The sequence below is a fragment of the Eretmochelys imbricata genome, chromosome 6 (genome assembly GCF_965152235.1).
Source record: "Eretmochelys imbricata isolate rEreImb1 chromosome 6, rEreImb1.hap1, whole genome shotgun sequence".
Classification (NCBI taxonomy): domain Eukaryota; kingdom Metazoa; phylum Chordata; order Testudines; family Cheloniidae; genus Eretmochelys; species Eretmochelys imbricata.
In genome coordinates, this window is record NC_135577.1 from 126,961,117 (window position 1) to 127,204,909 (window position 243,793).

At 46.0% G+C, this 243,793-nt stretch overlaps 3 protein-coding genes across 5 annotated transcripts; 2 read left to right on the plus strand and 1 right to left on the minus strand.

The window, feature by feature from the left end:
• The first annotated feature begins 46,684 nt into the window (after positions 1-46,684).
• NIN (ninein) lies at positions 46,685-137,179 on the plus strand. Of its 2 annotated transcripts, XM_077819670.1 has the most exons (29): positions 46,802-46,987; positions 57,982-58,063; positions 73,179-73,348; positions 84,833-84,872; positions 87,379-87,569; positions 89,467-89,613; positions 90,849-91,016; positions 92,449-92,585; positions 95,401-95,541; positions 96,278-96,452; positions 98,680-98,790; positions 99,651-99,740; positions 102,473-102,620; positions 104,219-104,340; positions 105,157-105,680; positions 107,542-109,662; positions 111,006-111,131; positions 112,770-112,839; positions 114,034-114,249; positions 114,936-115,049; positions 116,412-116,534; positions 117,450-117,563; positions 118,554-118,700; positions 120,106-120,285; positions 121,634-121,783; positions 123,527-123,628; positions 127,830-128,030; positions 134,400-134,513; positions 136,713-137,179. In XM_077819670.1, exons 1-29 carry the CDS (start codon positions 46,802-46,804, stop codon positions 136,920-136,922), a joined length of 6,420 nt encoding a protein of 2,139 aa, XP_077675796.1. In that variant the 3' UTR covers positions 136,923-137,179. The 2 variants fall into 2 exon arrangements, with proteins under 2 accessions (XP_077675795.1, XP_077675796.1); XM_077819669.1 differs by lacking the exons at positions 134,400-134,513; positions 136,713-137,179 and adding an exon at positions 131,658-132,111 and having other exon boundaries at positions 46,685-46,987.
• Positions 137,180-144,575: 7,396 nt separating this feature from the next.
• SAV1 (salvador family WW domain containing protein 1) lies at positions 144,576-182,175 on the plus strand. Of its 2 annotated transcripts, none has more exons than XM_077819672.1 (5): positions 144,576-144,820; positions 148,873-149,313; positions 160,482-160,752; positions 164,187-164,330; positions 170,281-170,930. In XM_077819672.1, exons 1-5 carry the CDS (start codon positions 144,727-144,729, stop codon positions 170,321-170,323), a joined length of 993 nt encoding a protein of 330 aa, XP_077675798.1. In that variant the 5' UTR covers positions 144,576-144,726; the 3' UTR covers positions 170,324-170,930. The 2 variants fall into 2 exon arrangements, with proteins under 2 accessions (XP_077675798.1, XP_077675797.1); XM_077819671.1 differs by lacking the exon at positions 170,281-170,930 and adding an exon at positions 180,700-182,175 and having other exon boundaries at positions 144,579-144,820.
• A 7,579-nt stretch (positions 182,176-189,754) lies between these two features.
• On the minus strand, positions 189,755-233,076 carry ATL1 (atlastin GTPase 1). Its single transcript, XM_077820795.1, has 14 exons — positions 232,941-233,076; positions 218,385-218,632; positions 217,023-217,157; positions 215,440-215,544; positions 213,612-213,662; positions 211,281-211,337; positions 206,576-206,668; positions 204,935-205,073; positions 201,819-201,946; positions 200,869-200,925; positions 199,869-199,940; positions 196,167-196,598; positions 192,984-192,998; positions 189,755-189,865 (listed from the first exon to the last, which is right to left on the minus strand). The coding sequence occupies exons 1-14, from the start codon at positions 233,074-233,076 to the stop codon at positions 189,755-189,757; spliced, it is 1,779 nt and encodes a 592-aa protein (XP_077676921.1).
• Positions 233,077-243,793: the final 10,717 nt, after the last annotated feature.

Below are 243,793 nucleotides of genomic sequence, written 5' to 3' on the forward strand. Positions count from 1 at the left end.
GACACTGTAAACTGGCAATCTCACTGAACAGAGCAGATGCTGCCAGCCACATGCATTTCTCAGAGGAGAAGGTTCATGACCTGAAATCAAAACAAGGGAACACAAACCACAAGTAGTAACATGAAACTCCCCTCCCTAAGGGTCCAACCCCTTGCTGTGTCCAGGAGTGCACAGCCCTGCTTTCCCACAAGTGGTGGCTTCTCTGTCTCCTAAATTGCCAGTCCACAGTCCTTCTCCAGAGCCAAGCAGCTGTTGTTAATCCCTCATCGTTGTCAGAGCTGGTCTTTCTGTCTCCCTGGAGAATCATGAAAGAAATAGCAGGTCCCAAGCCCTTGTCCTTGTGAAGCCAGCCTTGAGAACGTAAAGCAGGGTAAACTGACACCTACTCGATAATCCTGACCAACCAAAAGAGGAGAGAATAAAATCACTTTTAAAAAAGTCCAAACCGAAAACCAGAGTTTCCCCAAGATGAGATTTTATCCCATAAAGTGAGATGTTCCAGAGACGTCATGAAGTCCACTAGCAGCTTCACTCTTGCTATGGTTTATATAAGGAACATGCTCAGATATGATAGCGATGGGCAGCAATATAAAACCCTAAATTAAATAAACTGATCACTAGAGTTGAAAGAAGTGAGCAGCTGAGCTCCCCTCCTGTATGTAAAGTTAGCCAGTGAAGTGGGGCGGGTGTCCCAGAGAACTGTCTCACCAGCCTTCCCCGAAAATACATCAGCTGGTACCACGCTTAATGGGACACTATGGTGGATAGAGAGAGGTGATGTTTTTGGCAGCGGGAGGTGGTAGCAAAGGATGTCTTCCTGGATCTGTTCCCTGGGAATAGGAAGTGCCCCACACTCACTGTACAAATGATAGTTTAAAATGTCAGCCCAGTTTTGCAAACCTGGGAGCCTCAAATTAGGTTCTTAATACAAATGGTTTCGTTTTCAGATGTTCTGAGTGCTGACAGCGCCCATTGAAGTCAATGGAAACTGGGATTTTTAGCACCTCTGTTTGCAAGCAGAACAATTATTCATTAGCAAGCCTGTAAAGCCAGAATCACAATTCTGCTCCCTTCGCTTCACAAGTAGATCTCCCTGTGGATCCAGATACGGCAAAACTGGGTGCCACACTGAATAGGGCAGCTGGGAAAACCCACCCATCCCTCCAGGAGAAATTTCAAATGAAAAACCTTTGTTGGGAGTTTTCCAGTTGAAAAGTTTCAGTTTTCGCAAGCTGATTCCATACAGAAATTGTCATTCTCTTTAGACTTCAACTGTTTTGATGTTTCAGTTTAAACAAAGTTGCATTGAAACTAAAATTTTAGTTTCCAGTTAACATTTGGACTTAAAATGTCAGTTTTGTTTGGCTGGGGAACACTTCTGGTTCTGACTAGACTATTTGGGGCGGGGCTGTGGGAAACTTTCCTCCAAAAAATATTCCATCCAGCTCCAGTCATGATGTGAAGACAGATATTTATGTTCTCTCTAAGCTGCAACCAGTCAAAGGGCAAACTGCCCTTCTACAGACATACACCTTAGATGGGACAATCGATGAATAGTTTTGCTTAATTATAACCTGTTTTCTACACATATACCGCAGGCCCAAGTTCTGAAGGAGATTTAACTGTGTGTCAAGTTTGAAGGAAGGGTAACATGGGTGGTGGGTGACCCCCACTTCGGGGAGGCTAGACCCTGCCCACACCCCTTCCGCCTGAGGCTCCGGCCCCCACAGCCTGCCGGAGCCCCGAGCGCCCCCCCTGCAGCCGGAGGCGCCCCTGAGTGGCCCACCTCCTGGGCCGGCCCAAGCTGCCCCAGGCATGCTGGCTGGCCCGGACCCCTGGGCTGGCCTGAGTACCAGCCCGAGCCACCCCTGGCCACCGGTCCAAACCCCAAGCCACCGGCTGGAGCTGAGCCCCCACCAGCTTCAAGGGAGAAGAAGAAGCGAGGGAGGGGCCATGGCCTGGGTTAGGGGAGCTTAGCCTCCCCTGGCCTTCAGTACCCGCTGCCCATGGGTGGCAACAAGCTGTCTGAGTTGGAGGAACAAAAACAAACAATAGACCCAAGCAGGGGCACAACCAGAGTTTTTCTAAGGAGGGGGCTCGGAGTCTCCTTCTCCTGCCCTGTGCCCAGCCCCTGCAGACCCCCCAGTGGCCTCCCTTAGCCCCAAGCTCTCTCCCCCGGCACCCAGCCCCAAGCTCGCCTCAGTCACTCCCTCTTACCCAGTCCTGAGGTGCCTCCAGCTACCTCCGCACCCAGCCCTGCCCTGCCCTCTCCTCCCGGCACCCAGCTGTGGACACACGCCCCTCCTGCTGCCCCCTATCACCCCCCGTTCTTCCCACCCCACACCCAGCCCTGTGCTCTCCCCCCACTGCCCCGCATCACCCCCCCTTCTTCCCACCCCACACCCAGCCCTGTGCTCTCCCCCCACTGCCCCGCATCACCCCCCTTCTTCCCACCCCAGACCCAGTCCTGTGCTCTCCCCCCACTGCCCCGCATCACCCCCCCTTCTTCCCACCCCACACCCAGCCCTGTGCTCTCCCCCCACTGCCCCGCACTCACCCCCCCTTCTTCCCACCCCACACCCAGCCCTGTGCTCTCCCCCTCACTGCCCCGCATCACCCCCCTTCTTCCCACCCCAGACCCAGTCCTGTGCTGTCCCCCCACTGCCCTGCATCACCCCCCTTCTTCCCACCCCACACCCAGCCCTGTGCTCTCCCCCCACTGCCCCGCACTCACCCCCCCTTCTTCCCACCCCACACCCAGCCCTGTGCTCTCCCCCTCACTGCCCCGCATCACCCCCCTTCTTCCCACCCCAGACCCAGTCCTGTGCTGTCCCCCCACTGCCCTGCATCACCCCCCTTCTTCCCACCCCAGACCCAGTCCTGTGCTCTCCCCCTCACTGCCCCGTACTCACCCCCCCTTCTTCCCACCCCAGACCCAGTCCTGTGCTCTCCCCCTCACTGCCCCGCATCACCCCCCTTCTTCCCACCCCAGACCCAGTCCTGTGCTCTCCCCCTCACTGCCCCGCATCACCCCCCTTCTTCCCACCCCAGACCCAGTCCTGTGCTGTCCCCCCACTGCCCTGCATCACCCCCCCTTCTTCCCACCCCAGACCCAGTCCTGTGCTGTCCCCGCTCACTGCCCCGCACTCACCCCCCGTTCTTCCCACCCCACATCCAGCCCTGTGCTCTCCCCCTCACTGCCCCGCACTCACCCCCCCTTCTTCCCACCCCAGACCCAGTCCTGTGCTCTCCCCCCACTGCCCCGCATCACCCCCCTTCTTCCCACCCCAGACCCAGTCCTGTGCTCTCCCCACACTGCCCTGCATCACCCCCCATTCTTCCCACCCCACACCCAGCCCTGTGCTGTCCCCGCTCACTGCCCCGCACTCACCCCCCGTTCTTCCCACCCCACATCCAGCCCTGTGCTCTCCCCCCACTGCCCTGCATCACCCCCCCTTCTTCCCACCCCACACCCAGTCCTGTGCTCTCCCCCACTACCCTGCATCACCCCTCTTCTTCCCACCTCACACCCAGTCCTGTGCTCGCCCCCCACTGCTCCGCATCACCCCCATTCTTCCCACCCCACACCCAGCCCTGTGCTTTCCCCCCACTGCCCCGCATCACCCCCCCTTCTTCCCACCCCAGACCCAGCCCTGTGCTGTCCCCGCTCACTGCCCCGCACTCACCCCACTTCTTCCCACCCCACACCCAGCCCTGTGCTCTCCCCCACTACCCTGCATCACCCCCCTTCTTCCCACCCGACACCCAGCCCTGTGCTCTCCCCCACTGCCCCGCACTCACCCCCCCTTCTTCCCACCCTACACCCAGCCCTGTGCTCTCCCCCTCACTGCCCCGCACTCACCCCCCCTTCTTCCCACCCCAGACCCAGTCCTGTGCTCGCCCCCCACTGCCCCGCATCACCCCCCTTCTTCCCACCCCAGACCCAGCCCTGTGCTCTCCCCCCACTGCCCCGCATCACCCCCCTTCTTCCCACCCCAGACCCAGTCCTGTGCTTTCCCCCCACTGCCCCGCATCACCCCCCCTTCTTCCCACCCCAGACCCAGTCCTGTGCTCTCCCCCCACTGCCCCGCACTCACCCCACTTCTTCCCACCCCACACCCAGCCCTGTGCTCTCCCCCCACTGCCCCGCATCACCCCCCTTCTTCCCACCCCAGACCCAGTCCTGTGCTTTCCCCCCACTGCCCCGCATCACCCCCCCTTCTTCCCACCCCAGACCCAGTCCTGTGCTCTCCCCCCACTGCCCCGCACTCACCCCACTTCTTCCCACCCCACACCCAGCCCTGTGCTCTCCCCCCACTGCCCCGCATCACCCCCCTTCTTCCCACCCCAGACCCAGTCCTGTGCTCTCCCCCCACTGCCCTGCATCACCCCCCCTTCTTCCCACCCCAGACCCAGCCCTGTGCTGTCCCCGCTCACTGCCCCGCACTCACCCCACTTCTTCCCACCCCACACCCAGCCCTGTGCTCTCCCCCACTACCCTGCATCACCCCCCTTCTTCCCACCCCACACCCAGTCCTGTGCTCGCCCCCCACTGCTCCGCATCACCCCCATTCTTCCCACCCGACACCCAGCCCTGTGCTCTCCCCCACTGCCCCGCACTCACCCCCCCTTCTTCCCACCCCACACCCAGTCCTGTGCTCTCCCCCCACTGCCCCGCATCACCCCCCTTCTTCCCACCCCAGACCCAGTCCTGTGCTTTCCCCCCACTGCCCCGCATCACCCCCCTTCTTCCCACCCCAGACCCAGTCCTGTGCTCTCCCCCCACTGCCCTGCATCACCCCCCTTCTTCCCACCCCACACCCAGCCCTGTGCTGTCCCCGCTCACTGCCCCGCACTCACCCCACTTCTTCCCACCCCACACCCAGCCCTGTGCTCTCCCCCACTACCCTGCATCACCCCCCTTCTTCCCACCCCACACCCAGTCCTGTGCTCTCCCCCACTACCCTGCATCACCCCCCTTCTTCCCACCCCACACCCAGCCCTGTGCTCTCCCCCTCACTGCCCCGCACTCACCCCACTTCTTCCCACCCCACACCCAGCCCTGTGCTCTCCCCCACTACCCTGCATCACCCCCCTTCTTCCCACCCCAGACCCAGCCCTGTGCTCTCCCCCACTACCCTGCATCACCCCCCTTCTTCCCACCCCAGACCCAGCCCTGTGCTCTCCCCCTCACTGCCCCGCACTCACCCCCCCTTCTTCCCACCCCAGACCCAGTCCTGTGCTCTCCCCCCACTGCCCCGCATCACCCCCCTTCTTCCCACCCCAGACCCAGCCCTGTGCTGTCCCCGCTCACTGCCCCGCACTCACCCCCCTTCTTCCCACCCCACACCCAGCCCTGTGCTCTCCCCCACTACCCTGCATCACCCCCCTTCTTCCCACCCCACACCCAGTCCTGTGCTCGCCCCCCACTGCCCCGCATCACCCCCCGTTCTTCCCACCCCACACCCAGCCCTGTGCTCTCCCCCTCACTGCCCCGCACTCACCCCCCCTTCTTCCCACCCCAGACCCAGTCCTGTGCTCTCCCCCCACTGCCCCGCATCACCCCCCTTCTTCCCACCCCAGACCCAGTCCTGTGCTCTCCCCCCACTGCCCTGCATCACCCCCCCTTCTTCCCACCCCAGACCCAGCCCTGTGCTGTCCCCGCTCACTGCCCCGCACTCACCCCACTTCTTCCCACCCCATACCCAGTCCTGTGCTCTCCCCCACTACCCTGCATCACCCCCCTTCTTCCCACCCCACACCCAGTCCTGTGCTCGCCCCCCACTGCTCCGCATCACCCCCATTCTTCCCACCCGACACCCAGCCCTGTGCTCTCCCCCACTGCCCTGCATCACCCCCCTTCTTCCCACCCCAGACCCAGCCCTGTGCTCTCCCCCCACTGCCCTGCATCACCCCCCCTTCTTCCCACCCCAGACCCAGCCCTGTGCTCTCCCCCCACTGCCCTGCATCACCCCCCCTTCTTCCCACCCCAGACCCAGCCCTGTGCTGTCCCCGCTCACTGCCCCGCACTCACCCCACTTCTTCCCACCCCACACCCAGCCCTGTGCTCTCCCCCACTACCCTGCATCACCCCCCTTCTTCCCACCCCACACCCAGTCCTGTGCTCTCCCCCCACTGCTCCGCATCACCCCCATTCTTCCCACCCGACACCCAGCCCTGTGCTCTCCCCCACTGCCCCGCACTCACCCCCTCTTCTTCCCACCCCACACCCAGCCCTGTGCTCTCTCCCCACTGCTCCGCATCACCCCTCTTCTTCCCACCCTACACCCAGTCCTGTGCTCTCTGCCCACTGCTCCGCATCACCCCTCTTCTTCCCACCCTACACCCAGTCCTGTGCTCTCCCCCACTACCCCGCATCACCCCCCCTTCTTCCTACCCCAGACCCAGCCCTGTGCTGTCCCCACTCACTGCCCCGCACTCACCCCACTTCTTCCCACCCCACACCCAGCCCTGTGCTCTTCCCCCCACATTGCCCCGCATAACCCCCACTTCTTCCCACTCCACACCCAGCCCTGTGCTCTCGACCCTCACTGCCCCGCACTCACCCGCCCTTCTTCCCACCCTACACCCAGTCCTGTGCTCTCCCCCCACATTGCCCTGCATCACCCCCTGGTCTTCCCACCCCACACCAGACCTGTGCTCTTCCCTCCACATTGCCCCGCATCACCCCCGCTTCTTCCCACCCCACACCCAGCCCTGTGCTCTCCCCCCACTACCCCGCACTCACCCCCCCTTCTTCCCACACCACACCCAGCCCTGTGCTTTTCCCCCCTCACCGCCCCGCATCACCCCCTGTTCTTCCCACCCCACACCTAGCCCTGTGCTCTCCCCCACTACCCTGCATCACCCCCCTTCTTCCCACCCCACACCCAGTCCTGTGCTCTCCCCCCACTGCTCCGCATCACCCCCATTCTTCCCACCCGACACCCAGCCCTGTGCTCTCCCCCACTGCCCCGCACTCACCCCCTCTTCTTCCCACCCCACACCCAGCCCTGTGCTCTCTCCCCACTGCTCCGCATCACCCCTCTTCTTCCCACCCTACACCCAGTCCTGTGCTCTCTGCCTACTGCTCCGCATCACCCCTCTTCTTCCCACCCTACACCCAGTCCTGTGCTCTCCCCCACTGCCCCGCATCACCCCCCCTTCTTCCTACCCCAGACCCAGCCCTGTGCTGTCCCCACTCACTGCCCCCACTCACCCCACTTCTTCCCACCCCACACCCAGCCCTGTGCTCTTCCCCCCACATTGCCCCGCATAACCCCCACTTCTTCCCACTCCACACCCAGCCCTGTGCTCTCGACCCTCACTGCCCCGCACTCACCCGCCCTTCTTCCCACCCTACACCCAGTCCTGTGCTCTCCCCCCACATTGCCCTGCATCACCCCCTGGTCTTCCCACCCCACACCAGACCTGTGCTCTTCCCTCCACATTGCCCCGCATCACCCCCGCTTCTTCCCACCCCACACCCAGCCCTGTGCTCTCCCCCCACTACCCCGCACTCACCCCCCCTTCTTCCCACACCACACCCAGCCCTGTGCTTTTCCCCCCTCACCGCCCCGCATCACCCCCTGTTCTTCCCACCCCACACCCAGCCCTGTGCTCTTCCCCCCTCACCACCCCTATCACCCCCCTTCTTCCCACCCCACACCCAGCCCTGTGCTCTTCCCCCCACATTGCCCCGCATCACCCCCCTTCTTCCCACCCCACACCCAGCCCTGTGCTTTCCCCCCTCACTGCCCCGCACTCACCTGCTCCCCCATTCTTCCTGCCCCACGCTCAGCCCCAAGCTCTTCCCAGAGAGGTGATCAGCACCATCCCTCCCCTCCGTCCCCTCCAGACCAAACTGTTCCTGGAGCGCCATGCCCCAACCCCCTTCTGGATCGCTGCTTCCCCAGATAGCACCGAAAGCCCCTCTCCAAACCTCCCACCCCGCAGGGACTGGCGTCTCTGTGCCCAGGGGTGCTGAAAGCTCTGTAAAAGTGGAGAGCTCACCACTCCGATTTGGCCCAGTCGCTCCCCGCCCAGGGCAGCCGGGCCACTTTTCCAGCTCGTCAGAGGGTGGGGCCTGGGCCCAAGTCATCATTCTCACCCCCTGGTGATTCGAATGGCCTCGCACTCGAAAATAATCCTGCAATTTTTTTTTCACACTTCGCGTAATTCCTCCCCCCCCCCCCCCCCAGGCTTTTTTCTTCCCAGTCACCCTGGCGATTTGTTAGCCAAGGTCCTGAGGCGGAGGGAGGACAAAAGCCGGGCTGGTCATGGAACGCGGACGCAGGCTTAGGTGTGGCGCCTTACCACCGTGTAGATGCCGCTGTGCCGTCCGGGAGCTGGCGGTGGGAGCCCACAGCTCCGTCGAGTTGGCTGGAAAAAGAAACATCTTCAGGGCAGTTTGTGTTTCCATGTGTCGGGGTTGCTGTCGGTGAGTCAGAAGGGTGCAGCTGAACCTGGCCGGATCCTCCGCCGGTGTAAATCCGTACAGCTCCGCTGAAGGAGACGGAGGAGCTGGGCCAGGCAAGTGATTCCAACAAGCAACAGGCAATGCCCAGGACACCACAGTGGGAAGCAGGAGTCCCATGGGACAGAGTGCAGGGGCAAGTCCAGGTCCCCAGGAAGCCAGGCGTTAACGTCTGGCTCCAGGAACCGGTGCCAGGCTGGGGAAAGGCCTAAGGGAAAGCAGGACTTGACGCGTAGCTACTGAGGCTTCAAGGGATTCTTGGGTTGTGTCACTTTTGGCTGATTTGGGTGGATTTATGGGATCGAGGCTCCTTCCTGCTGAGGGCTCTGGCTGGTCTGCACCGGGTCATTTCTGCTGAGTCTCCCCACACACTCACTGCCCATCGGCTGTGTCAGGGAGGATGCAGGTTTCCGGCCCTGTTGCTGCGAGATCCCCAGGGAGGATTTGCAGAACCGGGGACAAGCTGTCGAAGGGCCTGAGGGAGCAGGACTGAGTGAGATCGATAGAGCGCCTTCTGACTGACCCAGCGTGGGCGAGTCTGCCTGCCCCACAGCAAGCCTGTCCTGAGGCTCCTGCATTCAGCACCGCCCTGTGCAGAAGGCTGGGGACTCTGCAACTGTTACCCGCACATTTAGGGCACGCACCTTTCCCCAGTTCCTAGGGCTCAAGGCGTAACTTGGTTGATTTAGGCACCCCCTTAACCTTACCCAGTTCCTAGGGCTCAGGGCCACCCATACCCAATTCCTAGGGCTCAGGGCATAATCTTCTGTGAGTTTATTGGGACTTTTACCAGTGAAAGAGCCTTACACAGTAATATCCTTAACCTCTATTTATTAACAGTCACCAAAACAGAACGTACACACTAAGCATACTATGCTCACCATTCCCAATAAGGCCGATGAACTTTTCCTGATGGCCAGTCAGGATCAGGTCATACAGGGACTCCAGCTTCTGCACAGTGTCATTGGCAGAGCGTTGAGGTCTGGCACCTCTGATCTTGGGTCTGTGTCCTGGAGCTGGTTCCAAAGAACTTCCTTTGGGACCCCAGTTTATCTTGTGAAACTGGAGTCCTGCTTAGCTCTACCTTAACCAATCATTTTACTAAGATATTATAAAATAATTCTTTGACCAATCCTAACATCACTGTGTTCGTCTCTCTTTGAAATGTATAGCAAATCATCTGAGAATGATAGAAAACAGGCAATTGCCTTATGTTAACCTTTGTAGATAAATAAACATGATGTTTAGGAAATGGGTCCACTTCAAAGTTCCCATGAGTGCCTATTGTTCGCCGAAGGACTCCGAGCTGTCACAAGAAGGCCTGAAACAGTAGAAAGATGTCTTGGGTCCCAATTCTTTTTATCTCAGAGCTGCTTAAGCTTCATCAAGGGAAGTTTGAGTCACAAGATTGAGATCCTAGTCCTAAACTGGAAAGCCCTGAATATGATATTAGACATTGGACTGTAACCTGTGGGCTAAATTCTAAAAGAACTCTTTGCAACTACAAAGCTCACCATCTCTGCTATGAATTTGAATCTCAAGAATTGTAGTCAAGTCTGTATGTATACTGATTTTTTAACCTATACTCTCTCTCTTTTCTTTTTTAATAAATTTTAGTTTAGTTAATAAGAATTGGCTGTAAGCGTGTATTTGGGTAAGATCTAGAATATTCATTAACCTGGGAGGTAATGTGTCCAATCCTTTGAGATTGGGAGAACTTTTTTATATGGTGAATAAGATTTTCACTAATCCTCATCATAGTTGACTTGGGTGTATCGGTGGAGGCTTGAGACTGGGTGGCTTTAAGGGAACTGTGTTGCTGGCTTCTGGGTAACCAGTGAGTTATTATAGAAGCTGTTTTGTGCTGACTTGATAAATCTAAGTATTGGAATATCCACCAAAATAATAAACAATTGGGGATTGTCTGCCCCGTTCTTTGCGGTTCACCCTAACTGAGTGACCTCCCGTGGGACCCTGGTCACAGCTTCCAAGGGAGGTTGTGGAATCCCCGTCATTGGAGGTTTTTAAGAACAGGTCGGACAAGCACCTGTCAGGGATGGTCTAGGTTCACTTGGTCCTGCCTCAGTGCAGGGGGATGGACCAGATGACCTCTCAAGGTCCCTTCCAGCCTATGTTTCTCAAATTCCCCAGAGAGTCTGCGGCTGCCTCCGCTTGCAGGTGGGCTTGAAGGGGAGACATCTTTTGGCCCTGCAGCTGCGCGAGTCCTTGACAAGTAAAACCTTCCTGTGAATGTTGCACTTGCTGCTCCTTGGCTTCTTTCCACAGGGGTCACTGAGCACAAATGGGAGTGCTTAGAGGTTTAACTAGACAAACTGCAGATGCCAAGAGGCAGCAAGAGACAGGAGCCCACCTGCAGCATGTCTGCCCTGTTGCATTGCAAGTTTAAAGCCCGTCTAGCGAGCCAATTGAATGTCAGTGGCATTAGTATCCCCGGAGGCCACAGAGCCACTTTGAGCCTTCAGTACAGAAACAAACGCACACCACAATAGTAGCAGCTCAGGCTTCACTTCAATGGCTGACGCTTGATGACAATCACTAATATTAGCAGCGGGTCCTTCAAAGGACAGTGTTTATAACCAGAAACCAAAGCAAGTTAGCATAAAAGCAAAAAAGAGAGTAACAGAACTCACCTGCCTGGAGTCTGACCCTGTCCTAGGATGCTGCACTCCCACAGGCAATGTCTCCTGTCACCCAAGCAGTCAGTATATAGACCTCCCGCCACACCCCTGCACAATGTATAATATTCAGGTGGAAGGGAAGGGAAAGGAAGGAAAGAGAAGGGAAGGAGAGGGGAAGCTGAGCTGAGGTTAAACCTCTGTTCACCAGCAGGCAGCCAGAGTTCGTGCCGGTTCCATCAAAGAGAGCTTTGAGTCTGGGCTGGATTTTTTGCAAATCTCATATAATGACCACATTTCGGGTTGCCAACCCTCCCGGTTTCACCAGGAGTCTCCTGGAATCTCGACTGCAGCCAAACCGGGAGATTTTAGGAACTAACGTCTGGTGGCACAGCAGGGTTCCCTTACCTGCCTTGGCTCCACGCTGCTCCCGTCCCTCTTGCCTCCTGCGGGGGTGGGGTGTGACGGCGGGTCTCCACGCACTGCCCTACCCCATGCTCTGACTCCGCAGCTCCCATTGGCCGGGAACTGCAGCCAATGGGAGCTGAGGGGGTGGTGCCTGCCGGAAGCAGCGTGCGGAGACCCCCTGCCCCCAGCCGCCGCCAAGAAGCCGCTGCCAGAGGGATGTGCAAGTCACTTTCAGGAGCCACCCAAGGGATGCGCTGCCCCTACCAACCCTCCCGCACCCCAACCCCCTGCCCCAGCCCAGAGCCTGAACACCCTCCTGCACCCCAACCTCCTGCCCCAGCCCACAGCTCGCACCCAAACTCCCTCCCAGAGCCTGCACCCCGCACCCCCCCCGCATCCAAACTCCCTCCCAGAGCCCACACCCCCTCCTGTACCCAAACTCCCTCCCAGAGCCTGCACCCCCTCCTGTACCCAAACTCCCTCCCAGAGCCCGCACCCCTCACCCCCTCCTGCACCCAAACTCCCCCAAAGAAGGGGTGGAGCAAGGGTCTTTGGGTTTGTGCAATTAGACAGTTGGCAACCCTAACCATTTCAGATGATGATGTTACTGAAAGTATCAAACTCTCTCCAGGGACATGTTTTGTTAGCCAGGAAAGAAGCCCCATCTTAGCTCGGGGGGGCCGTGTATTTACTAAACCCTGGCATGGCTTTGCAGAGGCCTGATCCTGGCAAGGCTGGCTGTTGAAGCCCCTATAATCAACTTTTGCACAATTATGCTGTACCTGCATAGGACCAATCTGTGCACTAGGAACTCCCTCTGATGCCTGCAGTGTGGGGAGAAGAAATGCAGCTCTTCCATTTTCTGATGCTGAATATTTACTGGAGGAACTTAAAGAACACAAAACTCCACAAGCCAGTTAGGCAACATGTATGAGTCATAACCGGCCTGTTAACTGCGGAGAACATGTGCCAGTGCTCTCAGGGCATTCTTTTAAAATATGCACAGCTACTGCTGAACTTCATAGTCTCAGTCTCAAGGGTTGAAAACCAATGAGATTGGCTCAAAAATCGTGAGAGTTTAAAAGAATACATTTTGGGTCCTTTGGATTTGCCTTCGGTTTTTGGAGCCTTTAAGAGTCACATTTTCAAGCCATCGACAAGGCTAGAAACTTCCTTTGTTTTTTAAACGAGAGCTGAGATTCTTATGTAATCACATGAATCCGGGAGCTGGAGCTTCAAGAAAATACGAGCTATCAGGAGGCGAGTGATAAAATTGTGAGAACTGGCAACACTGTAGCAGCTTTTAAGGCCAACGGAGTCATTGGGATCATCTAGTCTGATCTCCTGCAGAACCCGGGGCAGAGAATGTCACCCGATGATTTCTGCATCCAGCCCAATAGCTTGTGGTAAATCAGATCAAATTATTAACCCTACCTTTTCTTTGTGTAAATAGTGATGTGACGTAAGAGGCTGCTAACAAAATGGAACTCAGATTCCCTGGAGAAAGTTCAAACTCATTATAAACAGCAGAGCTGTAGCTTGTAGGCCAAATTCACCCCGCTGTAAGCAAGGTCACATCCAGTGACATCACCCACTTACAACACATTAAAATTTGGCCCTCATACTCTAATTCCCCTTTTCTATATCCCTCCTATACCCTGTTCCACAGACACTTGGAGCTGCAAAATTAGCCTAACTCTCTTAGTAAAATGGCAGATTGTTGCAAAAATATACATAGGACTGATTTTACTGGGTGATAGACAGCCTCAGGCCAGTGTCAGTTGCCTGTCGGCAAGTATCAGCTGGTGTAAATGACATGCTAAGGGCGGGGCTATAGCAGGAAAAGCAACCCTTTTATCGTACACCCTCCAGAACTGTAAATTGCCTTTCCTGTTGTAATCCTGCCTGTCTGCTCCCCGGCATGTACGTTACACCAGTTTACCAATGTGTGGTCTAAATTACACCCCCAGTGGGTGACACCACGCCTGAGTGTGGCCCATAATCCCAGCAACCAATGGCAATAGTCTCTTCTCTGCCTCCATGAAGAGAGAGGAGCCTAGACCGTTGAATCCTGGTTGATGGAGCAAGGAAGGAAGGACAGATTAGTACCATCCCCCCCACCTTCAGCTTCATGGTATGCTGCGGGAGCCCCTCCACTGGGTGTGTGTGTGTGTTGGAAATCTGGGAGGGAATGGAAGCTCTCTGAAGAAACATGTCCTGGCCCAGCCCTGCACAGCTTGCCGGGGCACAGGGGGCAGTTCCCAGCCAGTGGCTGTGTGGCTCCTTTCGGTGTCTTTGCAAAGACAGGGGACTGCTGTGGAGTTGGGGTGATCCACTGCTTTTGGGGGCAAAACCTCCCACCCATCACGCAGTGAGGAGAAATAGGGGCCAACCCCTGCCACCCAAAGAAGGATGAGGAGGAGACTCCCAGGCCACATCCTCAGCGGGTGTAAAGTGCCATCGCTCCATTGACTTCAATGCATTCAGAGTTATACTGATTTACACCCACTGAGGTTCTGGCCCAGACAGTTTCCTACCTGCTACGTGGGGAGAACATGTAGGGGATGCATGTCGGTAGGCATAAGCTTCAAGTTGCTTTACTCATGTTGAACGTAGGATGGCAGCAGCGAGCCAAGGAGCTAGTATTAATCCTGGACAGAATAATGGTTCATTTGAGCTGTACTTGGGTTAGTCTTGTTCTAAATCTTTTGCTGTGGTTGGTTGTTAGAAATGAGGAGAAAGCCCACGGGTGGCTATTTATCGCGCTTTGTTTCCATGACCTCACTTTTGATTCCTGCTTTTTTGTCCCCATTTATTTCTTGCTGATTTCACTCACTTTATGTAACTATTTTCTCATTCTTATCTCTTCGCCGCCTTTGTCGTCTCCAGTTAGACAAGAAGAGGTTTTATTTCCTGAGAGCGCAGGGAAACCCTTCCCCAGCCTCCCGGGAGGGAGGGAGGCTGAGATCTGTATACTCCCACCAGGCACAGAAGGCAAGTGATATTCAGAGATTAAGCTGCAGAGTGGAACAAAGCCATCTATTGTCCGGGGTGCATTTGGAATGAAGTGTCACATGACAGCAAGGTCACTTCTGAGGGTTTTCTACGCACAGGAAATAGGCAAAAATAAAATAGGAATCTCTCTGTCAAATGCTGTTTGCATCTAAGTTTGTGACCATTTGCTTTCTATTTCACCCAGGCAATCAAACACACACAGACACACAGACACACACGTTCAAAAGATCTGGCCTGATTTTTCAGTCACTGTATACAATGAGTAATTCCCAGACTTGCTGCTCAGATGCAATACCTCGGAAATCAAGCCCAAAATCTGACACAAGGACGTGTGGTTTCTCTAGCTTGCGGAGGGTGTATCTTTCATTGCATGTAAACAAAAAAAAAATGGTTTTTAACAAAAGCGGTCAGGCTGTTTTCAAAAATCTAGGGATATGAAAACCCTGTGTTCCAACGAAGAGCTACATTGCAAAGCTATTGTCTGTGACAGAGGAAGCCTTGAATCTTCAGAATCATGATACAGTGTAGTTATTTTCTGGAAATTGACTCTAAAATAGCACCATAGGGTTCAATGTTTAGCGATTCTTCACGACTTCTGTTGCACGTGCTTTCCTTGTCCAGGTGGAAAGATGGCTTTTCCCAACTGCCAGCCCTGCAACCTGAGCCTGGAATATGATAATCAAGCTGGCTCTTACCAGCTTGTGACTCATCCCCTGTAAAAGTACATTTTAAAAAAGTCTGTAACTGCAACTTAGTTAGTAATTCAGTTGCCGATGCGTGAGCCAGCCTAGAATCCAGCTCACTCTCCCAGAGCTGAGCTGGCACTGCGGGGCTAAGAGGAGAGAAAAGCAAGAAGGTGTTATTCTTGTCACCAAAGAAAGCAGGCAGGATTCTGGACATACACTGGGAGCAGAGCTGTTGGCTGTGAAGGTGTCATTTTACACGGACTTTTCTCTGACCATATAACTGTACTTTAATGCTGCTCCATACACCCACCAGTAGGGACTGAGCAAAGCCCAGATCTGGCAATCAGGAGCCTAAATGCCTTTGGGGATCTGAGCCCTTTGTCCTTTGCATTTAAGACTGGGACTAACAGCGACCTGAGCGATCTGTTCTTCTCCTGCCTACAGGGGCTCTGCATGCGCTGCTCTGTTACTTCCAGGTCGCAGCTGCCCAAGGAAAATGACCTGCTGCTGACAAGAGTTATTAGCACACCGTCCCCAGTGGCTCCCCCTTGGCTGACAGTGAAAGCAGTGTAGGGACAATAGTCCATCCAGCACCATTCCAGGACGTGTGAATGGGCCCAGTGCTGACCCACAGCAGGACTGAAAGTGGCCTCTGATTCTGGGAGCTTCCCATGTTGGGTGCCAAAATGCCGGGCATCCAACACTGCCAGTCCAGCCCAGGGCAGCTGCGGGTGCTCGTCACTTCTGAGACGTTGAATGGGAGACAGGAACACCCAGAAGAAAAGGTCAAGCTTGGAAATGTGGCTGCGAGCCCCTTAGAGCAAGGCTGTCGCGGTCTGGTCTGGCCAGCGTGTTGTACCTGCTGTGAAGCACCTGTAGCGAGGGGGCGTGGCCTCCCACAGAGACTGACGGGGGAAGGAGGGCCGCACACATTCCTACCCAGCACTTACAAAAACTAATGGCCCTTCTGAAGCAACAAGGTTTCCACTGGCCGGACACGACTCAGGATCCTTTGTGCAGTGGAAAGCTTTCAGCTTGAACTCTGTGCGCCGCGACTGGAGAGGGGTTGACTCTGTCCTTAAACAGGAATCGACTGATTCACCCATCCGCAATTGGAAAGCCTAAACTGCGGGAGTCAGGGACGAGATTAGGCCCTAATCCTGCCGGGTGCTGAGCATCTCAACTCCCACCGGCTGCTGGCACCTCCCAGCACCAGACCCTCAGCTGGCACCTTGGCTGGCCGGCCTGACTGGAGCAGTCAGGGAGTCGCCATTTATTGTCCCCTTTGCAGGAGATGCTATAGATGCACAGATGCACACCCTGAAAGGTTTGTAGACCCCTAACTTCCTCTGAATTCAGCAGAAGGTAGGAGCCCCCATACCTTTAAGGAACTGGGCCACAGCGTCTTGTCATAAGGCAGCTGTATTTTCTTCTTGTGCACCCTGTTAGCAGGTGTTGGAGCTAATTACTTCTGGTTCTTGGAGCAGGGGCAGGAAGATAGCTCAGTGGTTTGAGCATTGGCCTGCTAAACCCAGGCTTGTGAGTTCAATCCTTGAGGGGGCCATTTAGGGATCTGGGGCAAAACTTGGGGATTGGTCCTGCTTTGAGCAGGGGGTTGGACTAGATGCCCTCCTGAGGTCCCTTCCAACCCTGATATTCTTTGATTCCATGCTTAGACTCCACTCTGAATGCAGTGGAGGTAGGAGTAGCCCTTGGGCAAAGGGGGTTAGGGATGTGTGAGCTAGGGGATGGGAGAGTGGTATTCTGGGGCATACGTGGCTGCTGCTAAGGCCAGACCCGCAAGGAGTTTTTGTTTGGAGCAGGGGGCTCCTATATACTGGGAGGGAATGGGGCTGGTCACGCTGAGGCTACGTCTGCAGTTGGAAAAAAGGTACGTCTTGAAAACTGGGGTTGCTAACATGGTTTAAAATCCGGGTGTAGGCAGGGCAAGTGGTAAGGTGTTGGCTGGTCAAGGTGAACCATCGCAGTTACCAGGTGTTTACAGACACACCTTTTTTTAATTTGTGTGGAGGCAGCCGCAGAGGGAGCTAGCAGCTTGGACAAATCCCTCTCTTAAAATCTGCCTGAGGGAGCTTTCTCTGCTCCAGCTGGGAAATGCCCCAACAAGGATCCAGCAATTTTCACTCCCCCTGCCCCAGTTGCAGGGGGATGTGAACCCACACAACAAGGCTCAACCGGGGGCATTGCCCTGGGACCGATATAAAGATGAGGCCCTCAAGCTGCCATGGGAGATGCATAAGGCATCTGTGCCACATACACATACAGAGTCCAATGGAGCAAGCCTGGGACCTTCAGCAACAAAACCAGCTGAGCTAAAGGGGTAACTTTGTTCGCTGGGAGGAAGTAGCAGGCCCTTACGCTTGCTGGGGGCAGCCACTAGGGGGAGCCAGGCACACACTCCTTAAGCCAGCGCGTGGCAGGTGCACCCCAAACTGCACTGGAGTCAGTGAGGCCAGCGGTGTGTCTTGCAGAGGGATCAGGCCCTAATTTGCGGCAATTTCCTAGCACCACAAATGAAAAGGCCGTTTAACAACGGAGGTGAATCCTGATGCCAGGCTGGGGGCTCAGGAGACCAGTTAGGGGACATGCTGGCTGCCTGCATTACGAGGTGGGGGTATGTGAGTGTTGCTGGCTGGGCACATGTTTGCAAAATAAGTGCATAGATCTAAACCTGAAGGCCCTGCGTGCGTTGGGTGCAGACTGCAGTGGGAATGACACATTTCTGGGTGGGGTGGGGCTGGGACGTATGGGAGTCTCAGACAAAGCATCCACAGATACCGGAGCCAAACCTGACAGCCACTCTTCCTGAATCAGGGAGCTTGTCATTGATCTGGATGTACTAGCTGCCCCCCTGCAGGGGGGAGTGCAACAGACGGCAGTCGCTACGGCAGTAGCATGCAAGGGACTGTCCCTGTGCGTGTGTACATTGCAGTGAGGCTTGGAGCTTGGCGTGAACTCCTGACCCGTTGAAGTCAATGGGAGCAGTAGCATGCAGCAGTGTTGTAGCCGTGTCGGTCCTGGGATATCAGCGAGACTAGATGGGTGAGGTGATGTCGCTTATTGGACCCAATTAACAATCTGTTCCATCGTGTATTGAGCTGCTCAGAGGACCTTTCCCAGACCTTCCCCACCAGCTCTGTGGAGCTCTCACAGAATTTGAGCTCTCACACAATACTACCTCACTGTGATGGGGTGCTTGCCCCCACACTGAGCTCTAAGGGGTTAACAGAGCCCGAGAGAGGTTGCACAGGAGGCAGCCAATCAGAGAAGGGCTGAAGGGAGCAGCCAATCAGGGCCAAGCAGCCCATATGAAAAGGGAGCTGCAGGGCAGAGGAGGGCAGTTCTCTGCTGTGTGACCAGGGAGGAAGGACTGTGTCTCTGGAGGGCTGAGAGAACTGCCAGCACCCTGGACAGAGCAGTGCTGCTAGGAGGGACCAGGGGAGCGAGAGACAGCTCCTGGCTGGAGGCTGGGGTTTGCAGGCTGAGGCAAGGGCAAAGAGGATGCTGGGGCCACGAGGAAGTGGCCAGACAATTTGTGGCACCAGGCACTAAGGGAAGTGGCTGAATAGTGGACTGCAGGTCCCGCTGGAAGGGTGGAGCACAGAGTGCGACACAGCCGGAGGGCTGTGTCACTGAAGAGAATGCCACGGTCCTTGGAGAGAGATGGGTCCTAGAGCGGGAGTGACGGTGGCGAGACACCACCTGAAGAGGGTGCAGAGCTAATTCCCAAGACAGCCAGCAGGAGGCACCAAAGTGGTGAGTGAACCCCGTTACACTCATCCACCTTGTCTCTCTACTACAGTAGCATCCCAGGCAAGCTGCATAGGAGCCCTCACCCTGCCTCTGGGCAGGAGAAGAAGGAAGCCTTCCACTCCCTCTGCACCTGCTCAGGCCCCTGGCCCAATGCCCTTTCATGCAATCCCTAAAGCAGCTGTGGTTAGTGACATCTACAAAGGCATCTGCCCCTGTTGTCCCGGGGAAGACTGGGAAACCCTCATCTCCCTGCCTGGAAGTGGGGGAAGTAACTGAAAAGGATTGTCTCCTTGTATTAGCCTTTCAAGCTGTATCTAAATAATAGGAGGTGGCGTGGGGGAGAGAGATTGACTGATGGCTTCTGCAGACAGGAATTACAGTAGGTCCGAACACACACGGAGCTGGGCATGCTCCCATCTCCTGTGTCCCCAGGCTGCCCTCCCTGTGTCCCCAGGCTGCCCTCCCTGTGTCCCCAGGCTTAAAGAAGCTCCCCTCCTGTTCCACTGTATTTATTTTCTGCTGCCTGCCTGCGGCGGCCCTAACCTCCCCAGAGCTCCTTGCCTTGCTTCTGTTCCACCCCCCGGCCCCCCAAGCAGCTCTTGCTAATGTGCCCCCCAGGGCTCTGCTGCTGTCGGATGCTGCTGCTCGGAGCCTTCCGGGGCTTGCAGATAGGCAAGGCAAGTAGACGGCCTAGAGACCCAGACTGCAACTGGGAGGGGAAGTCTGGCCTGGGGGAGGGGAGCTGTGCAGTGGGAGTAGAGAGCATGGTTTGGGGGACTGATTCTTGCAGGAGCTGGCTCTCCCTCGAGGGTTGGTTACAGCTGAGGGTTGGGTTTCCATATCATCCCATGGATGCGCCAGGGTGGAGCCCCTCCATGGGACCCCTCCCAGCAGCACTTGTCCTTACAATAGAGGAGCAGCCTTGCTGCTCCGGGCCCAGCCCCACCTCTGGGCCAGAGCAGGCCTGCTGGAGAAAACCCAGGGGGAGCAGGGCAAAGAGCCCAGGCAATGCTCCAAGGACCCTTTGCACTATCCTGGCTTAGCACCCTCCTTGCTCTGGGGCTGGCCCCTCTCCAGGAGGGTGCAGTGTGGGGAGTGGCCATGATTGCTGTGAGTCCGTGCTCTGGGAAGGGCATTGGCTGTGGAGCGTGGCTCCCCTTCCACCTCATTGGGTGGGAGCCAGGACTTCCCTGAGAGCAGAGGGAAGCGTCCCCAAAGCCTCACCCTACCCCCGCACGCCCATGCTCGCTTTGCTCCCTCCAACTCGTGTTATTGAAAGCAGGCCCCTCGTGTTTGTGTAGAACCTCGACTCTCCCCAATGCTTCAGACTGATCCATGGCATAAAATTGTGCCAAGACAGCCTGGCAATTGGCTTAGGGGGCTGGGATACCCTGGGCATAGGAGTTATATCCGGGCGCAGGCAGGCAGACAGACAGCCTGGCTGTTTGATCAGCGGCCAGCAGACCCGCTCCAGCTGAACGGGTGTGGGCGGATTTCAAATGCAGAGCTGCAGTGATCTTAGGGTCAAACCATTGTTCAGGCCCCCAGCTGTGCTGTCTTGGGGACTCCCGAGATCCCTAAGGGCCTCCCCACTCTGTGTGTGTGGTGAATGGAGCTGTGCCTTCAGACTGTGGGGCTGTGCTTAGTTTGGCGCATTGACACTTTGTACAGCACCGTGCACATAGATGATGCTGTCTCCCGCAGAAATAGCGGTAAACCTGCTATCCCTCAAGCTTAATTTATTCTGTACCCCAGCAGATTTCTTTTCCAGTCAGTTTGCCAGTTGTCATTACTGGTAGCGTCTGTGACAAAGCCAGTCCCCACAGAGATAAGGGCATGGTGGAGGGCAGACATATCAGCCCTAGAATGGTGAAGGCCCTGTTCCCTAGGAGCTGGTACCTCAGGTTAACTAGAGCCACTGGAGGCCAGTTAAGGGCTGCCAGTGACCTTTAAAAACCCCTCTTCTGGTGGGCGTAAGGTGAGGAGAGACGCGAGACAGGCAGTGGCAAACCCAGCCCAGACGGCGCTAGTGCCAAGCCTAGAAGTGCAGAGGCTCAACCCTGGCAAGCCCTGGCACAAATTAAGCCCTGCCCCTCCCTATAGGGAAAGAAACTAAGGTAACTGCTCCTTGGGGAAGGACTGGCAACTAGGAGCCAGCGTAGCAGGGTAACGCCCCGGGTGGGGTGGGGTGGGGTGGGGAAATGTTTGTTTGCATTGAGAGTTGTTTTTTTGCTTAAGAGAACTTCTTGGGCCTCCACAGAGGCCTACCATGCAAATAAGGAGCAATAAAATCGGAGTGAAGAGAAAAACCCTCCTGCGTCAGACTGATTTACTCCAGGCTCCCTATCCCGAGAAATACTGAGGCAAAGGAGGTATCCGGCCACGCTTCGCGGATGCCATTTTCTGCGGTGGAGATCTGAGATGTCCTGTAGGCCCCATTTCTTCAATGGTGTCCAGTCTTTGGCCAACAGTGTAGCAAATCCACGGCCTCAGTTTGAACAATGGCTCTGCAAAGTGCCAGGCCATTGGGCTAGGACTCCGAGCTGTGTGGTCCAAGAGCACTGGCCCCTGCAAGCTCATCAGTGGAGCAGTTCTGAGTCCAGCCAGCAGAAGCCCAGAGCAGGACAGTAACTGAGCTGCTTCGTTGGGTGATGCTGGTGAGTTTCTGGACTGTTTCTTGGCTTAGTGAACCATCAGGGTCTCGGCAGTCACAGAGCGAAGGGAGGGGGCAGGGAGGAAGCGCTTGGCACGAGAAGAAGTTGGGACAAAACAAAGCACCAGATGGTTTCAGCTTCGACATAATACTTGGTGGGAAAGTGTTTGAACTGGGGATGAAAGAGCAACTGTGAAAAAACACCAAGTGTCAGAGCCGGGGGGGGCGGGGGGAGAGAAGCTTCAGAGGAAAAATGGCAAATCTTTACCTAAAGAAATCCACCCCACCCCCGACACAAAGCTGTCTCCACTCACATCTGTCCGGTGCAGCTCCTCGCAAAGTCACCTACCCTGGCTGTCTTCCGGGGAAGGATATTGTTCACTTCATATTCAACGGTGAACTCAAAATCAAGTGAAAGCAAGTTCAGATCCCTGCTGGGGTTGGAAATATGCCCAAGTGCAATGGCATTTAGGGCAGCAGCATTCAGGGACTAGAAAATGAAGAGCAAGTCTGGCTGCTTGCAACAATCTAAATATTTTATGAAGGACATTAGCTCTCACTCGAGGTCCCTTTGCAGTCAGTGGGACTGCCCAGTGTCAGAATTGGCCCTTTTCTTTGCTTGTTTTTATTTTTAAATCATTTCATGGCCACAAGCACAGCTTTGCAATAAGGCCTCGCTCCTGCAGGGAGCTCTGTGCAGACAGCCCTATCCCCTGATCGACTTCAGTGTAGGACTGGAAGTCGGGACCTAAATACTGATTTAGGCCTTGCCCGTATTCAAAGCTGCACCAGTTTAACTAAAGGTGTGAAATATTCTATTGCAACTTGGAATATAGAGGGGAAGGCCCAGTACTGCACACACTGATGTGCGTGAGACACTTTAGGCAGGTAAGTCGTCCCGCTGAGATCACCTGCATAGAGTTACATGTTTGCAGGACAGGTCCCTTAGCTAGCATGCAGCTGGAAGGGGTGTTCCACAAACTAATGTGCACCGTTGAAACGGATATCCAGCTCCACAGCTTAACAACTTCAACTCTCCAATGCCATCCCAGCACAGCCAGCCTAGGATCTCACTATTAACCACTTCACTGCTGACCCTTGGGCCAGGGGCCAGTGCTGGCTACTTGCCACACTGGGCCCGCTACGGCCAAACAGCCCATCACTTTTCTGGATGTTCTCTTGAAACCTGTTTCCTGCAACCCACACCCGGCGGCAGACTTGATTTTGTGGCACGTGTCAGTTCCAGCTCTCCACAGCTCACATCTACTAATGCTTGTGTCTTCACCTCATGGAGCAGCCTCAGTCACAACTGGGCAGCCAAGGCTCGGCGGGCTTGAGTCTTGCACCCTGTGGAGTCCTTTATGCCTGTGTAAATTCTGTATGTTCTGTGTACGGAGGGTAAATGACTCCAATGAGGCGCAAGGCGGAGAGAAGCAGACTCAGAGAAGGTAAGTGGCCGAGCCAGGAACAGAACCCAGGTCTCCTGCCTCCCAGTTCAATGCCTTGTTGGTTGTTCTGCCATCACCCACAATGTGCTGGACAAGACTCCGAAAGGGACTGGGTGTTTATCTGGACATCAAGATCATCCAGATTGTTATTGACAGCAGGTTTTGTGGAGGGGATATTGCACGTCGTGCTTCAGAGTTTAAGCTGATCTCTGACTAATAGAGACCAGGACAAGGCTGAATGTTCTTACACCTTCTTCTGAAGCATGAGTGGTGTGAAGAAAGTGAATAAGGAAAAGTTATTTACTTGTTCCCATAATATAAGAACGAGGGGCCACCAAATGAAATTAATGGGCAGAAGTTTAAAACAAATCAAAGGAAGTTCTTCTTCACTCAGTGCACAGTCAACCTATGGAACTCCCTGCCTGAGGAGGTTGTGAAGGCTAGGACTATAACAGGGTTTAAAAGAACTGGATAAATTCCTGGAGGTTAAGTCCATTAATGGCTATTAGCCAGGATGGGTAAGGAATGGTGTCCCTAGCCTCTGTTTGTCAGAGGGTGGAGATGCATGGCAGGAGAGAGATCACTAGATCATTACCTGTTAAGTTCATTCCCTCTGGGGCACCTGGCATTGGCCACAGTCGGTAGACAGGATACTGGGCTGGATGGACCTTTGGTCTGACCCAGTATGGCCATTCTTATGTTCTTATGTTTATCTGGTTCTGGTGGCTGTTGGAAACTGGACTTTGGGGCAGATCCAGTCCGGCGATGCCTATGTTCCTGCACGAGGCACTTCCCAAATATAAAGACGACATGGGTTCATATCCTCAAAGGGATTTAGTCACCGGGCTCTCTGAAATCAATGGGAGTTAGGCTCCTAAGTATCTTTGAGGAGCTGGGCCATGGTCCCTGCCCTGAGGAGCTTAGGCCATGTCTACATGGGGACACTCAGGAAAGTTGAGATGAACCAACTCAAGGTGTGAAGTAAATGTACATAGTTCAAAGCATGTTAGATCCCGTGCGGATGATCTCATTCCGGAGCAAAGTGGCCTTGATGAGGATTGCGCTCCAGTGGATTAAGGCCTGGTCTACACTTAAAACTTAGCTCGACATAGCTACGTCACTCTGAGGTGAAAAATCCACCCCACCCCCCCAGTGCCACAGCTATCCCAACGAACCCCCAGTGTAGACAGATCTACACCATGGGGTTACAGCGGCACCCTAGCTATGCTGCTCCCGTACCACAATGCAGCCATGGCCTAAGGTCACTTCGCTGCAGAATGAGAGCATCCAGCTGGGGATGTAACACACCAGAAGGCCAGGCCATCCCACTGAACAGCTGATAGGGCGGCAGTGCCATTTAAATTATGACTGTGACGCTGGGCAAAAAAAAAGCAGATACTCCCCCCCCGCCCCTTTCATGGGTCCTTAGGAGCCAGAAAGACTTAGCAAGTAACAGAGGCACGTGGAGTGTGGATGAGGGAGCCGACAAAAGGAAACAGCTCTGAGATTGCAAAGGCATGTTCTTCGACGGGGAAGTACTTTGAGAGTTAAACAAACGGCTCAAGTACCTGGTAAATCGCTCTTAGGGACAAATCCTGCTGTTCTGCCTCCAGCAAAACTCTCAGCAAAGCCAATGGGAAACCTGCCTGAGTAAAGATTAGTGGCCCAGCAGACTGCGGGATGCTGCTGTCTATGCTCTGCACCTCTGCACAGCCTCTTAGCTCGCTGGGCCCTCCCACTCCATAGGAGCATGAACCTTGGAGCCCCCACGGTCTCTTGGATGGGGCAGAGATGGGTGTGACCCAGGGAACACTTGGTGCCAACCGGTGCAGCTCTGGATCCCCTGGGTCGGCTAATTGCATAATAGGTCACCGAAGGGTGGCCTGTGAGGTCTTTACCGAGAGCCAGTAGCCCACTGGTGGTCATAATCACTGAGAAATGTGTGTGCGGATAATACTCAAGGAGTTCTGTCACTATACTGCAAATTATGTTCTTACGGTGTGGGAATTCAGGTGAGTCCCTGGGAGGTGACAGACCTCGGAGATGTTCCTTTTACGCAGGAAGTAACAGGTGCTTATCTCCCTGTCTGGTCACACGTGTTGTGTATTGTCAGCCGACGTGCAGTCTGAGCCAGGTGGGAACTGAGAGACTGCAAAATCTATACGAGGGGAAATCAGCAGGAAGAAACAGACAGCAGAGGCGTGTCCTGTTTATGAATGAAGACAAAGGATAGGTCTGGGACAGCTTGGAGTGCAAAGAAGCACACTAAGGCCTGGTCTACGCTTCAAAGTTAGGTCGATGTAAGCAGCCTTGCGTCGACCTAGTTGTGCGTCTGTCCACGCTTAAAGTTGTCTCCCAGTGCTGTAAGCGCCCCGTTACGCTGACATAGCAACACCACCTTCCCAAGCGGCCTTGAGCCATGGCTGATGTACGTAGGTCGATGCAGCACGAGTGTAGACACTGCGTTACCTATGTTGACTTGAACAGTCCTCCAGCCGCTGTCCCACAATGCCTGACACTGATTGCTCTGGTTACAATTGTGAACTCCATTGCTCAGGGGACATGGAGACTGGAAGCTCCCCCACCTTAAAGTTCCTGTGAATTTTTGCAATGTCTTTTCCTGATGGTCCGTCTGAGCAAGCACACCCAGCACCTCTACACTGTCGTGTGCAACTCCACAGCTGACCAAGCCAGCCATATGCTCTGGCCTGGAGTAGACGGGAAAGACTGGATCTCTGGGGCCTGTGGGGAGAAGACGCCGCACAGGCATAGCTACGGACCAGCCACAGAGACGTCTGAGCACATTGCAGGAGGAGGGGTATGATGGGACCAGAAGCAGAGCCACGTGGAAGCCAAGGAGCTGCGGCAGGCATGCCAGACGGCCAGGGAGGCCAATACTCAACCAGGTGCTGAGCTGCACTCCTGCCACTTTTCCAAAGAGCTGCATGCTCTGCTTGGCAGAGACCAGTCCACCACCCCACGCACGCCCGTGGATACCTCTGAGGACCCTGAGGAGGACGAGTATGGGGGACATGTGAATGTGGGGTCCAGTTGTGCTGTGAGCCAGGACCTGGTTTTGTCTTCATTGCAGTCCAGCCAATCCCTGCAGTTGAGCATGGGAAAATCCAAAGCAGGGGACCTCAGGTAAGTGTGTAAATTTCCCATGCCCGTGATGGCACCCCCAACGTAGCAGGACACAGCTATAGACTTTTCATTCATTTACTCGTACTAGAAGAGGTCCTGGTACAGCAAAGCGAGGTAGCGCGGTTACCTGCTTTTCATTCCCCTCTCGAGTCGGGCGGGGGGGGCATGCGGAGCCGTCTGTTTACATACACGGGGATGTCTGTTGCATCCTCCTGAGAGAGCTCGATGACATGCCCCTGGAGGGACTCTGCAATCTTCTTCAGACGGTTTCAAGAGATGGCAGCCGTATCTCCCCAGGGGCGCTTTCTCACGCCAGGCGGTGATAACTGAGGCCGGCACCATTGCCTTAAACAGGCAGCATAGGGGCCCAGGTGACTTTGGGACACCAGCAGCATCTGTGCTCTCTTTGCCTTTCTTACCCTCAGGAGTGAGGGGCCAGCTAAAACCACCACCACCTGCGGCGGGTATAACAGGCCAGGAGAGGCTAAGCCTCCCCTGGTGCTGCCGCCGGACGCCCTGTTGCGGGTTTTGGCCATTTGCACGGAGGAAGTTTTTGCTTATTATGATGCCCAAGGCAAGTTCCAGAGCGGCTGAGGAAGTGGCATCTGCTACTCGGCTTCCTGGGTTCATCAGTCATCTCCCAGGTCCAGGGAGGGGGCGTTCTGAACCTTAACTGTCCGTAGAGTATGAACGGAAATCCACAAAGGTGCCTCTGTGTGTTTTGGCTGTAGCTTTGGCCGTTGCGGCCGTAAGGGTCCAGTGTCAGAAGCCAGGGAAGTAAGGGGTAGGCAGGATCCCCCCGGATCACTACTGGCACTTCAACTTCACCCATGGTAATCTGCCAATCAGGAAGGAAGGTCCCTGCTTGTAGCTTTCTGAACAGTCCTGTGTTCTTACACATACGAGCATCACGCACCTTCCCTGACCAGCTAACACCGATGTCAGGGAAGCAGCCCCGGTGATGCACCAATGCTCAAATAGCCATCGAAAGTAGCCATGGCTGTTGATGCACCTCTGGGGCAAGGTGGTCTGGGGCCAAAACAGGGATGTGTGTGCCATCTGTCACCCCACCACAGGTCGGGAACCCCACTGCTGCAGATCCACCCAGTGTGTCCTGCACATTGCCCAGAGTCACAGTCCTGCATAGCAGGAGACAATTAATGGCCCTTCACACTTGCATGACAATGACCCCCACAGTGGATTATCCAACTCCAAAATGATTTCCCACTGACTAGCAACAGTCCAGTATTGCAAGTTTACACAGCATGGTCACCTCTCGCTTCTCCCGGGTCAGTGCAGCTCTCAGTTTGGTGCCCCTGCCCTGGATGGCTGGGGCAAGCTCAGCACACAGATCCAGGACTGTGAGCTGGCGCATCTGAAAATTTTACAGCCACTGCTCATCAGCCAAAGCCTGCATTACGATGCTCTCTTACCAGTCAGTGTTGGTTTCTCAGGCCCAGAAGCGGTGCACTACCATCTGCAGCTGCTCTGTGAGCACCACCAACAACCGTGCAGGGGTTTGCACTATGTCCCACAGCGGTCTGTCCTCCAAGAAATCGCCATGTTCTTCTTGCAGGATCGTATGTCCTGTGCTTACAACGCTCACAACCCTGCAGGGCTGTACAGGCTCCATACTTCAGTCTGAGATGGCGGACAGGAACAAATCCAGCACAAGTTCATGGGAAATTAAAAACAGGCATGAAAATTATGGTATAGCAATACTGTTATGAGATGGAGAATATTGCATTATGGGAAGTTGACCCCTTGCTCCCAGTCACTCCGGTGCGAGTTGTTTCTGCCTCACCAGGTATTGCCAAAACTACCCAAAAGACAGTGCACTGAGCAGTGATAGATGGCACACAGGGATACCTGCCCATGGTGCACTGCACTCTGCATTGACACAAGCACTTCTGGGATGTGCTGTGCTGACGCAAGGAGTCAAGTATGCACACACGAGCATAGGCGCCAACTCCGTGGGTGCTCCGGGGCTGGAGCACCCACGTGGAAAAATTAATGGGTGCTCTGCACCCACCGGCAGCCAAACTCCCCCTGCCCGGCCTCCTCCTCCTCTGAGCGTGTTGTGTCCCCGCTCCTCCGCCTACTTCCCAGCGCTTCCCGCCAGGCTGCCGCTAAACAGCTGTTTGGTAGCGTTAGCATGCTCCAGAAGAGAGGGGGAGGAGCGGGAATGTGGCGTGCTCAGGGGAGGAGGCTGGGCCGGGGCGGGGATTTGGGGAAGGAGTTGGAATGGGGGCAGGGAGGGGACGGAGTTGGGGCGGGGACTTTGGGGAAGGGGTTGGAATGGGGCTGGGGTGGGGTGGGGTGGGGCGGGGCGGGGCGGGGCCGCGCCGCAGAAGGGGGTCAAGCACCCATGGGAAAGAGGGGAAGTCGGCGCCTATGCAGACGAGCGATATTCTAAGCGTGGCAGCTGCATGCCAACGTAACTTGAATTGGCACAACTTTGTGTGTAGACATACCCTAAATCCTTCGCCGAGGAGGCAAACTGACAGCATGAATGTCTCATAAAAGAAGGATCACTGCCTGCCCGGCCATAAAGCACTGCTGGGATTTTGGGTGAGCAATACTTCATTAGACATGGGAGTATCTTGTTAATTAAGTCATTTGATGGTTATCTGTTCTGTTCATTCCCTCTGAAGCACCTGGCATGGGCCACTGTTGGAAGACAGGATACTGGGCTAGATGGACCATTGGTCGGACCCAGTAGGGCCATTCTTATATTGCTCTGTTCTTAAATCTAGGCTCTAGAATGCATGTTATGATTTTATATGTAATCATTTGTTTCCAGCAGTTCTACTTACTACTACTTGAATCTCTGTTCTTTGTTAAATAAACTTGTACTTGATTTCACTACAAACATACCTAAGTGCTGCGTGTCAAGTGGTCTGAGGTGGAACTGGTAAGCTGGGCTGTACTGCTTCTTTGGAAGCATCAGCTCAGTGAATACGGTGTGTGCCCCATGGAACAGGGGCTGGCTGCTTCAGGGAGACGCTTGGAGGGCTCGAGGGTGCCGATTGCTAACCTGTAGGGTAACAGCAGGGTCTGTGAGGCCTACAGGGGAAGGCTTATGTTGCCTGTGGCTGTTGGAGCTGGGGAGCTGACCCCGGCAGGCACAGACGAGGCATCCTCATGTAAAGGACAGGTGGTAGCCAGGTGCCTCACGGTGCTGGGTACCTCCTGGCTGTATCTCAGAGGGACAACCTGCAATGGGCCACAAGTGACTTGACCAGTGTTATCTGGTACTGCTTTCCTCTAAGGTTTTGGTGGTGGTGGGGGAAGAACAAGGAGGGTTGTGACTAGCCCATCCACCCACAGCACACTCGTGGAGGGGCTTCCTGAGGCTAGTAGGAAGTGAGAACATGCTTCACTTCCCCCTTCTATGTCCCCTCTGGCCCATGAGCCGTGATTTTCCATTCACCCTCTCTCCCAGGGTGCTTCAGACAGAGGGGTATTTGGCTAGGATATACCGGTTAACACACCCACGCTTAGGAATAGACCTGGAGGCCTTTAACAGCAGGAATGCTCATAACTCTGCTTTCAGACCCTCTCCACTGTAGATATAATGCAGATACAAATCAAAGCAACTAATGGACACTAGCTTAACAGACTCTAGAGAGCTAAAATCGTCCCTGCTCTCTCTACTGGCTCTGCAGCAGCATTGAGTGATGCTGGCAGCCAAAGAAGGAAATCTGGGCCTGAAATGCTCTTCAGTTCAGGTTCTGACACTTGGCCTCTGGCACACTGGGCTCCATCCAGTTCATATTCTACCTCCCCTTCCAGCCTGCTGACTCTTCAAAGCTCTGCTGGCATCTTGGGGTGTCTACCTGTGCGGGTTGCTCACTATTTGTATGCCAGTTTCATGCTGCCGTTTTCCCAGTGCCAGAGTAGCTGCCCGGCACCTCCCTCAGCTGTGATACACACAGGGCAGTGCAATTGGAAGTCCTCTGAAATCCAGCTGTGGGGGTGGATGATTGTCAGCTATGGAAGAAGTCAGGGCCAGATTAAGACACAGGCACTACTGCCCCATATCTGTGGCCTCGGCTCCTGGAGTCACATAATTACATCAAAATCTCATTTTTTGCTGGGGAAAAAAAAAGTAAGTTGCCTATCCTCATGGTCTTAAAGAATAGCTTGAAAACATGAACCAAGTGTAATCAGTGCAATGATGTCTGTCTGAGTTTGCAGAGAGCCTGAAACAATGGCTCTGAGATGTGCGAACTGTCCCGTGCATTTCAGTGGAGTGGTACCTCCAAAACACACTTGTCTGGGCCTCCCAGCAGGGGCTTCTCTGTCTGGATGGAGAAGAAGAGGGCAGTGGACTCAGCCCACTGCCCAACCAGATACACCCCTGTGCTGAAGTATGTACTGGGGGGGCCCACTTCTCTGGGAGAGTAGGCAAAGAAGGCACATTCAGTGATGCCCCTGAGGGGAACAGGAACCCCTTGCTGCTACCTCTGCCTCTCTGGATGGGGATGGGGACTCCCTGCCACCACTTCTCCAGGGGTAGGGAGTGGGGACAGAATGAGCGGGGCAGAGCCACAGGGTGAGGTGAGGTGGCCCTGTAGTGTCGTGTGCCTTGGCCCTGGATTTGTTTAATCTGCCTCTGGGAGATATAGCCCAAAGGCCTGGGGTTCTTCTCCATCTGACAGCACCATTTCCAAGATCGGGGAGGCACAGCAAAACAGGGGTGATGGGACCTGAAGACTTAGAAAGATGTAAATATTGACTGGAAGAGCCACTCCATCGTAAAGCCTTGAGCCAACTCCTGCAGTCAGCTGACCAGGCCAGCATCCAGGAGAATTCCTTCAGGTGGGGGCGTTTAAAGCCCAGTGATTCAAGAAGAGGATAGTTACAGGAGTTCTCCTGCTCCTTGGCACCTCTGTACCTGGCTGATGTGGGGCCCAATGAACCAGTGCAAAGGGAGTGTCACACGATACCCAGTCAGAAGGGTAACACTTCACACTTCCTTTGCACAAGACATAGAGCAACCATGATTTAAGCCTGTGTGGAGGCTCTTGTGGTAGGCTGATCCTTCTTCGGAATGGATGGCCTCAGAATAGAAGGCCTGCCGAGGAGCTAGGATCCTACCTGTTGGGTCTACCAGAGGATGACTAGAATGGATGTAAACAGCTACAGAGCCCCCAGGCTGGTGGCTGACCTCTGGGCATGTGCATGGTACTTATGACCACAGCTGGGAAGCACAGCAAGGCCATGAGCTTGCAAACTTCTCTACATGGATGGACCACCTGGGGGCAGGTGCAGGGGCCTTCCAAGCCTGGAGAAATTTGTAGGATTGGGGCCCACAGTACTTGTAGTCTCTAAGGCAGCTGCCTATTCACATAGCCTGGGGAAGCTGTTGTAAACTCTTCTCAGCTAGAAATCACTTGTATATGTTACAAGAGCCTTCCAGAGCTTGCAGAGCTGGGAAGATCATGAATGTTTTCAATGGGAACAAGCCCAAGAAGCAAAGAGAAAATGCAGGATTATAAAATAAATCACTTGACAGCATCCTGTATTCTCTGTTTAACGGAGACTATAAACGTACATTTGGACCAAAATGTGAATTTGGTAAACAAAAGCAATTGTAAACCTTAGAGCCAATAGGAATGTTTCCACAACTGAAATGTATCCAGTGAAAACAGTTTTTAAACAAATAAACCATTCCCTTACAATGTTTGAAATCCAGCACTCACTGAAAGTAAAACTGACAATGAACGGAAGTGAAACCGGCTTCAGTGATCTATCACGATCCAAGCTGAGTGAACTGCAACAGGCAAATAAAGACCACAAACAGAGCCCGTTAAACTGGGCACTGGCCCCTGGAAGGTGGGCTGTGTTGGCAGGCTCTGTGAAGGCATGGGGTTCACCTGCATTTACTGGACTGTGGCCTTGTATTGTAAAAATCCTTTCACTTGTATTAAGATGTTACTAGTAAGAGAGGTAAAGGCCCAGTTTCGAGCATAGATACATATGAGGATCTGGAACAAAGACATTTGCTTCCCTACATAGTTAGGTCAACATAAGCCACCTTGTATCGACCTAGTTCTGTGTTTGTCTACACTTCAATTTGTCTCCCACCAATGTAAGTGACTTGTTACATGATGGACCAACACAACCTCCCCGAGTGGCATTGAGCCATGCTTGGTCAACATGCTTGGTCGACACAGTGCATACTTATGTGGACCATAACAGTCCTCCAGCAACTATCCCACAATGCCTGACACTGACCACTCTGGTCACAATTGTGAACTCCACTGCCCAGGGCTCACAGAGACCAGAAGTTTCCCCTTAAAGTCCTGTGAATCTTTTTAATGCTTTTTCCTGGTTGTCCAGCGTGGTGAGCACTGAGCAGCTCTTCATTGCTGTGTACAGCTGCCCACAAGTACATAAGAGCAGCCATACTGGGGTAGACCAAAGGTCCACCTAGCCCAGTATCCTGTCTTCCGACAGCGCCATGCCAGCTACACACTGCGGACGTATTCCAGCTGGGAGCAGACAGGAGCTATTGGATCTCCTGTGCGTCACGGCTGCGGCCCAGCCACAGAGATGGGGACATCTATGAGCGGGTTGCACAGGGGATGCAGGAGACGGGGCACAACAGGGACCAGCAGCCGTGCCCCATGAAAGCACGGGAACTGCGGCAGGCCGATCCGAAGGCCGGGGAGGTCAACAGTCAATCTGATGTTGAGCCTCAGACCTGCCGCTTTTACAAAGAGCTGCACGCCATCCTTGGCCGTGGCCTTCACCGCCATCCCACGCACCGTGGCGGATACCTCAGAGGAGCCGGAGATACAGACTCAGGCCCTAAAGAGCAAGGAGGAGAAGGAGGAGGAGGAGCCGGGGTGCTGAGAGCCATTGAACCACACTGGAAACCCTGAATAAGATAGAAACCACTTCAAGCCGGGGGGGTGCCGCAGCACTCCCAGCACCCACGGGAGGAGGATGGGGTACATGCCGGTGTAAGCAGCGCTATTTTGACCCGAGGGCTTCGCCCCTCAACTTAGCCACTGCCTCTTGGGGAGGCGGAGCACCGCGGGGTCTTCACCACGCGGTGCAGTGGCCGCCGGGGTCGTGTAGACAAGCCCTGCGACGGTCCCCGCCTCGGGGCAGGGCCGGCGGGCTCGTCCTGCGCGGGTGCAGCGCCCCACACAACCAGGCTCCCGGGCTAGCGCTGGGCAGACGGAGAGCGCCCGGCAGGGATAAATAGGGGGCAGGCAGCAGGCAGGGCTTGGCCCGGCTCTCAGCACCCGGGTGGGTTTCGCGGGGGGGGGGCATTTCTGGCGGAGCCGGGCCGCTGCTGGGGGTCAGAGGCGGGGAGGGGGCGAAGCAGCCCCAGCTTCCCCGCCGGCTCCTCGCCTGCCCTGCCCCGCGGGGCGGGGACTCCGGCTGCGGCTCCGGCTCCGGCAGCTCCGCCCCGGCGGGCGGTGCCCGGCCCGTCCCCGCCCCGCTCGGCCTGGCGCCGGCTGCCTCCCCATTGCAGCGCTCGGGCGACGGCCCCGGCACCGCGCGGGGAGCCGGAGCGAGCCGCCCGGCCGGGCATGGGAGCGGGGGCGGCGGCCGGGCGCGCAGGGCTCTGAAGCGGGTACGGGGCGCGGGGCTGGGGAGGGAGGAGGCCTCGGGGGAGGCGGGCTCTGTGGGTGCATGGCGGGAGCTGGCTGGGTGGGCGTGGATGGGGGAAGGGTGCCCGGGGGTGCATTGAGGGGGAGGGAGCTGGCTGGGTGGGCGCGCACAGGAGAGGGGTGCCCTGGGGTGCATTGAGAGGGAGGAAGCTGGCTGGGTGGGGTGCACGGGGAGGGATGGAGTGCACTGGCATTGAGAGGGAGGGAGCTGGCTGGGTGGGGTGCCCTGGGGTGCATTGAGGGGGAGGGAGCTGGCTGGGTGGGTTGCACGGGGAGGGATGGAGTGCCCTGGGGTGCATTGATGGGGAGGGAGCTGGCTGGGTGGGGGTGCATGGGGGAGGGGTGCCCGGGGGTGCATTGAGGGGGAGGGAGCTGGCTGGGTGGGTTGCACGGGGAGGGATGGAGAGCCCTGGGGTGCATTGAGGGGGAGGGAGCTGGCTGGGTGGGGGTGCACTGGGGAGGGGTGCCCTGGGGTGCATTGAGAGGGAGGGAGCTGGCTGGGTGGGCGCACACAGGAGAGGGGTGCCCTGTGGTGCATTGAGAGGGAGGGAGCTGGCTGGGTGGGGTGCACGGGGAGGGATGGAGTGCACTGGGGTGCATTGAGAGGGAGGGAGCTGGCTGGGTGGGGTACCTTGGGGTGCATTGAGGGGGAGGGAGCTGGCTGGGTGGGGTGCACGGGGAGGGATGGTGTGCACTGGGGTGCATTGAGGGGGAGGGAGCTGGCTGGGTGGGGTGCACAGGGTGAATCTAGGGATGGGAGCAGCAGGAGGGTGGATTGGATAGAGCGAGCGGAGAGTGCGGCAGGGGGATGCATTGAAGGTGGGAGAAGTGTGCACTGAGGAGAGGGGGAGCGGAGGAAGGGAGGGGGAGCTAGTGGGTGAGTGAGGGGAGGGGTGCATTGATGAGGGGGAAGCAGAGGAAGGGGGCGGGGGGAGAAGGGAGCAGAGGGAGGGGAAGGGGCAGGGGCAGGGGAGCCGGTGGGGAGGGGTGCATTCAGCTGGCAGTAGCTTGCCGCTCCCTCCCTTTTGTAAAGCTGCCTCCTTAGAGATGTTAATGCTGTGTGTGCTGTCCCCCTGCAGGCTCCTGTGAAGGACGCTGGCCCAGAACAGCGGCAGGGGCTTGGGGTGCATTGTACCCTCCTGAAGCGCTAACAAAAGCCTCCCCCTTTGCTTTGCCGTGGCACTCGGGGTGCAGGCGGCTGCTGTGCGAGAGCTTCGTTCACAGGAAGGTGAGTGAGGGCGTAGTGGGGGGAGACATGGCTCAGGGGTCTGATCCTCGTTGCTGGCCAGCTTTACACCAGTGTAACTCCATTAACTGCAACCGGCTTGCTCCTGGCTCAGGCTTGCGTAGGTGAGAGCACAGCTGGGACATGCCCCTGTTTGGCTGGCTGAACTGGCTGCGTGGGTTGAGGACATTGCCTGGGTTGCTAAGGATGGACAGTGATGCTTTGTTTGTACTGGAAGAGAGCAAAGCCCGTGCACGCACGATTCACATAGTCACTTTTCTTTGCCGTTCGAGACCCCTTCTTGTCCCTGCGTGGGATTAACTTGAGGTGAGGGGGAGAATAAGCACCTTCTCTGGGATATTTGGCTGGAATAGATCCGAAACCCTCCTTCTTAATGCTATTAATAACGCTGTCCATCCCGAAGGAACTGGCTGGCTTTTCACCATTAATGCTGGTGTCTCTTTGCATTTCACTGGGCTTGGACAATAGAAACCGGCTAGTCAGTTTCATTGTTGTTTCTTGCCCATTGCCTGCTCTGGCTGCCCAGGTTTGAGTTTGGTTGGAATCCAGATGAGCTCTGTTTTTTATTGATAGACTCAAAACCCTGAGGCCATTTCCATGAAAAGATGTCTGTTTGTTAGTTTGTTTTTTAAAAAATATAAATTTGGGGCCCAAGTTACTTGACTCTACACTTAAAGAAACAGATGGTCGCTGCCTTCTAGGTTTTCATAATACTGGTTGTCTAGTGATTGATCTGTTACTGAAAGCAAAGCTACTCTGAAACCTAAGTTTACAGACAGCATCTTCTGTCTGGTAGTAAAACATGAGCTCTTTAAGATTTTGGACAATCTAGAAAGGTGTTTCGCAGAAGACAGGACACAGAGAGGCAGCTGCGAACAAGGAGAAAATCCTCACACATCCTAGTCCCTGTTTCTGCAGTTTGATCTGCTGGGGCACACCCCTGCCATTGCATAGATTCCGCTGCAGGATTGGGGCCCAGAAATGGCATGTAAGCCTGGCGCATCAGCCTAGCAGAACTGTAAAGTGAGAGAGGGAACGCATGGGGTTTTGCCTGCTGGGTGAATTTAATTCTTTTTTCTTTGTTTTTAATCCTTTGAATCTTCTTGGATTTTCATTTGTCCAACTGAGGGGAAAATGGTAATAAAAAGGTTATGGTGCTAAAAAGCCTGATTCCTGCCAGTCAGTAGATGCTCAGTGTTATGGCAGTGAGTCAGCATTGATAGGCTAGGGAGAGACAAAAGACTTATCAGAGCAAGTACAGGGTTGAGAACTCCTTGCAAATTACGTAATTGCTTATTTCCAGACAAATGGGATGTTGTGGGATATATCTGCGCTTGCTTTGTTTACTTTGAAAATAATTAGCTCTGTGTATATACCTTGGGTTTTAGCACACAAAGGGTTTCTAAAGTTCTTGCAGTGTGCAAATTGCAGGAGTTCTATAATCAAAACAGATGGGCACATTGTTTTTTCTTATTGATGTGAAGGCTTATTATTGAGGCTATTACAATGCAAATACAGAAGTGTTGTGAATATTCAAAACCATGCTCTTCTTTCTGAGCTATTAACATACATTCATAGCACTTTATACACAATTTGTCCTTTGCTTGTCTGTCAGGGAGTTGGCAGAGAAAGGGAATTCTGCTAACTTTAAAAGGCTTTAATAGTTTTATTGGAAATACAGGCTGTGTTGAATAATTAGATGGGGGAACATGGTGCTAGATGAGGGTGAGGTTCACAGTGACTAGTATCGGGCTACAAAAATTATTAGTATACTCAATGGGAAAGTGCAGATGCCAGATGTAGAACTGACTTTGGTAGTGAACCTTGAAGAGAGTTCAATGCGTTGTAAAGTGACTTATTGATACTAAGGTGCCATTTGCAAAATTGCCTTTTGGGGTTCCCCCCCCTTTGGCTTCTCTGCCCCCTTTGCCTTTTTACATTGTCTGGCCTGTCAGGGAACTGTTGCTCTCATGAGATGAAATAAGGTACTGCAGGACTGAGAGGCATGGATTTATTTTAGAAATTACCCTGAAACGCATAAAGAACAAAGAGCCTGAGTTTGCAGACTAGATATCTTGGAAGTAGGGGGTGAATCATGCCAGGGTAGACACTGCTCCGATGGATGGAAGAGAGTTTGTTAACTGGGAGAGATAACGACTTTAGATAAGACAACCCAATTACAGACCTTTCAGTGAGCTCAAATATCAGTCATTTCAATTGATGGTTTTTTACCTTGTGAAAAGGCCCTTTTTTTAAACATGGCCATTTTTTTTCTCCTCCTAGCCATATGCATGTGTAATTCCTATTGTCCAATCAGTGGAAAGAGAAGACTAAGTTACAGTTTAACCTGTCACACTATGATCTTGCTTTTCAGTGTGGGAGGAGTGCTGCAAAAATGGCTTCTTGTCTTCTGAAATTAATGTTCTTGTTTTGATGGTGGTTTAGGATACAGCACTCTAATAAGAATGTCTAACTGACAATCATTCAAATCTGCAAAGCAGTGAAGACTAATGGCAAAAACATAGGTACCCTATCATTGCTATTTCTTGAAAGGAATTACTTATGTGATCCTTTGCAGGATAGCTTATTTATAAATATAAAAAAAATTAGGTTCTTAGAGAAATTTTGGAGCAACATAACTTAAATGGACAGGATTGAATGTGGCCATGAAAACAAAAAATTATGGTAAATGATATTCCTTAAAGGAAAGTGGCCAATGCACTGATTGGTTTTCTACCTATAGCAACATTACCTTGTTGTTGTTTACAGACTTAGAAGTGTAGTATTCATTTGTGCTGTGCTAATTGTATTATTCTTACCTGATCATGTTACTAGTTAATCAGGTAAATCTACCTCTTCATTAGTTTTATACCAAAGCTTGAAGTTTGGTATTGGTTCGAGAGCTTACCATTCTAAGTAGCTGTCCTCTCTGGAGCCTGTGTTATTAAATTTAGCTTGAAATTTAGTTGTATCAGGTCTCGGCAACATATATTGTGAAGGTTATCTGGTTCTCTTGAGAAGGTAGATTTAATCTAAGAGGTCTGAAACTTAGCAGGAAGGTTGAATTAGTCTCCTCCACAATTAAAATATTTTCCTTTCATCCTCCATACAAGTGATTCTTACTGTGATGCTTCACAAAACGTATGTGTAGGGTAGGGAGATACCTTCATTATAAATATTTATTATAATATCCAACATTTTTTCCTAAGCTTATTTGTGGATAAGAATCTCCCATAAAACTTCCCTGATGCTAACTGGAAATTTGCTACACTGTCAATTTCTGTTGGTGGATTTGTTCCTTCTAAAAGTTTCACCGTCTTCTAGCTTTTGTGCTTTGCGAATACTTTTAAGGGCTGAAGCCACCTTGAGGCTCTGATGAACGAAGAGCCATCGTTACGTTAAAGCAGCTAAATCTTCTGGTTTTCCTTACTGAACCATCTGTTCAAACTTTTAATTTTGGGAGAGTAAATACAAGGACCTCAGTGCTGTAAAACAGATACAATGAAGGGTTGAATGTGAGGCTGAGCAAAACTATGTTATCAAAATAACCCCCCTTGATATTTTTATATATATATATATATATATATATATATATATATAAAACCTTGGAGTCTGCATCTCGCAGCTAGGGAGTGATCCCTGCAGCTTTTATTATGCACTAGTATGGGGAGCGATTGAGCGGTGAAGACAAGCCAGACATTCCATCCAGCTCAGCTGCTGGGCCATCTGGAGGGGAGATAAAAGGCCTGAGTTTAACTCTGGCTTTGTATTTTTGTTTTGTTTCCCCCCCCCCCCCCGGCCCTCTTTCCCCTGCCAATCTGCCTTCTCTCACATCTCCCCCACCGCTCCCAACGGAACGTAACCCTCAGCTGTGACCCAAAGTCAATTTGTGCCCTTGAAATTGCTGGCGGTCCAAGGCTCACTTCAGTACAGGGTTCTGCTACTGCTGGCTTCGTTAACTTGGCTGCTTGGTGGTGGCTCGCATGCTCCGTGGCTTTTCCGGGGCCAGTTGATGTTGTCCGCTCACGAGGTAAGAGCTCTTTAAGCACTGCTGAATAAGGCAGAGAGATGAGCAGGCATCTTGACTCACTTTACAGAGTGTCCTGTGTTCTGGAGCCTGGATTATAAACTGGAGGGTGTGTGGGGGCGGCTGCCCCAGCCTCTCTGGTTGGCTGCAGCTGAAGATGATTATTAGATGGTCTACAGAAAGGTGAACTACCTTCCACTTCTATTTCTATTTAAAGCTGTTGAGGTATTGCAGGAAAACATTCAATTCCTCAGCCATGCTTTCCTGGCGAGTGGGGGAACGGAACACGTTCTTTCTGAAGCTGGAGAGAGACTGCTAAGATTTCTGAGTTTTTAACTCGAAGTATTCCCAGATCTTTCCCCTACCATGGTCCCGAAATAGGCCTTGTGGTGTGTCTGAAAGATCACTCAACTCTCGCCTCACCGGCCAACAGAGGCAACGATTTAGGGTTTGCTGTGCCAACAATGCCAGCCTACATTGCCCATCGGTCTGACTTTTTCCCCAACACCTTTGCACTTTGTCCCGTCCCTTATGCGTAAGTGGAGCTCCCTGTAAAAATCCACAATGCATACACAACACTGGACAATAGCTGGGAAGCTGGTATGCTGTGACTGCTAAGTATCGCAATAATCATATTGGTCTCACTGTTCCTTTGGCTCCCCCCCCCCCCACCGTCTGTCCATACCCACCTGTTATCTCATCGTATACTTGCATTATAAACTTTTTGGTGGAGGGACCATCCTTCTGATAGATGCATGTGCAGCACCTAGCACAATAGGTTCCTGACTGGGACCCCTAGGTCGGACCACAGTACAAATAATAACAGCCCATTATGGAAATTCTTTTACCACTAGCCCCCTCCTTTTTTTAATTTTGGGGCCTTTCAATGCTGCATCTGACTGCAGCTGCCATGGTGCAACACATGGGCAAAGCTGTCTTTAAGGGCTGGTTAAAGCAATGAAGTTTTATTGTGTCTGAGCACAGTTTATTCCTGGGGGAATTCTGTGCCAAAAAATTGAAAATTCTGCGCACAATATTTTAAAATTCTGCCTATTTTAGTTGTCGAAATAACTCTGTATAGTCAGGCCAGTTTCAATTATTTTTGGTAATACAGACAACAACAAAAATTCCCCCAGGAGTAGACCATTAAAGAAACCCCTATGACAACCCAGTTCCTGTTTCTCTGCCCCCTTCCCCTCAGAGCCCAGCTGCAGGGCCCCTCCCGGCCTAGACACCCATACCTCCTACCTCCAGAGCCCAGCCGCGGGGCACCCCCCCCAGCCCAGACATCCACACCCTTATCCCCCCCAGAACCCAGCTGCGGGGCGCCTTCAGCCTAGACACCTGCACCTCCTCACCCCCCAGAGCCCAGCTATGGGGCATCCTTCCAGCCTAGACACCCGCACCCCCTATCTTCTAGAGCCCACCTGCAGGGGCCTCCCCAGCTCAGACACCTCGGCCCCTCTCCTAATCCCAGGCATCTAGAGGGAGAAACAGCCTGATGCTGGGTCCTGGGTTTGTACAGAGTTTCCTGCATGTCGCCCCCTTCCTTCAGGGCATGCCAGCAACTTCAGCTGCTAGGAACTTTCCAGCTCCACCTCTCTTCTCCCCCGCCACGTCCCTGGCAATACCTTCTATTTGAGAGCTGAGCTGTGATGGGTCCAGCTGCCCTGATGGCAGCCAGCAGCTCTGCAGCCCATTTCTGCGAGGGGAAAAAGGAAATTCTGCGCAGAACATTAGTTCTGCACAAATTCTGCATTGCGCAGTATTCCCCCAGGGGTAACAGATGTCAACAGTGGTGTTAGCTGCCAAACTTCTGAACATGGTTCATCCCAGGCTGCGCTGACTTCTGAACAGAGGTCAGCATCGTGTCAGCTAACACGAGGGTTCAGACACAGTGTAGGCCTGGCCTAAGATGGGAAGAACCCAAACTATTTAGAGTCTTGTAGTTGAAACGCATGGCCTTGTATTGCACCAAACTTGTCTATGCTTGAAATGCTACAGCGGTACATTGTAGCGCTTCATGTAGACGCTATGTACGCTGGCAGGAGGGTCATAGGTAATCCACCTCCCCGAGACGTTAGCACTGTCTACAAAAGGGACTTAGGTCGGCTTAACTGGGTCACTCAGAGGCGTGGATTTTTCACACCCCTGAGCCACGTAGCTGGGTCAATCTAGTTTTCTTGTGTAGAACAGCCCTATAAGGCAATGCAGACTGGAGTTCAGATGTCACATGTTCCTTGTGGGAAGTGCTGGCTAAGGACTGCATTCTGCAGCTTCAGAGCTGTCTGCAGGTGTAGGTCCATGCTGAGTGCACTCTAGTAAGTAAGTCTAGAGCTGACAGTGGCATAGGTCTGCCTCTGAAGGTAAAAGTCACAATCTCTTTGTGCAGCAGGTTTGCTTCTTTGAGGCCTTGACCCCAAAGAGAGTTGTGAAAATCTGTTCTAAGGGATCACGATCTTCTGGAGAAGCTAGGATTTCATTCTACAAGCTTTCTAGCTGTTCTGATTGCAAAGAAAACCTTCTGACTCTGTTCTGGTACAGCGGTTTGAGTTTACTGAATGGTCCAGATACTACAGAGATGAGCATATATCACTGGGGAACGTAGCAGTCACAAAAATCTCTCTATTCTGCCTCTCTTCCCCCTCCCCCGGCATTTCCCTTTAAATTGCAGGGAACATGGTTTTGTGGCTATAGGCTAGTAGGTTGATGTAAATTTTTCCCCAAGCTCTGAACTGGATGTAAATATCTACTCCCTCAAGTGCTTTTTGTCGCACCACCAAACAGGTGTTGGTTGCAGCATTTGGGGTTTTTTGGTTTGGTTTGGATTGGTGGTTTGTTGCTGAAACCATGTGAAGGATTCTGGGATATGGATTCACAAAAGGAAGAACAGGTGACCTGGGGTGCTTGATGGCAGAGGTTGAGAACCCCTGCTGTAGCCACAGCCCTGCTGTAGTGTTGCCTTTAAACAGCCTGAGAGCCAAGAAGAGACTGTCTCACCCACGCAATGCAGTGTACCTGAGCCAGGTTCTGTCAGACCGTGTCTGCTACCCAGACAAGTTCTGCTGGTCGGGACTTCAGTCTCTATGGTGCGAGCGCAGACATCCTTCTTTTTCCCCGCCAGAGCCCCAGCATAGTGCTCTGGGAAAGGCCTGATGCTGTCATGTTGGCTCTGACTCTCTCGCAGTTTGTGCCATTGGTGCTCACTTCACCAGCCGCTTGTCTGAATAGCAAAGTGAGCTGCGAAGATGATGCGAAGGGCAGGGCATATAGGAGCCACAGTGTCTGTAGCAGAGAACAAAAGGGGCCTGATTCTTCCTTGTTCTACTCCGTGTGTAGTCCTTTATGCTAGTGCACAGTGGGTGTAAGTGATTACACAAGGACCAAGGCTATTCGGAAGCCAGTCCAAGTGTTGAGAGCATGGCCTGTCGGCTGTCCTGTCTTCTCCCCTGGGGATTTCTGAAAGCTAATTATCAAAGATCATCGACTTGAGGCAGCTTTATCACTGATTAGCCTTCTGCTGCTGAATGCTTGTTAGGTCTGATTTTGCAGCTTGCTGTGCTCTTGAAGAGCCTTGGGTTTCTTCAAGCTTGCTTTTTTGGGCAGTCATGTCAGTAGTGGTCAGAGTAACTTCGCGGTCCTGAATCCCTGCAGGTGTCACTAATAAAAGCAAAAGTACTCTTTGACACGACTATTTCATGGTCCCTGGCTGCAGGAGACCCACGATGAGAAGGGGAGGAGAGACCCACGCTCATCGTGATTAGCACTTTGGTCAGGGGTTCTCCCATTGCGATGTGGGTGCCGTTGAGAGTCCCAACCTGAGTGTGCAAAACAAAAACTGATACAAAACTTCCCAAAGTAGAGCGGCCTTGGGCTGCGATATCAGGCTGCATGTTTGCGAAGTGCCTCTTCTGGCTCCGAATGTCTGCTTGTGCCTGTCCCTCCAGGCTACCCTCCAGCGAAGCAATTCTCCTAGCGCTCAAGACCTGTGCAGAAGGTCCTGAGTTGCATCCTTCTAATGGCCATGATGTCTGTCGGCGTATGTTTCCATGCTCTGTTACATGCATGTGACAAAAATGCAAATAAATGGTCATGCACATGTATGCAGAAAGGGTGCTTGACCAGCTAATGCCATGTAAGACCTTGCGAGCTCATCAGCAGTCATGAATAATAGCTTGTTCCAGAGTTTTAGGAAGGGGAACAAATGTACAGTGGGAGGTGCGTATACAGAAGCTGCTTTGTAGCCGTGTCTGATCCCATTGCTCAGTGTCATTAGCAAGGCTGGAAACACCAAAAACTGGTTTAATAAAATGACGTGTGTGTGCTAAATTCTTAGCAGTGATTTTATTTTTTCATTTCTGGCAGAAATTCTGCTTCTATCCCATGTATAGCTGAGATTGGGTCCTTTGATTATTCATTTGCATAACCCCAGGCTGAATGAACTTAATCCCTGATTTTAAGGAAGGTGGGAGGCAGTTGGGGGGCAAAATTGCTCATGCGGGTGTGTGTAATCCAGTAACGTTTCTGGGGGTGCAGGCTGGCACATTCTGCAATGTTGTAGCCTTCTGTGGCTAGGTTATTTTCAGAGAGGAGTTTTGTTTAGCTCTGCTGCTCTTTCACTTAATGGCTCACCTTGCACATGTCGTGGCTTGCAGCTTTTCAGTGCTCAGCATTAATGAGCTACAAGTCAATAAGAGCCCTGCCATGGTTATAAAAATCAGAGTGCTCTTTGCACTGATGAGAACGTGACCCATATGTGCTGGTGTCAGGACACAGCCGCGTGTGAGGCTTTGCTTTGTGGAGCTCCTTTCAGGAATGCTGACCGAGTCCTGGAGCCATGCTCGACCTGGCCAAGTCGTCTTTGCCTATGCGCAGCGTACCACCGGTGGCACGTGGTCAGGATTCATCACCAAATTTGGTCCGCTGGTCGGATCATTGGCTTCCCCAGGCCTGGCAGTGATGGGGAGCGTGACGTGAATGCTGATCCATGCCCCCGACCTGGCCAAGTAGCTGTCCTGAGATAGGCCTCGATATACTCCGCTCCCCAGAGCCGGGATTTGTATAGGATGAGGAGCCACCATGTTGAACTGTAGAGAAAAACTTCAAGTGGACTTGTGTGCTACTGTCATGCCGATCTCCTCAGTTGCTGTGGGCATCAGCACTTGAGCTACTTGTAAAGAAAAGGGGGCAAACCAGACTCTGTGTGTGTGTGGAGTGGGATGTGTGGGGTAGAAGTCAGTCTTTTTTCTTCCTAGAAAAGGGAGGACACAGATACACTCAGTCTTTCCATTAGTGAAAGTGGTTTGATGTTTTTCCCACTAGTAAACAACCCAAGAGATGGGCAACATGTAGGATGGAAAAGATGAAGCAAGCTAGCATGGTCAGCGTAGAAATGTGTGTTGTGTAGCATTGGAGGAGGGCATGGGGTGGCCCTACCTACAGCCTAATAACAGAGGCAAAGGTAAAAGGTGGAGGACAGCAAAGATGTAACACGAGACATTTCAGACGAGGGGCTCTAGAAATCTGTCCCTTAGATTTGCTCCACACCGTTGACCTACAATCAGCTCTGTTTCCGCATGTGTTGTTTTTCTTCTTACTATTGCAGACAAAACATTACCTAAACCACCTAGGGAATAAATATAGCTCCTGGGAACGCTCTCTTCTTACACCACCTCATCTGCTGGCTCCCGTGATGCTAAACAAGCTGCGTTTTGATGAAGTGCTGCAAAGCAGCTAGTACGATCATGTAGACAGGGAAGCTCTTTGCATCAGCCCCGACTCATTCCGTCTGTTGTGTGGGGAGAAGGGTCCCCTCTGTGTAGTCCAGAAATAATTATATACTGGGTCTCTGCTGAATAAAGCAGAGCTAATGAGTATTGCTAACCAGGCCTTCTGTGCTATACCAAATGACACTCCTTGCAATTCATGTTCATATTGAAGATAACGTTCCCGGTAAGTTACGTGGCTCTGGTACTGGAGCAGGATGAAGTCCTTCAAGCTGCTAAAATTTGCAGGTCAGGTGCAATGTTCCCTCTAATTTTTGACAGGCCGGGTGCACAAAAAACTTTTGTGCAAATTTTTGTGCTTCTGTGTAAATTTTGTGCGCGCGGTGTTTCGCCGTGTGCATGGGGTTTAGGATCTGTGTGCACATGCACAGCTCAGAGGGAGCAGTGGTCAGGTGACTTAAGATGGAAATAGATTCCACCTCCCTAATGTAATTTGTCCTAATGGACTTGAAAACTTGAAAAAGGCTTGCATGAGAATTGCCTTCTGCTATCCTTTCAACCACTGGGCTTCAGAGCTTCCTGAGACTCTTAATAGTGGCCAAGTAGGATTTTTTTTTTTTTAGGGTTGTCAAGTGATTAAAAAAATTAATTGCGATGAATCGCACTGTTAAACGATAACATTTTAAACATTTATTTAAATTTTTGGATGTTCTCTACATTTTCAAATATATGGTGTACAGTGCTCACTTATATTTATTTTTGATTACAAGCGTTTGCACTGTGAGAAGACAAAAGAAATAGTATTTTTCAATTCACCTAATACAAGTACTATAGTGCAATTGTACTTTGCAACGCTGACTACAAAAGGGTCATGCAAATGCCTGTTCTCACTTTCTGGTGGCATTGTAAATAAGAAGAGGGCAGCATTATCTCCTGTAAATGTAACCAAACTTGTTTCTTAGCAGTTGGCTGAACAAGAAATAGGACTGAGTGGACTTGTAGGCTCTGAAGTTTTACATTGTTTTGTTATTGAGTGCAGTTATGGAACAAAAAAAATCTGCATTTGTAAGTTGCACTTTCACGATAAAGAGATTGCACAACAGTACTTGTATGAGGTGAATTGAAAAATACTATGTCTTCTGTTTATCATTTTTACAGTGCAAATATTTGTAATCAAAATATACACTTTGATTTCAGTTACAACACAGCATACAAGATCTATATGAAAATGTAGAAAAACATCCAAAATATTTAATACATTTCAATTGGTAGTCTCTTGTTTCGCAGTGTGATTAAAACTGCGATGAAGTGCAATTAAGTTTTTTAATTGCGATTAATTTTTTTGAGTTAATCGCGTGAGTTAACTGCGATTAATCGACGGCCCTCATTTTTTTCTTAATTGAAATGGGGAAAAAAGCATCTCTGAGAGAGAACTAAAACTCACCACCACTCTCTCTGTCTTCACCTAGTTCAAAACAATAGGGAGAGTGGGTGCTAACAGCTGACTTTTGATTGTCGAAAGGCCATTGTATTTTTCTTTCAGCATCCGCCTCTATTGATGCGGATTGAGTGTTGCTGCAGGTAACATGCATGGGTGAGAGAAAGCTCTTCTCTGTTGCTGGGCTGTGCAATTCAGTAAAGCCAAGATGTATTAGAGCTTCTGAAGAATCCTCGGCGCAGAGCCATCGAAGTAGCATCTTCTTTCGCCCAGTAGGGGCAGCTGATTTGTTTCTCCTCTCTGACATTTTAGCCTGGTTTCACCTCAGTGCTTGGGTTGCTACACTTCTCACCCGGCACGGCTGGTGAAATGGTTTCCTGTGCAATTGCCTGCATCGCTCAGTGTGCTAAAGCACGTCCGACAAAGCCCTTCATCAGTGTAACCGTCCAATGTCTCTTCCTCCTGGCAGGTGAGCGTAGTGGGTGATGGGATGGATGAAGCCGAGCAGGACCAGTATGAAGCCCGTCTCAAGGAGCTCTTTGACAGCTTTGACACCACGGGCACTGGATCCCTGGGGCAGGAGGAGCTGACCGATCTGTGTCACGTCTTACATCTGGAGGAAGTGGCCCCTGGAGCGCTGCAACAGACGCTTCTGCAAGGCAACCTTCTTGGCAGGGTAAGGCTGACTGACTACGGAGAGCGTAACTGGCAGAGGCCCTGGGCCCCTGCGAAAGCCGACAAGCACGGCCTACCTCCTGTAACTGCCTAACAAAGGGGGATAATGGGAAAAAGTGTAGCGTGCCCTGATTGTTGCCTCTCGTGGGAGCACACGGGAGCTTTTGGTTATTTAATTCAGAATCCTGGTTAGTACTGTAAATTAATGGCTTCTAGTCAATAAAGCCGCTTTTTCCTGCAAACTGTATTTTGGAGGGCTTCTGTCAGTGCTCCCTGTTACAGGCTAATGGCCTAACCTAGGCCGTTTCTAGGCTAAGGAAGCCCACAATGGGGTAGAGAGTTACACTGGCACCAAACCCTCAAGTCAATCTGGTGCCCCAGGGCACAGCAGGGCTTGCGCTGGTGTGTTACCCCACGGAGCTGCACCGATGCAGCGTGTGCAGATGTAACTGTGCTGATGTTGCTAGGTGAAGGTAGGAGGCTGCGTCTCTCCTCTGCTGTAAAAGGTAATGATGCTTATGCAGTGACCGCCTCTCCTCTCAGCTGCTTGTAAGCAGGAGCCAAACGTGAGTCAATTCTGGCGTAATCGTTACCGTAACAAAATAGGTTTCTTTTCCCATGGCTTTCACTTGAACTGAAACAAGTGCACAGAGCAGCTGCTGAAAGAGGAATTAGTGACAATGAGGAAGAAAACCATTGCTAATGGATGCAATTCTCAAGACTTTAAGGAAGTCAGTGACACTGCGTCTTTGGGCCAGAGTCACTTCCTTCCTAATGCAGAGCGGAGTGACTTCTGCTTCAACTATTGCATTCAGCTAATGGGATTTGTTTACACACAAGCTGCCTTTAACTTGAGGTGGGATGTTGCCCTGATTTATTTAAACTGGTGCAGCTTTGTTTGGTGCACTCTTACACTCTTTTAAACCTATTTTCATCCGATGTAAGATGGTGCATCGATTTAGCTTGTGCCTGTTAAATCACTGATATAAACCAGATTTAAACTCATCTAAGTGTGTCCACAAGGCAACATCAACATGTCTAGTAAAATGAGTGCAACTTTTAGACCGACCCTTATGACACTCTGTCCAAATGTACTCCTGGCATCAGGCTTTGAAACGAGCCATCTTTGGTTCTACAGGTGTCTGTGAACTTTCCATGTGAGTGATCTGGCTTTGTTTCAGTTTGCGGGGAGGGGGTGTTCAGTCTTTGTCTAATGGCCTCAATTATTGTAGAATTCTTAAAACTGAGGCTAGTCTCAGACATGACTTTGATCTTTTACATTTACAGACCACTGTATCCTCCCACTCTACAGAGAGCATGGGATTTCCTCAGATGTAACCAGAATACACGGCTGTGACTCCTGAGCGGGTGGACCATGTTGAGGAGCAGCTGTGGTCTGTGAATTGTTTGCCACAGCCAAGCTTCCCTCTTGATAGCTCGCAGAATCTGTGTACCGTGATACTGTGTACCAGATTTGGTATCCGCTTGTCCGGATAGCCGCGGTGCAAGTGAATGCTCCTCGGTTTTTAAAGCTGCATTAGGGTGTGATGGTTGCTTTATAGACTTCAAGATCAGCATGTTGCTCAGTTTTCAGAGTAGCAGCCGTACTCAGTGTGAACCAGGTGCACCATGGGACCTTCAATCTGGAAACTAATGCCACATCTTGCTGGGCTGTATCCTATTGCACAAGACGCCTGCCCCTGAAAATGAAGAGCTTTGGCACTGAAAGCCTTTGTTTCATAAAACTCCTGTTAAATATAATAACTACTCATTAAAATCAGGAAAACTGGGCAAGTGAGGGCCAAGTTTCCTCTGCTTCAGACTAGGGCAAGCGCAATAATTTGACCTGAGAATTTCTCACCAAACCGAATTTCTCTAAGACCAAATAACTTTGTCAAAAAGTTGAGATGCTCTTGCTGATGATGGGACTTGCTGGCAGGGAAGCATTAATGGATACAAGAGGAGACTTCTGACCTTTCCAAATAGCAGCATGGCATTGGCTTGAATACTAGTTACTTACTTTCCACACCGGCTCGAACTTTTTCTATTCAGACGCTATCATCCGGCTTCGCTGCCGGAATGTTAGAGCAGACGGGGGGGCAGGGGAGGGAATAAGGGGTGCCTCGAAAGCCTGGTAGCTTGAATTTTGCCAGGGAATTTGGCCAGCTATGCTAGCTCTAAAGTTTGAAGGAAGTCCCTTGTCAGATTGCACTGCCCACTTGGAGAGTAACAGGGAGAGGGTACAAATGAAATGTCGGAAAGGCTCAGCCTAAGGAAAAGAAGAGGCTGCTATTAAAGAATGTCATGAGGCCTGAATCGCTCTTGCGTAGTTATAACAACTTGCTTAATCTCCTAAAGCTTTTCTGAGGGGATGATAAAGCCCAAGAACAGGTTTTTGGGGGTTTTTTTTGGCTTTGGGAAGTTCCGTTCTAGTCTCGTGTCTTAGTGACTGTTCTAATAATCTGTCTTAACCTCTCCTCACGCCTCCCCGCTTAGACCACTAGCTAGTAGCATCAATGGTCCCTGCCTGAGTATGAGCCTGATTTAATGGTTATCAGATCCTTTGGGTTTCCTAGGGAGGTTGTCAGGAGAATGGCAGGAAACATGCTGCTCCCTAATGGAGGTCTATTACATCAGCACCAATCTAGTTCCTACAGATGGTTACTCTCCACACTACGAGTGGCTTTTGTTTTGTGTATTTAAAAAGAAACCTTGTTTTAAAGGACACTTGTGGGGTGGGGGAGAAACGAACTGACATGTCTAAGCAGTTGCAACTCGACAAGCCATGTGCAAGCTTTTGTATTTGATGTTTGCCTATGAATAATAAATACACAAAGTCGCGGCATGTAGTATGGTATTTGCCCAGTGCCCCGGTGATGAAAGGTATATAGCAATGCATACAACAAATACTGCTTCTGATGTACTTGGTGGTTATCTGGAGTCATGTCCGTTTGAATTAAGCTAACGTACCCCTTTCTGTGCATAAGTCTGAGGATTAACCAATCCACTCTACCTTCACAGTATGTCTTGGTTATATAAATCCAATAGTTTGTCTTGCAGCAGGACTAATGCAACTCTCACTATCCTTTCTTCTCTCCATTGTGTACTAAGGCAGTGCTCAAAGCAACCCTTCAAATTCCTCTGTGGGGTGCATTTCATCGTGCCTTTTGAAATACAGTAGCCAGGGTGCTTGTAGATTTCCGTCCATTTTCTGGACTTTAACAGTTAACTGTGGTTCTTGCATCACAAATGCACAGTAGTGCTCAGTGGGGAATAAAAATATTAGTGTTCGTGTGACTCTTGCATCAGATGTGCTTCTGGTTCAGCCACACCGAAAATGTGCTTTGTGCCTCCCAAAACAAGAAGCCGTGGTCCCTGCCTTAGAGTTGACCTGTGGGGCTAGACCACGGAGCTATTGGAATGTATTTTACCGAGTTCCTTTCGGACGGCAGAAGCTTTATGCTGAACTGTAATACCGGAGCGTTTCCTGCTTGTGAAGGATCAGTTTAGCTTTACCGCTACGTAGATTCATAAAGATCTCCGTAGCCATTTCTTATGTTTAGTCAGCATTTAATGCTGTCACTAACTTTCCTCCAGGGCCCCAATGATAAAAATAGCTCTTTAAGGAAACTTTGTCTTTCAAATGATTTTCAACAAAAGGAGACAAAACCAAAGTTTCCATCCCGAGAATCTTAAGTTTAAAGAACCACAAAAGAGAGTCTGTTTCTGGTAGTGCTCTATGCTGTTCCTTCATGCTGTATAAAGACAGCCTCCTAATTCTTTCCTGCTGATCCTGACGCCTCTTTGATGGGAGGACTTTGGTATTGGGAGGAGTGGGTTGGTTCCATCGCAGGAGGCTAAAACCTCTGGATCTCCCAGCCCCTGTTTCTGGGGAGTACTGAGGCTCAAGCAGTCCAAGTGTCCAGCACATTGTAAAGACATGTATTAAACAGCTCACGCTGTGCCTATACCTACTGGAGGTGGGTGGGCAGTCTGACTTGGTCTAAACTGGGGTTCGTAGCCATTGAGGTAGATACACCCAGGCAACCCTTAGTGCTGATGTGCTGTACCAGTGTAAACTGTACCTGGATTTAAAGCAGATTGAATCCTGCAGTGATACCAATGGCTAAAACTCTGGTGTAAACAAGGCTGAAGACTCCCTTGTGGCCTTCTTCAGGAGAGGCTAGAAGAGGTCAGGTTTCAGACTGATACGCCTGATGTAAAAAGCAAACAGGCAAACATGCACAGAGAGCACCTGCTCCGTTTGTTTTCCTTTTGCAGCTCACCTTTAAAGGGCTGCCTGCTGCCTCCCTGAAATCTCTTAGCAAAGTCTGCCACGGTAACATTCAGTATCTCTCTCCCATTCTGTTGCTGTTTTTTTTGTGCATATAAAATGGTCTGTTTAAGAATTCATCTATCTCCAGGTTATTCTCCACCTGAAATAGTTCTCTGTTTGTGACAGTGTGGTTGGTTGCTGTGGGAATGAATTCACAAACAGAGGACTTCAAGTAGAGAATCTTCTATGAAGAACAAGGAAAAGGGAAATATAAGAAGCTGGTACCTCTCCCATGAGAGAATCTGGTAACTTGAAGAGTGTTGATTTGGATTGTGTTGAGGCAAATAGTGAAAATAATGAACAGTTTGACACGCACACCAGCGCAGGGTCCCTTCTAGGCCTATATTGCTATAATTCTGTTTTTTCTTTCTAGTGCTAATAAGGATGCTAGTTTATAGGAAGCTTCCTTCTCTAAAAATGGGTCTCAGGATTTCTAAACGCTGTCAGGAAAATTCTGCAACCCACAGTTCAGTTAGCCTCTGATTACCGTGGGGAAACTGAGCCATCCTAGCTATGTACATATTGTCTTTTGATTTACTTGTACTTGGAAAATTCTTCTCACCTGGGACAAGATGCCTTATTCAGTGGGTGACTACAGTATAATTTAGTCTTTGCCTTCCTCTTCCTTGTAAGGACGTGGCGAGTAGATTAGGTGCATGGGATGAGAAATCCGCATGATAATTTTGCAAGGTTATCGTAAATAATGCACCAATCCCAACTTTTTTTTCCCCCCGCTGCAATTTTTTCTCCCAGTAGCCTAAATCTGCTAAATAGTGGCAATCACTGTAAAGCCTGGGGACTGGGACCTTTCCTCCCTGCCTGTTTGTAACAGCATCTTGCACAATGGGACCCTGATCCTCATTTGGGCCACTGGGTTGCTAATGCCAGACAGAAATAATGTAGTGTCGTTCTACTCCATTGTATTTCCTGTTTGTTATGCATTAGGAGCTTTGTAGTAAATGCTATATCAACAGTATACAGGACCTAGACACTTCAGAATCTAGCAACTGGCAGAGCTCTCAAATGTCATTTGGGCTCCCTTTAATTCCATCATCAAAAGCACTTTGAAAAGAGCATTAAACTTTACCTATACTGTAACTATTTCACCCCGGTGCTCTCTGCCTTCTGATTTGAAGGGGCTTAGGAGTTTTTTTGATCTTGAGTTTCTAAGACTGTTTTTCAGAAGTTAAGGTCAATGGAGCTACAGTAGAACCTCAGAATTGCGAAAACCTCAGGAATGGAGGTTGTTCGTAACTCTGAAATGTGTGTAATTCTGAACAAAACGCTCTGGCTGTTCTTTCAAAAGTTTACTGCTAAACATTGACTTAATACAGCTTTGAAACTTTACAATGCAGGAGAAAAATACTGCTTTCCCTTGATTTTTTTTTTTAGTGTACTGTATTTGGGTTTTTTTGTTTTTCTCTCTGCTGCTGCCTGATTATGTAGTTCCAGATCCAAATGAGCTATGTGGTTGACTGGTCAGTTCGTAACTCTGAGGTTCTCCTGTCTATTCAGTAGCTGTGTTAGTGTATTCGTACAGGCTTTGCTGTGTCGCAGATTGTCTGATAGAACAGTACCTCCACTTCCATATCTTGACAAGCTTTTTCAAATCTCTCTGTACTGTACCTCCACTGGCCTTTAAATATGGCTGGGAAATAAACGTGTCAGTAAAGCAATAGTATGATGGCAATAGCCATTGCTTGAGGATCTATGGTGTAAAGGGACAACTAGATTTTCAAACTGTAACTTTGAGTTTGAGATGCTGTCTGCCTGGGGGTCCCCTGGTCAGTTTTTTGGGTGTGTTCCTTTTTTACTTTTAGCAGTTGCATTTTCTCCAGACTTGAATGATTTTTTGTGAAAGACTCATACAAGCATAAGGTCTGTTTCATCGCTTCCTTTGGACAGCCAAGATCAAATGTGCAGTATAAACAAAAAGAGAATAATTCCTCCTCCCCCCCCCCCCCCCCCCCGCCCAACGCCTGGTCTTTGATTTTAATGATTTTACTGTCTGACAGAAGCAGGTTTAAAAAACAAAGCAACACTCACATGTTCACTCTTTCCGTTGACCGTGTCCCTCTAGCAGCTAAATCTTAGCGCTCAGAGAACACATGCCAAATTATATTCCTCATGAGAGGCCTACAAGCCCTTTTCCAATGTGATCACTTGAGTCTCCAAGTCTCAATTTTGGGCAGGGCAAGGTGGATGTTGGGTGGAGCATCTGTAAATTTTCTCAAGTACCTGGGGTTCTTGTTTCACTGCTAAACACACTATCCTTGTAACTTGCAGTGATGTATTGTAGGACTAATTATTTGCATGTTTAATTCCATTGCATAGCTGATTGCAATGTTAATTTTTTAAGACTACTATCAGCTCCTTCCCTGAAGACTAATCTCCTTTGGAGTCTGCTTGAAGCGGTCATGGTGAAATTGCTTCATGTGATAAAAATGAGAGCCATCTGTCCCGTGTGCAGCTGTTTGGCTAGAGTTAAACACCAAGGGAAAGGCGCTGGTTCTGCTCTCCTTCCCTGCCCTCTCCTTCCCTTTCCTTAACACTGCTTGTAAAACTCATTCAATTGCATAGCAAACTCTGACTTGGCAGGAAATATCTCTTTAAGCCTTTAGCATTGCTATGTCGGGCAGCAGCTTCCTTCAAAACAATGAGCACTCTGTTAGGTGAGAACAATATACTAATACCCTCCCCCCCCCCTTCGCTAGCTATACATACCTACTGTTGAGTACTTAAGGGGTTATTTTTTGTCTCACTGCTAAGAGAGGTATCTGAATAATTCTCACTAGTTATTGGTTGTATCCCTTGCACACTGATGGGAGAACAGACCCCCCCCCCTTTTTTTTTTTACGTGTTGCTCATCGCACATAAATGTTCACCAGCAATTTACAAGTAGCTGGAGTTTGTCCCATATAGTACAGTGGGAATAATCCACTAACTACATTAAGCAGCAAGCCCATGCGAGTGATGCTTAGGAGTCATGTTTAATAGTATTTTAGCACCTTTCTCAACCACTCATTAACTAAAGTAGATTATATGTAATTTACACCCCTGAATTTGCCCAGTTGGCTTTAGTCAGCCTTTTGGTGCACTGATTGATTGGTAACTTTGGCAGTCGGCTGAGTAAATCTTTATGGGTGCTAAGCTTCATACGCACTGGTACTTCGGGCAAAGCGAGCTGGTGGCTCTGACTGCTAGGACTTGCCTTCTTCATCGCACAGCGCTCTCCATCGTTCTCCAATTGGAGAGAAAATTACAAGGAATGTGATGGGGGAAGTGGAAACAAGAGCAAGTGACTCCTTCGACCCTGTCCCCGGCCCCAGCTACACTGGTTTAGGGCTGCCAGCAGTGGGTCCCTTGTACCGGTGCTGAAAATGGTTTACCTGTTAATATATTCAGCACAGGGTTAGGGTACCCTGTTGTTATTACTGGGCCAATTTCCTGGTGCTGAATCTGAAGCCCACCCCCCCCAAACACACCCCAGAGAGGATGATGCAGGGTGCAACTGTTAATCTAACTCCTTCATCTTTTATTCATGCTCACTTAGTTTAAATGTCAAGTTGTTGTCTTTTTTTTTTTTTTTAATCAGGCAAATTCTCCCATCCCTGTAAACTGCCCTTTGAAGTACACCAGCATTTTGAAATGTACGGCGAATGAATGGCGTCAATTAGTGTTCAGGTGACGTCGTCGCTAACAAGTTTCTTTACTGAACATGTATCTAACTCCGTTTAATTCCTTCTTGTGCATATGTTTAAAAATCTAGTGGTGACTTGCATAGCTTGGACCGTTGCCTCCAGAATTGATTTACGCTGGCAGGTGAGCGGAGAGCTGATTCCTTTCCTTAGCAGCGGCGTGCCTGTGCGGCAGTCTGCATATTGTTACTCTTGCGTAGCTGTCTGGGTGCTCTGTGATCTGCCCTGGGATAAGGAGAAATCTCTCTCTGGCCTTGTCATTCGCTGCTAAGAAAGGTGCGGGATTTTTTAACCTCAGTGTAGCTGTCCTGAAGTTAAGAACACAATGCGGACAAGGCTCTGTGGTTTTTACTTCAGTGGAGCTAGACGGGGGCGTAGTGTTGACTTCAGCTAGTTTACCTCATGGTTAAACTAAAGTGCCTCGTCTTCACTATTTACCTCAGGGTGGGTCACGTGCTTAGGTTAACCCAAGGTGAAAAACCGCAACCCCTTTGTCAGTAAAGATGGCTTGTCTGGTGATGCGGGTGTGTTAACGCTGTGTGACTGTGTAGAAACTAGCAAAACTTAGCTGTCATTCACTCCCCGGACAGCCCCGCCAGTGGTAGTTATCAGCTTGGTCCCATATACTAGAGTTTGCACCAGTATGGCTCCCAAGTCTGCTAGTGTAGACAAGGCCTCAGCAGTTCGTGCCACTAGCACAGGATATTTTTCAGGAAGTAAAAAAAAAACCCAACAACCCAAATCTTGTACAACGCTGAGAACTCTGTTCAGATTCATCGGGCCGAAAGGGAAATCCCTGAGGTTAACTGTGGCTTGCAACTGAGCCATGGTAAATAGCTTCACCCCTTGTCCTGTCATTTTCTTTTTCTGGCTCGCTGTGCAAACTGGAGGCAGCTCGGCAGCCCGGGTGTCTGGAATTGGTGGCATTCAGAAATCTGATTCTACAAATAAGGCCGTGTCACATTACTGTTAATGGCGGTAAAGCAACAGGGCTTCTTACAGGCCATGCAGAAAGGCCAGGGCGACGGAAAGGCATGAATTCAAATCACGTGTGGGAATCTATCCTCCCACCTTCTTGTTTTACCATATTTAAAACCCAAGACTTCTCGTCCTGTGGATGACCTTGAAAGTATAAACTAAGGCACTGCTGTTTCAGTCTGTCAGGATGTTGGCTCAAAACACCAGTGCCAAAAGGGGTGAAATTCCCCTATTCGTTTGAGTGGGTGTTCTGAGGCTTAATTACGGCTATTTATAAGCATTTCTACGTCACTCGTCACCATATGGCTACTATTTCACTGTGGACCGTCCAACCAGAAGTCTCCAGCTAACGAAATGTTCATTCACTCAAACGTTTCACAAAACAGCTTAGCAAGAAACTTAAAACTAGCCTGGCCAGAGTACTGAAACACACCTTGGTCTGCACTGTCTGAGGGTTGGATGGGTCTCTTCTAGCTAACTATTCTTAAGTCAGGATTATGCATGTAGTTCAGTGTTCGAATTCTTTCCTTCACTGGGTAACTGAGCTGCTTTCTAGCATTCTCAGGAGTCGGTGTAAAAGGGGAGTCTGTCGTTGCCACCAGCTAACCCCCATGGTGAGGATGGTGAGTTTTCTATGAATCTTGGGTGACTGGGAGCAGGTCTCCTCTTGGGGTGATGCAGGAGCAGTGATGGTACTTCAGGCTGCGTTAAGCTGTGTGCTCTGAAAAAGCTCAGAGCTGTTCCAAAACACAGTAGCTGGTTTGCTTGGCAACACCGACCTCTGGGATCGCATCAGCTCAGTGTTCTGCTCCCTGCTCTAGCTCCTTGGTGAATACAGCATCCAATTCGATGTCCCAGCCCTGGTATCGGAGCCCTCCATGGGATTGGACCTAGCTACCTGAGGTCACCCCACCTTTCCCACTAGGACCTCTGTATTTCACTGGAACCGTGTCACTCAGCCTGAGTGCCGCAGACAGAACGTTCACAGGAGCCGGGCCGAGACCGTAAGTCTTGCCACTTTCGGATCTCACTGGAAAATGTTCATCTAGTACTTAGCCTTAGAGCTCAGTGACTGGCTGGTGCTTTTGGGGTTCAGTGGCTGACCCCAAAAATCCAGGGGAAAAAAATCCGTTTTGAACCGAAACGGACTTCTTTTTTTTTTCCCCCTTGCCAAAACAGAACTCTTGTTTGGGTCAATTTGAAATGAAATGTTGATTTGAAACCGTTTTTATGTTTCCAAACACCCCCCCTTCCCCCCCCCCCCCGGTGTGAAGAGCACATTGTCGGAAGGAGCGCTCTCCCGCCGACCACGCACACGCCGCTCATTGGCAGGAGCGCCGACAAACAGCGGCGACCCCGCACGACTTTTAGCGGCGGTAGGGGCACGGCCGTGTCGCTGAAAGCTGTGTAGTGTAGACGTAGCCGAAGACACTACACTTCAAATACAAAGAGAAATAAAGCCAAGTACTGAGAAGTGACTGGGTTGGGCAAGGTGCTGAGGTAGAGGTGATGTCTAAAGACTCTACGCGGGGTAATCTAGCAGGCAGCGCTGGTGCTTTGACACTGCCCTATGCCTTATGTTGTGAAAGATGCTCTGGGGGTCACTGATCTGCGAGCGGTTTGGTAGGAAGCACCATTATGATCGCTGGTCTACAGAAGAATCCACCTGATGCATCAAAATGGTTTTCCTGTAACACACAGCTGTACTCTCTGCATTGTTTGCCGTTCACATAAGTAAGGGATGTCTCTTCACGTTCTCTGTCACTCCTTTTTTACCCCGGAGCCCAGTGAACAAAGTTGAGACTCATTTGAGACTTTTGCAATAGTTTTTTGGTTTTAAACAAATCTGTCCATTTAAAGAAGTGGCCTGGGTATGTTGAGTGAGTAATGCGGTATCACTTCAGACTTTGACCCAGGGTTTCCTTGCCCACGTTAAAGGCTCTGTGCTGGTTGACTTATGTATTTGTCTTTCTCTCTTTCAAGGTCCACTTTGGCCAGTTTAAAGAAGCACTGATCCTTATCTTATCCCGAACCTTATCCAACGAGGACGACTTCCAAGAACCAGGTAACGTTTCTCTTAATGTGCCCGAAGAAACCTTTTCTGTGCTTGAGAAAAGAGGATCCCAGCAGCAGTGAAACAGGGACAGGGATGCCAGTGCTGGGGCTGACTGAAACGGGCTTTTCTCGTGTTCCTTCGGCAGAACTTTCCTTTTAAGAACCTCCTGGAAGTGGGGGAGGGGAGAATTCTGGTTGATGGTAGAAAATGTGTTTGGTTTTATACTCATTTTATTGGGTGTTTTTATATCCCACATCTCACCATGATCTAGATGCCTGGACAGGCATGAGGAATTCTGGAATACCTGTGTCTCAGAACTCGGCAAGAAATGTCGGGCTGGAAGGGACCGTGAGGTCATCTAGCCCTGCCCACTGTGCTGAGGTAGGACCAAGTCTACCTCTACCCCCCCGACAGGTGTTTGTCTAACCTCTTCTTAGAAACCTCCACTGATGGGGATCCCACAACCTCCCTTAGTAGCCTCTTTTGTTCTATATGCCTCAGTGTGTTAGGAGCCTCACACAAACAAGTACAGACAAACTGATGAATCCGTAGCAGTTAAATTAAGATGGGCCTTCCAAACTCCTGAACTTTGGAGAAATACTGACATTGCTTTTGGGTGATGGTGTGATAACTAGCACTCACTGGGTGAAAAAGATCTGCACAGCTGTGTACCGCTGTCCTCTCCTTTCAGTGAAGCTGGGGTAGATAGTAAAGTTACTCCATTTAATAAGTTAGGGAGAAAGGATGGTCCTATGGTTTAGGTGCTGGACTGGGACTTGGGAGATGTGGATCAAAGTCACTTAATGTCTTTGGTTCTGTCTCCCATTTGTGGAATGGGGACGGTACTTCCTTTTCCCTCTCATTTCTGTCTCTTCTATTTAGATTGTGAGCTCTTCAGGGCAGTGACTGTGTCTTGTTGCCTAGCACAGTGAGAATCTGATCTTAGTGTCAGCCTCTAGAGCAGGGGTTCTCAAACTGGGGGTCGTGAAGCTATTACATGGGGGGTCACGAGCTGTCAGCCTCCACCCCAAACCCCACTTGGCCTCCAGTATTTATAATGGTATTAAATAAATTAAAAAGTGTTTTTAATTGATAAGGCGGGGAGGGTCAGACTCAGAGTCTTGCTATGTGAAAGGGGTCACAAGTACAAAAGTTTGAGAACCACTGCTCTAGAGGTTACTGTAATATTGACCCTGATAATTTGAGATTTTTATAACTGAATATAACAACCTAGCTAATTTCATATTGCAAATAGAGGCATTTCAAGTCTTTGCCCCCTCCTTCCCCCTACACACACACACACACACAAAAAGCAAGCCAGTTTCTTGCGTCATTTGAGTGATCGTAGAGATGGGTGTGGGAGGGATGGAGGGAGAGTATAGCCAGCGCTAATGCTTGTTGGTGGAGAGCATGAAGATGGTGCAGTTACATGGGATGCCAGCATGTAAAGACTCTATATCCTGTCTACTTTCTGCTGACCTTCAACAAGAGTTGTGTAACTTCAGTGTGATAAATGCTAGGTTCATGGTTTAGTTCTTCTTAGGAGCCTGAAAGGAAGTGACCAGGTGTGCCCAGAAAAGCTGAGATGAATTTTTAAATGAACAGCAGAAATTGTCGCTCTCTGTAGTCTGAGTTGGTTCTGCTCCTGCCTTCTGCGCTTTATGTGAGAAATTATATCATGAGGATCAGGCCCATGCCCTAGGCTTGATTGATGATTGTTCCACATGGTCTGATTGCAGCAGGAAAAGTCAAGTGTGCAAACCCAGATTGCAGCTCCATAATGTGGTTTCATAGCTGTGCACATCGCTGGTGCAGAGAAACTGATCTCTGCTCCCCACAGGAGTGTTGCTAGTTGTAATGTCTGAGTAATTAACCTAGCGAACACAAGAAAGGAATCCCCACAGTGCAGACCATGGCTTAATGCTTTCTGAAGAAAACCTGTCCTCTGTAACAAGTAGTAATATGCCGTTTATTTCTTAAGGTCTCAGCCTTAAATGGCCCGTTTTCAGTGACAGAAATATGACTAGCTTTCCGTTCGTGTGCTCTTAGTTTGAAGGAAGGCTTCGCTTATCGCTACAGAGGCCTGAGCTCTGAGTATAACAATCAGCTTGCCGGGGCAGCGGTCCATACTCGCTACGTTCTGGTGGGAGCTGGGTCTCTCCCGTTCGTTAACGCAGTAGTTTGAATCCCTTGCGTTTTACAGCAACTTGTGAAAGGCGTAAAAAAATGTGCGGGGAACCCTGTTAGTTTCCGAGCGTTGCCTCGGCACAGTGACTTGTTCAATCGGACTTGCACACCCACACCTCTGGGCACTTTCTTTCCCTGAGATTCAGTTCCTACAAGTTCGTTGTGACACAGAAGACCTGGGTCCAACAGACAGCTCCTGGGTGACTTGCTTCCTCGGCTGTGGTGCAGGAGGCCGTTTCCGTCCTGGAATGGACTATGCACTCTTAACTCCTAGTGGCTGGCTCAAGAGCAGCATCACAGGCCCGGTGAAGACTTATTCCTCCTTTACCGTAAAGTTAGTGCCCCAGTCTAGTGGCAGGTGGGAGGGAGATGAGGTGGAAAATGGTAACTGGCAATAGAAGATGAGAAAATCCGGGATCCCACTTGGTTAGCTGGGAAGTTTGGACCCTCTGGTGAAGAACCAGCAGGCTGTGAGAGAAGACACGTATCCCTGTGTAAGGGGGTATTAGTTCCCTAGTAAACTAAACATCTGCCCATTTCAGGTTAAGCTTGTTTGCGGAGCTTTTGTAAGGGATAATGCACAACCTCAACAATGAGACAGGCCAGGATAGCGCTTCTAAAGGCTGAAATGCAGCAGGAGAAATCCAGAGCAGCCATCTTTGGGAGCTGTGCAGCTGGGAGAGTGCTGGGGCCCAGTGACTCTCAAGGGAATTCTGTCTGAAACCGAAGCACACATGAGGTGTCCAGGCTGCTACTGCATCTCTGGTTACTAAGTTTGACAACTCAGGCCCCTAGATGACCAATTTATTGACACAGAGGCCAAGTTAGTGGGACAGAGTGCTGACAGAACATTTAAGAAGGGACTTGAGAGCTGAAGTCTCTCTGTAGCCTTCATTAAAGCAAATAACATGCCAAACAAACTGAAGATATTAGGGAAACAAATTGGACTTAAAGCCATCAAAATAATTGGTCTTCCTGAGGGAAAACAACTGGGCTGCTTTTCCAGGAGCTATGAGTTCCAAAAATATTGCATTGAAACATAGCTGAAGGTCCAGTATGCCCTGAAATCTCGCATAGAGCAAAAGAAATGCTAAGCATGCTACAGGAAAAAAAATCCTATTTACTACAACAGCTGTCCAAGATACAAGCATGACAACAGCAGGAAATGCAAAGAATATATTCCAGTTTTTTAAAAAAGAGTTCTCTTCTACCCCGTTCTAAGGGTGACTTGGGAGAATTCCTTTCTGTGATGGAAGTGTTTGTTTGAATCATCTCTGTTTTTCTCACCCAAGCTCCAGGTCAGTCATTTGGCACAAAGATTTCTGGACAAGCTAAGTAAAAGCCCTCACTAATGAAGCTCATTGGGGCTGACAAGACAGAGATGTAATGCTTCAGGCCTCTCACTGCCTTTGGGTCTGTTAACCATTCCTCTCCTGTTTCTCCTTTCTTTGTTTCAACCTGTCATTTCAAGCTCTTGGCTAAGTAGGAAAGGATTATGGACTAGTGCTAGGTTTATGCATTCTTCATCCTCCCCAGAAAATAACATCCTTCCCCAGAAAGTTGTGTGGCTCAGAAGAACTTACTATTGTCAATGTCCAGACCTTTCTAGGATTAGGCGTGCGATCTGTAGAATGCTAAACATAATCTGGGGAGCTCTCCCAGCTCTGTCTATCATAGAGGAAGATCTAAATGGTGATTTTTTTTCAGAGGTGCTGACCACCTGCAGCTCCCCCTTGACTTCAGCTGGAGTTCTGGTGCTGAACAACTGAAAATTGGGCCTTTAGAATCTGTGGTTAGCATCTCCCTTTGTTATGTCACATCTGTATGTAAATCATGTAATCCTTTCCCTTCTGTGCTTCTGAGCGGAGGACAGCATGAAATCCAGGAAATAAGAGATGGCTTAACAAGGGGATAACTTTAAGTCCAGTAAAAATGCTGGATTCTTCTCCTAGATCTTAAATTTCTGATCGCCCTCTCTTATCTAGAGGGATCGATAGTGAAGTGAAATTTTATACCTCTGTAGAGAATTGTGTGGTTTGGTCAGACAAACAAACCCCTCCACACACACCCCAAAAAACAAAACCTTCCAAAGAACTGAGTGGAAAACTGTTCTTGGCAGATGTGTTTGTACAGTGAATGTGGAGAATCCCATGCCTGATAGCAAGGCACCACGCAACAAAAATTGTAACTTTTCCCTTGAAACATTGGTCTAGAAGCTGATTGGTTTTCATCTCATTCTTTGAGCTCTTGAAATTGTTTAAAGGGATGCTGCCAAAGGTGGCAGATCTTGAAACTGCACCAACAAGCTGTATGGTTCACATAATTTCATGATGCAAATCAATCAGTCCCCTCTGTGAGCCAGGGGGCTGGGAGGATAGCTGGTCTCTTGTAAGGGGACGAGGTTATTTGTTTAATTCCCTTCCAGCTCATCGGCATGGAGCTGGCATGCAGAGCACCGCAGACCATGCCCTGTGCATGCCGATGAACCAAGACTAATTTGGTGTTCTGTGTTCAGTAGTGAATCATCCAGTGAAGATGCTCAGGGACTTATTTTTTCAAAATAATGGTTATAGGAAGGGCTGAATTTTGGGTTATCCCAGTGAAAACGATAACCAAACCGAAGCAGTTGGAATATGAACGCCCTGCCATGGAACTCCAATAGAAGAGGGTAACTTGGGCCTGGGAAGGCTACCCCACTTGTGAGCTCACCTGTGGGAAGGTAAAGGGAAGCTTATAAAACATTCCAGTCGCCTCTAACAAATGTTGGTGGGGAAAGGTACCTAAAGGAGACAGACCACTCGGTAAGCCCAAACAAAAAGGCCTACTGATGCAACTCAAGGACTGGTGAGACCATGTCTGGTGAACAAGAAGAGTGGGACTGGAAATCTGTGGACTAAAATTGGAGTGTTGGAAATCAGGTCTGACTGGTGAGCCGGATAATGAGAGGATAGGCTGTTCTGCCTATCACCCTTTTTTGTGTCCCTTAAAAAGGGTAGGGGGTGGGGAACTGGCTGAGGGATTCCTGGAGGTGTGGGGAGGGCCGGCCAGCATTCCCTTCGCTCCAGGGACTCTTCTTTGTGAGCCTCAAGGACCATCATATCACTGAGACAGTCAGACCTCCGGGCACCAGTGGGGATGCCTGATCATCGCTGCTGCTCCAGTGAGGACTCACCCTGATACATGCAAGAGCCTGCTGTTTACCACCCTCTCGTGTGTTGCTTTCCATTATCTTCCTCCTGTTCTACTTCTCTTGGCTTTTCACCTGATCCCAAAACCAGCTGTACCACACGGCCAGAACACAACAAGATGAGAGAGTCCGTCCTGCTCTGCCCAGCATGAGAGAGATCCATAAAGGAGAGGCTAGGTCACGTCCCAGAGTTCAGAGGAACAGCTGTCGCAGTCGACCTGCCAGTCCATAGCATCCATCTATGACTAACTAGCTGCCTTCTATGCTGAGAACATCAACAAAAGCTGTATTCCCCCCTGGCCACCTCACCCCACACTTTTACTACCCTGTCTCTTCTCCCTCTTGTGTTGATCTTGTCAAAGGCGGGGAAACTGACTCCTTTATAATTCAGGGTCAATTCTGCAGCTCAGTTCTTTCTTCCCCAGCAAAAAGAGGTGCATGACAAAATGCAACGGACGTCCTCCCCCTGAAAAAGGAATTCTGATTATGATCATTATGCATAAACACTCACTTCCAATTCCAGAATATCTTTTTTCCTTGTGTAACTTGATCAATAAACTCCCAAACTTCGGCATGAATTTTCTAGTGCATCTGCCATGGTACTAAGCAGGCCGAGGTCTCTGTACTGGAAACCCTGAACCACACTTACTTGTAGTACAGTGACAGAGTCACGTTAACACCTTTAACTCTCTGGGCCTGTGTATTCCATTGAAATTGACACAACGTAATTAGAGTAATTATTTGTCATCTAGATTTTGAATATCATGTGTCAGCTAAGGAGTCCTATAGGCCTGGAAGGAATGTATATTTAATGCATTTTGACAAGCTGGCAAAATGTAGAGGTGTTCACTTTTTCTTAAAATTTAGAGCAAAACTCCTCTCTCGTCTAGTATATGCTGTTGGTTTCAAATTTTCATCAAATGTCATAATTTGAGCACCGTCCGCCCCAAGCTTTCAAAAATCGCCCATCAAGCCCCCAGAAATAATGAGATATAAAAAAAAAAATTCATAGGTTTTTCAGGCCGTGATTCTTCCATATGTGTGTGTTACTGCACTTGTTCTTTTGTGAAAGCCTCTGTCCGTACGCCTGGTAAGCTAACACTGCTCTACATCAGGGCATATTTCAAATTGGGGTGCGGGATTGGTTCAGAAATGGGCTTCAGGGAACTTCAGTCTCGAACTCGAAGCTGGTCTCTGCTCAGGAAGGAATGATTCACTCCAGTTGACGCATAAAGCATAGCCTATTGCGACAGCTGTTGCGGGCAGAGGAGGAATCAAGCTTGTGGGTGTGGGAACGCTTGTGTGCTCACACTGAGCCTTCAGTTTGGCAGGCAGCAAAGGAGCCAGTCAGCCCATCTCGGTATTTTCCTTGAGAAACCTGCATGATGCTGAAACAATGTGAGAAGTAGGGAGAATAGAAGAATCCAGCCTGTTGCTGTGACCCATGTTCGCTTCCTGGCTATTGATTTCTGCTAGAAGATAACCAAGGGGGTGAGGAAGAGATGTTTGGGGAGCACTCCCAGCATTTGGGACAGGATTTTGTGCAGGTTTTTCTCTTGGAGAAAAGCGCGGGGTCAAGGAAGCTAAACGTGTTGATCTTGAGTAACAGAGGGAGCACTTGGTCTGGACACTTGGGTTGAAGCCCGTGGGTGAGTTTGCTGATTCGGAGACTGCTGGCGGTAGCGGAGGGGGTTGAGTTTCCCCAGGAAAGGCAGGTAGTAAGACGGCCTGTGTGCTTGCTGGAATAATGGAATTAGTGATGCTGCGAGGCTGTGTGTGTTTCACTGGGAAGGGGCAGATGGCAGGAGTGGCAGCAGGGGGCTTCTGCCTTGAAGCGTGCCCTGCATGCGTACAGCCGAGGATGAGAAGGCTGTTCTCTAATGGGCTCCTGCCATGCCAGCGAGCTTCCTTTGATCCAGCAGGAATCTCACATAATGAAACTCCAAGGGCTTCGTTCTGATGTGCCTGAATGTCTCGTCAGTTGCTTTCGTTCAGATGCAGCCATTCTCCCTTCGGTGGGTTCTGCCTTACGGGACACATCACGTCCTGGGTTCCTGTTGACTTCATAGAAGCGACGGCGCTGGATCAGAGCTCTCTCCTGGGTAACAATGCGTTCAAAGGGGACAAGCCAGACTGCAATGTCGGAAGAGAAAGGAACAAGAATGGCCACTTGCTGCATAAGCACTTCCTGCAGAGGGAGCTGGCTGGGGACTTGGCCAGTGGATGGCTTAGAGAGGGAGGTCGCAGCTCTTCTGCTTCACAGCAGCAGGTCTGGTGAAATGTGCACTTTGGGGGTTTTTCCTCTCGGGCATGGCGGCGTTCCTGGAAAGGACGCTGGATTGTGAATCGGCTGGAAGCACATCTCTCAGGAAAGAGACCCACTCTGTTCCATTATTAAGCAGATGTAAAGGCTGGGGGTAGCCAGAGATCCAAGTAAGCAGCTCCCCCTGCTCTGTTGAAAGTAGAGGGGGGGCTCCCCATACTTCCCCTTCCTCCGAGGCTGATTCGGGGAGCGCTCCCTGTCCTGTTTGCAGTCTGTATTTAACCCCTGGGAGTAGTGGCTGATGTTACCAGGAAAGACCCAGCTGGCTTCTGTACTGGAGCATCAGCATCTCAGACTAAGTGCAACAGTTGCCATCCAGAATTCCCACCTGGCTTGGAAGTGGCTGCTTGTCCAACGCTCTGGCCTGAAGAAATGCTGTATTAACTCCTGCTAGAAAGCAGGAGGATGATGTTGGCTGTTGAAGAGAGAGAAAAAGGCAGAGAGTGGAGAGTTAAAGGATCCTTGGTGTCTGGCCTCCAGTGGCTACTCTCTGTCAACCCACGGGCCGCCATGGAGCAAGCGATTGTTGTTGAGAGATTTCAGCCACCTCAAAAGAGTGGGGTGTGTGTGTGTGAGAAAATCTCTGGCAGAAAACCAGTAACTGTGCTTCGTATACATTTGGCCTCTTCAACCTGTCTTTGCCCTGGGTGTTCAGACTTGGGCTCCCGTCCTGCAATGAGCCATTTGAGCACAGATCCCTAATAACTTCAGTGCTTGTCAGTTAACTTGGAGTCACTTATTGTTTCATGTTTAACCAAGCAGAATGCACCTGTTTTTCCGTATAGAATTGCAGGGGAAATGGTTCATGGATAATAAAGCAGATTTAAAAAAAAAATATATATATATATATATCTATATCTAAAATCAGTCACGTGTGTGTAAAATTAATCAGGCTTTTTTCTGTAGCAGCAAATAAGAAGTAGGGTTCTGTGTTTTAGAAGCCTGGTTAGGAGTGGATTATCAGGATGGAGTTAAAGATTAAAAGAATGCCCTAAAATTAAAGAGCCGCTTATTGCAGTACTCACACGCAGTTGGCTGCTGCATTCGCTCATGACACACACACATTGGAGAGAACAGAACTGATCACCTAATGCTGCCCCCCAAAAGGCATATTGGGAATAATTTGCAAGCACTGTGAATGTTCCTAGCCATCGTGGGACTCTCTCTGCTGGACTTGTTTGGTCTGTTCCTGTTCCCTGGCTTTGCTTGCTCCCCAGTTCTGCAAGCTGATTCACATGGGAAACTTTCCACAGTGGGGCGCCATCCATGTGGGCCTGAGAGTGCCCATGCAATCCGCTTTTACTACTGGGGCCTTCAAACAGGCGATGATTCGTTTATAGGAGGGATCTCTCGCCTCCTAGAAAAAGGGCCATGTTTCTTTAAAACTCAGCAACCTCTGCTCTGCCAGACAAACGGCTTCAGCAGGCTTCAGTAGCTTGCTGTTTTGTGGCTGCACATTGCTAAGACTGAAGTGTGAAATAGGGCCTAAGAGGAGTTTAGACGATGCCTGGTATCTCTGGGGATTAGGATTTACTAGATTCTATCTCTCTAATGTGATTTGCACGGTGGTAGGCTGTCTGACTTTGTTTGCAATGACTAGGAGTATTTGGTCTCTTTTTAAAGAATCTTAAGCAGCAAAGAAATTAATTTCCTCTTGAAATGACTGGCTTTCAGGGTAGTGGCATCCCTCCTTTTAAACCCCTTTTGTGTGGTAGCTGGCTTTTGATGCTTGGGCTAGGAAAGCGAAGACTGTGCTTAATAATAGGGGAAAATTTGCCACAAGGGTTGGAAGGACTGATTCAATCTCATCTCTTCTCTGTACTCCAAGGGTCTGAGACTAGAGTGTAGTTTTGAAGTACTCTGGTTCCAGGAGGTAGAAAATAAAGATTGACGCTTGAACTATGGAGGCCTTTACTCACTGAAACAGATAACCAGGAGATGTGGTGGATTCTCCATCACTCGTAGTTCTTACGTCAACAGTGGATGTCTCACTTTAAACTATATGTTATTTCAATCCCAAGCTGCTGGGCTAGATGCTAAAGATTCCACACAGTGATGCCTGCCTGCATTATACTGCAGGGCTGACTAGATTATCATAATGGTCCCTTCTGGACTTAATCTAGGCATGTGCTACCATAAAGATCAGTCTGCCTGTCAAGTTTTATCCTATAATGAATTGCAAGCTAGGGGTAGAAGGTTAGGCACTAGGTAAGATTTTTCTAAAGTGCGGTCGGCACCTAAATTTCATTGAAAGTCAGTGCATCCCCCACCAACCTTCATTTGGTCTTCATTCAGCATCTTCTTGGCAAGATGATAGGCGGAGGTTCCGTGGAAAGCAATGACTTGACCTGTGTCACTGTTCACACACTGGAATACCAGAGGTCAGGAAGATCTTTTAATATGATCGGTCTTTCCAAAAACACAGACGAGTCCACATCGTGCTAACAAACTTCTTTTAATATCCAGCACCTAAATACCATCTAGTATTCCTTTACCTAACAGCTCCTTTACATCTGCATCAAGCACAACCTCATGTGTACCTTCATGAGCATATCACATTGATTTTAAAGTTTCTGTGCTATTTTATTGTGTGCTACACACAACATGGGCCCAAGAAGTCTGTCCTGGCGGTAGTGGCCTTCATAACTTAAGCTGGAACTAAGGAACATACGTTAACTCAGTTAAAAACCAGCGCCAAAACAATGCTTTTCTCTGGATGTGATAGTCACTTTCTTCAGCATTTTGCCAGCAAAAGTATACGGAAAATTTTCCTCACTTTGAATTACATAAATATTGCTATACTAAAAATAGCTCCCACTCCAGCTGCTATAATTTGAATGCTCATAATTTTGAAATGACGAACAGTTGGCTGTGGAGTAGGGCAACTGCATAGTTGTTTGTTTGTAGAACTGCTTTTTATGCCCTCTTCTGAGAAATAATGCCTTGGGGGATGGGGTGAAACTTGAGGACTTTCACAGTGTTCCTTGAGGACTTTCACAGTAGCTGGGGAAGCTTCCTGTTTGCAGGAGAACTCTCTTCTTGGCTAAATAACTGTACTCTGGAACCACAGTGACTTTTAGTACTTCCTAACCATGAAGCACCTTCATGTTGAGTCTGTTGTTTTTTTTTATTATTGAAGTGTTCTCTCGCCTTCATGCTAAGATCGGACTGCCCATCTGTCTGTGGATAGCCACAACAAACATGGCCACCTCAGCTTCTGATCCCACCCAGTTTAACCTTGGTCTCCTCTAACCCCTCCATTTCCCTTCTGCATGCGCCTCTTCCTCTCACTTTGAGGTAGACTGCGCCCACTCCACCACTAAAGATACCTATATGGTGCTCAGAACAGCTGGGCAGATGTTGTGGCTTCGGCTGGAGTTTGAGCTCTGCAGCTTCGGGAGGTGGGTGGCCTTCAGAGGCCAAGCCGCAGTGTCTACGCGGCCTTTTTTAGTGCTGTAGCACAAGCCCTGGGGGCTGAGTCAGTAGCCCTGGGCGCTGACACCTGCTGCTGCAGGCTGCCACTTTGCAGTGTAGATGTACCCTAAGAGGGACTCTTAATTGCATACTATATGGGGTTAGGCGGAGGGGGGAAATGTAGTGGACATGTTTGTAGGTACATAGATGTGGTGTTCAGAGGGTAGTAGCCAGACTGAATTCAGGGATTTAGAGGAGCACTGTACGGTGTAGAAATAACGGTGCACCAGTGATTATGCAAATCAGAAGCCTAAGACAATTGGAGTGCCAGGAATCCTATAAATGAGAAATGTACAGTTATGGGTCAGTACTTCTCCAGCATTCCCTGGGTTTTGATTGGCTGAGACAATTCCACTTCAGGATAATTAAATGCAAGGAAGGAATGGGGGGTATTACAAAATCGCCTCACAACAATGAGGCTTTGTTCTGAGCAGTGTGTTGCCCAGCAATGCAGCTAAGGTGCACAGATCATGGCATATCATCTCTCACTCATTCCTTACTGCTTAGGGATAAGGAATTGGGATAGAAAGACACATTGGTCTGTCCCTGCCCTTAAGTAAAGTTTGTGGAACATCATTTTCCCTTGCAGTCTGGAGATGGAAATGTCCATTTCACTTAGACTCATTGGCCAGCTGGGTTTAGGCATAATCCATGTTAGAAAGTCAGGCCTTTCCATTCCAAGCACAGTCTCACTGTCCTTTTCACAAACAGCACCAGTGTCAAGATCTGTTTTCAGAGGTAGTTCTCCTGTGTCTTCAAAAGCCTTTTGTTTGCTTACAGGGCTTGTGCAAGAGCATTTAGAAAAACCAAAACAGATGCTAGTAACAATTTCTATGTTGTCTCCCCTATGCTCTGGTTCTTGGTGTGCCTGTCAGACTGCTTTCAGAATGCAAGCGCAGCTTAAAACATGCTCGCACCTCTACACAGAAGCTATTTTAAAATAATTTTTGTTACAATAGCTGTGAAGCACACAATGCTATTAGAGGTTTCCAGCCTTACGAAACTGGATTCTGCTGGGATTTAAGGAGTCGGGGAGTAGATCTAGCAATAGCTGCATTGTTACCAAGCTATTTCTCACCTTCCCTGAAACCTTTCTAGATACAGGCCTTCCCAAAGGTGTGTTTCTGCCTTTGAGAAATAAGACTGCACCATGGCAAGAGCATTTTTGGTGGGGGCTGTGGAGTAGGGCAGGAGAAAATAAATGGGCTAGTAAGCAGCCAGAAATGTTAGCATTTCAGAGAGAGCATTTCCGAGAAAGCTGTGGGGTAGAGATTGCTCGGTGTTAGTCCAGCTTTAATAGCAGTGATAAGGTTTGCTTTTGTTCTCTGGGCTCTTAATCAGTCTCTCTGCGCCCTTCATCACACAACTTTCATGTGTGAGCTCCCAGCTGCAGCAAATCTTGTTCAAACGTGCGCACAGATTTTGTTCCCTAGAGCTGCAATATATATGGATGGCGTGTAAGTCTGGGAAAATCAAAGCGTTCCCTGTCCTGTGTATTTTATAATTCATTGCATAGCTAAGTTGCAGAATATTTTCCCTCTAACAAGCTTGAAGATGGCATCCATATCTGAAGGAATAATATCCAAGATGACACGGGGGAGAGGGGGTTATAAAGCCCCTATAACTTTCTTAGAGCCCTATGTATTTGTTCAATGGTTGAATGGCTTTTCCGGTCTTTATTGCTGTTGCAGTCTTGTATTTATTTTGTACCAGAGCTCCCTTCAGATACCATTTTAAAAAGCTATTGCCTTCACCACTGCCTCGGTGCATTACAAGTGGCTAAAAAGCCTGGTGGGACTTTTAAATACGAAAGTTAACAAACATAGCAAAACGAAGCATTCCCTTAATTGAATCCCTGGTTAATTTGATTCTCTATTTAATATGATCAAATTCCGGACATTGAATGAGTAATGCTAAAAATAGCACAACTTCCCCTCTTTTCAATTTTGATCACTTTATGTAAGCGGTGCTGGGAAATTCACTGCCAAGTATAGAAGGTTCCTATTTGGGAGGCTTGAAATTTTGGACGTGAGAAGAGCTAAGAGACGACTCCTCCCCACCCCAATTACAAACAACTAAAAGGGGTTGCAGTTGACATTAGCTCTTTAATGCCCCATGCAAGATGTGATGTGCACCCTGCTTGTCATGTAGATAAGATCGGTTGCGTATTCCAATCAAAACATCAGTGCCTTCTGGGGAAAGCCCATTCCTCAAGTGCTCGTTTTCTCCCACTTGCGGGGTTGCTTTCAGACTTTTCAATTAAAAGTACCGCATCCATTGAAAGCAAAGGGAGGGTTGCACAGGTCTCTGGGGCTGGGACTCTGAAGACCATGGAATAGTGCATGTGTAACAGAGTACATAATTAGGCATGCAGTAATCATCATTACTGGTGATGGGCAAGAAGGAAACAGCTCGTCATGACTTTCACATCCCAGGCTGAGTTTGAAAGGCTGACGGTGAAACCGATCTTTACTTCCAAACTGAGCGAATTTGGTCTGGAAGTCGGTGCGGGACAGTAAACATAGACCTCAAGGTGATGCCATTTTGTAGTATCACTTTTCAGAGTACAGCCACTTCTGTCTGGTGGCGTATTAAGACTGTTGCTGGTGATGTTTGATATGGTGGAGGAATGGGAACTGCTCGGAGGAGGTGGCACAAAACCCAACATTACATTGTTATCGAGTACGGAGTCTTTTAGATCTCCTGGCCGTTTTGTTCTACAGGAGCCATTCTTGAGACTCAACTGGAATATTAGTTGGCTGCTCCATCACAGAGCCATGAGCATGGGCGCGTACCTGGAGCAGTTCACCATCTCCCCTGACACCTGCTCTTTCTGCAAAGAGAGGGAAACCCTGGAGCACATTTACATCGAGTGCACCAGGTTTCAGCCCCTTTTCCGGCTCCTCCAGGAACTCTTCCTTAAGTTCTGACTGCACTTTTCCCTGTATCTCCTTATTTACACACACCCCATCCATAACCCCACTAAGTCGCGAGATCTCCATGTCAGCCTCCTCCTGGTGCTGACCAAGATGGCCATTAACCATACCAGGAGGAGGAAGCTTGAGGGGGCATGGCGTGCTCTGTGACTGTGGGGCCTATTTCCAATCCCTCCTGAAATCAAGTCTCCAGTGCTCTAGGCCATGTCCACTGGCTCCCGAAGTGGGCGCTGTCTGGGATATTCTGCTCAGTGTCCTCCTCTGGATCCTAGATTTTGGACCTGTGATCCTCATGCCTGTCCCTGTTTGTTTCATTAGTTGTCCCCTGTAATCACTTAACGCCTGGGTCCCGATGGCTCCTCTCCTTAGTCTAAGGGGAGGGGCCTTTAGGTGTGGACAGGCCCATCCCCAGTGATTCAATAGGTATAGCCTTGCAGCCTACTTTTCAGACTGCTCCCAGTCTGTGTGGGTTGATAAATGTACTGTAATGTGTGGCCTGGAACAAAAGCTGCAATCTTAAGTACCTACTGCATAGCTGGCATATGTTGGCACCTCTAGGGCTCTTTGCTTTTTGCAATGCTTATTTGGGGTCTTTTTCTAAATTACTGTTTTGCATTTGCCTCTCTGGGGAGTGTTTGGTTTGGTTTTAGTTGTCTCTGCTCTCCAGGTAAGAGAACCCCCTACAAAAACCACGGTCTCAAAACCACTCTCCAAGATGCTGAGAAAATCTGCCTGCAGAATTAGAGCTGCAAAGCAAGACATGCTTTGGAGACCTTCTAGCGCATGTGCAAATATTCATGGGAATGGGCACCACCTAGAGATGTCCTAGGCTCAGTACTGTGGACAATATAATTACCAGAGGAGCTGCTCTTTGAATTGCCACAAGTGTGAAGGACTAGCTTGTTCTTTACAATCGTATGATGATGCATCTTGCTGGGACTAAAGGCTGACCTCTTCTTCAGGAATGATGCTGCCAATGCTCTGTCTTCATTTCTGTGTTTTGTTTTAATTCAGTAGATTCTTCACCAGAAGCCCAGCCCAAATACGTCAAGGGTGGGAAACGCTATGGTAGGCGGTCCCTGCCGGAGTTTCGGGAATCCGTGGAAGAATTTGCCGAGGTGACTGTCATTGAGCCTCACAATGAAGCAGCCCGGAGTTCACACGTAGCTTCCAATGACTGTGATGAGGTAAAGTGCCCTCGTTTACATCTATAGTCTGAAAGCGACTATCCACGGGACCTATGTCACATTGATGGGATGTGTGGGGGGGGGAAAAGGGAGGTTTTGGACATGACCCTGGCCTCCTTGTGACTCCCTTCCTTGTAAGGGAACACAGTTCAGTTTCTTGCTGTTGTATTGGTTTCACTCCTCTCGTGCCAGAATGAAACGTTTAAACTCCACCAGGGACAGAGAGTTGAAACCATGGGGTGCCATCTGAGCTTGTGTATGTGACCCTCAGGTATAGATGAACGCTCACTGACTCAGTATTTAAATCTGGCTACTTGTCTTTCGATTTCTGTTCCTCCCATCCCTCTTACACTGGCCCAAATTTAAATCTGTGCAAAAATGTGCTGACCTAGACAATACAAGGCAGAGCACTGTGCGGCATTAGGGAAGAAAGGGAACTTCACACACTGTTAAATGCGCGTCTCATAGCATGCTTTTTAAGGTTGCCTTTTGGGGAAAAAGACCTCTTCGCGGCATCCTTATGAGCATTTGGTTCTTATTTTAACGCTGAGTTAATATGTTGATTCACTAGTGAGCAGGTGAACAGTCCAGTGACGCTGGAGAAATCCAACTGGATTAGCATCAGTGCCAGCAATGCAAATGTTGGCTGACGATTTTAGCCCCATTGTGTACGTCCGTCCCTACAGTACTGTGTGCTCCCAAAGCAAGTTAGTGTTCTGCTGCCAGGAGTGTGCTGTAATAAGGCTTCTCCTTAAGTGTTGCTTTTTCCACGGTGCCCAAATTGTATTCTCACGCGCTCTCTCCTGCCAAGGTTGTGGGCAGATGTAATGAATGCTCCTTACCGTCCACCTGCCTCTCTGCCCTAGTCCATCTTTCCTCTTTATGAAGAACTTTTTAGTATAATTGACCACTTGCAGGCCGCACTGCAAGCTTTATAGGCAACATGAGCTTGCTCAGTGCAGTAGGAAGGATGGCTTCCAGTCACACTCCAAAGAGCTGTATGGCCCATTCTGCAGATTCGCAGAGGAGCCCAGCTCTTGCACGAGCTCTGGAGCAGTCTGTCAGGATCCCAACAAGGGCGGTCAGGGCCATGGGTCAGAGCAGGGCCACACCTGAGGCTGGGAGGATCAGAGGAGTTGGTAGTCGGGTTCCAGGGTCTATACCAAAGTTCAGTGTCCGAGTTAGGAGGCAAAGTCCAAATCAAGCTGAGCACAAAGCCAGGAATTCAGGAGCAAGGAGCGGAAACAGTCGTGGCAGCTAGAGAAGATCCATGCTGTTGCCTGGGTTTATATAAGGCAGACAGCCAATCAAGAGCCATTAGGCTGCTGTCTGTCAAACCCCTAAAGTGGAACTTCCCAAGGTCAGTGTCCACAGTGGCTCATGGGAAGTGGAGCATGAGCTGGTTACAGCTGCCGTTGGGTGGCAGCCTGGAGATGTCAGGCCTGGGTTCTAGACCCGAGGGCTGTTACACTATCACGAGATGCTAGGATAGGCCTGGGATTTCAGAAAACTATCTAGGCTCTTTGGTCCCAGGAGGTATGCTACCAGATAGCCGATGCTACCAGCTGCACCCAGCTCTCCATGTGTACGCACAGACACTGCAATCCACTATCAAAGAAAAGCACTGGTCTGGAGCCTCAGCTGAATAATATGGGTGTGACCTACCTGCCCAGTCCAAGCATTGTTCCTTTAACCCCAACACCGCAGGGTAAGATTGCAAACTTAATATGCTGCCCAAGCAGCTGAAATATAAGATCCATTCAGAAATATAATAGTAATAACTAGGTCTTATGTAAGTGCTTTTCATCCCTTGATCTCCGTGCTTTACAAAGGAGGTCAGAAACAGGTCCCTTTTTTATTTTTTGTGAAGGGAAATGGCTTCTCAAGTCTGCTCACTTGGGCTTCAGTTGAGTAAAGTCTGTGGGAAAACCAGAGTAGCTGGGATCAAAGCGTTGTTGAATCTATAGCTTCCCATAGCATAGTTCTTTCCGAACTTCTCTCCCTTGCTGTACCCTGCACATCGGCCGGGGAGAATGTGGTACAAGGCCAGATTGTGCATAATAGTTGATCAAAGTGGGCAGCAGGGCAGAGCTAATTTGAGCTGAATGTAGCATCTCCCGAGTCCTTGTCATAATTATACGTTGTTTGGAAATAGGCTATTGTGTGTTTAGCATAATTTAGGTTTAAAAGGATTAGGTTTTTACTGGTAAATGTCAGTGAATGTTGATTTCACTGTACACACAAAAACCGTCGAGAAAATATTTCCATAGATGATGATCAAAACTAACAGGCGAAGTAAGAAAAACGCGGCTTGAGAACTTCTCATCAAAATCCATTGATTTAGACTGGAATTAGGCTTGTTTCAAGTGGATGAGAGAATGAATAGTAAATACAGGTCTGATTTGTTGATTTACTTTCTCTATTTTGACATGTGATGTTGACAGTTTGTGGTCGAACAGTTTTTTAAAGCTTTAATTTTTTTAATCTCTGCATCTACTGTCATTAAATAATTGTCTGAAACCACTATAATTACCTACGGCTGTGAAAAGTTAAATCAATTAAAAATCTGTAAAAATGCTTAAAAATAAACACTGATATTATCGGTAAGAATTAAATATATTAAAAAAAATAAAATCTGCCAACCCTAAACTGAATACAGAGCCTGGAGCTGAGGCTTACAATGCAAAACTGTCACTTCGAACTGGGGCCAAGCGGAAAAACCACATCCGACTGCAGAATTATTGCCTCCTGGATGCCACTCTCTTAATACGGAGCAATATTTTCTCCCAGAGTAAAAAGCGTTCTTTGTAAATAAGATGCAGCTTCACTTAGTCTCATGTCTGTATTTCAACGTTTGGCCTGTAGGTAAGTGTAACTCCTGAAGTAAACTGGGGAGCTGTCCAGTCCTACCCCGAGATCATGTCTGGCATTGCCACCACTGGCCCAGCCTTGTAAGGTGTCTCCTACTCAAAACCCAGAAGCATCCATGATTGTATCTGGTTGATGTAGCATGTTAATAACTGTTCTACACATTAGATCATGCTGACTAAATACCAGAATACCTCCCTCTGGCCTCTTTGTTCTTCTGAATAAAGTAAGGGCCAGTAATTAAGCTATGGCTATAACTCTGTCTTCATGTCTAACGAAGTGTGTTGTGAACAGAAGAGACATGTCTTCTGCCGTCAGTTCAGTTCATCTGTAAAAACTCAGTAGTAACTACAGTACTAGCTAATATAGAAGACGAATAACTGGGCTAGCCATCTGATGCAAGAGTATTAATCTGTGTATTGTGGTACAAACCGAGATTAAGGAAATCTGGCCTTCTTACTCTGTTCCTTTGCAGTGCAGTTTTACAGAACTGCCATAACTGGAGGGTGGTGAGTCTTGGCTTGCAGAAAACTTTGTGCCTTCATTATTTGCATTTGTTAGATAATACAATAGGGATTTTCCTGGCATTCCCATCCCCTTATCTTCTCCGTTTGTGCTTAGTGATTTCCATTGCACTGCCATAATCTGCCACACCAAAATGACACATGCTTTGAGAAGAGACCCTTCATAAATATTCCTGAGGTTCTGAAAGCTGCTTTCCCCTCCCAGCCCCTGCATCTCCAGTTGCCAGCCTGGAAATGTTCAGTTCCAGAGATGCATGATTGTATCAAGCTTTATTTATAATAGATCTAGTCTTGTGCTCACCTAAAGATCTCAACTCCTGTTTTGCTTGTTTTCTGTAAAATCAGGGCATCTCAAACTTCACCATGGTACTGCTGGACGAAACTTGTGCATCTCATCGTGTGGGCCCTGAGACTCTTCCTCCTTCCACCACCACAAGCCATAGAAAGTGCAAGGGAGGAGAAGTAGTGTAACTTTGGTAGGGTGTATTAGCATATGGCCACAGCAGCACCTCGCTGATGCTGGGTCCCTGCCACTCTGCTGTGTGTTTGCCAAATACTGTCAATCTGATACTGAATGTTCAGTAGCACTCAGTGGAAATTGTCCAGTGAGAGAGAAGAGACATTGGTTTTTGTTTCCTTCCCCTGCTTCCTTGGAGGGCTGTGGCTGCTGAGGGGCGCAAGCCGCACGCCACTAAGTGGTGGATAAGATTCATGATCTTTGGTACTGCCCTACAAGGAGCATGTCTGCTGTGGATTTGACAGCTGTCTGAGTGGAGTGGCTGCACCGACCTTTCCAAAAATGGGAGGTGGAATTCTTTCCCCGGTGTGCTCTAGTTGACCCCGCACACACCCACTGCGGGAACGTTGAAATACGGAATTGCAGGTAGGAGCAGGCAGCTGTTCGTAGAGAGAGCGTACACGTTGCAATACTCCTGTGCAGTGAAAACGTGGTTATCTGTAGGGGAGAAGGGAAACATGTAACTTTAAAAATATACTTGAAAAAAACACCATCACCCAGACCAGAACTTTAAAAGACCAAGCTCCTGGCTAGTGTTGCTTGCCAACAATTCCACATGGCTCTACGTTCCTTTGCTTTCCAATCTCGCCTTCCTTGCAGTAATTAGACTGTGAGGATCAGGAGTCACTTGAATACACTTGGAAGAGAACTGGCTTCTGTGGTGATACGTGCACTAATGTGTTTGCTTGCCACCATGGAGAAACGAATCCATCTCCTCTGGTGCAGGCCACGTGTACCGCACTGACCTTAACATCAGAGTTAATACACCTCCTCGGGAAGTGCACCAGCTAGGAAAACTATGCTTAATTGTATTCCTTTCTGTTAGCTGTAAAGTGGGTGTAAAAGGCTGGTAAATTAACAAGGTCAGTCAGTTAACTTAGTTGCCATACTTGTTCTGTCTGCATGAAACATCCTAAGGCAGGTGTGTTCGTGCTGCTTTCTTTCAGGAGGGATGCATAGTCCTCGTGAGGTTTGCTCAACACTTGGATAAGCTTCTCGGTGCCTTCCTTCTACCTTTCTGTAATGCTCTCAGTAGTGTGTCTGAAAACGAGAGGGGCCAGCTGATATGTACTGAAGCCCTAAAACTTGTGTGTATCTTCAGCCTCCCAGACTGTAGCGGGAACTTCTTCTGCAGGGGAGCAAAAGACACTACAGATTTGATTAGGAATGACCCCCCCAAAGATAAAAGGAGTACTTGTGGCACCTTAGACCAATTTATTTGGGCATAAGCTTTCGTGAGCTACAGCTCACTTCATCGGATGCACTGTAGCTCACGAAAGCTTATGCTCAAATAAATTGGTTAGTCTCTAAGGTGCCACAAGTACTCCTTTTCTTCTTGCGAATACAGACTAACACGGCTGTTACTCTGAAACCCCCCAAAGATGACATTCAGCGTTTTTTAAAGCCACTTCTCAGAAACGTGGCTAGTGGGACTAAATCCTTGGAAGCCAGTCCTTGGCCAGTGTTTCTGTTGTGTGTCTTTCGGCTTGTAGCTGTCTTCATTGTGCTTGGGCTATTCACTCTTAATGTGTTCCACAAGGATCTGACAAAGTGGGGCAGTGGCTTAATTGGGATGTTTCTTTGAACCAGCCTCTGGGCCAATTAAAAGGGTTCATCTTGTATGTCTGAAGCTGACCACTTCCTCCTTTACTCTGTCCTCTCTTCCTGCTTATACTATGGGGGGTGAGGGGGGTGGTTAATTTGTTTGCGGAATCTCAGTCATTACTCTGCTTAACGTGCAGATAGTTGGGAGATGGGGAAGGAGCGCCTTGGCCTGCCCTGTGGACGAGGTGCTAATCCATGCCGCAGCCATGCAAGCACTTAGACGTGGGCTTTAAAAACTTGTTACAATCATAGCTATTAACCTAGTGCCCTCTGACGCGCTTCAGAGCAGCAAAGCAGAGTTGCAGATATTTACCTCCTGCAGCTGTCGATGCTGGGGGTCGGCCAATAGTCCTCACGTTCAAAAAGTGCCATGAGCTCTTTGTGGTTTTTTTGTGCTTTGAATTATAATTGATGATTTGCCCAACAGCACGTTGGTTAGAACGGACTCCATTCAGCAGCGAGGAACGAAGAGTTGACGGGTACATCTGTACTTAAGGCATCATGTAGCGTACAGACACTGCATGCCCGGATAGCGCGGGGATAAAGAGCAGTGTAGACAGAGAGACCTGGCTTCAGCAGGTAGAATAGAGAAGAGAGCCTCATACATGGCTCACCCAAGCCATGCCTCCTGTGTCTACACTGCAATGTAGCATCCTGCTGATGGAGCCTTTCACTGTGGCCTGTAGCTACATGTAGCTGATTTGACCTCAGTGACTCAGGCATTTGTAACTTCCAGGCTGGCTTGCTGCAGTTCCCGGTAGCTAGCCCAGGGCCCTGAGGCTGCACTGCTTACCAGGAACACATCACCCTGGTACACTGCTTCCCCTTCCCCAGCAGAGTCCAGCTCAAGGTCGCTGCATTGACATCCAAAGCCCTGTATAGTGCTTGCCCTAGCTACCTGATCACCTTTCCTTTCCTTCCATGATGGCTGCCTCCCAGGCCTGCATGGTTCCACTGGCAAAAGCTGTTGACAAGCAGGGGAAGACTTGTATCTTAAGGAGATGGAGCTTTCCAAGGAGCTGGACCAAGCCCATGGAACTTGCTGCCAAATAAACGACCCCCATGCTCACTGTGCTCAGAACCAAGGGCAAAACCCACTTCCTCTTCAACGGAGCTTCCCTGCAATTACCTCCCCAAACACGCCAGGCGCTGCACCCTTTACACTTGTCAGTAACCGTAAGCTTGACCCTGCCAACAGGGCTTGAAGAGCGATTTTTGTGTTTACTACTGGTGGAAATTATTTAGATACCGTGGTGATGGACAACCCGTATAACACTCTAGCTAGAAGTCTTTCTGGCAATCCTCTACTACTAAGGTGGCCAAAACCCAAACTTTTTGCCTCCTTCCTTATTGTGCTGTGGAGGGATGGTTATGTCCTAGCCATATGCCTTATTCCTGAATTTGCATGTTTATCAGATAAGGAACAGCTTAATCAGGGGAAAAGCCCAAGGACTATGAACATATACTTTCATTTGCTTTTGATTGAAAAGGCTGTAATTGAAACTGGAAAATCTTCCATCCCTGGCTACTGTCACTTGCCAAGAGGCCCACAAAGTTGGGCAGAGAAATCGTGTCGGTGACTTTTTTCAAAATCTGGTATCCTGAAGTCTTCAAAGTACAAATCTGATAATCCAAAGCATGTTTATCTTTTTAAAACAGGAGCTGTGAGTGGCTATTGTTCGGACTCCCTATTGGCTCTTAGTGGTGGTGCTTTGTAATTGAAAGCAGCTGTAAATTGTGTTGCAGTTTAGAGGCTTGCTCAGTTTTGGGGATCTTTGTTCCGGCTGTTTGCATCAATGAGTCGACCCTTCAGCAAACACATGCCATCCCTCCCTCCCCCCTAGAAAAAAAATCTTATGTTAACATTGGTGCTAGGGATCGCTTGAACATGTGCAGGATAGAATAGGCGCAGTGTGAGCCCCTGATCATCATTTTAATTAGCAATATATTCGGACCGAGAACAAAGGTCTGTCTCACTGAAGCAGATGGTAGGGTGGGAGAGGTTGCTAAGTTATTATGGAGAGAGGCCGCAGCGAGCAAATGTAACGGGCTGCAGATGCTTACATGGGTTCTGAGCTGGAAGCTAGTGATCATTGAAAACCTGAGCCATCTGCTCTTCAGCCCAGCAAAGCATGTGTCTGTCAAAATAATACATTCCTAAAATCTCTGCCTTCTGCACACGGGCTCAGTAATGTGTGTGACCCACATCCAGCTGTAGAACAATCCCGCCCACTACAACAATGCCTTGCGTGACATTGAGCTGCACGGTCCACAGCACTGATGGCAGTCTCCCTTTGTCTTCCCGAAATAGGCTGGCTGCCTTCTGTGGCAGCCATTTTGGGTGTTGCTTGACCTCTGACCTCCCGTACCGCTGCCTCACAATGAAGCTGTTGTCAAGCATTCAGTCTGGTAACGAGTCCGGGTGCGGAGAGGGTCCTGCCAGCTGATGCTGCAGTGGCCAAGTACAATAGAGCCCCTGATGCTGGGCGGCAGAGGAGCGCGCCTGCAGATGAAGTGAATTACCGCAGCAGTCAGGCTAACGGGGCCGTTCGGCCTTCAGCGTCTGCAACAATTGATTATCAGCATAGAGCAGGGATGACAGGTGTTTAGCTCACCATTCAGCCTCTCTGCACTGTCTGGATTTATGAAATTACCTGATGCTTCTCCAATGAGTGCTTGGAAGTTTCAGTGGCTTCAGTTCAGCTCTTATTTTTTAAATTATTATGCTACTTATATGGGGGGAGGAGGGGGCGGAGATAGCTCAGTGGTTTGAGCATTGGCTTGCTAAACCCAGGGTTGTAAATTCAGTCCTTGAGGGGGCCATTTAGGGATCTGGGGCAAAAATTGGGGATTGGTCCTGCTTTGAGTAGGGAGTTAGACTAGATGACCTCCTGAGGTCCCTTCCAACCCTGATATTCTATGATTCTATGTAAACCCTACTCAACCGGGCTCAGAGAGACTTCTCCTCCTCACCCTCTCCTGCTTTAAAATCCAGATTGCTTTAACCAATCACACCTCCCACCAAAAGGGAATTCAGGGAGGATGCTGAGAAACACGCTTGAAGGCTGCGTCTATCTCTGGAGCCTTAGGGGCTATTCTTTGGCCGTATGTTGTCGACTACAGGAGTATCGTCTGTTTTCCACTTCCACAGACACAAGTTGTGGCCATTTGTTCCCCCGACTCCTGTTTTCTGTATATTTTTCTTTCCTGAGAGGTCATTGGAGGTAAACTAGGAATCCAGCCAACCTAATTCTTTAATGCCATTGCTGAGTGGAGCTGGCGGAGTAGTATTCATTGAGGCTAAGCGGCACGCGTTCAGGCCATTCATTCCATGTTTGAATGCGTTCCTAGTCTCTGTTGGTATATTTGCCAGAACTGTACATTTCAGGCTATGGGTTGTTTGCAAGCTGTTCAGTTTTTTGTGCTGGTGCGATTGTCACGTGGTGGGTGTGCGTGCGTGTTGGTGTGTGTGTTCGGCGGTGGGCAAGAGGTGCTGGGGGGAGGGAGCGGAGCGGGGCCAGGGAGACCAGGGGAGGGGGCAGGAAGAGGCGGGGGCGAGGGTGGGGCTTTGGGGGAAGGGGCAGTGTGGGGCGAGGCCTCGAGGCGGAGCGGGGGTCGAGCACCCACCCGGACAGAAGAAAGTTGGCACCTGTGCGAGCAGCTCTTGTTCGCTTACATCCATGGTGTCCCATTGAGGCTATAGAAGGCGTTGGACTCTTCATGCACGTTGGAGGATATTCTGGCTGTTCATTCTCCAGACCCGTTTTTATTTTCCGTGGGGGTCCTTGCTAGGGAAGCATAAATTGCCCCCACCCCAGACTGCTCTGCTGCTGGTTTTCACTCCTGTACCATTAATGCAGAAAGGCAGTGGTGGAAATGCAAATTTTGTGCTGTTCAGAGCTGGTATCATGTGGTTGACCAGATGATGAAACAGAAGCAAGAAGCCATGCTAAAAAAGTACAGTGACCTAATCCAGTTTCCATGGTAACGTTGTAGATTAATGGCTTTTAGCTGTAATCTGAATGAGACGTATTAAACTTTTATATTGTGATTTAGAGCTTTTGTGTCCTGGGTGACTTTGAATCTAAATCCATCAGTCACATGCGTATGCTTTCGTGTGCTTCTTTTTAACTGTGGAAAAGTAACCTCTGCTAATACTGCCGTTAGAATGAAAGCTAATATTGCCGGACTTCATGTGTGCTGAGTACATGAGCGATGAAATGCCCTATCCGCTGATTAGGGGCAGCAATATCTAGGGATGGCTGTGCAGTGCTTGGTAAATCCTTTAACTAATGTATGTGAAATATAGAACTGTGGAAGTAACCTGGCACAGATAGTTGGGTGCTGACTGCCACGTGCTAGGGAATCGTAACAGGACGGCTGCCTGTTGGTGGAGGACAAGCAAACAGCCCAGTGCTCAGACTGCCTCACCAGCACTTGTTCCCTTTCTGAAGGAGATGGCAATGACACGAGTTCCTAATTTTGTTCCCCCCCGCCACCCCCATGTTGCACTTTGCTAACCCAAAATCACCCTAGCTCTGGGAAGGGCGTTCTGTAGGGAGCTGGCTGCTGCCATAGGGATGGTGGAGAGTACATCGGTGACTTGCTTTGTCTTTCAGCATCTCCAGTAAATATTCTAGTTTAGGTAAGGAGGAGCTTGTTGTGTTCATTTCCTGTCCTACAGCGGCCGTTTGATGGTTTCCTTTCCAACCGTGGGACAGGTTTGGTGAGTACAGGCTGACCTGTCCCACCCGTGTCACAGTGGACAAGTTAAAGAACAGTTTAAGCCTCTTTGTTCACCTTAAGTCGCATGTTCTGTGAGCAGATGTCTGATCATACGTGTATGAGGGGCTTTACTGTAGCTCAGCTACTCGCCAGCGATCCACAGCCCCAGGTGCATGGGATATTTGGCTAGGATTACAGCAACGTGCTCTACAAGAGGCTATCCATTCGGACCGTCAGAAGCTAACGCTAGTGTGTTGTACCTATTTGCCACATGGACCTATGTACGGTCCACGGCCTGCAAATGCGTTTTTTCTAGATTTCACCTCATGTCCGTGCTCTGCTCTCTCCCCGAACTGTCTCTAACCTGTCACAGCTGGAAGCAATGCCTAGAGTAGGATTTAAAGGTGTGCTCGCACTTCTGAAAGGCTGTTGTGAACAAACCCACGCTGCCTTAATTCAATCAATTTAGCGCATCTTCAAGCCTGGGGGAGCCAGGATTTTAGCTTGGTTCAGATGGGGCGGTATGCAAGGGTGCAGAGCAGCTTTCTTGCTGCTTATCTTGACACTGAAAATCTGCTGCGTGTGCTGTGTGGACTTGTTGCGGCAGGAAAGCGGGTTCCGGACCTGGCACCTGGCGGTGTGCAAGATGCAGCTATTCCAGGTACCTGCTATTGATGAGATCATAGTGTGTAGTTTGCTAGAGCTAGTCATTCTTGTCCACCCTGGGTTGTCATATAGCCAGAGCAGAAGAGAGATGGCTGGTGCTGTTCCAGAATTGGAAAGATGGTCCAAAACCTGGAAGTCTAGGCACATACCCTTCCTTAAATCTTCCCCTTCACATCCACATGCTCCCATCACAAAGACAGATGGACTGGTTTGCTTAACGGAGCCCCTCTAAAAATCTTTCTTTCCTTCCTCCTAACTGAGCTGGTTTAACCAGACTCTGCTCTAGCCTGTTATCTTCAAATCTGATTTTTGCAATAACTACACTTCTAGGAAGTGTGATTTTTATTTTGAAATGCCCCTGGCAAACCCTCACCGAAATACCTTGGAATAGAGACACTGCTATCAGAGCACGGCACCAGACAGGCTGGGATCGACAGCTTGGCCCCTGGGGGCTGTGGAGATGAAAGTATCTCGGCATTGTTGGAATTCTGTAGCTCCTCTGATGATGATCATAGAGTTCCTTTTATACCTGTGCTGCCTTTGAATAATAATAACCTGTGGAACCTATTATTTTCTTAGCACTGGAAGACTCAGGACAGCGAGGAATATGAAGCAGAAGGTAAGAACAAGCAGAAGCACCTGCTTTTAGTCTTGTAAAGTTAAGCAGGGGAAGGGAGGGGAAAAAGGAAAATTAAACAATGGCCATTTCTTGGTAAGAATTTCTGATTCAGACCTAATCTAGTTGTAAGGCGAGCTCTCGGCATCTTCCCCTGGGGAGTGTTCAGGGGCCTCTGACATGGGGCAATGCTCAGCGGGGCAGAGCCCAGGAACCGCTGCAAGTGTCTGAGGCTAAAAACCACATGGACCAGGGAAGTTTCCTGGCTCACTCTCGCTGGGGATGCAAGATCCCTGTGTGCTGGAACCTGTCCCTCTGAAAGGTTGAAAATATTGGTTTTGCGCTTCTGGGAAGCTGGTGCTTGTTCCTAGGGCCTGTGCAGAAGTGCTCCATTCAGGTTGCTGGAGAGGGGGCTTTAGATGCTCTTGCAGTGGAGCATGGCTGATGAGTCTCTGCTTGTGTAACAGTGACCAGCTTGCACAAACGGCAGGTAGACTGCAGGGCTTCAGTTTTCTGTCGTGGCATATTGAAATGGAAACCTGCCCCAAGGCTGGGATGAGACAAAAAGCAGGGCCCGGGAGAGGTGGCTGCCTGAGCCCCACCCTGGAGGCCAGTGGCCCTAGATCACCTTCAATCCTGCTCCCTCTCCTGAAGGGTTCTCAGATTCCTGCATCCCAGTCCCCCCCCCCGGGGGGGGCACATTTCCTCTTACTTGCTACCTTCACCCATTCTCATTCTTCTGTCCCAAGCAGACCTCTCCCCAGTTCTAATTCATCTCCCTCTTCTCCTGCTTTGTCTTTCCTACCCCATTCCCTTGTTTCTCCTCCAGCCCCCTTAGCAGGTCCCCGTGTCTTGTGATGGCCGGCTCCTCAGGGTTCCCATGCTGTGAGTTCTGGGGGAGGAGCTGTGTACCAACACACATCAAGCCTCTTGCTGCGTAAGGAGGTTCATTGGGCTCCCGCAGTGCAGACCCACCACCATAGATGCTGCTCGAACAGGCCCCTCTCCTGGCTTTTCCCCAGCAGTGGGAATGCTGAGATAGCGTTTCCGTGGCCACTAGATGTCAGCATGAGCCACAGAATTAAATGATTTCCTTCTGCCTTGGCTAGAGTTTAAATTGTTCCCTTAAGGTTTTGTTGTGTGTGTCTTATCACTTGTACAGCAGTGGCCCAAACGCTCCAACCAAAACCTAGGGAGTAATCATCCCAGTCCAAAGAGTAGGAGGAGATGCGGAAGTTCAATGAGCAGGGTCATGCAGGAGGTCAGTGGCAGACCCAGGGATGAAACTGGTCTCCTGACACCCACTGCAGTACCCTGCCCACTAGAGCACGCTGCCTTCACGGACTATGGCGCACCACTCGAGAGCAGTGATCGCAGGATGCTGGTCAGCCACAGAAAGACCCTGAAGACTCTGCTTTGATTTGAGAGATGGCTAAATGTTTCCCACTTACTTTGGAAATACCAGTTTCTTCCCCCACAGCCCCCAGAGTGTGTGTGTGTGGTGTGTAAAAGGGAGAGTTCAGGCTGGTGTGGGGAGTTGCAACAAAGTCTTCTAAACCTTTCAAGTAACCCTTTAAACATTAACATTTTCAGCTGTATAGTATTGCACTGAATTTATTTGCTTGGAGGAAGGGATTCAAGTGGAGGTTGCTGGTGACAGAAAATTGTTCAAACGTATCTTGATCAAAACATTTGCTTAATGGCATATTCAGATGGTTTTGGGATGGGGGGGGTTCTGAACGTCTTACCATAGGAGCATGGCCAGGGCAGTAGGACACCCTAACGATAACCAGGTCTGGCCCTAGTAGCCGATACACAACTATCGAGGGAAGAACTCTGACAGAGATTACACAACTCTGCAAAAGCTCCAGCTTGTGTGGAATGCAGCTGACCGCTTCCTCCTCCGTCTAGGGTGTAGTGAGCACGTCCAGCCTACGCTCTTGTCCCTCCACTGGCCCCCAGTCTGCCTTCACTGCCAGCTGAAGGCCTTGATCCCAGTCTCCAAAGCTCCTCGTGGTTCAGGTCCCAGTTGAGTTACAGACTACAGGGCATTTGAGCATCAAGGGAGTTGCCTTCCCGTTGGATAGTGCAGATCCCAAAGCCCATGATGGAGCATGTGAGAGTTAGACACACTGCCAGATCTTCCCTGTGATGGAGTCCCTCCTTTAACTGACTGACACAGCAACCCAATCTCTTCCCCCACCCCCCACACATGGTTAAAATCCCTGCCCCAAGTGGAGCCCCCGCAGCCAGAGATGGAGCACAGCAGAAGATCCCATGAAGTTCACTAAGAATTTTGCCAAGCAAGGAGGAGGTGCCCAGATGCTGTGGTGATGGGCACCATTACAAGCCCCTAAGGTAGCTAACTTGCTAGTGCTGGCAAACAGCCAGTTGTAGGTGTTGGGTGACATAACTACGCTGGCACCTAGTCCCAGAGTTTCTTGCAATGGTGTTTTGAATTTTTTTATCCCTCCTTTTAATAATGTCAAACTCACTGCCCTTGTTTCAGGCCAGTTGAGATTTTGGAATCCGGATGACTTGAATGCTTCACAGACTGCATCGTCTCCTCCCCAGGACTGGATAGAAGAGAAGCTGCAGGAGGTTTGTGAGAATCTAGGGATCACCAGAGACGGCCACTTGAACAGGAAAAAGCTGATCTCCGTTTGTGAGCAGTACGGGCTGCATACTGTGGATGGCGAGGTAACCATCTCTGGGGCTCTCCTTTCAGAGGAAAGCTGGGGTGGCACAAAGTGCTGTAAAGGCTTTTCCGTAAGAAATGACTCCTCACCTTCACCAAGAAAATGACTTGCTTTTCTCTGAGAAATGCCTAAGATACATATAATTGCACATCTTAAAGAGACAAGGGGTCATTTGGAAAACAGGATCCGAACCCAGTTGATAGCTTCCTAATGAGCTTAACGGTTTTGAGTCAACTAATGACTGATCCTGTCTTTATAAAAGGGTAGTAACAGCCCTTAATTAATGATAGTTTCTCCAGTAAAATGGGGTCTAAACTGATTACAAACCAGAAAGTAAACTACTGACACCCTGGATACAGACCTGCAGTGTAGTCAAGGGTTAATGGAGTTTATCCACTTCTCGGTTGGGGAATACGGAGTTAACTCACTTCTGATTACTTTGTGTATAGCAGAGAGTGCCAAAAATGCTTTTTAATGGCACTTCTGGTTTTCACCCCGATGTCATCCCAGCCTAAACCCAATTCAAAATAAGGGAATCCCTGCACCCCCTTAGTGCCCACCATGTCACTGCCCAGTCTGGAGGATCAAAAAGGTTAGTTTGCCCACTTTTTTTTTTTTTTTAACCACTACACCACTGCATGGTATTAAACTTCCTAATCAGGAACTAGAGTGCTTGCCAAGAAGTCAGCAGTCCCTTGCTTTGAGCTCCATTTGCAAATGCCCTGGGGCAATATTTGTGACTCAACAGGATTTCAAAACTAAATTTGACACGAATTTTATTGTGTACTGGGACACTCTCATGTCAGTTTAGGATTCACAGGCAACCCCCTGCTCAAAGCAGGACCAACCCCGAGTAATGGAGCAAATGTTTTCTAGAAGATATCTCTTTGAATATACTACCCCTCAAGACAGTGAAATTCTTTAAACTGTGTTTTGAGAGGGGAGAACACCTTAAAATGTAGCAGGGAAAAAATACACTGGTACGCAGGCTTCAGAGTATTTGGTATTTCTGTGACTCACTGTACACAATACAAAAAAAGTAGCTTTTCTACACCCCCAAATAACAACTTAAATGGGTTTTTTTCAGGAAGCTTGTATTTTAATGGGATAATATTGATTTGCAGTGTTTGCAACACAAACATTGCAGCATCCTGCTACTACTGGGGAGCCAGGAATTGAAAGGGACAAAAAACTGATGAGATTCTTTCATAGTCAAAAGTGCAAAAAGTCAATGAACTGTACATTTTAAACACTTTCCATATTAAAAATTAAGGTGTTTTTAAAACCAGGTTGCCTTGTGGTAGTAAACTGTACTTATTTTAACCTTTTAACCTTGCACTATCCCTTCGTTCAGTTGCTACTCTGCAAGCTGGTGTTCTTTCAGCACGTGATTTGCTCTGAAACCCTCATGCCAGAAGGCTTTGGGAGCATAGAATCATAGAATCTCAGGGTTGGAAGAGACCTCAGGAGGTCATCTAGTCCAACCCCCTGCTCAAAGCAGGACCAACCCCGAGTAATGGAGCAAATGTTTTCTAGAAGATATCTCTTTGAATATACTACCCCTCAAGACAGTGAAATTCTTTAAACTGTGTTTTGAGAGGGGAGAACACCTTAAAATGTAGCAGGGAAAAAATACACTGGTACGCAGGCTTCAGAGTATTTGGTATTTCTGTGACTCACTGTACACAATACAATAATTGCCATCTCATGTATTATTATTATTCTGGTAAACTGAGTAATTCTTTTGGTTTGCTCCTTAAATGACATCTCCACAAAAGACTTAAACTGGTAGAATTTTGTTTGTTTTATGCCGAGCTGTAAAACTGTGTCTCATGTTGATACATCTGAGATGTTTGCCATGTGTACAAAAGACGTTGACTGTATTTTACCGCTTTCAGGTGCTTGAAGATGTGTTCCATAATCTTGAACAAGATGGCACAATGAGCATAGAGGACTTTTTCTATGGCTTATTTAAAAATGGAAAATCTCTTACGCCATCAGCTTCTACCCCATACAGACAACTCAAACGGCACCTCTCCATGCAGGTGAGAAGCACTGGGACAGTATTTCTCTGGAAAATGGCTTCATTTGACTAGAATGCACGACATTTTTTAATAGCAGCTAGTCCTGGATGGTTGGGAGACTAGATAAAGTAATATTAAGAGAAGCTTTCAGGTAGGTATTGCTGCCTGATTCTGCTGATAGGCCTTCTTGATCTCTAACCTGATTCCCTGATGCCACATTAGACTAGGAGCCTGATCCAGAGTCCTTTAAAGTCCGCCAGAGCCTTTCTGTAAAGTTCAATGGCAATTGACTCATGGTCCACATGCTTTTATTTCTCCATGGAGGCACCTGATTGCTGCTGAATTTATTTGCTTGGAGGAAAGTGGAGGTTGCTGGTGACAGAAAATTGTTTGAACGTATCTTGATCTAAACATTTGCCCCAGGCGTTACCAGAATATATTGCATTGGTGTAAGAACTGTGGACCATAGCAGTCACTGTTTCAAGTGTTCTGTTACATGTTCCATGTTATCTCTGCAGAAAAGAGAGCACATTATTTTGGGAAAATGCTCTCCCTAGGCATTGGTTATCTGACTCCAGAAAGTCAGCAGTAATGTCACAAGCCAAGCCGGGGTGGGTTAAAATGACTGCTGCATCTGGGTTTGCTTATGCCCATCATGAATACAAAGGCTATCTTTGTGTACCCTGTAAAGAGGAGTAAACTGTTTTGGTGTGGGGGAATCAGGATAAGCCACCGCCCGGTTCCCTCTTATGGAAGCACCCCCGTGCTCCTGATACCACAGTGTAAAGTGGAAAAGAAATTTGTCCTCCCACAGTGATCGGGTGAAAACCTGCACCGCCAGGCAAACTGTTCCACTGAAACTTTACGTGGTTGGGGTGGGGGCAGCAAAGGTAAACGTGTGGATGGATTCCTGAGGTACCCCTTCTAGGGGAAACAACAAAACATTCAAAACCAATTGCCCATAGTTGTGTAATTACAACAGGGTAAAACTCTTATCAGCCTGAGAACCTGTCTTGCTACAGTAGAAGTTTCCCTCCTTTGTTTTACACTAGAAACTTGACAGCAAGGGCCTGGTTAGACTGGAATTTCACTGAGTTAAATGGAATTACTCCTGAGCCACTTCAATGCAGTTCAGAGAAGACTCAAGTCCTTACAGCAATTCAGTTTATAAGCCTTCCTCCTTTGGCAGCAGGAGGCAAATGTCCAGTATTGCCCTTAGCTGGCCTTTGCAGACCCCCATCTCTCCTCTCTTCTAGTCCTTTGATGAAAGTGGGAGACGCACCACTGCCCTGTCCGCAATGACTAGCACGATTGGGTTCAGAGTCTTCTCCAGCCTCGACGACGGGATGGGCTATGCCTCTGTGGAGCGAGTACTTGACACGTGGCATGAAGAGGGAATTGAAAACGGCCATGAAATCCTCACGGTAATTGGGTAGATCCCCCAGCCACCTGATTTTGATTTTGGATGCTGCTGCTTCTGGATCTGTACTTTTAATGTAAAACGATGCAGTGCTGGGAACAGCAGGGATGTTGATATCCATGCTAACTTCCTAAGGCTTAGAGAAATGAGAAGTGACAACTCCCACGGAGTGAATATGTGTTTTAAGATAGCACAAAGGGCAGCATTCCATCCTTCCTGAAGTAGACCACCTATATTTACAGGGGGCGGTGTAATTATTTAGATGTCTAAATACCAGACTGCACTAGCAAACCAAATACTCCAGCATCGGAATGCTCTAAAAATTGTTGCACGTACAAAAATGGAAAGCAGAATTTGACAGCCTGGCTCATGTTAGGTGTTTCATATCTAGAGGATAAAAATGTTCATATCCATTGCAAAACAGAGGTCCTCACCCTGCAGCAAACTGCTTCCCAGACGACCTTTTCAAAAGCTGTGAACAAGCTAAAGGAGAATTTCCTGTATTTTGTCCTTGGCTCTTGATTCTATGACACTGGGGATACACTGTAAGAATTTTCTCCTATCTGTCCGTCAACGCTACACTGAGTTTGAGCATTACTGGCTGCTATAAACACTTGCACCAAAACTGTGCTATCCATCTTAGGTAAGAAAATGCAGTTTGGACTCAAGCAAGTCCTAGTCTAAAAATTCACAGCCGTTTTCTTTTTAGCCAGACGGGCATTTGAGAAACATAGCTCCTTAACTTCTCTTTCATTTGCTGCTTGATTACTTTATTTTTTAGCTTTTTTCCTATCTGGTTTTATTAGCATTAACGTGATTTCTGTCGTCTTTACATACTGTATATTTTATAATTTTAAGTATGGTAAAACACTTTGTTTTAACGTAAGTATAACTCGAGGCCCATCAAATGATTGTTAGGTTAGGCTTCCACCATTGTCATTACTAGCAATGAGCTTTGTGACCTAACTAAGGTGAGGTTTTTACTATAAAATACAAAAGTTAATTGAAGCTAAGGGATCATGCACAAATTAACCTACCTCTCTAGTTGTCTTTATTGCAAGACTTTTTCTCTTATCTGGGAAGATTATTTTCAGTCCTCCATCTTGTCTCGTTTAAATTAAAAACAAATGCAATTTTGCTGAGACCCACAGTAAACAAACATGCATCTGCCACTTCTGTCGTGGGTGCACTTGATTTACTGTGTCTAATAGGAAATTGTGCCTCTCTCCTTCCCCTTTGCCAGAGCATGGATTTAATTTTGGGAGGGAGTTGAGGCTAAATTTCTGTATCCCTGCAGAGATGTCATTCAGAACGGATTCACCACCAAGCGCAGGCCACTTCTAGGCCTCCCCAGCTTTCTATTGTCACCTTCATTTTATGCTCCTACAGGAGAAGGGAAGGTTGCCCTGTTGTGCTGACTTGTTGCTGTTTTACAGGCCTTGGATTTTAGCCTGGATGGAAAGGTCAACCTAACAGAGCTGACTCTGGCGTTAGAAAATGAGCTCCTGATAACCAAGAATGGAACCCATCAGGCTGCCTTGGCCAGCTTCAAAATGGAGATCAGACATTTACTGTAAGTTGGCAGGGTTTCAGTCTCCATCAGATTTCCCTTGTGTCCTAGTTACGTGGCCAGGCAGGAGTTTAGATACTGTTTGCTTACTCCACAATTCAGAGAACATCTCCCTAAAATGGTGTGAAACCTTGTATTTCTTGTGAAGCACCTGAGGGTTTTTTGTCAGCACCTCAGAACTTCTCATTAGCCTGAGTATTGCGAGTCTGGGAAGTGACATACCTCAGTGGAAGCAAAGGCCCTCAGAAAAGCGCCCTCAGACTTCCGAAAAACCAAAACCACACAAGGATTTTCTTGAGCGTCTCTCTTGCTTGTTCCTAAAGGGCTGGAAACAGTAATAGCCAAGGTACGTCAATAGTTATGGCCCTTGTGCTGAGGAGGGTGAGATTTGATGCCTGCTGCCTTGAATGCTGATGATGACTAGTTATGGTTCTCTAGTGTTATGTAGGGTTTGTCATGCAGTGCAAGAACACGGGATGTACAAAACTGACACTTTCTCAGGGCTCTCAGAACCATGAGACACTTTGTTACCCTTCTGCCTCAGCGAAAAAGAGATTTGCTCATGCTGAATTGGGTGCAGCTCCCTGTCACTCCAGTCTGTTAGCTGCCTCCGACAAACGTCTCTGGATTCTGCCAGCCTGTCCTTTGCCAGACGGGTAACACTTGGTGCACTCCAAGTCCTGAGCCCCTGGAAGATTGTTCCCCTGGAGTCAGGGGGGCTGGAACAATTTGTATAGTGGGAGTGCTGTGAGCCATTGAACCAAACTGTAAGTCATGTTTATAATAGAAAGCCAGGAGGTGCTGCAGCCCCCTTAGTTCCAGCACCTACGCCTGGAGTATCCAGTCCTGTTACTGGACACTCAAAGAAACTTACCAAGTTCATTATCTCCAGAGAGGCAGGGTACACCCCAGCTTGTTTGATTCAGCTAAGAATTCACACTTTGCTTAATATTACAGCGCTGAGGTCTACTTTTGATAAAAGAAAAACAAATTTATTAACAAACATGGATTTTTTTTAAGTGATACTGAGTAAGGATAGTGGAAACAGGACTGGTTACAAATAAAACAGAAGTAGAATACGCTTCTAAGAGTCTAGACATAACTTTAGCAGACTACAATCCTCTGGTCTGGTCTACGCTGGGGGGGTGGGGAATCGACCTAAGATACGCAACTTCAGCTACGAGAATAGCGTAGCTGAAGTAGACGTATCTTAGGTAGACTTACCTTACGTCCTCACGGCGCAGGGTCGACTGCCACCGCTCCTCCGTCGACTCCGCTTCCGCCTCTCACCGCAGCGGAGTACAGGAGTCGACGGCAGAGCGATCGGGGATCGATTTATCGCATCTACACTAGACGCGATAAATCGATCCCTGATAGATCGATCACGTAGACGTACCCTTTGTCTCAAACAGTTTTTTTCTCAGAGTCCTTTGCAGAGCTTGCTGATTTTCAGTCAAATCAGGAGCCAGATTTTTCACGAATCACTCCCTTCCGCCAGGAGTGTTCCTCGTGAAATGCATCAGAAAAATCTTTTTGCTTCTGCTTCTGTTCTCCCAAACGCAAGACAACCCCCTTTGGCTCTTGTTTCTGGTGCCTTCCCAGGCTGATTTCACATCCCCCAGTCAATCTGGCTTTTCCTGTTGACTTACGTGCAAATGTATCTCCCCTTGTGTTGTGCTTAATTTACCTCAAAGGCCTGAGCAGACAGGTCACTCAACATTTCTTTGTCAGGGAAAAACTTGTTTATCATCCCTGCCTGGTTACCTAGTTTAAACATTTTTAGCACATAGACACAACTCCTTGCATAAAGAAAAGGAGTACTTGGGCACCTTAGAGACTAACCAATTTATCTGAGCATAAGCTTTCGTGAGCTACAGCTCGCTCAAATAAATTGGTTAGTCTCTAAGGTGCCACAAGTACTCCTTTTCTTTTTGCGAATACAGACTAACACGGCTGTTACTCTGAAACTCCTTGCATGACACCCATACATACATCTCTCAATGCTTGTGATGACCAGCATTCTACGAGCTTTTATTTGGTACTTTACCCAACATTCTTTATGGATAAATACCATGACAGCAATGTGGTAGGTATAGTGAGTTTGTCAGGCCTGATGAGAGCTGCAGTTGCATGATAGTCATCCCTTTGCCAGTGCTTGGAGGGTCCCATCTCCTTTCACTACATTGCCATTCGGGTTTGTGCTGGAAGAGATTTTGAATAAAAGACCCCAAGGACAGAACTGTCTCCAGCAAAGTGCAAAGGAGTAAGCTCTCATCTGTACACTTCAACCACTCTACTTTACCTCCACTCCAGGATGAGAATTACCAGTAGAGGGATGGAACAAATTGAAAATTGAGCTCCCTTAAGGGAGCTGTCAAATGTAGCCAATCCAACAGAGACCGAGTAATTAAAAACAAATCCAGTTGCCAGGTGGGTACAGCACAAGAGTGAGGTGCCAGAGGTAATCAAACCAGTGAAAACAAAAGAATGGGACAGAAGGTGGCCTGGCCCAGTGGCACAGCTCCACCAGTGCAGGAAATTAAACTACTCCAGAGCAGTTCCTAGGCTCGTCAGTCTTGGCCAGCACAAATTGAGGCAACAATGCACTTGTGCCCGAGCCGATGAAGAACTAGAACTGATGGGACAAACCCATCTGATCTTTCACAAAGAGGAAGGTGGCTATGACCTGGAGGCAGGAGGGATGTAGAGTGGGGGAGAAAACTGGGTATTCCTCAGGTCTTGAAATGTGTGTGTGACTTTTTTGGGTGCTGGGGAGCCAGGAAAGGGCGTATAATCCAGGATTCCTCCCTTTCGGTAGGGAGCGAGTTGACCAAGTGGTGAGAGAAAAAGAGAAGCTGCGCTCAGATTTGGAAAAAGCTGAAAAACTGAAATCTCTTATGGCCTCGGAAGTTGACGACCACCATGCTACCATAGAGCGCCGGAATGAATACAACCTCAGGTATGGCAGCCCACCTGCATTTCCGCCTTCGCTACCTGAAGGGGGCCGGAGTGATCGGAGAGCACAGGTCTCTCTATTTTGTTCGGTCATTGCATGTGTATACAGTGTTGGTTGTACATAAAAATTAGATAATTGCTTTGCTGCATGTGTGTGGCTCTAAAGAAAAACTTCAGGCTGAAGTAAGTGTGTGCGTGTGTGCACGTTCTGAAGGGCTCAGGATCAATTTGGCTAATCTTCCTGTCTTCCACTTTCCTACCACCCATTTCTATAGTACCAAAGGTCTCCAAATTCTGTGCAACCCAGTTCCATCTGTACAATTCCCTCTTTTTTGGCATCATGGTCCTCGCACCTGGTTTTCGTGCTCTCGTTTTGCTTTCCTGATTAGCTGGCAGGAAGTGTTACATTTTTGTTTTCCACAAATATAATTTTAGTTGAACTCTACCTTTAAGATTTGGATCGGTGAGATAGAAATCCAATTTAATCCTAAAAACGGAGCGGCTTATGCAGAACATAGCATGGGATGTGGCTGTCGCTCAGCGTTGTACAGTACGGCTGGTGGCTGTGTATGTTACTGATCTGTGCATCACTGCTTTCTCTCCCGTGAGTCTTTTTTCTTGTGTAGGGGTTGTTGGTGTAAGACCCAGCTGCTTCTGTGTGACTGTTTCTACCCTACTTGCTTTTTAATGGTGTTTGCCCACTTTTCTTACCATCCTCCCATCCTCTCTTGTGTTAATAGGAAGCTGGATGAGGAGTACAAAGAACGCACTGCAGCTTTAAAGAATGAACTCCGGAAGGAGCGAGAGCAGATCCTGCAGCAGGCTGGCAAACAGCGATTGGAGCTGGAGCGGGAGATTGAGAAGGTGAAAACGGAAGAGAACTACGTCCGTGACCGGCTCACCCTTTCCCTAAAGGTAACAAAGGGCTGGCTGAAGTTGCAGACTTTGTCACTTAGCCCTTGTTAAGAGAATCAATGACTGTGTGTATTGTACGGGCTGAAATTACCTTTAGCAGCATGAATTGTATAGGTGTATTTAAAAGGGTTCTTCTGACTTGCCTGGGTAGACTGTTGCCTAGATGTCATAAGGCTCCCAGACTCTGTAGCTGTGGTATGCAGCGTGTACATGTCTGGTCAACCCAGACACCAGATGGACAATTCTTACTCCTGAGAGAATTCTGCGCCAAAAAAATTAAAAATTGTGCACCTGAAAATAAAAATATGCCTACAATATTTTAAAATTCTGCACATTTTATTTGTCAAATAAATGTGGAGGCTCCAGCATGGCATTGGGGAGCACAGGCCACTGGCTGCACAGAGGTGGGGGATCACTGTGCAGCTCCCTCACGGGACACAGGCTCAGCAGTGAGGTTGCACCCAACCCTGACACAGCGCAAGGACCGGGCCTGCCCCAGAAACACTCCAGGGCCCTGCCCCTCTGTGCCAGGTGCACCAGGTGTGGGCAGACTCAGCAAGGCAGGATCCAAGTGTGGAGGGGCTTAGTGTGGGGGGATCCAGATGTGGGTTGATCCAGATGTGGGTTGAGAGGGTTCTGTCTGGGTCAAGCTGGATGTGGGCAGCTCAGTAGCGGATCTGGGGGTGGGGGGGGGTCTGGATGCACAGGGGCTTGTTGGGGGGGTTCTGGGTACAACAGTAATGGGACTCTGCAGGGGGCCCAAGTGAACGTAGTTGGGGCTCAGCAGGGGGGGCCTGGGTGTGGGAGGGATAGAGCTTGGCAGGGGGCTCTGGGTGTGGGGGGTCCAAATGCTGGGGGAGTGGGGCTCAGTGGGGTAGGGATCCAGGTGCGGGTGGCTTGTTGGGGTGGTGCAGGGGGAGTGGGGCTCATGCGGCGGGGGTTCCTGAGTGCAGAAGTGTGAGGCTCAGTGGGAGGGTCTAGATATGAGGGCATCTGGATGCATGGGGGTTGGGCAGATGGGGGAGCAGCTCCCTGTACAGCAATCCCTCCCACTGCAGCTGAGGAGCGATGGGTGCCGGAGCTTTCTGCAGCTGGGGAGAAATCTGGGGGTGGATCTGACCCAGCCCTGGATGCAGAGGAAATCCCGTCCTCCCCAGCCCAGCTGGGACTAGCAGGGCACAGGGTAGAGCCACCAGCCAGGTCTTCCCCAGTCCCGCCCCCTCCCTCACAGTGATTTACCTCTCTGCCTGCTGCTCTGGGCACCCAAAGCATACTGCTTGGGAGGGTCACATGACTGCACTTGTGGGTTCCCTTTGCTTCCCTGTCAGAAAATCCATTTTTCTGCAGAGAAGCAAAGAAATCTGCGGGGGAACATAAATTATGTGCATGCATAGTGGTGCAGAATTCCCCCAGGAGTAAATTCTGCTTGATGGCTGTCTGTTTTATCATCTGGCCACCAGCTAGCAGAGGAAACAGCTTACTGCTAAGGTCTTGACATATGAAAATACAGCTTTGAAACCCCCCATAAACGAATTCTCCAATTGGATCTGTATTCTCAAAACAGTCTGACTGCAGGGTTGTGTTTTTTGAGCTGGGGCCATGTGTATTTGAGCCCCAGATTCAGGTTCCTTTCCAAAATGTTTTTAGAAATAGCAAACTCGTAACAGATCTTGTTCTAGTCTGAATACAATCAGATCGGGCAACTTTTACTCTCAAACTTCATAGTTTGTTTTTTCAACTGGGCAGAAATAAACTAAGCTGAGCAGGCTCTATGCAAACAAGCTCTGGGTGTGGGGAAGGAGGGCCTTTAAAGATATTGCTGATGTCAATCCTCTCGTCTGCCTGGAAGGTTGTCATCTCTTCCTTAGGCAGCTGTTGGCCAGATGCATGCAGGAAAGCAGGAAAAACTAGGGAGAAGTGTCTCAAGACAGGACTAGAGGTTGCTCTTTGCTTTGTACGCTGCTTGCAGGTTCTGGCCTTCCCGTGCATGACTTTGGTGTGACAAGAGGGGTCTTCCATTTTTTACCAGCAGACAAATTCACACTTCTTGTTGGCAACTGACATTTGTACCAGTATCTGTGTCAGAATCCAGGCTTGGGCCTACTTCTGGGCAAGACAAATGTACCTTCTGACCTGACTCACTGTGGACTTTCCTAGGTATCAGTGTTTGGAAAGTTTTTAAAACAAACAAAAATATGCCAGAACTTTAAGATCACTTCTCCTTTAGGAAAACAGCCGTTTAGAGAGCGAGCTGTTGGAGACTGGACAGAAGCTGTTAGAGTACAAGAGCCTGACGAGCAAACTGCAAAGAAACTTGGAAAATGTCTTGGCCGAGAAGGTGAGCCTCCCTTCCTTCCATTGTGCCTGTCTAATAGAGAGCAAATTCCTTAAGGGTGGCTGTCTGATGCTGATTTAACCGCGAGCAGGAGACCCTCACTGTGAACATGACCACAGTGGACCTTGGTTACTCTGAGAACTGTGGCTGAGTGTTACTATAGGTTATATTTTCCTAAATTATCAGCAAATGACTTGCTGTGTTGTATAGTACCCTAAAGTGGGTGAAGCATTTTTCCAAATCCCAGAGGAAACAGTCTCTTTCCTGCGGAGCTGGTTTTCTATGGTCCTAATCACAGAAAGGGAGTCACATAGACACACTTGCATGGATCCTTTTCTGGGATCCTGCCTTAAATAAAGACACGACATTAGGAGCCCTTGCACTCTTAAATCTGAGCTAAAAATTGGGGTGAACAAATTATTCAGGTGGTCATGTTATAATAAACTGCACTGTAATTTAGGATTGGATCTTCTTGGTTATTTCACATTTGTCAATATTCTTAAAAGACATAACTGTAGAATCTTCTGAGACTCTAATCCAATAAACGATTCCTACATTTAATCAGCTTACCCTTTCAGGATAGGTACTTTTATAGTTGCATTATACATTTTTGGCTAAAAATCAAAATACCCACTGGAACTGAAGTTAGTTAAATGAGCATGCGGGACTGTGAAATAACAGCTGGTCTGTTGCCTAGGAAATTGTTTTGATCTCTTGCTGTCTGTCCCCTCTGACAGTATTTTCTATATAAATAAAACACAGCCTGACTGGAATGCCTGGGAATTGGGGCCTGGCCTTGAATTCAGCTCCAGGATTATTCACAATGCAGGATTAACTAGATTTGCTTTCATGCTGTGTTGTAGTTCGGCGACCTGGATCCCGGCAGTGCCGAGTTTTTCCTGCAGGAGGAGAGATTGGTACAAATGAAAAACGAGTATGAACAGCAGTGCAGGGTGAGTGACTCAAAGGGTGGGAGACACCAACTTCAGCACTGGAACTCAGTTCTGTGCTTGACACAGCGTTCTCCTAGGAAGCGAGAGCCGTGTGTAATAAGACGCAGGTGAGTTTGCTATTCTATAAGCTAAATAATGGCCCCCCGTTGTTAGACCAATGCAAGCCTTTTGATCAAAAAGCCCCTCTTTTAGCTGATGCTTTTCAAGGAAAATAACCATGCCAAAGGGGAGCACCTTGAGAGATCATTAAGATTGGGTTATGAAGCCTTTTTTGTTAGCCAATCGTAATACAGCTCCAGGCAAAAGTTACCTTCTGGCTGTTTGTTAGCCTTTGGAACAAGTTGGGTCTCACATTGTGAAACTCGCTACCACTTTTGGCTGTCCAAGAGAAGGGCGAAAGAACAGTTGCACGTAAAAGGAGCTTTTTTTGCCTGAAATCTTGTGCCTGTAATCCAGGGGGGATGAAAATTGACTTTTTAAATTTAAAAAAAATCAGATTTCTTAAAATTTAAACACATGATGGTTACAGAAAAAGCGACCTGAAATTAAATTTGAACTTGACAACTCATGCCAAGACCTAAACATATGAGAGTATATTGAAATCATTTAAATTAAACTGCACAAAAAACAATACTAAGCAGTACACGTTGGCTGCCAACCTGTAAAGAAAGTGAACCGACGGACGTCGCTGGCTAACACCTGGAACCAGAGTTTGCTGAAGTGCTAACCAACTTTTGACAGCAGCAGCCTCTTCTGCAGGTGCAGAGAGAATATTTTCTTCATTTCAGTTTAGTCAACTAGTTCAGTTCATTGACTAGCTCAGTGGTCTCAAACTCTGGGTTGGAACCCCAAAATGGGTCCCGACCCCATTTTAATGGGCCTGCCAGGGCCAGCATTAGACTTGCTGGGACCCAGGGCTGAAGCCCGAGCTACATCCCCACCCGGGGCAGTGGGGCTCAGGCTGCGGCCCTCTCTCCCCGCACCCAGGGTCATGTAATAACTTTTTTGTCGGAAGTGGGTTGCAGTGCAATGAAGTTTGAGAACCCCTGAGCGAATTCCAAGTTAAGAAACCTGTTGGGAGTTAAAAAAGCAGGAAAGCTTGTTTTTTGGTTGTGTGTGTGTGTGTGGTTTTTGCTTCAAATCTGAATAATAACTCGGCGTGAGATGATGAGATCTATTCGTTCTAAAATCTTGAAAGACATGACTAGAAACAATCTGTTCAATTCGCTAACTACAGATAAAACTAGTTCTTTTGTTTAACAAATCAGTTAGTTTTAAATGCAAAACATGTATCCAGTGTATTTAATTTTAAAATACCATTTTTATGCATTTTTAGTTGATTTTGAATCTCCATCCAAATAGGGATGGACACAAATTGCAAGAAAACAGTCATCTGGTAAATAAGAGATGCATCATTTATAATTTTCTAACATAATAAAAAATATAAAAATTAAGAATCTGAATAAACGTAAGTTATGCTACACAGTTGCTTAAATAAAAGTTTATAGATATAGTGTATCCTCCTGGTTAGCAAAAGGAAGCGCCAAATATAGCGAAAAGGCTGTGTTGAGTTGTTTTACAGATCACCAACCAATCAGACTCAACCTTTCTTTAGGTAAATAACGAAGTACAGATGCAAAACACAATTAAAATTAAATCAAGGTTTTCTGCGTGCTGATTTAAATCATGATTTAAAATGCTGTGATTTAAATCAACCCACCCTGATTCAAATTTCTTGTTGTAATTTGTGCCCCAAAATATCTACTCTAATTTGTCCACTTTCTAAGGACTGCTGTGGCTGCAAACACTCAAAGCAGAATGGATGAGCTTTCTTGTTCCACAAGGAATACCCTGGGTTTAGATGACAGTTAATCCCCAGCAGTAATGTCACTCTGCTACCATTGGGAGATTCCACCAATTTGGGAGCTAAAGCCAAAACCCCTGTAGAACTAGTTACATTCATACCCGCTTTCTCACAGATGATTTCTGCGGGCCAAATATTTGCCTCTCCATGTTTTTATGTGAATATGCAGCTTGCTACTTTGAAGGACTGTCAACTCTGAAGGTGTTGGGAAGGAGGTTGGGGGAGGGAAATTTCGGTGTTGATTTCATGGACATATTCCAAATCTACAGGAATTAGTGTACATGCATCCTAGCTCAGGTACTCATTTGCCCCAATAAACGCTAATGCAGTGTGCTCAGTGTGTCGTATGTGGCACAAAGAGTCAGGGTATCCTGTTGGCCACTGGACAAAAGTAACAGATGGTAAATGAATTAATGTGTAGCGAGGGAACCACAGCCTGTAACTTTCATATCAAGGTCGCAGCAGAAGGGTGGTTCCCCTGTCAGTGATTGCAGATATTTCACAATTATGTTCGAAAGGTTCCTACGTTGTATCCTGGGTAACAACCAGTGGGAAGCAGGCCAGAACGTCGGGTATTAACGCTTCATATGTTTCATACGCAAAGTGTACGTTCAGTATGAATGTGCTGTGATAGTTCAGTGAGTAAACACACATCTCAGTTACCTGTGCATGTTGGAACTTGGAAAAGGACAGCCATAAGTCTTGTGGATGGGAGGATAATTAGTGCTGTTCTTGGGCTACTCCAGGATTTTTGGCAAGTCAATCTCGTAAAGTAAACCACTCTGAATGTCCTGTCATTTAGTCTGTGTGTTGCAATATATCTGTTCCCGTGACTTGCTCTCTCTCATTCTGGTGTGTTTTTACTCAGGAGCTGCAAGACCAGATCGATGAACTCCAGTCTGAGCTGGAAGAGTATCGTACTCAAGGCAGAATATTTAGGCCTTCTCTGGAAAGCTCACTGCATGAGGAGTTTGACATTAAAAATGGGGGAAGCAGTGGTGTGGAGCCTGACCAAGGTAAAGGATATTTCCTCTAGGTGTTTTAGAGTAGGCTCTTCTGCTGTATTCTAGTGAAGGGATTATAGAGAACTCTCAGCTCTGGAAGTTTTTTGTGACAAGAGGGATTAAATGGGAGTTGATATTCCAGAACTAGGCACAACTTGAAACTTTCTGACATCAGGAAATCCCAAATATTCAAACACTTGGAGCAGTCCCCCTGCTGGAATTATCAGCAGTCGTAGTAGGGTAGGATATTACCACACCACCAAGTCAACTGTTAATTCGTTTATTAAATGTACAAGCCAAATGGTGTTTATACACTTGCTCTAAGCACGTCTAAAAGCCTAAATAATAAGCTATTACAACACCCATACAGCACCACACAGTCATGAGCATTTGATCAGAATACTCACGAAAGGACTAGACCCAGGGGTACTCAAACCCATGTGGGCGGGTCCAACTTGATCAGGCAGGTACTAGTAACAAACCCTTTAAGAGCTCAGCTTTTCATACAGACAAGTGATGTCATTGCCAATTGCTACCTTTAGTCAAGAACCAGTCTAGGGCAGTTTGGCGTTGACCCCTTCGCCAGCCTTGAGTAGACAAGATTTTGTGGCTGGGCCTCTTTCTCTGGGATGACATTGGTGTGTTCGGGGTCACTCCTGGGGCAACACAGAGCAACTTTTCCTTACTGTGCATACTAGAGGGTGCCATTCCTGGTGGTCAGAGGCGTCTCTTTCTTATCCGTCACATTTTGAGCGCAGCATTTTTACGACTGATCTTGCCAAGTACATTTTTCTTCCTATATTTTCAAAGTTTCTCATGGCTGCTAAAACCCCTTTATTTTCCTTAATCTACAAAACACGTATATTTTCTTTCACTAAACTGAGCTAACTTTTTTTGTACCTATCTAATCCTGCACCACCACGTCCACCACCCTAGCAAGGCAACATGAGACCAGGCAGAGGATGGGCCATTTCTTTTAGTGTGGTGCAGCTGCTGTATGCCAAGCTGCCAGCCAAGCCAGGCCCCAGAGCTGACCTATCTGGTCCAGGGAGAACTGCCCCCTTTCAAGGTGGAACCTCTGGTGACATGAAGCTGGCGTAGAGAGAACTGCTCCAGTGGCCATATGCAGCAATGATTCCTGGCTATGGCTTCAGCTAGCAGAAGTCAAAGATGTCTGACGGCTGTTCAGATTGACACTGGCTGATGAGGTCTGTGCCCAATGATTCCAGCATGGGGAGAGTGTATAGGGGAGCTTAATGCAAGGTTTACAGCACCTCCGTCCTCCCCTTCCCCCCAAAGCTGCACTGTGGGTAGTTCAGTGAGAGCCCAGGAGTGGGGCCCCCATTCTGATATTTAACCTCGGGGAAGAATTGCCGCTGGGGAGCAGACGGTCACTGTGTTAAGAATTGAGACTGAAATGAAAGCTTGGCATTGCTTCGCCCCAGGTGCCTCTGGGATGGTTTGAGCCTGAGCTGCACGGTTACAGAATCCTGCTGTAGTCACTGATGTCCTTGAGTTTCAATAAATCCAGGAGAGTAGATGGTGAGGTGCTTTGCTTGAACATCTGGTCACTTGAGGCTTCACGAAAACACACACACTTTTTTTTTTAGGGCTTGGTTCTGAAGATTGCAATCCACTAAATATGAGCATAGAAGCAGAAATGGTTATAGAACGAATGAAGGAGCAACACCACAAGGAGCTACAGCATCTGAAACAGGAGCTCAAAGACACAGTAAGCTATCTTCATTCACAAATAAAGTCTCGGAAATTCCCTCACCTCTTCATGGTTCCCTTGGGAGGGACGTGGCCTTGGATGTTCATTTTCTTGCTGCCATTTACCTGCAATCCCCAGCTGTGTGTCTGGGTTGGCCTCTAATCTTTCTCCTATTGGATGGAAAGTTGATAAAAGTGAAGTTTAAGCAGCTTGGCAAAATTAAACTGTGGCCCATCCTGTGATAGTGTGGGGATTTTCAGACTATCTCCTTATCCCACCTTCCCAGCTGAAAATATACCTAGTTTGCATCCATACATACAATACAACTGTGTAAAAGGGAGTCTCAGACACCGAGAGTTTGTAATCTAACAAAACTGATGACCCCCCCACAATTGGGGATAGGAAGCATGGAGGGGAGAGACACAATAGTTTGCTGCTTCTGGGAATCAGTTTTTCCTTGAAGAGCAGATCTTTTCTTTTGCATGGCTTAATATATTTACTTTCTTGGTGAATCAACAATGAAAAGCTTAACTGAAGGATTTTGACTAAAGTTAAAACAGGACCACAAACTCTGGTCTAGACCTACCCTTCCTGACTCGTGAAAATCAGTTGGGACCCTGCTTTCTTTTGTTGGTTTCATAAAAACATGCAACGTTAATTTCATTTGTATATGTGTAAATATTATCCTTGCCACTTTAAGAAATCAAGCTGACTGCTCTAACGTTCCTATTCTGCTTCTGTGAGGAAAGGCAGTTTAAGACACTAATGTGCAAATGAGAATATTGCTCCTCTGTAAGCTAGAAAATAAACCACTGCATTTTACTTTTAACACAGATGAGCAATTATGAAAAACTAGTTGAGACCAAGACCCATTGTGAAAAGGAGCAAGAAAACATGGTGAAGAAATATAATGAAGAGAGACAAACCATGGAAAAGCAAATAAGTGCCCTTAGAAACCAAATTGAAGCACTCCAGGGAGAGACAGCGATGCTCAAAGAGGAACAAGAAAGGATTGACTGTAAACATAATGAGGAGAGAAACGACTTACAGATGAGCTTTGATAAGGAAAAGGCTAATCTCCAAGAACTGCTGAAGCTAGGACATGAGGAAGAGCTCCAGGTTAGGCTGGAGCAGGTACAAGAGAGTTTTAACCGAGAACGGGAGGCGCTGGTTCAGAATGGGATTTGGATGGAAGAAAAGATGAGAGCTCTGGTGCAGACCCTGCAAGAAGAAAAGGGGGAGGTAGAACGTGGTTTCCATGAGCAGCTGAAAAGCCTGACAGAAAAGCATGCTGTTGAGAGGGAAGAGCTACAACACAAATTGCTGGAAAAACACCAACAGGAACTCCAAGAAGAAAGGTGAGACGGCACTGTTTGGGCTATCTGCTAGGCAGGTACACCGAGACTGAACTAGTTCAGAAGAGGTTATTCCCGATCTTTAATCTGTTTTGACTCTTCTTTCAAGTTCTAATAGTAAGAACTATACTAGAAGAGCTGTTTTTATTGTTATATGTGAAACTGTTGGTACCCAAAAGCCTTTTCTTCTGTTTTTTAGACTGGATGCTTAATATTGGTTTCAGTTCAACTGCTGATAAATATAGATATAAAATCAAACTAGTTAATAGGACCTAAAGCACAGTCAATTGGTAAATCCAATTCAGTGTCCATGCCCTTTACATTCTTTGTGTATTTATTGAAAGACTTTTTAAAATTACTGCTTGGGTTCTCAAACCCAAAAGCTAAATCTCTGGCCCTGAACCTGAAAGTTGATCAGAGCAGAGACCCCTTTCTCTCATGTGAAGCATCATTGAAAGGGTTCCACTCATGTGAATCAACTGGTGCCTATTTTTGGTAAGACTACTGTAACAATGCTGGTTCTGGTGGGACCCAACTGAGAGTGCCAGTTCTTGACAAACTGCTTAAAACAATTACAATTGTTTAAGCAATTACAGCCCAAGGCTGGGGTTTCTATGCACACCAAGGCAAGGCAAACCAAACCAGCTAAACAGAGAAAAGTTTGGTTTTACCCCCCTGGCTAACCACAAGTCACACAAGCAATTTCCTTAGATACTCCAGTTTCCCAGTATCCCCACCAGTGCCACTCGTTTTGGGGACAAATGGTGATGAAAACCATTACCCCAGTAAAAGAAAAAAGTTCTCCTGATCCCAAAGGACCAAGCCCCAGACCCAGGTCAATATACAAATCAGATCTTACCCACAAATGATGCTATTGCCAATCCTTTAGAATCTAAAATCTAAAGGTTTATTCATAAAAGGAAAAAGATACAGATGAGAGCTAGAATTGGTTAAATGGAATCAATTACGCACAGTAATGGCAAAGTTCTTGGTTCAGGCTTGTAGCAGTGATGAAATAAACTGTAGGTTCAAATCAAGGCTCTGGAGTACATCCACAGCTGGGATAGGTCATCAGTCCTTTGTGTAGAGCTTCCGTTTGTTGCAAAGTCCCTCCAGAGGTATGAAGCAGGATTGAAGACAAGATGGAGGAGTTGCAGCAGCTTTTTATATTCTCTTGCCATGTGGTCTTTCTTTTCTTTGTTTCAAAGACAAGCTGTCCATCACATGGCCTGGAAAAACCTCAGAATTCTGTCCATAGGCAGGTCCCTGCATGCCTTGCTGTGTCACAAGGTGTGTCTGCCTTCTCTCAATGGGTTAGTTGTATAGCTGATGGCCCTTAATGGGCCATCAAGCAGGCTAGGCAGAGCTGACACAAACTTGTCTGGGGTGTCACCCAGAAGCATAGCACAAGTTTGAAACACAGACAGTACAGAGCCAATATTTATATCTTTAAATGCAAAAATGATACATGCACACAGATAGCGTAATCATAACCAGCAAACCATAACCTTGTCTTAGACACCTTATTTGACCCCCTTTATACAAGATTTGGTGCTACTACAGGGCCTTGGTTGCAACAATGTTCTGTACGGTCCCAGTTTAAGTCAATAACGTCACAACTACCACTGAGAATACTGCATGAGTTATGTTCTTTGCCAGGCAAGTAGATTTTTTTGAATCGGAACAGGTTGTCTCTCTTAAATGTAACTCTGGGTCTCAAAAGAAAAATCCAGCTAGTGAATATATTGGTCTGAAACGTGATTAAATGTGTAAATTTCAGTTGTTTCGTTAAATAGTTTGAAAACAGACATATTTTCTGGAATTGGCAGAGGTTTTAGTAATGTGTTATGTTGACCATATTTAGGAAAAAAATGGAAACTGAGTATAACAGAAGAACATCTCAGACAGAAACTCAGTTTTCTGTCGACAGACAAACGATTGTGAACAAGTATGAAGAAGCACTACGAAATCTTGAAGAACGCTACCAACGAGAGCTGCAAGAACTCGCCGAACAACAGCATGAGGAGAAATCTCAGTGGGAATTCGAAAAGGATGAAATCATCCAGGAATGTGCTGAAGCCCAAGAGCAACTGAAGGAAATGCTGGAGAGCAAAAAGGCCATTTCTTTTGTACTAACACAGGAGAAAGAACTCCTAGAGAAGAATTTCAAGGAACTTGTGAACAAGTTAATGTGTGAAAAGGAGCAGCTCCAGAAAGAGCTGCAGGATCTGAGAAATGTTGCTGAAAAACAAGAGGACAAGTTGCAGAATAAAATATTGCAGCAACAAAATGATTATGAAAGAGAGCTAAAAGACAGAGAAGAACAAATGTCTGTGGTAGAGGAAAAAAGGAAGCTGGTTAGCCAAAGGCTTGAAGTGCTTGAGACTGCATATGAGCAAGAGAAATACAAACTGAATTCCAAACTTCTTGCTTTAGAGGGTTTAAACAAAGAGACCCACGAGAGAGCAGAAAAAGAGAAGGCACAGATGAGTTTGGAAATCTTAAAGCTTCAAGAAACAATAAAGAAATTGCAGCAGGAAACACTTGATTTTGCCAAACTCAGGAATGACTACAATGCCTTGGCAAATGAATATGCAGAAGTGCAGAGCAAGGTTTCAGCACTGTCTGGCTTGCAACAATTGGAAGAGGATGGAGAGGTTCTTACAAACCTACAGAAGGTGCATGAGCAGGCTGTGAAGGAAAATGTGAAAATGGTTTCTGAGATTGTCAGGCTACAGCAGCGGTTACAGCGACTGGAGCAAGAGTCAGGAAAACTTTCCAGTTTTGACCAATCAAATTCTGAGATGGAAGAATCTCAGGTGCAAGACAGGATAGAGCAAATTGAGGGTAATGTTCTCAAAAATCTGCAAGATGGCAGTAAAGAGACAGATCATGGAGCAAACTTGGTTGTTCTTTCATTGTTGGAGGCTAAAACTAAGGAGCTTGAAGAAATGGTTGAGGCTTATTCCAGTCTAAAGAAGATGTATGAAGACATTAAGGTAGAGAACCATGCCCTGAAAATACAGATTGGTCAGCTTCTGGAAAGTACAATGGTATTGGAAGCAGAATATAATGAAGCTAATGACAAGAAGCAAGATCAGGCTTCCAAAGTGTCTGTGCTGGAAATGAGACCGACAGAGCCTGAGAAAATCTCTGAGGTGGTTCCCAAGTTGAAGATGTTCTATGAAGATGTTAAAAGAGAGAAGGAATGTTCTCAGGAAGATAGCAAGGTGGCAAAAATAACGTCTGATCATGCTACAGCCTGTAAAGAGCTTTGTTCTGAAGTTTCTAGGCTACAGACTGAACTAAAGAAGGCTGAGGAAATAACTGAAGCTTCTCTCCAACTTGAGACGGTCTATGGAGCATCTAAAGAGAATGGAGAGCAGAACAGTCTAGTACCTCAGCTTTGGGAAAAGATTGAAGAGCTAGAAGAAAGATCAAGGGCACAATCTACACTTCTGTCCTTACAGGAAGAAATCCAGCAAGAAAACAAGGGCCTGAAATCTGAAATGATAAAGTTGTTTGAACAAAATAAAAAACTAGAAGAGAATGTACCAAGACTTACAAGCCTGCAGCTCAGGTTAGAAGAAAGTAATCAAGAAAGTGTCAAACTCAGGCAAGAAAAAACACAGCTCCTGGAAAAAGTTAAGGAACTGGAAGATGCCCGTGACCAATATGCACAGGAAAAGATAGAGATGCACAGTGAGAACTTAAGACTGCAGCACAGACTTGGAAAACTGGAAGAACATACTTTAATGTTTAAAGTCCTGCAAGACAAACATGGCCAATGTGAGACCACAATAAAAGACCTGGTAACGGAGAAAAGAGAGCTACAAGAGCTCAACAGGAAGCTGAAAGAGAAAGTTACATCTCTGGTTAAGCAAAAAGAGATGTATTCTCAAGATGAGAAAGAGGAGTTGTATTCAGCGATACATGATTTGCAAAGCACATGTAGTGAGCTACAGCAAAAAGTTGAACTCCTGAGGTAATGTACACTTTAAAAAAATTGGGACATATTTGTGCTCCCCGCAAAAATCTAACTTTGCTGCTTGCTGTGCTTAGAAAACTACTAACCTGCTAGCATTCATTGACTGGCATGTAACTGCTACTGACTTCCTTATGCTTGCATCACATTAACAAGTAGATTAACCTTGACTAGAAGACAGTGCCTTGGACTGTAATGACTAGTAAGCAAACTACTTTAACGTGGATTATGAAAGTTTGTAGGTTAATTTTAATTTTCTGTGCAGTTATGTACGTGATGGTATTCTAAAAGCAGTGACGGTAACGCAAGAGCAATTTTTTCAACTGTTCAGTGTGATTGTATGTATTTATTTTAGCAGAGTGTATTTGAGTTAACAAGTCTCAATGAAACAAACATTTTAATGTGAAAGAACATTACTGTAACTTCTTTGGAGTGCTTTTAACTTTCATACTAATAATCTCTCCGCTTCTCTTGCCTTAGTTCTTGGCCTGTAACTCAGGGTGCTAACAGAGCTGCAATTTTCTCAAATGTTAAAGTTAACACTAAACAATCTTAGTAATTTTCTCAATAGGAGTACTTAAATCCTTCAGAAGCCATTAAGTATGTGACATGGTAAATACCAGCATAACTAAGAACACATGTAGCTCATAATAAATTACCTGCATTTTTGCTGAAGTTTAGCAGTTAAAGAATTAATTCTCTTGAGATTACACAAAGTGGTTACAAATGGCTGCTAACTTTTTATTAAATTCTTATGGGAAGCCTGGAATGACCCTTTCAAGTGTTGCATCATGACTAGAACCTGATTTTAAAAGCATCTACTCTAAAATTGCAAACAAAAGAAAAGACAGGTCAAATTCTGCTACTTCTCATGCTGGTATTCCCATTGTATTGAACTGCTATTCCCGAAACAGATGGTCTAATACATTACAATATGCAAAGTGCGGCAAAACAATTGATTTCAAACTGTCTGAACTATTACATTGTCTTCAAATCACGTTACAAACAAAAAGTTCTGTAAAATTATACACTGAAATTTTTACTGGATTACAGAGGTGTAATTTAAGTTTGCAACCACATTTCAGTGTAACAGACTTCTTTTTATGCAATTAATACATGAAATTAAAACAGCACCTATGCAATGCTCTGGGAGGTGCTCTTGATAAGCATTACATAAAAGGCATGTAAATTGATCCATATGATATTTATCAACGGGAAGTTCTGCTGTTTCAATTGTCAGAAGTAATTTGCCTTTTGTAATGAGTGTTTTGTCTTCTACCAATGGAGCTGGACGAGGTACAAGAAGATTGGTGTGTTTCAACTGTCTTATCTCTATACTGTAGATGTGAGGCCGAGAAGCTCAGAGAAGAAAATGCTATTCTGAAGAATGAAATAACCCTTTTAAATGAGGAAGGAAGTGTTTCTAACCTGAAACTACGGGAGCTAAATGGATCTCGAGAAGAAATGTGGTAAGAATACAAAGTGGCATATGATGCATGTGCTTCCTGGTTTTAATTGTGAGCTGCAATGTGAACAAGAAAAACAGCACCCTTATTGCTCTTCTGGGATAGAATCATAGGACTGGAAGGGACCTCGAGAGGTCATCTAGTCCAGTCCCCTGCACTCATGGCAGGACTAAGTATGATCTAGACCATCCCTGACAGGTGTTTGTCTAACCTGCTCTTAAAAATCCCCAATGATGGAGATTCCACAACCTCCCTAGGCAATTTATTCCCATGCTTAACCACTCTAACAGTTAGGAAGTTTTTACTAATGTCCAACCTAAACCACCCTTGCTGCAATTTAAGCCCATTGCTTCTTGTCCTATCCTAAGAGGTTAAGGAGAACAATTTTTCTCCTTCCTCCTTGTAACAACTTTTTATGTATTTGAAAACTGTTATCATGTCCCCTCTCAGTCTTCTCTTCTCCAGATTAAACAAACCCAAGTTTTTCAATTTTCCCTCATAGGTCATGTTTTCTAGACCTTTAATCATTTTTATTGCTCTTATCTGGACTTTCTCCAATTTGTCCACATCTTTCCTGAAATGTGGCACTCAGAACTGGACTCAATACTCCAGTTGAGGCCTAATCAGCACAGAGTAGAGCGGAAGAATTACTTCTCGTGTCTCGCTTACAATACTCTTGCTAATACATCCCAGAATGATGTTTGCTTTTTTTTGCAACAGCATTACACTGTTGTAAAAAGTCCGTCTCAAAGTTCTCTTGCTTGTTAGAAATGCTGCATGCCTTTAAAATGGCAGTGATTCTTTCCAGTGACTGCACTTATTCGCTGTAGAGTTTTGGCAGCATATGAGCTCATACTAGCCTCTGCTTGCTCTGCACGTTGCCAGATGGGGAAAGGGTACCTCTCTCACCGGAGAAGCACATCACCTACTAAATGATCTACTGAGCATGTGTACTAATGCTCTCCCTCCCCTTGCTTAGCAGCAGAAATAGCCACCCCGTGTGCACGTGGGAAGGCAGGCGGAGGAGCTATCTGCCGATGTGTTCCACAGGCCAAGCACTGTGCAGCTGCTCACATTGCTTAGCAACCAGGTCTACATGCTTGCAGTGGCCTTGTTGCTTCTGATGTGCAGAAATGATGTGCCCAAAGACATCTACCATGAATAAGTGGGGGTGGGGGAAGGAGCATTTGCATGCATTGACTTCCATCTCTCTCCTGAAGCACTGTCAAACATGTGGTCCTTGGATTGCCAGAGCCTTCCAGAAAAGAGGGGGAAGTTTTTCTTGAACCAAGTACATCAGTCCCTGAGGGGAGAGAGGGAAGGCGAGCACTGACTGTGACTATGTAAGAACAGCAGTCCCCTGCCTTAAGAACATGAGAACGGCCCTACTGGGTCAGACCAAAAGTCCATCTAACCCAGTATCCTGTCTGCCGACAGTGGCCTCTGTCTGGTGCTTCAGAGGGAACGAACAGACCAGGCAGTTGTTGAGTGATCCATCCCCTGCCTTTCTACTACTAACCAGGAATTTTTCAGCCATGACTATTTAGGATGGAAGGATGGTGCGTTTTAAACCAGTTCTCCAATAGCATGTCGTAAAAAAACAACCGTTTACCATACTTTTGTTCAATGTCCATTATTTAGGCAAAAAATAGAGTCTATAAGAAAGGAGAAGGTGGCCGTGCAGAAGATGGTTGACAACCTGAGAAAACAGGTATGTAGACTGAGGCTTCCTCCTAAGTCTCTTCTGTAAAGAGACATTCAGTGCAGAAGATAATTTCTGCCCCGTAGTTTAAATATCATGAAGGCAAAAGGAGATGCACCTTGCATACATTAAATTCAAAGATATTCTAAAATGACTGTAGGTTCTCCTTCACTGTTCAGTATTGGTGAAAGGTTTCCTTGACATATTGCATTAGAGGTAATTGCACTCTTTCATTACCTAGGTACTTAGAGTAGTTTACAGACTTTTTAAGGTGTTTTCTGTTTTGTTCAACCTGGAAAGACTTCCTAATGAAAATACATACTTATATCAGTGTAACTCCTTCGCTTAGGGGTGTCCCTAAGGGTATGTCTACACTACCTGCCGGATTGGTGGGTAGTGATCTATCTATCGGGGATCGATTTATTGCATTTAGTGTAGACGTGATAAATCGATCCCTGATGGCTCTGCCGTCGACTCCGGAACTCCACCACGGCGAGAGGCGGAAGCGGAGTCGACGGGCAAGCAGCGACTATCAATCCCACACCATGAGGACGAGAAATAAGTGATTCTAAATCAATCTAAGATATGTCAACTTCAGCTACGCTATTCTCGTGGCTGAAGTTGCGTATCTTAGATCGATACCCCCGCCCCCAGTGTAGACCAGACATGTTTATACCCCACTAACTCTCGGTGTAGACAGCACTCTGTCGATGGGAGGGCTTCTCTCATTGACCTAACTACTGTCTCGGAGGGAGATGGAGAAGCTCTCCCGTCGGCATAGGTAACATCTTCCCTAAGCACTTCTGCAGCGCAGCAAGAGTAGACAAGTCCTTAATTTTAAGGGATTGATGAGTAGAGATTTGTCAGTCATAGCAAACTATCAGGAAAGTGAACTGCGTTAGAATGTGGTGCTGTTTGGCTTAGCTTAAAATTTCTTCATAGAATGACTGAACAAGACAGATGACAACGAGAGCAAATAAACTTATATGTTACTGGAGTTCTGACTGGCTTAGGTAGAATACTGCTGTTGGGAAAGCATAGCAGCTTAAGTAGGTCATGCCATCATATTCTGAATTAGAATCTGGATAGGAACCATTCCCTTTGCATGAAAGAAATACTGTACTGTGTATGTAATGCCTAAACCTATTCTTCAGTGCAGGAGAGAGATATTTAGTCATTTCTGATACTTCCTGTTTTAATCAGGTATCAGATTTGAAAGCCAAGAACCAGCAGCTAGACTTTGAAAATGCAGAACTTAGTCAAAAGAATTCAAAAAACCAAGCAGACATGCAGGATCTTAATCAACGGCTGGCAAGAATCCTCAGGCAAAAAGAAAAGGAAGTGGGGAAGTGTACACTGGAAGAATGGGAACGGGAGAGATCAAAGCTGAAAGAGGAACTGGAAAACTGTCAAGTTAAGGTACGGCGTAATACAATTTCATGGTTAACGGTGTGACACTACTGGATTTCAGGAATGAACGCTATTGCACAGACACCCCCATGAAACTAGCAACCACTCTATCTCTTAGCAGTGCATAGTCTTTCAAAACTGTTCTTTAAATCCCATCTGCAAACATGGGTGTTTGTAGAAGTGGAGACCGGGAGGGAAACTACATCAGAGGGTCTGATCTTTGGCAGTGTTTAAAAAGGGGATTGAGAAGCGGGTAGAAGAGCGCACTTCCATTTTAAAAACTAATCCTAGAGAAGGCTAAGAGACCATGGCTCTCCTGTTTCCACAAAATTCTAACATAGGTATTTTGTTGGAGCCACTATGGCCTAGACGGGTTTCAGAGTAACAGCCGTGTTAGTCTGTATTTGCAAAAAGAAAAGGAGGACTTGTGGCACCTTAGAGACTAACCAATTTATTTGAGCATAAGCTTTTGGTGCATCCGATGAAGTGAGCTGTAGCTCACGAAAGCTTATGCTCAAATAAATTGGTTAGTCTCTAAGGTGCCACAAGTCCTCCTTTTCTTATGGCCTAGACAGTTTGCCCAGTGCTGTTGCGCAGACTGTCTCCTGAATTAGTCTTTTGTGTGATCCTGAATTTTTCCATGAAGATGGAGATCCAGTTCACTTAGCGTTTTTTTTGTTTTTTACTTTCCCCAGTCATCAACTCTGGTGTCTTCCTTGGAGACCGAGCTGTCTAAAATCAAGGTTCAAACTCGTTTTCTGGAGCAGGAAAACCACCTCCTCAAACAGGAACTGGAGAAGACCAAACAGGTAAAGACAGTCCCTGTTCTAGGCCAGACTGTGCAGATGGTGAACTTATACAGCTGGCAGGATGGTTGCTCTTAGCATTTATATTCTGCTCTCCTAACTGTGTTTGAGGTAATTAGCTTGTTTGTACAGGAAGGCAATGACAAAAGAGGAATGCAAATATCCTTACAACAATGTCCCAGTGTGCACACGGCTGTTCATAAATTTGCTCTGAAGGCAGTGAAGACTGTTGTTCCACCGGGTCTTCCACCAACAGATGTTCCAAAGCAATGGGCTTTGGGAGCTTTGTCTTGACAATGAATGGATAGAAAGTAATATTAAAAAATATGGCATTTTATCCAGTTGTGATTCCTGATTCTCTGTAGCAGCTGGTCATATCCACATGGTCTCCCAGTTAAGGATTAGTCAGTTTCAGGATGCCTCTACAGGAGACTTCTGATTGCTGCACCAATTGATGCCTTATCCCTAGAAGGCTTCAGTACATGTAAATTTTACTGGAAGTGTTGATATGACAATTTCATTTAAATAAATAGTCACATTAGAGCCAATGGAATCATGCTAACATATTGTGATCTCAAATCACAAATGAAAGTTGCCATCAGGATCGGATTATTAACCCTTTTGATGTGGTCTCCATGAACTCAATTTCATCCTTTTGCATAACTGCAAAATGTATCCTCTTTAAGACTGAATGGCTCTTTACACACCCAGGCAGTGCCTCCCCTGTCTACACTGCTGTTTTTAGCGATGTCATGTCCCGCAGCGCTCCTGGAGTCTTACTCTGCCGCAGAGAGCATTTTTAGCTTGTGTTTGTGGTTTTGTAAAGGCCATTGTGCTTGGGTTTTTCACTTTTTAGAAATATCAGGCGTGTAAGCCCCTGGTCTACCATGGTTTTGCTGGCGAACTTCTGGGAACTCTCCAGAATGTTTCAGCTCTGACCCATTAGTTGAAGATTGGAGGGTGCTGAATCTTTAACAAAGGCTTCCTTTATCCTAAGCATTAGTCAAAGTTACATGAGCATTAACAAAAGCAAAACAGTATTTTAAACAACCTGACTAAAAATTCTGTCTCCTCTCAATTGCTATACTTTCACTCTGTTTGCTGTTGTGATGTCTTGCTTTTAGCATACAGGCGGAACAGTTTTCAGAAAGACCTGGAAAAACAATTTGTTGAAATTAACTGTAGCTTTCACCTAAACCAAAGCAGAGACTGTATTTTTAAATATATTTGTACTGTGCTTAGCATGACGAGGCCCTGATCCCTATAGAAATAGCTGTCTAAAACGTTTGTGAATAAAGTCATAAACAGCAGCAGAAATGCTACTTGATAAGATGACGAGATCTGGGGGATTTCTGTCTCCCACAGCTGCCCAGATGTCCTGATCTCTCTGACTTCCAAAATGAAATTTCAAGTGTAATAACTAAAAATGAAAAGCTGCTGAAAGAAAAAGAAGCCCTCAGTGAGGAACTAAACAGATGTGTTGATAAGGTAATAAGAACTGCAAACGCTTACCCATATCCCAAACCACTTGCTGTATCCAGCCCTAATTCCTATACAGTACATTACCCTATGAAATAACTTTGCTATTTTTTCCCCACACAAATGTGTGTCTGATACTATTTCAGTATTTCTATCTGGGCCTCCATGAGCTCTGCCATGTTTGGAATTTGCTGTAGAATCAAATTGTAGCAAATTTGTGCTCCAGAATCTAAGCTTTCATTTTAAAAAATGTGGTTTCTAGACCTTGGGGTTCGTCTACATGCAAACTTTGCACTGGTTTAATTTAAGGTTTGATTTGAAATCTTTTTAGTTAAATCAGTGTAAAAGGCTATGTGGATGCTCTCATTTTGGGTTAAATTGGGCTTCTTATGATTTCGTTTAAGAGCTTTTTGATACACAAGCTGGAAAGGAAATAACTAATTCAATTCACACTTTGTTATTTTGGTGCAAATCTGAGTGACCACTTTTACATTCTGGATTGAGTGTCCTATTTCAGTTTAATTTAAACATTTTTTTCCACATCAAGAACCCAGGGATCTTGATGCAGAGCTGAGGTCCAGTTCAGCCTGGAGTACACCCAACCTTGATTGTACCATGTACTTTAGTAGATGTAATAAAACCACCAGTCAAAAAGGCAGCTGGCAACAAGATTGTATTTTTACTATAATTTGCACCTTTCTTTTCTAAACTGGTGGCTTAGAACTCAAGCAGTGTAACTAGCATGCAAATTGTATATATTCCTGTTAGTTCCTTGCTATACTACACTTCCATTATCTGAAACCCCATGCAGCTCAACTCTCAGCAAAGTCAACATGAGCTGGAGAGAGAAATCCCTCGCAATATTTTGCTTACAGACTAGTGGTACATTGTCATTCGATATATTCTTCCTTGCTCTCAATTCAGGTAGCTAAAGTGAACTTCTTAGAGAATGTTCTTGCCAGCTTGAAGCAGGAGCAAAAGTCCTGGGAACAACAAGGTCAGACACTGAAAACGCAGCTCACGGTCTCCCAAGAAAAGGTACAGTAATATGGTTTGTTTTGATCCTTCTGAAGCATAGACATTTTTGTTCACCCCTTGGACCAGGCAGGAGTTCGCACCAAATAGTCCTCTTGTCTGGTGTGTACAAAGGTGATATGCAATTCATACCTGGGGCATTTTGAGGCGCTCCTTTAGTAAATTTATCACAGGGGCGAGTGAATGTGTAACATGCGCTGGGTAAATTTCTCCCTGGGGGGATAGCTGTGGTTTCACTTCTACAGTTAGATTCCTGTTTGCTGACGCCTGCTTCCCAGTTCCCTGGTATACCTGTAAAGAGAGATTCTGCACCAGCTAGTACTAAACACCACAACCTTTTCCTCTCCTGCTGCTGCCTCTCTTCTCCCTGCCGGGGGAGGAAAGGAGAAGAGGCGGTAGGGTGACCAGATGTCCTGATTTTATAGGGACAGTCCCAGTATTTGGGGCTTTTTCTTGTATAGGCTCCTATTACCCCCCACCCCGGTCCCGATTTTTCACACTTGCTGTCTGGTCACCCTAAGAGGCGCCTTGCTTGGCTGACAGCAATTGTGGTACCATAGTTGCCCTGGATTGCCAGGAGTAACCTCAACAGAAATCCTTCGCATTTCCTCCTTGAGCAGGAAAATATTATGGGAGGGGAAGGCAGATGCATGAGTGTCACATTCAGTGTGTTATGTGGCTGGTAACTTGTAATGGCAGCTCAAGTCATCTGGCATCTTTCTGGAATAGCTGACAGAATTATGATTCTTCTTCTTCACCTCTTCTTTGTGTCAGGCAGAGATCCTATTCATCGCCTCATTCATTAAGGATCCTCGATGATCCTTGCTATACTCCTGTTATAGGCACCTCCACAGATAAATCGCTCTTGTACCAAATTTATATACTGATTATAAATTCACTGTTTGTTTTATTTTGCTTTGACCAGCAGGCAATCACTAAGAATGTCTGTTTCTTCATTGCAAGTCTAAAGCTGTCCTTTCTTGTGCATTTCAGGTCCAGAGTCTAGATGAAGCTCTACAAAATATCAACCTTCAACTGTCACGGCTAAAATCAGACCTACGGGTGACCCAGCAGGAGAAGGAGGCTCTTAAACAGGAAGTGATGTCACTACACAAGCAACTGCAAAATGCCAATGATAAGGTAATTCTTGAATAGCTACCTTTACCATACTAGAATGGTCTCAAAATAACTCTTACAACTTTGTATACCCCAGCTTATTGATTACCCACAATTGCTGCTTTCTTTTGAAGCCAGTCAGAGTATCCTACATATCCTCATAATCTAATAACGCATAAGCACATAAGTATTTTTGTTGGTTAAGAACATAAATAGTGGTAGAGTCTTGAGCAAGTAGCAATTACATATTTAATTGTGGACATCTTAGGAATAATGGAAATCTAGTTCCCTTCCCCACTTTTTCTTAAATACAAGATAGATACCCTGATAAAGGTGAAAAAGATAGGGATCACAGAAGGCTTTTATCTGGGTACCCTCCAGCCTTGGATTTCCATTTTAAAGGCCTATAAAGAACAGCACCTTCCAGTCAGGTTTCTTTGAGGAAGTCAGAGTAGAAGAAGGTTTAGCCAACTCTTCCTTTGCTTTATCAGTCTAGTGCTTGTATTCAAAGAATACAAGAGGACAAAAGAGAATAGTTAGTTATGGTCATTCCTTTTTTGTGAAGATATTTGTTCATCATAAGTTTTAGCTGGTCCTCTATTACTGTACCTCATACTCAGATCTGTGGTAACTTGCACTTAAAATCCAGTTATATGGGTGTTGGGGCAGGTTAAGATCAATCAGAACCTCCTGTTTAAATGATCTTTCTCGTTAAAAGGGATATTTTTACACTGCCTCAGAGTAAACTTTCAAAAGAAAAAAATCTGTACAGTTATTTACACCAATGACTAGGTATAACCACAGTCCTGTACCAGAGTGGGGCTTCAGAGACTTTTTAGACTGCAGTTGTCCTAACAAGTGGAACTAATGCTTGGGAAATAGATTCAATTTTCAGTTACATTGTGTCTTTTCCAAAAAGAGTTCATTATAGCAGCCTGTCACTTTACTTTGTTAACAGATAGGGAGCACTAATATTTGGGGGGTATAGGGACAATATTATAATTGTGAAATACTTTGTGTCCACATGGAAAAGAGGTATGAGACTTTTTTTTCCTGAATTTTATAACCAGGACCAAATTATATCTATAAAACTGCAGGCTGTTACTTGCCTGATGATGCTTGGAAGTGGGGCAGCTTGCTTGATTTTTATAGTTGAGCTAAGTACACTACTATTAACCATTCTGATATTTAACTGGTGACTTGTCATCTGTAGTTTCAGCTAAGATGAAAACCTTTTGGGTTTTTTGTTCTGTGATTAGTACCTTGGTTATTTTGAAAGAAATTCGATGTGAGGAAGCAGGAAAACATAAATTCATTTGTGAATATCAGGGTTTATGGAGTTCCTGGTTAATGTAAAATCTTTCTGAAGACAGAAAATATCTGCTTCTTTGTTTAAGGCCTAACCCTGCAATTGTCTGTCTGTCTTAAGAATCGGGTTCTAGAAGTGGCTGTGCATTCCTCAGGGCTGCAGAACCAGCAGAAGAAGCTGCACTGGGATGAACTGGAGCAACTGATTAAACAGGAGCAGCAGCTGCTGAGGCAAGAGAATGAGCGGCTCCAGAGAGAGGTTCAGAACACTAAAACAGATCTAACTCATTCCAGGGAGAAGGTAACTTGAGAGAGTTCACAGACACTAATAGATAGTGACTGCATGCTAGGCAGAACCCCTGTGATGATGTCCATTTTGCAACTTGTAATACACAGAAAAAATGATGCTCCCTGATTTTTAATAGAAATATCGCAGTAGGATTGCATAACAGGGTTGCTACCATCTCTTCAAACCATGTTACTTATGCTATCAGAAGCACTCTTCTATCAGCATAGCTGTGTCTGTGCTGGGGATTTGTTGGCATAGCTAGGTCAGTAGGGGATGTGTGGTTTTTCACACCCCTTACCAACATAGCTATTTTGGTATAAGTTTTAAGAGTAGACCAAGGCTTATGAACTCTTTTGTTTTAAAAACAGTGCCCTTCTTTAGGGAGACTTGATGGTTGAGAACTCATCGTGTTTAATCTAACCTTAATAGAAAACTGCTATAGGTTGGCTTGTAAATTAATTGAAAACCAGTAAACTTCCCTTTTTTTAAAAGACCTTTACTGCAGTGGCTCTCAACCTTTTCAGACTTCTGTACCCCTTTCAGGAGTCTGATTTGTCTTAGAATCACAGAATATCAGACTTGGAAGGGACCTCAGGAGATCATCTTGTCCAACCTCCAGCTCAAAGCAGGACCAATCCCCCATTTTTTTTTGCCCCAGATCCCTAAATGGCCCCCTCAAGGATTGAACTCACAACCCTGGGTTTAGCAGGCCAATGCTCAAACCACTGAGCTACCCCCCTTCCTCCCCATTTACACCTCACTTAAACTGCTTGCTTATAAAATCAGACATAAAAATACAAAAGTATCACAGCACACTATTACTGAAAAATTGCTTACTTTCTCATTTTTACCATATAATTATGATATAAAATCAGCTGGAATATAACTTGTACTTACATTTCAGTGTATAGTATATAGAACAGTATAAAGTCATTGTCTGTCTGAAATTTTAGTTTGTACTGACTTCGCTAGTGCTTTTTATGTAGCCTGTTGTAAAACTAGGCAAATCTCTAGATGAGTTGATGTATCCCCTGGAAGACCCCTGTATACCTCAGGGGTACATGTACCCCTGGTTGAGAACAACTGCTTTACTGGAATTCACAAATTTTTTGGCTCCCAGTAGTACGGGGAAGGGCGGAGTCTGTTTACAGTTATTTTACTAAATGTATAAAAATAAATAGACAATATTGCAACTAGGAAATAGGTTGGTAGCTTACATTTTAGTTCAGTTCATTGCAGTTTGATTTGCATTAGATCAAGTCAGTTTGTATATGCTAGCCAGTGGAATCTTGACTAGAAAACAGATTTTTAATGCTGTGTGATGCCTTTCTGTGTTCCTTGTTCAATCTGTGCTCATTAGATCCGGCAGCTGGAATCTGCCATCCTTTCCATGAAGCACCAAAAACATCAAAGCCAATCTGGTATTGTGAAAGCCATAGAGCAAGAGAAATTAAGCTTGAAGAGGGAGTGTGAACAGCTTCAGAAGGAATTGTCTTCTGCTCACAGAAGGGTTAGTTTCAGACTGTAAAACAAATAACTGTTTATCTGGCTTCAGTGCGCCACTTAGTTTTGCTGCTATGGCACTTGATCAGATGAAATGCTATAATTTTACTCAGCCACATAGAAATCTTCTTTGTGAGTTGTGTGCTGCTCTTGTGAAATTTGATGGAAATTGGTCAGGCGCTCTTGGGTTTTCTGTGTGTAGATAAATAGGTGACATGAATGGTGTAGATGTGCAATGTTTTACATATTTATGGTGTTTGTGTCCTGAGTGGGGTTCTGCAGCCTGTCCAGCATGATCAGGATAGGTCTCTCTCTCTAAGCATTTGCTCATCTGCATGCATGAAGTACTGTCAGGCACAGGTCCTTAATTTTGACTCTACGAATTTCATGTTGAAAACCACATTTCTTGTTCCACTCCTGAAGTTTCAGAATACCAGGTTGCATGCTGGGCCTTGTGTAAGTATTTATTCTGTATGGACTACAGAGAAATCTGAAAAAATTGACCCTCAAAGCTCGCCTGGCTATTGCTTGCACTCTCTGTTGCCTTCCCCTTGGTGGGCAAAGCTAGCCTGAAAATGGCAGTTTTCCTATGAAGTAGAAGCATTATTTTTGGCTTTTGGCATGTCCCAAGTACCTGCCTAACCTACTCGCAAGAAGGATGCATGTATAAAATATACGGGGTGTTGAAAGTAAAAAAAGCCAAACCAGAAATGAAGAACATTAGCTATTAAGTTTGGCTCTTATTGCTCAGGGAGGTTACCAAAGCAAAACTGCAAGGCTGTTAAGTGGTCAACCTGTCCTGTTCCTGACACTGAAAGCTAAACCTGCTCAGAGTAAAATGTTGTATTGGAACACACACACTCTAAACAACATGTATCCTTGGGCCGCCTTTTGAAGAGTCCTTGAATACGCCGTTCTTGTATCCCAGCTTTAGTTCATGAGATTCAGAACCTCTGTTATTTCCCACATTCTTCAACCTGCAGTCTACGGATTCTGCCTTTCTACATCAGGCTTAGAGATGGCTTCTATTTATGTCAAATGTGTTTAGTATTAGTCTGATACTGAATACTTGAGAGAGTCCTGGGACCAACATGTCTACAACATTCCAAACACTGAGTACTTGCTTACTACTTCTCTTTGTCTCCTTACTAGCAGTTTTTCTTGAAGTACTAAGATACATGGTTAATGTAGATGATGTTAAACAAAGTAGATAAAACCATAAGCCAAACTACATTTCTTTTTTCCGATTAACTTCTTACAAAATTTTGTGTGTACGTACGTACAACAAAAACAACCAACATAACAAACTGTACATAAACTTCTCATAATGTGTTAACCATTTGCTACCTAACCATAACTATGCTTGTAGTATTTCATTATATATAATATGAATGGTTAAAATATAAATTAATTATTTGTATTACACGGTTTACAAACAATTTGTTTATAAAAGTTCAGTTAGTTTTAAATCTTATTATGCCTTATTCTTATTTTATGTACAGAAAAACTGAAGGGGGTGGGGAAAGGAAATCATTAGAATAAAATAAAAAAACAGAAGCAAACTTCAGAGGAGGGAAGGAAACGGGCAGAGAAGAGTGGAAGGCAGGGGACAGGCATTTAGTAGGATTATTCAGATATTTCCAGGAAAGCATCTTGTAGCTCTCAGAACATTTTGTGAGTATTGCTGTTAGAAATACAGTTCTTTCCAAGCGGAACAACATTCCTAAGGGAAGATCTTCTCTTTTTACAGATCAGTCAGATGAATTCACTTGAGCATGAATTGGAAACCATCAATTTGGAAAATGAAGGGCTAAGAAAAAAGCAAGTCAAACTGGATGAACAACTAATGGAGGTACCTTTCAATAAATGTTAACGTTATTGACTAGAGAAGAAATGGGAGCAGTATCTCATGGTATCTGTAGATGATGTATTTAAAGATATTTCCCTAGTCTCAGTAGGATAGGAATATGATACATTTAATGTGCAAACTTAAACTGATAAGGCTGGCCGGGTAGAAGTCTCTTGCAAATGTCCAGTCACATCCTCATTAATCAAGGAATTATGCTGCATAACAGATGTGCTTCGACAAAGGGGGATGTTTGTCAGAATTTGTAAGAAACTACAGCTACTTCAGGGTCATGATCAAATGGAAGACAAAGGGGCAGATTTTTTATATCCAAAGATAAGAGTAAGACTCTCAGTGTCTCTCTCCAAACCTTATTTAGCGACATTAGTATGCAAATATCATTTTAAGGAGTTGTTGATTATACGTGTATAAAACTGCTCACTTGTATCCTCTTACAGCTTAATGACAATGCATGTTAATTTTGAAAACTTGCTTTCTAACAACCAAATATCAGACAAATTTACTTGTCCTGCTGGAAAACAGTAACTTTCCGGGAGTCTTATTCTAAATTCCTCCTGCTCCCTTCAAGAGCCAGTAACACAAGATAGCTCATGTGAACAAAGAAAAGGAAAAAAAAAAATGGCCTATCCTCCAACTTATTAGTCTGCCTAATTTATTTATGTGCTTGAAACAAACTGATGTAAATAGAATTTAAAAGGTTTCTTTTATTTATGATGGGACTATTTTGCAGCTGAATGTGAACTTTGAACTCATGACCTTCTATCTGACCTTATCTCCTAAACTTGAAGGGGAGAACGATGAAGCAAAATCAAGTCTTGTGCCAAAATAAGAATGAGAGTATCTCCCAGAGGGTGCTTGCGTAGCAAGATATATTATAGAAGACTTTTAAAAAGTGCCTAGATAATGAGCTAGAAATAGGCCCCAAGTAGACCATCAGAAAACACTAATTCAGTCGTGTAACTTAAAGTATTACAATAACATCTCCATAAGAAGAGATAATTAGTGGTTGACAGGATGTCCAAAATACTGTTGTTTTATATATGCTCAAAAAAATTAAATTTTCCATTCCATGTAAGACAACTGAAATCATGGGAACCCAGATATACTGTTAGACTGGACTGTTAATGCTTTTAGCTGTTTCTTTACCATACATGGAAATGCATTCTCTTGTAAAACTTTATCTAGTAACATACAAGATTTTTCTGTCCTCTTTCCTAATCTTTTTCCAACAAGTGTGTATAAAACTCACTTAGCACTTTGCACATCCTAACTACTCTGACTTTCTCTCTTGTGTTTGTTCTCCTTTTGTTTGTGGCTAACCTGTGCCTAGAACTCCGTGGTTGGAACTAGCAGAGAAGGGTGCAGTGCTTTGTCTGAGATAGTGTGTGAAGGTAGAGCAATCGTTTTCAATGTACTACCATAGCACGGAGAAATCTCATTTTGTTTCTTTCTTAAGCTATTCATTGTATTGGGTTTGTAACACTCCATATCTCTAAAGGAGTCACTATTCATTGTTATATAGCTATGACTATATTTAGTTCAAACGCCGTATTGCTTACACAAAAGGATGTGGATGTATCAAGAATGTTCCATCCTGTAGGTCCAGAAATGTGGCATACCTTTCAAAGTCTGTTCCCAAGATTATTTGAAAAGTCATAGCTGATAAACTTTTGAGAAGACTAAACTGGACATCACCAAATGAAAAGTGGCTCTGAAATTTCATTTTTCTTTTTTTCATTTATTAAACGGCAATTTACTTTCTTGAGAGAGTTGGCGATGTCTCTTCATTAACATTGGGTATGTTGCATGCCTTTCACTGAACTGCCGGGCACTTTTAAATGTGTTCAGACTACATGACATCCTTAACCTTTTAAGGAGTGCAGCTCTGGCTCCTCTTTCCCCAGGAGATTAGCATGGCAAAAGATCATACTTCGTTTTTTTTCTATCTAGATAAACAACGTTTCATTGCCTTTAGTCTCTTGAGATACTGCTAACATCTGTGCCCATGATCTAGATTCCTCCATTAGCAATTACTGTGTTTCATTGTGTCCTATTAACTGAAATGCTTTTATGATCAATCCTGTCAGATCCGCAGAGAATATAGATAGAATTCTTTCTTAGCCTGTATTTTGGAGAAAGGAGGAGATTAGCCCTTGAACACTGTTTATTTGATTCAGGAGAAAGCTCTGATTCTCCTGTAGAAAATAAATACACAGGGCTTGTCTATACTGAGAACACTGTGTAACTTCCTTTTTTCCTGCACCAGAGCAGCCCAAGGCGAAAGCCGTAGCATAGACAGGGCATAGGAGTTCGTACCACTATGGTTCCCAATATAGACACGCCCAAGGAGTAAAACCACAAATATTAGCTGACGCATCCTTCTTAATCACACCACTTGGGAGGGAAGAAGCAAAATCATGTTTGCAGAACTAAAAAACCACAAACACCTTACTCAAGAGACTAGTGCAGGTGTTTTGAGGTGTCAGGTTAATTATACATCCTTGTAAGAAGCTATTGTATATCCAATAGATTAACAGGAATAGAGCCATTTCAATCTTCTTCAGATGCATGTTGGTCTTTTTAAAATCTTAGTATCTTGACTGTGTGGTTTTGTTTCTTTCAAATATCACAAATGATTCTAGTTATAAACTAACTTTGCCTGGAATTTTGTTTTAACATTTTTCCAGACATTAACAATTGAATTTAAACATAAATAATCACATGTTGAATTGTGTGGGTATTTAAAAACAAAATAAATTACTTCTAATCTGTAAACTTGTCAGACAACTCCCAGCTGAGATTTCCATGTTTGTAATGTGATCGTGCCAGCAATCACATTGCAGTCTTGCCCTCATCTGAGCAGTGTCATCCCATTGCTTGAAAGCAGTACTTTGTCAGAATGAGAGAGAGAAGTCAGAACCTCTCAGGCCAAGTCCTCGCTAGTTGTTCTGGTAGTATGCCATATTGGTTAAGGAAGTGATTCCTGTGGCCTCCCTTCTCCTTCCTCATCCCCCCCAACATATTTATATGCAAAAAGGCCTAGTTTAGGCACTGTTATACTGGCATAAAAGTGCTTTGGACAGTATAGCTTAGTTCACTTCGGGAACTGGTATAAATTATAACTGGAAAAGCACTTTTTTGTGGGTATAAGCTGTCTACGCAAGGAGGGTTTGCTGGTATAGCTATGCTGCCAAACCTCTTTTAGGACAGACAAGGCATCAGGTTTTGATGGTAAAAAAACCTCTTCAGATTGTTAAACACACCCATATCTGAAGGAACCCCTCCAAGACTCCATTTCTGTACACGGAAGTAGACTTGTTGTTCGACTGATGGCAATCTCTGCCTGTAGCCGGAGGCATCACTTGAGTAACTGAGAATATAAAGGCTTCAGTTTTTCCAGCATTTAGGGGTAAATATAAAAAATGAAGCTTTCGTCACACAAATCTGAATGGGATATAATGAGTAGCATTATATGACTTAAATTCCACATGCACTGAGCTGAAAACATCCTACTCTGTGTTTTCCTTTTGGAAAATGGCTTTTGGCATATTAATGAAATTCCATTAAACTAGAGATGCATCCCCAACCAAAACCACATATCTGAGCACTTCTGAACTTTGGGAAAGCTTTGAATCAGAATGGAGTCAAGCCAATAATTGCACATCTTCCTTTTGCTAAGCCCCTGCTTGGTTGTTTTTGCTGTGCCTTAATACTAAACTTACAGCTGGTGCTGTTAAGATCAAGTTTAAACAAAATTAATACTGAAGTTAAAAATAACCAATGACTCATTTAGGTTTGACAGGCTCTTACCAGTAACTAGCCTAAATTTTAAACTGGGCCCAGGAAAATGTGGATCAACGTTCATATTTCTTTAGACTAAAACACAAACCCGCATGCATTTTTTCCTTGTGGAAAATGCACAAAGCTTTGTTAACCTCATGACGTTTTACTGCGGGTAAAAAATAACGCTGTTGCCGAATAGTTAACACCGCGCATGTCTTCGCCATCAGATCAAGTCTGTTTGACTCGGTTATACAGAAAAAGAGCTTGCTGAAGACTTGAAGCTGGTTTCTAGTAGGGTCCTGTAGCATATGCTAGTAAATAGCTACTTACTAAATAGCTCTTTTGGTTGGTCTGAAGTGTAAACATCATCGCTTCTAATGGCTGGTTTTATCTGATTACTCAGATGCTACACTCGAGCTCCAATGTGATGCTTAGCCAATCCCAGCATTCTCGAGAGCTGCAGCAGCTCCAGCAGCAAGGCTGTACTATGGTGCCTAAGGAGCAGTTCCTGCAACTTCAACATCAGCTACAGCAGGCAGAGAGGAGGAGTCACCGACTGCAGGAGGAACTTGAAAATAGACCCTCTGAAACCAACATGCCACAGGTACAACTCTCTTTACTGTGCAGCTTCGGAGTTAGAAAATGTATTTGATTAACCATCCTGTTTTTTCCATTCTGATGTGATCCTTTCTCTGTTTATGCCAGTTCAAAAATAATGGTATCTTCCTAATACAAATATCTGTATAACATGTCCTCATTTTGCATGTCATTTGACTGAGACCATAGCTTAATTGTGCAGTCTTTCTAATTTTCCTGAGTTTTAACCATTCCCGTCTAGATATTACTAGCTTTCTCCTTTTGATTTGACAGTGTACTGTTTTTATTTATATTTTTAATATGTGATCAAGTATGAAACTATACAGTTTTAAAGGTACAGTACCACTATAAATTGCACAAGCATCTGTATCTAAACCATGCAGAACTAGCAAAGTATATTACTGCCACATGGAGTCCAGGTGTGTCAAATGTTGCCTGACATAATACAGACACTTAACAAACCCACTTCTGAAAGTGTAACTGCAGCTTCTTTATCATCAGGTCATAGGAGGAGACATTCTGGAAGGTGGCGTTATGATAACATTTTTATATCATTGCCATTTCTGAAGGAAAATTCAAAATGTATTTTCAAGACTAAACTGCAGCCACCATTCACATGGGGTGGGATTTTCAATGCAGTTGTCATCCAGTTTCTTTACTATTTGAACATTAAAGCATAACCCAAATGTGTAAGAAGTGTGTTATAGGAGATAATGCAGAAGCACTGGTATGAAATCTGGCATTTCCAGTGTAAACTACAGTTTGGGGAGTTTATCTCTGCCACTTTAAATTGCTTCAGAAGCAAAAGAGGTACCCAAAGGACTGGTCTCTGCCTTATAGGTAAACCGGAATGTTTGCCTGACTTCCTTTTATGGAAGGAGGTAAAGCTTCAGATAATGTTGATTAAAAAATACTACTGTAAATGCTTCCCCTATATCTCTTAAACACAAAAGCTTCCATTAAAACACAATCTTACACTCAAAGTAGACTAAGCTCTGTAGCATTTTTCTTTAAAACCTTGGGCTTTCAAAAATTGAAAAAAATTAAGTTAGGAAGAGCCTTTGAACATGCTCAGTTTATTTGTGTTTTTATGTAGCAATAGTGTTTTAAGTTTCATGGGGTAAGAAACTTGTTGTTATGCTATCTCTTCGGAATGATTTGAGAAGGTGAGGGGACCCTTCATCATTGTTTACAAGAGTAGAAAGGGCATCCTGGGAGAAGCAGTTACAACACAGTGTACTTTTTCAGCATAAAAACAATGAAAATCAATTCATAACTGTATCTTTTGGGGACTCACTCATATGTAGGCTCTTTACAGACTGGGTTGGGGTGAAAGGGATAGCTCTATTGAAAAATTCATACTCCTGCCAAGTGCCATGTACTTCAATGGACTCTTTCAACAAAAATGACAAACCTCTTCGGTGATGCTTTTTTTTTTTTTAAGGCATCAAATATTTAAGGATGAGACACATCATCCAAAAGCAGGGAACCTAAAGGCAAGCACAGCAGGATGAATTAAATACAAATGATATAGCATGTAAGGTCTTCTGTCAGGCACTCTGATGACGAAGAAAAGGCAATGTTACCACATGTTAAGGTCTTTGGTGACAAAGAAGAGTGTGAAAGGTAGAGTGTAAGGTTTAGTTTGAAATTTTGTTATTTAAAAGCAAACAAAAAAAGGCAGGAAAAAAGCAATCTTATAGCAGCTTCTGCAAGTTAACATACTGTGAACTGTCTTAGAGTACGTAAGGTTGGTTGTTTTTTTGAAAACAAGAAAAAGTTTTTAATTATTTGAGAGCTCATCAAGCATAAACTAGCTACATGCTATAAACAGTAGTTCTGCAGGTGAATAATGTGTAAATCTTTCCTGTTTATCTCTGCAAGGCCTTGAAAACTGCATTGAATTAGATTTTAAAAATCAATCTAGTTAAACCTGTGCAAATCTCCGTTATAGATGTACTTAAAACCTGTTTATTCCTTTCTTATAGTGATATAGCTTAAGCAAACTAAATTGATATACAAAAAGAGTTACACCAGCTCTACTGCATCTACAATAAGGGTTCACATGGGTTTAACTAGATTGATATTTTAAAATCAATTTTGTTAAAGCAGAGCGCTTTTTCAGTATGGTCAAGGCCTATATCTTTGTCAGCTGCTTCTCGTTCAGCACAAGATAGAACATTCCTTTGTGAAAACACCTTGCTTTTTTTTCTTAGTTGATTCCTAGGGTAAACGTTTAGTTGAAAGCTTATTTACGTTTCAATGTCGCCTTTAGCATCTTGAAAACTTGCGTCATATCCCCTCTCCACCGTCATTTCACCAGTGAGTACAACCCCAGATTTTCCATGCTATCTGTATACATTTAACCCATCCAGTCCTGGTGTTACTCCTGCTGCTGCACTCCTACAGAACTCTTCTAGCTCCAAGGCCTTTCTCTAATAAGGAGCCTAAAATTAGGTACAGTAAATATGCATACAAGTAGAGCAATGGTGATAAACTTTGTGTTTGAGTTGTACTGTATGCCCCTTTTCTGTCCCAGTTGTATTTGCTTTTTTGGTTACAGCCATGTTCTGTCCTGGTTCCATCTGTAATCGCTCTCAAGCTGGTGCCCTTCAAGATCACTGGTTTTGTACTCATGACTTCAAGTTGTCTAAATTGAAACTCTTGAGCCGTTTGTTACTCACACTAACCTGTCTACACCTTTCTGAACTCTAGATCCTTCATCTACATGATTTTTATTTTTTGGCCTTTCTGGATGTTGAGGGCAAACTTTGATACTTTCCTCTGTCACTTATACTACAGACAGAATTGGAAATATTAGCCCTATAGCAATCCCTGAACTTCTTTCACCTCCTCCTCCATATACAGTAACCCATCACCTAACCAGTTCTTTTTCCATATGTTTTAGAATCTGCGCTTGTTTAATGCCACGCTTTCTAACATGCACTGATCTGTCCAAAATACTTTAAAAAATTGATTGTCCCTCACTTTATCCCTGTGTGGACACAGTATAAACGCCAAAAAGCTTCCTCCAGATTGTTTTTTGAATTTGAAAAATTTAAACTGCAATTTATTGTAGTGAAACTCCTTTCAGAATACAGTTTTAGTCTAGAGCCAATTTGTGTGTCCCAGATATAGACTCTTTACAAACTAGGTTTATAATGGAAATGCTGAGAACTCTTTCTAATGTAGTTGAATTGGACTACACCCTTCAAGCCGATGCTGCGAGTCTCCCAAAAATATTGAGACTATATACATGTTGTGGCAGCTGTATTTCTCTAACCAGAAGTTTACAGCTTCACTTTTTCTAGTTAGCAACTGCATAAAGTTAATTGACATTCCCCACCCCAAAAAAATTTCCTGACAAAATTGATGTTGGTGAGCCATCTGAAGAGTCCTTACACCTAGAAAACGCTTTCTGAATGTCTTCACAATTACATTTGTGTAGTACTTGTACAAATATTTAGAAAAATGTAATTTGTGATTCTCTGCATGCTGTGTGATGACTGTTGCTTTTGTTTGTTTTGCTTTGCTTGTTTAGGTGGTGGTGGTTTACTTTAATAGCAGTATATGTATTTAAAAAAAAAAAATCTTGATATCAGGGTGAAGTGTCCCACTTGCCTTCTTTCTCTAGGCCTTGCTACCGGAGCAGCGAGCAGTGCATGCAGATTCCTACAGGAGGATTGGGCACCTCTGAAAGCTTGGCTGCTAATGATCTCATTCCTTACAGTGATAAACTTACTTACACTCAAACTGGCATAAGCTGAGAAATTTGAGGATCAAATTATTCTGTGCTTTAAAAAAAAAAAAAAAAAAAAAAAAGCCTCTACAGTATTATGTTTTTCCTATTTATTTGTGCAGAACCTATTCCGTGAAGAAAATTCACAAGCGGTCGTTTTCAATTTGTTACAAACCCTTTTTATTTATGTTATTTAAATTGTTGACTTGTTCATTGTGGAAAGAAATACACTATTTTTCTCAAACGGTTGTAACTATTTTTATCAAAAGGTACTAATTTTTATATATAAGATTCAAAGAAAATCTGGGTTATTTATATTGAGTTTTGTACAAGATGTATAAACTTTTTAACAGGGAAAGATGACACTTCTTGATGTACCTGAGAAATAAAATGTTTTAAATATAATGGTGTGTCTCTGTCTTGCTAATGTATCATACTCACTACAGTATTTCAGCTTTTCTAAACAAAAACTTTTGGCCAAAATATTTATATCACTGTTCTCTGATATTGTGGATGGGAACTATTGCATAGTATGTAATAACACGGACCCACATTCTGTCCTCGACTTGAGTGGGAGTTGCACGTACATTTTTAGCAAGAGTTGCATGTGCACATTTGATGAAGGAATTGGGCCTCAAGCATCCACTTCCTGTGTAGTGTTGGATTTAAAAACTTGGACAAAAATGTAGTATCTGTAAATGACTGAAGTCCATCTTTGAATCACAATTCTTCGTATTCCCACGTTTCCCAGCAGTTACTGTTTTTAAGCTAGACTTCAGCATTATTTTAACAGATGTGTATAAACATTTACAGCATTATAGCCTGGCTCTTGTCTACTTGGAGTACAAGCTGTGTGAAACTTTTTTTTTTTTTTAACAAAACTCTGTCCTGACTCACTGAGGTTTACATCTTTTGAATGGACCTGACCTGCTCTGAGTCCATTTCCTCACTTCCTGTAACTTCAGGAGAAGGTTTTATGGATTCATATACTAATCAGGTAAAACGTAGTTTTAATTGGTGTTCTCAAATTCATTTGAACACACAACTCAGAGATAATAAACCAGAGCAAACAAAAAAATAGCTGCAGAGACCTGTATGTTTTGAGAGACAAGTTGGGTGAGGTAATATCTTTTACTGGACCAAGTTCTTTTGGTGAAAGAGGTAAATTTTCAGGCCCCTCAGAGCTTATTTTCAAAAGCTTGACTCTTTCACCAATGGAAGTTGGTCCAGTAAAATATATTACCTCACCGCCTCGTGTGTCTCACATCCTGAGACCACAGCAGCTACAACACCGCATACAGTTATGCTTGTCTAATTATTCACTTCATGCATGAACAGCCAAACAAAAGTATTTACGAACTATGTTTGAGTATCTCACTAAACCTAAAAAAAGATAGATGAAAGTATTTTGGCTGGGACTTGTTATGGTAAGTTCTACTTACTGCTAGATTTTAAATCCCTCTGGAAAAGTCCCCAGTCCTACTACATTATATATTGCTTCCTACATGATATGTAATTCTGAAATAGTTTTTAACGATATATAAAATCCCTTCTATTGAGATCCTTCTGGAGCTTCTTCAGGTAAAATGTAATTCTATTTGCAATTCCCTCCGTAATGGAATCGATTCATAAAATTTTAAACAAATAAGCAACTATTCTCCTCCGGAAAAAAAATACACCCTCCTCCAGCCTCCCATTAATGCCCCACCCCATGTAAGAAAGTGGCTTGCTTACGGGCCCCTTCAAGGTTCAGTATTTTATCAAAGTGACTCTTGGCTAACACCCACTCAGATGTCTTTGTAGGTAGAAACTGGCATTTAAAGTAACATTGCTTGTATTTCCTTTCCTATGACTGCTAATTACCAAAATGTCTCCAAATACCTTTCTTTGTGATCTGCTGCCTCCTCTTTCCAACTGCTCCAGGGAAATCGCAATGCAGTCTGATTTTTGCAGGCATTCTCATTGCAGTAAATTATTGTGTTTCCCCTGGCTTGTGAGTTACATTGCTGAAGAAAACTGGCAAAAGGAGGCTGATTACTAACATTTCTGAATAACCAGAAGCCTGTAATCTACAGCTATAATAAAGAAAGCAAACTTTGAGGAAGTAGCAAATCCCACCATTTATTTTTAAAGATTGAAGATTGTGGGGATTATTTGAAGTTAAGGAGACACTGTCAAACTTTAAGCCCTAAAGTTTCAGTTTACTAAAAATATTTTACAAAATAAAAATATGTTCATATGATTTTTATTCCCTTGCAGTAGTGAACCCAAACACAGCAGAACTTTGTCTAGAGCATGAGAACCAAAAGTGAAAACCATCAGGTCTGATTTTCATTCCCCAGGCTGAGTGAAAAGAAAAAAGTAAATATGAAAGTAAACTAGATTGGTTAAATCTTAATAATCTAAGGTATTGCTAAATAGAACTCTAAAAATTATTTTAATGTTGACCGGGTCCCTTTGGAGTAAGTGCATAAATATTTGCCTACACTAACTGCATAACAGCTGTGAGCCCATCTTTTAAAGCAGACTTATCTTGGCCACCAAATCTGTCTCCCAGCCTGGTATCACTTGAGAGAAGACAAATAACAATTGATTTGTCTTTGTGATTTAACTCTCACATAACTGTTCACCTTTTAGGGGGGCCATGCTCAGCTTCTAAAGATGATGGAAGAACGTATGATGGATGTTGAGCAGAAATTGAAGCTTGTGAAGAGGCTTCTCCAAGATAAAGTGAACCAACTGAAAGAACAAGTAAGCCTTACCATTCCTCTCCTGGGATCACACATACCTTGTGTACACAACTTAAGCGAGCAAAGTATGCCAGATTCTACTTTTGTTCAAAGTAGATTGTAAAAGCCCTTTTATGGTTTTGATCTAAAACACCACACGCTTGACTAAAGATTCTGGGTTGAGCATCCATAATTTGTTGTTAATTGACTGGGAATTATGATTGTTCAGTACCTTGCAAGACCTAAAACTGGGAAACAAACCTCTCCAATTTGGGAGAAGGATCCTAACTGAAGAGTGGTTGTACATGGGGTAAGGGGAAGAACAAGGTACTTTCCCAAAGATTACACTTTGGAGATATTCCTTCCCAAGGATTTATAGCACAATGCAGGGGAAAAACTTACCCAGACAAACAGCATGTTCTTTGCTCCTGTTTTCCTTTATTAGGATACAAGCGTTTTCTGAATTACCTAAATGTTCATATCTTCTTCCCTGTTGGAAAAAATAAAAATGCCCATGAATTCCAGTGAGCTTTTTAGCAGTCTCACTAAATAAATTACACTAACATTCAAGTTTATTTCACAGTTCAGGGGTGAAAAGTGTACAAATAAGATCTCTTATTTGAGATATAATAGATGAGAACTGGCAAATGCAATGCCTGTAGATTGGTATATTGAGCATGGATGTGTACTTAACTTTCCTCACCACGTCACAAATGTTGTGTTCCCTTTCAATGCACGTAGGAGTTCACGGTGAGTGAAAATCCATCCCCAAAATAAGATTTTAAGTCTTGTATATGATTTACTTAACTTATATTAATTCTACATTCAGTCAGACAATTTACATTTTGGGGATGTATTATTAAATCAGGTTACTTGAGGGGAAACTGAAAATACTTTCCTTAGTGAATAGTCAACACATTTATTAAAAAATGCAATTTTTTTGTTGGCATATTAGATTTAAATAGCTGAGACAATTTGTTCCTACCTCATATTTCCCTCATGACAGAATCTATCCACTCAAAGCTGGAGACAACCGATTTTAATTAAATTTAGTCCCACAGAGGCAGCTTCACTATACAAGTGGATGAACTGCATCTTAAACCCAACAAAGCTTCCAAAGATTCAAAACACAAGTTGCTAGAGGAGTCAAAAAAACTAAGATCTCCCCTTCGTCGGGAGATAAGGTGGTCTCCGGGTTCACTTATTTTAATTTTATTTAATTTTTACTGATCTCTTTTGAGAGGAGCAGGGACTGGTAGACATCTCCAGGAGTGGCAGAGAGGACTTTCTTGAGCAGTGAGTGAGTAGAAGGAAGATAAGAAGACAACTGGTCTCCAGAAAGATTTGAGATATCTGGTAGTGAATTTGCCAGGCAGATTAATATGGCCAAGCATATGGCTAACCATTAAATTCAAGTACATAGTCTTTGGCCAGAAGAGAATCCTGAGCAGACCAAGCTAGTTGTTCAAGTGAACAAGGGATTTGGGACAACAGTGCTGTGGAAGGCCCAGGCAGGAGGAATTATTGTCATTGGTGGGCTCATCCCTGGAGTCACAGTTGCAGCTGGACTCTCCTGTAAAGTGGCAGGCCAACAGATTTTACTTACCCACCCATCAGGGAAATGCAGTACTGACAGACAGGGTCCAGCTGCCCTTACCATAGCCCCAAATCATCCACAACAGAGCTGTTCTCTAAGAAATAAAGACAGAGTACTGGTGTACTTCACTCACTTGTATAGGGGAAGCCCGTAGTCCAGAACTTTCCATCACAGCTGTATCTATGGGACATGCCTAATTGCAGTAGTCTCCCACTCTGGGCTGATGGGTTCTTGTGTATGAGAATTTACCCAGCCTTAAAGAATGGGGGCATGATTCTACAAACACTTTTATGTACTAGCTGCATAAGCAAGGGTTTGCAGATCTTGATTTGTGGACCCATAATATCTCTCTCATATCTGATCTTCTGCACAAGCTCTTTCCACCTTCAAGATACTAGTAGTGCCCATAAACATCAGGAAATGTTTCATTTATAACACGTGAAAATATCCAATTTGGTATATCCTTTTATTGTGGATGATTTCATATAATCATGCACTACATGAATGCATGGATGAGGGTGCTCACAATAAACTGAACCAGCAGCTTGCCTAAACACAGCACTGCTTTCACTTGTATCTCTTCATACATAAAAAGCTGGGAGTAACTTTTATATATATATTTAGCTTTCCAAGAATACTAAAGCAGATGCAATGGTTAAGGATCTCTATGTTGAGAACGCACAATTGCTGAAAGCTCTGGAGATGACAGAACAGCGACAGAAAACTGCTGAGAAGAAAAACTACTTCTTAGAAGAAAAGATTGCCAACCTCAGTAAAATAGTTAAGAACCTGGCATCACCATCTTTGAATTGTACATCTCAACTAAGGTCATAGCAAAGCCATACATATATTCAAAAGCTCTCTTGCACTTTACTGAAATGTTAAGATTTCAACTTCTCACTGTGCTGCCTTTTTGTATTATAGATGTTCGTTAACAGAGGTCTCAAAGTAGATAGTTTAAAGTTAAAACCTAAACTGGTAGCTGCCAACAAACTTCTGATTGCGTTCCTAAACCACCTTCCTGCCCAGTTTTTGTCAAACTACCCTATTCAGGATTGTAGAAAAGATTTGGATCTGTGATTCTATGTAACTTAACTGCTTTATTTTTAAATATAAACTCTGAATTTATTGTAGTGAATTAATTTGGTAACCCACGCCTATATTGAAACCTAGGTCTAAGGTGAACCTTTGCAACTCAGGTCTCAGTTAAACTTTTAAAACATTCTAAGCCTATGTATAATAGTTTAAAGTCTAAACTCAACAGATCATCTGGGTCATCTCTAGATATCATTCTCAGAATAATCCATATTAGGAAACAGACTTCATCTGTTTCCTATATACTGCAAATAGATTCTGGAGTTTCCCTAAAGCAGTATGCTTCAACTGATGCACTAGACGTCTAGCCCAGTTGATCAATGGCTGTTTCTTTCCAGGGTTCAACTTCCCTAGTGGTGGTTAAAACTTGGTAAATAGAATGCTGCCATCTAACTAAACATAGCAGTATCTAATCCTGAAAAATGTCCCATGTGGTGAGTGTGACAATGACTTACACAGTTGCAATTAAACACTCCTTTACAAATATATTTGGGGCCTTAAATTAAAACAGAGGAACAATCTCCAAACAGAAGGTGATGTGGCTTCTACTTGAATATTTTTTAACTAAACAAAGCACTGAAATGTATGTATGGAATAATCCTGTATTGGCAGGAGAATGGAGAAGAGGACCTACATAAACCTTAGTCTGTAATATCTATGGCAATGATCCTGCAATGGGGTCTACTAACATGGACCTCTGATGACCATACATACTTCTATTTGGTGTCAGTGGGACACTCGACCAACAGGTCTCTGCTAGTGGATCCTGCTACAGGATCTGAGTTTGTGACTGTAAGAAGTTATATTTGAGGTCACCTCAGCAACTTGGAATGATAGCCTCAACTAGCTTCCTGCACTACTATAAATACAGAACTTAATGTCTGTGTATGAAGATGACCACTTATTCAAGCTTTAAGAAACCTTGTTTATGAAAAGAATGATAAACCAAACTGTATTATCTAATATGACCAGATAAAAATAGACTTAAGACCATAAGATTTTTAAAATGTTAATGTGAATTTAATACTGGTGAGAGGGGCCAGGATAAGACTGGAAAATGTGTTGTGATTGGCACAGTCTGTATGAGGGCTGAAGGATCGATTGATCAAGGTGAGAGGGGCCAGTTTGGCAGCAGTAGTGGGATTTGAAGGAAGGGTTAAACATGTTCAAACTATGTATTCAACCCCTTGTCTCTGAGACTGCTAACAAGATGCCAGTTACAGTAGTGTTTGTGACATGCAACTGTCCACTAGGAACTGAAATGAGGCTGCCAATTCACTTGCCATAAGCCACTAGCCAGCCTGCAGAGAATGACTTTCAGTTTATACTGATTTAGCCAGGTGAAACACTGATTTAGAAAGCCAGTGAAGCACTGGCAAGACTGTTATACCTAAAAGTTTACCTATTAATTGGAGGGTGGAGGGATTGGATAATAGATACATGGTTTCAGAGTAACAGCCGTGTTAGTCTGTCTTCGCAAAAAGAAAAGGAGTACTTGTGGCACCTTAGAGACTAACCAATTTATTTGAGCATGAGCTTTCGTGAGCTACAGCTCACTTCATCGGATGCATACCGTGGAAACTGCAGAAGATATTATATACAGACAGAGACCATGAAACAATACCTCCTCCCACCCCACTGTCCTGCTGGTAATAGCTTATCTAAAGTGATCATCAAGTTGGGCCATTTCCAGCACAAATCCAGGTTTGTGAAGAGAGTGGTCACTTTGGATGGGCTATTACCAGCAGGAGAGTGAGTTTGTGGGGGGGGGGGAGGAGGGTGAGAAAACCTGGATTTGTGCTGGAAATGGCCCAACTTGATGATCACTTTAGATAAGCTATTACCAGCAGGACAGTGGGGTGGGAGGAAGTATTGTTTCATGGACTCTGTGTGTATATAATATCTTCTGCAGTTTCCACGGTATGCATCCGATGAAGTGAGCTGTAGCTCACGAAAGCTCATGCTAAAATAAATTGGTTAGTCTCTAAGGTGCCACAAGTACTCCTTTTCTAGATACATGGTGTGACCCTTTCCCTGTACTGCTAGTCTGCTCAATTCCTTTATGCAGGCAATATTGTAAATGTTACAAGAATCCAGAGAGATTTGTTTTCTTCCTGTGTACAGGAATGGCGCATAAGGACACGGCAGAGAAAATAATCACCATGAATGCATGTCTGATGACAGAAAATTCTGCACTGTTTTCCTGTTGAAAGGGTGCAATGAATATACAGGGTTTTATTTAAAAACAAAAATCAAAACAAAAATCAGCTTGCAACTCTTAAAACTTTACTAAGATTTGTTCAATATACCTTTAAAAGATAGACAAATGACAATCATGTCACAAACCTATCTAGGAGCTACACAAAGCAAGAAAACCTTAGAAATTATTTCATGACTGTATTGTACTGTCTCTTTCCACTCTCAATCTTCTATCTTGGTAAATGACCAGCTCTAAGGCTTGCATACACCATTTTTTTCATTGATTGCAGAAGTGGTCTTTTATTATAGCAAATTACATTGAGTTAAATTGGAGTTCCCTTTTTAAATTCCAGAGTATATATATTTTGCTTATGCTAATATTGATGAGTTAGCTTGGTAAGTCACACACACAATAAAGTTTTGATGCATGGACAATTGGACTAAAATGTGTGTTGACAATAAGGAAATTGAGCACACATTTCTAAGGCTATGTCTAGCTTAGGAAAATAGGCAGTATTTTTACAATGGCAGAGTAGACAGAATTCAGATGGCGGTGGTCATCCTAGAAAAAGGTGTTCACTAGCACTTTTTAATGCAATATATTTTTCTAGACGAGGCATGACCTAGGGCATGTCTACACTTACTGGTAGATCGGCACTGCTGCAATCGATGTAGCGAGTGTCATTTAGTGGGTCTGGTGAAGACACGCTAAATTGATGGGCGAGCACTCTCTCATCAATTTGTGTACTCCACCTCCCCGAGAAGCATAAGGGAAGCCAATGGGAGATGCTCTCCTGTTGACACAGTGCAGTATAGCCACCGCAGTAAATGGATCTAACTACATCGACTTCGGTTACGTTACTCATGTAACTGAAATTGTGTAAATTAGATCAATTTACTGCGGTAGTGTAGACCAGCTCCTAATGTTAACATATGTGGCAAATTGTCAGACATCCATGGGGATATTGAAGTAGAGATTGGCCTTAAATTGCTGCATAATTAAATAAAATCTCACGTGGATGCTTTTATAAAAGAACAGACTCCAAATTTAGACTTTCTGGCACGTATTTTCTGTTGGATTAAAAAAAGCACTAATCAGAATCAAATTCAAAAAGGTGAAGCTAGGATAGGTAACCTTTGTTGCAGGAATAGTGCACAGAGATTGATTTCTCCCCATTCTCTCTCAATCTATCCTTCCTTTCTTGTATTTAGCTTCAAATACTAATCCCACCACTAAGGACAGTTGGGAGGTGGGGGGGCCATGAGGGAGTTCAACCTCCCTTGTTCAGGCAAGATTCAAGGTGACTTCACTGGGATATTTGTGTGAATAAAGAGTTCTCAAAAGTGCCCTCTGACATTGCACCTTCCAGAGTTATTAAATGCTGCTTAGAGCATCTGCCAGAAGGGGTTGCTTGAGAAGCAGTTTAGGGCACTTCCTCCCCAGATGGTATGCAGTGGTGAAACTGAGGACCCAAACTCTGATGCCCTGTCAGTGAAATGTTTGCCTGACCACTGGGCTGGCACAGTTACTTGCATACACTTTTTTACCATGCATTTGAGCCAATGGATATATATTTATGAAAGGTATTAAGTATTTATAGTCTCTGATGCCTGAATATAATGTTAGAAGCCTGGGTATACCTTATAGGCATTTTTAAAATGCCTAAGTCTTTTATAGCAAACTCATGTATGCTCAACAAAACTTGAAGTACTAGGCCTCAATCAAAACAATGGGTCTTGCCAGTTCAAAGATAATATAACAGTGTTTTAAAAAATATTACCATTGTTTCCTACACCATGCTGTGTGAATCACTGTGAAGATAAGCGTTTTGGAATTGGTTTTTTTGGTGGTGAATATATACAAATTCATTCCGAACAACTTGAGGGGCTGTTTTATATCTGCACAGTTAAGGAGCTGTATGTCAATTTGCATTGGTAAAAAGTATATATTAGCACTTTTTCCTCAGTCAGCTGAGGCTGAATTTAAATTCAAAGAAAGGAAATTCTTTGATTTTGTAAGAGCAAAAGGATTTTGTAACCCAACTGACATTCACTATTTATGGATGTTGCATAAAATGGTTTAAAGGAACAGTGTACTTTAGCAAAGAACGGCAAAATCCTTTGGTAAAACTAAAGGAAATGACATTGTTGTTACAACTGCGTTCTGTTGCTTTGCTGATGTTCAGCCCTCTCACCCATTAATAGCTTCTGTTCCCACTAAATGTCAAATGCTGTAATTAGTGATAATTAACTTCTGTAGAGATGAAGACTAGTGGGTGTATTTTTTATCAAGTTTGCATTGTATTATATCAGTATAATATACTGTATTACAACAGTTGTCTTTATACCATCATGTAAAACAGACAGATGAACTGACATTGTTTATACTGAAATTAAAAATATAAATTACAAAACTCACTACTTTTTTTTCCTTGTATGAAAATATTTTCATACATTTTGCTGTGCAGACCAATAACTCTATTCAATTGTAATTCATATGTTCGTACTAATCAAAGCTAAATTTTTAACTGGATAAAATAGTAATAAAAATGGACAGGTCTGCAGTAAATGATAAAAACAATATGAATTTTCCATTATGAAAAAAATCATAAACCAGTTTAGGGAAGAAAAAGCCAATAATGAACCTACCTCTTAATTTATTTTTACTTCTAGCCTGTTCTCATCATCCATTGTTTTCCCCCTTAATCATTGTTACCAGTCAAAACATTTTTATTAAAAAGCTAATCTTTAATACACAATTATTTGATGGTGAAAATTATAAAATATTCAGAATTTAGGATTAAATTTACCTCATGTTTTGTTTGTGTGTGACTTCAAATAGGCTTTTCTATTGGTAATCTGTTAATGAGCTTCCTCTAATTTGCACTGCTGGAGGGTTGGCTTCTTTGAGTGCTTGCTCATGTCGATTCCATTCTAGGTGTGTGCACGCCCACGTGCAGTCGGAGATTTTTGCCTTAGCGGTACCTGTAGGGTTGGCTGTAGTTCCCTCCTAAGTGCCGCGCTCATACGCTGCTATATTAGGCACTGCTGACCCTACCCCCTCTGTTCCTTCTTACCACCCATGACGGTTGGTCAGAGTGCCTTGTCTGTGATCGTAAGAGCGTGAGCAGTTCTTACAGTCCATTGTTCTGTCTCCTTTGTTGATAGGTACTTAGTTAAACAACTACTCCAACTTAAAGGTCTAGGAGTTCGCCTTGAAGCCGGGTATGCCCCGTTCCCCAGGCTTTAAGCCATGTTCATAGTGCACCCAGCTGATGCCCATTAGTGACCCCGACGAGAGCTGTTTAAAGTTTGGGGGAGTCCCACAGAAAGGATAAGTGTAGGATCTGCAAAAACTTTCGCCCTCGAACTCATGCATTCTCTAGACATCAGGAGGGCACAAGCCTTCTACATTGAAAGGACCAAGCCATTCTGTAAGTCAACGCAATTGTTCGTCACGGTGACCGACAGGATGAAAGGTAATTCAGTATACTGCCTGCGTTCACTGCTGCTACAATCAGGCGAAGGTGTCACTTGCGCCGATTGTCACCGCCCACTCAACTAGGCCGCAAGTCTCTTCGGCAGCTTTCCTAGCCCAAGTGCCTAGCCAGGACATCTGTAGGGCAGCCCCCTTGTTGTCCGTTCACACGTTCACATCCTATTACGCACTTACCCAGCAGGTCCAGGACAATGCTGGCTTCGATAGAGCAGTACTGCAAGCCGCTGAACTGTGAACTCCAGGCCCACCGCCGAGGATACTGCTTGTCGATTCCATTCTAGGTGACTCACATGAGCAAGCACTCAAAAAAGAAAAAATAGTTGCGAAAAAGGAGGTAACCGTTGTTCTTCAAAATGTGTTGCTTATGTCCATTCCACTAACCGTCCTCCTGCCCTTCTGTCAGAGTTCCCAGCAAGAAGAAACTGAGAGGGCATAGGGTTGGCAGCGCCTAATATACCACCACAGGAGCGAGGCACTCAGGAAGACCCTACAGCCAACCCTACAGCCACCGCTAAGGCAAAAATCTCCAACGACTGCACCTGTGGGTGCACACTCACCTCGAATGGAATGGACATGACCAATCATCTCAACAACAGTTACATTGTTTTTCCATGCCGTTTTTGATGCCGGTGTGCTGTGCCCATTGACCAAATAGTGTCTCATTGTTCCTTGTGCTTCCCTGTCTGTATCCATTTGTTGTCCCTTGTTTAACACTTAGATGGTAATCTCCTTGAGGCAGGGATTGTTGTTTGTTGTGTGCGTGTCCCCCACCTAACACTCTGGGGTCCTGGTTGCTGCAGTAATACAACTATGGAGCTTGCACACCTCAACTAGCTTTGCAGCGTGCCCTTACATGAGCCGAGTGGCTCTTGCTTTTCGCTGTCATGGGTGAGTGTTCATGTGTGACACCTCCAGGCGACTGGTCCATCAGGAATGTGACGGGGCCAGGAGAATGAGAACAGGTCGCGTGAGGGAGTTTGTGGCCACCCACTTATTTAATATAATTTCTTGAGTAGTAGGTGACTAGCCCTACCACTGGAATAAAAACATGGAGGCCCCAGACCCAGCTCTCAGACTATGTGCTTGGCCAACACAATGAGAGGGGGCGTGTGATCTGGCATAAAATGTGTCTCCTGTGTGCTCCCTTCCTGCCTCTTTCCTCCCACAGCCTTGTCTGGGCCCATTTCCGGCCCCTTAGGTCTCCCAGCCTCTTTCCCCTCCTGTCACCCTTGTCTGGGCCTGTTCTTGGCCCTCCATGTCTCCCAGCCTCCTTCCCCTCGGCCATGTCTTGGCCCATTCCTGCCCCTTCCTCTCTGCCCCCCTGCCAGACTCAGGACCGGCCCAGGCCCTGCAGCCTGCCCCCCAGCCGCCAGAGGCGCCTGTCCCCGAGCCCTGGCTGGGGCGAAGGGCCCCCTGGGCCCCAGACCCCTCCTGCCCCCTGCAGGGCTGGGCCGGCTGCTGGGCCCTGCGCCCTCCCCAGGGCGGGAGCTGCAGGCCCCGCCCCCCCGAGTGCGGCCCCGCCCCCTCCCGACCCAACGGCCGCGGACCCCTCTGCCCCCGAACGCGCCGCGCCCTTGGCCCTCCCGGCCGCAGGGGGGCGCTGCCACGGAGCGCCGCCAGCCCGCTCTCCCGGGGGCGGGCGCTGCCGGCGTCCCACAGGGCTGTGCGCCGAGGGGGCGGGCCACAGGCGCGGAGCGGGCGGCCCCGCACATGGCTCCGCGGCGGCCCGGCCCCATCCCTCCGGCCCCGAGCGGGTGCGCGTGATGCAGCCGGGAGCCGCGCGGCGCGGCGCCGGGGCCCGTGCGGAGTGAGGCGGGCCCGGGCCCGAGCCCCCCGGGCGGGGGGATGCTGTCCCGGAAGAAGACGCGCACGGAGCTCTCCAAGCCGGGCGAGGTGCAGGGCAAGTACGTGAAGAAGGAGACCAGCCCGCTGCTCCGCAGTGAGTGTCCGGGGCGGCGCCGCGCCGGCAGGAGCCGCGGGGGGAGGGGTGACCCGGGATTGGGGGGGGGGTGACCCGAGATTGGGGGGGGGAGAAGCCGCCCCCCAGGGGCAGCGGGGAGCGTGCCCCGGGCCTGGAGTCCTGATAGGGGGGGAAGGCCCCCAACACCCACCCGCCCCAGGAGGTGGGCAGGGGCCTATAGTGGCACCCTGCCCATCTGATGTGAAGGGAAAAACTCTGTTCTTTGGCTGGTTTCAGAGTAGTAGCCGTGTTAGTCTGTGAGCTGCAGCTCACGAAAGCTCATGCTCAAATAAATTGGTTAGTCTCTAAGGTGCCACAAGTCCTCCTGTTCTTTTTTTTTTTTTTTGTTCTTTTGTAATTGAAAGGGATCCTTGTCAACTTGATATGTAGGACCCGAGGGGCTAGCTCAGATGCATGTGAACGGCAAGTAGTATATGCCAGTGTACATAGGTTGTACATATTTTAATTGTTTCCTTCTTTCTAGGCTTGTTAGTGTTTGCTTTTATTTTAAGTAAACACTTCAGGGCAGGGACTGTTTTTTCTCCTATGTTTTGTTTATACATTACTGAGTGTAGTGGGCACCAATCCCAATACAGGGTCTTTTGGGCCCTACCACAGTCTGAATATATCAAATAAAAACTAAGTCTGTGAAAACTTTTGAAGTACTACACCTGCTCATAAATCCTCCAGCCCCCTGGGATGGCATGGTATTTACCAGAGATGGTTTTTACCAGTTAAAATCATGTTTTTTACTGCCCCGGGGAAAAATGTTAGTCCCAGTTTAAGGTATTTTCGGTTTGAAAAACTGGTTTGTTAATGCACACCACATTACACTTTGTTTTAGTTACCTATTAAAATTGTGGTTACATAAGGTAGCAGATTCAGAGATTAATTTAGGGTTGTACGAACAAAAAGTAAAACTGCAGTCGATGTAATACTAATATATGTAGCTATAATACTGAGCATCAGAATGTAAGGTTTTGGTTTAGTATTTTCTCAGGGAAGTTGTGTGTCGTGATTCATGGTCAATTTTTCAATATTTTGTAAACAAAAGTCAAAAATGTTTGAATATGTGAAAATTACAGTAATACAGAGTTGTGAGCTTGAAGCATTAAGCAATCAGAAGCATGCAGAGTTTCACACTACGAGTCTAGTTCCATTTGGCCATGCAGAATTCTGTAGAAGATCAACTTCGAAGTAGCAGATAGACCAACTGTTCCTCAGTTTTCAGTGGATATATCCAGCATTTGAAAAGACTCGTTCTGTGCTTGCAGAACGTGGATACTGGTGCAATCATTTTTCCCTGTTTAAGCCAGTTTTTACTAACACCTGGTCCTCCTAAACTAGTTTTTCTCAGGAAATTGTCAACCCTGCTAGCCAGCTTTTTATGATTTTAATATATTCTCCCCTCCATTTAAAAAAAATAAAATAAGAAAAACGGAGTTCTTTTCCTTGTTGCTGTATGGAAGACCTATGTGAAAAGGGGTAACTGTCCATACACAAGTGTTGTCCAATGCACTTTGTAAACAAACTTCTCTAATCTCAGTTCCAGTAACCTTAATAGTTATTTGTAGAAGACAGTATCTTCTTCACATAGAAGTGCGATTTTTATTTAAGTTCACATTGTTCCTTTAATAACTTGTTCATATGAATTGGAGCAGTTCACAACTCTCCTAAAGTTAGTGTTCTTTTTTTGCAAGCTAAGGCTATATCTTCATTGCCAAACAGGGGAGGGGTTATGGTAAAATAACTGTGTGATAGTTATCTCAGTGTAAAATCCTAGTAGAGACAAGGCGTGTTCTCTCGGTGTGTGTGTGTGTATCTTACTATATGTTCCATTCTATGCATCTGATGAAGTGGGCTGTAGCTCACGAAAACTTACGCTCAAATAAATTTGTTAATCTCAAATGTGCCACAAGTACTCCTGATCTTTTTAAGGCATCTGTAGTTTTTTTACGAGGAGGTACCTAGGCAAGGTCGGCATTGTACTCCCCACCTGTCTGTGATCTCATGACTTGTCTCTAATAGGATTTTACAGCAAGCTAGCTAATATAGTTAGTTTTAACCTATGGTAAAAACACATCTTTTTTTTAGCAGTGAATACAAAGCCTGAGTGTGACAGCAGTGCATCATATTGTTTGAACAGTTACCTTCGCAACTGCAAGAGCTGAAAATATACTTTTGGAAAATGTACTTTGAACTCTTTAGGTTGTGTTCTTTGAGTTTTGGAATGTTTTAGTTTTAAAATTTTAAAACTGTTAATTTACAGTATGATACTGAATTTGTGTGTGAACTAAATCATTTTAGCCATCTTAGTAAAAAGGGTTTTAAAAATTCTATTCTCTCTGTAACAATAATCTGATGATCAGTTTTGCATGCACAGGTCAAAAATGGCTGAAGATATAAAGTAATAACATGGTATTACTGTATTTCCCAGTGAGAGAGGAGACAAACTAGATTTCAAAATAAAAGGCATAATGTTTTTAAACTTGTAAAAATTTAAAGTTGTCTATACATTAGCAATGTTTTCAGTGTTTTGTTGTGAAATAACAATCCATTGTGTGCTCTAGTGTCATAGCACTTCTTATGGCAAATAATTTAGTCATTGCATCCACTGAGGTGTAATTTAAAAGACAGACTTTAGAAAATTATTGAATACATTGGCATATTTTTCCTTCTGAGTGAGGCCTACCACTCTGGGTTGATGTTTAACTTGGTAGAGGCAAAATGGTTTAGATTCTGAACCAGTATAGCAATTAATGTTCATGTCGTATGGCAGTTTCCTTAAAGCTGAGCTATTAAATGCTATGATAAATTAATGTAACATTAAGGTTGAGAAGGGAAGCATTCCAAATTACAGCACTGCTAGCTAGACCATGTTATATAGATACAGTAAAGTATAGGTTCTATTCCTGGGTGTGTACTACAGACTTCCTGTGAGACTGTGGGAAAGTCACTTACGTACTCAGTCACTGTAAGTACACAAATGCAGACCTCATGATAGGGCATTAGATTGGGAGTTGAAAGATTTGAGTTCTGCTCTGCCACTGATTTTCTGTGTGACTTTGGACAAGACACAGGAACTCTGTATTTTGATGGCAAGTTCTTCTGGGCAAGAACTGCCTCTTACTATATGTGTATATTGTGCTTCAGTCTCAGTTGGGGTCTTTAGAAGCTAGTGAAATACAAATAATTTGTGTATGTTGCATTTGTATCTAGAGACACTGTTGTGCTAGTCACTGTACAAACAGAGTAAAAGCTTCTCTTCTAAAGAGCTGACAAGCGAATTAATTTATCTTTGCTTCAATTTCTCAATCTCTAAAATGGGGATAAGTTCCTTAGATGGATGTTTTGAGGCTTAATACTAGATGCTTTGAGATTCTTTCATGGTATTTGAGATAGAGAAATGAAAAGCAAGGTGAGCCAGTGCTCGGAGGTGGTACTGAGACCTCCCTCAGGTGTTGGGCTGGCTGGTTCTTACTCACGTGCTCCAGGGGTCTAGTGGAGAACCATATGTGGAGTGTGGAAAGAATTTTGTCTCAAGTCAGGTTGGCAGTGACCTTGAGGTTTTTCACCTTCCTCTGCAGTGTGGGGCACAGATCATTTGCCAGGATCTCATTTAATCAATTTCCCTGCTATTGCTAAGGCCTTGGGCATTGGTACCCTCTGGTCCCTCATGTTCTCTCTTGGTGGCACACAACAGTTTAGTCTCCTGTGGTCTCTAATACTTTGGTATAATTCCATATGTTGGATTTAGTGTGCATGATGTGACTGCAATGTGTTGGTGGCCTGTGATATATCCGAGGTCAGGCTAGTTTATCTGATGGTCCCTTCTGGCCTGGAACTCTTACTGTATATTTGTTTAAAATGGCTGAGTTAATGTTACTGTGAAAACCTTAGCTTTGAATTTCCTGATTTCTACAATCTAATTTAGCATTATGGTCAAACAGTTAGCATACCTATTTTGCACTTAATTTGGACATTTGTTGTAGCAAAGTTTGTATTTAAATTACAGTGTTTTACTCTTACAGATCTGATGCCTTCATTTATCCGTCATGGTCCGACCATTCCAAGACGAACTGATATCTGCGTTCCTGACTCGAGTTCTTCTGCCTACTCTGCAGGAGGGGAGGGGATAGTTTCTAGAAACCAGAGTTTCCTTAGAACTCCAGTTCAGAGGCCACCTCATGAAATAATGAGGCGAGAAAGCAACAGACTATCTGCGCCTTCATATCTTGCAAGAAATTCGACTGATATCCCACGGGAATATGGCTCTTCCTCCCAGTCCTTTTTAACAGAAGCTAACTCTGTGACAGAAAATGGAGATGCTGGTGCCCGCTATTACTATGATTTTTATGATGGTCAAAGGAGGCATCAGCTAAGTGATCGTGTACATGAGGACTATAGATATTATGGACATAACAATGATCTCTTCCAAAGGATGTCACATAGTCAAGGGAGGCATACTGCAGGCAAGTGGTTATTTTAAAGAATGCATAAGAAACACTTTTGCTATGGAAATATTTCTTAATGATGCTCCTGGTTATGTTTTTTTATTAGTATTGCTCTATATACTCTAGTTCTCCTATTTTAATTACATTTCTGATACAAAGTTTGCTTGCTTATATTTATGGCAACCAGGAAATACGTTGCATATATTCTGTGGAGAGGGAAGGGAAATGTGCATGTTTAAAAAAAAAAAAAATTAAAGGTACTTTGTAGGATTGCTTTTTAATATTAAACTTATTTAACTCCTGACAGAATTGGAGATATCTTATATTTGTCCAGGCTTAAGTTTAATATTGTATTTTTTTTACAAATACATCTATTAAACAGATTATACCATTCTCCAGAAGCCACATAGCCTTTATTTCTTTAAATAAAGTGATACACTTCTGAATTTTTAAAATAATTTTAAGTATATAATATGTACTATCCAACTATAAGTGACCTATTTTTCCTTATACATTTCAAGAGTTAAAATAAATACTGTATTTTAATTGAGTGCAAAATGGAAGCCAAGTGAGTGATATTCCAAACATGGATTATGAAGGACTCTTCCCGTTAAATTATGACCAGCTCACTCAAAATACTGAGGAGGTAAAACTGTCACATAATCTATTTTGGCTCACTTGCACCTTTTAATCCCCTTTGTTAAAATGCTATGAGAATTTACATGAATCATATCTGCACTCTTAAAATACATCCCTGTGGTAACATCATAGCCATTAGTTGGCTTGCTTCTGCCAACTTGCAGTAGGCTTTTGCTGCATCCATTAAATATGTATAGAATAACTGATGGCCATAAATTGTGGGTTGTAGTTTTGTTTATAAACAATCTGAAGTCAAATACCACAATAAAGAAGATGGGAGTGCTTAGTATAATCAAAACCTTGGTGGCATTACAGCACAGTAATTCTAGATTTCTCTGCTCTGTGTGCTGTGGCACTCCTGAATAATTTTTGTGTGGTGTTCCGTTGTGAATCTTCTACTTACAATGGAAAACTACTAAGAATCTGTGAAACTTGTACAGCATCTGTGGAACCACTCTATTAGTCATAGAAAAGTGACCTTAAAAAGAGAGAACTTGTGTACTTATGTTCTAACATTTGATAAATATAAAACATCTTATACAAAGTATTTTAAAGCAACTATTTTAAACTTTAAACATGTACATAAGTGTTTTCACTGTGAAATACATTCAGTTCCTCTTTACGAGTAAGCTGTAAGCAAAATAGTAAATCTGCTGTCTCTAAGAAAACAACTCTACTACCAAGAATGTCAAGACTTTAAGGTTAGTGACCTCATTTATAGAATTTTTAACTTGACAGAGAAATGCTTTTGTTACAGGAAACTTCTTACTCAGTGAATAGTTAGGGGGGAAACTGAGCTCCAAAGAGTAATAATAGTAACACTGTGAGGACTTTTATGCAGTTTCATTTTGGTTTTCTTTGCTAAATACTAAATAATGCATCTGTTCGAACAAGTGTCATCCATATAAGTCGCATGTTCCTTTTAAATTACAACCATCAGTTTTTAAAAACCCTGTCTATCGTAGGAAACAGTGAACCCTTGCTGAAACAGTTTCCCCAAAGCAATATTGAAAATGATTTAAGTGCTAGTATAGGCTGGTCAGAACAGTTTTGGAAAACATTATTGATGCTCAGTCGAACAGCGACAGTTTTTGATACACTGGAAATGGAAATCTGTTTTTTTGTGGGTTTTTTGTGGTGGGGTTTTTGGATGTGATTGAAAGGGACGCTGTCAGTTGAAATCTAGTTAATTTCCAAACCAAGTTAAAGATAGTTGTTGGTATCACATAGCTGGGTCACCCTGCCAACTTTTTGTGATTTTTACAGTCACATTTGAGACCCACACAAACAACTGCTGACAGAGGACTTTCCTCTCTCTGTCCCTTTCACCTCTCTGGTTGCCGGAAAACGGAAGGGAGCTTCTAAATTTGGTTCTCTACTGTCAATCATTCCCATATCTTTACTGCTCCTAGCTTGAGTGAGCATTAGTAAAAGTGACTAGATACTTGTCAATTCTACAGGTCTCCTGTGGCAGCAGTAGAATCAGGGATTAAATATGCTGCTGCTTAGTGTGAGGGGAGAGGCAAAAAAAGGACATTGTTCCTTCGCACAAAAGCACTGCCTTCCCCCCCCTCCCCACCCCACCCCCAGCATGCAATTTTAAACTAGTTGATCTGTTTCATTGCCAATGAGAACGTGAACCCAATTCCTTATTTTCAGTTCCTTCCCAGCTTCCTCTTCCTTTGCATCTTTCTCAGCCTAGGATGTAGTTATTAGGGCTGTTGATTAATCGCAGTTAACCTACGCAATGAACTAAAAAAATTAGTCACAATTAATCGCAGTTTTAATTGCACTGTTGAACAATAGAACACGAATTGAAGTTTATTAAATTTTTGGATGTTTTTCTACATTTTCATATATATTGTATTCTGTGTTGTTTGAAATCAGTGTATTGTTTTTTATTATAAATATTTGCACTATAAAAATGATAAAAGAAATAGTATTTTGCAGTTTACCTCATACAAGTGCTGTAGTTAGTGCAAGCTGTTTATCGTGAAAGTGCAATTTACAAATGTGGTTTGTTTGGTTTTTTTTGGTCACATAACTGCACTCAAAAACAAAACAATGTAAAACTTCAGAGCCTACAAGTCCACTCGGTCCTACTTTCTATTCAGCCAAACGCTAAGGCAACCAAGTTTGTTTACATTTACAGGAGATAATGCTGCCTGTTTCTTATTTACAGTGTTACCTGAAAGTGGGAACAGGCATTCACATGGCACTTTTGTAGCCGACATTGCACCTTATTTATGTGCCAGATATGCTAAAACATTCGTATGCCCTTTCATGCTTCATGCCACCAATCCAGAGGACATGCTTCCATGTTGGTAACACTTTAAAAAAAAAATGCGCTTATTAAATTTGTGACTGACCTCCTTGGGGGAGAATTGCATGTCCCCTACTCTGTTTTACCCGCATTCTGCCATATATTTCAAGCTATAGCAGTCTCGGATGATGACTCAGCACATGTTGTTCATTTTAAGAACGCTTTCACTTTCAATTTGACCAAACGCAAAGAAGGTACCGATATGAGATTTCTAAAGATCGCTACAACATTCGACCCAAGGTTTAAGAATCTGAAGTGCCTTCCAAAATCTGAGAGGGACGGGGTGTGGAGCATGCTTCCAGAAGTCTGAAAAGCACAACATTCTGATGCGGAAGCTACAGAACCCGAACCACCAACAAAGAAAATCAGCCTTCTGCTGGTGGCATCTGACTCAGATGGTGAAAAGGAACACGTATCAGTCTGCATGGCTTTGGATTGTTAGGGAGCAGAACCAGTCATCAGCATGGACACGTCCCCGGGAATGGTGGTTGAAGCATGAAGGGACATGAATCTTTAGCACATCTGGCACATAAATATCTTGTGATGCCAGCTACAACACTGCCATGCGAACACCTGTTCTCACTTTCAGTAACGTAAACAAGAAATTAGCAACATTATCTCCTGCAAATGTAAACAAACTTGTTTGTCTGAGCAATTGGCTGAACAAGAAATAGGACTGAGTAGAGTTGCAGGCTGTAAAATTTTACATTGTTTTATTTTTGAATGCAGTTTTTTTTGTACATTTGTAAGTTCCACTTTCATGATAGAGATTTCACTACAATACTTGTATTAGGTGAATTGAAAGACTGTTTCTTTTGTTTTTTACATTGCAAATACTTGTAATCAAAAATAAATATAAAGTGAGCACTGTACAATTTGGATGCTTTCTACATTTTCAAATATATTGATTTCAATTACAACACAGAATACAAAGATATTTAAAAAGAAAAGGAGTACTTGTGGCACCTTAAATAAATCACCAATTTATTTGAGCATGAGCTTTCGTGAGCTACAGCTCGCTTCATCGGATGCATACCGTGGAAACTGCAGCAGACTTTATATACACACAGAGAATATGAAACAATACTTCCTCCCACCACACTGTCCTGCTGGTAATAGCTTTTCTAAAGTGATCATCAAGTTGGGCCATTTCCAGCACAAATCCAGGTTTTCTCACCCTCCCCCCCCACACACACAAATTCACTCTCCTGCTGGTAATAGCCCATCCAAAGTGACAACTCTCTACACAGTGTGCATGATAATCAAGTTGGGCCATTTCCTGCACAAATCCAGGTTCTCACCCCCTCACCTCCCTCCAAAAAACACACACACAAACTCACTCTCCTGCTGGTAATAGCTCATCCAAAGTGACCACTCTCCCTACAATGTGCATGATAATCAAGGTGGACCATTTCCAGCACAAATTCAGGTTTTCTCACCCCCCCACCCCCATACACACACAAACTCACTCTCCTGCTGGTAATAGCTCATCCAAAGTGACCACTCTCCCTACAATGTGCATGGTAATCAAGGTGGGCCATGTCCAGCACAAATCCAGGCTTTCTCACCCCCCTCACTTTTTTTCCAGGGACACACACACAAACTCACTCTCCTGCTGGCAATAGCTCATCCAAACTGACAACTCTCCAAGTTTAAATCCAAGTTAAACCAGAACGTCTGGGGGTTGGGGGGGGGGTAGGAAAAAACAAGGGGAAATAGGCTACCTTGCATAATGACTTAGCCACTCCCAGTCTCTATTTAAGCCTAAATTAATAGTATCCAATTTGCAAATGAATTCCAATTCAGCATCTTAAAACAAAAAAACTTCAAATCCAGACTCCAGCGAGAAACTGCTGAATTGGAATTCATTTGCAAATTGGATACTATTAATTTAGGCTTAAATAGAGACTGGGAGTGGCTAAGTCATTATGCAAAGTAGCCTATTTCCCCTTGTTTTTTCCTCCCCCCCCTCCCCCCGACGTTCTGGTTTAACTTGGATTTAAACTTGGAGAGTGCTCAGTTTGGATGAGCTATTGCCAGCAGGAGAGTGAGTTTGTGTGTGTGTGTGTCCCTGGGAAAAAAAGGGGTGGGGGTGAGAGAGCCTGGATTTGTGCTGGACATGGCCCACCTTGATTATCATGCACATTGTAGGGAGAGTTGTCACTTTGGATGGGCTATTACCAGCAGGAGAGTGAATTTGTGTGTGGGGGGGTGGAGGGTGAGAAAACCTGGATTTGTGCTGGAAATGGCCCAACTTGATGATCACTTTAGATAAGCTATTACCAGCAGGACAGTGGGGTGGGAGGAAGTATTGTTTCATATTCTCTGTGTGTATATAAAGTCTGCTGCAGTTTCCACTGTATGCATCCGATGAAGTGAGCTGTAGCTCACGAAAACTCATGCTCAAATAAATTGGTTAGTCTCTATGGTGCCACAAGTACTCCTTTTCTTTTTGCGAATACAGACTAACATGGCTGTTACTCTGAAAAGATATTTAAATAAATGGTATTCTATTTAACTGCGATTAATCACGCAAGTAATCACGATTAGTTTTTTAATTGTGTGATTAATTGCAATTACTTTTTTAATCGCTTGACAGCCCTAGTAATCTTTTCAAAAACAAAATATTTGATAAGATGTTTTTACTGAAACTTCCTCATCTGTCTTCCACCCTAATTCACCCCAGTTCTACCTTCCTTCATTCTTATTTGACTGAGTTATCACCTTTCTTTAATCCTTTAACCTATTCCCTTGACCCCATTCACCCTTCCTTTATCATCCTTGGCTCCCTCTGATTCCCCCCTCCTCTTTCTTCAACTGCTTCCTTTCCTCTGGCTCATTCCCCCAATCTTTTAAAAGCTTTTTCTTCATCCGGTATGGTTTGTCGTCCTATCTCTTGTCTTTCCTTTGTCTCCAGAATTCTGAAGCATGCTTTTTACTTGCAGACATCATGTCCTCACCTCAGTCCGTTTCTTTATCCCTCTTCCAACCTCTCTACTTAATCAAAACTGTCTCAATCAACGTGACAATGACCAAGGCTTGAAAAGAACTACTCAATGCCTACTAGTTCAAGGATTAAACCTACTCATTATCAGGCTGAAATATGGGATCTAAAACTGCTTCACCTTTCCGGTTCTGCATCAGATCAATGGTAGCGCACTGAGGTTCCCTTCTCAGTTCCTTCCTCTCCCCTGCCCTCTACTCCCCCCCCCCCCCCCCCCCACACACACACTTCTTTCTAGCCACTCTGAGATCTTCTGCTCTCTTCAAACACAATTCCCTCAGGCCACTTGATTGGCCAAAGAGGTGATCTATGGCAGAACTGAGACCTCCACTCAGGATAGATTCCAGTGACCGTTTCTTTCCAAGCAGGGTATTCCCACAAAAAGATCCCTTGGACTGGACTACAAAATCATTTTGTGCAATACATCTGTTTTGTTCCCTCTGTGGTGTATGCACAAAGACTTTATTTTGAATTGAAAGGCATCATTGCATTACAATATCAATTCTTACAGAAATAGACCTGTAACGCAAAGGAGCTCCTTTGCATTGTCTCTGGAGTCCATGATGCATGGTAAAAAACAATGCTAAAAACTGATGCTTGGATCCTAGTGTTGAAATGTTGTGCTGCTGAAGGTTTTCAAAAAGAGACTTAATGTAGAGCCTGGCTTAAAACCTGGAAATACCTTAAGTATTGTAAAGTATGGATAATAAAAATGGTCTATATCCATTTACATTTTCTTTTAGCAGACTAGTGAGATAATATACAGTTGCATCCCTAAAGAGAGCAGGCTAGATTCAACAGGATTCCTCTGCTTTGCAGCGCTGTGTAAAAACTCAGAAGCTAGTTGCCAGTTAGTTTAGAGGATTGAACTGAAGGCAGCATGTTACGCCACAGAGGAAAAGCCAAGCCAAAAATAACAGGACAGCATTGAGATTCCTTTGACCATTAGTTAAAGCAAAAAGAAAACATCGGAGTCAGAGAGAAACAGAAATGGCAAATGAGAAAAGACCGGTTCCAGACTATAGGGTTTAAGTGATGCAGTCTGGGCGGGGATTTCAGTCCAGTAAATGAGAATACAGTTGTGCCCACTCCTGAGATTTGGTAACTCTCATTAAGAAAGCCATTTTCATATGAGAAAACCCACCTTTAAGCAGAGAGTAAAAAAGAGTTATAACTTGGAAAGGACTGAGACAGTGCTAAGAGAAACCGTTTTGCAGAAGCTGTTCTGTCTCTGAGCAGGAAATGCAAAGCTTGTCTAGCAACTAATACAATGACAGAGATCTAACCCAAGAAAGTACCAGGAGAAAAGAGAAGTTTTAGCTAGGATAGTACAGGGCAGGTTTTAAAAGAAAAGTTGCAGTGGAGGAGTTAAACTGGGACCACGCCACCCACTAATAGGCACGCCAAAGTTCCATCTTGCTTTGAATATCTGCCCCCGCATTTCTGCTGAAAGAACTCTGACTTAAAATTTAACTTGTTCGTCAACTCCTTGTCAGAATACGTGTTTTATATTATCTGAATCTAGTTCTGAATGCTCTGAGCCGTGGACTTTATGGTGTTTTTGTATAGTGCCTTACAATGGGCGCTAATACACATTTTGGGCCCTCAGGTGTTGTAGAAGTAGAAATAATAAATATTCTGACACAGGTCCTCAAGATAGGGTTCTTGTAACCTTACATGACTGTAAAGTACCAGGCATATTTCTGTCAGGCGGTATTACACAGTGTAACTTTCTGCTTACAGTGTTTCAAGTTGTTTTGCGGTCTAGTAAAATATCCTCCTATGTTATAACACAGTATTTTCCTTGTTAATACTTTAAATGTCCCTCCCTTCTTTGACCAGCAATTGTGAAAAAGATTAAATGGTAATCTAGCCTTGGAAGGAGGTGCCCACTCTTACTATTGATACTTACAGGAGTCTAAAAAAACAAAGTTGTTTTTTCCTCTCCTGTTCTAAGCTACAGTAGGGAATATTCTTGTTGTATATTCTCATTTCAAGGAAGCATCTGCTGAGTACTTCCTTCATAAGAATGTTATAAGCAAAAGCAGTGTGTTTGGTTTATTTTGATATTCAATAACTCTAATTGTACAAACAAATGTCTAAATTAAACTAATTATAGTTGAATGCCACAATGATTCAAAAGGCATGAGAAGCTATACTTCACAAATAGAATCTGAATTCTTATAACTTTCAACAACCTCAAAATACTGATGGTGTTTTTATGATTTAAGGAAAAGGTATACATGAAACTATAAGTGGCCTTTTACAGCTTTCTGTGTTCTCCTAGCCCCTTTGTTACCTGTAAATCTAGCCTTTGGTTTCATAACTATTGGTCGCTTCAGTTATATATTTAAAAAAAAAGTTTATCCAAGAATCAAAAAATTACACTGGTTTGGTACTTGCTATATTAAGTTCAAAAAAGGTGCCAAAATAGCATTGGGTTGTCTGAGGGAGTAGTGACTGTGATAAGGTCCGTGGCTATAACTTAACGCTATAGAAACGAGGAAAGCTAGAAGTCTTGCCTTTCCAGTGAAGTGTAGCAATTACTTTCTAGTCTTGGTGATGCACAGGGAAACAGACCTGAAAATCATTCTGATTACAATTTTCCCTTTCCCCTCTTAGCTCTTGTCTGGTTTTTTTGTGGCACCAAAGGCCTTGTCTATACTTCCGCTGCTACAGCTGCAGCACTGCACTGTGGACTCTTCCTACATCAGCTCAAGGGGTTTTTCCGTCAGTTAATCCATCTCTCAAGAGGTGGCATCCACGCTGCGGGGGTTAAGTCAACCTAACTGTGGTGCACAGGGCACAACCTTTTTCCTAGCCTTAGCCACATTGCTTGGTCGATCTAAGTTTTAAGAATAGACTAGGCCTTTGCGTGTCCACGTGGGCTGTTCTACTGGTAAATATCAGGGTTTAAATAACTTCCCACATAAACAAGCCCTCACTGATCGTACATAGAATGGGTTTTAGCTCTGTCTGAAACCTTGTAATCCCAGCTTTGAAACTTCATTAAGCAATAACCTTTGTCCACAGCACTTGGGGGAGGGATAGCTCAGTGGTTTGAGCATTGGCCTGCTAAACCCAGGGTTGTGAGTTCAGTCCTTGAGGGGGCCATTTAGGGATCTGGGGCAAAAACTGGGGATTGGTCGTGCTTTGAGCAGGGGATTGGACTAGATGACCTCCTGAGGTCCCTTCCAACCCTGATATTCTATGATTCCGTGATATATTGACTGCTAAATTTTGCTGTAATTGAAGTGGGAGTAAAAAACACAACAAAACACTTGAGCATGTGCTAGTTTGAAATGTTTAAACCGAAAGGAAAGTTAATGGTTATTCCTATGTTGAGGTTCTTTCTTCTAGTGACATCTGAGAGTATTTGAATCCCATGTTAGTGCTGACACCATAAGTAGTTCTTGTTTACACATCCAAGAAGAGTCACAATCATAACAGCCCAGTTAGTGGGAGAAAATATTGGACTTGTTTATCTGAAGTCCAGTATCTTTTCAAGTAGCTTAATTGGAAAATTGTATTTCCTCTTGGAAATAGAAACTGGAACTCCTTTCTCCTCCCTGCCTTCAGTGGGACTCCACAGGGAAATAAGGTCAAGGATGCAGATTCCTTTTCAGGATCAGGACCTGCAGGAGGGAACCACAGCATTGGTATACACGCTAACTTACGGAAATAGCAAAAATATTTTAATACAGGGGTGTACTCCAAGGTCAAGTGTTTCATAACCTGCCAGGGTTAGAAATATTTTTGTTGACAAATACAAATGTTTTCGAAACCAGTGCTCAGCGGGGCTGACGGGGGAAAAGAGGACTTTAGTCCCTCGTTTCCTGTTTTTTCACTTTGAATAATTTCCAGTTACCTTATTGCTAATAGCTACTATCACAGACTGAAGTGCAGGTGAGGTGTTACTCCAGCACTCGTGCTGTATTAGATCTAAACTGGTAAGCAAAAGATCGAAAAGAATGTCATTCGTGTGCCAGTGTTGATCTGTGGGTGAACTGTCAGAAGGAAAGCATGTTCACAATTTCCCCTGATAGCAGAAGTGGAAGGATGAGTACAAAGGAGAAGCTGCATGTGTGATATCTGTCTATAACAGATGGTTAGGCAGAGAAAGAGTAATGGTGAAGTTTCGTCTGGCTTCAATACTGCTTTTTGGATGAGCTAGCATAGATAGATTTCTTTTCGGGGTATTCTTTGGATGATACAGCTAGTACCATCTCTCTCTCGTACACTTGCACACATTTTTATTTCTGAAGAGCCAAAGCTGAGGAAGTATTTATTCCAACATCTGTGGAGACGTTGGTACTGTGGTAGAATCAATTGTTTAACTTCTGAGAGAGAAAAAAAAAATCTAAGCTCCTCTATATGGTTCAGTGAGAAAACATAGCATTAATAGGACATTTACCAGCTAGTTGGGAATGCTGGAATCAAGTAAAATGTATTTTATTATGGCATTTGAAAATACAGTGAAAGTTGTTTTGTCCGGCATGTTGGGGGAAGAGGGTGCTGGTAAGTAAAAAATGCTGGTTAAGTAAGAGGGGGGGAGTTTGCATGTGGGAGAGGGTGTGGGGTTGGGGCATAGGAAGGGGTGTGGAACGCAGGCTCTGGGAGGGAGTTTGGGTGCGGGTGGGGGCTCAGGGCAGCAGGCTAGGGCGCAGGAGCCGCCCCCCGCAGCTCCCATTGGCCACGGTTCCCAGTCAAGGGGAGCTGTGCAGCTGGCACGGGGGTGGGAGAGGGGGAGCAGCACGCAGAGCTGCCTGCTGTGCCTCCACCTAGGAGCAGCTGGAGCCTGGGACAGGTCGCCGCTTGCGGGGAGCCAGCCGAGGTGAGTGGCCCCCAGATCCGGCGCTCCACACCCCCTCCCACACCTAAATCCCTCCCACAGCCCGCCCTTTTTTTTCAGGAACTGAGATCTGACTTACAAAAGGATTATTGCTCTACTTGTTGTTGGTCAGACCATACATATAATGTTCTGATTGCCTAATAATTAGTGATTCATTTGACCAGTTCTAATTTGAAATAAGTAGAGAGAAAAAATGTGTGAATATAGAAGTTGTAAATCTACTGCAGCCTTATTCTTGAGGTTTGTCATCTTCTGAGTGAATAATCTTTTATTGCTTTCACGAGGAAAGTAATTACAACTTTTTTTTTAAGTCAGTAAACCAATTTCAAGCATTGTTGTCAACTTGGCTGAACTCATGTTTTTTTCAGGTATTGGCAGGGTTCCTGCTACATCATTAGGAAATTTAACAAATCACAGTTCTGAAGATTTACCTCTTCTTCCTGGCTGGTCAGTGGACTGGACTATTAGAGGAAGGAAATACTACATTGATCATAACACTAATACAACTCATTGGAGCCATCCACTCGAGCGTGAGGGGCTGCCTCCTGGATGGGAAAGAGTTGAGTCAGCAGAATTTGGAGTGTATTATGTAGATCACATCAATAAAAGAGCTCAGTACAAACATCCCTGTGCTCCCAGGTAGGCTATCAATGTTAGATTTTGTTATAGACTATATTCTGATAGATTTTTTTATGCTAAATCCTAACTTTTCTGTCTTAGCACATCACTGATCTGTTATATATTATTTTTATACATAGAACTTTACTGGTTTCTGTCCAAGTTGCTCTAATTGTAAAGGGAGGTAACCTTAAGGCTTCTGTTTCCTGAGCTGTGTTAATTTTAATGTAAGTTCAGAGCACAGAATATTGCTACCAACTAATAAAGAACAATGCATCATTATACTTTACTATGAATATTCATTAAGAGTGACAGAATACTTCAGGAGGTGTAACAATGCTGGCTTTGGTGAGACGCAACTGACCGTATCAATTCAGGACAAATTGCTTAAAGCAAGGCAGTTACAGCCCAAGGCTAGGGTTCCTTTGCACACCAAGGCAAACCAAACCAGCCAAACAGAGAGGACTGGCTAACCGTAAGTCACACAAGCAATTCCCTTAGACTCTCCAGTTTCCCAGTATCACCACCAGTGCCACTCGTTATGGGGACAAATGGTTATGAAAACCAGTGCCCCAGTAAAAGGAAAAAAAGGTCTTCCCAATCCCAAAAGACCAAGCCCCAGACCCAGGTCAGTATACAAATCGGATCTTACCCACAAATCGTGCTGTTGCCAATCCTTTAGAATCTAAAATCTAAAGGTTTATTCATAAAAGGAAAAAGATACAGATGAAAGCTAGAACTGGTTAAATGGAATCCGTTACATACAGTAATGGCAAAGTTCTTGGTTCAGGCTTGTAGCAAGGATGGAATAAGCTGCAGGTTCAAATCAAGTCTCCGGAGTACATCCACAGCTGGGATGGGTCATTCAGTCCTCTGTTCAGAGCTTCAGTTTGCAGCAAGGTTCCTCCAGAGGCAAGAAGCAAGACTGAAAACAGAATGGAGGAGTTTTCAGGGCCTTTTATATCCTCTGCCCTGTGAAAGATCACAGCAGCAAGATGGGGCCTGGAGTCACATGGGCAAGCCACATGTCCATGAACAGAAGAACGTAAGAATGGCTAGACTGGGTCAGACCAAAGGTCCATCCAGCCCAGTATCCTGTCTGCTGACAGTGGCCAATGGCAGGTGCCCCTGAGGGAGTGAACTTACTAGGTAATGATCTAGTGATCTCTCTCCTGCCATCCATCTCCACCTCTGACAAACAGAGGCTAGGGACACCATTCCTTACCCATCCTGACTAATAGCCATTAATGGACTCAACCTCCATGAATTTATCCAGTTCTCTTTTAAACCCTGTTATAGTCCTAGCCTTCACAACCTCCTCAGGCAAGGATTTCCACAGGTTGACTGTGCACTGAGTGAAGAAGAACTTCCTTTTATTTGTTTTAAACTGCTGGCCATTAATTTCATTTGGTTGGCCCCTAGTTCTTATGGGAACAAGTAAATAACTTTTCCTTATTCACTTTCTCCACACTACTCATGATTTTATATACCTCTATAATATCCCCTCTTAGTCTCCACTTTTCCAAGATGAAAAGTCCTAGCCTCTTTAATCTCTCCTCATATGGGACCCGTTCCAAACCCCTCATCATTTTAGTTGCCCTTTTCTGAACCTTTTGTAATGCCAGTATATCTTTTTTGAGATGAGGGGACCACATCTGTATGCAGTATTCAAGATGTGGGTGTACCATGGATTTATAGAAGGGCAATAAGATATTCTCCATCTTATTCTCTATCCCTTTTTTAATGATTCCTAACATCCTGTTTGCTTTTTTAACTGCTGCTGCACACTGCATGGACATCTTCAGAGAACTATTCACGATGACTCCAAGATCTTTCTCCTGATTAGTTGTAGCTAAATTAGCCCCCATCATATTGTATATATAGTTAGGGTTCTTTTTTTCCAATGTGCATTACTTTACATTTATCCACATTAAATTTCATTTGCCATTTTGTTGCCCAGTCACTTAGTTTGGTGAGATCTTTTTGAAGTTCTTCACAGTCTGCTCTGGTCTTAACTACCTTGAGCAGTTTAGTATCATCTGCAAACTTTGCCACCTCACTGTTTACCCCTTTCTCCAGATCATTTATGAATAAGTTGAATAGGATTGGTCCTAGGACTGACCCTTGGGGAGCACCACTAGTTACCCCTCTCCATTCTGAAAATGTACCATTTATTCCTACCCTTTGTTCCCTGTCTTTTTAACCAGTTCTCAATCTGTGAAAGGATCTTCCCTCTTATCCCTTGACATGCACGATTCAGTTCTTTACAGGCCGACGCCATTATTTACATGTTAGTTTGAACGTTCCCAGGAAAGCTCACATGTGGATTGGCGTCTCCCAAAGTTTTTCAGCCAGTGCTTCTTCAGTGGGCACTTACTGAGAATAGTTCTTTCTTAAGAAGTTGACCAAATGCTTCACTGAGGCTTCTTAGAATCAAAACACATTAAGATACAAGTACATAGCCAATATTCATAACTTCAGCTACAAAAATGATACACACATACAGATAGCATAATCATAATCAGCAAAAAATCATAACCTTTCCATAGACACAACAACCTTTGTACAATATTTGCTACAAATATATAACAGTGGTTGCAACAATCATCTCTACGGTCACAGGTTACGTCAGTAAGGTCACAGGAGGAGAAAAATGTTACAGGTTGAAAGGAAGCTGTTAAATCTTACCTTCCAGCAGGCTGTCCTCACAAATAACCTTTAATAATAATCCTGATGAAGAGGCACTTTGCCATCTTAAACATGGGCTAGTTCTGCTCTAAACTGAAAGTCCCTGTTTTCATCTACACACAATATAAACTTTTCGTTAGTATGTTCCAACACGCTTGTCCCTGCTGTATTATTTTTCTTATTGTTTTTTCATGTGAGAAGGAAAAATCTCTATATGGAACAATAGATAACATTTTAAAGATGAAACTTGAAGTTCTTGTGGAATAGGTTACTAAATGTTACTAGAACACATTTGTTCTAAATCCATGGAATTTTGGATTGATCAGTTAAATGATACTTGTCTATTTTATCTGTTAAAATCAGTTTTTAATTTTTGGTCAGACCATGTTAGTAAAAGGCAGTGGGTAACAGGTAAAATGGTCTGATATAAGTTTCTACAATGTGATAAATGCAGCTGTGTTTATATTTGTGTTTAGAATAAAATAAAAGACCATGGCGCAATTATTAAAAATGACTGCAGAAAGGTCTCCTTACTCCCAGTAAAGAGTATTTAAAATTAAATGCAACCTGCCTGTATGCTGTGATGCCATCAGTCTGCATACATGACTCCTATTGTTGTAAGTGGCTGGAATGATCAGTAGTTTTTATTAAGATTTTAACATTTTGGTCAAAATTAACATTTTAATTATACTAGTATATTTAACTTGCTGCTTTTGGAGGTTATTGAATTGATACATTTTAGATTTCTATCTCTGTTCTTTGTACAGCGTTCCTCGTTATGATCAACCTCCACCAGTGACTTATCAGCCACAGCAAGCTGAGAGAAGCCAGCCCCTTTTAGTGCCTGCAAATCCATACCACACTGCAGAGATTCCTGACTGGCTTCAGGTTTATGCTAGGGCTCCTGTAAAGTGAGTGTCTTTTTCATTCCTCTCAAAACGACTTACTTCTGTCTTTTTTTTTAAAGTTTTTCTCTATAGCTGTATTTCAATAACTAGAAAAGAACACCTTTTTTGCATTATGTAAATTAATTTTTCATTGCACAGGCACTATTATTGGCAGTAGAATTAAATGTAGAAAGTTATAGCAGATATTTTCAAGTATTCAGAACACAAGTGCAACCATGTGCAAAAGTTGTGGGGACCAGGTACAAGGATGCTTGAGATCTGTAACTGTATCTTTGGGACATCAACAGTATATTAAAGAAGATGCGGTTAGAGTCTGTCCCCTTCATTCCTCTCCCCAAACCCTCCAGTGTCTGATAGAGGTTTAACATCAGGCTTTCTGCAGCTAAATCAGAACTGATGTCAAGATAACATATTTGGTCGGATGTGGGGAGACTTATTTCACAGTAAGCGGTTACTGATCTTTGGGTGTCCCACTAGTGGTATTAAATCCAGTCTTGGGAGGTTTGTTTTGCCTTAGGTAGAGGATAAGTGCTGTGACCGTAATAGACATAGGAAGGAGTTACGGTTGTGGATAAAAACATGCGTCCAAGCAACAGGCCCAATTTAATCTTGTGAAGTAATGTATTTTGAATACAAACATACAGCACTGAAGTAACATTGCAGGTCTGATGCAATCTACACTGTTATGGTTTCTGCTCTACATTGTGCTGAGAGTGTGTAGTTTATGCAGCTCTTGTGAACCTCAGAAATCTCCGATTGCCGATCCTCAGGGACTTGAGGGGAGGATTCTCTTTCCTCCACCCTCTGACTGACCAAATTTATCCATTAGGTCGGTCTGGACCCATAGTAATATGACCTTCTACCAGCAGAGCAAGATGTGGAATTCAAGAAATATTGTGCCTATCTTTTGTGAAACCTTTTGTGAGAGGGTCAGTTGCAGCGTGAAGAATCCAGTTCGTTCCTTTCCCCACCAAATGGAACAGTTTTCTCAATTCTGTTTGGATTTATAACTTTTGTTTATTTGTAAATTAGCAGGAATTTCCTGTACAGTTTTTCTCTAGGAAAAGAGTCTGTTTTTTCTCTTTCCACTGTAAGGAGCTGTCAAATGGAATTAAACCCCTGAAACTAAATGCTAAGGATCTGTCGAGACACCTATGGCTGGCCTGTGCTGACTGACTCAGGCTCACAGGGCTCGGGTTGTAGGGCTGTTTGATTGCAGCGTAGACTCTAGGGCCCTGTGGGAGGGGAGGGTCTTATAGCCCAGGCTCCAGCCCGTTCCCAGAAGTTTACACTGCAATTAAACAGCCCTGCAGCTCAAGCCTTGCAAGCGTGAGTTAGCTCTCACGGGCCAGCCATGAGTGTTTAATTGTAGTATAGACATTCCCTAAGGTCTGTTCATAACCAACGTATGCAACTCACTCCATGGGAGTATGACTGTTGCCTCCTGAGTTTCCATGGTCTCCAGAAGGCAAAGAAGCAATAGTCCTGTAGTTGTTTAATCACAAAGGTATGTGAAATGGCATATAAGAACACTGGGCTGATGAGTGTCACGATTTTTAAAGGAAGATCTATCTCTGGAGAAAAACGTTGCAAAGTGCTCCTCACTGTTCACGTCACCATGTCGAATAATACATGAGAGAGAGAGCCAAGAGCGTGTGACTTCCTCTTAATGTGTTTGATTCCAAGAACAATGCAGTTCCTTATTGTGATGGATTGGGTCAGAAACCCCCTTGGGACTGCCACCTGATGTGCTGGGACTGCCTCTGAGCCTGTTTTCTCTGGCAGCTTGGGACTTCAGTACCATACCTTGTTGTGCCAGACACGCTAACCTGCTACAAACACAGGGCCAGGTCTGAACCACGTCCCTCAAAAGCTGCAGGCTTAACTGAAAACAGCTTAAGAAGTGCTCCTGTCTCTAGCACCCAGATACCCAGTTCCCAATGGGATCCAAACCCCAAATAAATCAGTTTTGCTCTGTATAAAGCTTATACAAGCTAAACTCATAAATTGTTCGCCCCCTATAACACTATAGAGAGATATGCACAGCTGTTTGCGCCCCCAGGAATGAATTACTTGCTCTGGGTTAATTAATAAGTAAAAAGTGATTTTATTAAATATAAAAAGTAGGATTTAAGTGGTTCCAAGTAATAACAGACAGAACAAAGTACGTTACCAAGCAAAATAAAATAAAACACGTAAGTCGAAGCCTAATACAATAGGAAACTAAATGCAGGTAAATCTCACCCTCAGAGATGTTCCAGTAAGCTTCTTTGACAGACTAGACTCCTTCCTAGTCTAGGTCCAGCAATCACTCACACCCCCGTAGTTACTGTCCTTTGTTCCAGTTTCTTTCAGGCATCCGTTTGGGGTGGAAAGGCTATCTTTTGAGCCAGCTGAAGACAAAATGGATGGGCTTCCAGGGCCTTATATAGTCTGTCTTTTGTGCAACATCACAGCCACAAGATAGGGTCTCTAGCCACGTGGGCAAGTCACATGTCTATGAATGATTCAGCTTTTTGCAAGCCAAGGCCATTGTTTACAGGTTTCAGAGTGGTAGCCATGTTAGTCTGCATCAGCAAAAAAAACAAGGAGTACTTGTGGCGCCTTAAAGACTAACCAATTTATTTGGGCATAAGCTTTGGTGGGCTAAAACCCACTTCATCGGATGCATGCAGTGGAAAATACAATAGGAAGATATATATTCACAGAGAACATGAAAAAATGGGTGTTGCCATACCAACTGTAATGAGACCAATTAATTAAGGTGGGCTATTATCAGCAGGAGGAAAAAAAATTATCACTTTTGTAGTGATAATCAGGATGGCCCATTTCAAACAGTTGACAAGAAGGTGTGAGTAGCAGTAGGGGGGAAAGAATTAGCATGGGGAAATAGTTTTTACTTTGTGTAATGACCCATCCATTCCCCGTCTTTATTCAAGCCTAATTTAATGGTGTCCAGTTTGCAAATTAATTCCAATTCACAGTTTCTTGTTGGAGTCTGTTTTTGAAGTTTTTTTTTGTTGGAGAATTGCGACTTTTAGGTCTGAAATTCAGTGACCAGAGAGGGTGAAGTGTTCTCCGACTGGTTTTTGGATGTTCTAATTCTTGATGTCTGATTTGTGTCCATTTATTCTTTTGCATAGAGATTGTCTGGTTTGGCCAATGTACGTGGCAGAGGAGCATTGTTGGCACGTGATGGCATATATCACATTGATAGATGTGCAGGTGAACGAGCCTCTTATGGTGTGGCTGATGTGATTAGGTCCTATGATGGTGTCCCCTGAATAGATATGTGGACACGGTTGGCAACGGGCTTTGTTGCAAGGATATGTTCCTGGGTTCATGTTTTCGTTGTGTGGTTGCTGGTGAGTATTTGCTTCAGGTTGGTGAGCTGTCTGTAAGCAAGGACTGGCCTGTCTCCCAAGATCTATGAGAGTGATGGGTCGTCCTTCAGGATAGGTTGTACATCCTTGATGACGCACTGGAGAGGTTTTAGTTGGGCCTGAAGGTGATGGCTAGTGGCGTTCTGATACTTTCTTTGTTGGGCCTGTCCTGTAGTAGGTAACTTCCGGGTATTCTTCTGGCTCTGTCAATCTGTTTCTTCACTTCAGCAGGTGGGTATTGTAGTTGTAAGAACGCTTGATAGAGATCTTGTAGGTGTTTGTCTCTGTCTGAGGGGTTGGAGCAAATGCGGCCGTATCGTAGAGCTTGGCTGTAGACAATGGATCATGTGATGTGATCTGGATGAAAGCTGGAGGCATGTAGGTAGGCATAGCGGTCAGTAGGTTTCCGATATAGGGTGGTGTTTATGTGGCCATCACTTATTAGCACTGTAGTGTCCAGGAAGTGGATCTCTTGTGTGGACTGGTCCAGGCTGAGTTTGATGGTGGGATGGAAATTGTTGAAATCATGGTGGAATTCCTCAAGGGCTTCTGTTCCATGGGTCCAGTTGATGAAGATGTTATCAATGTAGCGTAGGGGATGAGAGATGAGGAAGCGTTGTTCTAAGTCAGCCATAAAAATATTGGCATACTGTGGGGCCATGCGGGTACCCATAGCAGTGCCGCTGACTTGAAGGTATACATTGTCCCCAAATGTGAAATAGTTGTGGGTGAGAACAAAGTCACAAAGTTCAGCCACCAGGTTTGCCGTGACATTATCGGGTATACTGTTACAGTTGGTATAGCGACACCCATTTTTTCATGTTCTGTGTGTGTGTCTATATATATCTTCCTACTGTATTTTCCACTGCATCCATCCGATGAAGTGGGTTTTAGCTCACGAAAGCTTATGCCCAAATAAATTTGTTAATCTCTAAGGTGCAACAAGTAATCCTCGTTCTTTTTGCCATTGTTTACATGTTAGTTTGAACCTTCCCAGGAAAGCTCAGATGTGGATTGGCGCCTCTCAAAGTCCATTGTTAGTTAAGTACTCCCAATTACTTGAATAACCTCTTCATGCTATGTTGACCAAATCTGCCTTATGTGCTTCCTACAGCAAACACTTTAAATACAAGCATAGAGCCAACACTCATAACTTCAGGTATAAAAATGATACATGCATGCGAATAGGATGACTATATTCAGTAGATCATAACCTTTGCAAAGATGCTACAAGGCATATCTAGCATAAAACATATTCTAGTTATGTCATATTTACACTCATAAGCATATTTCTATAAAGCATTATGGGGTGCAATGTCACACTTATGCTGGCTTTAGGAAATGTAATCTCATTCAATCTTTTTGAGCCTATTAACTATTTTTTAATTTCTTAAAGTAAACTTTGTGCTTTTTTGGAAACGAACCTACACAAATTTTACAACAAAACTAAGATTTTAGCATTTAGACTGTTGACAACTACATCCCTGCTCAAAAATCTTCATTATTAAATAACATGGAAAAAATGTATAACTATTTTTTTAGAAGAAATTATGCTATTTTAGGAGCAAAGAGTCTGCCCCATAAGAATGCATTTTTTTACTCAGTTCAGAGAAACACACGAGATGTACAAACCCAACGCACCAAGGAGCAATAATAGCACCACCAAGAAAACCTAGGGATTGTGGCTTTAATATTTTGCCATATGAAATCAATTTTTGGACAAATGAGTAGAATTGTAGCAATGACTGCAGTTGCAGATTCATAGGGTTTGGATGATCTTCAGTGGTTTCCAGGTGCAGGTTCTTTTTAAAGAAGCCTCTGGTAACATAATTTAATGGGTTTTATACCTACATGTGGCTACTGGGTGTGCCAGCCAGCCTGTAAAGATTTAAATTGGCATAAATTACAACAATATTTTTATGCACCAAGGATGTGTTCAATTCCAGTAACCTGTTGGAAAGGATTGTTTCCTATGAGCACTTCTAGTTGCTGTCATTAACTGTGTTCTGTTAATTAGATTTTTAGACCATCTAGTCAATGTCTGTTTTCAAACTGTTTCAGTGTTAGGTGGGTTCTTGTCCGTGCACTTGTGGAAACCTGGGAACAGACAATCTCAGATTCTTGGAAATATCTGTAAATCCTCCATGAAGAGACAAAATTAGAGCAAGTTAAATTAGTCTAAAGAATTAAAATGTGATTCACATAGTTGAGAAGAAATAATGAATTCATACATAAACACAATATCCTGTCAATTTTTGGTTTTCCCTCTTAGAGTAGATCTGGTAGTAATATTAATAAGCACTTTATATGTTCAGAGCACTTCACAATCATTGAATCCTCATAATATACCTCTCTGAGGAAGACAACTGTGTATTATTCCCCAGGTTACAGTTAGGGAAACTGGGAGAGAGAAAGCATAGACCGCATTGTATGTTTGTTCTGTCAGGCTCTAAACCAAGAGAGGTATTTTTTAACAATGGGGTAGAGTGTTAAAAATATTATGTAGAATCTCTAGAATGTGATTTTACTAGATTTTAATTGACTAACTACTTGAAATTTTTCTTTAACAGGACCTTAAGTTTTAATGCCAGCTTCAATGCACAGTCCACCTGAGACCTTGAGCCGGGGTGGCCAACCTGAGCCTGAAAAGGAGCCAGAATTTACCAATGTACATTTGCCAAAGAGCCCCAGTAATATGTCAGCAGCCCCCGATCAGCCGCCCCGCCCCCTCCCAGCACTTCCCACCCACCAGCAGCCCCACCAATCAGTGCCTCTCCTTCCCTCCCCATCAGCAGTTTCGAGGCTTGTGGGGAAGGGTAGGAGTGAGGGCACAGCAGGCTCAGGGGAGGGGGGCGGGAAAGGTGGAGTGGGGGCAAGGCCTGTGGCAGAGTCAGGGGTTCAGCAGTGAACACCCCCCGGCACACTGGAAAGTTGGCGCCTGTCGCTCCAGCCCCAGAGTCGGTTTCTATACAAGGAGCCGCATAGTAACTTCTGAAGAGCTGCGTTTGGCTCTGGAGCCACAGGTTGGCCACCCCTGCCTTGAGCAATTGCTTTCTCTTTCTCAGTTTAACAGTAGCTTAATCATCTTGAATGTTAAATCCAGTGTGAATGCAATAACAATGAGAGCTTGGGGTCAAAACTTTCATTCCATATGCCACCCACAATAACATTTGTCTCTGGTGACAATATCATGTAACAAATTAAATATTGATAAAGCAGATATCAGATTTTTTTTAATTTTGTCCAGATTAATATAGGGGAGGGATCACTGAGCAGGAAGTTAGCTCCCCTTGTTTAAAATCAAGTTTTTCCAAGAAATGTAGGAAGTTTGCCTTGCTAAATTCATGAGGGTCCTGAACTAGAATCTCCTGCCACATACTAAAGGCTAGATATATGTTTCAATGTATTTGCTATATGCGTTAGGTAATACTTCGGGGATCTTTTTCAGTGTGTGGAATCTCACAAGGATCATCCTTGAAATGAAAAAGAATAGCCTAAATGGATAGGAAGTATCTTCCAAGCACCTGATCCAAATGACATTGGAATAACATTTTTCATCCACCTAAAGAGAAAAATCTTTTACCGTATATGATTGTCTTCAGTTTATTAAAGGCTATTAAAATGTACAAGAGAAACAAATTACACAATGATGGAGGTGGTTATGGGGATCAAAAAGCCAGAGTTAAGAGAACAGAGCAAGATATCCTTTGCATATAGTCACCTTTTGGACTGGCTAACCATTTGATTTTATTAGGACAGTTCCATACTTACATTACATCAGCCAGTCTACGTGCAGTGGAGCTGGTGGTGGTAAATTACTGTTGTTCAGATTGGTTCTGTAGATGTTTGAAGTGTTGCCAGATGCACTAAGAGCCTCTTACCCATTGCTTAAAAAGCCAGAAATAGAAGGCATTGTTTGGATTCTCAGTGTAATCAACTTATCTGGAAAACTGAGTGTACTACAAGTAAACTCTCATTCCCATTCTTATTGGTGGCTCAATGACTCTTTGATCAGACCCCTGACCTTCTACCCAGCACTTCTGTTGGGAGCTGACATTTGAAGCCACAGCACCAAAAAACAATGAGCAGCCCTAACTTGCTGATTCATTTCTGGCAGGCTGCCAGAAGATGCCCAATTATAGCAATCCTGCTTTAAAAATAAAATAAAAGCTGTGAAGTCACAGAACACCTCTGGACACCGCTTCACTGTGTATGTTGCATGCAGCTTTGTTCCCCACTGTTGCCAATTAAATAAGAAACTGTGGTCCCCCACTGAGAGGCAAATTTAGCAGCCTGCTGCTAATCCTAAATGATGTTCATTGATGAGTGCCTGACAACACTGGGCAAGGGATCATGAATCAGAGACCCTGCTCTACCTTTGCACAGTTCACCAGACACAGAAAAGGGGAGCATTGCCTTGTCTATAATTAGCATTGACTCAGGAGTAACCTTGTGCCTGTTTTTTGGGGGGAAAAAAAAAAAAAAAGTCATGCTGACTTGTTTGGCATCAGCATGTAAAGCTCTGGAAGTGGATAACTTGCCTTGTTGTTGTTTAATTACTATAGCACTTAAGAGCCCTGTCATACACCAGGGACCCTATAACGCTTTCAAAAAAAAAATGCCCCTAATCAGTGCTTAATAACTAAAGCTGGTTTTCTCATAGTGCATTGCTTTGGAAAATAATGGGTTTGACAATGTACATATGTCAAGTCATGGAATAAGATTAAACGTAATGAAAAGTTCTGATCTGAGCTTAAACCCTTTATATTTCAAACTAGGTTTCTTTGGATGCCAGCTGCACCTCCGAGTCCTCCCACTTTCCAGTGCACATGGAGCCCTTCTGGCCAACTGCCCTTTTTTAATAATTATTAAAATATTAATGTATTTATTTATAATTGCAGTAGACACTTTACTGTGGTATCCTTTCTTCTTCCTGTTCTCCAGGCTTGCAGCATCTTAAAGTAGACACTGTATTATTTCTACTGCATATATGCATCCATTTTCTCATCTAGTTTATTCAGACCTAGATGATTACCTAATTTTATTCATTCTTGTTTTACCGATAGCTATAGCAAGTAGATGCACATTTACACTTGAGAGAATAGAAAATTAAATACGTTTTATGTGGTTGCTGGACAAGGAAGATTAGACATGCTAATATCACTAGTAATTGTGCTAATAGGCTGTGTAAAATACAAAACAGTAGAATACAAAGTACTACACTGCAACTAGAAAACAAGACTCAGACCAGATCTCTCTCATTTCTGGGAGTGGGAGTACAGAAAAATACATTGTTTTGCCTCTGTTTAAAAAACAGTTGTGCAGCCTGTACTGGTTACAAGGCTAGCTTAACCCTTAACCCCTCTCCAGTCTCTCAAGTTCTCCCTTTCAAGTGACAGGCTTTCAGGGTGGAATTCTGTGCTTATCCCACTTGCAGACCTTGTCTCTGGGCTACAACACCCATGTTTACCACCCTTGTTTTCTCAGCACCTGCAAGACTTCCTTTGGGAATAAAATACACTAGGTAAATGCAGTGCCTCAGAACAGCTCCTTCAAAACAAAGTATTGTTTGTTTAAGCATAGGAGAGAAAAGAATTAAACCAACAGAACACCTATAAGCACATTACTGGACTATTCTTTTCAATGGTCTTTGTCTTGTAAGTATTGGTAGATGGCTGAAGCCATGGTACTCCTTTGTTGGCTCATGTGAGTAACTCCTGCAGGAATTAACCTCCTTGTCACCGTATGGCAGACTATGCCATAACAATCAAACAGATGTACATGTAATCTTCATAAAAACACGAATATCCCACATTCTTTGCACAACCATTTCACTGAGAAGTTCTGATTCCATGCTTTGGAGCAGGGACTTTAAATTTTGGCAGGGGGTGGTTGGCCTTGTTGTCAGTGATGTGGCTTTTCCTGTTCGGGTGAAAACATGCCTAAATCTGGCCACGTTCTAAGCCTTTGAACAATTGAAATTTGCACATGCTCAATAGAGACTTCCTAGAATTTTGCAGCAAAATTCTCCATAGATTCTATCTGCACTGAAGATGCTGCAGGGTCTGAGCAGGATTCCCTGCATTTACTGCTCCAGGCTGCAGCAGGCCACCACCCTACAAAGGAAAAAGGACTCAAGGTGCGAAGTCTCAGAGCCTGGGTCAATTGACTTGCACTTGCGGGGCTCGGGCTACGGGGCTACAGATAGTAGTGTACATGTTCGGGTTCGAGCTGGAGCTTGGGCTCTGACCCTTCCCGGGTCTCAGCCCAAACCTGAATATCTACACTTCTATTTTTAGTCCCACAGCCCAAGTCCTGTGAGCCCAAGTCAATTGATTCAGGTTCTGAGACTGTCTCGGGTTTGTCTTTGCTGTGTACACGTGCCCTGTGGCACCAAACACCAAAGTAGAGATTTGGTAGAATCTTTCTCCAGAGTTCTCAGTGTTTCCTCTGTTAGCACCCAGACAGCGTGGAGGAGCAAGCTACCTGAATCAAATGCAAATGGGACAAGAGTAAGACCTTTGTAGGGGGTGGAGGGACTATATTAGGCCAAAGAATATGGAAGGGGGGCTGGGACAAAGAACCTTAGGGCCAAAAGTGGGTGGGAACAGAGACTGGCTGGGTAGGAGGCTAGGGCTGAAAGCTGGGCAGGGAGAGGAGACTAAGATGAGGTGCTGGGATGGAGTGTGGTTAAGGGGAATCTGGGACTGGCTGGGCAGGAGCCTGTGGGGCCTGGATGGGGGACTGGGATAAGGAACCCCTGGAGGGGTTCTGAGACTGGGAGCCAGGGTTGTGGGGGTGGAGGAGACTGGCCTTTGAGAGTATGTCTATACTGTGATTAGACACCCACAGCTGGCCCTTGCTGGCTGATGTGGGCTTGGGTTGACAGACTATTTAATTGTGGTGTAGCCATTCAGGATTATGCTGCACCCTCGCAGGATCCTGGAGCCTGGGCTTCAGTCTGAGCCCAGATGTCTACACCGCAGTTACAGTCTCTTAACCTGAAGGCTGCAAGCCTGAGTCAGCTGTCATGGGACAGCCGCTGGTTTTTAATTGCAATGGGACATACCCTGAGGGGGGGACTTGGATGAGGAGTCCGGTGATGGAGAGTGGGACAAGAAGCTATGAGTGACTAAGGAGGCGGGAGAAAGGATTAGGACTGGGATAGGTTGGAGAGGACAAGAGCAGAAGGGGGTCGGTCTTGGGGTGGAACAGGCAGAAGGATCAGTGACTACTAGAATGCACTGCCCTCCAGAGCCTGGAATGAAACCTGAGATTCCTGAGTCTCATCAGTTCTCTGCTGTCAGCAAATATCTGAGACCCCCCCACTGGCAGAGTTGGTATGTGGGGGTCAATATGATGCCAATTGTTGTTGTTTTGTTTTTAAAACCGATAAATTACGTACAAAAACCTGCACTGAAAACATTAACATTGCAATTCAAGCACTGTAAAGTCAGGAAATGTTAGATTAAGGTTGCCTGTGCAACCTAATTCAGCCCGGTTGTGTGTGTGCATAATGGTCATCTTTAATTACGTGATCACATACTTTTTTCCACAGGACCCTGCCTTATTCAGTGCAGCGGATGGACCAAGCACTGCAGATGAATTAGAGTTGTGTAAGGAAAGAGGTGGTTGTCTGTAGGACCCCAGCCTTATCTGTTTCAGAAGTTGGAAGGTGTAGAGTGAATAAGGTAGAGGGTTGCGGGAAGAGAAATATGGTCTTGTGGTTAAGGCAGTTGGATACTGCCCTGGAGAAGAATTCTGCCCCTGCGTTTTCTACAGAATTCCTGTATGGTGTTGGTCAAGTCACTTAAACCAAACTTTTCACAGGTGGTCACTAATTGTGTGTTCCTCATTTTCCGGATGCCCAGCTCAAGAACCCAGGGTCTTGATTTGCAGATGTGCTAAGTTCTCAAAGCAGCAGCTGAAGTCAATGAGAGCTGTACTTTGAACATACAAAGTTATGTATAATACTATGTGCTCAGGAAAATGGGTTCTTAGCCGTTTCAAATCAGACTCCCAAAATTAGTAGACATTGACCTTGATCTCTGTGCCTCAGTTCCCCATCTGTAAAATGAGGATACCCCTCATTGCACAAGGGTTTGTGAAAATAAATTCACTTCTGTGAAGCCTTCACATACTATAGTGATGAGCCATAGAAGCAACATTGAGGAGGAAATGAGTCATTCTGTATTGAGAGCAGGGTTTGACTAGTGTGTGGTGAATAGAGCCTAGCGCCACACATTGAATAAGGAAGTAAAACTGGACTCTGGACTCATTATCCAGTTCCCTTCCAGGACTAAACAATGCTAGTTCTGAGCCTGGAAAATTACTTGCAGGAGAACTGGCATAGTCTTAATTCATCACAAGACTTGTTTGGCAGTATTTACATGAAATTAAACATACAGGAGACTTTCATTAAATTCAGCTGGGTTAGTGAAAGGTGGGCGGAGTGAATACATATGCTGGATCATATTGGGGGGTTTGAATGTATCTAATGTTGGCGGCTCGGAATACACTAAAAAGCCAGAGAGAGTCTGTGGTGATCACAGGAAAGTTAGATGTTTATGTATTCCCAAAAACTGATGAAAATGATGACATTTAAACAGTAAAACAGAATTGCTACATGCAAAGGATAAACTTAGGAGCGCTGTCTGTAACTGAGCCTTGATATCTTTAGCTAGCAATATGATGCTTTGTAATGGAAGTGGCTACCTATAAAAACATAAGTGATAGAGAATGAGCTTTCTAATGTAATCAGCTAAAAACCTACCAAATAGTGAACTTCAGGTATTCATTTTTAGTAGCCAATGACATTCAAAAACCACTCCACTACATGCTTCTCCTTCCAGCCTCTTGATGGATGTTGCCTCTCCACCTTGCTTGAGGGTTTTATCTTAATATGCCTCACCCTCAGTCTTGCTGGGTGACAAATCTGACATCTAACAAAGGCTGTTGAGCGCTAGTCTTTTGAGTTTTTATTGCCTCTGTCTGTAGTTTTACAAACTTCTGTGTTGTGCATCTTGCTTTTATTCTTTGTCTTGTTCCCCCATCAAGGAAAACATATTGCCAATACAGCAACCCCTTCTTTGATTCCTTTCTTGGCTCTGCCCCATTTTGAGTCCCCTACCTCAGGGATGCTCCGGTATGAATGGTAGTTGCTGGTTTTTTTTAGGGCTGTGAAGCGATTAAAAAAATTAGTCGTGATTAATCACTCTGTTAAACAGTAAGAGTGTCATTTATTTAATTATTTTGCGGTGTTTTCTACCTTTTCAAATATATTGATTTCAATTACAACACAGAATACAAAGTGTACAGTGCTCTCTTTATATTTATTTTTATTACAAATATTTGCACCTAATACAAGTACTGTAGTGAAATCCCTTTATCATGAAAGGTTTCAGAGTAACAGCCGTGTTAGTCTGTATTCGCAAAAAGAAAAGGAGTACTTGTGGCACCTTAGAGACTAACCAATTTATTTGAGCATGAGCTTTCGTGAGCTACAGCTCACTTCATCAGATACATACCGTGGAAACTGCAGCAGACTTTATATATACACAGAGAATATGAAACAATACCTCCTCCCACCCCACTGTCCTGCTGGTAATAGCTTATCTAAAGTAATCGTCAGGTTAGGCCATTTCCAGCACAAATCCAGGTTTTCTCACCCTCCACCCCCCCACACAAATTCACTCTCCTGCTGGTGATAGCCCATCCAAGGTGACAACTCTTTACACAATGTGCATGATAATGAAGTTAGGCCATTTCCTGCACAAATCCAGGTTCTCTCACTCCCTCACCCCCCTCCAGAAACCCACCAATGTGATTTATGCCATCATGTGCCAGCAATGCCCCTCTGCCATGTACATTGGTCAAACTGGACAGTCTCTACGTAAAAGAATAAATGGACACAAATCAGATGTCAAGAATTATAACATTCATAAACCAGTCGGAGAAAACTTCAATCTCTCTGGTCACGCAATCACAGACATGAAGGTCGCTATCTTAAAACAAAAAAACTTCAAATCCAGACTCCAGCGAGAAACTGCTGAATTGGAATTCATTTGCAAATTGGATACTATTAATTTAGGCTTAAATAGAGACTGGGAGTGGCTAAGTCATTATGCAAGGTAGCCTATTTCCTCTTGTTTTTTCCTGCAGGAGAGTGAATTTGTGTGGGGGGGTGGAGGGTGAGAAAACCTGGATTTGTGCTGGAAATGGCTTTTAGATAAGCTATTACCAGCAGGACAGTGGGGTGGGAGGAGGTATTGTTTCATATTCTCTGTGTATAGATAGAGTCTGCTGCAGTTTCCACGGTATGCATCTGATGAAGTGAGCTGTAGCTCACGAAAGCTCATGCTCAAATAAATTCGTTAGTCTCTAAGGTGCCACAAGTACTCCTTTTCTTTTTGCGAATACAGACTAACACGGCTGTTACTCTGAAACCTGTCATTATGCAAGTCACTGTTATAGCAGGCATCACAAGATATTTACATGCCAAATGCGTTAAAGATTCATATGTCCCTTCATGCTTCAACCATCATTCCAGAGGACATGCATCCATGCTGATGATGGGTTCTACTCTATAACAATCCAAAGCAGGGCAGACCGATGCATGTTCGTTTTCATCATCTGAGTCAGATGCCATCAGCAGGTTGATTTTCTTTTTTGGTGGTTTGGGTGCTGTAGTTTCCACATCGGAGTGTTGCTCTTTTAAGACCTGAAACCATGCTCCACACCTCGTCCCTCTCAGATTTTGGAAGGCACTTCAGATTCTTAAACCTTGGGTCGAGTGCTGTAGCTATCTTTAGAAATCTCACATTGGTACCTGATTTGACAAAACAAAAGGCTGCTGTGAAAGTGTTCTTAAAACGAACGTGTGCTCAATCATCATCTAAAACTCCTGTAAAATGAAATATATGGCAGAATGCATGTAAAACAGAGCCGGAGACCTACAGTTCTCCCCCAAGGAGTTCATTCACAAATTTAATTCATGTATTTTTTTTTTTTTTAACGAGCATCATCAGCATGGAAGCATGTCCTCTGGAATGGTGGCTGAAGCATGAAGGGGCATACAAATGTTTAGCTTATCTGGCACGTAAATACCTTGCAATGCCGGCTACAACAGTGCCATGCAAGTGCCTGTTCTCACTTTCTGGTGACATTGTAAATGAGAAGAGAGCAGCATTATCGCCCGTAAATGTAAACAAACTTGTTTGCCTTAGCAATTGGCTGAACAAAAAGTAGGACTGAGCGGACTTGTAGGTTCTTAAGTTTTACACTATTTTGTTTTTGAGTGCAGTTATGTAACAAATACCTACATTTGTTAAGTTGCACTAACACGATAAAGAGAGTGCACTGTATGAGGTGAATTGAAAAAGAGTATTTCTTTTATCATTTTTACAGTGCAAGAATTTGTAATAAATTTTATAAAGTAAGCACTGTATACTTTGTATTCTGTATTTTAATTAAGTTAATATGGTTGAAAATGTAGAAAAACATCCAAAATATTTAATAAATTTCAATTGGTATTCTGTTTAACATGCAATTAAAACTGCGATTAATCGTGATTAATTTTTTTGAGTTAAATCGCGTGAGTTAACTGCGATTAATCAACAGCCTTAGTTTTTTTTCCTCACTTTCTTTTGTTTTGCTTGCTTCCCCGTTTTTGTGTGGGTGACGGTTTAGCTTTCCCAGCAGTTATTCCTAACCTGTTTGCCACTGGGCAATCTCCCACCCCCACTGTACGATCATCTGTATGTACTTTTATAATAAGGATATAAATGAAGGGAGGAAGATTTGACATCTCAGAATGTCGTAGCACAAAGAGTAGTAACATGAGGAAGGAAAACTGAATATTCAGGGAAATATTCAACAATAATTGCAGCTATGTAGTGGACTTGGACTATACTGGTTGATATAATACAGGTTAGCTCAGACAGTGAAGTGATGTAGTGTATAGTCCCGCAAAACCCAGAAGGTCGTCTTAGTTGATCCAGACTGCCATATTTTGCCGTGCTCATTTATGCAATTGTAACCATTCTAATAAAAGGACAGTAAAACAGTTCAGCGATCAATAGTGCTGACTTGCTTTAGGGATAAATTTGGGCATCCTTCATTTGCTTGATTATGTGGAAATGTGAAACTGAGGTGTAGGTCAAATGTTCCAACAGGAGAGCGCTCTGATGACCGTTCCATTGCAAAATGAAGGCTTCGCTTTGTGAACTCTGCTGGCTGCACTGTAAGTGTAGCAGGTAGAATAAAGCTATGAATTAACCAAGGGCCCTGCAGTATCCTCCTTCACCAGCTGTAGTTGTTAAGGCAGGGGCACTTCAGGAGCAGACTGATACTGTGGGTGAAGAAGGGGCTTTGCGAAGCCTGTGAAATTCTGCTCTCTAGGAGACAGGCATTTGGGAGTACTGGGTCAATCAGCTAACAGACTTTATTTTTTCAAGTTATTCTGTTGACCTCAGAAGCTGTCCACAGTGGAGTGGGGGTGGCGGGGAGGGGTGTTTCCCTCCCTCCTTCCTCCCCCCGTATGTACACAAAATTCAAACTACTCTTACTTAGGGGGATTTCTTGTGGGGTTTTTAAAAAAAAAAAAAAATTTAATGCCTCCAGAATGTATTCACTACATTTGGTTAATAAGCAGTTGCTTGCTAATGTCTTAAATAATTTTATATTTGTTTTCATAAAATGATTTGGTATTTTTACATTAATATAAATCGACAGTGTGATTGAGTGATTCCTCAGTGTAGCTTTATGGGATTTCTACCTCTTCCTTTAAGAAACAAATTACTGTAAAGATTTACCAGACTAATTTTAATTGTGGAAGACTGCGGCTATCAGAAATAGGTTTGTCAGTGTCAACTACTAAAAATGTCGTCAGTGGTTTCACAGTTACAAAATGGTATGCATCCTGCCTTGTGTATGTGTGTGCTCATAATGACCTGTGAGTATGCATCTCATATATTTATATCTCAAACCAGATACGATCACATTCTGAAGTGGGAACTCTTCCAGCTAGCTGATCTAGATACATACCAGGGAATGCTGAAGCTGCTCTTCATGAAAGAACTGGAACGAATTGTTAAACTGTATGAAGCATACAGACAAGCCCTTCTCACAGAGCTGGAGAATCGCAAGCTAAGGCAGCAGTGGTATGCACAACAACATGGCAAGAATTTTTAAGCTAACAGTTTTTTTAAATGGAATTTCATGAGGACGCAAAGAGCTTTAAAAGTTTTTTTTTTTTTTTTTAAACCACGAACAAGTGCTTTGGTTTAAAAGGCAGCTTATTTTTGTTGATGTTGCACCTTTGTCAATAATTATCCTCTTGAATTTTTTTCTACATCTATAAGGTATTGTTTATAGAATGAAAAACATGTTTGTTCTTTTTCTGTACAAAAGAGTTAGTTTATTATTCTGAGAACCAGTATGGAGGAAAAAACCCTTGATTCTGGTATCTCCTTTTAGCAGCCAGCTGTATTAAGAAGCTGTCTATATATATTTTTACATGGTGATAGATGCAATTTATAAGGAATGTCATGGATGCAAAACGATGTTGTTAAAATCCAAATTAATAAGTTTATTTCCCTTCAGATGCCATGTGTGTCTCTGGGAAGAGTCTGTTCTTTGTGCAACATCTAAGCTAAGATGTTTACTGCTTTAATGTACCGAACACTGATACTGTTACTTTACAGTAACCCTCAGTAATATTACTAAATAGTGCAGAAGCATAGATTTTTTTTTTCCAATCAGAACAAAATGCTTCATTGATGAAGTATGAGGTTGCCTTATATTTTTTCCTATGTTATATGCATTGTAACACTTTAGATTTGCCAGCAATCTGCACAGAACTTTGTCATGGGGCAAGATACCTGCAGCATCTTCAAGACTAAGGGCCGGTCTGCAGTTCAAATATAGATTGACCTAGCTGCATTGCTCAGGTGTGAGATATAGTTAAGCTGACCTAACCCCCAGTGTAGACAGCACTAGGTCAACAGCAGCATTCCTCCCTCGATCTAGCAGCTGCGCCTCTGGGGGGTGGATTACCTACACCGATGGGAGAGTCCCCTCCATTGCCATAGTAAGTGTCTGTGCGACAGCAGTGCCGCTGTGTTACTGTAGCATGTCCGGTGTAGACATACCCTAAGGCCTGCAAGCTGCTCCACATGCATGTTGAGCTAACTGCAGCTGGAAAGCAATAGAATTATCTAACTGACTTATCAGCCATAAATCTCCATGATAAAATCAGGGATGCATTTTTTGTCTTGTAATGAAGTTTTCTTTACACATGAAGTTTTTAACCTGCACAACTACCCCTTCCGGTATCATACTTTGATTCATTAATTGTTTATGGCTCCTTTTCTGAGTGCAATAAATATTGTTGCAAATAAGAAAATACATTTCCTGTAAATCCCATCAATTCAATAAATTTCAATTTTTTGTTTTAAATAAGGAAAGTGTGAATATCATTGATTTACCGAGATTAAAATTTGAACAAAACGTAGCAAAAATACTTTTTGCCTTTTTAAAAGATCAGAGAAAATGGCTTCCAGTGAGCTCCTCCTAACCATGAAAATCCTTTGATCAGAGAACAAAGACATCAGAAATAAGTGGATTCTGGGAAGATTTTATCTTTAACTCAGGAATTAAACTCAGTCCGTGGATTGGGCCAATTTACATTTTAATTATCTGTGAGGCAGGTCTACAAAAACTGATAGTATGCCATCCTTGATCCATAACAGATCTCCCACTGCTAACAGGAGCCTTGTACAAAGGTCCTGGGCAGAATAAAGTTGTTGTTGCATTCAGCATGAGTCCGTGGGAAGCAATGCTCTCTGCTGTTTGAGTGTGCACTACCCAACTTGTGCAAACCACGTGTCGTAATTGGGCTCATCCGGTCCGTATTTACACTTGAATTTTAAAATCTGCTGTTTAAAGCTTTGAAGCCTAACAGCGGCCTCCTGATGAGATGAAATGGATGTGGTTTGTATCTCTGAGCAAGGTTGCAAATGCAGGGAAAGAATGCTCCATTGGCTTTGCATCAGTTCACATGGGGAAGTTTTCTTCACAGCCACAGGAGCAGGAAGCTTTCTTGAAAAGTAACGCTTACATTCAGCACAGTCTGAATCTGTTGCGCGGGCCAGATAAATGCCTCCCTCGGCTAGGCCAGGCCTGGAGGCTGGATCCTTGACACCATTGCTGTAGCTCGGGGGTGGCCAACCTGAGCCGGAGCCAGAATTTACCAATGTACCTGGCCAAAGAGCCACAGTAATACGTCAGCAGCTCCCCATCACACCCACACCACTCCCAGCACCTCCCACCCACCGGCAGCCCTGCCGATCAGCCCCTCTCCCTCCCTCCCCGCACCTCCTGATCAGTTGTTTCGTGGCGTGCAGGAGTCTCGGAGAGGGAGGGAGAGGAGTGAGCGCATAGCAGGCTCGGGGAGGGGTTGGGAAGGGGTGGAGTGGGGGCAGGGCCTGTGGCAGAGCCAGGGGTTGAGCAGTGAGCACCCCCTGGCACATTGGAAAGTTGGCACCTGTAGCTCCAGCCCCGGAGTCGGTGCCTAGACAAGGAGCTGCCTATTAACTTCTGAAGAGCCGCACGTGGCTCCGGAGACACAGGTTGGCCACCCCTGCTGTAGCTGATTAAGGCTGAGGCTTGTCATGGATACTGTGATTTCTCGGTTCCTCCCTGACTTCCTGCAGGAAGGCTGTAGGTGGGTGCGTTGCCGGCCCAGTGAGGAGGGAAGCCTGGAAGGAGTGTTGAGAGGGATCCTGCCTGTCACTCACCTGGCAGCAGCAACTCCTATCCCATGGATCTCTCTCTACCCCCAGACCAAAAGGTTTTGCCCCCCCCACTTCCTTCCTGGTCCCAGCTCCCTCCACCCTGACCCAACTGCTGAACCATCCCCCCAGTCTGGCCAGTCTGGGAAGAAGCGTCAGGAGAGACCGGGACCATTTCCTTCTGCCCTCGCCCTGGAGAGACCTGGACCAGCTGGGACCTCTTCCCCCTCCCCGTGGCAGCAGAACCAGGAGGTCGAGTGGCCCTGCTGTGGAAATATTTGGAGCGCTGATGTTTCCCCCACCCCCACAATATCTCGTGGGACCTGCCGGTGTTCCCACAGGGGTGACAGAGGTGAGAGCAGAACCCGGAGAGGGGCTGGAGCAGTTGCCTGGGCGTATGAGATTGAACTGGCCGTTGGGAAGCAGGTAGGAAACAGCTGGCAGAGACACCCAGGGGAGGGGCAGGACTCTGAGCACATGTGCCAGCCGCTGGGGTGGGGGACAGGTCAGCATCTGGGCACAGGGCACCCCCCCGCCAAGTTCCCCTTCTATCCCTCTGCCCCCTCATTCACAGCGAGCTGCCCCGACCCCTCTCCTGTACCAATTGCTCTATTATTCATTTATTGTGTGATGTGAGAAATATAGAAGCATAAGATTGATCAGTCGTCAGAAGGGATAAATATGATTAGGTATCTAGGTAAGGAGGGCTGAAATCCAAGGCCTACAGGCTGAGGCTTGTAAGATCTTAACTTTAAGGGCTAATATGGCTAAGCTAAGAAACCCTTGACATAAGTAAGTGATTGAAGAATAACCCAATGCCATAAGATTACGGGGAAAGATGTGCCTTCGTACAATATTTAGGAAAAATTAGCCGTAAGATTCATTTTAGATCACAAAATGCTCTAGAGGGGCATTTTTCTTTTTTTCCTACCGTGTCCCGTAACCACAGGATACAGGTTGTGTGCTCATGCTAATGAGAATAAAAGGAACTATACATAACGTATGAAAAACAAGGTACACCAATATTCTTGGGGGACACAATACAAATAAGGAAGAAGAGGGTTGATACTTTCCCGCATATGTGCGGGAAAGTATGAGGTGTAGTCAGAATTAAATTATAAAAAGGGGGTGCCCAGATTGGGAACAGTGAGCTCCCTACGGGAAGACTCCAGCAGGAACCATCTCTCTAGTGATGATCAAACCATGAGAGACCCATCAGACCCTAAGACTATCTAGGAGGATGTGAGTATGACTGTAGCTATGGGTATATGTAGGATTTATCTATGCTTGGATATTCATAACTTTATTGGTAACTTCAATACAATTGGTAAAAGATATTAGACCTTGTTCTTGTGAATGTCTGTTACTTTCCTTGGTCATCTTGTGTTCCTAGAATCTCTAGATCGGAAACAAGTGGCAGAGGTAAAACTGTTGAACTCGAGACTGTAGCCACCAGAGCCGAACCCACAGTGGTGTAATACAATAGCACTAAATTCACTTAAAATAAAAATAAAAGGCTACACGCTCTTGATCCCCAAAGTCTTCACCAGTGATCAGTGGGATGTGATTTAAGAGAAGCACTCTGTCTGTATAGACCGGGGTAGGGAACCTACGGCCCGTAGGCCGGAACCAGCCCACTGCTTAATTTAATTCGGACCGTGGCAAGTCTCCATGCCACAGGCCTAGGCTCCAGAGTGGAGCCAGAAATGGGGTTCAGGGTGCAGGAAGGGAAGCTAGGGTTGCCAGGCCGTTCAAAGTCTGGTTGCATCCATGCAGCTCCCAGAAGTGGCTGGCATGTCCCTGTGGCCCCTTGGCACAGGCGCGATCAAGGAAGCTCTGTGTACTGCTCTTGCCTCCAGCGCTGGCTCTGCAGCTCCCATTGGCCAGGAACCACACCCAAAGGGAGCTGTGGGGGCAGCGTGCACCACGCAGAGCTGCCTGGCCACGCCACCACCTAGGAGCCAGAGATGCTGGCTGCTTCCAGGAGCCAGGGCAGGCAGGGAGCCTCCCTTAGCCCCAGCCTGAGGTAAGTGCCGCCTGGCCAGAGCCTGTATCCCAAACCCCCTGCCCCAGGTTGAAACCCCGTCCTGCACCCTAACTCCCTCCCGGACCCCACACCCCAATCCGCTTGGCCCCAGCCTGGAGCCCCCTCCTATACCCCAACCCTCTGGCCCAGTCCGGAGGCCCCATCCTGCACCCTGAACCCCTCATTTCTGGCCCCACCCTGGAGCATAGAGCCTGGCCCCGAGCCTCCACACCCACCCCGCAGGACTGTGTGTGGCCTGCGACTGATTTTTAATCTGGGTCAGTGGCCCCTGATAGGAAAAAGGTTTCCCACCCCTGGTGTAGACCCTCTTGGCATGAACTGCAAGGTACCTAGTTTGCCAGCAGTCTGCATGAGGCAGAGCAATCTATAGGGCAGTGGTTCTCAACCAGGGGTCCGGGGCCCCCTGTGGGGCCGGGAGCAGGTTTCCGGGGGTCTGCCAAAATAAACCAGAGAGGGGCCAGCCTTAGACTTGCTGGGGCCCCGGGCAGAAACCCGAAGCCTGAGCCCTACCACCTGGGCCTGAAGCCTGAGAACTTAGCTTCGCGGAGCCCCCTGTGGCTTGGGGCCCTGGGCAACTGCACTGTGTGCTACCCCCTGACACCAGTGGCTTTTAGTCGACTGGCTACGCAGAAAACCGGTTGTGGCAGCCGAGGTGGGCCATGGAATTTTTATAGCATGTTCAGGGGGCCTCAGGAAGAAAAACTGCTATAGAGCACTGGCCATGGCTTGGGCAATGAATCCTGCACCCCAAACCCCACAGGAAACCTCCATTGCTTTGCCTCCTCTGAGACGCTGACATGCCGTCCGTGCATGGGCCGCAGGTGGTGGAAAGGGATCTATATGTAAATGTTTGTGCTTGCCTGCTTTGCTGAGACAGCGTTCCCATCCCGTCACCATACAACAGCCACCATTCGCAGGGCGTGCTGCTGTGGGCGGTGCCCCTTCGGTGGGGCAAGAAGGAGAAGGTTGCTGGCCTACTGGACCCCACTCCATGAACTTGGACCCTGGGTGGGTCACATGAAAAAGACAACCTGTAGTTGGTGGGTTGCCTTATTGAAAAGTCTGGGACCCTCCGTAATTGGGTGCATTGAATTTGACTGCTTAAAAAAGGTATTTTTCATTGTTTTGTGACTCACGCAGCAAATTTGTTACATAATTTGTGCAACATTTAAACAAGCATTACCTAATTTGTTTGATGGGTGGGCTGCTTTCCTTAGCAACAATGTAAGCACACTGCTCTATTATAAATGCAGAGGATTTAATCTACAGCTATGGGGGTTGACAAGGAGTAAAAATATCAGTAATAAGCACAAGGGAGTGATCTGCACAATATCCAAACAAGATCGTCCATGGAAGTGGAGGTTTACTATTTTGTTCAACATGCAGCATGCTGCTAGATGAGTCGTAAGGCAAGCTGTGATAAATATTTGGAGACGGCGTCCCACCACCGTAGCGGCCTTGAAATCTGAAGAGGGCAGAGAACGCAAAGTGCAAAAAACTGTCAGATGTTTGAGGGGAAAATGGGAACAACTTCATAGATGGACAGAGTTTTTTAAGCTGAGTCTTTGTGTAGCAAAGCTGCCACTAAAAACCCTTAAATGTAACCTGAAAAATGTTGGAACTGCACCAAGTTCAAGCCGTCTACAGGAATTTTATTTGCCAAGAGTATTTGAAAACAATGTAAACAAAATTAAAAGTAAAGTGGAAGATTTATGATGGAATTGGTATTGTCACCAAGACCACACAGAGAGGGGGGAGAGAGAGAGATTCTCAACAAGTTGGCTGTTTTAAGCTCACCACAATGTGAACATGGATGGTAAACGTGCTTCTGTTGAACTGTGTGGTTTTGGACTTGGTGATCTTTAAGCCCATTAGCCAAGCAATACAGGAAACGTTGGATAAATACGAGGTTTCCTTGGACCAGATCGCTGCTGTTGTGTCACAAGGGAGACGAAGACGACGCGGGGAGTGGAGCATGAAGCCCTTGTTTCAGAGTGCTGTGCTTGTGATGTGTTGCTCACCTGTTAAACTTGGTTGGTTTGATGTGTGGTGTAAAAACTCTGAAAAAGTAAATGACCTAGTTGTGGAATGAGCCATGCATGTAAAGCTCGTTTCTGTATGCTCTTGGAGGATAAAGGAAAGAGTCCATGTATTCCACCCATTCCCATTGTAATGCCCTGGAACAGCAGGTTTAATGCTGCTTTGTTTCATTTAGCCCACTCAGCGGGGACTACGTTCCGTTTTTCAAAGAAGATAAGGGATCGCTCTAGCAGTTTGTGCACTGTAGATGTAACCAATTTGGGCCAGTTACCACAAGTCCTTGAACAGCTGAACGTCTTGTAGATGTGTGTGCCTGCTGTCATGCACAGCTTGACAAAATGTGGAGGATCTGTGCTATGTTCACATAGTGTGACTGATGACACGCGCAACCTCATCACGTGGGCAAAGAGCCTTGCTGATGAATGTGAGTATGCGATGGGCACAGAAGCACTCCTTAACACAGGCTGGAAATGTGAAACATCCATGCAGTGCCACCCTACTGCTAGAGTTTGTTAGCCAGCCGTGGCACTGTTCAATGCCATTCTCGTATTTGACTCAACTCAAGCAAAACTATCTCATGACAGCTGAGAGAGAAGCATTTGAGGCTGTTACAGTTACCTTCAAAAAGTGGAGCACAGCGTGACTATCATGCTTACATTGAAACAGTCTATGAAAAACGACATGACAGTGTTTACCAGGTCTGGAGAAACCTGGAAACAAGATTCCTAATGCTTGCTGGAACTACAGTAGAGTGCTTGGCTGGGCCAGGAAACGGTGTTAAAGAAATTGGATAATTTTCTACCTACAAAAATGTACCTCAAGACCAACGCTTGATCAAAGCCTTTCTATGGACAATGGCTTGTGCCACCATAAACTTAAAAAAAAAGAAATAACTACCACACCAGCTGCCTGTCACTTTCTCTGGCTCTATATTTAAAAGTGTGTCACTTCAGTTCACATAGTTAAGACAAAAAATTTTTGTTTAAATGCCTTTTTTCCTGTGTTTATAGAGAAGTCCTTCCTGAGTAGTCTAAGGATACTATATTTAAAGAGGCATAGATAGTTGAATTTTCATGCATGCAACTTTACACACCATTTCCTCTAAAGTGAGGATTTTTACTAAACGTACCGTGGCTGCTCTGTGGTTTTTGATTTTAGAAAGTCATGACACATCCGCCACCCTCTGAACGATCAGTATTCTCAAATTCCACCGTGCATTTCCAAAAACAGCAGCTAACCTTTCTGAGGGATTACATCTAAAGCAAAGCACATTGTTCGCCAAATAAATGATAGAAAAATAAACCTAGATACATTTTAAGATCTAAGAAAACACCAGTTAATGAATTAATTGTTCACGATATGATCAACTTCATAGGAACCAAAAGGAAACTTTAATACTCTGACAATAAAATAGAACTGTGAACACACTTCCTATGCACTAAATGAAAATATATACAGAAACAGTGAAACTTTCTCAAATACATGTACAAAGTCGTCTTTTTGTGCATTAAAATTATCAAAGGAAAAGCATACTTTCCTCACAATATCATTAAACATACCATAGCAGAAGTGGCCTTACAAGTTCTGACAAAGCACATTAGTACATATTTTTTTTTAAAAAGTGTTGATGTAATTGGGTAGCTCATGGCAGATATGAGGGAAAATGTTGATTAATCAAACCTTTGGTTACGTGATATTTACTTCAACAAGCATATCTGGGAATAATATAAGAGGGTGGTTCTTTTGAGTAATGCTAGGATATACATCTGGAAAACGTATCTTATTACCACATCACGTTAGTGATCTCATCATATTGCACACTAAATTTAAAATGGAAACCAAGATTTCATAAATCAGTCAAAACCAGGCATGAATTATGCTCGATATTAAAAATTAAGAGTATTGTATCTATTTGCAGCAAAATCAAGTATGTACATATAAACAAAATGGAAAACATGCCAACATCTTCCCATCAAACATCGTGTTGTCAAAATTAAAACAAACACATCAAACCATCTTTACAAGTGAATTATTTTGTGTTCTCCCTGCTCCATTTCAGGAGCTTCAGAAACTTGTACGTGAAACTTGTACGTGATTACAACTAGGCGCGTATTTGATGCAAAGGTGTACATGCTTCATTCATGCACCTACATGAAAACATCTGTCTCACATTTTCTTCTTTTCTGAATCTTCAGTCGGTTCTGATTTCTGTGCAGGGAACGCATGGTGATACAAATGTCTGTGGGTTGCTGCTGCACTATAAAGTTTGTACAAAGCCTACAAACCAGAAAAGATGTAATCTGCTTAGATCAGTGAGTTTATAGAGCCAGTTATCTATTTTGCATTCATATTATAGTAGCAGGTTCAAAATAGTCACAATGTACACCTTGACTTCTTCAAATACTTTCATTTCCATCTGTGCTAAGTGTGATTTATGAATTCTGTCTAGAAAAATAAATATAACAAACTAACTCCTTTCCATGCTCCAGTCACTAGAGTGAAATAGGTTCATGGGTCTGTTACTCCCGCTAAGCTAATGGACCTGATTTAGTAAAACTTACTATGATGGTGTGCTGGTTGGACCATCTGTGGTAATGGAAGCAAGGACTTCTAGGTCTAAAAGCGTAAGCCTCTATTGGTTGAGCTAAAGAACCCGTTCAATTTGCATGAAGGGAGTAGCCAATCAATACATTCCTTTACAAGGTCCCTTCCTTTAGAGGGAGAGACGGACAACACCTGATCCATGTGTTTCATAGACTTTACTTTGATTCTGTATAATGTGCAAGAATGAAAATCTTTCCCATTCATCAGTGCTACAGCTTCATATATACGCTGTTTCCATCATATGGCCTTAGCAACAACACAAGGGACTGATAAACGCTGCTCACCTACCAGCTGTTCTTCTAATTGTATGGCATAATTTAATTGAATCAAGTGATAGTGTGGGGTGCTTCAAGTCATATACTTCCTTGTCTAATACGGGTGGTCTCTTGTATAAGTTTCACGTTTAAGATGCAAATGTTAACATTCAATATATCCATGCACTTTTTGTGAAGATCATCTAGGTGGTTGTAAAAACATGCCATGCAATAGCCTTTGATCATCAAATGTACATGCAGTTTTTCTAGAAATTGCTGCTTTAAACAAATGCAGATTTTAGCCTTCGGCATCCTTTATCATACCAGTGGAGGGTTTTGCTGTTGTCTTCAGAGGGGAGAGCACAGACTGTTACAAACAAAACTACCTAATCTAGCAACTAAATCTTTCACTGGCTCCTGCAGAACGCTGATCATGAATGAGAAGATCCTAGCTTCAAAAATAGTTGGGATGAAAAGATGGTAGCTGCCCAAAGGTCTACATTAATTTAATGCATTTTCTTTGATGGATGAGGAATGGTTTAACACAGCCCCCAGCACCCTCATAAGGTCAGTGTGAATCTGTGTTGGTTTTCCTTTTTATCAAAGTTACTGTCATGCTGTGCATAAGACCAGCACAATGCCCATGCACCTCTGTATGGGGAGGGGAGAAGGGGATTACACCCATGCTGCTGAAAATATATACTAGCCACCAAAATAAGGTCTTAATTTTAAACCAGCCATTTCTTAAATTGTTTGAAAATAGTTTTCTTCTTCTGTCCCCCATTGTTTAAACATTTAAGAGGACCACTTAATGCTTGTGTGGGGTTGGGGTTCCCCCTGCCCAATAATCCTTTTTCAGGACTCTATTTTACACAGCAGAGATGAGTCATTGAACTCTGGAGAGCCCCTTGCATTAATAAGAGCATGTCCGGTCTTTGGAAATGAATGCCACCGGCCCAGATTTCTGAGCAGAAACATGCATGTCAGAAAATAATTTCAATTTAGATGCTGAGAATTCAGATGCTTAAAGGGATCAGAGAAGAAATTTTCTGGTAGCCATGTGGAAACTGACTCTGATTTATAAAACTTCCTACTGTACATTTTTTAATGTTGTTCTGCCGGGGGCTTGATGGCAGGGGGCTAATAACCGCCGAGCTAATAACTTGGGGTCCGCTTGTGCACTCAGTTCTCAGCAGCGCACCCTAGCCCCTCAAGGGGAAGTTCTGCTTCAAAATCAACAGCAAGGTGTTAACCATCTGGTTCTTGGAGTTCCGCTGTTAGAGGGGTATCTGAGCATTTGCAGCCGAACGTGTAACAGACATGTTCCAAAAATCAAAGAGCACGTGATTTCTAGGAGTGGAAGCACCAGAGCCGCTCCACCTCAGGCTTGATATGCCTGAGCAATAAAAAGATACAATAAACCCTTGTTCATCCCTTGGAGTCTCTGATTCAAAGGTGCGGTGTCTACACCTAATACTAGTTCCATTTAGAACAGCCTGGTAAAACAGAACAACAGCTTACCCATTTTACAGACAGGCAAACTGGCTTGTCTATACAAACAGTTGGCGAGTGGCAAGCTGAGGGGTAAATCCGTCTCATGCTAGCCTGTGGCATGCTAACTATCCCCATATACCATTCTGCTGTGCACTAAAACCTCCCTAGTGCGCATTGATGATCTCCCATTTCAAAATACAGTAGGTTTTGCCCCAAAGAGGTATGGGGCGGGGGATGTAAATATCTTTTTAAATCTCTATTTTAGGTTGGTGTCTCAGAAACGGGTGTAATGGGTACATTTTGAAAATGTAAGATGCGGTCCTTACTCGGATGAAACTCCGCTTAGCTTCAGTGGAAGTTTTGCAAGATTTGGCTGTTTGAAAATAAACATTTCTTGCATAAGCACATCATCATAAGCAAAAACTTACACCAAAATTAACCCAGATTCCCTCCTCTATTATCCTGGATTTCTTCTCCTATGGAGTTAACTTCTTCCTCATGCTTTTGGCCCTGAGCCTGGGATAGGATCTATATGCACAGACTCATGAGTCTGTGCAAGAGGCCCCATTGGACTGACTGTGTGAATCTGATTGCAGGCTCTGGGCCCTCTATTTGTATGACTGGAGAGACACTGGTCATGCAGAATTGCTTTTCTTGAGATCTAACACTTGTATGCTGTCTTCCAAAGAGACCTAGCCGGTGAACTCTCTAGCAGGGCCCAACAGTGGATGAGAATTTCAAAGGTGCCTAAAGGAGTTAGATACCCAACTCTGCTTGGGAATGGGATGTAAATCCATTGGTCCTTTTGCAAATCCCAGCTGCACTGAGGAATGCTTTAACAGTTCTAGGTGCTATACAACCCTCCTAAAAGAGCAGTGGATACAAAATACGGCTCCCGGCAGAATGCATGGTTGTGAACGTGAAGGTACCAGCCTCGCTGTGTGTGTTACCGCTGTTCATTTTGCAGCTAGAGCAAGCGGCATGACATGCACCCAGTGCAGAGTAGGGTAAAGGCATGGCTCTAGAACAAGAAAGTCACTTACCTCATTCGTGCTTCCCTGTGGGAAAGGCAGTTGGAAAAGGGGAAAAAACAGCATCTCTGTGTATAATGCACTTCCTTGGTAATGTTACAGCATTCAGCTTTAGTTACACAGTCACTGTCTGTTACATTGGCTTAAACAGCTTTCTTAAGGGTAAGACACCTCCCCCCAGCCCTTATCCATTAACTCCAGCCTTCCACACCGTCCCCACTTTGGATCATGTTCCCCTAGCTGCATGCTCTAAGGGCACAATACCCCTATTCCACATGCATCTATACAACAAATACAACCATGTCAGGCAAGTTGGTTACGCTGTGGTTGTTCCCTAAGTTGATTAAAGACATGGTTCCAATTTGGACCATAACCATGGTTTCAGATCCGCTCAGGCACAATGTGCAGGGGCTTGCTAGCCACACCTTCCTTCGGGACCTGATTCTGAGCCTGTATGCAGTTTACACTGGTTTCCCACCACTGATACAATGTAGTAACTCCTGAGTTATACCGGCATAAGAGAGGAGTGGAGGGAGGAAGGTGATTTTTGGCAAATTTGTAGGTGGGGAAAGGTGGCTCCACCCCTCAATCCCCCATAATGGTCGCCACCGCAGGGCCTAAATCAAGTGCCCACTTTCCCTGGCAGAGCAGCACCTCAGCTTGCCCTAGGAGATCCAAAGAGACAGACGGCTCTGATGGGGCCATTCTACTGCCAGCGGAGGGCTAGCACTTTGCTCACATACAGAGCTGTTTTGCCAGTGAAATCAGTTGGCATTAACATGCTGCATCAGGCTTTTAAAACAGGGCTGAGCACGTCCAACTCGGCCTAAAATTGAATGACCAGCTCCTCAGCTGGTGGCAATCGGAGTAGCTTCATTAGCCAGACATTAATGGTGCTATTCCGATTTACACCAGTTGAGGATCAGGCTCTTAATGCTTTGCAAAGCCTAGAATCAGGATCAATGTTTCCACGTTTTTGTTTTTAAATCCAATGAAAACTAGTTCCAAAACCAATATATCACCTCCTCCAAGTTCTGCAACCCCCAAACGTTGCAGCGCTGTATTAGATTGGAAGGTTTGGGGGGCAGGGAACATCTGTGTTTGAGCAATGCAGATAACCCCAGAAGGGACAGAAACAAGAGCATAGCAGGAACAGGGGTATCCTGCACGGTCCCACGCAAACAAAAGCCTGCTATCTAACCCCCTGTCTCTCTGCTTTGCCTGTCCTTGCTGCCTTTCCCCTCTGCTCACAAAAGTACCATGATATAATAATGCCCTCTTCCCGTCCCCCAATGGCCTGGCCCTCTGGGTGTACAGACCTGGTGGCCTGGTTAACCCTCCGCCCCCTCAATTTATCATTTCCTTGCTCAATCCAAGGGGAGGGACAAGGCGGTTAAAATTAATAGTGCTGCCCTGCTCATCCTAGTTAAGACTCTATTAGCACGTCCATTGGAAACCCCCATTAGCAGTTTGAGGCAAGGGGGCTGCACCAGGCGGATTCTTGGCATATTGGCACTTGGGTAAGTTTGCTGTAAAAACTTAAAAAAAAAAAAAGAAAAAAGGTAGACGATGTGGTTTTTTTTCAGTTCCAGAGCCACCAGCAGCCCACCTGTCCCTGCCCCTCTTTCAGAGCCTCCAATGGATGGCAGCTTTGCCTCTGAAGTACAGAAGCCAGCACACTGGGATGGTCATCAGGTGTCCCTGTTCCCATGATGTACAGTCAGTTATTGCACCTGCTGGTTGTGTGGATCTTTCACAGAGCAACAGGGAAGAGAGTGTGTGGTCTTTTTTAAATAGGAAAACAGTTGTAAAACTACCCTCCTTGAACTGACTAGATTTCAAGAGGATGGTGTCCCTTGAATCATGTCAGTATCGCCTGTTGCTGTTGAAGTCAATGGTCAAACATGCACCATTTATTTGACCTACCATGCAAGTTTAAGCCACTTCTGAGGACCCTGACCTCATGAGTGCATGATGTAGGTGGAAACCTGTACCCGCCTGGAACCCTCTATCCATTGACTTCTGCTCCCATTTGTGACTTGGCATCCATTTGCAATGGTGCATCGATGTCATGGTATGCTCAAGATCTCTACCCGAGGGCCTGCGTTGAGTATTTTATCAAAGTGTTACTTTTGAAGCTTAAAAGTTTCATTTTCCACCCAAAACTGTATCTTTTAAGCTATTACACAACTTTAGGTCACTGAAAAGAATAGAAATGAAGTCAATTATGTGATATTAATAACCCTGAATCTGTTGATTTCCATGTAAAGATGGCCTATGAATCTAAAGCCTGATGAGAAATGGCTTCTGTTTTTTGTTAGACTCTAAGCACTAATGGCACAAGATGTACGTTGCAGTTGGTGGGCTACGAACGTGAAATCAACAAGTGAGCTAATTCCAGCCCTGGCAACTGGAAGAGCAAAAAGCCACCCTGTTTTTTAAAAATTAGCATTGTTGGCTTAAGCCCTGATTGAGCCAATATTTATACAGATGCTTAACTCACATAAATACTTCCACTGAAGCCAACGGGCTAAAGGATTGTTGAAAACCTGTGTGACCGCTATCTAACAAGCTGACTTATACTCCCCTGTCTCTCTGTATCCAGGACCTTTAAGTCCACATGAGGTCCCCAACCCCCAATTTATGGCCCAGGATTTACATTGTGCGGGATACACAAAATTTGAGTGGGAGGTATTAGTTTTGGACCTAATGGCTAGTGGTGTCGTGCATTAAACTAGCTCTAGTGTCCCTGTTTCCTCCATTTTACTTCACTCACATGAGCTGTACTCAAGGGCGAGGGGGGGGGGTTCTGTTCAGGTCCCCCATACTGGGCACCAGAATTCACACCCTTACAATCATCTAATAAACTAGACTGAAAATTAGTCCCTTGTCCTTGCCTGTCCCAGCACCTAGTGCACGTGCATTCAATGTGTGGCAGGTCTAAAGAAACTGTCTGGAATGGATTAAAATGCGGTGTTTAAGTTGCTCTGAAAGGCTACAGGAGAGGCCATTGCCTAGAGGATGAGTGTATAGCTGACTTAAGCCCCGATCCTGCAACTGGATGTGTGCAGGTTGTCCGATTGCAGGCCTGGGGCCCTACTGACTTATTTAAAAGCTATTGCAGCAAGAGCTGAGAATCCCAAAGCAAATCAAGGCCAAAGAGTGTCTATTTTTATCACAAGCTAATGCTCTTACCTGGTCCCACAAAGCTGCAGCCACTTGGTCTATTACTGCTCCCAGTTCTCTGTATTCCCCAGAGTATCTGATATATGCCCAGGTGCACAGAGTGATAAGGGTCAACCCCATGATCATGTTGCATAGACTGGCTATGATGTCCAAGCCAATGAATCCGGTCACTCCGGCTATCACATACGTGATGAAGATGACCACAAAGAGTGTTGCAGGGGTACGTGCCGCGTGGAATATGTTCTTGCTGTCATTGTGCTTAATGTACTGTACGTAGAGCTCGTCTATTTCGTTCTCCAGTTGCTGTAGGTAGCGGCGACTGAATTCCTCCCCACCCATCTTCTTAACGCCTCGAAACAGCTTCACTGATTCCTCCTTGAGCTCCAGGTGTTTGTTCTGAAGATCACTGGGTGCGAGAAACGGCTTGTCTCCCCCACAAACCTATTCAGAGACAACAGTTCAGCTATTCACAACATATTTAAGATAGATCACAGTGACTGTAGCCCCCTGGGCTGGTGCTACCATCGTACGGATGATACATGATAAAAACGTAAGAACGGCCAGACTGGCTCAGACAAAAGGCCCATTTAGCCCAGTATGCTGTCTTCTGACAGTGGCCAATGCCAGGTGCCCCAGAGGAAATGAACAGAACAGGTAATCACGAAGTGATTCATCTCCTGTCGCCCTTTCCCAGCTTCTGGCAAACAGAGGGTAGGGACACCATCCCTGCCCATCCTGGCTAATAGCCATAGATGGACCTACTCTCCATGAATTTATCTAGTTCTTTTTTGAACCTTGTTATCCTTCACAACATCCTCTGGCAAGGAGTTCCACAGGCTGACTGTGTGAAGAAATACTTCCTTTTGTTTGTTTTAAACCTGCTGCCCATTAATTTCATTTGGTGACTCATAGTTCTTGTGTTATGAGGAGTAAATAACACTCTCTTATTTACTTTCTCCACACCAGTCATGATTTTATAGACTTCTATCATATTTCCCCTTAGTCGTCTCTTTTTCAAGCTGAAAAGTCCCAGTCTTATTAATCTCTCCTCATATGGCAGCCGTTCCGTATCCCTAATCATTTTTGTTGCCCTTTTCTGAACCTTTTCCAATTGCAATATATTTTTTTTGAGATGTGGTGACCACATCTGCATGCAGTATTCAAGGTGTGGGCATGCCATGGATTTATAGAGAGGCAAGATGATATTTTCTGTCTTATTATAGATCCCTTTTTTCATGATTCCCAACATTCTGTTCACTTTTTTGACGGCCACTGCACATTGAGTGGATAATTTCAGAGAACTATCCACAATGACTCCAAGATCTTTCTTGAGTGGTAACAGCTAATTTAGACCCCATCATTGTATATGCATAGTTGGGATTATGTTTTCCAATGTGCATTACTTTGCATTTAGCAACACTGAATTTCATCTGCCATTTTGTTGCCCAGTCACGCCGTTTTGTGAGATCCCTTTGTAGCTCTTTGCAGTCTGCACAGTCTTTGGGCTTCACTTGAGTAGTTTTGTACCATCTGAAAATTTTGCCACCTCACTGTTTACCCCCTTTTTCCAGATCATTTATGAATATGTTGAATAGGACTGGTCCCAGTACAGACCACTGGGGGACACCACTAGTTACCTCTCTCCATGCTGAAAACTGACCACTTACTCCTACCCTTTGTTGATAAATAAACAGATCTAGAGCAGGCTTCAGTGGAAATATTCCTTGGCAGTGATCACTACACCCCTTAGTAAGAGTTTGCAAGATTTGGCACCAAAATCTTTGGAAACTAGCACCGCCTCTGCTTACCTGGCCAGTCCAGCTGCTGTTTCCCCAGCCAGGATTGCTGTGTGACGTCATTCACACCTACAGCAATTCACGAAATCTAGATTCTTGCATCGCTCTTGGTGTTATCAGTGTGATCAGCTGTTGCATGGGACTCTGAACCCAGTGAACCAGCATCTTGGCATTAAAAGCTTGGCAGGTAAAAGCTTTTCAGCTAACCTTTCAAGAAGCTTTCAAAAGATGCAAATTAAGTCAGACTGCTGACCGAGCAGGCAGAGAAGCTGGATAGCAAAGAATAGGAGATTTGGCAAGCTCCCTGATTTAATTTGGTCAGCAACTGTGAACTGAGTGGCAAGGTCCTGTGGCTATGGAGCAAACTGGACCTAAACTGAGCAGCAAGGGCCCTAGATTCTGTGGCACTCCAGTGACCCACTAGAAATTCTGCAGGAGCTTCTCTCAAAGTCAGAACGTGGAGCCTTTAGTGATTTAAACAAGGAATTGAACAGCACACCCAGTGCAGCCGCCCATGGGGTAGTGGCGGAGGAGTCTCATTAATGTCCACATTTTCAACGTGCTGCAATTTTTTTTGTACTGAAAAATGCATAACTGCACCCTAGAAGTTGGTCGGGAAGCTGGAGGCTTTGGCAGCTGCCTGGGAGCAGGTTGGGTTCTTGGCACCCGGGGAGGTGTAGGGGCTGGGTGAGGATTAAGAGATTAACAAGGACCGGATTAAGGCACAGGCATTATTGGCACTGGGGCCCGAGCTCCTAAATTCACGTGATGAAATTATATTCTAAACTGTCCTAGTTTCAGAAATATACGCTCCTAGCCCTCATGATTACACAGAAAATCTTGAAACGAGCCCTGAGTGTAACCGATACAGTGAAGACTGCCGGAGTCTGCAGACAGCCTGAAACAATGGCTCTGAGAGGTATGAACTGCTCCACTCGTCTCAGTGGGTTAACTCTGAAACCCACTGTTCTGAGGTGGCCCCCGCCAACGGCTCAGGGGGTGGGGGAATGGGAAGGGTTCTTGCTGCTGCCATCCCTTCTTCATGGTTTTGGTGGGGTGGGCTCCAACACACGCAGCCCTCTGTTGTCATCGTGTGCCCGGCCTGCCATAATCCAGCACTAGGGTTAACAGGTTAGACAGATTTTTCCAACAACATATTCCTTTGTCTCCTTCAGAAAGCCCATCTCGTTGAGATGAACGGTGAGGCAACTTACCCCTTTCGGAACATTTGGTTCAGGCTCTCTGCAGACTCAAGAAAACATTCCAACAGTTGATGCTTGACTCAGATCCCCTTCCACTGTCAGCCCATTCTAGAGCACCTATTTTTGCTCTTAAACCCCTTGCACTGGTATACAGATATTTATTTAGAGTTTTATTTTTGGCCATATAAATATGAGTATTTAACACCTTACTCTGACAGCCTGTTACTTTGCTGCGATCTCAACCTGCCCTTCCTCCATTTCACAGAGCATCTTATCTCTACCCCAGAGCAAGTGACTTAGTGACTCATTATTCGCTAGTGTAAAGGGGTTATTTTTAATTCACTTAAAGCTGCTCAAGATTATTTTGGTTTTGTGTGGGTTTAGGGGGAGCAGGGTAAGGAATCTCAAATCCATCCTCACTTTTACTGGGACAGATGCTGTCTCACATAACTTGCTGAAACAGCTCCTTTTTGCACCCAGGAGTAGAAGAAGCAAGCCCTGAATGTCTGATTGGGACCTTTCATTGAGAATTTTAGCTGGCTGAGATACTTAAAACTAAAATCCCTGCCAAGTTTATTGAGAAGTTTGGATGAATAAATCACAGCCAGGCACAGAGGCTGCTTCGTAATCTGCTTTGTAAAGAAGACCATGTGCAACCTTATCACTTTGGAGGAAACATCTGATGTCCAGGACAATCTGAGCTGTTACCTTACCTCTTCCATTCTCTTATTGTAGTTGTCCTTGGCAGTGGCAACTGCTGCTAAATTGTTAGCCTCAGCTGTGGCCTGCAAGCGGGGCACAAAACACGATGCAAGTTTCAGATCAAGCGGATGGTGCGGCAGGCGGGAGAGAAGCAGGCTGTATTAGTAACATCTCCATCTCCCTGCATGGGTGGATGCATGCGCACTCCCCACATATACACCGTGGTATATGAAGTGCTCATGTACAAAAATGAAAAATAATAAACAGCTCGACCCGACCCTCCCCCTAGTAACAACTCGACCCCAGCCCTTCATTCATTCCTGCGCTCACTGCTATGGTCACTTCTGCCTGTTCCTGCAAAAGCCTGAGTGAATAGATGCGCCTTACACCAAACCCTTATGGACAACAGGCCAGCTCAGAGAGCAAATTCCAGAGCCAATAGCCCTCTACCAATAGAGCCCTGCTTCCAGACGCCAGCCTATTAAAATCCGCCAGCAAAAGCAGCTCAGCTGATCTCAGTTGCCATTGGTGCACTGGGACAAAGGGGTGGTGTCTCAAGAAGGCAGAACCAAACTTCTAGTGGGATTTATAGATGCACCTTGAATTGTAGTTAGTAGTAAACAGGAAGCCAGTTCCTGCAGGAATCCAAAGCCAGAGGCAGTAAAAACCCCTCACGCTGCAGCTCTGGGAAATGTTAAGAAAACAGTGGAAATGACCGGGCATGTGTAAACCGCTATTCCCTCTGCCTTGTGAAAAACACCTCAGGGAGCCTAACTCACTTCTGAAAATGGGAATCAGGGTCCTAAGTCACTATGGTGCTTTTGAAAATTTTACCCCAAGTAACTGCAAAAGATTTCCAACAAGGTATTGCTTTGCTTAGCATGTTCGAGCAGCATAGAACAAACTCAAAGCCCTCCATGAGCCTAACATCGCAAATGACTGCCTAACGGAAAATCAACGTGAATTCCTGTAGACAAGCTCATACCAGCCAACAGCAAAAGGCACAAATACCTGCAACATTGATTTGGGATGTGGCAGTTCTTCTCCTTGATAAATCTTTATATATGCCTAGGAAACAATACAAACATAGCATCACATTTAAAGGTATGTTCATTCAAAACACACACACATCGTACACATGCGTCTTACACATGCACCATTAAAAGGGACTTAGATGTCCAGCTCCCAGCATTGACAGGGTGACCTGAAGTAAAAATGGCCACTCCCCCACCTGCAGAGCTCGCCAGAGCCACCCCACCCTCCTGCCGCCCAGGGATGGGGCTGACCCCCCCCCCGCAAGCTGACACCCCTCCCCCCCCAAGCTCCGTGCCATCTGCGGATGGGGTTGAGCGCCCAAGCTCAGTGCCTCCCGTGGCTGGGGTTGGGACTGACCCCTGAGCTCCACGCTGCCTGGGGCTGGGGCTGACCCCCAGAGCCCTGCTGCCTGGCACCTCTTGTCACTGTTCCCCCCCCCGCCCCGATTCCTCCATGCCCCCTAGGGGGCCCACCTGACTTTTTTTTTTGTAAACTGGGCATTTGCTCGTGCTAATTAATCAGCTGGGAAGAGCAAATGGGACAAATGCCCATTTTTGTCAAAAAAGTCAGGTCAGCCGCGACAGAGCTTAGAAAGGGGACTGTTCTGGCCAGAACAGGACATACGGTCACCCTAAGCATCGACTTAGACTTCGCCATAGACGTCCTGTGCTACCCTGGGCAAGTCACTTAGTCTCTGTGTGCCACAGCATCCCCAGCTGTACAATGGGGATAACCGCACCAGAGAGTGGTGGGGCTACTCAGACCCTATGGTTATGGGGGCCGTAGAAATACCTTCGCTAGAAAGAGATGCACTTTCCCCAGTCTGTGTATCCCAAACCTTCCTTTACTTCTCACTTAAATCTGGAAAAAACGCAAACACTTCCCGTCTGAATAACCGTGATCTCGCATGGCTTAGGAGCCCATACCTTAAAGTATTCCACAAGGCCTCGACAGGTGATGTTATTTCCGTTGATCTCCTTAACATCTAGGCTCTCGGGGCTAAGAAGCCAAGGAATCAACACCTTCAGGTTCTTGATGAACTCGTCATCTATTTCTGTAAGCAAACCCCGTGTCAGGTCCAGAGCAGCTCAGCTCAGACTTGTGCTTCAATACACACACGCGCGATGTTACCAGCTAATGCCAGCCATCCTGTGACTGAGAGGCATTCTGATTGAATGATGGCTGTACTCAGACGTGATAATATCGCATTAGTGCTACCTGACTGAAGCATAATACACACCGTTATGATACATTTTCAAAGCAGTCTCCTAAATGGCACCCATCATTTTTGCACCCACAGCCATCTGCATGCACAAAGCTGCTTTTGCATGATCAAGCAGGTAACCGATGCCTCCAGAACTGGTAACTGTGGCCATCAGCGCCTTGTTGCATGGAGTCAGGTCCTGCAGGTCTTGAACAAGTGGGTCCGGGTGAGTCATCACACACCAATCCTCTGCCTGGCAGCTCACAGACAGCAGCTGGGACTGTGTTCCATGAAGCCCAACTGGGGCATAAGCCCCGCCTCTATGCTCTGATTGGGAGAGTTCCAAGGCGCCTGATTGGGCCACAGCCCCTATTTAAGCCAGAGGCGGAAACAGGAAGTTGTTTGTAGTCAACTGGGCTTCACACAGCCATGGACTGCTAGTCTGGTACTTACCTGTTTCTGACTGAGCCTGACTCAGGTAAGTACCCCCTGGTTGATACCCTCCAGTCTGTCCCTCCATTCTGATCTGCTAGCATTCAACCCAGCCTGATTCCTGATAACTGGCCCCTGACTCCTCAGCTTGCACTTGATGCTAACCCCTAAGCCGGGCCACCCATGCCCCAGCCCCATGGCAAGTTACATGCTTTGTTCAACCAGCGCCTGTGTGCAAAAGCAACGTGAGCATGGAAATACTGTGCTCTTTTCTCTCTCCTTTGGCACTCCTGTTTTGAAAAAAAAATCACATTAGGACCTGAAAACATTTGGCCTACAGGTTTAAAAGAATAAGAATTGTTCTTCCCTGCTTTTTACTGCACTCCCCCGATGAGATTTCTTACACTGACGTCGTAGTCCTGTCTGGGTATTGCACGCTGAAATATTCATAGACAATATCTACAAACTATTGGGACCATGAGACTCTTAGAACCTGCAGATTGAGAGCTCCTGTATGTGCATTCGAGTGTCGCATTAGGAAATCCAGGGTCCTGGCATCACCTGCTGCTGGTTGGCTCCAGTTTGTCCTCCTCGCTACGGCTGGAAGTTTCTTTGCTGCGTTGTGAAGCAGCGAGGTTTTCATGGAAGACATCTCCAGTAAGGCTTCTCTTTGCTTAAATGGTTCAGTGGCTGTTAATTTACCCTTTGGATAATCTTTTATTATGAATCCTGCAGGCACTTCACTGCTGATTTTTATTGCTGACCTTTCTAAAGTATTATCTTTGCCACTCAAAATACAGAAACTGAGAACGCCTAGACCGTGTAGCTCCACCATACCATTGACTAACTAAACCGATGCTACTGCAGCTCAGAAACACTGCTATGGAAGGGCTGTACTAGACCAACAAATCCCAAAGGCTAGTGGCTAAGGAGGTGGCATCTAATATGGGTACCCATCAGGCCTGGAATACACAATACATTTCCTTGATTTCTTAGCCACGGGGACATATATTTGGAGGTGGTGGTGGTATTTTTACTGCACAGTGTCTAGATCACTCAGTGTAAAGCAGTCTTCCTTCCTGCTCCTCCAGGGATAGGTTCTATCACAGCACTTTCCAGACACGAGAGACTATCTAGATTCATTGCCTCCTGCTAGTACCAAGGGTATCTTCCTCAGAGCTGCCAGCGTCGTCGCTGGAATTTAATGGGCTCGGTCGCCATCTTGACCGATTCAGACAAGATCACCCATAACGGCAGGACCAAGTCATTTTAACTTACAATATCTGCAACATATTTTCTGTGAAATGGCAGGAAACTGGACAGTGCAAGTGAAAGGGACTCCCTGGGCATTCAAAGGGTAACAACAGTGATGTATTTTCATCTGATTAGTTCTGAGCGAGCAGAGGAAGCAGTGGGCAGCTTTGAGGGAAAAGGGAATTGGAATGATGAGGCTCCGTATACCAGTTCTTTCACAAACAGTCATCGAGTTCTAGCTGGCTCCTAAAGTTCCGCTTGGAACTAAAGAATGAAATCTATAGAGGATAATTAACATTTGAGACGGACTATCTTATAGATCCCTTTTCTTTTAACTGGTTCCAATTTCATACACACGTTGTGTCAGACAAGTAAGATGCATGGTCCCCTTAGCAGACACTAGAGCATACAACAGCCAAAAAGCAAGTTCTTTTGTCTAATTTGATGCTAAAGGAACATTTTCTTTCCTTCTAAGAGATTTCAGGAAGCACGTAACTATGGGTTAAATGACTGCCTAGCAGAGAGAATGCTTTGCAACCACAAATAAAGTTAACTTAAAAATCCACAGCCCACAAATCCATTGGAAAAGAAATGCAGCCCCTGAGCTACTAAGATTTCCCTCCAGGGAAACCATTAATCAGTTGACTCAAGAAGACTAAATATTGCTTTGAAAAGCTTTTTACACCAAAGTCTCTCAGTTTTAAGGACCCAGTTTCCCCACAAGCACAGTCTTGCTCCACAGTGAGCTGCTTCCACAATTTTGTGCTTGAACTGAATTACCAGCAAAAATATCAATTAATTATAGGTGCAAAATGATGCATCTAAAAAGGCACACCTCAGCCGCTGGTGTCACTTTGTTCTCAGCCATCTGCCTAGAACTTTATCTTTTTATTATTATGTGTTAGCAGCTCCTAACACATCCCTTTGTGAGGGTAAAATCACTGAAATGTACAGGCATGAAATGCTGGTTGGACTTAGAAGGGGCTATCTATGTTCAGCACTACTTTCCACAGGTGTTTTACCAAAAATATTTGAAAGGGCTTCGGGAGAGAATAGGGTATCTGACAATGTGTATAAATAAAGCAATTATTCAATTGCAAAGGTAAATGATCAGATTCAAGATCAAGCTATAGCTTTAGTTTTCCATCAAACCTTTTAGTTTTCCATCAAAATTTGGGTTGGTGGCTACTTTCAAGCCAGGATGAGGTAACAAAAAGCAGGAGATGTTCGTGAAACAGGAATGGATGTGTTTTCTGACATTCTGCAATTCTTCATGTTGATTTCCTGAGACCTACGAGAGATTGGCTTGATGTTAGCACGTTTACATTTTATGTGGACATCAGATATGTAACATTAAAGTGTGGAGTACATACTGCAAGAGGACTGATTGTTTAAGGAAAAAGGAAAAGGAGGACTTGTGGCACCTTAGAGACTAACCATTTTATTTGAGCATAAGCTTTCGTGAGCTACAGCTCACTTCATCGGATGCACGAAAGCTTATGCTCAAATAAATTGGTTAGTCTCTAAGGTGCCACAAGTACTCCTTTTCTTTTTGCGAATACAGACTAACACGGCTGCTACTCTGAAACCTGTTTAAGGAAAGTGTATTCAGAGGGAGATCTATGCATGCTTTATGAGGCCAAAGACAGAGCTCTTCCAGCAACCAAGTAACATTTATGTCTCACTCTGACCACATGCCCTGGAGTGTGTTATTACTCTGAAAAATGTGCATGCATGAGTCTGATTAGAACACAAAACCATCTCAGGATTTTATAGCAGGGTTTTCTTGAGCCCCCTTTAATTAGGCCTTTTCATTTATTTCCACTATCAAACCATACATATATTTCCTGACTACTTCCAATAGTGCCCTCTCCCATACATTTTATTATACAACTATTAATGCTAAATTCTTCTCGATCATGTAGTTATCCTTTATTTCCCACCTGAAATGTATGTTGCCCGGAAATCTCCATGGTGGAATAGGCTAACTCTGTATACTTCTCTATGTATTTTAATTATTGCTCCTAAGAGCCATGGAGGGATTTTGTTTTCATTCTGCTTTTCCCACCTGTGGCATTCCCAGCACTGGAGAGGTAGTGAGCTCACCCATCACTTTTCCACATGAACCACCCCCTCCTACCTCTCCTATTGCAGTACTTGTCTTTCAGCTTTAAATGTACACCATGCAGCCTTTGCTAAGTCATCCCCAAAGCTGTCATCCGGCAAGGTGTGCATGAGGGAGCAGAGCTGGTTATGTTTCTATGCAAGTGTGAGCAAAGGTTCTGGTGGGTTATTCTTGGTCCTCTATAAGATACGGTAGTAAAAGGCAAGCCCAATCCTTTACTTTCAAGATCATTGGCCAAAAAGGGGTGTGGGCAGAAAATAGATGTATCTGAGGAGAGATGCTCTGGAGTGCAAGTCTCAACATGCACATGGGGTGTCTCTGCATACTATCTTCCCACTTCCAAGCAGGAGTAAGGTAGTAGCCACTCAGCTGAGCTCTCATTAGTCCAATTGCTCTGCACTCTGTCTCCTGCTCATCACATCCTCCTGGAGCTTACATGCACAACTCTGCGCACCTGCACTGTGCAGAATCAGGGTCTCCAGACCAGCCTAGGTACTATTCGTACAGTGGTGTGTGGAGAGCAGCAGCTTCCCTGGGTTAGGAGATGAAGGGCTTTCTAATGCATTCTTGAACCCCTTTCCATCAAACCCATCTCATCTGGCCAGGTCAGCTCAGAACTAATTCATGCCAAGTTCATGCCAAACAGCATCCAGAAATGTCGGACAAACCTTAAGACGTTTTTCCAAAAATTTTGAACCACCGTCAGATCCATAGGAAAATTCATATGGGAAACTCCAGTCACGAACAAGGAATATGAGAGACTAAAAAACACAAGTAGGAAACAAATAGAGGGCTCATTAGAACTGTGCTCTCCAGTATGGGCTTGATCCACTGAGTCCAGACACTCTTTGACTACACTGGACTTTGGATCAGGCCCTATGTTGTTTTCCTTTTGCCTCATCTTCCACAAGAAAAATGACAACTGGAGTGGGGTGGATAATACAAAAATAATTTTACAGATTATCTTCACAGATAAAAAAAAAACTTAGCCATGTTCACACCCACTTTATGCTCACGTCCCACAAATAGTCAAGTCTTCAAGTTTCACTGGCAAAAAAGACTGGAGAGAATTGAATTTCTAAGTCACATGCAAAATATTCATGGCAGAAGTGCTCACATGCTCATTCAGTCAAGGAACAGAAGAAAATACCATGCAACTTGTACCACCAATCACAACTGAGCAACACTGCCTGGATAATGAATATCATCTTGCCACAGAAATATCAAATACCGTATACCAAATACATGCATAATTTTAAAAGTTACTGCTTCATCGAATTGGAAAACAAGAGATAAATTTAAGGGAACTGTGAAATGAACAAAAGGAGGCTACATTTATTTTATAGTTATTCACTGTGAATTACTCACTCAGCTCCAGTGGCAACTTCTTCGGGTCCTGAATTTGTGATTATTTTGGGTGAAACGTTGCCTTGTGCAATGGGTGCTCTTGGGACTGAAGGGGAACCAACGTGGTGCACAGACCATTGTGCCGGGACTCCACACAGGGGAGGCTCCCACTCCGTAATTAGCTGTTCCACAGATGAAAACCCCCTGCCCCAAATTTGCATACCATACTATATATCTAATGGCCATTTGAGGCTCTACACTGAAGAGCACTGCCAATGATTCAGGCACTTCCTGTTCTACCTAGAATGTGAGCGTTTGGATAGAACAGTAGGCAGGCACATAGTCTGCAAAATTAAAAGGAAGTTTGCTAACGAGCACAAAGGGAACAAGATCCCTAACTTCAGCCACAGTTAGTTTTATCCTACGGGACATTTACAGCTTTGAATTATTTTTTTTTTCAGCCTCGACTGGGCATCTTTCCAAGCTGCCTCGTAATGAGAAACATATGTAGCATGAGAGGATAAATATGAAATCACAGGTTTGTAATCTTTATTGAGGCAGCCAAAGTTTCTGTTCAAGAAATAAATAAATGCCAATGAGGTCAAGTTACAATTGTTTCAAAAAATAATTTTCAAGGCATGTTCTGCATTCAAGGTCTGATTTACACAGCACGTACCTAAGTGACAGACTATGTGGCTAGGGTTTGGAGAGGCAGGCAGTTGCATGCGGAAGCCAAAAAATGGCCCTGCACAAATGCCAGGGTTGCTTTTGCACAGATGAATAAACAGGTCAATAACTGGAAATATGTTTGTTGGAAATGCAGAAAAAAAAAATTACACAGAGAGAGAGAGACCTCTACCCCTCCTTATTCTCTCTCCACAAAGCACTGTCTTTAGAGGGAAAGTGAGACATAAAATTGACAACTGCTATGAACATTACAATCTGTGGAACATGTACGTATCTGTCTATTTCATACTGCACCCTTCTCCAAGGTTACGTGGACACAGCAAGGGAAGGTATGACTGTAGCACGGGTAGGCATACCCCCGCTAGCTTTAATCTAACTACCTTAGGTAACAGCAGTGTAGCCATGGCAGCAGACGCTAGCAACCAGAGTATGGACTGAGGGTCCCCAGTGGGCTTGGACTCCAGTTGCTATCCTGTGCCACCACGTCCTCATTACTATTGTTAACGGCGCTAAATTGATGCTAGCATGGATCTGCCTACCCATGCTACAGTCACCTTCACTTCAGCGTAGACATGTTCAGATGGTCCTGTGGCACACCTCTGTAACAAGACCCGTTTGCACGAATCGGTTACACACGCTCTGTCCTCCGACTCCGATTCAGAAGTCATTTTATGTTTGCGGCATGGTGGCCTTAGGAGCCCCAGCTTCCTCTTCCTTGGTTGCACCTCAGGCCAGCACAAGCTGTTTACCAAGAGTGACGCCTTTCCCAGAGGCAGCGAGTCAGTCAGGCATCTCCGTGCAGGCAGGGCCTCCAGGGTTTTCTCAGCTACCACTTCATTCTTGCCTGTATTTCCTTACGTACGCTAATTCCCACAACTTCCCGCATAGATTCCTACATTGTAAGGCCAGAAGGGATGACTGTAATCCAGTCTGACCATCTGTGCACCCCAGGCCACAGAACCTCGCCCAGTGCCTTCAGAAAGACAGACAATCTCAAAGTGATGGGGAATCTCCCACATCCCTAGGTTAAGTTGTTCCACTGATTAATTTACCCTCAGTATTAAAAATAAACAAACTGTGCACCTTATTTTTAATCGGAATTTGTCTAGCATCAGCTTCCAACCATTAGATCTAATTATGTTTCTTAATGCTAGATTGAAGAGCCATTTGCAATCAGAAATCTGTTCCCATGTAGGTACTTGTAAACCATGATCAACTCCCCTCTTAATTGTCTCTTGGAGGAACTACATTGATGCAGCTTGTGAAGTCTCTCACTGTAAGGCAGGTTTTTCAGTCTTTCAATCATTTTTGTTGCTCTTTTCTGAATCCTTCCCAATATTTCAACATCCTTTTTGCAGTGTGGACACTGGAACTTACCAGACACAGTCTCCAGGAATGGCCCCACTAATGCCGTATTCAGAGGTAACACCAGCTCCTTACTCCTGCTTCATGTTCCCCTGCTTACACATTCCAGGACTGCGTTCATCTTCTTACATAAAGCATCACATGGGGAGTTTGTATTCAGTTCATTATCTACCATTACTCTTAAATCCTTTTCAGTGTCACTACATTCCAGGATGCTGTGTCCCATCCTGGGTTATCTACCTTATTTGTTCCTAGATGCACGACCGGGTATTTGGCTGCATTAAAATGTACGTTGTTCAAATGAGCCTATCTTACCAAGCGATCCAGGTCGAGCTGTATAGCTGCCCTAACCCCATCCTTAGTTATCTCTCCTCACCAGTTTGTGTGTTGTCTGCAGATTTTACCAGTAGTGAATTTCCGTTTTCTTCCAGATCATTGATGAAGATATTGAACAGGACTGGGCCAATCCCTGCTGATCCCACTAGAAACACCCCCATAGGATGATATTCCCTATTTACAATTACTTTTTGTGATCTATCAGAAAACCAGTTTTAATCCAGTTAATAGGCACTACGCTTATTTTGTATCGCGCTAATTTTTTTCAATGAGAACGACTCGTGGGACTAAGTCAATGCCTTACAGAAGCCTGAGCATATTATGTCAACACAGTGGTACCTTCTGATGGGCTCCTAGATCCCGCCCTCTGTCCTATGCCCCAGCCCATGTAAGTGCTTCACCCCACCTCTACTGCTGCAAAAATCTGCTCCCACCTCCTGCACCGCTTTCCAGCCACACAAGCAGGTTCCTGTGCTCACCCAGGGCAGGAACCAAAGGCATACGGCAATATGACTGACTTCGCTCAAAGACAAAGAGACTGGGTGGGCTGCAGATTTAAGGAACTGCTAAGCAACCGCCTCATTATTAGCATCTGCAGCAGCTGCCTGATGGATCAGCTTCTCCATCCCCGCATCATCTGCTTTTTATTTATTCATTCATGTTTGCTTCCAGTTGGAGTGGGCCTGTGAAAGTATGTAATCCTCTCACAGTGCCATTCACTCCTCTGGCATCGCTTGCCAGCTAAAGAGGCTAGAGACACATCCTCCGACGTTCTCCATTTGAAGTGCCTGCATTATTTTGAGTGGGAAATGGAAGTACAAATAAAACGGTTTCTTACCTGTGAACAGAATCTCCTTTAAATTGATCGTTTCCATAGATCTACCCTCTCGGTCATCGGGAAGAATGATTATTAAATGTAATGCCCCTTGTTCTGCAGGGCAGCAGAAATTCCACTGGAACCAAGGGACAGCGCGGAAGTGGGTTATATTCTATAGCTAGTCAGTGTTCTGATCCTGCCCATGTGCTATGCAGTGCTGTCAATGACGTTCCAGCTGATGATCCATCAGTACATCAGCCTGATCTCAAAGTCTTGAATCACACCGTCAGCCGAGGGACGGTACTCTGTGCTGCCTCTGACTGCTGTTCCTGCTTGCTCACTCCCTGGGCTGGAGTACCACAGGGGAAGTGTGCTCAGCCACTGGGAAATTCATCCCCAGGCCTCTGCACCGCTTACATCCTTAAAACAGGGCTCTGTGGGGCTTCAGTGGTGAACGGGGCTGAATTCCACCCATCGCACCTTTTGTCATTAGAGCAAAGCCTCACGGGCCGATAGGCTCTGCCTGGGTCCCTCCAAGCCTGCTGTGTCCAGAATGACGACAGTGCCCAGGGGTCTGCAGATTGGGGAGACTTTAATGGGGAAAACAGCGAGATCTTGGACTTTGCTAGAGAGCAGGGGAACAAGGAGAACAAGGCTTTCTGCCTCTGCTCAGCAAGGTCTCACCGTGCCTTGATTTATTCAGGTTTCCTCTCTCCCCATATCGCAAACAGCAGTGACACCTGCTGGCGAGGCCAAAAGGTTCCTACCAAAGCTAATCTCTGCTAGAGAATAACCTTAACCACGAAGGCCATGTTACTCACCTGGAATGGTTTCAGGAAGGTTTCCTCCATGGCCAGCCTGCCGTATTCTGTAAAGAGCTAAACCAAGGAGCAAAACAAGGAGGGAACTTTTAGTTTCAAAGTCTACCATGCAGTACAGCTCGTCTTGCTCCATGCAAGGGTTGGCATCGCTAATTTGGTTTCTAGGTTTGGTGCTAACAGTGCCGTTTACAGTGCTCTGGCTAAGGTCTGCTTGGTTGTGCATGTTCAGCTCGCAGTTTAGAGGTATATTAAGCTGCTATTAATATCAGCTGTGCTCCGTCTTGACATAGACCATCTCCAAACAGAATTCTTGGTTGCCAAATAAGTGGGGCGGGGGGGTTAATGTATAAATGGACTGAGACTTCTGCTGGTTTGTGTGCTGGCGTCCCCCAAGGCTTCCCATGCTACACCAAATCATCACAAGCCTGGAGCCTTTGACCATTTGAACACTGATGGAAATGAAATTAAGAAACAGGCATTTGCCCTGAGAGGACTGAAACCTGCAGCCTGGGCTCCAAACTTCCATTGATTAAAGACTGCAGTTAGCCCCTAACATCTCGCACAGGTTTTGGATTTGGTGGGGGGGGGGGGCATATCAGCTAGATCTGCAGGTTCTCCAACCTTTGGGCTATTTCTTCTCAACAGAGGCAAAATCTACTACTCACAAGTCCCTAAAAATGGATCCAGATGCTAAAACCCCCCCACCCCAATTTTATTTCAAAACGAGCGGGTTTTTTTGGGAGGGGTGCGTGTATTTTTTTAAAAACTACCCTCAGCAGATATTTACCCTGTAAACTGGGCTGGCCAAAACAATGCAGAAACCATCCTGTGAGAAACCCGAGATGTTCCAAGCTGAATTTTGCTTTTCTTTCTCTCCACCCCCTGCTTAGTTTTTCAATAAGAAAATCCAAGCACACCAAACTACCTAAAGACTTCATCAGAGGATGGATGGGGCAGCCATTACCAAACCATTCCACTAATTACACGCCCCTCGACAACCAGGGCCATATGCCCAAAGTTTAATCAGCCCAGCAGCATCTGTGCCACAATTAGGGATCCCAGTTTCTGAAGTTACAACACCAGTATCCATCCTCCTCTTTGGGCTCTTTCAATGACCAGAAGGAGAATCTGCCACCCAGTGCTACGTAAGCAGTATGACTGCAGTCAACTTTCCACTCATTATGGGCAAGACTGTGGAGGTGGTGAGCTCCCACTCCCGGGTGTAGCCCCATCATCTGCTCTAGGACTACTCAGAGGAGTAAGGGCACTACAATCTGTTCCTATGAGACTTTCCTGGATAAATCTTTGTCTCCCTCTCAGCACATTGATCTGACTGGTGCTAACTGCTCTCAGGTACAATGGTGAAGGGTGGCAGTATAAAACCCTAAGGCCGATAGCTAACTGTTAAACAATGGATATCTAAACAACAGACGCCCTTAATCCCCTCAGACCAAGGGATTTATAACTAACACAGCTGGTTGCTAGAAGTTGCCAGTAAGTAGCTGCAGGATGAGCAGAACAATCCAGTACAGAGCACATTTTTAGCAAGGTCTGGGGGCGGGTACGCTCAAGTGCCCCAGGTAGCTTTGTGCCCTGTTTATTGAAAGCCAGCTAGATGTATCTCCGTTCCCATGTCAGAAGAAGACTGAGCTGAGGAAAGTGGCCTCCGCTTCCTTGGAATTGATTTTTACAGAGAAATCCAAAGCCCAAGGCCCTCCTCAGTTCCGCAGCAAAAGGCTGGAGGAACAGGTACCCACAGAGCTAGAGGGTGGGAAATGTGCCACTTTGCCAATGCAGAAGCACATCACGACCACAGGGCTGGATACAAACAGCTCCCTCTGGTCTTTTGTTACCTTGTTTTATCTTTTGGCTTTTCTCTCCAGCCCTGAGCCTGCGCCCCGGTTTGCCCTCCACATACCCCATCCGAAAAGATACAAAAGAGGCTGTGTCAGAAAGTTAGGTCTCCTTGCTGACCCTGCCATCTGCCGGCTCAGCCAGGACCTGCTCCTGTTCCCATCGAGACAATGGAAGTTCTGCCACTGACTTCTATGCTAGATGGACCAGGTCCAAAGAAGATGGGCTTAAATAGCTTAGAGGAAACAGGTTCCACCCCCTTCGTGACTGTTCCTAACTGCCCATTATTCGCTGCAGAACAATAACCTCTATACCAGATGGGAGCCCTTTGTTACTCTGAATTTAAATGCACGTTTCCAGTGCAGAAGGCAAGCAGGCCAAAATGAGGAGTTTTAGGACAAGCACCACCAATGAAAGCATGATAGATTAATGCCCCTCTTTCACCCCCCTGCCCCGCGAAGGGCACCAGGAGGTTACCTGTAAGTGCTGGAGATCATCTTCTTGAACATTCTGTGATAAGTTGTACACCTGTATTTAAAAGGAAATGTTTAGAGGACTTAAAACGTCCTGCCCTTCCTGTACAGCATTCACAATGGCCTCTCAATAAGCGACATTCTGACTCAAAACCAATATTACATTATTTATTTGTATTACTGGAGTGCCGAGAGCCGAGGCCCGTCAGGGTGGGGCCCCGTTGTGCAAGGCTCTGTACAGACATAGCACAACACTGTCCCTGTCCCAGCAAGCGACCCGTCCAGCAGGTGCTCCTAGAGCCAACACACAGGAGAACAGCTGCTGGCCTACTGTTTGACAGAGGGCCACACCCACACACATCCACACCTGTGGGATAGCTCTGCTCTGGACAATGCACCAGTAGACTGCCATAGGCTGGGGCCCCAGGAGGTGTGGGCCAGGCACTTTGGCCGGTCTTTTTTCCTATTACTTGGGGCAGGAGTGGCCAAAGCTACCTAAAAGTGTGGGGGGGGCCACTGGTGCCTGAACCATGGCCCAGCCCCCCTATGCCACTCTTCCACCTAGGTCCTGCCCCCGAGCCTCCACCCCTTCTCCCCAAGCCCCCCACCCTCAAGCCACCCATTCCTCCCAAGGCCCTGCTCCCACACCATCTCCCCAAAACTCCGCCCCCCCAGCTCCTCTTCTCTCCCTCCCCCCCCCCACTCGCAATTACGGCTGATAAAAAATGATGGGGCCATGGCCCTCTGCCCTCCCGCCCTGTTCTGGCACCCCTGACTTGGGGGGTTGAGCTTGGCGCCATTTGGGCTAGCACTGTCCTCCCGCCTCTGACTGGTCTCCTGCAGGACCCCCGGGCAGGCTGGCTGGGTGCTAGAACAGGGAGACTCTGGCAGCCTAGGCAGAGACGTGTCCCAATATGATACGTGTCTCCTGGGTGCTGACCTATGGCCACTTCCCCAAACGATTCCTCCTCAGCCCCTCCACGTTAATGGGGGAGATTACGTGGCCATCTGCTGTTGTTCCTGCCAACGGGCCTGGCCCTGTGGTGCAATGAGTTCCTCTTCCTCCCAGTCGGAGATGAGGGCCCCAGGAACCTGGCAGACTTCAGCCAGGTCCAGCAGGGACTGGAGCGCGTCTCAATCAGCCCATCCATGGGGAAACGCGCTCCTTCCTGATGCCAGCAGCAGCCCGGTCTTCAGGGTCAAAATGGCGAGGAGGCTACTTGAATTCTGGCCCATAGTTTGCAAGGTGCACTGGGTGTGGGTGTGGCCCTCTGTCAAGGTGCACCCAGGATGAGCAGGGCTATACACAGGGACGTTCGCAGGCATTTAAATTTGACCCCCTTTTGGAGGGGCACATTCTGTGCCCCTGCCAAGGCCTAGTGCTGGAGGAGCTTGCTCTCCCCCCCATCATTCCTGCCGCTGTAAGCCTGGGGTGGGAGGAGCTGTCAGTTCCCACCACAGCCCCGGGTCCGGAGGAGTTCTGTGCCCCCAATGATTATTGGGGGGCCCCTGCTTGTCCCTTGTCCCCCCTTGTGCACTCCCCTGGCTATCCAATACAAGAGACGGTTGTTCTCAGTACCTAGAGGGTTCCTGTAGCTGCAGGACAGAATAGTTCCAGCAGAGAGACACGATCTAGATTTTCCTCACATCCTCCTCCACTCATGTGCCCTCAACTGCCCCATCAGTGGGGCTGTCAGTGGCTCTCGGCATTGGCTAACTCTGCTCCCCGAGAAGTCAGTGACTAGCAGTAGGGTTAAGCCAATGCCGGCAGTTTTAAAAATCCCCACCCACCGTCCTTCAGCGAATGATGCACAGGTTCACCTCTGTATTACCTGGATTGAGCTGATCATCGTGCTAAGGGCAAACACGGTGGCTGAATCGCGCAGCGTCGACTGGCTGTCAAACGTCCCCTGTGTGTCCATCAGCAGCACCACGACCTGCAGAGCAGAGAGGTCGGAATTAGTGCTCTACACGCAACGGAGCTTTTCAATCAAATCGCTCTCCAGCGCCAAACTGCAGTGGAGAAAACCAAACCATGACTATGCCATCTTGTTGGCTGTCTCACGACACGCACCTTGGGCTTGGAAGAAATGAAGCGCCCTGGAATGGAGAGGGAAACACAATCCCCAGAGACTTCGATCTTCAGGTTATAAAGAGAACACAGCTAACTAAGCTTCATTAATTCCAGCCCAAAGATGGGTGGGCCTTCATTTTGGGAGGAACTTTTTAAAACCATTTCCTGTAGCCATGGATGTGTTGTCTTATGAATCCCATTCGTTTCATATCTCAGGAGCCAAATATGGCAACATGCCCACACCCAGTGTAGGGCCCAACCCAACGCCCACAGACGCGTCCCACTGACTTCTCTGGGTGTTGGATTGGGCCCCTAGTGAGTGAAGATGTGCCATTCTCCAGCCAGTCCTACAGGAGAGCAGCAGTATTCGGCAAGGGACCTGGACCCAAGAATCATAAGAACTGCCATACTGGGTCAGACCAACAATGGCCAATGCCAGGTGCCCCAGAGGGAATGAACAGAACAGGTAATCATCAAGTGATCCATCCCCTGTCACCCATTCCCAGCATCTGGCAAACAGAGGCTAGGGACACCACCCCTGCCCATCCTGGCTAATAGCCATTGATGGACCTATCCTTCATGAACTCATCTAGTTCTTTTTTAAACCCTGTTATAGTCTTGGCCTTCACAACATCCTCTGGCAAAGAGTTCCACAGGTTGACTGTGTGTTGTGTGAAGAAATACTTCCTTTTGTTTGTTTTAAACCTGCTGCCTATTAATTTCATTGAGTGACTCATAGTTCTTGGGTTATGAGAAGGAGTAAATAACACTTCCTTACTTACTTTCTCCACATCAGTCATGACGTTATAGACCTCTATCATATCCCCGCTTTGTCGTCTCTTTTCCAAGCTGAAAAGTCCCAGTCTTATTATTCTCTCCTCATACGGCAGCCATTACATACCCCTAATCATTTTTGTTGCCCTTTTCTGAACCTTTTCCAATGCCAATATTTTTTTTTGAGATGGGGCGGCCACATCTGCACACAGTATTCAAGGTGTGGATTTATATAGAGGCAAGAGAATATTTTCTGTCTTATTATTGATCTCTTTCTTAATGATTCCCAACATTCTGTTTGCTTTTTTGATCAGCCATGGGACTCCTGAAAGCAGTAGAGATAGAACGCGGAACAGAGACCGTTCTTGCTCTTTTGGATAGAGATTTAGATACTGTAGTGATGGGTGCATTAGCAATTGCTGAGATCTAAGGCAAATGGCACCAAAGACCATCTAAAGGGATGCTTATCTAGGAAAAAGCAGAGCAGCTATGTTAGAGCTCGGGGCATGGGAACCCAAAGGCAGTCCCCGAACAAAGGGATGTGCTGGCACCGGGCACCCCACGTACCTGTTTACCGTCTGGTTTGTCCACAAGAAAGAGTTCACTCCATATCTGAATGCCAGTTGTCTCCCGCTCAGACCCTCCTCGCCACGAGAAGCCCATCAGCGGTTCGTTGTAATCGCCGAGCCAGTCAATGGTTTCCTGGGAGTGGGGAGAGAAGGGATCACCACAGCCCACGCCCCGGGTTCTTCTCTCACCTGTGCTGCCTCCATTCCACGGTTACTCACGCCGGATGTTTCCTACCAGGAAGCAAAGACTTCACGGCCTCCCCATTCAGTTCTTTTGATCCGCTGGACATGAAGAGGCATCTGAAGGATGGGCCCAAATCCAGGAGCCCCTCCCCAATCACTGTGACAAAGCGGTGGCCATCAAGGATTGCATGCTTGCCGCCGATCCACACCATGCCCAGTCGGAACCCAGACTGGACAGAATTCGGATCCACCTGTTCCGAAATCACAGGCCCCTGACACCCGAGATTCTCCAACGACAGTATGGTACTGACTGCACGCCCCTAAGCAGTACTGATTCTGTCCAGTAGAGGGCAGTGGTACACTTACACTGTAGCAAGTATACAACAGGACTTATGACAACTAAGGGCCAGATTCTCCACAGCGCCCCCTTCGATGTCAGGCACAGGGGAGATGCAGGGAGCCAGCTATGGGTCCCTGCTCAAGCACCAGCTGACCCCAAAGGAATTTAGAACAGCTGAGGTATGCTCTAACTTACACCATTCCTCCTTGGGCTTGGAGTGATGGCTGTGCTCTTCCCCTACCCCAGACCCATCTTCCAGGAGGTCCTCCTTCCTCTACTCCCCCTTCCAACAGGCTGTGTCCCCCTGCTCATATCCCTAAAGACTCGCCCTACCAGGGCAAGAGTATGGAGAAAGTGGAAGCTGGCATAGGGATGGGCAGCCCTGAGGTCCCTTGGCAGCTCCAGTGGGCAGCCGCCACAGTGTTCTCTGCTCCAGCACATAGTGCATCTTGAGGCCCTGCTGGCTGCACCAAAGTAACCGGCACCGCCCAGCAGGGAGCATGCACTGGGATGGCACCAGCCCACTAGTTAGGGAGGGGTACCAGCCTTCCAGAAAAATGCCTCATAGGCTGGGAGCCCAGACTATCACGGAGCTCAGATTTGGATACAGACCTGAATCCAAACTCCCCTGCTGTCACGGGGAATTCAAATCCAGTGGGGACCCATTACAGAGGGGGGCTCAAGTGCCCCCAAAGTGAATGCAGGCTCAGACCCCTCTCCAGTTTGCATGGGAGGGAGGAATCATACCAGAGCAATGAGAAACCCTGCACAGCAAGACACACCAAGACTCCAGGACGGCACAAGGAGGCATTAGTTACATCATGGCTGTACTCATACCTTGTTGTACATGTATCTCAGCATGAAGTCCATCAGGAACGATTTTCCTTTCCTGAAAGCTCCAGCAACAGACACGGCAACTACCTCTTTATCCCTCACGGCCTCAGAGAGCAGAATGCGGTTCAGCGCGGCCTCGTCCAGCTCAAAGGAATGGTCATCTTTAACAATGAGCACCTGGACTGGCCCTGCCTTCTTCACAGCCTCCTCCTCTTCAGAGCTCCACTCGTAATTCTTTTCTGAAAAGCCACCTTGTAAAAATAAATAAATAAAAACCCAAGAGCTGGTACCAACATGTTCAGAAATTAAACTGTGTTTCATTGGCTAGAGATAGGGCCCTACCAAATTCACAGTCCATTTTGGTCAATTTCACAGTCGTGGAATTCTAAAAAAAAATCATAAATTTCATGATTTCAGCTATTTAAATCTAAAATTTCACAGTGTTGTAACTGAAGGGGTCCTGACCCAAACAGGAATGGGGGGGGGTCGCATTGTTGTAGGGGGGGTTGCGGTTCTGCGATCCTTACTTCTGTGCTGCTGCTGGAAGTGACACTGCCGTCAGAGCTGGGCGGCTGGAGAGCGGCAGCTGCTGGCCGGGACCCCAGCTCTGAAGGCAGAGCCGCGGCCAGCAGCAGCATAGAAGTAAGGGTGGCCTGGTAGGGTATTGCCAACCTTACTCCTGCAATGCTGCTGGCGGGGCACTGCCTTCAGAGCTGGGTGCCTGGTAATCAGCCGCCGCTCTCTGGCCACCCAGATCTGAAGGCAGCGCAGAAATAAGGGTGGCAATACCACAACCCCCCTAAAATAACCTTGTGACACCCCCCCCCGCAACTCCCTTTTGGGTGGGACCCCCAATTTGAGGAACACTGGTCTCCGCCGTGAAATCTGTATAGCATAAGCTAAAAGCACACAAAAGACCAGATTTCATGGGGGGAGACCAGATTTCACAGCCCTTGATGCATTTTTCATGGCCATTAATTTGGTAGGGCCCTAGCTATAAAAGATGCCAGGATGGGGCCAATACACTTTTGGCAGGCTTGCCAAACACCGAATACCACTCCTGAAATCTCCTCCAGTACAGTTAGGAACACAGCTGCTCAGACATGACATAAATTCTAATAAAAGCCACCCAGTGCTACTCTTCTGCAATGAAATTCAGCCCTGGGCAGAATGCCCTTAGCAAAGCACATGCATCACTTCAGTCCCTGTGCTGGGGGTGGATTACACCTTTAAGGGACAGTCTGGGCGCAATCAAGGAGCACCCTGCCCTGCTCTATACCAGGAAAAGGAAGCTGAGAATGGGAGAGGGAACCAGCAGCCACTCACCTGACCTGGGTCCTAAATACCTCATTTTCTTCTGACTATAAATTTGGCTGCTCTGGTTCAAGGCTCTGCGGTAAAGGCCTTATTATGATCTGGATTAGATGGCTCCTTTCCCGACCTGATGCCTATGGGAAAGGGAGAAAGCCTAGATATAGGAACTCTGCCAGCTGGGGTCGGTTTGGAGGCCTTCTTAAAGGGGACACGTTTTTTGTTAGTGTGGTTTTTGGTCTCCCCCCTTCTCAGATCCTGGACAGTCCCACTTCAGCCTCTGAAACAGCAGGACTTACGTGGTGCATGGGCCTTGTGTACAGAGGTGAATTTCATCTGTACTGCCAAGCTCTGAGCACCACTCAGCCTTGCAACATTGCACCATCCTTCTGGGATTAACAACCCACTGGAGAGATGGAGAATTGATGAGGCCAGTCGTGCTGCAGCCGAGGCGCTCAACAAGAAACACGGGCACTCACCGTTTCTGGGCAGGCTCGATAAATGGCAGCACGCCAAATACACCATCCCCAAGACAATGGCATTAAGATAATACAAGCTTTTAACGGTCTGCTCGAGATGCTTTGCACATGCCCAGCAGTTCAGGGGAAGGAAGCATTATCAGGACAGCCATCTGCAGAGAACACGGCCATGGTGAGATGGAAGCTTATCGGCCACTCCTCTTTCACCATCCACAGGGTGCTCTCCACAGAAAGAAATCTGGGGTGATTGCCACAGCCCTCCGGTCATGTAAATTCTCCTGGATAGCAGGGAAGGACCCTGTGAGCCAAACGTCCTTCCATACCTCTCTGAGAAGTTCGTGGTTAAGGTTGTATGGGCTGTTCTAATGCCCTTGCGTCAAGAATTTTAAACATGGCGGCCTAAAGTTAGGCTCCTAGTCCCCACTTAGGCGCCTATAAAAGTGGCCTGATTTTCAAAAGTGCTCAGCTCCCATTGATTTCAAAAGGTAGGAGCTACAGTCTACACACGCTTAAAGATGGTCTGGAAAAGGCCGAAAAAAAATCTTCTTGGGCTTCTTTAGAGAGAAAGCCTAAAAGGCTGTCTTGTTTCCACCTCCACCCCCCACTTCTTTTGTGCCCTAGATATAAATAAAAAATAAATAAATGGGAAATGACTGCATTGAAAGGAGTACTGCAGAACAGGATCTAGGGGTTATAGTGGATCACAAACTAAATATGAGTCAACATGGAATACTGTTGCAAAAAAAGCAAACATCATTCTGGGATGTATTAGCAGGAGTGTTGTTAGCAAGACACAAGAAGTAATTCTTCTGCTCTACTCCGCGCTGATATGGAGTATTGTGTTCAGGTCTGGGTACAATGCTTTGGTAAAGATTTGGACAAATTGGAGAAAGTCCAGAGAAGAGTAACAAAAATGATTAAAGATCTAGAAAACATGTACCTATGAGGAAAGATTGAAAAAATTGGGTTTGTTTAGTCTAGAGAAGAGAAGACTGAGGAGGGACAGGATAATAGTCATCAAGTACGAAAAAGGCTGTTATAAAGACGAGGGTGAAAAAATTGTTCTCCTTAACCACTGAGGACAGGACAAGGAGTAATGGGCTTAACTTGTAGCAAGGGAGATTCAGGTAAAACATTAGGAAAAGCTTCCTAACTGTTAGGGTAGTTAAGCACTGGAATAAATTGCCTAGGAAGGTTGTGGAATCCCGTCATTAGAGGTTTTTAAGAGCAGGCTAGAGAAACACCTGTCAGGGATGATCTAAACCATGATTTGAGGACTTCAGTAACTCAGCGAGAGGTTAGGGGTCTATTTCAGGAATGGGTGAGGTTCTGTGCCTGCAATATGCAGGAAGTCATACTAGATGATCATGATGGTCCCTTCTGGCCTTAAAGTCAATGAGTCCAAAGGCTGCCTGAGACCTTTAAAACTCCTTCTCTGGTGAGACAGAGGAGGGAGAGATGAGCTGCTGCAAGGCTAGTGTTAGCAGGGAGATAGGCTTCTCCAGGGTGAGAGGTTGCTCTCCTCCCTACAGGGGAAACAACCAAAACTGAGTGCCTGCTATGGGGAACGACTGACACCCCAGGACCAATAACAAGACAACGCTCCCCAAACAGGGGGCAGGAAAAGGTACCCTCTTTGTTTTGTGTTTGTGAATTTTGTTTGGTGGAGGCGTGCTTCTTGGGCCAGCCCCAGGCCTACCTTGAAAACACTGATAAATAAACCCAGAGGGGGAGACAAACACCCTCCGGAGTGGGGCTAATTTACTTCAGGCCCTGTCACACCAGAGGGGGAAGTGCTAAGCCCAGCGATGGAGGTGGTGTCTTGCAAGTGAAGCTGTAGCTCAGACAACTGATTGACCTTGTCAGTAACTGGCCCAGAGTTACAAATTGTGGGACCCCAAGCTGACAAGGAATGAGCTGCCTCCCCTGCCAGTCCTGGGGGTACTGGGTGACAAATTTCCCCCCTGTCCAATCCTACTCCTTGAATAGGGATTGGGCCCAAAGTATCTCCTCCTCCCTTGAGTCCAACTGCTAGAAAGAGGGTGGAAAGTCCCATTGAAAACTGCAACTTGTTGCTATGGGTTTCATATGGCAGCTAGGTCCTGGAATAAAGAAACAGTGTATAGCTGGGCTGTTGGGTCTTGGTTTCCAGTAGAAACCAGCAGAGTCCAGATGAAGCATTTGAAACAGGGATTTCCAATAGGGTCCCTTGATCCAGGAGCTGTGAACGGGGAAGATCAGGCGGCCACTTGCCGCCTTCTCCTTCTCCCTAGCACCAGAAGTCAGAGTGATCCTCCAGCCCATGTGGATACTTCAGAAGTGCCAGGCCAGACAGCATGGTTGGTATTTCAGAAAACACCTGGGGAAGCGTGCAGAGCTTTCCTTTGCAGATCTTCTGGACATCAGGGACAAAATACAGAGTCTCTACTCAGGTGCCAAGAGCTGCCTGGGTTGGTTTTCCATTGTTCTGTAGATCTGAGTACAGAATGGAGATTATATCAAGTGCTTCTGTGTGCAAATTTCAGCAGTAACACTCTGTTCCTATCACCTGAAAGATAAAACTGTAAGTACTTCCTTGTTTATTATGAACCCTAGAGAACTCCTTTCACCTGTTCGCTGGAGGATACTGATTATTTACCGGATTGGTGAGTCAAATGTTATTTTGTAGGCTGGTTTTGTGTTGCTAGAAATCACACTTTTCTAACTGGTCTTTTTGGCATAGACCAGTTTCCAAGATCTCATAGATCTACCTCCACGAAATTAATTTCTGGCAGTAAAGGAAAAAGAGCTGAGTTTCCCTAACGGCACTTTTGTTTTTGCTGATGTTCAAGCTAAACTCTTCTCTCTGTGCTACGGGTCAGCCTCTCGCTGGCCACCCTTGCAACTGCGTCACTTGTCAAGCTGTTCATTAGTCAACTGCCAGGACTTACTTCCCCATTCTTGTTAATATTATAATTACCATTGATGTGACTAAAACAAGTTCCTCCAAAGCCAGGTGGTAGTCAGGCCTAATTTCCCAGAGGAGGACATAATATGGGAAGATGAAGGAGCTGAGACTTAAGCAGAGCCATATTTGCGATGTCATCTAAGAGATGCAGCCTGCAAGAAAGATATCTGGTTCACCTACTCAGCCCATAGAATGGGCTATATTGCTGCTCCATTATTGTAAATCTAAGGAAAAAAATAAGATCCATTTTCAGTTGTGTTAGGAACGTCTACAAATCAAAATAAACTAAAATGTAATACGCTCCACATTCCTCCGAAATGCTGACACGCAGCTGCAAATGCAGTGTCTGCAGACGAGAAAACTAGACAAACTGTGTATCACTGTGGCAAAAGCTTGGCATTTGCATGCAGCTATGAGAGATCATATTACAGGAATGGGTCTTTGGAAAGCAGTCAAACGTAATCAATTCAGCATTGTGTGTTTCTTGGGAAAGAGCCCCGCCCTGCAGCCCGTACTGACAGGAACGGTCTCAGTAGAGATGGATCCCGTGAGTAAAGGTTCCGCAGCCAGGCTCTTAGAAAACCAGTGTGCGCACGTCTGCTCTTCAAGCGCTACTCACATGAGTCCTTGCCTGCACGACTAAGCCCTTCCTCAGAGAAGTAAGAGTTTGCAGGACTGGGCCTTCTGCCTTTGGAACCTAATCAGCAAAACTGGAGGTCGGCCCATGGATTGAACCTAGGGCTCCTATTCTGGCCTCCTGTCAGTTGAATCATGTGACTGGAAAGATGGTTGGAAATAAGCAAAGAGTGGGGGGTGGGGGGGGAACTTCAGTGAACTACTTTATCAGTCTGCCTTTATTCCTCTGAACTCAAACATGAAACTCCTGCCTCATGCTGCTCATCGCACAAGGTTTTTCACACACGAGGACTAGTCTGAATCCTGCCCGGTTCAGTAGCAATGACGGTTGGGAGTCCTCTTTGAAACTGTCTTTATCCAGACTGTCTACACTGAGAAACCACCACTGTGTTACTAAGAGTGGCCTCAACAGACAGGCCTAGGACTGAATGGTCATGGGGAATAAAATTAAACTCCTCCCCCTAGGTGTGAAAAGAAAAGGAGTACTTGTGGCACCTTAGAGACTAACCAATTTATTTGAGCATGAGCTTTCGTGAGCTACAGCTCACTTCATCAGATGCATCTGATGAAGTGAGCTGTAGCTCACGAAAGCTCATGCTCAAATAAATTGGTTAGTCTCTAAGGTGCCACAAGTACTCCTTTTCTTTTTGCGAATACAGACTAACACGGCTGTTACTCTGAACCCCTAGGTGTGATCTCTCTAAGATCCTTCTGGAGAGGACTTCAGGCTCTAGGACAGGGAGTCTGGCCCTTACAAACGACATCAATGAAGGGCTCTTACTCAGACTTGGCCTACCCCCATTTTAACTGCACGTGTTTTACTCAGCCCTGCTCCTGCGGCCGGGGTTCTGCTCACTCTGCTCATGCTGAACGAACACAAAGCAAGCCAGCCAGTCAGCTACTGTAATGTGAGTCCTCAAGGGCCTGGAAGAGGCAGCTTCGTTTTGAGCCTATGGCAGAGCTGAGTGGTAGCAGAAATCTCATGTCCTGTTCCTCGAAGGATGCTTGCCCAGAATCCTGCATTTTAGCAGCCTGCTTGGAAGTTTAAGCAAAATGGTGAAAATGAAGATTAAATTGAGACGCTACTGGACAGTGTGCGGGGAGGAGGGAGAGAAAGGGGTGGGTGATCTGGACAGCTGAGTTGCTCAGTTCCCTCAGGGAGGGGGATGCAGTGAGGTGGTTGTGAAAGTTGGAAAGGACTGGCTGGTAAAGCTCTCTTTTTGACGGTCTCAAGCTTTGGTTGCTCTAATAAATTTGTTAGTCTCTAAGGTGCCACAAGTCCTCCTGTTCTTTTTACAGATACAGACTAACACGGCTGCTACTCTGAAACCTGTCATTATGCCAAATATATATAGTATTAAAAATGGCACACTTCAGGGAAGGCTTATCAGCCCAACCTTCTTTAATATTATGATAAATGATCTTCCCAAACAAATAAATGCTGGGGAAGTGCCACTCAGTTGGCAGGTGATTGTGCTCTGTGGCTTAGGAACAGGAATACTGAGGCGGCAGAAAAGAGAATCAAGAAAGCATTGCAAGTTACTTCAGACTGGGAAAATGCCGGGGGGTTTCAAGTTCTCCATTACTAAAATTGAAAGAATTGACCTTTACAAAAGGGAACATAGGCGATGACTCCGTGGGTGCTGGAGCACCCACAGGGAAAAAATGGTGGGTGCTGAGCACCCACCGGCGTGCCCCGTGGATCAGCACCTCCCCCTCCCTCCCCATGTTTCCCGCCCACCGCAATCAGCTGTTTTGCGGCATTCAGGAGGCTCTGGGGGAAGGGGGGGAAGAGCGAGGATGCGACGCGCTCGGGGGAGGGGGCAGACCTGGGTGGGAAGAGGTCGGTCTAGGGGTGGAGTGGGGGCGGGAAGAGGCGGGGCAGAGTGGGGCCTTGAGGGAAGGGATGGAATGGGGGTGTGGCCTGGGGCAGAGCCGGGGGGCGGTCATGTGCCCCCCCAGCACTTTGTAAAGTCGGGCGCCTGTGAAAGGGAAAGCTACAAAAGGATGTAAACTGTATCAGTATGGAGAACAAATAGATAAAGTTAGAAGGTTTAAATTCCGTGGGGTAATATTTGATACCAAATTACTTTGGAAAAATTTTATATAGAGTTAGAGTATGTTAAAGATAAATGCAAAGGAAGGATCAGCCGACTGAAAAGTATTTCTGGGACTCACTGCGGGGTGGGGGCAGAGAAGAAAGCACGGCTGCTGGCATACGGAGCCTCAATCAGCCCAGTTATCGACTATGGCTGCCAAGCTTTTGGGTCAGCATTAAAATCAGAACTGAAAAAAATCTGATTTAATACAAGCCCAGGCACTGTGAGTTGCGTGTGGTGCATTTATTAAAACACCCATATGCACGCTACACACAGCTGCTAGTGAAATGCCAGTTACACTATGAATGAAACTACTGGACCTAACTTTCTGGGCCAAAGTTAATGGGAATTAGAAGGATGAAAGTACCAAAGAACTATATCAGGATTGTTGGGAAGTCAATAGGCACGTGCCATGGGATGTATTTACCCCATGCTAGCCTGGCAACCAGGGGGTTAATGCAGGAACTGCTGGCCAGCGCTGATGGGCAGCCTCACAGCAGCTGGGAGAATGAAAGAGCTGAGAAGCAGAAGGACAAGGCAGCTACCAGAGGAGCAAACAGGCACGGAAACCGCCCTGAGACAGCCCCCAGAGCGGGGACGACCAGATCTACAGGCTGGAGAAGCCCACAGAGCCCTGGGGGATAGGAAGGAGCTCAGGACACAGCAGGAGTTACCAAGACCTGATTCTGCCTGTCTAGTTCAGGGCCCTGAGCTGGAACCTAGTGGAGTGGGTGGGCCTAGGTTCCTCTACGGAGCCCTCTTAAGAGCCAAAGGGGTTTCTAGCTCCCCTGAGTATCAGGACCAGCTGACCCCCGCCCCCCCAGTATAAGGAGAGAACCCACACCCCCAGCAAGACTGATGCTAACACCCTTCTTAGCCCAGAACGGGGCTAACATCGAGACTCAGGCAAGAGGAACTGATGGGCCACCCTGCCAGATCGAGCGAACCCTGTGCAACACTCCATCTGACCAAAGGGGGCGCTGTCGCACCAGCCCACCAGCCCACAGAGCCCTATAGCCCACCATTCTAGAACTCCGCATGCCGTTCGAGTTAAAATGTACACGCATGTGTTGAAAGATCAGGAAAAGCTAAACAAAGTCAAAACTTCAAGTCATGGGGAAATTAGTAATGGACGGGAAGCCGCACGTTTGAGTGTGGATTTGGATTTATTTTACAAACTTACATGTAAAAAGGAGACAACAGGTATAAAAAATGAAGTGTACCAACATACAGATGAAAAGTGAAGTCATTTTTGTCAAATATATACAAACGGGTCCAAAAAAAAAATAATAGGAAGAGCAGGGACAGCATATTGTCTACCAAAATTTGCCTAAAAGAATATCTGATTTTGTAGCGGTCACGACAGCTGAGCTAGTAGCAATAATTAAACTAGATCTAGGCTGGACCACCAGCCATGGTGGTCATTTTTTCAGACTCAGTATCAGAACTTATGGCAGTAAAAAAGGGTGTCTCTGTATGTAAAAGTGATTGAATCAGTGAAATTACATTTCTAATAACAGAGTTAGTACAGATGGGGATACAAATAGCATTAGCCTGGATCCCCAGCACATATCAGGATAACAGGGAACGAGCTAGCAGACAAAGCAACTAAAAGCTCTACAAGAAATGGAAGGATTGACACAGAAATACCCTTGAGTAAACAAGATCCCAAAAGCCGAGTACAGAAAAATTTAAAGGAAGAATGGCAAAAAATTTGGATCAGTGAAAAAAGAAGATTTACAACAGGATTGCTTGTCCTACCTGAGTTCCAAAACGTGTGGTTACATAGTCACTTGGCATTCAGCATGCTGGTGCACGAGTCCCGCTCCAGAGCCTGGTTCAACCATTCGTGTCCACCATATTTGCCTGTTTCACCATACACTGCTTAGATGCCCAAAACTGATGTGCAATGATTTAACATCTGTGAACCTACACAGTCTAGCCTCTGTCTCTATGAACTGCCATTGTGCAGCCTGTGTCGCTCAGACACTGGGAACGCATGGTACGTGAAACAACAGAACCCGAACGGTATTTGAAACCACAGTAGCAAGTTGTAGAATACTTTCTACCATGACTAGGTACACATTGCCCATCTCATTTTAGAGATGTATACGGTGACAAGGGTGATGTCTTTAAAATCTTGTGGCCGGAAAGGGCGACTTTGGCACAGAAAAGCAGATCTCCCTCCTAGGAGGCAGTGGAAGGGTTCTGTCACTTGTTAATGGGCACCAGCTACGCTACTGTTCAGCAATCTCCCAAAACCAATTTCAGAAAAGAGCCTTGGCCTTGGCTCTGACAGGATTGTGGCCACTCCCGTATCTTGTTTCAAAATAAGAGTCAATGCCAGTGATTACCACTGCAAGGGAGAAAGAGAGGACTTGATTGGCACCCACTGATATCAAAGGAACCCCACTGAAACAGAGGGCTAATATAGGAGGGGCACCCAGGCTATGCATGGTAGTGGGTAGTGTCTTGTTGAGGTGCAAATGCTGGGGATACTAACTGGAATCCATGTCTCAGCCTCAGTGGCGGATTAACGGGGGCCTGTGCCCAGGGGCCCCACCCAATTTGGGGGCCCCCATGAGTGCCGGAACTGTGGCCCCACACCCTGCTCCTACTCTTTCCCCTGGGGCCCTGTCCCCTGGCCAGGCCGGAAGCTGGAGCCGGGCCAGAGCTGCCCAGGAAGCTCAGATCACTGTGGGAAGCCCTGGACCCTCTGCTTAAATAAATTTGGTCTAACCCCACAACCGACATCCACATCCAACAATCACAGCTCTACAAATGTTGCCTCCTGGCGAGTATATTTCCCATCAGGCACTAGGTCTTCTCCCTCTCTCAGCAAACCTCCATGTTTTTAATTGATTTCTTTTTACCTTTTTGTTGTTACAATACCCTCCCACCTGCTGAAAATAAACCAGATCACTTGGTAAATGTGCCATGAAATTGCATGAGATGGCACGAAATACATTTTAAGGAAATATGTATTTGTATTGGTTGTTTTGTTTGAAAATATATTTTACCGGCTTGACAGACCTTAATGTACTCTCTGGAGTCATTTCTCTGTTGGGGAAATTTGTGATTAGCTACTTTATTACTGTCATACCAGAGCCTCTATGAAATGCATATATTTCTCAAGCATGCTATACTAGGCTAAGAACTGCCATGTCTTTTTTAAAAGGAGTATGTGTAGCAAGGATTTCCAAAAAGAAATAGCATGGGGCTAACACCTCCCTCACAGGGGAGAAGCCCACAAAGCGAGCAAGAAGCTCTCCTGGAATTCCCACAGCCGTTTTCGAGGCTTGGCCAGCCCCACAGAGCGGGGAGCGCGGGGCAGTGCTCTGTGCCACAAGAGGCCAGATCCTCAGATAATTGCCACAGCTAGAGCTGGAACAATTTTCACCAACTGCCCCAATCTCTCCAGATCCAAGTGGCTTTTGAAGGTGAATCAATGGACCTCCAGCGCCCCTGCCCTTTTGCTTCCCATGCTACCACTGGCTGACTCACCCCACAGCTGTGGAGGGGCCCAGGACTATTAATGCTGCCCCTGATACCTGTGGGCTCAGCAGAGGATGACACAGTAGAATGTAGCTGCTTCCATGTGCCACTCCCTCTACCCCACCCCAAATCATGCAGCGAGCAAAGGGAGGAGCTTCTACGAGTTAGGGGATGATGCCACGAATTCCAGCTCCCCACCCCCGCCACTGGGCCAATCCAATAGACCTTGGACCCTTCCAATAGAAGCAGAGGTTCTGATCCAGACCTTGGTTATTTTTAACCAAATTTATTTATTTAACCAAATTCTGGTTAAATTCTTGGCCAAACGTTCCTGCCCCAACACCCACCGTTGGAGCTGCGCAGTAACAACAAGAAAGCACAAGAACCAGGATTGTCAAAAGTGCCTGCTAACTCTGAGTGCCCGACATCAGAGGTGTTGTCAACTCTTGCAGTTTTCCTTGACTCTCGCTGTGGTGGGGTATACAAACCCCACACTGGGCCCGAAGGGGTTAAAAGGCAATACCGGGCCCAGGTAGCCCTGCCCAGCATGCTCCAGCTGGAGGAGCTGGTTCAAAGGAGCTCAAAAGCCTAGGCTACAGGACAGACAGACCTTCCCTGGAGAGCCTGACAGAAGGTGGAGCCTGAGAGTGGACCACAGAGCAGGTAAGGCAGAGCCTTCTTCACACACACTTCCCCTTTCAGGTGGAGAAGGTCCTGCTCACTTGGACTCTTTTGTTAAGGCATTGACTGTTTGGGCTATATGGGCCACACCCCAAACCGAAGGAGCACATAGGTAAGAAATAGCCCAAGGTAGTGCACTTAGACTCTCTGAAGGAAGGACCCTGCTGATGTTGCTTCCCAAGGGCCTTGGATGGGACCCAGTGGAAACGGAGGACCTGGGGGTTCCCCTACCATGTCCCCTTTAATGGCAAAGGCCCAGATGTGTGTGGAAGCCAAAACAGTCCTGGCCTAAGGTTGGGAACCAGGCGTCTCTACTGCTGTGACAGAGAGACAAGGGGCTGGAGGTCAGGTGCACTAGCTGCTAGGCTGCCTGGCCCACCGAGCACCCTTTCACACTTGCAACATTTGGTGTTTTTCTTAAAGCTGTTGCTGCTGGAATCAAGATTGCCTGTGAATCTCAGCTTTCTTTGTGCATGGGGGGTGGGGGGGAAGTAGATTTCTATCCATCATTGTTGCAGGGAAAATGCTTGAACATGTGACCTAATGCTCCCCAGAAGCCAGAAGGTGAAGAAAAAGAACTCATTATTTATTACTTTGGCTTAAAAGATCATAAGACTTTTTAACGATGATTTTTGAAAGCTTGGATCAGCATTTGAGACACCCTGAAGGGGCCTAATTTTCAGAGGATGGGTTCTCAGCACTTTCTGAAAATCAGACCCTGTTGAGGGCTCTCAAAATCACAAGTCCACATCCATTTTGAAAAGCTTGGCCAAGAAGCCTGAACCTGCTTGTCCCTTTCATAGTTATAAACACTGAATTATTTCAATATGGGCCTTTCTTATTCCAGAACTGAGTCCTTTATATGATATGTTCCGATCTGTGTTGTTTTTTTTAAAATTTATTTAATGAGTGCATTATAAGCCTCTACAGGCAGAGATTTCTAATGACTTTACCCTAGTGGCAGGCAGCACTGCTGAACATATGCAAGTGAAAACTACAAAAGATTTCAAAAGAAGGATATGTAACCTCTGTAACCCTCAAATCAAGCTTGCTGAGTTTTAAAGAACCCATTAGGGCTCAGACTAGCAGTCCTTAGTTAGGCACAACCAAGGACTGTATTCTGTTACTTAAAGAAAAAATATGTCTGCTATTTATATATACAGCGCTTTCTTAAGGGGTGAAATTCACCCTATAGCAGACAGCAGTTGTGAGGTCTATCCACCACTTAACACTATATGCTCAAGCGACCCATAAACTTTGTGTTGGCCCTCGGTAAATTTCACCCTTCATGAAAGTATTATGTTGACAGGTGTATTCAGGGGTACATGTACGTTACAGGAAGCTAGTTTTGATAGCAAATGAGAGGTAATTATTTTGGGTTCTGAACAATTGTTTTCCTAAAATTGTTCTTTAATCTCTTAAATGAACAGATCTTTTTACCAAGAGACAAGAAGGGAAAGTTTATACCAAGCAGTTAGCTGGGGAACTATCAGTCATGACAAAGAGGAGCTAACTAGAACAAAGCTTATGCTATTTAAAAATCATGTTCTTTTTTTTAATACACGTAAGCACATTTTAAACACAGCCAGAAGCTTTCTGCAGAGCCCCAGTCTCCTGCATTGGCAGCTGGGCTAAAGAAACTGGCATTGGAGGAGCCATTACAAAGAGTGATGTGACTACACAATATTGCAGCCACTCACACAGTCAAAGAACATCACGGGGGCAGGGGACAGGTCACAGTTTTTATTGCTTAAATGTACATTTTTATTTCAGGGGACCTTCTTCTAATAAAAAAGCACCAGCATTTAACACTCAAGTTATGCCTGCAATATCCGCATGCAAGGCTGAGTGTGCGTGAAATCATAGTCTAGGAATATACCAGCCTCTGTGGGTCTCTTAGGCTGTGATTTTGATCTGTCGCTGGAATGCAGCAAAAGGTGACTGATCCCATTTCTACAGTAAAGATCCCCTTAGATTCATAAATGGTCCTGGGTACTTTCCAACTTCCAAGACCCCAGCTGAGGCCTTGATTCTGCAAAATGCTCGAGCATGAGCCTAAGTCACATTTACTTCAATGGAACTTATGAACGTGCTCACAGTTTAGCACGTATTTAATGGATTTGCTGGACTGAGGCTTTTCTTAAGAATCTGATCTATTATTTAACTCTATTTAATTCTGTCCATTCCTTTGAATGTTCTTTTCGCTGATGGCAGTGGAGTGAAAAGAACATATGGAAATAACATATCTTTTTGTGCAATACTGCAATGGGACACCAAGTAATAGGAATAATTTAGTGCGATACAATTTACAGCTATTGCAAAACTCATCAGAAGCTCTTCCCCATAGTAGAGTGCTAAGTTCCCTCTAGGGCCGCACAGACATGCCGCAGGGAGAGGTGCCTCTCCCTGGGCCCCAGGCCCTGACCCCGGAGCTGTTGCGGCTGGGGAGAGGTGCCTCTCCTCTGGCCCCAGAGCTGCCGCCCAAACCCCTCATCCCCAGCCCCACCCCAGAGCCCACACCCCCAGCCAGAGCCCTCACCCCCTGCACCTCAACCCTCTGCCCCAGCCCTGAGCCCTCTCCCACACTCCGAACCCCTCGGCCCCATGCCTGCCACACATAACAAAATTAATTCCGCACCTGGATGTAAAAAATTAGAGGGAACATTGGTAGAGTGAGGGTCTCGATACCTTCCCTGAAGCTGGATTTAAACCAAGGATTGATTTGATGGACTTTGCCCATTTTTCTCCCCAGATGCCCAAATCCTCCATTTGTATACGTTATTCAAATGGTTACACCAGCTTCTTCAGCAAATAATTCCCAAGCTTGTAGTTCATTGGAACGGGAAATCTTACGATCAGCTTTTCGAATGAAGGCATAATTTGTGTCTCTAACCAATACAGCACTTCTCACCCAGCTTTGCCGCACAGGAACGTTCCCAAAGATCAGATGCCACTAGCACTGAGTAGCTTTCAGGTGGGTGAAAAGTTCTGTTCTCCAGCAGCAATAAACAATGGCAAGGGAACTCCTCAGCGAAAATCCTTGACATCGCTCTCAGGGTGAGCAGTCAGGGCTCGGTCATGAGCCCAGCTACACAAGGAAGGAATGGTGTGTTAGGAGGAGTCTCCTTTGCTCTCCTGTGCAGGGTCCTGAATCGCCAACCCTTGCTTGAGGGGGAAAGCAGCAGCTGCCAGGCTATTCCTCCTCCAGCACAGGGGGGCTTGACTCCACCCCACCAATGCACTCAGCTCTCAGCTTAGCCAACGTGGGGTGGCGGGAGGTGGAAGCTGCTCTCAACAAAGGGTATTCCTCCCCCCCTGGACCCAGTCAGCAGCAGTGACTAAACGATAACCCTCCCTGATCACAGTTCAGTCCCAGTCCCGTTCCTGTTCCCAGGCAGCTAGATTGGAAAGTGCCAATCCAACCCTAATGATCTATCTCCAGATTTTCTGATACCACAGAGAAAGCTGCATTCCCCAGGGGGGTGAAAACTCCCCCATGCTACGTGCCCTAGAGCTGCAAAAATCTGCACAGGAAGAATCTCTCCAATCACTGTGCTTTCTCATGGTGGCACAGTTAGCAGCAGGACATGAGGGGAGATGGGGATTCTTGTCCTACAGGGTGTGAAGAAGGCGGGGGAGATGAGATGACTTTCCCAGGCAGCAGAGAGATTGAGGGAAAGTGCTGGGTCTTATCACAACCCAGAAGCAGCTGGAAAGGGTTCCCTGAGTATGATCCTGTGACACCCTCTTCCCCACCTAAAAAGAGAGGAGGAGGAGTCTGCCACGGAGAAAGCTGGACCAAGGGTGAGTCTCGGGAGGGCTAAATGAAGCTCACAGGTTCTACCTAGATTGGCCTGACACCTGGTGTCCCATGCTGAGAACAAGCCCTGTTGGTTGAGGCAGACTGGGAAGAGGAGAGCCCAGAGAACCAGCCCCTCTGTAAAACTGGCCAGAACAGGAAAAGAGAGGAGATGCAATTCCTCAGCATGTGCCCCTCTGTAAAGAGGGATGACAGTGCATTAAAATGGTGTGTGACATTAGTGCCTATTGAAAGGTGCAGGACTGACAGCCTGGCTAGGGCGCGCCTATCCATTCACCTGGTCTCTGGGCTACAGGGACCACTTCAAGGGAGCAGGGAGCTCAGTATTCACATCTAATTATTTGCCTCTCGGCTGAGAGTGCAACGCCATCAGAGGGGCTAGCTAAGGCCAGGCGGGGTGGCTCTGTGACCTGGCCACCCGGAACTGTACCGAGATCACTGGTGTCTTTTCACAGAGGCCACTGAGCACCTGTCAGTTGGGAACGGCTTCCAGCCTCTGGCCACCGGATTGAAATAGGTGACCTAGATCTGAAAGGTGCCCCTTACCAACCTCCACGCCCCCCATACGGAGAGTCCCCTCTGCACACAGATCTCCATACCCCACAGAAGGAAGAGTCAGCCCCCTCCACAGCACCATCCTACAACCCCCTGGGCACCCCATGGGGAAAGGATGGAGGTTGGGAGGGAGTAAAAGGAAAAGCCTCTGCCCCCAAGGAGATTCCCCCCAAACTGTAGGCCCCGAAACCTATATCTGCAGCAGGGTGGGGCTTCCCCAGATCACTTGGGAAGGAATTTCACAGGGATTCCTCCACCCCAGCCCCCGGCACAGGACGGGAGGAGCTGGACCCTAGAGAGGGAAAGCCCCAGAGCAGCCTCCTTGCCCCTAGCGCTTTGCACCAGCCCCGCACCTGAGGGATACATCAATCTGCAGTTTCCTTTGGAGGCAGCTGAGTTAGGGAGTTTGCCATGGCGGAGGCTGGTAAAGCGTGGCAGGAAGACGAAGGGCCTGATTTCGGGAGGGGCCGGGCACCCGCAGCTCCCACTGACTTCAGCTGGAGGGGCGGGGGGCCTGCTCAGCATTTCTGCACATCAGGCCTAAGGGTCAGAAATGCACCCCTGTGCGAAGGCCGGTGCAGCAGGGACACCTGCCAAACAGACCCCCGGGGGGAGGTGAGCGGGGCCAGCACGGCGAAGGCAGCCCCGGTGACCTGCCCCCCAGCACAGAAGGAAGCTGGGCCAGAGCTGGGGGGACAGCTTCAGCCTCCTCCCTGGCCAGGGCTCCGGCCGCCCCTCTCAACCCACCTACCCCCCCCTCCCCCGGTACCGGACCGGGCGGGGGCGGGAGTGTCGGGGATCCCCCCCAGCAGAGCCCCCCCCCATTTGTGCCGACACTGCGCACGCAGCCCCCAGGCTGCGGCTGCCCCCCCCCCGCCGCAGCCCGGCCTGAGCGCCGGGGAACAAAGCCGAGCCCTGCCCGCCGCGCCCCGCAGCCGGCCCCGGCTCCCCCGGCCAGGGCGACCCCCGCGGGGGATGGAGCCGGCGCCCGGCCGCGCCGGCCCCGGTTGCTGTCCAAATGCTGGCGGGGCGGGGCGGGGCCGGGCCGGGGATCGGGGATCGGGGCAGCGCCGGCCCCGGCCGCCCCCCCGCGCCCGCCACCTACCCCAGCTGTTCCTCCCCGCGCGGCTCCTGGCCATGGCTCCGGCTGCGCGGCCCTCGGGAGCTCCGGGCGGGCTGCGGCGCCGCGTCTGAGCGAGCGGCGGGGGGCGGCGCGGGGCGGGAGCGCGGGGGGTGAGCGGCGGCTCCGCGCACGCCCCGGGCACACCCACGGGCACGCCCCCTGCCCCCACCCCCCTGCACCCCCCCCGCACCTACCCCCCAACGCACCCCCCCTGCCCCCACCCCCTGCACCCCCCCGCACCTACCCCCCCAATGCACCCTCCCTGCCCCCACCCCCTGCACCCCCCCGCACCTACCCCCCAATGCACCCCCCCTGCACCCACCCCACTGCACCCACCCCCCAACGCACCCCCGGGCACCCCCCTGCACCCCCCCCGCACCTACCCCCCAACGCACTCCCCCTGCCCCCACCCCCCTGCACCCCCCCCGCACCTACCCCCCAATGCACCCCCCCTGCACCCACCCCACTGCACCCACCCCCCAACGCACCCCCGGGCACCCCCCTGCAGCCCCCCCGCATCCCCCTGCACCTACCCCCCAACACTCCCCCTGCACCCCCCAGGCACCTGCCCCACACCCACCCCCCAACACCACCTGCACCCCCTGCACTCACCCCCAACACCCCCCGGGCACCCTCCCTGCACCCCCTGCACCTACCCCCCAACACTCCCTCTGCACCCCCCAGGCACTTGCCCTGCACCCACCCCCCAACACCCCCCGGGCACCGCCCCTGCACCCCCTGCACCCACCCCCCAACAGCCCCCAGGCACCCTCCCTGCACCCACTGCACCCACCCCCCAACACCCCCTGCATCCCCCCGGGCACCTGCTGTGCACCCACCCCCCAACACCACCTGCACCCACCCCCCAATACCCCCTGCACGCTCGGGCACACCCCCCGCACCCACCCCCCAACATCCCCTGCACCCCTGGGCACACCCACTGCACACCCACTGCACACACCCCCCAAAACATATAGCACAGACCCAGTCCCACACACACCCAGGGCCACAGTCCCCAACACACCATACTGCACACACCCACACACACTGCATACATCAAGTGCCACACAACACACCATGCGTACCGAACACACACTGCACACACCCAGCACCACACACACAATGCACACCCAGCACCACATACCCCAATGCACCCAGAGCCATGCATACATACTGCACGTACCCAAAGCCACACACCCCATGCACACACCCAAAGCCACACACCCCAACACACACACACACACACTCTGCACACACAGAGCCACACAACACACATAGGGCACGCTCACCAGCACACACCAAGAGCCACATACACAAAACCAGACAGCCCAACGCATACCCCTCACTAACCAACACACACACAAAGTCACAGACGCAGCCCCATACACCCCTACATGCGCATATACACACATGGTAGACACACACCCCAACACACACACACTGCACATGCTCACCGACACACACCCAGAACCACAGAACACAGAACCACACACCGCAACACACAGAGCCATGCACCCCAAAACATACACACAATGCACACTCACCAACACACACAGAGCCACGTAACACAAAGCCAAACACCCCTGCCTACATGCACATCACACACACTCAGTGCCACTCACCCAGAGCCACAAAACACACACACTAAGAGTCACACAACACAAATCCCCACCCCCAGTACAGGCACACCGCACACTCAGGGGACACACACACAGTCACACAACACAGAGCCACAAAGGTCCCAACACACACATCCCACACACACTCAATGACACACAGGACGCACACACGCACACAGAGTGTAACCTCGCTGGCACACCAATACACACACAGAGCTCTCAAGCGCACACTCACCAACGCACACATGGAGCCACACGCCCCAACACATACAACACAGAGCCACACTCACCACCACACAGCACAGAGCCAGACATCCAGCACACTCATGCACACCCAGCACGGAAACACACCCCCCAAAACACACACACAACCACTCACCCCAACACACACAGCAGAGATACACACTTCAACACAAAGTCACACACATACAGTACATAGAGACACACATCACACACACACACAGAACCACTCACCCCAACACACACAACCACACACATACAGTGCACTCACCGGCTTGCGCCCACACACACACACAGGCTCATACCACAACATAGAGTGCACATAATTGCACAGCACAACACACACACAAATGGTGCGCACAACTACACTCCTCACCACAGTGCACAGAGCCTGGCACACCCAGCACACACCCCAATACACACACACAACTCCGAGCTCAGCTCAAAGATATACAGCCCAACACACACACACAGCACAACTCCACACCCTCTAACACACGTAGTCCCAGCACATACAGCCAGAGACCACCATGTGGAGACACCTCCCCCAGACAGATAGAAACACACACAACACAGTGTGTGTGGGGAGACGTGCCAACACACTGTTGTATACATTGATGTCAAACCACTTTTCGGTCCCTGCAATCAAATCATTTAAATGGGGCAGCTAATTCTACATCCTCCAGCTTCCCCAGTCATGCCATCAGTGATCTATCCTAGTGCCCTGGGGGAAATACCCACTCGGGAAATGCAACCTAGATGGAGCTACTATAAGGTGGGTGCAAAACTGGTTGGAAAACATTCCCAGAGAATAGTTATCAGTGGTTCACAGTCGTGCTGGAAGGGCATAACAAGTGGACTCCCGCAGGGATCAGTTCTGGGTCCGGTTCTGTTCAATATCTTCATCAATGATTTAGATAATGCCATACGGAGTACACTTATAAAGTTTGCGGATATCAAGCTGGAGGGGTTGCAGTGCTTTAGAGGATAGGATTAAAATTCAAAATGATCTGGACAAACTGGAGAAATGGTCTGAAGTAAATAGGATGAAATTCAATACGGACAAATGCAAAGTACTCCACTTAGGAAGGAACAATCAGTTGCACACATACAAAATAGGAAATGACTGCCTAGGAAGGAGTGCTGCGGATAGGGATCCGGGGGTCATAGTGGACCACAAGCTAAATATGAGTCAACAGCGTACAACTGTTGCAAAAAAAGAGAACATCATTCTGGTATGTATTAGCAGGAGTGTTGTAAGCAAGACACAAGTAATAATTCTTCCACTCTACTCCTCTCTGATTAGTCCTCAGCTAGAGTATTTTGTCCAGTTCTGGGCGTCACATTTCAGGAAGGATGTGGACAAATTGGAGAGAGTCCAGAGAAGAGCGGCAAAAATGATTAAAGGTCTAGAAAACATGACCTCTGGGGGAAGATTGAAAACACTGGGTTTGTTTAGTCTGGAAAAAAGAAGACTGAAAGGGGACATGATAACAGCTTTCAAGTATGTAAAAGGTTGTTACAAGGAGGAGGAAGAAAAATAGTTTTTCTTAACCTCTGAGAATAGACAAGAAGCAATGGGCTTAAATTGCAGCAAGGGAGGTTTAGGTTGCACATTAGGAAAAACTTCCTAACTGTCAGGGTGGTGAAGCGCTGGAATAAATTGCCCAGGGAGGTTGTGGAATCTCCATCATTGGAGATTTTTAGGAGCAGGTTAGACAAACACCTGTCAGGGATGGTCTAGATAATTAGTCCTGCCTCGAGTGCAGGGGACTGGACTAGATGACCTCTCAAGGTCCCTTCCAGTCCTATGATTCTATGATCCCCAACACACAGAGAGAGAAAGATACATCAACACAACCACCACAAAGCTGCAGTTGCTCAGGGCCCCAGGTACCTCAGAAACCACTGCCCTCTTGAGAACTACATGGTGAGGGGCCTATTTTGCCAGCTCATGGGAGCCTAGGGGAAAGGGTGCTTCTGGGTGTGGAGCTCACTCACCCCTGGAATTTGATCCCACCAAAAAGACATCTGAACCTCAGGGTGACATGTAAGATGCATCTCTCCTGCCGGGTTTTCTAGTAACACTGGGCGCTTGAGTCCTCTAATAGTTAGGACCTGATTCACCACCCTGTTACACCAGTTTTATGCTGGGCTAACTCAGATGAAAATAGTGCAGGTCCCGTGATGTAAAACATGTGTAACAAAGTGGTGAATTGGGCTCTTAATCTTCTGGGCACTAGCTGCTTTCCAAGGATTATTCCAGGATCTTGAGTGGCTGTGATGAAGGGTTGTGGTTCATGTTGGATCTAAAATGCTCTTACATACATTATGAGTGTATATGTATAGACTTGTCACAATGACATTACATTCGGGAATGTAAACATAGGAATCATAGAATATCAGGGTTGGAAGGGACCTCAGGAGGTCATCTAGTCCAACCTCCAGCTCAAAGCAGGACCAATCCCCAATTTTTGCCCCAGATCCCTAAATGGCCCCCTCAAGGATTGAACTCACAACCTTGGGCTTAGCAGGCCAATGCTCAAACCACTGAGCTATGCCTCCCCCCCCCATGGTAGAATGCTCTCTACCATGTACAGAACACATGTGGAAATGTACACTGAGACCCAACGTACTATAAACCAACTCACAGCCAATCAACAAGTTCATTTGCATTGCAGGGTGATCTACATGGGCACCAAGGATGGCAGGGCTATAGCAGTAGTGACTTGCTTCATCAGTGTCAGTTTGCCATCTGTCCAGAAAAAAGGGGTAATGTCCTTTCTTGGTTTTGTTCTGTGCCCTGCAATGCCATCTTGCCAGATACAACCTCCCTACCCACTCTACCTTTTTAACAACAAAATAATCCTGAAGCTACAGCCTCCCTCGGCGTCCGCCCCTTGGAAGTAGCAGTGCCCATCACATCCCTGCAAACATCCCCAAAGCCACTTCATTGTTCTTCAGATTCCTCTTTATAACTGTCCTTTGCCCTGATGCCTACAAAAAAACTCAACAATGGTTAGGCTGCTGGCTTGCTGAGACCACTGCCGATCATGCTGACCAATATTGTCTCACGGCTTCCTTATATGGCCCCGTGTGTCCGTTCCCATCTCTTGTCTTAAACTTGGATTGTCAGCTCTTTGGGGCAGGATCTTTTTGGTCTGTGTTTGTGTGGTGCTTAGTACAATGGTGTCCTGCTCCATGACTAGGGCTCCCGGGTGTTATGACAGTGCAAACAATCAATAATAATACCACCACTCTGGAGCACAAAAAAGGGCAACCTGGAAATGTATTGGGGTGACAGGGAAACGAGAGGATGAGGATGGGCGGAATCTGGAGGCAGGAGAAGGGAATTCAGCCCCCGACTGATGTCATGCACAATGGTTCGTGGTGGAGAGGGTGACTGAGTTCTGTGACACAATCTGTGACGTTAAAGGGAAACTTACGACACTGATGCCATCTGTCATGCTGTATGTGGGGTGAACTAGTGCATCCCACTTCCGTTTGAGGAAGAGAAAATAATCAAAAGTAAATTGATGTTCTGCTCCGGCCACCTGCGTGTGCCAACCCAGTGTTTTGTCGTGCTCCCGTCCACATACTGGTACTTCATTAGCAATACCTTATCCAGTGTTCTCCTTTCTGGTTTTATGGCATCCCAGTGAAACGAGCAGCCTTTCAGCTCTCCGAAACATCGGCTCACATGTCAGGCCACTAGATCCTGCTGCACCCTAGACGGCCATGCGCGGCTGTCGCAGAGGAGCAGGGCAGGGTGATAGTGGATAACACGCTTTGAGACCCTTTCCAAGTTCCCCTTTAGATTTTTACAGTTAATGCCTGAAGTTGCAGCTACCTCTTGCTCCTCTGAAGAGGCCAAGAAGCAAAGGGCATTCTGCGATGTGTTTTGTGCTGGAGACTGTTGGAGGACTGCGGCCTTTGAAACAGAAAATGAAAGGAAATAACATTTGGAAGTTGGAGAGAAAAAAGGAAAGGAAAGGAGATCAATTCACTGGAAAGTCTGATGAGATCGAGTTGTGTGCAGTCCCCGCGTTCCCTCATTCCCTTTTGTGATCTGCCCACTAGGTCAGGCTCATGATGCTGCCTTTCAGAAGCTTTTATATTTATTTTTCTTTCCACTCTGACAGCTGGGTTCAGGAATGGAAGGGGCTTGGGATGGGAGGAATATCAGGGAACATGTTTATCTCAGAGTGCTTAGGAAGTGACTTCTTTTCCAGATGGAGACTTAGGACCCCTACATCTTCATCTGCTGTGGTCTGTTTCTTCATTCACTTGGTTTGCAGCTCTCTCTCCTGCCAAGTTATTTAATGTGTCTGGCCTCTGAGTTGCCAGGTTATAGGGAGGCAGGGAAGCTGAGAGAGAGGCAGGGGGTGAGGCAATGGGGCAGAGGTAAAGATCCGGCCAATCACACAATGGAGGGGTTATTGAGAAACAGCAACACTGAGCTGAGGAATGAATGCAGTGTTGAGAGATGCCACCAAATGTGAGTGCCAAAAGAATATGATGGGACACAAGAGACAGCAGGATCCCTGGGGTTGAGAGACAACCAAGATTTACATTAAATAAATAATGTATTGTTCATTGACTTTGCTGGGGCAGTTTCATAATTTTGCCTTGATTTGACCGACTCATTTGCTAATCAGTGAGCTACAAAAACACCCCTTTGTTTATTCTTATTTGCATTACGGTAGCAGCTAGCCCCCCCAGTCACTGACCAGGACCCCACTGTACAGGCGGTGTACAGACACAGAACAAAAAGACTGTACTCAACCAGGTTGCTTTACATCTTCATGCATCTTTGCACGTGTTAACCAAGTGGACAATGCAGTACTTCCACAAGATGTCTGAAAGACCCAAGTGTGGAAAATTTTCTGTTTGGTCCTCCTGAAAATACACTAATTCCCAGCAACATCACGGTACTCAGTATGTTCTGCTGCTGATGAAAATGCTGCTGGCATTAAAGTTTTCTTGACATTAACACTGAGAGAAAACTATGCAAGCCCCAGTTCTTACCATGGTCATATCTTCATCCCCATTTTAACTACAAAGAATGATTGAATTAATTCCTTCCTTCCTCTCAATGGACATATCACTTCTGCTTTGTCGACTTTTCCTCTTTCATCACTTCTGCTTTGCTGTGTGAGAAATTACAAAAGTGACTTTTTTATATCTGGAGATAGATCTTGATGACCCTAGTTCAAAGCGCTTTTTGTACCTGTGTAGTTCTGCTCTCATGTGATTGATATGGTAATATAGGTGATGGATGCCTTGTCAGGAATGCTTTCACGTCTGCATTCCTACTCCCAGTGTTAAAGGGTCAGGTTTGTGGGAAACACTGAAAAGCACGGCAGGCAGACACAGGTTTTGTATGTTTGTTGCATTTCGTGATCCCTGAGGCCTTCATAAGATTTCTCAGCCCCTGTTTTTTCTTACTAAAAATGTTTGCATGAAAAGCAGATCTTTGTTGCTTAGGTACTTATCGACTCGTGCAGATTGCTCCTTACATGAAGTCGCACTGCGGTTGTGACATCATAACCCTCTCCACAGCAACTACGTATGACATCACAGACAGGATTAGGATTTAAAGTAACTTCACAGGAGGTGGGGTGGTGTGGGCCACCAGACTCTGCTGTAAGGAAGCCACTGGGGAACGATGGTCTCACAGCCTGATCCCACGACCACCACACCAGAGATCACAGGTGCTTCTCCTGGCCTAATCCTTCCTACCAGAACAGAGACCCAAGGTCAAAAAGGGAAAGTCTGTTGTGCCTTGATCTGAGACCTGAAGGGTAGTCCATTCTTATGGCTTGATCCTTATGGTTTTAATTCCTTTTCTCTGTCCCTTCTGGCTCTGACAAACACACACACACACACATACACACACACTATAGTCAAAACATATCCCCTTCCTACAGTTTGATTATATTGTAAGTCAGTAACAAATGTCAACTATACACCAAAGCCTTTTGTTTCCCAGGCTTGTTTGTTTCTAGGATTTTTCCTGCAGATAGCTCATGGGAGAGGCTCTAACCCTCTTTTGTATCCTGGCAGAAATTAACTGAATGCACCGGCTGGCATGACTCTGCAATAATTGCACTGTTTGTTCCAGCAGGGCTCAAGCACCTGGTAACAGGAAGCAAAGACATATCCCTGTGCAGGGTCCTAGAGTCTTCCAGTCTATTTCAGACTCCTAATGCTAGTTTTAACCAAAGAAGCGAATTTCCCTGAACAGTGTCCCTGAGCTCAGTTATTCTCCCTGAAATTGCCTGTTGTATTCCTCTTCACCTAATGCTCTGCCTTACGTAGAGGTTCCACCTGTGGGAGATATTGTAATCTAGATTGTTTACTTGCATTTGATTGCAAATGCTGCACTCAGCCGCAAAGTGTCCTGA

Excerpts from the sequence above, each read along its gene's own strand:
- SAV1 (XM_077819671.1), top strand. The coding sequence starts at position 144,727 with ATGCTGTCCCGGAAGAAGACGCGCACGGAGCTCTCCAAGCCGGGCGAG. Across the intron at positions 149,314-160,481 it reads TCAAGGGAGGCATACTGCAG|GTATTGGCAGGGTTCCTGCT; the intron begins GCAAGTGGTTAT and ends TGTTTTTTTCAG. Across the intron at positions 160,753-164,186 it reads AAACATCCCTGTGCTCCCAG|CGTTCCTCGTTATGATCAAC; the intron begins GTAGGCTATCAA and ends TTCTTTGTACAG.
- NIN (XM_077819670.1), top strand. The coding sequence starts at position 46,802 with ATGGATGAAGCCGAGCAGGACCAGTATGAAGCCCGTCTCAAGGAGCTC. Across the intron at positions 115,050-116,411 it reads AACTGGAGAAGACCAAACAG|CTGCCCAGATGTCCTGATCT; the intron begins GTAAAGACAGTC and ends TGTCTCCCACAG. Across the intron at positions 120,286-121,633 it reads TAACTCATTCCAGGGAGAAG|ATCCGGCAGCTGGAATCTGC; the intron begins GTAACTTGAGAG and ends TGTGCTCATTAG.
- ATL1 (XM_077820795.1), bottom strand. The coding sequence starts at position 233,076 with ATGTCAAGGATTTTCGCTGAGGAGTTCCCTTGCCATTGTTTATTGCTG. Across the intron at positions 201,947-204,934 it reads TTTTGATGGAAAACTAAAAG|AAATAGATGACGAGTTCATC; the intron begins GTTTGATGGAAA and ends GTTTGCTTACAG. Across the intron at positions 196,599-199,868 it reads ACAATAAGAGAATGGAAGAG|GTTTGTGGGGGAGACAAGCC; the intron begins GTAAGGTAACAG and ends GTCTCTGAATAG.